This window comes from Camarhynchus parvulus, chromosome 3 (assembly GCF_901933205.1).
Source record: "Camarhynchus parvulus chromosome 3, STF_HiC, whole genome shotgun sequence".
In the NCBI taxonomy this organism is placed as follows: domain Eukaryota; kingdom Metazoa; phylum Chordata; class Aves; order Passeriformes; family Thraupidae; genus Camarhynchus; species Camarhynchus parvulus.
In genome coordinates this window covers 47457535-47745892 of record NC_044573.1, presented here as the reverse complement: position 1 = coordinate 47745892, position 288358 = coordinate 47457535, and the positions used below count along the sequence as shown (strand labels likewise).

At 39.0% G+C, this 288358-nt stretch overlaps 2 protein-coding genes across 3 annotated transcripts; one reads left to right on the top strand and one right to left on the bottom strand.

The window, feature by feature from the left end:
- Positions 1–9330: 9330 nt before the first annotated feature.
- SHPRH (SNF2 histone linker PHD RING helicase) lies at positions 9331–57339 on the bottom strand. Of its 2 annotated transcripts, none has more exons than XM_030945285.1 (30): positions 57170–57339; positions 54103–54772; positions 53570–53699; positions 47520–47738; positions 47120–47198; positions 46186–46336; positions 44791–44896; positions 44054–44310; positions 42509–43204; positions 39807–40058; positions 38925–39003; positions 36839–37002; positions 36492–36748; positions 33601–33722; positions 31021–31109; positions 29197–29286; positions 28510–28617; positions 27868–28010; positions 24840–25013; positions 24465–24527; positions 23200–23425; positions 22174–22317; positions 20877–20978; positions 19942–20013; positions 18020–18208; positions 14439–14531; positions 13786–13872; positions 13161–13339; positions 11199–11279; positions 9331–9978 (listed from the first exon to the last, which is right to left on the bottom strand). In XM_030945285.1, exons 2-30 carry the CDS (start codon positions 54739–54741, stop codon positions 9882–9884), a joined length of 5088 nt encoding a protein of 1695 aa, XP_030801145.1. In that variant the 5' UTR covers positions 54742–54772; positions 57170–57339; the 3' UTR covers positions 9331–9881. The 2 variants fall into 2 exon arrangements, with proteins under 2 accessions (XP_030801145.1, XP_030801146.1); XM_030945286.1 differs by lacking the exon at positions 57170–57339 and adding an exon at positions 57003–57145.
- A 20990-nt stretch (positions 57340–78329) lies between these two features.
- Positions 78330–256917, top strand: GRM1 (glutamate metabotropic receptor 1). The gene is given in 9 exon segments (XM_030945154.1): positions 78330–79044; positions 113466–113715; positions 190017–190252; positions 213790–214036; positions 220194–220362; positions 222236–222362; positions 227793–228723; positions 256082–256775; positions 256777–256917. Coding segments are annotated over 9 exon segments (3495 nt in total). The 5' UTR covers positions 78330–78344.
- Positions 256918–288358: the final 31441 nt, after the last annotated feature.

The following is a 288358-nucleotide window of genomic DNA, read 5'->3' as shown; positions in this document are numbered from 1 at the left end:
AGGTGATGCCATAAGGTGCTCCCACCATAACACACTGTCATGAAAGCCTGCATCTCACCCACACCAGCTACTGAATCAACCAGACTCCACTGTGGATTTTCTGTGCAATCATCTTTTAACTGCACCCCAAAGAGCCTTGGTGCCTTCCTCTCACACTCTTCACACTTTGCCGTTTGTTTGTTCCAAAGCGTAACAGATGTATAAAAGCCTTGATCAATGGCTGCAGTGGTTTTGACAGATGTACTGCCTTTTTGATAGGAAAAATTTATCTCCTGCCTATTCACACTTAAGTACTTCAGTATATCAGGTCATAACATGCTCTGGTCTGTTAATAGCTGTGGTGTTTTTCCCAAGGTCACACTTTTTTCCACATTATTGCTAGAACTGACACCTCTTGAGGAAGGCTGCTCAGTGCAGGACAGCTGTCTAAAGCTGTCAGCCGAGCATGGGGGACATGGAAGACAATCCTGCTCTGCCTGCACACAATGCTCAGTAGCAGGGAGTGCTGCAAGGAACCCAGCAATCCAGAAGAGCCTCTGTAGAGCTGCATCAATAGACAATAAATACCACAGTAAGAGCAGGAACAGGATCCCCTTGTGTGCCAGCAGGCACTGTGTGTGACAGCTTGTGCTGAATGGCTCCAGGAGCGGTGTGCCAGCAGCCCTGGGCATGCAGGCAGCCCAGGGGCAGCACCGTGCCAGTGCTGGCTGCCCCTGGCCCAGGGGGCTGAGCCTGCTCCCCCCATGGAACGGGGCAGGCTGCAGCTCCATCTCCACTCCGCTGCCAAGGCCCTTCACCACCCTCACGTCCTTTGCAGCTTCTGTGCAGTGTGGTGGCATGTTGTCCCTCCCTGTATAACTGCTCCACAGACCATTCAACTCCACAGAAAATATCCTATTATCATTTGTACTTTGGATTATATCCCACTTGTGCAGTGCCAGGAAAACTAAGGCCCTGCTGCAGCACTGTCTTAAAACTCAGTTAAGATCCCATTTTTCAATATAATTTCTCATGCTTTGTCAAGAAGTTTGGTTTTATGAAATATATGAGTTATTTTCTTTATTCTTTAGGTTCTATCTAGGTATAACTAAGTGTACATTTTTAATATTTTATTAAATTTTGAAAAATCTTAAAAGGAATTATAAACAGTAACACAGGAACTGCAATATACCAAAGGGCCAAAGAGGTCCCCTAATTATACCAGTCTCTTAAAAATAGTTTGTATATATTGGGATTGACCAGGACCGATTTATAGTTCTAGGAAGGAAAATATGATACAACTGATCCAACAGATAACTTTATCGAGGAGATGTCACAGGCCTGGTCTCCATGGAGCAGGAGACTGTAATGAAGAACTGCTGTAGGGAACAGTGAGCTGTCTCCAGAAGTCAGCAGTTTTGGAGCTGGCTTCAACCAAACACACTGAGAAGAATAATTATGGACCCCTGTGCTTCTACACATATTGCAATTGCAGTTTTGAATAACAATTATTTACATATTTGCAGAGCATTCCTATCAACTGATACTACTTAACAGGTAACATCCATCAGACAATTCAGTTACACACTGAGGAATAGGAACACAAATGATTAAGCCCTGACTCTCAGAAGGGGCACCAGCTATTCTTCCACAAACCAGGAAGATGGAAAGAAAAGGTAATGAATGTTACATCAGTCAGTAGCAGGTTATTATTATTTCAGTAGCAGGTTAATTTAAGACAAAAATTTATGTTCACAAAGGCTTTGAAATAGCTGCAAAGCTCAAGAGACACTATGATGTAATTTTGAGAGCAAACTCTGCAAAAGAAAGGTTATTGAAGGGAACGTTAACTTACTCAGAGACCAAGAGAACACAAGGTTGTACATTTATCCATACCTGATAATTTTAAAATAAAAATTTAGCTTTGCTACTTTCTAAATAAATTATTTCATTGAAATTACAATAGCTTATAAAGCAAGGAAACACAAAAGTAATAAAAATACTCTTTTCTTGGCTTATCATCCAGGAATTTCAGTTTTGGAACATAACTGAACACTGTTCTTTTCTCTCCTGTGTGTTGGTTTCAGAAAGTCACTAACTTGCTGCTGCAAAAGCTGGTAAGTTTCAGTGTTCTATTATTTGAATAATTAAATTGCAGGACACGAAATTGCTTGCAAATTCCTGACAAAATATCTGTTAAGATGCAGCTATATGAAAGAAAACATTTTCTATCAAAAGGTATGTAATTATAGATTTAAGTCCAGGGTTGTGGCTTTGGATGTTAAAACCTCTCCATAGAATCAAGGGCCCAAGAAATGGCCAAAAGGTGTCCTGTGCCCAACAACAGGTTTCCTGAAGTGTGGAGTGAGTGGAAAGGTAAATACTACTCAGAAAACCTTTCCTCTCTATTTTAGAATCAAATCCCCCAGGACAGGGCTGGACACCACTCTCTACCATTCCCCTCACATTTGTTCTCTGTGTTACAGCAGCAGCAGCTCTAAGTAAGCAGAGGTACAACCTCCCTCTCCTCATTCACTTTGGTGTTTCATGTCCTCTAAATTCTATTCTAGAGGCTTTTAATAAGAGCTGTAAATAATTCAGGGTCACTCACCTTTGTTAAGAACAAGTAACAGAAAAGAAATACATGCTCCACAGGGAAAAAAGAAAAGCCCTACTGAACAGCGGTAGCTTGTTGATGAACAAGGCATATGTAAGGAATTCTAGAAACTTCAGAGGAAATCTATGCTTACAAGATGTTTGAAGATTACACTACACAAAAGGAGAGATTCCCCAGAAATATCCATGGCATGTCCCTCATTTGACACAGCTGGCTCAAACCTTTGGCAAGATTTCTCAGCACTTGTTTCCCTGCACAAGAGGACTGGGCTGGGCTTACTGCCTTTCATCCCCACTGCAAACATTCTCAAGGTGCAGAATTTCCCAAGTGGCAATTACGAAGTTCACTGTCTTGCCCCTTCAGAGACACTTGTTAATTTACAGTAGAAGTGATTAATGACCTTGCCTCTATGAAACAAAACTTGCCTGTTTGGTTCAGGGAGGCTAATCTATAAAAGTATATATTACGAGTTTGAACCACTATCCTACACAAATCCACAGCAAACTTTTGACTGGGGAATCTTATGACTTAGGTGCACATTAAAACATGTATCCCAGGGGCTAAAACTTTTCAATATTAACATTTGTTCAAGCACTGCAAAGCCCTGTGTGTTCAGAGCCCAAGAACTTTCAGTAAGAAAGTGACTAATATCTCAAATCTGGAACACAAAAATGTGCCATTGCATTTAGATGAACATTTAGCGCCAATGAATAGGCTATACTTGCAATCTTTCACCCTTTGTTTATTCATTGCTCGTATCAGTGACTCATTCCTCCCACAGAAAAATCAGCAGAAGGGCACTCAGAGGAACATTTTACAACTATTCCTCATTTGTCCCCCTCAACCTCCTCCAACTCCATCTAGTACAGATTCCACCTCCCCTGCAGCACGTGCAACAGCAGCAGATACGAATGCATCACCTGGTCTCAGAGATATCCCCTCCATCTCTTTTCTGGCTGGTGGTGAAGTGCTGTGGGCTTTCTACCTCTGGGACAGGAATTGTAGGATAGCATGTCTTTTAACCTGTTAGGTCTGTTAGATCTGCTTACAAGATCTAACAATGGGGCAGCAGTTACCAGTTACCTGGTATAATCATGTCCACAACTCCTACATTACTGCATTAAGATTTTGTAGAAGGCTAGAAGAGAAACAACACATTTCAATAATACTAGGTATAATAAATATAATTGAGGTTAGACTAGAAGTCTGTATTTTCCTGGATCTTCCCTCATGTCCTTTTTGTAAGCTGGAAGAACATTAGCTAGCTTCCAGTCAGCAGGGACCTTCCCAGACCTTTGGTAGATGATCAAGAGGGGTTCTTCCACATCATACACCAGCTTCTTCAGAATGCTGGGATAAATCCCATCAGGCTCCATGGACTTGTGAACACTCAGCCAGTACAGGTAGTCCCTTACAATTTCAGCATTCACAAATGGAAAGTCACTGTTCTCACACTTGTGAGCCTCCATCTCAGGAGACTCCAAGAGTGACAAGCCAAAATTCCATCAAGGTAACAAGAAAGGCAGTCTAGATTTTCTTCCTTAAACAAATGACATAGTCAAGAGAAAGTCTGACAAATGAAGATCATCTGTTAGCATAAAGAAGTGACAAGCCATAGCAACATAATATGAGTCCCATTAGCTCACTTGCTCCCACAGGATAGAAGGAAAAGCAGCATTAAACTCCCCACAACTATCTAAGCCAGCCTACACCAACAATCTACATTTTGAGACACCCTACAAGCAGTCAGACCTTACACTTGGTAAAATTTAGAAAGATAGCAACCTTCACATCGGGTAGAAACTATCAAACCAAGAAATGTTATATCATGGAAACAATGACACCTGTTCCTCAACTGATAAAATTTGGTTGGCATCCAGTTCAATGAATGGGGCTGGGCACTTGCTTGTGTAAGCTCTATAAATACACAAAACAAAGGAACTTGGAAGGGAGCCCTGGAAGGCTGATATCTTGTACACAGAAAAGAGCCAAAGCAGAGGTTTACAGGTATCTCACAATCCAATTGTCTAAGAATTATTCTAGTACTTAGAAACCCTATGTCATCTACACTAGGTGACTTAGTTCCTTACCAACATTTGAAAGCTACAATTTCAACTACCTGTCCCCTTTACACTGTGTATGACTGTAGAATACAGAGTGCCTACTTGGGGCTTGAATCCAATACTACAGTGAATCAGTAGTTATCTATTCCTTCCTCCTTCTCTAAAGGAGAGAAATCAGTGGATACACTGTGATTTGTGACAGTAGCTCAGGTGCACTTTATGAATTCCAAAACTTTAGACTTGGCAAGTAAAAACTTGTGTTGTTTCTTACTCAGTAAGTAGATTACTGGGGTCCTTTTTGTGTGTCAGTTGTACAATATAAAACCAGATATACAAAAGTTAACAGACTGAAATTCAGTATCTGATTCTACAGTGGTGAAGAATATGGGTAAACAAAAATATTATCAGTACAAAAAAGAATTTATACCAGGCCACTATTGCAGCATATACCACAGCATATACTGCAGCTGAGATGGCCGCAATACACAGAGCATCATCATACAATTTCAGAAAGCTTCAACCCATACAGAGTAACACCTTACCACATCAGAAGGCTTCAAGCATCTGCTCATACAGAGTGACACCACATCACTTAAGAAGGCTGCAAGTACCAATTTTTCTTGTTCTTTAGCACAACCTTTTATACCCTTCATGTTGATGCACTGCACCTGTGTGCCCTCTGCTCGCTTTGGTGATTGGTCAGTGCACCTGGGCACCCCAGGTCTCATTGCCTTCAATGCTGCTCACCTGCTTCTCACAGCTGGGCCCCATTGGGGATGAGGCTCAGCCACAGCCCCACTCCCAATCACCAGAAACTGTGCGCCTACAGGCTACAATTCTCTTTACCTCAGATACTTTTCCTGTGATACAGTAAGCTAGTTTTACTGTAGCTATTTTATGGATTATAACTCTTTTACTCTACTTCCACTGACCAAACACAAACATTCTTTGTAACAAACTGAGCAAGCTGGGGGTGGGTGGAGGCTGGGATGAGATGACCAACACAGTAAAAGAGAAAAACACAGGCAGAGGGAGAGACAGATGTCTTGCACCTTATTTTTTTCTCCATTATGAAATCCATTTAATCTACATTTATAGCATATAATCTTGTAAAGATCTCACTTGTTTCAGGCAACCAAAAAAGGAAGAAAAAAAGCACAGGCACAGCGGCTTTGTAGCTCGCCTTTCAGTCTAGAGAAAAGCATAGCATAAAGATTTTAAGCATTAAGTCTCTAGATTACACTTCAGAAACAGGCTTTATTTACAGCTAGACAAAGCCCTAGATTTCTACGTTTTCCTTAGAAACTCATCTGATTGCTTACCTTGGGAGAGCAATAAATTTCAAGGTTAATTTTTTCTTATACCAGTCAATGCAAGATTGACCAATACAAACCTTTTTCCCTCCAAATGAACCGAAGCACAGTTTCAACTGAACAAATAAACCTGTGACTCCTGAAAGAGGTAATGTAGTCAAAAGGACTGTAAAAATGGATGGAAAGAGGACAGCACTGTTTGTGTCAGAAGAGACAATGGTAAGGAGATGTTAGCTGATCCCCAGCTATAGTCCAGACAGAATTTTACAAGAGGATTTATGTCTAATTATGGGTTTAACCAGACACAATTATTTTTTATCTCTGTGGGATCCCACTCACAGATAACTCTAACACATCTGCACACACTGGCAGACGTGCGGTTTGGACGGCCTGTCTCACAAAAAGCATCATCAACTCTGTCCAGTTCTAAATATGAAACTTGAATATGCAAGAGAAGACTGAGGTAAATATTCTTCTGTGGTACCTGACCTGAAATACACTACAATGGAAATTGTCATATATCCTGGACTTTCATTAGTATGTTCAAAAGTTACTTAACAGGTTAAGATGCAAACCTATTCCTGGCACAGGCTGATTTAGAGAGCAAGGGGGAATCTTAACTTACAAATTCTCTTAAAGATCCACAGTGACATTCACAGAGCTCAATTTAACAACACAAGTTTAACACCTCAGTTTCCAAGATGATCATATTGTGTGGTTCAAGGAAGTTCACTATTTGCATCGAGCTTTTACAGATACCAAAATGACAGCTCTGTTCTACAAGGCACTGAACTTTATATACAGTGAGAAAACCTGTCCCAAAATCCTCACCAACTACAATTAAAAAAACTCTTAACATTCTTTGTTATGGAAATGAAAGAGATTAAAAGTCAGCACTGAGGTATTTGGAAACAGGTGAAGCCTCATTTTTCAAGGGACTGACTTCACCAGGTAAGTAATACTGTTAACCTGGATCATATTTATATGTTTTAGCAGGAGAACACATGAGAATCTGGTACATGCCTCTGGTAGGTCCGCACAAATGTTATGCAAACACTGCAGTCAGTATTTAAAGGTTTCTGTCTTCTGTGGGAAATCCCATTTCTATGAGTCTACTGGAAGTCCTAGGATAGGGCAGACTTTGTTCTCAGCTAAGATACTGTCTTTCAAAAGTGTTTTGATAGAAGGCAAAACCATGACAGTACCATGAAAACAAGCTTACTGTGCTTTGATAAGAGAAAAGCACTGCAGATGTACAAGCTACACCCTTAGCAAGAAAAAAAAAGCAAAAAAAATTCATTTCATGAGAAGATCTCTTAAGATGTCTGAAAGAAAAACCTTTGTCAAAGATACTAAATATTGCAAAAAAGGAAAAAAGCATTACATTTTGATCTCTGTGCTTGATATTATGTAAAACTTGAAGAGTTCATTTTACTACTGACAACCCTCCAATTTCAAGAGGTCCTTTACCATGACTCATGCCAGATTTTAATGTAATATATCCAGAGCTCTAGGTGCTGTTGCTCCAGGGCAGTCAGGAGAGCACCTAGAATCTGATTTTCTGGCATCCTATGCTGTTATATGAGTATAAAACAAGGTAAACCAAGACTAAAGACTCATGCAGTGCTTGGTAAGAAGCTAAGCTTTTGGTTAGGAATTCAAAAGCCACATATTTATAAATAAACAATGAAACCATCATATTTATACAAACAAGCCTGATGCCTTAAGATTTTAGCCTTTCTGTTTAGCCTTTCTGGTTTTCAAATCTTGTACTGCATTAGTGCATAGCTCTAAACTCCATATAAAGTGTTAACTACTGTCTTCACATTTTGGTCAGACAAAGCAGTTCCTCTAGGCCTAAAACTCAAGGACACCCTACAGCCTCAGGCCCCAAAAAGCATAAAGAAAAGTGAATTGGGGGTGTGTGGCCTGGGGGAATATGACTTCATTACCTGAAGCTGTAACTGGAGCATTAACCCCCTGATTTGCAAGTAGACCAAACTTGTATCTATCTGGAAAACTCGTGACCATCACCCCCAGCCTTGGGGAGGCTTCGTCTGCCCTTAATATACCTGAAGGCCCTTCATTAAATATATCCACTTTTGTCCTTTTAACTTTGTCTGGCCTCTTTTTTCTAGGTAAGCCCAAAAAAGGCATCAAGCCAAAAACAGGAAGAGGCTGGGAAACCTCTCATAACTGACATTTTTCAGTTTGCCTTTCTGTCTCCACATTCATTGACAACTATTCTTCACACGTCTAGTTAATTAAAATGGGAGCTATGAATGTAAACACTATGTGCTTCCACAGTTTGTAGCACAGATACATCATTTCTCAGAGTGAATAGCAGCTTCTTGTGCAGTCACATTGTATCATATAATATCAAAATTATCTGAAGCTGATGAGGAAATTGGAATGTTGCTGTCCTCAGAGTTCCTGGAGTGTCTGTACAACATGATCTCCAGTACACTGTAAAATAATTTAGGTTGGAAGGGATCCATGGAGGTCATCTGGTCCAACACACCACAGATAGCAGGACCAGCTTTGAAGGCGGATCAGGTTGCTTAGGGTTATTTGAGTTCCCAGTATGTTCAAGGATGGAGATGTCACAGTTGCTGTGTAAACTGCTTGATCAAGCTTATCTAAAGAAGACCCCACCATCTATTCCATTTCTCTTGCTGCAAACTGAGGGAAGTTGCTTATGCATACACATTTGCCCACTTGCTAAACACAAAATTGTGTTTAACACCAACTGCACAACTGAGCTTCCTTTTGTAGTACCTTCAGAAATTAATGTTATATAAATGCACACCCATAGCCAATACCAAAAGGCTTAAAATTTATCGTGCCTACCTTCAGCAGTCTGAAAATTAGCCTAGATTTCTTTTCTACTGTCAACAAAGATGGGGTAGAGTGTTCTTGCATATCTAAAGATAAAGCTTCACAAAAGTTCCATTTCTCTCCACACTTTTTCTAACTGAGACCAGGTACCTAATAACTAGCCTGCCTACCATAATTTCATGTATTTTGTATATTTAAATTGCTGCAGCTTTAAGGGGAAGAACTGGAAAAAAGATCAGGATGAGACAATCCACAGAGACACCAAATAATTACGAAGTGATCAGCAGTGTAACCAATTAAGTTTTGAAAATTCTGTAGCAAATGCTTTTCTTTTTTTTTCAAACAGAGCACTCAGTCGCAGCTTCAAGTGAAAAATATACAGCAAGTGCAAGTCTTTAACTGATCACCAGATCAACACGCATACAAAAAGCATAATTTAATTATCATCTTTTTGCTGTGAGTAAGCATTAACAATGAAATATTTAACTGTCAAAAGTCTTTATGAATATCTAAAGGCCTAATACAAATATCCAAACTATTAGTAAACATTTGTAATTTGAAGTGTTAACAATAAGACATTTAATAGCTCTGCATTAAATCTAACAAGCCTTTTCTAGAAGAATATTAATTTACAGTCATTCTTTCTAACAACTCTTTGTACAATTAAAAAAATTAGATTTGTATTTTGCTTCCCTTTCCCACCCAACCACCCACATAGTTTTGTTCTCAGGCTGAGCTAATAGCCAATCAAGCCTGATGGTAAAAATCCTCTCAAACCAAGGGTCCAAGATCTTGGTTTCAGCATCCAGCTCAAATTCTCTTTGGGAAAAAAAAAAATCCATATTTGTATAATGTGCAAAGTGCAACTTTTATCCAGTGCCATCAGAAGTATGTGCTGCTATGAACATCAGCAAAGAAGAAATCAGTAAAAATTAAGACTTCTTAATTTCCGATTGCACTCTTATGGACAAATGTTAGATGATGTCTACAGGAATGACAGATCAAGTGGATTTTATCCTGGTGCTTACTGGGTCAGGTACTTTCCAATTTCATTAGGTCAAACCAATGTTTTTATTCAAGTTCTTCAGTTTCCTCTGTAAAAAGGTCAGCCAAATCTGCCACTGTCAACACTGAGGCTTCTGACTGTTTCATGGAAGAGCTCGTGTGGCTGTGGGAAAAAATTGCATGTGGGCATCAGAGAAAGAATCAGTGTAAGAAATGAGCTGTGTGCACTGAAGACAGAGCACACAGTTCAGAGTCAATACCTGCTCAGCTTTGAAGCTCAGCAGGAAAGCACACCTTCTGTCCAGGAAACATATACACTCATCAGCTACGGCTCCTGCACATTCTAAGTAAGGTAAAAAGTCCATCTACTGTCCCCAAATGTGGTCAACACCAAACACTGCAAAGGCAGCAGAACATGGGATAATCCACCTTGACCTCCTAACATTTAAGGGATTTGCTTGAGCTTCCAAGCATGAGGTTTAATATTCCTTTGAAAATATTAGCCCTCATGGGATCATTCAACCACTGTACATTTATCCAAATTGTATGTGCAAAAGTAGTGCTACTTCACAGATAAGGAGAATAAATCATTCTTGAAGAGCTGAAACTGAAATCTTCCATAACTGCAGCCAAAGATGTGCATGTAATTTTTAGTTTCATGATTTGTAACAGGGAAATTTTCCATAAACTAAGGCCTCCTCCTAGATTTGTCATGTGTATACCATCTGGTTAAAAGGTACAAGCCTCTTACACTGTCTGCATAAGGAATGTAAATAGCATTTTTGGTCCCACTCCAATCCATCACTGCTTATAGATTTTGGAAAGATAAACCACAGTGAAAACTGCTTTCTGTGTCTGCAGCCCAGCCTCATGTATGACTTAGCATCTGGGCAATGCTTGTATGGACTGTAAAACCAAGAAGTGTGACACAGCACCATTAGATGAAGTTTGTAGGATTAAAAAAATAAAATAACAAAAGAAAGAACCCATGTCCTGTGTTAGAGTTTATAACATATTGTTGCTCTAGTGGCAGGCTTAGTGCTACTCCATCAATTGCAATGTTTTTATACCAATGAACATAGGTAGATTGAAAAGATAAATCATACCATAATACATAATTTATTACTTGATCTTTTATGAAATAAAATACACAAAACATAGCCAACATATTTCTCAGAGAGTTAAAATACCTTAAGCTGCAAGTTGCTGGAGCCAGGTTAAAACTTTTGAAGTCTTAAAACTGTCTTGCCAATCAAAACAGTTTGAAGGACAGCTAAAATTTACATGTAAGATGTACATTCCTAACCATAATAAAAGTATGGTGGAGAACCACTTTTTCATTTTCAGTGCCATAATGACATTTAAAAAAAATTCAACACATACCTTCTATCTACAGTTTTCAGCATAGTCTGCATTCTCTCTTCTATTGTTGCTTTTATCAGGAACCTATGAACAATCGTAGATCTAAATGTGTTTAAAAAAAAGAAAATGCCACCATAAGTGAGCAGAAGTTTTACTGTTACAGCCAAAGTTTAGAACTATATTTTGTCTCATACTAATTCTATTAAAAGTGTTGAAAATATGCCTCTGGTTTTTAAGAAATAAATGTTAGAAGTGATTAGCAACTTCCATTGACATTTCAGAGTGCTTAGTGCTTCCCTGTAAACACACTTTCACTTCACTTTACTGATCACACACTAAATGAATATAAGCTGTATTAGCTAAAATCCTAATGTAGATACAGGGCAAAGTTCTGCTCTCTGTGTCCTTACTAGAAACATTCCTCCAGAGCCCAAAGAAAAAAAAGAGTTTTGCCCACTGGTTATATACAATGTTCATACTTCATTGTCACAAATTATTCCAAGAGACAAGAGCTCAATGTCATGGAAAATTAAACCTAATACCCAGAGTTTTAATAATATTATTTTTGAAGACAGCAAAATATAACAATTTTTTTTTAAAGAAGTCAGTAACTGTAGTCAACACTGGTAAAATATAAAACCCAAAATGTCAATAAACACACCACAAAATGAAAATTCCATTTATGAAATAAATTTTCATTCCTTTTATGAAATAAAATTTCAAAAAAGAAAGAAGTAATTTAGAAAAGTGACCATAAAGTGAAATGGAAAACAGTCAGATCCAAAGATAAAAATGAAAAAGCACCCTATGCTCCCCGGTATAAACATTTTTCAAGGTAAGAACCCTTGAAAATGCTTAGATGATTTTCAGGTCTTAGGTTGAAACTTTGGCAGGCAACATTTCACAGAAGAATGAAGGAAGAATGCTTTTGGATTCACAGGCAAAGGTCTCCCCCCAAAAAAGAGAAGTAACTAAGAACTGAACTGGCAATAGTTGCACCAGTGACACTAAACAAGAGTATTCCCTAATGCTCAGTGCACTTGGAACACAGCCCTTTTTAAAAATAAGCCTAGCTGAAATCTTAATTCTTAAAAAGTACAATGTATTCTTGGGGGTTTTATTGCAAGGTTTTTGTTGCACCTTTCGTGCCAGCATCATGTAGAATTGCAGTGTGGGCTGCTGCAATCAATCTTTCCCTCACAGTTATAATTCTAAGCCCTCACACTTAACTAAAAATCTTTACCAACACAAAAATATCCACCTGTTCATAAACATTCTTTCACATACATGCTCCTTCATGTCCACCTCTCTCTTTGCTTTCATTTCCAGAACACAACCCCCATTATTATTCTACAGTATTGTTATTCCAGAATTGACTGCAGTTATTTTTCTTCTCCATGTACTGGGCTTTAAATTTTTTTTTATAAAGTCACGAGACCTTAGAAAAAACACACACATCTCATAGTTGAGGACAAACTTTCTAAAACCCTTTTCAAATGTTCAGCACTACCTATGTCCGAGCAACAACACTGAAACAAACAAGAGACATACAAACTCATTAATTTCTTCAAAAAGACAGGGGTGAGGGCAGAACTGTGATTTATAAACTTATCAGTTCTAACGAGAATGTGCTATAACTTTCTTTTTGGAAAAAAAAACAACTAAAAAAGCCCCAAAACAAGGAAACAAAAAAGCCCCAACAATTTATGCAGCCCCTAATCTGGAGCTAGGAATGACCAGTCAGAAAGAGCCTCTCAAGGAAACCCAGAAAGGCCATGCCTGAATGTAGCCATATATGACATAAACGATGAGTTGCTCAGACTTGCAAAGCTAAGACATTTCTGGACATTTTTGCAAGCAGTAGTCCAAAGTTAAAAACTAAGGCATCAATGGCACACATAAAATAGGGCAGCAGCTGAACAAGGTTTTTTCAGATCTATTCTGGACCATATCTAAACCCTTGAACACAACTGTAAACCTTACTTTGTTTGGCCAATACGATGTACTCTGCCAATAGCCTGCAGCTCATGTGCTGGATTCAGAATGGGCTCCACAAGCAGAACATGAGTTGCTTCGATGATGTTCAGTCCATTGGAACCAGTGTGAAGAGGCAGCAGCAAAATATTGATGTTGGGATCATATTTAAATGCAGACAGGTTTTCCTAAAAGGCAAACATCACAGCAGTGTGACAAAAGCTCCTCAATGCAGTGTGTGGGGGACAAGACTATATTTTCAACAAACTATGGCAGCTAATGCAGGCTCCAGATCGACAATCTTTGCAGGTCTGTCATCCCAGAACAGATAATGACAGTCTCAGGAAGGCATGAACTTCTTGCAACACTGATCAGTGTGTCACATACTTAACTTTCATGCCAATGCATCTTTCTCAAAAGTGAATGTACTGTTTATCTCCAAATGCTTTAAAGTAGGACTTTTTGAGATTATAAATTTTAGAATTAATAAGTTGGAGATCAAAACTTCTGCCATACAAATTTGCTGCTTTTTTAGTTTCTGAAATGAAGCAACAAAGTAAAAAGTATCAGATTAACTTCTGTGAACTATGATTTCCCCACTGAAAATAATTTAAGAAAAATATCCTTTATGTACCTGAAATTTACTAATTCCATTGATCTGAGAAAAAACCATGTTGTTGTCATACAAAGCTTTTGAAATTATATCCAACACATCTTGCCACTGTAAAAAAAAACAAAACAAAACCACGCAACACAATAAAAGTAACTCAACATTACAAACAGCAATGACAACTAAAAAATAATAATTAGCTTCTCTAACAAAGAGTAGATTTTAAAACTTTTCAAACTGCTTTAAAAGGATCCTTTAAAAGGATTTGTAATTCTTTTAAAAAAATTGTGTGCTAGAAACCAAATCTTTCATAAAACTAAGTAAGACGGGTAATTAGAAAGATAACTTGAATAAAAGAAATTGGTAGCCATTGAAAAAACAGTTTTACAATGTATCAAAAAACATCAGCACATCATATTTAAAATTATCTAGAATTTCTACTGCTTCCATACAAATCTAAGTGTTTGCCCTTTAAAGAAACAAGCTTTCACATCTGCTGACTATGATCATTATTCTTGTTCCAGTTACAAGACTTGCCCTACAAATCCTCAAAACAATCAAGTGGTTGTACAGAGTGATTCAACATTTTGGTAGCTAAACTAGCTCCAGAAAAGATTATGAATGCTTTTAACTCAAAAGACACATGCAAAGACAAGACAGAAAATGGTGATTAATACCGTTGAGAAAACTAAGGACTTAGCCCCTGGATCTTTAAATTGAATTTTCTTCAGTGTTCGGACCACAGCTTCCACTTTGGTGGAGTGACTTCCCTTTGAAAAGCCAAAGAAGCACATTAGTAAAGTAGGATAGTAAAAAACTCCTTCCACATTCATTGCTTTATTAAATGATGTTATATTAGGTCTCTCATACATCTTACACAAAGTTAACAATGATCAGCCTTGAGGAAGGGCAGGTTAAGTAGCACTGAACTACTTTTACCTCTCCCTCATAAAACACTGCACTAGGATCAGCAGCGTGTACCAGCATGGAGGAATGAAGTGCCACGCAGACACACCCTCTGGTTCTGCATGAGGCAAAGCAGACGGCCCAGGTAGTGCAGTGGCACCAAACACAGTGCAGTGGCACCAAACGTGCCCATTAGGCCTCCTGCAGTTTAACTTTGTGGCACAATCTTTAGTGATTCTTTCAAATGTATATTAAAATTTCCCTACCTTCATAGCTTTTGAAAATGGAAAGAAAAACACCTACCTGAATGCTATTTATGCTGCTTTTGTTTCTCATTCTGGCAACATCAAACTTATGTTCAGTACTATGAAGCTTGTTAATTATATTTAAAACAGTATGAAAATTGTAAATATAATTGATTATTGAATGATGGTGAGCTGCAATGAAAACATCTTTCTATTCTGCATTCACAAGTATTGCAATGCATAATGAATCCAATACTTTATTTTACATCTTGTCCATTTTGATTTATGTACTCTTCCCTATCCCCTTAGGTCAGTGAGAGGATACAATGAGATGCAATTCTTTTTCCATCTCCTTCAGTATGTACTTTCTATAACAGCAATTTTACCTCATGTCTTTTTTAAAGAAGTCTTTACTTTCTTACTACACACATAGTCATTTCAAACTGTGCTAGATTCAGCAGGACAAATACTGTTTTATTTCTGTCTGCACCTGTCTTTTGAACATTGAATTAACTATGTTGGCTCACTACAATGACAGATCAAATTTACTGAAGTCATGCTGCGTGCAGAATTGGCTGGGAAGGATGTCAGCAGTCTCAGCACAAGCTGGGAACCAGTGCTGGGCTCCTTGATCACTCACACACGAGGCAGCTAACATGTGAAAGACTTTCTGCAGACTGTTTTACCAAAGGCTGCAGTAAGCAGTGCTGTTTTATTACCCAGGGTCCTCCACAGTGATTCCAACTCTGCAATGTCACAGACATAGAAACTAACCAGCTTTCTTCCATGTCATTACTGCTGCACCTGGTAGACACTGACTGTCCATCTGACAGTTCGCAAAGTCAGATGGACAATTAGAAATGCTTATGTTGGCAGGTCTGAAAGGATGACACATTTGCAGCCCTATGGCTACTGTCTGCTAACCATAAACACCTAGAGTTAGGAGATCTGAGACTAGCCTTTAGGATTTCCTACATAATTCCAGGGTCATTTATGGCTTTTCCAATACTGTTCATCTCTGATTCAGTGATGACAATCCTGGCTAATATGTTCTAGTTGTCTTCTCCTCAGAAACTGTTTTTAGACCTTATCACAGGTTATATTTTTCCCTGCCATAACAGATAGCAGCTTTAGCCACTGTTGTTGATTTTTCCACCTTTCAGATTCCTGTGACTCAGGTGTCACAAAGGTGACTTCGTACAAGATCAGTAAGGGGAACTGTGCTGCAGAAAAGAACAGCACAATGCTTTAAGTGGTAACAGTCTTTCTGCTCTATTTTTTAAACAAAATAACTGTATAAAGTTCTTCATCCCTTTGTCTTCATTATGTTAAACTATATTATACTTATTGAACTTCCAAGTGACTAGAACTTTGGCTCACAGTACACACAAAGATCTCAATTTTGTTCTCTATGGAAAGATGAAACTGACAGAAACACTCTTGTTTTTCAGTCTGTCTTAAAAAATGGTATCCTACTCATTACCCCCACACCATGAGTCCGTCATTTTGTTAAATATTCAGGTGACTATTTATAAAGAAATTGGTTAGATCAAATGAATTATCGAACAGTAAACATTAGAACCAAAACTACCCTCTAACAAACAATTTCTGTCTCAGATGACAGGCTGGCAACACCCACTTTAATACTGACCAGACACAGGAAGCTTTTACAAAACCAAAACATGCAGAGATGCCAGTAATCTCTCTCTCAGTATAAAATGCTTCCATTTACAGTAGTCCTTTGCATCTAAGGCATCACCTTAAAACGGTTAATGTCAGCAAAATAAAGTGTTAGAAAGAAAGAGAGGTAGTGAATACTTTAAGAGGGATTGAGAAAGATCAGGTTAAGATACAACCACTGAAAAAATCACACAATTTTCATATCTATCCTGAAAGATACTGATCTTAACTTCAGTATTCTATAGAAACCATAGTAAGCTTGTTATTCTTTGTAAACAGTCCTTTAAAGGAATATAAGGTAGAATTTTTTTATTTTTAACAATGTTGCTTGTTTACATAGTAAATACAGTGAAGCTACAGTGTAAATTTTTAATGTTTCATTAACTAAGAATGAGCTTTGCTCAAGCAAATTCACACAGAATTAATATTTTTGGTTTGTTCAAAGTTTTTGATGCAGAAATACTTCAAGAAAACACTTCAACTCTTTACACAGGATAGCAGATGACATGTTCTTTCAGTGTCTTATTTATGAAATTTGGTTATTCTGGTTATTTTTTAATGTAATTTATGAAACATATTTGAAATTTTGTTAGAAATAGGGTGATATCTCTAAACCATATATGGAATTAGTATGTAAAAAGCCCTGCATGAAGTTGTATTCTAAGAAGTAGCACTTGAAAAATACAGCCTATTTACTCCCCCTGGTGCCACATACTGTAAACTACTTTAATAATTCGAGTTAGGAACCATCTACTCATACAATGGAATTCTATTTGTCCAGGGAGGTTGAAATAACTACTGTGAACGTGGTAGCATTGTCTTCAATACAGGGTAGCAACCCTAGAAATTGTGCAAGGTTCAAGGAGACTTGCACAGATATCATGGAAGTCTGTCAGCACAACTAGTTATTATTTTTAACTACACTAATCAGATTAAAATAATGACAAGCATCACAACCATATTTTAATCCAGTCGTATCACAATAATACTTTTATTAAAAGACAGCAGAACCATCTAAATCAAAGTATTATCAATGTATTTTATCTTTGCATTTTAGCCCAGAATCCTCTATTTTTTCCACAATTGCACTAAACACAGGTTTTTGGTTTCTACAAGACAATTCTACAAGACATTCATGCAGTGCAAACATCTACCTATGCACTACATGTATGTTAGTACTGCTAAAGACTCATGGAGGTGCTGTCTCTTCAACACAATGAAAACTCTCCTTTAGTAAAAAATGCAGATACAACAGTGCAATCAGGATTGAATTCCTACATGTTTGTGTCTAGAGGTTTTGTCATTAGGACAAACTATATATAAAACTATATAGTACACTTATCTGCCTAAATGCAATATGCTACAAAACACAACAAGTATGCACTGCTGAAAGTTTGGGCCACAGAGCTCCTGCACAAACAACTCACCTTTACAGGAATATCATCCTCCTGATTTGCAGCTTCTGCAGTGAAGACATAAGATATTTCTTTATGAGATGTGGTCTGCCTGCAAATGGCACATTTAATGGAGCTGCGGCGGGTGCCAACGCTGTACTGCTGGATGATGATTGCAATGCACTCATTGCAGAAACAGTGTCCACACGTCAGCACTGCCCACTGTGCAGGAAACAAAAAACCCAAAACACAGCACAGCTTCAGTCTGAGGCCAGTGCAAAGGAAAAATAGTGTACTAAATATGATAAATTATACTTTCATAGAGAAATTATGTTATTTTCATGATATTCATCAGATTAAAGAAGAATTTTACAATTGTTGCACTCCAGCTGCTAAAAAGCCTGAATTTTAAAGTTTTCCAGCATAGAGACATTCATGATCTAAAGGAAGTTTCTGAATTTATTGTTCATTGTTTGCATTTTCTCAGTTTTGAACTTCAGGAAAGACATTACAATCTTCCATTTCTATGAAAGATGATTCTTAATGCCTTATATGTAAACACAGATTAAGTATTTACATACTTTTTAAAAATTACAGAAATATTTTTATTTTCCTTCTCTACAATTCTTTATCTGTGCAATCATACTAGACTGGTTTTATTTAATAAGTGATAGAAAAAAATGCTTTAATTTTTCCCTACTGATAAGTCCAAGGCAGCATCTTTGGACTTAAGAAAAAAGATTTTATACAGTGTCTTAATCTCTTTTTGACAGAATGTATGTGAAACAAGATTGCATTGCAGCAGCTGTTCTCCCCTTGTGAGCCTAGAGCATCTACATGTCAGCTGACACCTTCCATAATAGAGAAACAATTTGTAGACCAGTAGTTTTTAAATTCAAAATAATATCTTTTGCTATACTAGCCTGTTCTTTAGGCCATTCCAAGAGGAATAACTAGAAGTGTTCGTGGGACCAAGTAGCAAAGGGATTGACTAAACCACTGATTTTAAGCAGGTCTTTTAGGCTTTGTTAGGTTTTTTCAATTGTGCAGAAACAGAATGATAAATATTTTAAAAGTTCTTTGCAACATGAAAACTGCTACCATCTAAAGAAACAGTCTTGTTGTTAAGAAAAGATAAAGAAAATTAAGAGATTATTATCCCTTTCAGTGAGCTCTTCCAGCTCTGAGATAAAGAATAATGGCAGTTAACAGGACTAAAAGTTGGTCTCTGTAAAAACCTTGGCAGAAGAACACAGAGGGGACTTTGGAAACATGGCAGGACATCAGTTCATGCTTACACATGTCTATAATGTAAAGAGAAGCTAAACCTCCTTAAAATAGCTGCCCTAAAAGGAAGAGACAATTTAGTTTTACCATAACGAGTCCTTTTATGTTTTTCCCTAATGTATGGTAAGTCAAGTTTAAACTATGGCTTTGTACTTTATGATATAGATTAAGTCTCACTTGAGTTTCAACTCCTGCACTTCAGCAGGGAAAGAAATGTACATTGCCAGTATTTATTCTGTTGGATTTTGCTACTGTTTGCATTTGTAATATCCTTTTCTTTAGAAGAAAAAAATACTACCAATAAGAACAATTACAATAAAGTACAATAATATACAATAGAAGTTTACCTACTTCCTCTTTCTGTTAGCTTATAAATGGGAAATAAATCTTTCTGCCAGAAGTTTAACTTCAGATTTATAAAACAATCATGAACTCACATTTTTGGAACACTTAAGCAGATGTCAAAAGCTAAAAGAAGTAGAGGTGCTTGCATCTGAGAAAGATGTTATTTCAGGGGAGAGGCTGGTTGGTACATTACAAAAACAGCTCATTTTCCCTGTTTCAATACAACGTCCATTTAAAAACAGGTCTTGACAATTTGACACACAACTGGCTCAGCTCCAGCTACAAGTGTTCTAAAAGTAAAACCTGCTGAATAAGTATCTTACCTGTCTTCCTAGTTGACGTGCACAGATTGGACATGGTTCTGGGTTAACTCCTCCAGTAGTTTTGTCTTGAGACTATAAATTAGAAAAAAAAAAACAACTTTGTGTTTTGTTATTCTATATTTAAAATAAGCTTCTAGAAAAAATGAATAATGAAACCCTTAAAAGAAACCACATCAAACCAAAACAGTGTCTGAGCAAATGAAAAACATATCCATGTATTCCATGTACTCAAGTCCACCTCGAGGAGTTAAAAAACATGTAACTTATGGTAAGCAAAAGGAGCACTTTTCATTCTGCAGTCCTCCTATGGCATCTGCAGCTCTATAACAGCTCTGAAAAATCCTGGTAAAATACAAGTTTCAAACAAGAAACTCCACATATTTTCTATCAGCTTCACATGGTTGCAAAAACTCTTAAATTTTGCTTAACTATGCTTACTTTAACATAAATGCACTTACTCAAACACTATTATTAAAATAACGTATAATACATGGAGGTTGTCTGGTTTTTTTGGGTTTTTTTTGGTTTTTTTTTTTTTTTAATGCTCACTTTAACTCCAGAAGTGATTACCCTTCTGTTTCAGGTAAGCTCTTAGTAAAATACTAAGGTATGCAGAGACATACATGATTTTATAAGCTTCTACTAAACATGGCCCAGTTTGTTTTAATGAGAACTTTATACATCTAAAACTAGTTTATAGTTTAATATGCATGTAATTAAACACATAACTAAAATATATAAAGCAATAAATAATTTTATGAGCACACAGTAACACAAAGAACAGCGCACTGGATTTCAAAATGTAATGAATCTTCACAGAAAATACAATTTCTTTAAGATGGAAGTTTTAAATAAAAATAATGGTAGGTTTCTTCCCTTCCACAGGTAAACAGAGTACATCACTTAGGTAAAGACCAAGGAACCATTAATCTTACTTTTTCCAGATTAGTGAGGTACAGAAGTTGTCCTAATTTCTTTTGAAGCTGTGATTTGGCAACTGCCTTGTCATTCAGAAGTTTCACTCGATTTTGCTCTACCTATGAAAGCAATATTAAATATGTGTTAAAAAGGGAAAAAAAAGTTAAGTTTTACAATAAGGCCTAAATTAATTTTTTTTGGTGAAATTCAGAATATCTATTCATTTCCTGTAGCCAGTATGAACACAGCATCATGAATAGGCTGAGATGCAGAATGCACACAAAACTGCTTTTTATTGTTTTACTTACAATATTAGCTCTTTAGAGGAACAAAATTAAACTAAAGAACCCAAATTTTCAGAATTTTCTTTTGAAGTTCCTTCAATTTATCATCTCTTTTCTTACAACTGTGTATATATATATACCAGAATTAACTGCTGGTTCCAAAAACAACGTGTAAGAGACAATTATTTTCTTTATATTTCTTAGAAATGTCCACATTTGATTTATCCTATACGAAGACAGAAACATCAAGCTGACTTCTTTTTAGATTAATTACAGCTGATAGTGGAGAAGTTTAATACTGCAGAAGAGGCAGGTACCTGAAGGATGAAGGCCAAAGAAATGGGTGTTTCTTTTATGGCTGCATATACGTGCATAAATCTTAAGACTTTATTAGGCATTTGTTAAGCAAAGTGCTCCTATTAAAAAATTGTTTTACTACAGAGATGAAATTTATTTCCTTATAGAAAGAAGCAATTTTATCTAACTCAATCTCACAGTAAAAAAGCACAAAATGTGTCTATAGAAAATACACTTCTGTTGGTGCAAAAAAAAAATCCAAAGGTTAAATCAACCCAACATTTTCTCTATCATCATAAACAGAGTCAGGGGTAGCTCAGAAATTTCAAAATACTGAAAAAAAGATTTTTCTTTAATGTCCTTATTTCTGTTTTATATAGGTATTTGTGAAAAGTATCAATACAGGTAAGGAGTCGGGTCAACTTAATTTTCCGCCCAGCTTGGAAAACTGGGCAACTGTAGAGGAAGGAAGTTGCAGCTCCTGAAAGGGGAGCAGCCTCTTGGAAACATGCTACTCTGTCAGAAGGCTAACAAAAATATATCACATTAAGAATTACAAGCTCAAAATGGTCTATGTACTCAACCTAGAAAAATTCTATACTCCACCAAGCCTGTCTGAAATGCAAACAGAGATACATTCTAGACATTATACACAGATCCAGATGTGGATTTTGTTTTTGTAGGAGGTAGGTTCCATCAAAAAGAAACCATTCTTTCCTGTCCAGTACTCTACCTCATGTGGCTCTATAATGTGGAGCACTGGTGGATTTGGTTTTGGCTCATCAGGGTGACGCACTCTCAGTCGCTCTGTCGCCATGGCCAGCTCATCAATAGCAGACACGTGATCCCTAAGCACCATCCAATACTCATGAAGTAACTGTAGAAAAACCCCAAATAAGTGAACAGCAGAACTGAATTGAGTTACACTTACATGACTCTGCCATACAATGTAAAATGAAATGTGAGAAACTTTTTGGAGGAAGAGATAATATTTCTTTACAGCATTCAGCCATAACAACAACTAATTATAATGGGAAACAAGCAGTATAGACATCATTTTGCCTGCTCCCTTCTCCAGCCTCTCTGGATAAACAACTAGAAATAGCTGTCGCTCACTTCTTCTACAACAATTCGTGTTACAATAATTAATGCAACTAAAAATTCAGAAACAAAATGCCTCGCAAAACAAACAAAAAAAAAAACCCTGATGAATGAAAAAAATTAGTTATTTCACAGAGTATCATTCTTGTAGCTCAGTGTGTATTGGAGTAGTACAGACCACTGAATCAGTATTTCCAAGTCACAACAGACAGAATCATAACACTGTCTTCATTCTCAGTGGTATATTAGGCACATCTTTGTTTCCTAACATAAAAGCACATGAAAAAACTGTGTTCCTTCTTCACAAGACTGAAGGTAACCTGAATTACAGAATGGACCAGTGTTGGATTTGCTGAGTCTTGTTACATTCTGATTCAAGTAAACAGATGAACACATTTAATTATATCTTTATACCATCTTAATAGATGCAATTACATTGCTTAGTAATTTGATTAGTAGCCAGTATAGCTTTTAAAAACTATTAGCTCACATATAAATCATTTAAAATCAAATCCTATAATAAGCACTGTGGAAAAGGTTGGTAGGCAAAGCCTAATTTCAGGAATATGACTTAGATGTGCTAATACTCAGCTGCAATTTGTTTATAATAAATTAAATGGACCACACAACTGTTTGATCACCACGTAATTTACTGTACCTTGTATTCCTTTTTCCATGCTTCAAAGAGCTCCAGGAATATGCTCCCTTCTTCAGTTACCCTAGCATCCATTCGGTGAGCTTTGGCAAAGGAAAGAAGAGCTTTCAAAGCACGCTCAGTTTCACTGGTTGCCCAGAGCCCTCTGCTTGTGGTTGGCAGACGGTCATCGACAAGCCCTTCTTGGTCTTCTATCATCTCCTCGAATATTGCCATCTGGCCTTTAACACTTCAAAACAAACCAAGCACAGCCCTTAGCACTGATTTGGTACTTCCACATCCATCTGTACTTATTCATCATCTGTTTCAGCCTTCTTATATATGATTAAAGGATAATGCAAATCAAGGAAATATAAACAGCTGTTTTATTACCTAATCAAAAGCTTGCTTTGAACACAGTGACCTACCTCGGTACCAATCCTTAGGCCATTCTGTCAGCCCAAAGTCATCTATAGCTTTTGTAAATCTAAATCATCTTTCAGTATTTATTAAGGTCATATTCATTAAAAAAATCAATTCTGACTTTTTATATAAGCAAGAATTACAGTTAAACTTGGATGCAAAATTTGCTGTGTATTACACTGCGAAAGAACAGTACAGCTTCCCAGTTCTCTCCTTGACAAATAATGCTAATTTTAAAATAATCCATTCTTCCTGATTCCAGCAGTCATGAAGCAACAGAACTCCCACTGGTAAAGACTTCTTAAAATGTTTTCTCAGTAACCTCAAGACTTTTCAATCCAATTTTAACATTGTGAGTGATATGAGAGAGAGAAGTCCAAAAGAAAGCATGCAGAGAGCTGTAATCTATGTCTTTCAGTACCATCCACTATGCACACCTCTCTGACACCCTGTGCAGGTGTCACCTTTCTTTCAGCTTCATCCTGTCTGAGATCTCTCATTGTAACACCGAATGAGGGTGGTATTATACCACTTGCAGCTGGATTGCAAATAAATATTTGCACAAATAGGAGTATGTGTTAAATTAGCATACTTTTATTTATACACATGCTTTCTGAACATGCCACCACTTCATTTCTGATGTATGGTCATATTATAGTGGCTTGAGGGAAAGGGGTATGTATTCATTCCTTGGACATAATGTCTTCAAATGAAATTTACATAGAAAATTAAACCTAATAGAACTACTATCAAAGCCACTAGCAAGAAGTCTCTGTCATTGGGTCATAAACTTATTTCAGACAACATAAACCAATCCAACTTTCACTTTTTCTAACAGTGAGAAATTTATAAAGCTATGAACTTACCTATGCATAAAGAGCTTTGACTCATATTCTGTGAACAATTCGTCAGCCTTACAAAAGACACAGCTGCAACACAGAAAATTGAAAACAGATGCACTCAAAATTTCAGAAACCACATTACCATAAACCCCTATTCCAACATAAAAAACTACACAAAACTCTTAAAAAAGAACAAAACAACAGTCATATGTACACTGATATAGCTGACACTAGAAGATTTTATAAAAATAAAACCAAAGATTATGATTCTAACAAATAGATCTGTGATACCTGTGTGCATACAGCTCTTGAGTACATAATAAAGGCTTTATGCTATTTCAAATGAAGGAAAATTTAGTAATACATATCTAAGGTATACGTTCTGTTTTCAAGACCTACTTGTTAAGTGGCAGTCTAACAGGTCTCAAATGGCAGATAGTGGCAGCCTCAATAACCTGCTTAGAAGGAGGCCCTTCTAAGTTTTTCACTGCTTCTCTTACAATCTTCTGGAACTTCTTCACTTCATCCAGTTGGGTTGTGAGTAGGTATTGAAGGCCTCTGCAGTCACGGAACCTGATTTAAAGAAAAAAGGAAATTACTGTACACCAAGATACAAAATCCAAACTTGGCTCAGCATTTTAAAGTAGAAGAGAAGTAGCTAAATAGCAATCTAGGACAACATACAAAGTTGCTACCACAAGCAAATGCTTATTCTGCTACATGCAATGCTGTCAGAAATCACTTCAGTGTATCCCCAGAGCTGATGCCTGGTATCTTTAGAAAGACTCTTTCCAAGACTTGAGACGTGTGGCCAAATACCAGTAGTGAACACCAACCTGCAACATTCTGGTCCACAATGGAGATCTAATAAATGGAAACCACTGCACATGCAGTCTTACTTGTGTCTGCTGGCCAACAAAATTATTTTCAATGCACCTGTGCAATTCACAACAGACACGTGCACACATCACAAAAATACACTTCACTCAGCAAGTTAGCTTTCAAAGTTAAATTTATTAAATGGACAGAACAGTAAACTGTTCTCCTAAAACCTAGCTGCCTAGCTGTCTTTTGTGATTGGAGGGATGTTGCAGTAATGAACACAAACACGAATACAAGTTAAGCACTTCCCACATTGTGTTTTTCCTGAGAGCAGAAGTCTCTTGCTGAAAGAAAGTGCATCATTCCTACAAGATCTGACATTGATGTACAAGACTGTGGTTCTACACAATATGGAAAGTCTGATCCAAAACATACATTTTGTACAGTGCAGAGAGCAAAGCACAGGTTTAGCACTACTAAAGCTTGGCATTCAATATAACCTACTTCAGTAATATGCATTTTAAAATAACATAGACAAAGTTTGCCTAACCAGGTAGTCTGAAAGTAAATGTAAATTGCAACCACAAGTCTGCTGTTAATATCATCAATTGCCAAATAATATCAGCTTTATAAAAGTCTCCCTCACTAGACCATGGATTAATCATATCCAGTACTCAATTCAGAGTACTTGTTGCTTCCACCATTGACCAGTAGAACTTGATACAACACTGTTTTTCAAGTTTTATCTCATATGCTAAAATAAATTGAAAAGGTAGTAAGTTTTATCCCTGTGTTATAGAAGAAAGTCACAGATAGCTTTTCCAAAGTTATACAGTCTGTAAGCAGCAACTTAAGAAGATGCTTTCTAAATACCACATTTCAATCAAGGAAAAAAAAACCAGTGTGACACAAGCTAACAATACAGATGGATGGATAGGCATAGAAGTTTTGCATGAACATGCAAACAATCCTTTCCTCATATTTATTTCGACCAGAATGTGATGCTATCATTCTCAAAGAACCATGAGGCATTCATATCCAGACTCACAGACTGGCTGAGGTTGGAAGGGGCCTCAGGGTGTTGTCTTGCTCAAATGCTCTCCTCAAGCAGGGTCACCTACAGCTGGTTGCCCAAGACCATGCCCAGACAACTTTTGAGTATTCCAAGGATGGAGACCCTGCAATGTCTCTGGGCTACCTGTTCCAGTGCTCAGTCACCCTCACAGTAAAAAAGCATTCCCTGATGTTCAGAGGGAACATCTAGTGTTTCAGTTTGTGCCCATTGCCTCTTGTGCTGAAGAAAAAAGAGGTTAAGTTTTGTGTCTTTATTTAGATTATTCAATAGAATTATGTTAAGTACTGAAAATAAAAGATATATTTACTTCCATCAAGAAGAAATTTCAACCTTTTGGAATCGATGGCAGAAAAGTCAGAGTGGAGGATACATCTTTACACATGGAATTAAAATATGTGTATCTTAAGTATTTAAATTTATACACACATTTTATAAATTTGTACACGGATGTATATACATATATTTATATATTTCATAAATATAATAAAAATGTATTTGACTAAAACATGATTCAGAAAGATTGTATTTAAAAGCGTAAGTTCATGTATCTGAGAAAATTGCCGGAAGTTAAACCACCAGAGCACTGTCCTTCCTATGTCTCCCTTTTCTGTGATGAACTTACAGAGCTTTATCCAGAATGTACAAGAGGGGTACATTCTGAATAAAGCTTAGGAGAAAAGGGTCTATTCAATCCTAAAATTAAGGAGAGACCTTTTTGCTTTCTATATCTAACAGGAACATACAGAGAAGACTGAGTCAAACTTTTGTCAAAGGCACCTGGCAAAAGAACAAGAGACAACATACACGTGATGCAACACAGGAAATATTAACTAGGTAAAATAATTTTAATGTCTTTTTTTTTCCACCAAGTGGGCCAAACATTGGAACAGGCTTCACACAGACTATTGAATCTCCCTCATTGGAGATACTTAACAGGTCAAATCCCCGTGCAGCTTTACTGGATTGAACAAGCATGGGTCTGGATCTTAAGATGGGGGTTGATTTAAGCAACCTCTGAATGCCCCTTCTGAATTCATTACTCTGTAACTGAACCCAAAAAGAAATGGTATACTGTTGTCTTGAACATGAAACCAACTTCAAATTCTTTGCTTAGAAAAAGAGTGATGCTATTTTACAGTGTTACACAAGGATTTTCTGATATTGTCTGTCTACTTTCCATTTAAGCAAACCAATTTCTTTTACAGGTTACTCAATTTTCATGTAATAAACTTTGAAGTCTTCTTACTCAGCAGTTTCATGAGTATAGAAGACTATGAAACCACAGTAGATAATGCAGAAGAACATTTCAAAGAATGTTTATCTAAGAGAAAACAGTAATTTTTCTGCTTTTCTTTCCAAGTCTTCTATCTAGTTGTGCTTTTTTCAGGGACTGGTTTTGAAACATTATTGCAGTCCAGATGCTCTGAAGCAAAAATGTCTGCTATCTAATTGCAACAGCTAGCACAAACTAGTAAGAAGACCTGAGTAGATTTATCTGTATTTAACAGCCTAATTCAGTTATTCTCTTACTTCTCTGCCATAGAGAGTTTACTTGTCTCCTGTTTGTAGTTGCAGGTAATTTCATTTTGCACACGTTGAACAAGCTCCTCATCAATGGCATACTGTATTGCTGTCTGGATGACATCCAACCACCAAGGAGAACCTGAATGTATCTGTATGAGAAACAAGAAATTTATCCTTGAACTTTCAAGAGAAAACCAATCTACTCATTGCAACAGAGGCATATACTGATCTTTAGGCCACAGTCAAACACAGATTGGCTAATTCCATGAAAAGTGGAGGATGAGAGTGTGATTTAAAAATATCCTGTCTTCTGATGACATTCAAAAACATGACTAAGAAACTGTCTACATTCTCCCCACCTTTATATTCCTTCAGTAGAATCAGATTCATCAAGGCTATCTATACAGAACAGTCACACAGAGATACTGTGATCTCAAAGTTTCTTCCTTCTCTCTCTCTCAAAAGGAGATAGAGATCATTTAATCAGAGAAAGCAAAGTTCCCTGTGAAATTAATAAAGCAACATTGAAGTGACCTTGTAATTTTAATGGGTGAAAGAAGATAAACAGCTAGAGTTATGGACAAAAAGATGAAAAAAAATCTTTAAAAAAGCCAAAAGTCAGAGACAAAACAGTTAAGAGATACCTGCCTTTCTCTGAAGTTCCCGAATGGTTTGAAGAACTGGCTGTAAGGCCTGATGGGCTTCTGCAACTTCTGCGTTGGATTTACTCATATAATGCTGTCGGAGTTGTTCTGCCTGTATGGAAACAGGAGCTTAAACTATGCACAAATCATATCTGTGAGGAATGCTGCAAACATAAAAACTGCCCAACTACCATAGTGCTTCCAAGTGGTTACCTATCTATGTGCTACCCGTCTTCATTTGTAAGCAATATTTAGCAATATTTTTTTTTCCTTTAGAATCCAGCATTTATTAGTAAGCCACAAAAAACATGTGAGAAGACAAATCACTATAAAGATGTTAACTATGCAACTTTGCTTTTGGGTAAGCCAAAACAACACAATAGGAATACAATGTATTACAAAAGGGAACTGGAATATAACTCAGTATTTCTATTTATCTGTGTTGAATAAGCAAACAATAAAGAGATCCCAGAACAGTCTGAGAACAGGACAATTGAACTCACTCATAAAATATAATCATAATATAAAACTTACTCATAAAATAACAAGAAAGGCTTATGTATGTAGTTAACTCAAAAGCTACTTCTTTTGAAATGAAAAGAATTGTTGTTTCTTTTGTTAGAGAAAATGCTGAGGGGACAAAAAATAAAAACGTGCTCTACATATTTATGTAAAAACAAAAGATGTTTACCTCTTCTGCAAGTCGGCTATCACGCAAAGTCGGGGGAATTCCTGGGTGCTTTGCCAACAATTCCATCAAATTATGTGTAGAATGAAGTCTCTAAATATACACAAAGTCAAGAGCAATCATGAAAAAAATCCATTGGAACATCCGTGACAGGAAAGACCTGAAGAGCAATGAAAGCTTACAGCAAGAAATTAGCACGAATTTAAAATCAGTTTTGTCTTTCTCTGCTAATCTGAAAGCATCTTATAAAGAAAATATTCCTTTCCACATTTTACTGAGATAAGAAATTAAATATTAAAAAGACTTTCTTTAACATCTCAAAAGCAAATCCGCAGGCAAGTGTGATACCAAGTCATCAGATCCTATGCCATACTCACCCTCCTAATTAAAACAGCCCTTGACTATTATGAAAAACAAACTATCTCAGGGCACTTTCTTTGGTGTCTTTTGGAATATTCTGAGTATTCATTTAGCCTATCTAAAGCAAAATAAACTGCAAGGAAAAGACCATATACCAAGAGCTATAATAATTTTTCATATTTTTCATTTCTCTGAAATAAAAGATATTGAAAAACACATAACCTGTTGGTACACTTTTAGCGAAAATAAATTTGATTATTAATATAAGGAAACTCTGCTCCTCTTCTCTGGCTTCACCCTTTGCCTCTCAAACCAGACCAATAATATTATGCTTCCTGCACAGCTCTCACAAACTCATAGTAATAGCCTCCATTATCCTAAACTTATGCCCTTCTCACATCCTGGATTCTCTTCACCTGTGCCCTATTACTATTTCAGTCACTCAAGAGGACTGGCCAGCAGTGATTTGCCATTATCCCAAAGAGCTAATCCTACACAACTAAGAAGACTTAACAGAAGTAAAATTTTATTACACTAAGGCAACATTAGTCAGCATATATTTCAAGGGGAAAAAAAAAACTTAATTGGATTCTACAATCCAGTAGAACAATTTAATTAACAACCTATGCACAGCTTAAAAAGTTTAGGCTAACACCTCTATGCTAGCCCAAAAAAAGCCACCAGGAAGTCACAAAGGAAAAATCAAAGAAGCACAACAGAGGCATCAGGTGACCACATGCAACACAATCAAACAATAATTCGTTCACAGAAGCAAGTAAAGAAACAGACAACTGATCACTTATCTATGTGTCACTAACATTTTAAATCTCTAATTATGCTGAAGAAAATTTTGGTAGCTCTTGAAGAATTATAAATATTAGAGAACCATGACTTTTCTACCAGGAAAATATATTCATATTTTTAAATAGTATTCAAAAGGCTAATACATTCAAAAGTCAAATGCCCAAAGAGAAAAGGAACTTCAATTCTTTTCCATGTTTTAATGCCCTCTTATCTTCTGCAGTGCAAATATTTTATTATTCTCTATCATTTGGCACATTAGTATCGCTCTCAGTGCAAACCCTGCATTCCGTAATTGCAGGATGCAATACAACACTTAATGTGAGCAGTCACAGTCACATGCACCAGACTAGGAATTCAGCTTGTTAACTGTACTGCAGAACAGCAGGTGGAGATCATACACTGCTTCAGGGACATCAAGAAAACTCACAAGCAGGTTTTTACAAACACAGTAGCTTTTTTTTTTGGTCAAAAAAAAGGAAACATGAAGGTCATCAGACAGATTCCTATCTAAAGATTGTGATCAAAAATTGTTATCATTACAGCAGGCTGAAACAGTACTTCAGCATACCATTGGGATGAAGAAAAGACTGACCTGTTAAATTAAAGTATTCTAAAGTATTCCAGTTCTTAACTACGTTTCTTTACATTTCAATGCTCACTCACTTGCAAGGAATCTGTTTTGAGCTTTTCTTTGTGCTCTTCAGATGATCTTAGTACTTCTCTGTATAGCTCCGCAGCCAATGCATATTCTCCTGAATTAAAAAAGAGTAGCAAAAACACAGACACATTGTGTTGGTTTTTAAATATACAAACAGCTATAACCTTACAAGTTTTACATTACTTGTAACATACCAAGATGTTCTCAGAGAGTCTCTATATTAAGTGCCTGTCTTCAAGCAATTCTTTCCTAGTCATTCCTCCCCCCCAAAAATTGGTAAAAGACAGAATAGGATATTATACAAAGACTTATACGGTTTTCAAATTAAATATCTTTTGTGACTGTTAGATCTGTAAACCTCTTAATCTTAAAATATGTATTCATGGTTGCATAAATCAGAAAAAAAAATCTCTCATATTGCACTTAAAAAAATCATCTACAACTCACTGCAGTGATGCATTGCTAAATTTGCACTGCAAATGCACTATTCACTCTCCCAGTGAAAACCATGAACATTGTGTCGTACTTTAGAAATGCAGAAATGATTAGGTACATGCAGGAAGCATAACAACTGATGTAAGCTGCCAGCATCACAATCACTCCTCAGAAAATAGCTTATATCAATTAAAAAGAAATACAAAATTGAAGTTGTATATGGAAAAGCAGTGAAAAAATAAATCCATCTTAATTTGCTTTTCTCAACTGATGGAAATTTACTTAGCCAGTAATACTCTTAGAGACTCTTAAAACATGGAGAAGCATAGAGAAAAGAAATGCATAAAGACAGATAAGAGAGTAAAACAAAAACCATCATCCTATGTATATGGAAGTGTAACAGTTCTATGTCAACAAGATTTGCTGCTTCCTACATTGAAAGAGTTGCATTTGTAAGGGTGTAGTCCCGCCATATAGGACTGCAATTACCAGAAACGGCCAAAAGCTGTGTGCTGAATTTGCTAGTTTGAAGCTTGTCAGGCCTCCCTTGAATTTTTCTTGACCTTCCTGAACCTTTTACTTGGCTTAGCTGTGATAGCAATTTCTGTAATTCACTAGGTGTCTATGGCTAATTTTTAGTACATTTTTAAACTTTCGTTTATCTTTGTGTGGTACAAACACAGCTTTAAAAAGACAGCAGTAACAAGCAGCTATTCCATGTAGAATGAGATATTTACAACTACCACAATGATGTAGTGTAGGGAAATACAGGCCTAGTAACAATAGCAGAGGCTATTGACAAGTAAAGATAGAGGATGCAGTGTAGAGTACAGCCATGGGATGCTAAGAGATGGTGCACAGGCTTGGCAGTGAATAAGAAAGCCATGGCTATAAACAACTCACCCACAGTCAAAGAAATGCAGACTTAGAGCTGGACAAAACTGGTTTTAGGGGCAACAAAGAGAACAAAGAAAGAGTATGTAACATTCATAAAAGGCATCATGTCCACTAAATTCAGCGTTTTCATGGAGCTGCAGACCAATGAAGAAAGAGAAAGATGCAAACATGCTAGCAAACATAAAAATGACCCTCACTGGACTCTTGGGTGAGGAAGAAACCATCAAAACAAACATCTTATTCCTACTGATGAAGGCAGTGACAACTGGCAATTGCACTGCCACCACATCTACCAAACCATTGACTCAGGGTCCAGATGAGCCTAAGTAGAAAGGTTAGCAGAAAAGCAGGACAAGTAGAAACAAGTAAGTGTGATTGTTACTCTTTTCTTTGCCTGTAGCAATAAATTTGGACTAATAATGTAAATTTTCAATTATACTAAGATTAAATTCATGGCCTCACTTTTATGTAAGGTGTGCTTCCCCCCTTCCTGATAAAGAAGACTGAGTGTAAGGGTAATACTGGGGGAGGAGTTACAGACCAGAACTCTGCCTCTTTTGTCCTGCTTTTGTTTCTCATCAGACGAAACTTTTATCAATCTGGTTTTCAAAATAGGCCAAAAATGATTTTTGCTACTAGTGCATTTTAGAAGCATTATATCTGTATGTAACTCTTTTTAAGCACTTAACTGTATCAGAAGCACTTATCTCCATGCTGCAATTGTAACAAAATATTTCAAACCCACTAACTACAGATTAAAGAACCTGAATATAGTCCTTCTAAGAAGCAAGTAAGAGAAAAGGCAGTTTGCCTGTTCTCTTTGAAGGAAGACTTTGACATGAGCTGGAAAAATTCAAACAGCATGTCAACTTTAGAAAAACTTGGAAAAGTGGCATTTTTACACATTCATAATGGAGTAATTTTAATTTATTTTTATTTTGTGGCACACTCAAGATTCATATAATTATTTTTGATTCTCATTCAAAGTTTTTTTTGCCTTGTAATTTAGACAACATCGACATTGACAGAGCTGTCTAGCAGGAGCAGCAAAAGGAATCTTAGCAGTCAGCACAGCAGTTTGCATGGCTGGGGCACAAGAGAAGCCCAGAAAGCAGTGCTGATAAAACAAAAGCAGGTTAAGTACAATTACACAAGTATGACTTCTTTTAACCTCTCAGTACCCAGAGATGGAGCATATCCTTTACTCCTGTACTGAAAGGAATAAAGAATATGCTACAGCCCTTTGGTCTTACCTTTAATGATATGGATACCAGCTAAGCCATTGAGAGCACACACCAACTGTCGGTGAGCTTCTTCACACTCTGTTCGACACTTCTTTTGCAGAGAGGCCAACAGTTCCTCCATGGTCATGGTGCTGAAAAGGAGACCAAATGGCTTGAATTTGAAATAAAATCACAGTACTAGAAAACTCATGCTGAGCAGCATAGCAGATCATTACACGCATCCAACGTATATTTTTTTTGAGATTTCTTTACTTTTTAAAAAACCTCTAGCTGTCAGATTTTCTTCCTGCTAGAGCTTTACCCCAACTTGAGTGTGTCCAGAGGTTGCCATGTCCTGGAACATCAAGGAATAAGGAGCAAGAAGAAAATTTGAACTTGGTAAAATAATCCTTCATGGGGCAAAATATTGTTCTCCTTCTGTTAGTGGTGAACTGCAAACAAGCAACATAGACCTCATTTTGTCAAAAGCTGTTCAGATGAAAACAGCTATGACAGACTACACTTCTACCCTCTGCCACCAATCTAAACAAAAAAACACATGAAGTGTCAATGTAAAGAAGAAAATGTGTGAAATGAAAACAGAGAAGACTAGCAAAAATCATTCCAAACTTCCTTTTCTACAATCCTTGACAAATCCCTCTAGATTTGTCATATCTGCAAATTATGAGAGGAATTTTACCAGAAGAGAATTGGCTTCACATAAAAATACCAGAAATGAAAAGACAGAAGCAGGAACAGAAATGAGGAGGATGCAAGAAGGAAGCTTGAAGGGTACCTTGGAGTAAAGCCACAGGTTAAAGAATCAGAGGACTGATATGAAGAGACAGGAGAGTAAACAATAGCAACAGCCTACAACAGCTGAGGCTGCTTCTAATACCAATTGCTGCTGTTAGACCAGAGACCACTCCCCTCCACTGGCATCCTGCTCCTCAGCCTCATTCACCTTCAGGAGAAGCATTTACTATTTGGTGTTCAGCACTGTAGAACAGAGTACTGAACTCTTGCACAGACTGGGCTCAAATTATGCTGGAAGGATGCCCTTCCCTAGGCCTTTATTTTACCTTCCTTGGAACATTGTTCCAGTTGCAGAAACTGATTCTTGGTTTTATAATACAGTGTTACACCAGAATCAGCTTTAAATCAATATAACCACTATTCATAATTACTGAATTCTACAAAGGAAACAAAACGATAAACACACTTAACATATGCTGATACTTCCACCATTGCTACCTTTTATTTTCTAAACCATCCGCAGTTCCAAGAAAAATTGCTACAGCAGAAGGATGTACATATAAAATATGCAATTAGATACACAGCCTGAGACTACCAACTAAGGCAAACAGAAGGGGTTTTTACTCAAGTTAATTAGGAAACCCTAGAAAAATCTCTTTTGAGAGCTTTTTTTTTTCTGAGTAGATCTCATTTACTGCCTTCACTACACAGGTGGGAGAAAAAGGTCCTCTATCATAGAACAGAGTATGCTCAAATTCAGGTTTTTAATCCAGGCCCCTGTCTCTCATCTATATGCTCCAGCATCAACTTTCTTATTTCAGGAAATTTCCCTTATTCATCAAAGGTCCTAGCAGAGAATTTCTTCATTATTCTCCTACATATAACCAAAGACAGGAACCAAATCTTCTCTCTATTCTGGGAATGTCCACTGCTGCAGTCAAGTTTGGGTCACAAAAAAAAGGTATGTAAACAGTGCAGGGAATTGATTTTTCTTTGTACACGTGATTTTTAGAAAGATTTAATTTTCATTACTGGCTTTTCCATCAGTTACTATGCAGCTCTCACTGTGCAACCATTCCAACCAAAATCAACACAGTACGAAGCTGTTCCCACCATACTCTGCTCAGTTTACATGTATTTCATTTATACTACATTGGTTCATTTTAATGCAAATAATCTTGTATGATGGGTAGGAATATTGATTTCTCCTATGTCTGAGTCCTTGCTTCCACATTAGCAGACCGCCACAGTATGTGCTACAGCACAGTGGCTAACTATTGGTCTCTGCTCAAGTAGGTGCAAAGTCAGCTTCTGCTGCTTAGGCACTGCAGGTGCCCTGTATAACAAAGAGCAAGGAGTAGGACACAAAACTTCTAACAAGGATTGAAAGTGACTGAATAGAAAGGATGGAATAGGAAACAGTAGCAGTAACACTGGCAGCACTAAAAATTGAAGTTCTTCCCTACCTGTAGCTTAAGAAAGAAACACAGACACCACTCAGAGGCTGAAATTGAAACAGTCTGCTCTTTCACAAACTCCTTCTAACTGACTGAAAAGGTAGCAGCTACCTTTTTTTATAATAGGACTGGCAATATGGGTTTTTTTGGTTTAAGACCAAACTGGTACTTGCAGAGCATTTATGGGGGAAGATGATCTTGAAAGCATGCAAATAAAAGAGCATTTGTACAGCTTTCAAGTTTGTATATATATTTATAAATTCTGCAACCTCACATTAACATTTTATTTGAAATAAAGAATTATTCCATTCTGTTGATTCAATTCTTTCATTGTTCTCATTCATGAATGTGAGCTTTGTACGAGACAAAAAAAAAAGCAGAGGACTTATCTTAAAACAAAGAAAATAATCTGGTTTGTTTCACATTCACTCTGTTACCTGCAACACTCTAGACAAAGTAAGGCTAGAATGCCACTGGAGAATCAATTGCCTTCAGTACTATGTTCTTTAACACAAGAATTACACTAATGAACCCACTGTGCTTGTTCAGCTTCTGAGGTCATATTACCCTGGTGTGCATAGTCACACATTTAACTAAAGAAGCTTAAATTAGGCTTATTTGAGGACTGTACAAGAACTTGCACTGCTGGAGACAATCAGAGTTTTGCTTTGGATAAAGTAACCCATTTAAGAAATGACAGAAATTCACCTTTTCTGTAGTGGCAAGAACTCTCCCCGAACAGCTTGTGGGTGACAGCAGGCCTGCCTGAGCCGTAGCAAAGGGTATAGAATAGAAGTCACAGTCCTTCTATCTAGGCTGCTAAGCTTAAGAGTCCAGTCTGAAATCTTCCTGAGTTTTGCCAATGCATCCTGGCAGCACACCTCGTGCTGGCGATGATAGAAGTGTCTCTCCACAGGAGAGAAGTGAAGCCAGTGTATATTTTCTGTCTGAGGGGGGATTTGAATCTGAAATTAAAAATAGAAAGTAAGTAATTTGCAAATAAAACTATTGATAAATGAAGTTCAGGAATTCTAAAGCTCAAAACTTTGATTTACTTGGTCAAGCACATCCTTCTTTGCTGATCTCCACATGATTTTCGCAATCAGACTGTAGAGAGGCCGGGGATTTTTCCTACAATAAGGTCGATATAGTAGCTGGTCCCACCAGTGTTTGACCCAGTAAGGATCAACTCCAAGGAAAAGGACTAATCCATACAAATCTGCCAAGAAGAGAAAGTGTTTGTGTTTTAATACTTTGCAATACGTCCCAAAAAAATTTAACTGTCATGCAAAGCCTATGAAGCATAAACCATCTCCATTCTGGCCTTTATCTTTTGCATTTGTTTTCCAGTCATTCCCTCAGCAAAATATTTAATTTGAGGCAAGGGAATGGGTGGTAGAAAGTGGGAGTTCTCTCCTTTAGCTCATTTTTGATTTCCACACAACTTGAGAGAATTTAGCTGTTTGTGAGACACTTTCCTAATTTCAAGCTTAGCAGAAGAAAGCAAAGAATTTAAGCCTATTCAGAGCAGAGATAAGAGGCAGAAATTACATGATTGCATATGGTTAACTGGGTTTGCCAGGTTTTTCTAAACCAATATTGCTCAGCATCATTACTTCAGAGCCTGCTGTGCACCAACTGTCTGCTGCCCACAATCCTAGAAGGGGCTGTGATTCAGAAGAATTTTCACTTATCTACTAATGCATAAGAAATTAAGAAAAGACACTTAAATTGTTTTCTTGCTTATTGAGAGAATACATCTTGCTAATTCTGCCTAATTCAGAAACTCGCCACTTTTTGGAATGAAATTTAAGGACATACTGACTTTAAACGTCTGTCTTAATCTTACTGGAAAAATACAGAAGCACACATTTAAATGCTGCATGGGGATACTGCAGAAACAGAGATATGTGATGATATCTTCTAGTTCTTGAAAATCTGGTGGCTACATTCCTTATTCTGTTAGCTTTATCATAATTCAGTATTCAGCTGAAAGCATCAAGACATTCACCAAATACATCATAGATCAGAAGAAGAAAAATCCTGGGAATCATTTCTGTGCAAGAAGCAACTGTTTATCCAGAACTCCTATCCCACTGCATTACAGCAGCAGTGGCACAGATTGAAATGAGTCAGCAGTTTTCATCCCTGAAGTGATGGGAGCTGCCTTAGAGTCTGTCAACATGTATTATGAACTGTATGGTATTTCAGATATGTATTAAATCAACACTATCACACACAGAACCTTGAAGGAGTTCATCACGACACTAAAATCAATCATTTCTTTCTGCAGCTTTGCTTTATTAACGCTGTATTCTCGCAACTATTACATGTATTTATAAATTTAATTCAAAATTCCATTATGAATTAATCTGAAATATTGATTTTTACAGCTTAGTATCCAAACAACAGTCTACAAATGCTTAGACTGATTTATCCACTTTTAAACACATTGCCCAGTGCGTACCATATATTCCAAAATCCATCAGAGAACACAGGGAGACAAAGCAGTTAGTCAGCTCCCTTTCTTTTATTCTATCTCTGTCTGAAGCCTGTCTACAGAAACTGAGTACCACACAAAAAAAAGACAAGATAAATGTCACCTGCTAACATACAGCTACCTACTCCACACATCTCAATTCATTAAGTCCTTACATAAGGACTGGAGAGAGTTTCATAAGCTTTAGCACGATTTTTAGAATTTATATTCATAGCAGTGGATGCCCACAGAAGTTCATACAGAGCTATGCAAAAAGCAAATACAGCTTTGCTTGCTGTATTTGACAGTTCACAGGATTCTGTAACCAGAGAAGACTATCTGCTGTAAAGAAGGGTTAATATTTATCCACTCCACTAAGTGAAAACTGAAGAACACACTTGAGTCAGCTATTAGACACACAGCTTCTCTGCTCCCCAAAGTATTTGTCTAACTCAGGGAGATAAAAAGATTTCAACTCTTCGATTTGTATATTGACACATGTATTGATGGCTTTATTATCATGCTTAAAGTTTATGGCTTACAAAGTTAGAGTACCTAGTGGATTCAGAACAAAACTAGCAGACATTTTAACTGCTTCAAAGCCCCACCTAGTTATCAGCATAAGGAAAGCCCAGAGATTACACTGCCACATAAAATCTCACCTTCTAATCCCCGCTGCACAGGAGTGCCACTGACACACCAGCGATTGATTCCACTCAAACGGAGTGCCATCTCAGCAGCCTAACAAAAGGACATAGAGCCAATGGTGAGAAAGGAAAAACTGAGTGGAACACAGTCTGACAACACGCGGATCTTATTTTTGAGAAGTCTGAACATCTTTTCAGAATGTACCCTCAGACCTAGACGCAGCATTGGTGCAATATATTATAAAAACATATATGATATTTTTGATCTTTTTAGAAGGTAACTGAAAGCTGACAAAAGCCATATCCACTTCCAAGCAATTAAGTGCAATTAAGGGCTCACAGAAGGCAAACAAATAGCAAAATAAACTGTATGTTTAAAAAATTCTAAACATTAAAGCCTGTAAGGCATTTATGTAAGTAGCATTTTTGTCTTCCTGTGTTGGGCTAAAAAACTGGACAAAGACTAATTAAAATAATCCCCCCTGCAGACTGTATCCCTTGAGTTTGCAGACAGACCGCTGACTATTTTAGCTTCTAGACCCAAAGGACATATCTATGCCTCTGAATCACATCACTGAACAAGGCTAGTGTCTTGTTTTAAACTATCAAATACCATATACAACATGATGACCTAGTTCTTTAAACTGTCAGTATAGATTATGTTAAGTATTTTTTGGGCTGGATATACTTCACAATCTTCCAGAATTCCAACAGGGGAGAACCGTTCAATGGTAAGTATCTTCAACAGAAAATTCACTTCTGAAGAACAAGGGACAAGGACAGACTACATGAGTGTACTTTGAACATTAAGAGGGGGGAAGGAAGGACTCTATTATTTACAATAAACTTGTCCAAACATTTTCAAGTTAAATGAATGCATGACCAGGAATGTCATACCTTTGCAGTGGTGCATTCAACCATTTGTGCCTCATCGAGGCAGATCCTCCACCACTCCACTGCCACCAAGGGGCTGGGGATGGCCATGTAGCGCTTCTGGTTCCTGAAGCGGCGCCCGTCCTCGCTGTTGCTGTGGGGAATGTCCACGTAGTTCAGCTCGGAGCGCAGGACGTCGTAGGTGGTGATAACCACCTCCTGCTCTGCCAGCATGTGCGGCTGCAAAAAGCCGTGCTTCTTCACGCCTTGGTACACCTACAGGGATTTACAGGCAACAGCACAAGAGCAGAGAAGGGAGGTAAGAATGATAAAAATGCTAATATATCAGTACAGCTCAATATGTGCAAGCTTTTAGCAGTGTTGCTCATATAAAAAGAAACTATTCATAAAATCTGAAATCATCTAATAGTATGGTGGGAAATTCATCTAGGTAACCTAATAATAAATACAATAGAGTCATGGATGCAAAATTTGTCAAAATTTTTATGACTTTGCAAAACATTTATTTCCTCTTTTGAAGGAGAGAGTACTTCATGATTTTCTACAGCAGTTATTTGTTGTAACAGTTGTTTGAAGATTAAGTATTCCATAATGTGGTATGAAACAACATTATACAAATTACTGTTACACGTTCAGTCTTTCCTTTACTGTAGGGCGTTACCTTTCTTCCGAAAACTTTACTCACTAAAATTTAATGGATGATTAGGCAAAGACAGAAATACGCATCAAAATATATAAAAACCAGAAACGACACTCTGAGTAAAGTTTTAACTACAGAGATTTAAGAGATGAAAAAAAATACCCTAGGTAAAACACAGTCCCTGTGCATTAACAGAAACCCTTTATATTGACATTTGTTCTATTATCAGAAGTACTTTTCTTATCTCCCTCATAATGTTAAGCCAAATCCCTTTAGAAACATGCAGAAGTTAAAATAACTGCTCTTTACCCCTTGATGATCAGCACATGATTTCACTGTTAATTTCACTCTTAACCCCACTTCTTCTCCCAGTAATAATCTTCCTCTACATTTGTGCATATGGCAACACTGTTTCTGTCAACTGAAAGAAACACCTGCAGATAAAGTCTTTCTATTGAGCCCCAGAGTAGGACAACAGAGTAACCCAGCTCACCGCACAGGAAACAAAAGAGAGAAGGGGAGCTTGGAAGGGGAAGAAAAAAGAAACAAATTAACAAAAAGGAGTACGCTCTCTGAAGAAACCAAGAAACAAACAGCTGCCAAAGTCTAATGATTTCTTCAAGTACTTATGAATAGATTTTCTGGAGATTTATAACTTGGCCAAGTTTTGATTGTTTTCACAGCAGCAGGAAAAGACAATCTGCCACAAAGCAAGACTTACTGATAAATTTTAATTTCTTGTTCTATTACATAAAACCATTAGAATTTCCCATGGGTTGTAAGCAGTTGAAGAGTAAAAAACACGTCACATGCAATGCAAAAGTTGTTAACATGGGAAACTGATTCTTTGAAATACCTCCATTACTTTCATTTTACCTTAACAGAAAATAAAACACCAAATTTTCATTTTGAAGCAATACTGAAAACAAGTCTCACAGTTGGCAGTTAAAAGAAAATGAAAACAATCTTGCAGAATGGAAGATGCCACACAGTTTAAAGTACTGACATCCAGTATTTAAACTATTTTATTGTCACCATGTACATCCATTTCTGCTAATTTTCATTAAAGCTGGTGTTAAACGTGGACTGGGCTCTAGGAAAACCATGCGAGTTTTACACATTTGTTAGTTCCTGCATTAAATTTAATTGGACTACTCACACAAATAGCACTGGAGGCCTAGAATTCATTTATATGTTGGGCAACTATGTATAATAGCCAAAGGTACCAGACATATCCCTGAATACAAAGTTATATAAATCTGCTACTACTTTGTTCAAAATACAAGTGATTGATAGCTTTCACTTGTATTGATCATCACAAAGGTTCCTGACTGCTAAAAATATGAAGGACAAAACTTGTCTGCATCGGTTATAAAAGACTCTTGAATACTGTGATAACAGTTTTTTTAAAAACCTGTATAGCCATTATTACTCTAACTATAATTAGATTTGTTCTAGTGACAGGGTTATTAGAAATCAAGTAAAAGGACAATACATGGTCTCCAAATAACCAACATCCTAATAAATTTGGTAGATGTTATAGACACAATAGCCAAGTTGGAACAGTATTGTTTTCAGTAAAAAACAATGCCCAGGACTTCTTTTATAAAGCCTGAGAACCAGAAATGCAAAACTGCAGGCTTTACCTATAGAAACATTTTTTATCTAGAACAAAAGGAGGAGCAACAGTCTGAGAATTGCTTAAGTGCACGTGAACAGTGAGACAACACTCAAAACACCCATAGACCTTCTTAAGTTCCTTGGTAGTCTTTCAAACAGCCTTCCCTCTCAGAAACCGCACTAAAATTTGCTTTCAGCCACTACACAATCTAGTCCACTGGTTTATCTCCCAGTGACCAACTAAAGCAGAAAAAAACCAAAAAAAAAACCTAATTGCAGACTGTCTTTCTGGGACATCAATGCACCACATAATGCCAAAGCATTGGTCTAGCAGCAAGAAACATAGAGCTCTGGCAGAGAGGACAAAGACCTCTGAACTTCGAGTGATGCAAGCTCTGAGCCTTGATAAAATAACTCTCCAGAATATGAAGCTCTATAATCTTACCAGAACTCGAAGAGATGATGATCTTACATGCCTGTTGATCTCATCTACCCACTGGTGACAAATAGAACTCGGAGAAATTATCAGAGTTGCTCCTGTGGAAACTGGTTTCATTGCCACAAGGCAATGGGGACAGTAGAAGGGCCTGCTCTTCAGGTTCTCCTCTTTGTAGTTTACACATTCTGCATGCTGCCACAGGTAACATTTCAGGCACTGCACACGAGCTTTGTAGTCAGCCAATCCAAGCTCACCACAGATGCATTCAAAACGATATTCAGAGGTATTAAATGGAAATACAGAACTGGTATGTTGCATGCTACTGCCAGCATGTTCTTGGGAATGTGAGGACTGGACCTTTGGGACTTCCTGCTGGATAACAGCTGTAGGTTTAGAAGCATCAACATCAGGATGACTGCTCATGTCACTGGAGACAACGAGGTTGTCATGAAAATCAGGAGATTTTGGGACCACAATTTCTTGCTTAACATTTTTGTCTTCTACAGAGTTCTCATGATCTGCTTCAGATCTCCTGTTGTTTTTACTAGTTGTACAGTAATCATGTTCTTCCATGGTGATATTCTCATGTGAAGCAGTTTCAAAGACATTTTCAGATGTTTCATCACTGTTTCTTGATTCTTTGGTTTGAGTTTTAGCATCAATCAATTGCTTCTTCTGAGTGTTTTCTGAAGTCCTCGCTACCTACAAATTAACCAAGAATGTAAGATTTTACATCCTAACTTGTCCAGTGACATTTAACAGCTACCCGTGCTACTTAATGTCTTCATTAATGACACAGCCAGAGGGATCGAGTGCACCCTCAGCAAATTTGCAGATGACACTAAGTTGGGTTGGAAGGGACTTTAAAACTCATCTAATTCCAAACCCCCTTGCCATGGGGACACCTTCCACTAGACCAGGTTGCTCAAAGCCCCATCCAACCTGGCCTAGAACACTTCCAGGGTTGGGGCATCATTGTCTCTGGGCAACCTCTTCCAGTGTCTCACCACCTCACAGTGAAGAATTTCTTCCTAATATCTAAACCTATTATCTTTCATTAAAACTATTCCCCCAACCTGGTCTAGTGGAAGGTGTCCCCATGGCAAGGGGGTTTGGAATTAGATGAGTTTTGAAGTCCCTTCCAACCCAAACAACTTTCTCCTCACCCTTTTTTTTAATGCATACGTAAACAGATCAGTACATAGATATTAAGGGTTTACATCAATTTCCAGTTTGAGGATTTGGTTAATGCTTACTGGTGTTTAAAAAACAACTTCACAGTAAGAACAATACAACTCCCAGTAACACTATTTTAGAAGACTTATGACAGATGTAGTTAATATTTTAGCCCCAAATTTTATCTACTTATGATTTCTGCTTCTTTATTTAGGAGTGTCAAAGCAATTGCTGCAGTTTTCTTCATTTTTACCACCAAATCAGTGTCACAGAGCTAGTGTACATAGACAGTACAGCTGAGAGAAGCATGCAATTGGCAGAAAAAAAGAACAGCCTTTGCAACATTCTTTGAAATAACTACAGCAGCATGATTACCTGCTCTTTGGCTCTTTCCCGCTTCTTCTGTTCCTTGTAATTCTTTCCCAGCTTGAAAGACCCAGCCAGACCATGTCCTTTAACTTGTTCAACCACCTGTTCTGCAATTAGTTTTTCTAGAGTTCTTTTGAGAAGCCGTCTATTTCTTTGCGTGTCGTACCTATACATAGAACTGATGTACTTAAATATTGCAATTATGGATGCTCCTTTCTTCACATTCATTTCCTTTACGGCTGCTAATATCATTACACGTAAGCCTGTATGAAGAATCAAAACAAAAAATTAAGTTACCTCACAGAATGCATATTAAGGTAACTCTAAACATAGCGCTCATCTAAAAAATGCAGATAGGCAGCAGTTTTGACAAGCTTTTCCTTGATGCAGCTTTACAGATTGCTGTTTTGCAATGATTCTAAAACAACGTTGGATAGCAATAGAAATAAATCACCCAATTTTCTTACTGAGGCATAAAAAAAGACAGCTTATTTAATTTAAATGCATAAACTCTTTACAAAGACCTCTAGTTGCATGGAGCTCTGTAGCAGAGTTCTGAGTTAGTAGCTTTACTTTTAATTGTGGATCACTTGTTTGTAGCATGCAATCCTACATGACAGAGTTCAGCAAAAGAATAACTTCATTCTGAAGAAGTCAAGAGTAGCCTTGAGCTCATAGTCAGTGGACAATATAACACAATGCTAAAAGCAAAACGCATTTTAAAACTCATCAGAAATACTTACTGGGATACTGTATTTTTTCCTTTAATTTAGGCTCCATTTCCTTTGGTTTTTTCTTTTTATTTCCCTCTAAAGGTTGAGGTGGAACAAAGAAGTTCACAAGCTTACCCTAATGCAGACAACATTAAATAGTTATTAGCTCATGTCTCTTCACTCTGACCTTCATTAATCTCCTCATATTTGAAAGTAAGCATGAGCTGCTACAAATATATGTTCTGATCTCACCAATTTGCTCAGATAGCTCTTTTTTAATGTACAGAATGACACATAATTCAGTTCAGTTTCTTGGCAAACAGTGTTCAGCACCCTAAATGAAACACAAAGGGCAGCTCTGAAAGCCTCTTGGGTCCTCCACTGCTTTAGCATTAAGTTGTAGGAATCTACAGATGTAAGTGATCTAGGTTCCTGACGGGGGAGGAAAATATATATTTAATATATAGCTAGAAACACAAAAGGAAGTAAGCAATATAGAGGAAGAGCCCTAGTCAGCTGTATAAAAAGTATGTTTTTCCTTTAATGGATTGCATCCCAAAATTTTACTCTATTATTAGAGTAATATATTAGCTGACATCTGTCCCAACTACTTACATCATGAAACAGTTTCAGTAACTCCAGCCCTCCAAAAGCTCTGGTCTCTACCTATTGCTATCAGTTGGTGTCCAGGCACTTTAGTGCTTATACTCCTCTGTTTGCACCCCTTGGTGCTGACCCTCTTATATATTTAAGAATCACCTTATTCACTCTATGAATTGAGTCCTTTTAACTGATAAAATGACAAGCAGGCAGGAGATCACTATGATAAATGTGCAATGAAACTGGCAGCCATGATTTCCAAGGGATGAAACTCACAAAGTGGTAAGAGTTTTCTTAAGAATAATGGTCCTTTCCCTTCAGAAAAAATTTTTGGTTTTAGTGGATGTGACAAGTTTTCACAGTATGCATGATGAGGAAAGTGAGAAGATGGAAAACTGTTGCTAAATAAGCTAATTTATTATATGAAATAGAGGGAGATCAGAAATCTTTATTCAGAATATAAAATGTCCCTATTTTAGCACAGAACATGTGTCTAATGGATGTTTGATACCCATCAATACAATGAAGAGAAGGAGAATGACCTCCAACATAGTAAACTAAATTAAATTATTTATACACTCCTGAAGCCTGTCCAAACTATATTAACAGCACAACTGCCTGATAAAACCATTGAACAATGGCAAAGGATCAACAACTTCTCATGCAAACTGTTCCAACATTTATGCTGCCAAGTATCATGTCCTACTAAGGGAAAAACTTTCACAGTAATAGGACTTTAAATATGGATTTCTAAAGCAAAAAAAAGTGCACTTGCATTCATTCTGAAAAGCATTTTCTTAATAACTCTCAACCTGGTTTCCTTACCTCAGGTAATGTCAGATCATCTTGTTTAATCTCCGGTCCAGTATGATTCAGAATAAGAGCCAAAACTTCTACTGTTTTTCCAAGACCCATCTCATCTGCCAAAATACCTCCAGGCCACTGGGGTCCAGCAGTTGGATACTCACGGATAATGCTAAAATTAAGTACATTCCCAGTGAAAGTCAGTTACTACAGAACGTTGTGACAGACAAGAGTGTGTTCAGGGACACACAGCATAGCTTCAGCAAGGCAAAGTTGGTAAGGTGAGGCGTTATTTATTATTAGTTTAGCCAAGATTAACAAAAACTAGCAAGCTTTTTGGGTGTATGAACCTGACCAAGACAAATATGTATGCCAGAATTTTTAGAATTTTTCCACCGCCTAATAGGCCTTGCCTTGCTAACGTTAGCATATCATAGCACTAGTCTCAATAAATTTGAAATATTTTTATTTTCACATGTCGAAAAGATCTGAAAGTTACATAGGGAAAAATAAAAAGCAAACTAGCAATCAAAAGGTTCTATTCTGACCAAGTTAATGATTAAAGAGAAACAGGCTTAGTAATGCAATACCTAGCATTAATAGAAAGCTTTATACTGCTGCCTTCCTTTAGACTTTGAAAACATTGAAGAAGAAGATCAATGCCTCCCATACTCTAAATTTAAAAAGTTAATATTAAACCATTAAATTATTGTCTTTTTTAAGAAAAGCTTTAATAATTACATCTTCAACTTGAGATCCACATATTTATCTGTAAATTACATACTCAAGTTTGTTCTTTTTTTCAAATTAAAGATATCACTGTTCTAATTCTTTAGTTGCTAACTGAAAAACAAGTTATGGAATATCTTCTATCCCGCAGGACAAAGCTACCAACATGGTTTTCACAAAGTACAACCCTGAGATGTCCTCAGAAAGAGTAACTACAAAAACGTACCTGCCAGTAAATGGATTATAGTAGATTTTTATTCCATCCAGAGTGATCACCTCCCGCCATAGGAAGTGCAACGCGTTTTCTACAGAGAAAGTGTTCACATTAGTATGATGAAGTTTCTCTACTAACAACACACTCCCTAGAATTATTCAGCCTTTTTGTGACATTAAGAGAAAAAAAGCTGAAGTCCACCTCCACAGAGCTTCATGACCAACATGATACATCAACTGCCGTTCAGCAAAACCTAGCTTATCGTTTAGTGTACCACCCAAACAACAGTTTTTATGAAAATACTAAAGAAATAACTCACAAAACTTCTAATCAAACAGCAAGGAAACATTACTGCTGACAACGTAATTACACTTTCCACAATTATGCAAGTTTTTCAAATCCATATACTTGCCACTGCTTGGAGTACTGGTGTGGTTCTCTCGGTGAAGCATCCAGTTCACAGCCTCACTTTGGTATGGCCTCAGAATGGGAATTAATGCAGGATGCTGCACATCTTTTCTCAGTAATTGGATATCCTGCTGATGGGTGTGGCGTACAAAGTCATAAAGCTCTTCAATATTTTGTCGCTCTAGTTCTGTGTCAGATTCTTCCTCATCTTCCTCCAACTCGTCTGCATACACCAAATAATTCAAGACATGCATCATCAATCAACTTGGGACAACATTTCAGTAAATTTTGCAGCAACATATTTAGTTTACACACATGAAAATAAGCAAAGCAAAGTGTCATTTAAACATATGCCCATGACTGCATCTGACTCAGCTAGCAGCAGGAGCAAACAATGAGCAGTTTAATAACTGAAATAAAGAAAAACATTGCAACAATAACAACAATAATAGTAATGGCAATGAAAAGGAAAAAAAGAGAGAGATTAAAAGAGCCCAAGAAACAAGCGATGCACAATACAATTGCTCACCTCTCATTGATCAATTCCCAGCCCATCCCCAAGTGGCAACTGGTGGCTTCCAGCTAACTCCCACTAGTTTATAAACTGAGGATGTTGTTCTATGGCACGGAATATCCTTTTGGCTGTCCTGGCCATGCTCCCTCCCTTCTTGTGCACCTGCAGGGCAAGGACTGAAAAGTCCTTGACTTGGGGCAAGCACCACTCAGCAAGTAACAAATCATTGCATTACAAACATTATTGTCACAGTGAACCCAAACACATGGCACTCATCAGCTACTAAGAAGAAAATGAACTCTGCCCCAGCTGGAACCAGGACACCTAAAAGTTAACATACTATGGTGAGCACAGATGTATACATAATCAGCAAAGCTCTTTCTTTAGAATATAGGTATAGAATGACCAGAACTTATTTATTTAATAGACACTTTCCACTAAAAAAATTCCAATTGTTACAGAACCACAATTATCTCATGCTTCTGATTTAAATATTAATAAATGACCTTATTGAAATGAGAAAAGTTAACCTTAATTTATTCATCTGGTTAGGAAAATTGTAGCAGCAGGACAACATGTAATTCTCATCACTTGCATCACTGCAAAAATTCAGACAAGGCATACTTTTGAAATTAAAAACCCACCTCAAGAGAAGTAATCACCCTTTGAGACAGAAGGCCTACCGTTCTTATCTACCCTCTAAGAAAGAAGGCCTTGTGCTTATGTATTTTTCACATAATTTGGCTATGTGGGCATACACAGAACTTAACATAGAACAAAAATTAATGAAAACTTCAAGGGTTGGTGTTCTAGAAAACAGGTATGAGAGAATGAAAGACTTGCAGGCCAAATTTTAACAGTGTTTTAGGCCTAAAATTAAAACATCAGTATCAAAAAAATACAGACCGGTTCTAACCCCAACTAGCATTGAAGATAAACTCACCCTGCAGAATTTTCGCAATAAAAACAAACAAACAAACAACAACAAAAAAACCACCACCAAAATTGGAAGCAAGTCAAGGCTATCACTTTCAGCAGGAAGTGACTTAAAGTATATTTAACATTTTAATAAAGCAGCAAACAGCTGGCCCACTTAAATCAGATTTTGATTCTGGTGCCTCAGGCTAACAAGGAAAAGATGTATCTGGGAAAATCAAGAAAGCTTAATCTTATCATAAGGTTCAGAAGCTGGTATTAGGACTCTCTTTCCTGAAAAGCAAGAGCTTTCTTTCATTCAAATGGGTGGTGAAGGTGAAGAATGATTTCCAAAAAAAAAAGGAGGAAATTATACGCCTATATGTGACAGCCATCAGTGCCCTCCCCTAAGGCTTTCAAATCAAAGGAACAATCCCAGAGCTTGTCAAGGGAAATGAGAAAACTGAAAGACATTAAGTTTCTACATATTCATGAAAACTATATATACGACTTGTAACGTAAAGAAGGCAATCAGAGTGCACATGTGGGGTTATTCATGATCCAGCCAAATAAAAAGCACCAAGAAAGCATTCAGCTTTATATATTAAAGAAACCATTCAAAGGGATTTTCTAACACATACCCCTCACTTTAGGAAAAGAACAGAAAATTAGAGTATTTGCAAAGCATAACTTTGATCAAAGAATTTGATATATAATGACACCTATCATTATACTTGCTAAAATAACAGTCTTCAAATCTCACATCTTTAAGCACACTAAATTGACTTCTACATAAACTAAGTCTATCCAGAATTTTACAGGAGAGCAAAGACTGCAATATAATTTAAAGCAATTTTTTCAATGCAATTGGATTTTTTTTGTACACATCTTTCTTGTTTTGTTCATTCTTTCAGAGATTTCTTTTTCAATATTAAATGGTTCTACATACCACAGGGATTTTCAAAAGGATGCTAGGGAAGTTTATCCCTCTCAGTTACTTATTAAACAGTGAATATTTAATTATGCTTTCAACCATTTCAAAATGTAATTCAGTTACAGAGATCTCATCTTAACTTTTTTTACATTTGAGAAACAGATGGCATTGTACTATCTAAAAATTCAGTTTCTCTGATGCTTTTCAAGTACTCTATTTAATTCCTTCAAGGACTGAACTACAGTTCTGCTACTGCATCTGCAGTAGGATCTTTCCTTCTCCAGACTACAGTATAACAATATCTGCACTAATGAAAACAGCCTAGATTAATGGAAAACTTGTTGCCTCACATCTGGTAGTAAATAAACAAATATCAAAACCATCGTTGTACAAAGAATTTATTCTTCTTAAGACAACAGAGGGTAAATGGTATATGATGAAAAGGCAAGATGGCAGAGAACATCTGCCTGAGCAGGCAGATTTGGCTGAGACTCAGGGAAAACAGAGTTTATAACCTTTGGAAGAAAGGGCTAGCAGTTCAGGACGACTACAAGGATGTTGTGAGGTTACTGTATTAAATTTTGGGTCCTTCACTACATGACAAGAAAGACATGAAAGTGCTGGAGCACATCCACAGCAGAGCAATAAAGCTGGTAACAGATCTGGAACACAACTCTTACAAGGAGCAGCTGAGGGAGTTGGGGTCATTTGGACAGAAGTAGATGAGGGGGAGACCTTAGTCCTCTCTACAACTACCTGAAAGGAAGTCATAGTGAGGTGGGGGCTGGTCTCTTCTCCCAAGTAACTGAACAAGAAGAAATAGCCTCAAGTTGCACCAGGGGAAGGTTAGATTGGGTAACAGGGAAAAATTTCTTCCCATAAAGGTATAAGAACAGGTTGGCCAGGGAGGTGGTTGAGTCACCATCACTGGAAATATTTAAAAGACACGTAAATGTGGCACTTAGGGACATGGTTGAGTGATTGACTTGGCAGCGCTGGGTTAAAACCTAAATGATTCAATGATTCCACATTAAACATTTTATCAGGTTTTTTTAGATTATTTAATGCACCTTTGCTATGCTTGCCATAACACAGACAAACTTCCTGCCACAAAGTCTCAAAACCATCTAGAAGGATATTAACAGAATTAACTGAGTACAGTGAGGAAAAATATATTAAAATTAAATGTAGCAGTAGAGAGGTCATATCCATTATTTGTGTAAATCCTTGAGCACAACTCCATCAGTATGAGAATTTGCTCATCAGTGGGGGGAACAAGAAGTTTCATATTGGAATGTTATTGTATAGATTTCACTTTAGATGGATATTGATAAGCGTTAAAATACATACATAGGTGTAATTTTACAAAACCTCAACTAATTCTGTTTACGGGTGGAATTTAAACTAAGTTGTTAGAAACATTTAGGAGAAATGCATTAATCAGCACAGAATCAAGGCTATATTATTTTATGCTACATCAGTAAGTTCGTGTTCAAAAACTGTTATGAAATGAAACTACTTTCCCATTGCATAATCACCTGTGGTCCTCCTTCACAAAAATTTTTCATTTCGGTGACATGCTTTTTCTGAATTCAGAGCAGAGCATAATGCACACTATGGACTTACATTAGTGGTTAAGTGATCATGTTTTGTTCTCTAACACTTTCAGGATAATTCTTTACTATTGATTTGGTTTCACTAACACTGAACATTAAGTTGATGCATTCACCTACCTACTGAACTGCAACCCTGCTTGCAACAGTTAGCAAAGAGGCCATAATTTTTTTCTTCTGCATTGTTTTCTATTCATCTATTGAATTACTGCTGAAACTCCATTGCCTAGTCTGCTTGCAAGATTTCAGTTGTTCTTCATCTCTGTTACGCTGAATAATACATTTAAACGTTGTTGATACCATTTCACCGATCATTCTTTTTCTCAAAGCGTTAGTAATACTTTAAGCTGCACATGCCTTTGCAGGACTTGACTGGTGATTTGCAATCCTTTATTTCTGTTCTCTGTGCCAGCTATTTTACTTCGTCACTTACATGGCATTCACAGGCGTGAAATCAAGACTCTATTATTATTTTACAGCACATAAAAACGTACATGCTCAAAAACAGTCCAAATCTTTACCAGCTGGCAACACAGCTCCTTTATGAACCTGAGCTGCTTGCATGGCTTTGGAAAAGTTAAGGCATGACAACCCAACTTCTCAGGACCACATTCTTGCCCCAGAAACTTTGAGGGGCATGTCTTCCCTTTCAGAAAGTGCCTCTTCACCTGTAAGCTGCACTGAACCAGGTACTCCCTATAAACACATCCTTTAGTGTTCTGAAGACTGATGTCCCAGGTTCCAGCAGAAAATTAGTTTGGACCTAAAGTAAGTCACCAGTCATTTTCTTCACAATCTCTTTTCCCAACTCTTCCACAATGAGAAGACATGCAGAGAAGAAAATGGTGCTTTCTGCTATAGCATTACTTTTATTTCAGCACTCTGTCATATACCTTAGACATCTCAAGTCTATGAATTCCCTGGCAACGATTCTGCTTCTAATGTATTTATGACAATGTGTTTCTCCTAACAGATTTAAAACCGCTATGATTCATTTCTAGACCTTAAACTATGTGTTCTTCAGACCTCTTCTTGGATCTGATTTGTCATGCTTTCAAACCTAAACTGGCATATTTGTGTCAGTCAGATTCAGTTTTTGGAAGGATGATTTCTTATGTGCAGTACCCTCCCCATTTACTGAGTTATATTGGCTCATCCCTTGGTACATCTCAAGTCACTCCTCAGAGCTGCACGTTTGTTCTTTGCAGCAGGTAAGGATGTTCAGATTTTATTCTGTTAGCTCTTCCTTTCAGCTTCTTTTTAGCCTGAGTTGCCTGATTTTTATATGACTCTGCCTTTTCTAATTAAGTGCAGTACCGTTTGGGGTGAGTGCTAGGCTTTTGCCACAACACAAACTCTGTATACTACAGTCACAGAATCAGTCTTCAGTCAAAATTTTGAATCAGCTCTACACTCAGGAATGAGACAAAGGTTGGTTCGGTTGTTTGTTTTTCCCACAAGTTTCCTAAGACACCACAACATAAAGCCATTGTTTATCACCCTATAAATCTGTATTACTAGTAAGTGTAATCTGGCAAACATACCTTTAATTCTTAAATGACAGGGAGGCCTATGTTTCTCAATCTGCAATGGTATATTCTCAAAACTGTTGTAAAGCTGCATTTTGTATTATTTTACATTGTAACTGCTTTACAATATAAACCAAACAGAAATCTATTGCTGCAGCTGTGCGATAGGCCCCAACCTAGGAACAAGTTTTCCAAATTTAATTCCTGGTTCTTTTACACTGTTCCTGTATGATTTGGAGAAGATACTGTAGATCTGTTCCAACTACCCCCATGAAACAGTGAAAACTGTATTTACTTCCAAAAAAGTAAGGACTCAAAACACCTCTATGCTTCAGTACCTGGAGAGAAGAACTATCACCTCTGATTTCAGCATAAATTAATCAGCATATGATTAATGGCCAGATAATAGTATTGGGTGAATTACCTAATAATGCTGCCTGGAAGAGTTGCTCTAGATGGCAGGAATAACTATTATTTTCCCTTACATTTACAACTACTACAGAAGACAAAACTGTTTCTGTTCATCAACAATCAACTTTATTGCATTACCTGGAATTAAAAAACTGTAGAACTTTTCCATGAGTTTTTGAATAATCTGATTAGCTTTTTTGGGTCTTCCACCTCCATCACTGAGAAATTCTGGTTTACTTAGCCCAGCTTCAAGAAGGTAAATTCCAACCTGTGAAAAGGTTATACAGTTAACAATTTAATTAACAATTAAATTAAACTAACAATTTAATTAAATTGACAAGAATATTATAAACAGAAGAGCACGAAAATAATAACAGTGGTTTGAAAATTAGCAGGAACAGACAGATATAATAAATCCTAAAAACACTATGTAGAGGAAATACAGCTAAAAGCTTCTGTGATTCTTTCAGGTAATACATTGCTAATGGTGAAAAAATAAAAATATAGGAAAAAACACACTGAAAACATTACAAAGCATGTCGAAACTATAATTTTCATCATATAAATACAGAGTAGCTGCCAGACTTTTTTTCTCAGATGTTTTCATTTTATATTTTAAACCAAAAAAAAAGAGCTTTCAAAAATGCAAAACAAGTATAATGAATGCATACCTTTAAAGCCTGAGCCTCTCCAGGTCTTTGATAAAGTCCAATTATCTTTTTCTTTTGCAACCATCTCAAACCTTCCAATATTTCACCACTTAAAGTTGCCTCCACCAGAATACGTTGTTCATAAGCACCCAGGTATTCTTTTGTTTCATTACTGTGCTCTTCTTCACTTCTTTCATGAACACAGACCTGCAGCTCATCATCAGAGTCTCCTCTCATTAAAGTAAAGCTCCTGTCACAGAATCCATCAGGTAGAATTTGCTCCGAAGGCAGACGAAGAGCAAATTCTCCCAACAAAGCTTTCCAGGACCTATCTGCACGGTATGGCAAGACTATTATATTTAGCTGTACAGACACAGGAGTCAAGATGGAATAAGAGTCTTCTTCATCATTAACTGTCAAAAACTTAACAGATTTTGAGCCACTGCCTTCTTTCTGTACAAGATCTTCATCGGTGCTATCATCATTTATAACAATGAAGGATGCAGAAGTGCTTGGAACTGGAATATGGTCCTCATTAGTTACTTCATCATCTAAAGCCAGCATCTCATTTCTCCGGTCTTCGTGCATATTCCAGCAGAGCTTTTTCTTCTTCTCCTCATCCACTTTGGATGGAGGTGCACGTTTCCGACGACTGCTCATTCTGCCGTTTTCTCAATGGTGCTTTCAGTATCTGCAAGGTGAAGTGAATGAGTCAACAACAGGCATTACAAAATCAAATGGCCACACTAGAATTTCACTGTGCAAAATTCTGGGACACAAATATATGCACTATGCACTCAAACTGTCCAGAAGTATTAGCTTTAGAGGGCCTCCTATTCCTGTGCCATCACATGAAGCTGGACATGAAGCATGGTCTCATACTAGAACTTACAAGTTTGCCACATAGCTACAGACAAAGATCAACAAGACTGCTGCATTTCAGAGCTCTTACTCAGAATCTTGTGGGATAGATATAAACCAAGAAGCAGGGGAATCCTTCAAAGATGGGGGTGGAGGAAGACAGCAAAAAAAACCAAAACAAACCTCCGCAAACAAAAGTGCAGAAGTACAGGAGATCTGGGGGCGGGAGTGGGGTAAACACACTTAAAATTCCTCTTTCCTTTCAAAGCCTACATAGAGCTGAAACTTAAACTTGACACAGGGCTAGTCTGAAGATGCCACTACATTAAATATGGTTTAGAGCCCAAGCTATCAAGGTCTGTCCTTCAAAGCCCCCCACAACCTTGCTACTAGTATTGAATAATTTTCCCAGGAAACTGTGCATCCTGGGCCCTGGATATACAAACTGCTTGCAGAAGAGCCCTCAGTTAGTTATTGTACATTTCAAGGGGACCAATCAGCAAACTAATGTAGAGTCTTACTGATACAGACTAACTGCAAACCTAAGTCAAGACGGACATCCAACTCCCTAACTGAACCTGGGCACAGAACAGACTTTGTGGATAAAATACAAAAAAATAAAGTACAACAGCTAAATGGCATATATGAAGAAGCAAAATATAGAATATTAGATCCATCTGGGAAACTAATAACTACATAGCCAAAACCACATGCTCACAATTAAATACTCAAGCACGTAAGAACTTTTTTCAAGAAAAGAGTTTTTACAAGGAGCCTGAACACAGCAATAGGTCTGTGACTTCATATTACACTTTGTGAGTATAGATATTTGTGTCAACTCAGCTTGTGCATACAACTTTTAAAGGAATGTAGGAAGATAAGAGGAACATATTCCAAGCTACTAAATCCAGTACACCATATCCTGATGTTAAAGGGGCTTATGCTGGAACAGAATTCCTGTTACTGAATAATTTTGTAACGGTCTTGGAAAAAACCCAAAAAACATAACAAACAAACACCGATAATTCATGAAAGCCAAAGGAAATATCATGGAATATACAAATCTTCCTGTGTTTGAAACTCAAACACAGAATCACAGACTCAATTAGGTTGGAAAGACCGCTGAGATCATCCAGTCCAACCTGTGACTGAATACCGACCTGTCAACTAGACCACAGCACACAGTGCCACATCCAATCTTGCTTAAAACATCTTCAGGGATGGTGACTCTACCACCTCCCCGGGCAGCCCATTCCAATGTCTAATCACCCTTTCTGTGAAGAAATTCTTCCAAAGGTTCAATCTAAACATTCCCTGGCACAGCTTAAAGCCATTTCTTCTCATCCTGTCACAGTTGTTCGGGAGAAGAGGCCGGCTCCTACCTGCCTACAGCCTCCTTTCAGGCAGTTGTATAGAATTATAGTCTCCCACAATTACACAACAGACTTCAGGGAAGGAAGGGCGAGTTTTTCAAAACAATGCACACGGAGCGATGCTGACAGCACTCGAAGCAAATCCCGACGGCGAGCACACACCGCACTCAACCCCGAGGCAGAAGGCTCGCAGCGGCACCCTGGCCTGCACGAGCCCGCCAGCCTGGGCATCGCACTCTGAGGGACAAGCGGGAGGGAACCGCTCTGTGCGAGCGGGCTCTGCCCACAGCTCCAGCGGCCACAACCCGCCCGTGCCTACGACGGGAAGCGGCAGCCGCGCACGGGGCAGGGGAAGCGGCCGGGGCTGTCTGCATTGGCAGCCCCACGGACCGCGGCTCCACCGCCGCACCGAGCACCCGCCGCCCCAGGGCCAGGGCCAGGGCCGGGGCCTCCCGCACCGCGCTCCGCCGCAGGGACGCGGGCAGCTCTCGCTGTCTCGAACGAGGAAAGAGACTGGAAGCTCGGGAAGGCGAGCCCAGCAGCAGAATGCGATACCCTCGGCAGCCGGCACTGCACCACCGCGATGCTGGCCACCGTCGGGCTCTGCGCGGCTGCGGTGACCCACCGCCGCCCTCCCGTCACCGCGCAGCGGGCCCGCGGCATCCCCCGCTACCCGCGGCCACTCACACAGGCCTCGGGCTGCCCGGCCCCGTCGCCGTCGCCCGCGGCACGACCGCCGCGCAGCTAAGGACTAGCGAGGCGGGAGGAGCGGCCGCTCAGGGCCGTAGCGGAGGACGGGGGGCAGCCCCGGGGGCGCAGGGTGAGGGGAGCGGGGCGAGGAGCCGCGGACGTACCGGAGCGGTGACGCTGCTGCCCCGGCGGCCCCGGCTCCTCCCGGCTCGGGCGGGGCCCCCGCGGCGGGGGGGGCGTCCGGGGGGCGCGAGACCGCTCCGCCCCTGGCAGTGCCGGACGGAGCCCCCGGGCGGGGTGGGTGGAGGGGCAGGCGGGTACGGGGCAGCGCGAGCACCCGCGCTAGCCCGAGCGGCAGCCAATGGGCTTCGGGAACCGTGGCGTTTGCCCCGCCCCTCCCTGATGTCAGCGGAACACAGCGAAGGGAAGGCCGGGAGCAGCGCAGGCGCAGTTGGGTGCACCCCGGGCGAGGGGGCAGGGCTAAAGCCACTGTGCCCTCAGTGGGGCGTGGCTGAGGGCGGAGCGAGTGCTGTGTTGTGACGTCACGTTGGTGGGCGCGGCCGTGCAGGGTGGCGCTGAGGGGCGGCCCTGGGGTGGGGCGTGGGAACGCAGTAGGAGCCCGGGAATGCGCGGGTAGTTCCCCCTGAACCGGGGAAGGATCTCGCTGTGCAGCCGGCCGTGCACTGGAACAGATTGTCCGGAGAGGCTGAGCAGTCTCCCTCGCTAGAGAGAGCCGAGAACCGTCTGGTCGCAATCCCGGGCCGTGCGCTCTGGGGTGATCCTGCCTGAGCAGGGAGGCTGGATCAGATGGAGCCCCGTGGTCCCTTCCATCGTGAACCACTCGGTCATTTTGTGCGTGAAACACTTGGCAGAAGAGAGAGGACTGTTCAGGCCTCTGACAAGAGCGATGGAAAGAGCGAATTTCTGTGCTGTTAGCACTGCGAAAAGGCAGAATCAGGCCAATTAATTTTTAACAACAAATATCACTGCAGTAAAAACTACAGAAGGAAGCTGGTGAAGTTGCTGAAGGGTCTGAAGCACAAGTCCTAGGAAGAGTGGCTGAGGGAACTGGGATTGTTTAGTCTGGAAAAAAGGAGGCTCAGGGGGCACCTTAGCACTCTGCAGCTCCCTGAAAGGAGCCTGTAGCCAGGCGAAGGTCAGCCTCTTCTGTCAGGCAACCAGCCACAGGATGAAAGGACATAGCTTCAAGCTGTGCCAAGGGGGGCTTAGGTTGGTCAACGGGAGGAATTTCTTCATAAAAAGAGCGATTTAATACTGGAATGGGCTGCCCAGGGAGGTGGTGGAGTCACTGTCCCTGGAGGTGTTCAAGAAAAGACTGGGCATGGCACTTAGTGCAGTGGTATAGCTGACAAGGTATTCAGTCCAAGGTTGGACTCTATAATCTCAGAGGTCTTTTCCAACCTAAGTGATCCTGTGATTCTGTGAAATGCACAGATTGACAATTGGAGACAGCTGTAAATATACAAATAGAGAGCCCTTTACACCAAGAAGGTGGGGTTCTCTTTTATAACAATTCTTTCAACCATTTTTTCATATTATTTTTCCAGATTAATTCCTTATTTGCCTGTGTTGATTTTCTGCCATTCTCAGCCTTTCTGAAAGGGTGGGCTCAGAAGAGCTGCTCAGAACCGTGGTGTGCAGTAGCTTTGGAGTGTTGGCCCTTACACCAACCTTATGTGGTTTGGCTGTTTTAATTTGCAATGTTTAATTTTGCATTCCTAGATTAAAATTAGCTCAAAAAGCATCACTTGGTCCTATGTTACTACAGGAAATTGCTGCAGAATGGAGATGAAAGGGAAGACACAATCACATAGAATCATTTAGGTTGAAGAAGACTTCTGAGATCAAGTCCCGCCTCTGACTGATCACCTTGTCAACTAGATCACGGCACTAAGTGCCACATCCAGTCTTTCCTTTAAACACCTCCAGGGACAGTGACTCCACCACCTTCTTGTAAGCGGTCCATTTAATGTATGATCACTCCTTCTGTGAAGAAATTGCTCCTAATGTCCAACCTGAACCTCCCCTGGCACAGCTTGGGGCCATGTCCTCTCATCCTGTTGCTGGTTGTTGGGACAAGAGGCTGACCTCCACCTGGCTAAAATCTTTTTTCAGGGAGTTGTAGAGAGCAGTAAGATCCTCCCTGAGCCTCCTTTTCTCCAGTCTAAACACCCCCAGCTCCCTCAGCTATTCCTCATAAGGCTTGTGCTCCAAACCCTTCCCTGGCTCCATTGCCCTTCTCTGGACATACTCCAGCACCTCAATGTCCTTCCTGAAGTGAGGGGCCCAAAACTGAACACAGAACTTGAGCTGTGGCCTCACAAGTACAGGGAGAGAATCACTTCTCTGTCCCTGCTGGTCGCAGCATTGCTGATACAGGCCAGGATGCCAGTCTGTGGGACAGTGAGCAGCTGGAGTGATGCACTTCGCTGGGAATTCATTAAGCTACCCTGTTTCACTCCTACTACTACTACTGGTGCGCATCCTTATACATGTGGATAGGTAGGGCAGGCAGCTACTTTCAAAGGAATGACATCAAGGTTTGTGTTGCAAGATGTGCGTATCAAATTTTCTCACTGTGAACTGGCTCTCTTGATGGCAGGAGCGAGGGCAGCCAAAGGACAACTTCCATCACATTTACTGAGGTGGGCATGCTGTGAGTCTGTGATAATGTAGAGTTCGCCCACGTGGAACCTCAAAGGTGTGACTCCTCATGTGAGTGTCCTGCACCTGCTGTTGATGATCTGATGCTGTGAGAAAGTCCCACAAGTGACTGCTGCTCACCCTCCTCCACTTGGTGAAGTTGGACTCTGTCAGCAAAGGGAAACAGGAAAGAAAATCATACACTTCCAGAACTTTTGTAGAAAGAGTGGACAGCAATTCATACCTCAGTGAGATCTGTTCACAGACTGATTTACAGGGCTGTTCACAGGGCCATGAATCTCTTAATGAGTCTTGCCCTTTAGTTGGCTCTTCTATTTCTATATTGTCCATGTCTTCTATTAATGATTTCCTCTCCCAGATTGGGACTTTTGCTTTCTTTGGTAGTGATGATGGTCTTTGGAGATTTAGAATATAAAGTATTTGTGAAACTGAACTTTATTTTCTCATCTGTATGTCGTGAAAACTAGTAAGCAAGAGAGTAACATTTCTGCTTTCAGAGGAAGGGGAAAACACAATGGTCCCAAGAGGGTGCCTGCTGTACATGACAATATCTGTCTGAGCCTCTCTTTTTCTCTCACCCTCATTTGCTAAGAAGTATCTTTCCTAGTTCTCAGGATAAACAACCTTGGCATGATCCTTCTGCTGAGGGAAGGAGGAGATAACTCCAGACAAGGTAACAGTGTCACTCTGGCCTTTCCCAGGTTGCCATTGTCTTGGCACTGCTCAAACCCCTCCTGGCTAAAAACTGAGAATTCACTTCCCAGCTCTCACTGCCCACTTAAGTCAAGACTCAGTATCCCTTAGGACTTTCCAACTCAAGAAGGAGAAGAAAGAGACTCAGATTCAAAAATACCCTTGGGTAGAGGTACACTGAAACAGCACTAGAGATCCTTTAACAAGTAATGATTTTATTTGAAGAAAAATTCACATTTGTTAACGCAAAGATGAAGGCACACAGCTAGCAAAACACTATGTTGGTAAACCTTGAAATATCATATGAGAAAGAGGGGGGTGAAAAGTAGAGGGAGAAAAGAAAAAAGAGGGGGGAAGAGAGAGAGATCATCCCTACTGAAGCATAGAGCAAGAGAGATCTTGGAGATCTCTAAGAGCAATGGAGATATTTGGAGTGTCAGGAGCACTAGTTCTGAAGTACACTCCCAACACAGTCAGAGACACAAGTCTTACCAAAGAGCTGTCCCTGCTTTGGAGAAGAAAGAGGAGCAGGCCTGTTGATTTGTCTGTAAGGTGGTTGTATTCTCAGCTTCTGTTATGAAGGATTTCAAATACCAGTTTTTACTTTTGGAAGAAGTAGAGGTGAGACCATGCTGCCATCATAAATAGGGGCAGGGCAGCCAATTTATATGTAAAAGTAACAGTTTATATGTAGAGGAGTAAAGAGAAGGATGATAAAGACTGTGGGTCTTGTGAAAGGGCAGAGCAGAGCCATGACACCTTAGCAGCACTCCCTCTTCCACTTGGCTGCAAGGATAAGGATCATCCCCCCCTGAGCACAGCATTCACACATCTCATGGAAATCTCTTAGCTACATATCTTGTGACATATCTCATGGAACACTTGACTGTTATCTTGCCTGTTGTGGCTCCACAGGAGTGTTTGAGGTATTTCTTAGGAGGATGCAAAGGGATCTCTGGTGTCCATCTTTTGTCTGAAGGAGTTTTGCTTTTCTGTCTAGCCTCTTACAGACCTATATTTTGAAATAAGTGTTGAGAGCAGGTGGAAAAATCCCTGTTTCTATTCAGCAGCTAATGACTAAGGATCCCAGGGATTAGCACCCAGTAATTTTTCTACTGTTCTAAAGAACTTCAGTGCATAAAGGAAGATAATTGCCATTTAATCTAACAAAATAAAAAGGAGCAGTATAAAGAGAAGAGAATATGACATAAAATAAGACCCTGTGATTTTTTGACCACGCTTGAGAACATAGCCTCCCTTGCCTATGAATAAAAATTCCCCTATGCTTTCAGTAGCAACACTTAAAGCCCAGAAAGAGTAAGCAAATAAAATCAGGGGACCTGCTCCTTTGCAAAGGGTTTCTTTTTTGAGGGAGGCTGGAGAAAACAGCATGCTAGTTGTTATGGTATTTTAAAGTCCTTTTTTAGTTGCAAAGGCAAGCAGAAATCTTCTAAAGAAAATCAAAATTGTGTGCCTCCAAATTGGTTCTGGCAAGAAATGTGAATGTTTGTAGCAAATGAATGAAGCTGAGGGCAGATAGACTCTGTTCCCTGCACTACAATGGCTGTATGCTAGGCTGTGCCTCAACAAACCCGTGTGTTACTTGGGTGGTTAACTAGCAGGGGAAATCTATTCAGCTCCTTTGATAAAAATCAACATGTGACAGAAATGGGAAGATGGACCCCAGTGGAGGCATAATATTGTTCCAGTCTATTCCAGATTAATAAAATTGTGAGCAGTATTCTGTGGCCTGGTAGGAAATTATTTTCGTAGGTTAAGCTCTACCCAACTTCCAGAGTGTTTGGTGTGTATATAATTGAAAATAGTATAACTGTCATAGTGGGACTTTGAAAGTGTTATCATATAATTGCCACCATCCACAATGCATAATGCTGCTTGGAACAAAAGAGTGGAGGATTTAAATATTTTTTCAAGAGCTACAAAGAGCAGAATGTTATTTTGTGCCAGAAACCAGCAAGTAAGCCGGTAGGCTAAGAATCCAGCATGGAAAAAACACCATGGAGCTATGATGGCAAACTTCCCCTTTTTTACTTCTTCAGGGCTTCCACTTTTTTCTGTTTCCTCAAAACAGAGAAGTTCAACATATCACTTGTGCCCTTCTGCCTCTTAGCACAGCATCTCCTGGGGGAATCTACCTGCACCCCACAGAACAGCGCACTGCAGGCCATCTGTCTCAGCTCACGTGTGTGCACAATTCTTGTACAGCCTTGTCCATCTGCCACTCAGCTGAGCTACCTGCTGCTTGTGTGAAAACCAGGTGATACACCTGACCTCAGGACTGACAGCAGCAGCTGATCTGTCACTGGTGGCAGTTAAGCCCATCTCCCTTTTTCCAAGAGAAAAGGACAGTTAAAAAGACTATCTAAATATAGAGCAGGAAAAAAAATAACCATGTCATTGCATCTAGGACATCATCTAGAGTTACTATGTAGGATTTGGAATCCAGTTCTTGTAGTTATTTAAATAAATACCTAAATAAGGTGTTTTCATTGCTTTAATATTCCTTTTATAAGCCTTTTTTTTAATGTAACAAAAATGCATAAAGGAAAAGTTTGCAGAAGAAAAAAAAACTTAGAACTGGAATTAAATAAATAAAAGCTTTAAAATAAAATCAGTAAAAGCATTTTGAAATTTAGGCTCAAAATATAGATGTTTGTAACATAATACAGGGCACAATAGTTTGAAAGAATTATATTAAATTGTCTGTCCAAAATTCACCTTTGAGCCTGCTTGGGTGACTACCTGAGTCAGAAAAAGTAGCAGTTTCAGAGAGGGCAGGCTGTGCATTTGCTCTGGCTCTGGGCTGCAGGAGCAGGCAGTGCTGACTCACAGACTGCACAGGGCATGGAAGAGCAGAGGAGATGCCCCAAAGCTGTCAGCAAACTGCCCGGTGCTTCGGGGGAGCTGCACCTTACCTGGATGCTGTTAGTGCCAGGCAGCATTTCTGTGGGAGACAGAGGGATATTTCTCTCTGCAATGTCCCAGGGAGGTGGATACCATGTGACACTGAGCCACAGGGAATTACAGAGAGCCAGATCTCAGCTGGGCAGCAGAGCTGGCTGCTTTCTGCTGCTACTGGCATCTGGTCCCTTGTAACTATTCCCCGAAAGGTGCAGTAAATCTGGAACAGGAGAGGCCCGAGTGTGGTGGTACTCAGTTAATGCTGCTGTTCAGGGAGAAATGTTAAGACAGCAGAAGAAGCCTTTAGACCCTCTGTCATGTGGGTCCCTGGAACAAGTCTGTAGTAGAAAGGCACCTGAATCATCCCTGACAGGAGATTTTACTTTGGCCTGGGACATTAACTCACTAAGCCAACGCCCTTAACTAATGAGAAAGCATGTTTTCTCTGGATATAAATGTCATTGTATTTCTAAATATATGTACACTGAGGCTTATTAATCAAACTATATTTTTGTTGCCTGTCCTTGGCCTAAAATTTAGAAATGCAATGAGCGATAAGAAGTTAGTCTGGGACTCCAAATGTGTATTTTAGTTTGTTTTCCTACACAGTACCACAGGGAGCCCAACCTAATGGGGGCTGATGGAATGGCCCATGTAAATGTGCAGCTCTGGTTTGTGGTTTTATCACCAGCACAAGTGGTGCAAGCAATTTAAGTATTTTAGTACTTCTATACGTATTTGTATACATTTTAGTACTCTTATACATATTTGCCACTTCAAATTGCAGAAACATGTAATCAAATTTTAATATTTTTCTTTAATCTCCATCAACTGTAGATATTTTATTGTTATTGCTCTCTACTTTGCCTTTCCACATCCAGGCAAACCCAGATGTATGGATTTTGTTCTAGCTGTAAAACAACAAAAAATAATTCTGTGTCTGCTGTGCTCTCACTAGGGTAGATGCATAACCTGTAATGTAGCCCTACATTTCCAAAGTTTGTACACAAATGTCAATAATAAACCATGCTTCAATCCAATCTCCTTGTTCTTTTCAGTGCTCTAAGGGGTTTTCTTTTTGACTGGTTTTGTTCCAAGGCATTGTCCTACACATGGCTCCATCTATGTACCACAGGAGTGTCCATGCCTCCTAGCTGGGCTTGGTAGCATCCACATTCTCTGACTGGGGAAATGAGTCAGCAGAAATTATTGTGCATCACTGAGCACTGTCTCAGGGAAAAAAAACCCCACCTTGTCACACAATGAAACAATGAAATATTACATCTCATGACCCTGCTTGAGTAAAAATAAACCTTTTTAATTGAGGAGGTAATTGGAAGCTATCAAGAGATGAGAGAACAGGCTTTTATTTGAAAAATGATTGCAAGAGAAAGTAATGAGGACAAAACAAAATAAATATTTTCCCTTTTTTCCAACAAAGTATTACTTTTCACTTTTCATTAACTATGGTTTGTTTCTCTAGGCAATAGGAACATAATACCAAAATTTTGCAAAAATACTCTCTTGGGATGCTTGTGGACCTGCAGATGTTCCTAGCTGATGAAATCCTGGGTCTGGAGCACAGATGGAAAGTGATAAATGATTAAGATGTTATAGGATATAAATAACAATACTACAATGTTGTGTGTAGGGATATCAGCAAAACAAGGAATGCTTATCTGCTGGCTTGGTAAGCATCTTGTTTATGGCTGATCAATTTTGCAACAGTTCTGGCTCCTGCCCAAAGCACAAGTTGATATGTTGCTGCCAGCCCAGATTGACCCTTCCTGGTCGTCCCTGCTGGGCTGAAGAGATGGGATGGGTCCTGACTGCCAGGCTCTGCCCTGGCAGACACCTGCTGAGGTCTCCCACCACCACCAGCTCCCCGGGAGCCCTACAATATCTGATCCACAGGGAGAGCAATGAGGGCACCTAGGCCAAGGGTGGTTTTTCCTTTCACTTCTACTTGGAAACCAGACTTTTCAGGAAGCCTTCCAGAAAATATTAACCTGGTGGGAAATACCTGCATTATCCAGTTTTAACCCAGGTGATTAGAAGTATGGCAGTGCCATATGCTGCTGCTGATGGGATCCTAGAAAGGAGAAGGGTCAGGTGAGCTCCCTGCACTTGCTGCTGCCCTGGGGTTGGTCCTGCTCTGGGCACAGATCAGGACATTGTTGAGGAGTGTGATGTCAGAAGACCTGAAGACACATCTCTGGTAGTGCAGAAAGGTTAGGTTATTTGCAGAGAACTAACCACTCACCATTATTTATGAGTTATCCACCAAAAGTTACCCTGGATGCCAAGTTTTGTTTTGCTTTGCTACCCTGGTAACTCCAGAAGAATTATTGCAGCTGCTGGTCTTGTTTCAAAATTTTTGCTCCTTGCTCTCAAGCCAAAAATCCAGCATCATTGGAGAAGAGAAATAGAGGTAGCATCTACACCAAGTAAATCCTCACAGATCTTTTTGTTTCAGCTTCTTGTAACTTGAGAGCTTGCACAGTTTGGCCTGATTGGACTTAGCCAAATTTTTTCTTTGGGTTGGGTTTGCCTGATGAGAGTTTGGTGTGGTTTGATGTTTTGGTGCCATCTTTCCCAGGCAATATGCCCCTTTCACATCTGCTTCTGCACAGGCAAGGTTGTTTCCTGAGGATCCAAGCTGGTTGTTTCCCATATAAGCCTTGCATTTCTGAGGGGTTCTGATAACTTTAGTGTTGTTTGGAGCAAGAAAACTTAAATTTGAGTGATCTGTAAGATACTTCTAAAGCGAAGTAACATAAGAACAACCTGCACCCAAGCAGTCTTTATTGTTTGTCCTTCAGCTGCAGATACTTCCCTATCTCACAGGCCTGAACTATTATGTGCTAAACAAATAGCTTTCTCCTGAATAGCTGACTTCCAATACACAATTACCATAGTTACTGTAGGTATTTGTACACTTCTGTCCACAGAGTAAGAACTGCATCTAATCAGAATTATCCCTTAAACTGTGTAAAGATTTGATACTCCTTACCAGCACTGAATGCAGATTGCCTTCAAAGCAAAGGTTTCTGAATACATTATCTACACTACGAAATTAAAAATAGCATCCAACTGAATAACATCTTCCTCTCACCCACATTTCATATCTTCAACCAAGATAGTTAAATCAGAAAAAGAGATCAAGCAGTTTAATCTCAGCATTCTAAAAAGTACAATTTACAACTGTGAAATGTTAAGAGACTTTTTTAACACTCCCTAGAGATCTTCCACACTCTCACACATACCCTGCAGCCTCAAGGAGCCACTGTGAACTCTGGTCTTGCAGCATCAGGTCTTCCTTTGACACCTAATGGGCCAAGATTTCTGTTTCTTCAGCTGTGAGGGTTTTGAACTAGAAAGTATATGCAGAGGTGGAAGGCATAGCTGAAAACAGGTGTGGTTCTCACTTCACAGAATAGTACTTCCTCTGAATTTTTACTGAGTAGACTTATTTTTGTTTTAGTTTTACTGTAATTTTAAATTTTACTATATTAGAAATGAATGAACAAAACTAAAAATGGAGTACCTAACCAAAGCTGAAAGCAGTCTTCTCACCACATATCCCTGGATTCCTCTCCATACCCTCCTCCTCAATTTCTAAAAGAAAAAATGAGGGCAAAAACTTAAAAGCTATGTTAAGTGAGGGTGGAGTTAAGTGTATGTCCACATATTCTTTGGGATTAAGTCCTATACGTGTGTCATCAGTGTATGTACATATAGTCACAAAATGAAAGCGCACAAAGACTTTTTATGTGGTTTTGGGCTGAAGAATCAAATTTCAGGATGATTTAGAAAATTGATGGAAAATGTGTTATTTGAGTGGTGCATATTACATTGTCTGGTAAAGGAGAGCAAGAAGAAAGAGTGAGGTACAGATTTGTATCCCCTGTGGGCAGTGTTTGGAATTTAGAGAAAAATAAAAGCCAGCTAAAGAAAAGATAAAAGAAAAGATAACCTACCTAAGTGCAGGTACCGTTTAGAAATCAGAAACACAATAGGAATTGAGATGCAGCATAAACGGCAGCAGAAGCATTAGTTGAATTTAAATAAAGACATGGAAATCAATAGCTGTCTATTACTGTAGTGACAGCAGCTGCCAAATTGGTTGAGCTGGTTTGGGTTAATTTATTGGGGACTTATGGTTTGCAGCTAAATAAAAAGTGCAGTGGTGATGAAAGGAGTCTTTTTAGAAGCTGTTGCTAAAAAAAGAGGAAATAAAACCAAGCATATGCTATGAAAACAAGCACATACTATATTTATTAAGAAAACATCCTCTAGAATAAAAATAAGGACTACGCCATGAAATTAGTATGTGCTTTCACAATCGACTTGTACAGAAAACTTGAAAACCACAAGGACACCCTGTTTACATAGAATCATCCTGTATATGTGGACATTCTGTAAACAGTGCAACTAACTGCTATTTAGACATTTTCTCTTTAGTGAATTCTCTAATTTATTGAAGCAAAAGTTGATTACCTATGACTATTATTTACAGTATGGCAATGCAGCTACTCAGCCATGTATTCTTTCTGTCCCTTCATCTGGTCATTGCTAAACAAGATTCGATAATGACTTTGTGAGTTACAATCAATAATCTACACATGATTTACAAATATGAGGGGAATAGGTGTTTCATGAGGACCCCACTTTGCTACACAAACCTTGTAATTGAGCATGATTCATCAGCCTGCCTAATGATTGCTCCGCCTTCCACCCCGAAAGTCATCTCTCGTGAGGACTCAGTTGTACCTCCCCAGGACACAGACACCCCATCCTGCGGCTGGCCCGGAGCTGGGCTGCCTGGGCACCTGCTTGCAACTGCTGATTATTTCATAGAATCATTGTATGGTTTGGGTTGGAAAGGACCTTAAAGACCTTCTAGTTCCAAGCCCTCTGCCCTAGGCTGGGACATCTTCCCTTAGACCAGGTTGCTCAAAGCTCCATTCAACTTATTCTTAAACATTTCCTGGAACAGGGCTTCCACAGCTTCTCTGGACAACCTATATCTGTGCCTCACTTCCCTCAGACTGAAGAATTTTACCTGTCTCTCTCCCAGTGTGGTCTGGGAGAGAGACAGGTATTTATGTTGGTCTACTTCTTTTACTTGACTACTGATATTTAAAAGTTTGGACAAATGTATTTACCTTTGGGACCTTTCCAAATTTCAGTGAATTTTTTTCCTCAATCACCTTCTGAATATTTTTGGTATTTTGCCAGGAAGGGGTGTGGAGCCAATAGGTACAGTTAACATCCTTGCTTTATTTCCTTAAACAAAGAGGATAAAAGTGTTCTTTAATTGAGTGAGGCTTTTCTCTTTGAGTTTTCTTCACTGATCCTGGCCTTCCTTTTTGATCATTTTTAATTCAGCCCCATGGTTACAAATAGTAAGTAAGATTTTTTAAAGAAACTAATGGTTTTAAGTGCATTCTTAATGTCCAATTCAAAGTGTATGAGAGGATCTGGTATTTCAGAACATTGTTACTTCAATGTTTATAGAAAATCAGAATCTGTTAATGCCTTGTAAGCTTTTTTTGCTCAGATAGAGCCAAAAATTTTAATAGTGGTTAAGGAAGATAATCAGGAGAGCAAACATCCAAGTATGATGGTTGGAGCTCTGTGGTCTAATCCATGAACCAAATGTGAGCCATTAATCATAAGTGGATGAGAGATATAAGTGAAATGTTGCCTACTTTGAGAAAAGATGACAAAAGGCCACTAGCTGGTGGAAATTCAAGATAAAAAGCATTTGAATGTACTCACCGAGGACAGGCATTCACAGCCAATGGATTCAAGCTGCTGGATCAGCTGGACTTCAGCCATTTTATCCCCTGTGGTCATGTTACACTTGATGTTTGTTTTCCTGCTTTAATAAATGAAATTTGAATGATAAATTCAACGTTAGGTCAAATAGAGTTGCATTGGTGGACAAGAGAGTGAATGTCTAATTCTGGAGGAACCAAGATGCTGGGATTTGAAGCGTCCCAAGGACCAACCAGTCATAGCAACAAGCTGAGGAGCCAGGCAACCCAGTGAGGATCAAGGTCTTGACATCCCTGCAGTGGCAGGTGGCCAGTGAGACATTGCAGCCACTTCACCAGAAGGAAGTCACAGAGAAAAAGCAACTAATGTGTCATCAAAGCCACAGCAGCATACTGTCAAGGAAATGAGGAGGAAAATAGCTACAACAATGATTCTAATAGATCCTGAAGTAATGAAATGCTTCCAGAAATGCATTGCTTAGGTGGAAAGTCAAAATGATAAAGTCTGTGCAATTTCTGTCATCAAGGCAACTCCTTATGATGACTATAAATAAGTATTTAAAGAAACATATGTTATCTGATATTGTTCTCTTTTTTTGTTATAGCACAGAAGATGTCAGAAAATGTGTAAGCACTTAGTGAGAACTATGTTTTATAGTGCTGTGAACTATCCTCTGATTTTGTAGGAATGGTGCTTTTCTGCATCAACATTTTGAATAAATGTATCAAGTAATTTGCAAATACTTGGAGGAGCATAGTTTGTACACCATATCCTCATTCTATTTCTGGGTATCAAATTCTTGTTTTGTATGTCTTGCTTTTAGTAATAACTATATATTACAAATAAACACAGTGTTACGTGGTATTTTATAAGAAAATTTGTGGGTTCAGATGAAGACAATTTAATAGGGAAAGCAAAAGCCATTCACAGAAGCAAAGCAAAATAAGGGATTCATTCCCTGCTTCCTATGGGCAGATAGGTGTCCAGCCATTCCCAGGAAAGCAGAGCTCCATGATGTGTAGCAGTCACTTGGGAAGAAAAACACCATTGCTCCAAATTCGCCCTCCTTCCTCCCTCTTCCTCTGCCTCCATATGCTGAGCATGATGTTGCACGATTTGAATTTTTGAATTATCCCTTTGGTCACTTGGGGTTGGCTGTCCCAGCTGTCCCCTCCAAAATCCTTGTGCATCCCTGAGTGTCCTTGCTGGTGGAGTGGGGTTAGAGACAGAAAAGTCCTTGGCTCTGTATGAGTGCAGCAGTAACAAAGGCATCTCTGTGTTACCTGTCTGTTATCTCTGCATTGTTTCCAGCACAAATCCAATCCACAGCCCTGCACCAGCTACTGCAAAGAAAATTAACTCTATCCCAGCTAAAACAAGAACAGATTTACATTATTTTATTGAGTTACTACACAGTGATGTGCCATTCTGTCACATTACATACATTTAGAAAAATAATGAAAAATTGTGAAACTGGAACAATAGGCTTGAAGTTCCCCTAGCTGACATCTCTGTGTTCATTTACAGCCAGGTATAGCAAGAAAAAAGTGAATAAAGCTGACCAGTCTGCTGGCAGTGATTTTAAGGCATACTTTCCATCCATCCTGAACAATTGCAAATGCATAAAGGAGGTGCAGTGCAGAAAATGAGATCATTTCAGTTAAAGGTCACCACAAAATCCTACTAATCTTTGAGGTATTCCATTCCTCCTTATTTTTTTTTGCTATTGCAGACTTTAAAAACAGGTATTTAGGTGTTGCAGACATCTTTTTATTAAAATCCTTTTCTTGGGATTTTTTCTTCCTGAGAAGCTCAGAAGCTTCGTGAGCAAAATGTAAACAATGGTTATCTGCTGCTGTGGAATGCAACAGGTCCATCTGTGATTGGTCTCATGTGCTTGTTTGTAATTAATGGCCAATCACAGCGGAGCTGGCTTGGACAGAGAGTCTGAGGCAGCTGCCTTTGTTATCATTCTTTTCTATTCTTAGCTTAGCTAGCCTTCTGAGATGAAACTTTTCCTTCTATTCCTTTTAGTATAGTTTTAATGTAATGTATATCATAAAATAATAAATCAAGCCTTCTGAACATGGAGTCAACATTCTCGTCTCTTCCCTCACCTGAAAACCCCTGTGAACACCGTCACATTTAGGGAAGCTGATAAGTATCCTGTGTAGAGTCTTACATAAACAGCGACAGACTGCAAACAGAAAAATTAACATCCAGAGGTATTCAACATGTTAATTTGTGCTTTTTTCCTTTTCTAAATTTTTTTAAGCACTGTAAAGTTTCTTTAAAGTATGTCAGGTATTTATTACACATTGTTGCTAAACTGTTATTTCTAAAACTTCCCCTGATTCTTTAGTCATGTGTAAGATTCTCACTTTGAAAAGACTGCTAGCCTTTTCCATCTCTGATATTTGTGATTTTTAATATTTTTTTCCTTCTTTTTGTTTTACAGAATGTTTATAAGGGTTCTGTGTGGAGAAATGAAAGGCACAACAGCCAGTAAACACAGAGCTGTTTCCTTCAGTGCTTGCTGTAGTCATGGGGAAAATTTCAGAATTACTAGCTGGGTGCAGTTTCCCTTGGTGCAGTGCACAGCTGTGTTGTTACATTGTACAGTAGGAGTAAATTCCATCTTCACAAGTCACTGGTGCCATTTGTAGCTGCAATCAGCAGCATAAGGTCTTTCTTACCTTCGGCTGCAGCCTGAAAGCCGACGTGGCAGGAGAGAGCAGAAACACCTTTCCCTCATCCACACAGCAAGGACTTCCTTTCCATATGTAGGTGTTACCAGTTTCACTGGTACCAGACTGAATTCCTGCAGATGGCTTTACAAGGAGCTGTCCTTGAAAATCACTGGAAAATTTGGCTAGCTGATGCTTCAGCTGCCATATTTCCCACAGAGTACCAAATCTGTCTCCATAAGGGATGGCGACTTCTTGTTAAATTACTTGTCCTGTTAGTTACAATCTAATTAAGTAGACCTGTCTCGTTAATTTGTATTAAATCCCATATATCCAAGGTACTGTCTCTTCCTTCACACTTATATAAGTCCCTGCCTGGTGAGTTCAGCCAGAATGATTCAGACTGACATTTCCAAATTAAATTAGAAGTCTGTGGATTTTAAATGGACAGTCTGATGCTCAGGAGCTGTGGACCTTTGACTTTGAAATGCACTTTTCTTTTTGGCCTGATGTAGCATAAGCTTGTTGGAATGGGGGTCCCAGCAGAAATTTACCTATTTACTCATGTTGTTTCTCAGGGGGAATTTCAGGAAAATCAGGTGATTTCATGGCAATGGACTTTTATCAAAATTAATCAAAATGGATAGAATTGATGTAAGTGGATGTTGTAAACATTGTAGAGCATTTTGGCCTAGAGGGCACCCTAAGTACATTTTTGCAGTTAGAAAATAAATACAGGAATGATTTTAAACATTATTCGGGACAGAACCATCATGTTGTTTAGCAAAGAAGACATTCAGCTGACTTGTTCACTATTTGGGAGCATCCCCATTGCCATGAGACCAAAATTTGTCTTTGGGTTTCAGAAGAGCAGATGGCTGGGAAACCTTCAAGATTTGAGACATGTATCCTTTTTGTAAGGAATGGAAACCAGCTGCCTTTGACTGTTGCATGCCACTGCTTGGAGGGCACAGGCTTGTGGCCAGGGAACCATTTGTGAGGTGAATTTCTGCAGGTGAGAGATCAGACCCTTTGTTTTCTGGACCACGTTCTTCCAGTCTCTCTCCTTAGCAGCCGGCATGAAGCACTTCTGCTGAACGTTTTTTAATATTGAGTTATAAAAGCAATCAGTTACTTATTTTTAAATATAGAAAGAATTACTCGTAGCTTATTAACAGCTCTGCTAGCCAGAGATGAAAACTGCTGAATGTCTGAATAAACCTGCTCTATTTATCATTTCATGGAGTCTATAATCCTCAGAGAGTGTAAAAAATTTACAAGACATCCCTGAATACTGAATTTTGCATTGATTTGGATCTCACATTTTTTTGAAAGACATCTGAAATCATAACCAGGCAGACACTTTCCTCCTGAGAAAGCCCCAGCAGAGGAACTTCTGTAAAGGATGTAAAATCACCTAAATCTGTAAAATATGCTGACAGTAGTGTGACTTGAGACAGTGGGCAAGAGGGTGCTGGATGACTACCAATGTTAACTTTCAATTTCTGTGAATCCTTGGGTTTCAAGGGGTGTCTATTCCTGCCCCCCCCCAAAAAAAAAAAAAGAAATGGAGAGTAAGTCCATGCACTCATAGGTTTGTCTAGAAGCTATTGCGATTTCTAAGTATCTCAGAAGGGAGTCCTAAATTTCGTGGGTTAATCCTATTTAATTTTAATGAATCTACTAGTACAGGAACAGCTGAGCAATCAGACCTTTGCAAAGCTCCATATATACAGACATCAATCCATTTATGTTCATTTCTTAGTTGTTGCAGCAAATAAGTGTAAGCAATCAAAACTTAAAAATGTTGTTGCTTTATTTCTTACAGATGGGGATCACTTGAAAGCCTAAATACAAGAAAGGAGGTAAAAACCAATGCTGTAGCTGGCACGTTTTAAACAAAAACCTATGAGAAATACTTACTTTGCTAAGAGAAAAGGAGAAAATTGAAAAAATAATGAATATATTAGTAAGATTAAATCCCTGTTTTATCTGAACAAGCCTGCTAGATGATGATTTCAAATCTTTGGTCACAAGCAAACAATTCAGCGTCTGCAGCAGTGGGCTACCTATGCATGTTTTGCATGCACACTGTTTGTATAGAGCAGGTGATATTTCTAAATCATGAAAAGAAAGCAGCTAAGTGAGCAGAATAAAAAGGACTGGAAACAATTTATCAGATATCTGATATATATATATGTTTCAACTTATTTCAGACAAAAACACATGAGCTTTCTGCTTGTTTCCAAGGCAGAATAAAATTGTATAACTTTAGCAGCATTGATCCTTGCAGAATAGCTTTAAATCTCCCCAATAATTTAGTTGAAGAGTCTGTACAGCTAGACAGTCAATCTGGCTTGTTTCTCTCGGTAGGAAGTAGAGGAGGGAGTAACCATGTTAGGGAAACCAAAAGTGGGATTTCAACAAACCAGGTTTCCAGGCTTCAGCCATTGCTACTCCAAACAAACCTCCTTTCAAACCGTTTTCTACAACACTCTGGCCTTTCTCATAAGAGCTGAACAGAACTTTTCCAGTAGAAAATTTTCTATGTTAATTTTCTATGTTTCTATCTATATGTTAAAATAGATAATTCTGATGAAACGGGAGTAGAAAAAATTTTTTAATGGACGAAATACTGGAACATCCATTTTATGTTAATTATTGATTTTATCTGAAGTAAAAAACTGTTCTGCATTGTATAAAATGTTTAAAAAGAAAACAGAACAAAACACTTCGAATGCCATCAAAACAGAATATTTCAATCAACATCCAAGTGATTTTTAAATTGTGTAACATGGGAACATGAAAATTATTCACTTGTCCTTCATTTCACAGAGAAAAATATTCAACAGCAGGCAATTTCCCTTGGAAAGGAAATGCTGCTTACAAGACAGCTCCAGCCTTGCTCTGGTTTTGTCCTTATTCCCTGCTTGATGGCAGCTCATATCTCTGCAAAAAATGCAGTCCCATGTAGTGCCTCAAGGATGGTTAGCAGATGATAAAGGGACCATCTGTTAAGAAATTTGTGAAGGTGGTAGGACTGGGGACATGGCCTGTTTCTGAGGGGAGAAATACTAGATCTGTGGGACACAACAGGATCAGGATGTGTAGGAGTCAGGGACAAAAGGCAGTGGGATGACTCTCTGTGGGACAAAGACAGCAGTGCTAGTGGTCACCCATGGCTACTTTCCCGTGGGCAAAACCTTTGCTTCCCCCAAGACAGAAGGGAAGATCAAAGCCCCTGCAATCCCAATGCTGTCTTTCCCTGGCCTTTCCTAAAAATATCCCAAATGTCTTCATATGAGCCCCAGACTTCTGCCCATTTCCACCTACTCCCCACCTGCTGCTGCAGGGGTGGGAGAGGCAGCATTTGCAGCCATGGCTGGGCATCAGGACCCAGTGACCTGCTTTCCAGTCTCAGCAAAACTGTCTCAGCAAAACTCAGACCATCACTGAGGGAAAGCAGCTCTGTGTGACAGCTCTGCATGAGCCTCAGCATAAAGACCTGCTGTCTTTCTGAGTGCCACGTTAGAGGGGATGAAGGCTACAGGGTGGTATATGTCAGGAAGAACCAGTGGGAGCGTTTGCAAATGCTTCCCTTGCCAAAGCCAGAAAAGCAACCCAAAATCTAACCATAGGAAAAATTTGCTGGCATACTGCAGGCTTGTTGTGTCAAGGGCAGAAACTAAAGTTTAATCATTAAAACATGGGTGAAGGGGAATTTGTTCCCCCTTTTGTGCACATCTGAACATCTCTCCAGATCTGGCCCTGACAGAACTGCCCTAGGCTGGCCTTGGGGAAGCCTCATGCCCACAGGCAGAGGACAGGCAGCCCTTCTGACTCTGATCCTTGAGAAACATTACCTGCAGGGAAAGAGGGCACCAGCAACCCCCTGGGCTGGGTCCTCCATAATAAACACAGCTCATGGATAAGAACAGCGCAGACAAATAACTAGCTGTGTGACAGTAAAATCAGCTCAGATATTGACACAAGGAGAAGATACCCCTGAGGCAGCACTCACTTCAAACCCATCTCTGAATGAGCAATAGTTAAATGTTTGTCCTTGCCTCTTTCTTTCAAAAGTAGGGCAAATATCTATAGAGTTCCCAGCGGGGAGGTAATCTAACTTTAACTTTCATACAGTCAAGTAAAACACCCGAGACCTGTGTTAGGGATGCAAGCAGGTCGTCTGAATTATGATTATTCAATCTGGTATTATTTTAATCTGGCATGCCTCTCACGTGCTTCATTTAGGTTCATCTTGACCTGAAAACTGCAATCTCAATGCCTTTTATGCCTTTATTTTTACAGGTGATTTATCTTGTTGCAGTGATTTTTTTCTGTTTTGGTTTTTTTCCCCCCAAATAGAAATATTTATTTAAATAGCGAAGCCCTGCCCGTGAGGCGGAACGGCACATTTCATTGTCTCGGGTCTCCCGAGCGTGGCCTGGGTCCCCTTCTAGCAGCAGCCTCTTGCTTTAACTCCCGCTCTTGCTAATTGAGGCAGGGAGATAATGAATTAAGAGCCACGGGAGGTGAGAGCCAACGCCTCCCCTGTAGCCGCAGCGTGCTCCGGGTGATGCTTCCTTTCTCGTTTACAAGACAATAGCCGAAAAAAAATTAAGGAGGGGGAGAAAATGACTGAACCTTCTGTATGAGATAATGGATGAGCCCGGGATGACCTGTTTTTTTCCTTGCGGTGGAGCGGTGCTGAAGACAGAGGGCACCCGCGCCCAGCCCACAGCCGTCGCCCCGCCGCCAGCGCGCCAGCTCGGGGCGGCCGGAGAGCCGCCAATGCCCGCTCCCAGCAGGCAGGGAGCCACTGCCTCGCCCGGCCAGGTACGTCTCAGGGGTGACCCTCCGGGCGGAGCGCGGGGCTCAGCCGCGGGCCGGCCCGCGGGGCAGGCAGGGCGGGCAGACGGCCCCGGGGCTGCAGGGGCTGCCCGCGGGAGCCGGCTCCGGGCGGCTCTGCCCGCCCGCGGGTGCGGACGCGCAGCAGGACCGCGGCTCCCCCCGGAGCGGCGCCTTCCTCGGGACCGTCCCCAGCCCCCCGCGCCGCTCGGCGGACGCGCAGCCCCGCCGGCCCCGGCACCCGTGCCCCCGGCGGGGAGGGACGGAGCGGCGGCCAGCGCGGGGCGGTGCGTGCCGCGGCGGGCTCCGGGCGCCGGGAGGGGTGTGCGGGTGTGTGTGTGAGTGTGTGTGTGTGCGAGCGGTGCGTGTGTGTGTGCCAGCCACCGTGCGTGTGCATCCGGGGACAGCGCGGCAGCAGCGCCTGGCGGGGGGCAGAAGTTTTGGGGAAGCGCCCCGCAGTGCGGGCGGGCGGCCGAGCCGGAGGTGGCGGGGCCGGGACAGCGGGACACTGGGACACTGGAGCGCCGGGACAGCGGGGTGTCGGGGCAACGACACAGGAGGCTGCGGGCAGGGGACACCGGGACAGGGAGGCGGCGGACGGGGGAGCAGCGGGGCTGGGGTCCGCGGTCCGCAGCTGCCCCGGCTGCGGGCGCTGTCTCGGGTGCTGACGGCTCCTCGAGCAACAGGGACGCGGCCCGGCCGCGCTCCCGGGCGGCGGCGGTGGCGGCGGTGGCATCTCCCCTCCCAGCACGGCGCTCCCAGCCGCCAAGCCCTATCGCCGGGCTCGCCGCCGCTCCCCGCCCGAAGTCTCTCTGCACGGCAGGCGTGCTGGTAAGGCACATCGGGGCTTTGCCCGCGGTTGCCTTAGTAACTAATATGTATTTTCCCCTGCCTTCGTGTGTGTGTGTGTGTCCCTGACTGGATTACAGTTTTGCCCCCTACACACGGAAAAGTTAATCTAAACTGTAGAGTGCTTTTTCTTCTTCGCTGACCTTTAAATGACATTTCCCGTGGCTGGCAGGGTAGACCACTCGCTTTCTCTTTTTGCTCACGTTATGGATGGAGAAAGGAAATGTCTAAACTGCAGGTAATCAGAATTACCTGCAAGCGCAAAGAAAGGAGCGCTTGTCACTCTGCTTTCAGGGCTTGGGCCGCTGGGGCCGGACTAGGGCTCTTCTCCAACGAGCTGCTTACCCACAGAAACTTTTAAAACTTCCCGGGGGCAGAGGGTGTGTGTGTGCTGGCTGAAGATGTGGGAAGTAGCTGCCTTGGCTTGAAATGCAGACACAAAAAGGATTGTAGAAACTCCACATATGTGAGTATGCATGATCACATCAAGGCAAAAAAGTACATTATTTAATCCCTCTTGAAACTTCTCATTGAGTGTTTTATCAAAGCACATTGCCCTGGGCTTTTGAGAAAGCAGACATCTCTGCCTGTGCAGGGTTGCTTTATCGAGCTCAGGTTTGACATCGATTTCCTGGTTACCCCATTTTATCCCCTCTTTCTATGCCACCAGGTTAAAAGTCACTAGGATGACAGCTGTCTTGGCACTTTCAAGAGTGATGCTGTGAGGCTTCACTGTGATGGTATTTGGAGCAACCTGGCTGTCATCAGGGAGAAGCAGATGCCATTTCCTACATGTCCTTAAACCATGTGCAGGCAAGGGGAGCCCATGAAATTTGTAACCTGGGTCTGGATGACATCGTGCAACAAAATGATTGGTTTGCTGCTGGTCTTTTTTCCTGCTCTGCTGCTGGAGATGGACGTGCTGCCCAAGAGTGGGGGTCGGAAGGTTCTTCTCTCTGCAGCCTCCTCACAGCGGTCGGTGGCTCGGATGGACGGGGATGTCATCATCGGGGCCCTCTTCTCTGTCCATCACCAGCCACCAGCTGAGAAAGTGCCCGAGAGGAAGTGCGGGGAAATCCGGGAGCAATACGGCATCCAGAGAGTCGAAGCCATGTTTCACACTTTGGATAAAATTAATGCAGACCCGGTCCTGCTACCTAACATCACCTTGGGCAGCGAGATCCGAGACTCCTGCTGGCACTCCTCCGTGGCCCTGGAGCAGAGCATCGAGTTCATACGGGACTCTCTCATCTCCATCAGGGACGACAGGGATGGAGGCACCCGCTGCATTTCCGACTCGCAGACCCAGCCCCAGACCAGAGTGAAAAAGCCCATCGCAGGGGTCATCGGCCCCGGCTCCAGCTCAGTTGCTATCCAAGTCCAAAATCTGCTCCAGCTCTTCGACATCCCCCAGATCGCCTACTCTGCCACCAGCATCGACCTGAGCGACAAAACGCTGTACAAGTACTTCCTCAGGGTGGTCCCCTCTGACACGCTGCAGGCCAGGGCCATGCTTGACATCGTCAAGCGTTACAACTGGACCTACGTCTCTGCCGTGCACACGGAAGGTGGGTATGGGGCAGCCCCCGCCTTCCCGGGGCGCTGCGCCCTCCGGCTCTGGCACCCGCGGGCACCGTGCGGCGAGCGTGGAGAAGCGGGAGGGGGTGCGGAGGGGTCCCCGGGAGAGGGGCTCGGCGGCGCAGGAAAGGATCGGGCGTCTCCCCGGCGCTGTCCCTATTCGCACACAGAGTGGTTCGCGTGTTTGTAAATAAAAGTTAACAGATGTGAGCGGCGGGATGCGGGGCGGGCAGCCTCGCCCCTCCGGCGGGGCCGGGGCAGGTTCGTGGGGCCGGTGAGTCCGTGGGGCTGATGCACTCGGTCGCTACCATCGCCGGGAGTTTGACAAAACGGGACCAGGGCTCGGCAGGGACTCCGAAGTGTCTAATCCTGATTCCTTAGGATTAGCTGCTGGTTTTCCTGCGTGTGAACTGATTTCCTGGCTCTGCGAATAGTGAGGAAAGAAACCTGCAAAATCCCTCCCCTGTCCAGGTAGTCCCTGCAAAGCCAGGTGCCGTAGGAAAGGGCAGGCAGAGGCTCATGCATCTTGTCTGCAGCTCGAGCAATAGTGAAAGCTATCGCTCTGCACAATCTGTTCATAGTCAACAGGTCTTCTTAGTTTTAAATATCAAAAGAAAAATAGCGATTATAACGTTATTTTAAAGAGGAGACATTGGTTTATAGCCAGGCTAGGTGGACCAACATAAATTGCAGCAGTAATTGCATTTAATATAAAATAAACTTGTGATATATTATTGTGATATAGTCCAGCTGTGGTCCTCAAAATGGGATTTCTAAGTATAAAATTGCAAATCTGCCCACATTATTGCTATAGCTTTGCAACTGTTCTGTCTATCTGAGTGTATCTCCTGCATGGATTTGATTTTTATGATTCCCTGGGCTTACTGAGCTGACTCCACACCTTTATTCTCAAAGAGATGACTAAATAAAATGAGGTAAGAACATATATTGTGACCAAAAAAAAAAAAAAATCTCCAGGAACGGTTACATATTTACAACATTTAGAAGGGAACTGGATTGATCTGGACACAAAACCAGAAAATGCTGCAATTTGAGGGGGCTGAGGGACAAGTGAGAGCATGAAGCAATGACCTGACATTTGCAGTTCATTTATGCCCTGTTCAGATGAGAAAATGAGCTGCTAGCAAGACTCCAACATGAGCTATTAAGATTTTTTATTGTTGACAGATATGATTAGATGCTGTGGAAGGCCAGGATGACAAATAAATATGAAAGGGGTAAATTCTTTGTTGATCTAAATAGCCATCTCTCCCTTCAAGGCACTCTGGGGTGCTCTGCTAACTCACTGTGCCTGAAGAGTTGCCTCAAGGGACTGGCTGCATCTCTGTCTCACTCCTGTTAACATTAGTGGACAAGTATCTCTTTTGGAACAGACAACACCCTCTGAAGGTTCATTTGAAAAAAAGATCATTATAAGCAGCAACTTCAGTCATTAATTGTGAGAAATTTTAATTAGATACCTATTTTTATAATGTTACCGACTGATGAAAAATAATTGTTGCAAGATATTTTAGACTTCTGAAGTGATACTTCTGAAAATAGGGGTAGCCCACAGGACAACACTCCTCTTAGGAAAGGTCACAACAATTTCACAGATCATGCAGCTTGAGATTCGGATTTGCTTTTTTGTTATTAATCTGTGTCTGCCATTAATTTATTGTTAAATTAAAGCAAAAAATATCACTGAAATTATGTAACAAGATTTAACATCGCATTTCTTTCCAGACAGACAAGTTATTTACCCTACCCAATTGCTGTTGGGTAGATTCCAAAGACTTTTTTTCCCTTCTATTTAAAGTGAAGTTAGTATTCATGAAAACTGGTGTAAATGGTTGCATTTCTGTTGTTTCAAATTCCATACATTCACTGTATTGTTAAAAGTGAAATCAAAGACAACACAAAAGCCACTCTGAATAATAGTCTGAGCAGAGCTGCTCCATCCATGCTATGTTTGGAAATAGGGGGATAAAGTGTAGTCAGAAACATTCCTCCTCCACAATTACTCATAGGCCTCTACACAGTCTTTATGGTGGGCTGCAAAATGTGCTGGGAGGAATTCTGGGGTATCACTGGTTGGAGAATCTCTTCAGCAGAGACTCTGAGGAAAGGACATGTTTCTAGGAAATGCACAGGTTGACATTGTGAAGAAGTTAATTCCTTTCCCTTCCAAGATGCAGTTTGGCCCCTTTATAGGGCAGGAAAGCTGCTTTCTTCCTATCTGACCTCTGGTTCTCATGGGAATGGACAAAGTTTAGCTCTTGTAGGCACCCAGCCACAAGGGGATGCAGTGAGACCACTGAGCTGACTGACCGCCTGTGCCAGCAAGGCACACTCCTCAGTCCTCACTGACCCAGGGCAGGGTCATGGAAACTGCCCAGACACATGAGCCCTTTCCCAGTCTGAACCCTCCAGCTCCTCTGCTTACCCTTCCTCTGCTCCTGCAGCCTACCTGAAGCTGGCTGAATGCCCAAACCAATACCTGGGTACACAATTATAGCTTTAATGATAATCAGAAATAAATAGCACACAATTTGTTGCCCAAATTTCTTAACATGAAGCCCATACATGCCATAAGAATGAACATAAAGAGGTAATCCATATAGGATGATGTCTTTAAGTAGTTTGCATTTGACATGGAAATTTATCATTCATATGCCAATATGATAATTAATTAGTGATGATGACTTTTAACTACACTCAGTCTCCACACTCTGGTACATGAAGCTGCATGGAGATGTGTCAGACCTGTTGGGGTTTTTTACACAGTCATTTATTAAGAAGAATAAACATTTTCTGGGTAAAAACTTCACACTCAATAAAATCTGTTTTCAAAGGTCCACATAACACATTGCTTATCTTAGATTAAAATTTGCATATAAGACTCCACATTAAAGAAGAAAAGGATTTAGTTATTTTATTATGTATCTCAGTTAAGCATAGTTGCCCATCATGAGAGTCAATTTTTTCCCAGAGTGGGCAACAGTCATTAAATGCTGTAACAAATCTGTGCATCTGTCAGTGTAAGGCTGTATGACCATATAGCAGTTGCAAAGCATTTTCAAGGCTATTATTTGTTTAAGTTTTCTTCATAGATAATTCAATATTGGAGTTCTTGGCATGTCTACACCTGAAATTTTAGGCTTGAAAGTCATTCTTATCTTGAAATGCATCTGAGTGGATGCTTACCTTTGAGCTCAAGTTTCCTATGGAAATCAAAGACATCAAAAAGCACACTGGTTAAAATTGGGCACAATAAGGGCAGAAGGAGTGACACTTGCCAAGAGTAGCTTTCCAAATGAGATACTCTGGTCTTTAGCAATATAACCTCAGAGTCAGGGATTCTCAACTTAGACCAGGCAGCCACTGGTGCTTTGGTAACCCTTTGAAGAATTATAGGGGCCACTTTCTTCCTTTCCTGGGGAAGAGCCGCCAGGCTGCCCCCAGAACAAGGCAAGAGATAGCAAGCACCGCTGCTGTGCTACTTTCATGCTGAAGGCAGAGAAAATGAATTCCTGGGGATGCCACCAGAAAAGGCAGCGTGGTTATGAGATCGCTGTAGGTTACACTGACTTCCAAAACCCACAAGATAACTGCACCCTGGCTAGTGATCAGAATTAAGTCTCCACTAAATCCCTCACTTTTCCTGTTCCTCTTGTGCAGGGAGCAGGAGAGATGATGGTGTAAGAAGTCCTGTTATCACCTCATCTTCTAAGTACCTCAATTCTGAATAAGCTAATAGAAATACTTAGTGCTTGTACTTGGATTCCATTTCAATCATTGCCTACCTGTTAACCTTATAAAATGTATGTGAGCATTCATTTGAATTCTGTTTGCAATTTATGGACTATGCTTAATTGTAAAAATACCCCTTTATAAACAGGATTTCCATTCCAACAGATTAACATGCAGACTTTGCAGAAGCAACCTTGGAAATGGAATGATTAAGCTAATTGCACCAAATTTGGACTGTTTAGAAATTAATTTTAGAGAACAGTGAGATGTTTCTGGTCTTGATTAAATTTTGTCAGATTTGTATTGCCAGGCAGTTCCTTTTTCTTGAGTATAAGGCTTAAAATGAACTATGACGAAGCAGATGGCACAATTGTAAAGATTTTCAGATCAAAGTAGATGGTAAGTATATTATCTTCACAATGATTTTTGATAACCTGACTGCTGCATACTACCCATTGTACAGGAAACTCATAAACATGGTTATATGTGTTGGAAAGAGGATGGAAAGGCACGAGTCCTGCACTTTATTGCAAATTTCACAAGAAAATTGTGAATTTTCACAAGTTCATTCAGTAGAACCTACTAAAGTAGCTTTAGATGTGGTGGAAGGTAACACATCTGGTTAAAGATAAGTGGGGCTATATTGATCAAATAGCTCGAAGGAATGATTTTCATAAAATTGTGTTTAATTTCTTGAAGGTGTTTCTGACAATGTTTTATTATTAATTCTATAGCGTCACCTAATAAATACTTTTTGATAAAATTATTGTCAGGCAACAGAATAAGGAATTCTAGTTTAAATGTTTGGAATTCTAGAGAGTGCAAATATTTCTACAGATACCAACAATTATAAAAATGCTCTTACAGGTTAAGCTCATGTAGTGGTATGAATTGTGCTGAGATGTGTATTCATAAATGCAGATTTCAATCTAATTTTTTTTGTGTTTAACTTGTTTCACTAATCATCTTCATAGGCTTTGTGACATGAAAAAAGGAAAGGCATATATCCCAAGGAAAACAGAAATTAGTTTCAAAATAAGTATCCCTACATTGGATGGATCCCATTAATTGTATTAATTAGAAGGTGCTGGGAGAATAATTTTCATAGATTAACATTGGAAAAATGATGGTTGGTGACAAACACCATAGAGATCAAGAGAAATTACTTCTTGAATATATATTGCTTTGCATTACTCCTAAATTCACAAATAGTATAGCTTTTCAACTACACTACTGGCAGCTGCATGAGTTATATCAGCTCAAAAGGTTCATTGAACTCCTGTGCCTGCCTTCTCAGCAATACTGCTAGAGTTCATATTTATCCGTCAGCACAATGTGTTCATTTGTGCTTTATTTTTTTCTACATTATGTCCTTGCTATCAGATTTTTATGTCCTACAATCCTTTTTAACTCCTGCAGGTTTCTTGTCTCATTGAAGACTCTAAATAATGTTAAATGACCTTAGCTTTCTCAAAAAGCTATGTCCAAATGCCTCTAAAATATACCTTTGAAACTTAGGTTTGTAACATGGAGGTGCTTGCACTGAGGTTTCTTAGACAGAAAACAAAAAGCTAAAAATATAGAGTAAAATGGAGTAAAATAATATAACTAAAGCAGTGTCACCCACTGAGAAAGATTCTTTAGGGGCCTGATACATCAGAGAGCTGGTAACGGTAGTGAGAGACCAGAAGCATTGCACCTGCCACATGCAGCCCAGAAAAATGCTGAGCAAAGTCATTACTAACTGGGGCTCCCTGACCCACATGAAGCAACACAGGGATTTCACTTTATCTTCTGGGTGGCAGAAGTGCTTGCTGCATAAACCACTGTCACAGATGGCAGTAATTAACATGTGTGCCTGTAGTCTGAACTGGAGGGCCCGGAATTGACTGGGCATGATTGCACCTGAAATAACTGTCCTTTCGCCCATGGGTATCTAAGGAATACTGAGGGTTGTCACCAGACATGGTTGGAGAGAGGCGTGCAAGGCACAAATGCCATCCAGTGGGTAACTGGCTCAGGTTTGCAGTCTAATTTTTCAATAGTGTTTTCTCAAACACTACTATTACTATTATTGCTATTAATATACATCTTAAAGAACAATTTCTAAATCTGATTTGCCAGCAGGAAGTTGGCTGTTGAGAGAGAGGCTGAATATGAAAAGAAACAAGAGCAGGACTGAGCATATCTCCACAGTTCCAGTCAGTAGCAAGTTCCCAAGTCCTAGGGCTACCAGCCACCCATGAATATTTCCTTTAGGAGTTTGTCCAATCCCATTTTGTATCATGTATACTTTGGTCTCTAGAGTATCACAGAATCACAGAATGGTTAAGGTTGGAACAGACCACTGGAGGTCATCTAATCCAGCCTCCCTGCTCAAGCAGGGTCCACTAAAGCACATTACTCACGATTTTGTCCAGATGGCTTTTATATATCTCCTGGGGAGGAGATTCCACACTCTTTCTGGTCAGCCCGTTCCAGTGCTCAGTAATACTCACAGTAAAGAAGTTCTCCTTCAATCTTATAAATTAATTGTTTCTTATGTGAAGAAATGTTTCCTTAAAACTACTCTTTGATAGCTGCATTACCTTCAGAAGTTCATACAAAACTATTCATCATTTGTTAATCCTGATCATTATTCTGTACTTCTAATTCCAATATGAAATGTGAGCAAGCAGAGCTACATTCAGTATTCAGGGTGGGGGTACAGCATGGTTAAGCTCCCTTGTGAGGTAACAATTTCAGTATTGCTTTCAGACCTTTTGTGATAAACTTCCAATTGTCCATTACTTTTTAAATTACCACCATGCACTGAAAGAATGCTGTTAGAAAATACCTTAAAATTACCACAAAATCTTCTTCATAAATGGTAAGCCTTACTTCAGAGGCTGTTATACACCACAGGGTTATCCTCGTGTGTTCGTGTGTTACCCTTACTTTATTAACACAAATTTTATTTCCTACACTTTGGTTCCTATCTGTTACCCCATTATTAATCCAGAACCTTCTGTTGTATCCTGTATTACCTCTATTTCTGTCAGAGACTTTAATAAGAGACCTCATCAAAACTTTCTTAAATCCTAAATACTCTTAGTATAGTATTACTCATACGATTACCTCCTCCAAAAAAGAAGGTATTTAGCTTCTGAGATATGTGGGGGTTTTTCTGAAAAGTTATGTTAGTTTTTCCCTGATATGACATATTTATTTATTTGTACCTTAATACTGTTTTGTCATTGTTTCTACTAATTAGCTTTGTGAAGAAATATCTGAAGTCTGCAGAAATATCATGTCTGTTGTTCACTGGATTACCCTCTGTGCCTCTCTACTCTCCATAAATTCAGTTAAAAATGAAAACTGATATGTGAAAATATAAAATTGCTTTTTCTACTTTACTGCTTGCTTTTGTGCTAAGGCCCCTGTAAGTGGTATTAACATGCCCCAATATAATATCAGCTGGTATTGGAAATTTGTTGAAGTCCACCTTATGAATTTGGATTTGTTCTAAAATATGTTCTATTGACACTCAGAGACAATGGTTCATTTCTATCCTACATAAGGAATGACCATTGTGTAAGAACTGTCCTATCTGCCTTTGCTAGCAGAGCAGACTGAGAGAATTAATTTAACTTTTCTGTTGTGGTTTTATCTTCCCTGAGTGCTCTCTTTATATAATTGGCTATCATAGAATATCAGGCTAGTTTCCCATTTCTTGAATATTTGAAGAATAGTGGGTTATTAGATTCTATGCCTTTATGTCTCAGAATTGCTTCATCTTGCTTTTTTCTGGTTTTGTATTTCAATTGTCAAGGTATACTTTGTTTTCTTTCCCTCATTAGGGTACAACTTAGACTTTTCAAAGTAGTTGTTTTAATTTTATTTATTTGGTTTTGTTTATTTTAATAGCATTAGGAAATTTACTTTTTTGCTTTTTCATGCCAGCTTTTTAAATCCTTTTGGAGCTTTGGCTCTAACTATTCCTGGCTAGTCATTATGTAATTTTTTAGTATTTCAGTCTTTTGGCTACTCCTTTTAGTGTCCTTGAAATTAGCTTTCTCATCTTGATATAATTTATTTTGCTTTGAATTAAACATTACTTTTACTGATTATTTTTATTTCACATGCAGCTCTCTTTTGTCTTATCACTAAAGTATAGTCACAATTGCAGACCACTTTTTGGATAGTTAGGTCTTAACAATTTGTTTATAGCTCAAGACTAAATTAAGAGCTGCTTCTTCCTTTGTAAGTTCAATGAACAAATGAGTAACGCAAGAAACACATGAAAAAGAAACCAATACAAAGTATGTAAGATTTGTCTTCATTTTTCATTATCTAACCTACAGTCTGGCACTGCTACCTACAGATCCAGAGTGTCTTAATAGCATTTTGTGACATGGGCATTGTGCATCACAAACTGTTTCCTCCTCTGCTGAGCCACTGCCTAAGTGGCGTGTGTCTATCAAAACCCAATGTGACAGATATTTCATTTTACTGACAAGTCATATTGTTTGTTCTGTAGTATCACGGTCCTTTGTTCAAACAATTTTTATTTCATAATCTCTCTTGAATATTTTTATAGACAAATGAATTTCTTAAAGGATATTTGAATAATGTTAACAGCTATCAATGATTTATTAGTCCCTTGAAAATTTGACAGTATTATTTTAGACATGGGCTTTTGGCAGTTCTGGTAGACAAAGCAGAGAAGATCATGTCCTGTGCTGGTGCAGAGAGCAAGTGTAGCAATAAGGCTCCTATCAAATGCTCATTGAAGTTAATTGGTGGCCCTCTGTTGAGACCAGTGGATCCTGAATGGATCTCAGCATGGCCATCAGATGTTGTCTTTTCAGGTTATTGAGCTGACAATACTCAGAAAGCTGTAAAAATCCACAGGGGTTGTGAATCCCACACCTAGGTGTATGCCATAGTTAATTGGGAGTAGTGTAAGATTGTGTGAAAACAAAGCTTTGTTTGTTGCATTTGCATCAATATTAGAGGACATTGAGATAAATAACTTTTTCCTTCTAACTAGAAGGAGGCTGAGTCTAGTTCTTCCCATTCAAGTTCCCCAGTGAATTTAACACTTGCTTCTCTTTACAAAATGTTTGAGGAACAAGCCTTCATTTTCTTAAATGCAGCTGTTTAACCAGCAACATTCATCCTTATTAATCTGCGTAGTAATTTCCCAGCCATTTATTCAAACAAAACTCCTCCTGGAAAACAGCAATAAGAACCAGACATGAATATTGCTCAAATGACAACTATTGGGAATCTGAATAAGTGTTCATAAATATTCTCTTAAAATGTTTGGCCATGCTCCATTGAACACTGAATATCTTTTCCTAGGTGGAGTAGAATGTAAAAGATAAATTTGCAATTAATTGTCAGGAAGTGAGAAAACCTTTGAAGCTTGTTTATGAGCCTTTCTTACCCATGTGGTGGTGTGGAAAGGCTTCAGCAAATGAAAATTTGACATGTAGGAGTTCATGCTGGTTATTGAAACTGGTGATCCTCCTCCTGAGAGTCTATTTCCCGAACTGCAAGTTCCACATGAGTAGATCTCAGTCTCTTGCCAAAACAGCAAATATATGAAACTGAATATTGGTAGTACTGTTAAGAAATGCTGTTTTACGAGCACTAGAAAACTGTAGGATTATTTGAGAGACTGGAAAGTAAAATCCCACTCCTATTGAACTATTCATAAAGGGTTACAGTGGCAGGCTGACAGCATTCTTTTGGAGGATGCCCTTATTTTCCAGGCCATATTTCCTGGGAGGATAAACCCATTCAACATCGGATTAAAAACTCTACAGCTGTCAGCTATATGAAGCAAAATGCTGAGCTGGGACAGCTGCTCCACTGGAACAAAAGTGTTGAAGATTTTGAGAAGGGAGAATGAGCCAGGCAGCAGCCCTAACAGCAGCCCAGGCAGACTGGGTGTCACTTACTCCTTTCTTGTTCCCTTCCACCCTCAAGGCACTACAATTGTGGCTCTCAGGTGTCACTACATTTCCAGTTAAATAGGCTTAACCTTCCTCTTTCAGGTGGATACCTGCACAGCTCAATCCATTCTTTGTCCTCTGTCAAGTTAGACCAGGACTCCAACATCTGGCAGCTCAGTCTGGGCATACTAAGTGACATGGTGCCAGTGTGTGTCAGCTAGAGGCAGAATTCCTTCCATTCCCACATAGTGCCAACCTGGAAATGTCATTACGACAGGAAGGTTCTCCAGGAGTTCCTTATGGATTTGTCACCAAACTCAGAAAGAGATAAACAATACTCTATTAAACATATGTCCCTAACCATGCCCTAGTTTTGTGCTTCAATGCTGGCACCCTGAAAAAGGCTAGGATAAGGATGTAGTAAAAGTGGCATTGAGACACTAATGTGCAAAACTGATGCTCTGAAGTTGAGTGAGTCAACAAATATTGATTTCAATATATTATAGAGCAGCCAAAAATGGACAGTATTGAGTTATACCAAAAATTCAAACACAAAAGACAAATGAGCTATGACAGACAGTTCTGGCTACCAAGACAGCAATCCCCAGAATAACAGTAAGATGGTGATGCAGACTTCAGCTGACAAAAAACTGTAATTAAATTAAAACAAATCAGTGTGATGCTATGAAGAATAGCTCTTTTCAGACAAACCTGATTTTATTCCCTGATGAAAATGCAAACTTGGTAGTTACAGATTGGAAGTGCAGATCAAGTATCTTAGATTTCTTTTCAGGCACTGAACCAGTCTTACAGAATATTTTCATTGAAAAAGCACTGTGCAATGTCAGAAAAACAGATGTCCCATAATTTTAAACTCAGCACACTGATCTCAGCAAGTCAAGGGTGACCATCAAGTGCAGCTTACACAGTAGAATTGTGTCCTTGAAAGAAGTCCTAATACACTTTATGATTATAGAGGAACTATGTATAAAAAAGTCCCAACCCAAAAGCTAATGTCACCCTTGAGAAAGTGAGAACTTCACCTCAGTCTAAGGATTATTACTTTTAATTTTGGTATTTGTTCAGTTCTGTTGTTGACTTTTAAAAATCAATATTAAAATATTGAAAAGAGATAGGGATAAACCTCTGAATGATTTGCGGGCTGGAAAAATGTGCTTAATAGCAGGAATCCAAACCAGATTAATCTGTCTGGTTTTTCAAAAGGACATGCAGTTATATGTGACAAAAATGCTTATTTTCCCCCAAGCAAACAAAGCTCTGCATCCTAATGGTTAAATCTACTGATTGCTGGTAAGCCAACAAATTCCAATTAGAAAAAGACTAATGTTTTTACTTGTGCTGCTGATTAATCACTGAGTTAAATGACTGAGTATAGTTCAAACTTTTGATGTTGTCTAATCAAAATTAGCTGCAAATATCCCAGAACAGTGTTATTTGAAATGCATGTCACTGGACACAGCACAGCTGGATCTGGAGCAAATGTATGGGCTGGAATTTGATAGGTGATATGGACAGATAATAAGAGCAGACAATTCTTTTGTCATTAAATCTTGCTCATTAGTGAATAGTTTTGATTATGTAGGGAGGTGAGAAAAGAGTAGCTTAATATTTTGTTTATTCAGCTGCCTAGGAACTATATACTAACAAAGTATCAGTCAAATTCAGCCCACTGTTTCAGTTTACATGCAGTATTTTAAGTCAGTGTTTGTCCTCTCATCAGCAGCTGGTGCCTATAATGCATTTTGCCCTTAGACTACAGAGCCCCAGTTCCTACTGGTTTTGTTTGCTTGGGGGAAATTTCCATTTGCATGTGGAATTTATATTTCACTTATTCTCTTACTTGTGATACAGATGTTGGCCCCTGTGACTGAAGAAAACCACAAGTTTTCTAAAAAGATGCAATGACATTTTCCAGAGGTCTCACCAATTAGAATACTGCTTTGTACCTAAAATTATTTAATTCATGTGACAGCCCATGCAAAGTAAATGAAAAAATTGAAAAACACTATGAAATAAAGCTGGAACTTGATAGCTCAGTTAATTGACATTCTTACCCAGCAGTTTTTCTAGAAATTAATTCAGTGCTGGATTTCTGATTATCTGTTTTAATTTTAACAGCTGTAATATGGACATCAATATTTTCTGGTTTTTTCAGATCCCAACCAACATGTTATAACACAATCCCTTAATGCAATGAACATCTTAATGTACTTTTACAAGGCAACTTAGAATATAGCCATGTTTGTAAAATCCTTTGTTCTTGTCACATCCACTTCTGACTTTTCTACTGAGTCCAAATATATGTGAAATAATGCATTCCACCTTTGTCACAGATGTGTTGTTGTCTGTGAAGTGAGAAACAGAAATGCACTGGTACCATATCCAGAGTCACATGACTATTTTCTATAGTTCATATCCTGACGACATATGAATAATAAAATTGTCTTCAAAGTTCTGGTAAAACATCTGTATTCAAAGCTGTGTTTGACTGTAATGAAGTCAGTAGGAGCTATTGAGTGAAATTTAGCTGTGTTGATGCTGTGTGATGATCCTATAAGGTGCAGAATGCTCTTGCTTGATCCCAAATGGCAAGTGAAGCTATCTTAACTTTATGCACTTGGATTATGGAGGGTAAGAACAAACCACACGCTTAGACAATACAGTTTCTGAGGTAGATGGCATCACAGCAGTGCCCAGTGCCTCACAGGATGAAGCCAGGTGTGCTTATCTCACATTGAAGACAGATTTTCTACTGATAAAGCAGACATTTATAAGCCTTGTAAGGGACTCTGCAGTGGGTTAGTCTAGGGGGAAACCAAAAGGGTTAGAACTGTGCATATCAAGGGATTATGAGAATTGATGAGTGGGTTAAATGAAGACAGGCTGCAACCCACTGGAGAAAAAAGGCAGGATTTTGGATGTGCTGTTTTGAAATGACAGGAAAAGTTAGTTGCTGCTGTCTTAATGTAAAGTGTAGTGCTGAAGTAACTGATTAGGTTGGGTTTCTAATTTCTAATTATTTTCTAATTTTATGAATAGAAGATCAAGGTAATTAGGCACCTAACTGAATGTTGAAACTTAATTGCATTTGCCCATGTAAAAGCTATGATTTATTTTTAAGTATTTTGTTTGTTTTGCTTTAATTACTCATTTGCTATACTGGATTACACTATGGTAAACGTCACCTGGATTTTTTTCCTCTCTCTCTGTTATAATGAATAATCTTAGAGTGCTAATTGGTATGTGCTTAAATTCTCAAGCTTAGGCAGCTCTTTTATCATAATACATGCAGGAAAATAACACACAAAGCAGAAAAAGAAAGAAACTACTTCTGTGTCTCTGCCACACAAAGATTTCTGATGTAAAAGGCTTTTTTGGTGTTGCCAGGATTCTTCTACTTCCACAAACTTTGACTCCCAAGGATGATATCTTAAATTGTCTAGCCTCTAACAAATACTAATTTAAAATTTGGAACACACCATACTTTGTGAAACAGAAATTAAAAAAATATATAGATCACATCTGGAATAAGCCCTATCTGTGCTTCATTTTTTAGGATGCAGGTTTCATTTTCTAAGAGCAGCATGCAGAAGGTGACTGGAAATGACCATGAAAGGACACTGGGCTGCCTCATTTTGGCGGGAAATTTGTTGATGTGATAGGGTTTTTGTTGAATCATTTGCTTTTGCTGAACCAGCACTTTAGAAAAAGGAAAATATCCTATAGGAATCTTCTAACTGTCTCTGCCTCTGACCCCAGGTCTCATCATCTCATCCCTAATAATGATAGCCAGTACCTTTCTGTATGTTGCCTCCTAGTCTTTCCTACAACTCCCTCTCCCAGGCTAGTATCTCAAAATCCATATTGATACTTAGAACAATCTCTAAAAAGCTCACTTGGCTTTTTATTGTTTTCAGAAGGTAGTGCCTTATGGAAAAGCACACAAGTACTGCAAAATCACTCATCTTCAGTACTGCTCTTTTCATGTTTATAACATAATCCACCAGATTTTTGTAGCTTGGAAAACAAGGCATAAGCATCTCTGAACCACACAAAATGTATGATCATGCCCTCAATCAATAGCAAGTGCATTTTCTTTAGATTGAAAAAACTAAATGCCTGAGCTGAGCTGCAAGCTTAGTTTTCAGACAGGCAAAGAATTTGAAAAAAAGCTTTGTAGTCATTACAATTAGATCATCATTGGGGTTTTTTTCCCTCTAGATTATTTTAATGTAAGAATAACTTTCAATTTTATTTCACTGATATCCATTGAAGAATTGCCACTGAGTTGTGTAGGAAGAGGTTTGGTTTTAATTATTATACAATGCAATATAATAGATTTATATTATATATCATAATTTCAATGCAAATATACATGCATATAAGCAAACTGTCCATGTATATGAGGAAAGAAGGTTATAAAACACAGAACCTAAGGGGAAGCCTGTACATCTTACAAACAGAAACACAATTTTTGTGTAGGAAGATTTCAGGGATACATTCTAAAAGTGTTAATCTCTATAAGGAATTGCACTGTGGTCATGTAAATTTGAATTTCAATCTCAGAGAAACTTTATGCTGCTACTAATGATCTTTGTGGTGACAAAGTCCATTGTTATTTAGAATAAAGGGAAAAGGGTTTTCTCTATACTGTAGTCAGGAGCACAAATAGACAGAAGCATACATTTAAAAAAAAAGAGGGACAGGGTAGAGCACACCTGCAGGCACAGATGCTTTACCTTTCTACCTTTAACTTCTGCAACTTTGATTTCACTCAGAGTATATAAATTCTGTATATAGCAAGAAGTTCTGCTCACTGCCAATTAGGATAAGACCCAACAGAAAAGAGGGCTCTAAATATGTGTCACAGTTAAATGAAGAGAACACAACAAAACAAGAAATGTTTTCTCTTAGCCTAACACACCTTGAAATGGTGATTGGTTGCACCTTGGCTTTAGAGATAAGTGATTCATTCTTGCATTTATTATGGAAAAGGACAACTGAAATTATTTCAACATTAGGAAAATGTTTTATCCTGGGCCACTCTTAAGAACCAAGAAAGGACACATGATAGGGTTTCTTATTATAAATGTCATCTCACTGATCACACTAACTGAAGAGGTTTTAGATCAACTTTTCCCCGAGAAGAGGAGAAGACCATTTTTTGAAGCATTACTGTCAAATGTGACACTGCTGTATTTTGCAAGAACTGTTTATGTGTTCATTATTCCCTGTGGAGGCAAAAAGGAACCAGCAGCCAGCCACCCACACAGCTGCTCACTCACTCCCCACTCTGTACAGAGGGGACAAGGAGAGATAATAGGTAGAACAGTGAATCCAATCAGCTGCAAATCCGAACCATGGCCCATACAGACTGCTATGAGGAAAGTTCACTCCATTGTAGCCAGATGCAGTAGAATCCAGGTCAAGAAACACCTTATTCAGTGATTAAGCCACTCTCCTATGTGAAAGATATATTTTCTTACTCTTTCAGGTTGAAATTGAAGCTATTTTGCCCACTTCTCTGATAAGTGCTCTAAAAGCTGAACTGCTTGATTTGAACTTCCATGTCTGCAGAGGCCTCATTGAGTTTCTAACATCACATTGAAACTTTCACAACTAATACCTTAGAGATAATGGCATTAACATTTCAAACCTTAGCCACGCAAGGACTTAGAAGTGTAAAGTTATTTAATCTTGATTTACAGCCTAGAGCATTCTTATGGACAATTCCTACATTGCATGCTTTGTGCTTAAGTAGCCTGGATACCTGTGTGACCAACTGTACTTATGAGATATAGAAATATATTACAGATAAATGACATTTCATGCACTTCAGTTGGAAAATTTTTCCATTTTTAAGATGTTCCCAAGGGTTTTAGAAGTTGTGGTGTTGTGAGAACTTTAACTGTTTTGAAATAGGAGATATATTTTAGGAATACCGAGTATAGACAGAGGTCTAGCCTTAGTGCCACTTGAGCAGAAGTTTCACAAGACAAAATTCAACTTAAAAATCATACAATTCTCCAGACATTTTCTTGAAGGATGCCTTACACTGTATAATTGTATGTGTGCACTTAACTCGCTTTGAAATCCAGCCTGGTAAGTTCCTTAGAACAAATTGTTGTCTTGAAATGTTGTTCTGGAATATAATTCCTTCTACAATTTAAACCCACGGAACACTTTACTTTCAGATGTTGCTTTGGAGTGAGTTTGTTTGTTTATTTGTTTTTGATCTGAGAAGGAGACTCTGCCTTTGTATAGCTCACTCAAAGTCACATCTTTCTGTCTTTCATGATCTTGATGGCTACTCTTTGAGATTTCACCATTTTTCCATTTTCTTGTAATGCTGGGTATCAGTGCAGAAGCAGTCACAATACTGTGAATTAGAGGTAAGGTAGTATAAGCTCTGTTACCACAGTACCACACTCATCTGCATAACTAAACCCCAATTCTATTTTTCATAGCCATAGCATTACCTTCAGGGATTATCTGTTATAATTACTACAACAGTAATTGCATCCCATGATGGACTCCAATGTCCCTTAAGTGCAGAGTTCTTAGTTCTTGAAAGTTTAAATTTATGTGTGTATTTAACTGCATATTTCTTTGTCTATGTCCAGTTTCCTGACTAACCTAGATCAGACTGCATTGGTAACTTGTCTCCCAATCTTGCTGTCATTTGCAAATATTATTGGTAATGCTTTTGTATTTTTGTTTTTCCAGGTCACTGCTTAATGTTAACTTGTAAAATCTATGGACAGATCCTTATGGGACACAATAAAGAGACACCCAATCAATTAGTGTTCCTTTACTGCAAGTGTATGTTGAAACCTACCAGCCAGACTTTATTCTATTTTATGTCTGCAGTACATTTCTTATCATTCCAGGTTCATAGTGAAAATGTCATGCGAAATGAACATAGATGTCCTGTGGAAATTAAATTGCATTGCATTGACTATATTACTCTTGATAACCAAGATTATAAATTCAATTAAAAGAGATGATTTGGATAACTGAATTGGAAACACCTAGTTTCCACATACACAAAATGATTGGCAAGCCTTACATTGCCCCATTCCCTTAATTTTTTTGTACACAAATTTCATGTCAGCTGACAAGCTATTATTTTTTCCAAAATGGATGTCAGGCTGACAGACCTGTAATTACTCGGGTTAACTCACTTATTCTTTTAAATATTGCACAACACTGCCTTTCTTGCAGACCTCTGGCACTTCACAACTTCCAATAGCTATCAATAATAGTTTCTAGTAGTTTAGAGGCTTATCAGCAACTTCTGTCAGAAGTTATCTGAACACATCCATTTAAAAATGCCTGACCTTTTGGAGCTGCCACTTGATTTCCTTCTGAGTTGGGAAGGGACATTACCATTCATCATCACCATCAACACCGTCATCATCTTCTGGTATGTATACATTATCTGTCTCTTTCCCAAAATACATAAAATAAGAACTTATTAAAAGATTCTTTCTGTTCTACAAAATCCCTTCTAGCACTGACCCATCATCATTGTCCTTTTTTTTCTTTCTTTTCCAATGTTCCCAGCTTCTAAAACTTCTCTCTTACCTTTTGGACTGCAATAGCACTGGCCAAATGGCATAATTTAATTTTTCTCTGTAAGAAGAAGGTCAGTTCAGATCTAAGCAAAGAAAGTGGCTGGGGAGGGATTACTGGGAGAGGCAAAGGAAGGCCCAACTTTGCTGCCCAGTTTTAGGATCCACATTTTAGGATCTGCCAAGAACAACCAACCTGCTGCCCCAAAGCTTTCACCTGTCCCTAAATCCCAGGGCCTCTCCTGCCATCTGCTAATGCTTTTGACTAACTCTGAGTCAGCTCCAGTTACAGAGCTCCCTGGGTAGCAGATGGCTGGTGGTGCTGTGTGCTCAGAAGATGGAAAATCTCTAATGGTGTCCCTCAGAAGGATTGCCCAGCCAACATTTGGTTCTTGAGTCACTGTTGTGCCTATAGATGTGCCTGCAGTTGGGTTTTGCATTGAAGGAGCAGTGGTATTTTGTTTCTGAAGGATGGTAAGCGCAGCAGTTTTCTCAGGGGAAGTGTCTATTCCAAGTGTTGTGTTCTGACATAACTCTATGAGAAAAGAAAGAAAAATGCTCATTTGTTAAAAAAAAACCTACTTCACAGCACCCATTTGGTAAGAGACAAAACCAGCTTGTCTGTCTCTTGCTCTCTATACGCACATGAATATACAGAACTGCTTCAGATGTTTTTCATTGACATTGTGTTTTATGTTCTTCAACCTCTATTAATATGAATGCCCACTCAGAATAAAACATTGCTTAGGGAGGTGAAGGGGGAGAAAAAACCCCTATTAATCCACTCAAATTAAGTCGTGAAGAAAAAATAGTTTGCGGAAATCTCAAGAAATTTTAAGAAAACCAGAAAGATTTCTGCCTTTGCATTTTCTTCAGATTTGTTAAAATAAGATTGCAGGCATCATGTCAGATGAGCACCAGTGCTTGCAAGACTGCATTTATCAAGTTCTAACAAGAGGATGAAGGAAAATTGAAATGCCATTACAATCTTATTTCTTGTTAAAAGTGAAGTACTAGATTTTGCACTAATTCATTCAGACAGATGATATTCTGACAGAACTGACATCTATAACAAAATGTGAATAAAGTGGATGCAATTCAGGAAGTGATGTTTCATCCTTTTTTCCTAGCACTATGATGTCAATGTAATAGATAATTCAGATTTGGATTTCTTTTTTCTTAAATCCATTTATCTTTGATCATCAATACTTTTTGTTATAGGCAGACACATACTTACAAAAATAGCAAAATCATTACCTTCTTAGATTGTAAGAAAAATGAAACAATTAATCTCATTAATATTGCCAAGGAAAACTGTCCCATCTAACCTCTATTTCCAGGCAATATGTGTGATAACACTTTAAAGTATGACGTTGTTAACAGCCTTTTCTGTCTCAGGTTGGATTTTTTAATTGAAAATGCAAACATTATTATAGCTGCTGATGAGACTTAACAGAAGATTGAGTGCTGTGGGGGGAACTCCCGCAAGTCACTTTCCTATAAAACTTCAGTTACAGCTTTCTTTGGGTTGTAGGGTTGACAGCAAGGTTGGTAGTGAGTGTTCCAACAAGACATTGCAGACTTTTTCAGATGTCATTTTTACTCTTGATTGCTGGTTATTGAGTTAAACTCTAATCTTTGGCTGAGAAGTGCCAAGTGAAAATCATCACACCAGGGTTTTAGTCCAGATAAAAGCTCTGCCATTCCTGAGCTTTTCTTTAGATGTTACAATGAGGCTTCTCTAATGCTCACTGAGTGGAAGTGGTTACAAGGACAGCATCAGCCACAACTATTTTAGGAAGCAGTACAGGGCACAAAGCTGACAGACCAGTGCACTATTTCAGAGGTCAATTAAGGCTTACATGAGGAGAGGTGACTCTCCCAGGCAGATGTACTTGGAGTATGCTACCAAACTTGGTCCCAGCCCCACTGAGAACCTAGCTGCCACTCAGTTGTCTTTCTGAGAGTGTTTGCTTTCCCCCCGCAACTGAACAATGAAAAAATCTTGGTGAACAAAAAGAGATAATCACATTCTGTTCCTTTGGCTGCAAACTGCTATGCAATAGATAATTTCAGAAGATTCCTGTATGTTAATTTGGTAAATAAAGTTTACCTGGTTTTCCTTTTTTTATAATTGCAGTAAAGTGTCAGACAATGCATTAAAAGTACTATCTTCAAATATCATCTTTAAATAAGAAGTTAAACTTACCCTTAGCAGAGTCTGGTGATTTACATTTTTTTAATGAGATCCTATTTTGTTTTGTCTCTAATCTCTTCATTTTGTTTTTAGCATATCTCATTAGTTTTGATACGCCTACTTTGTTAGCTAAGGAAGATGGAATACGACAGTTCGGAAATACTGTCATTCTATACTCTCAGAATTCTCAGAGGCATTGTATAAGCCTGAAACCTTCATTTTTTTCAGCAGTCATTTGCTTGAGCCTCTGCTTTTGAAAAAAAAATCAGTAGATATTCAGTCCAGATAAATTTAAACTTCTTTTAAAGGGGCAACATGGAAATATTTGTTTTCAATTTAATAGGAGCTTGAAATTTCTCAGAAAGCACTAACCTGAGAGGAGACAAACTATTTAAGTAAAAATGGAAATCCTTAAGCAAAAAGCCAGTAGTCATCAGCCTTTATTATTGTTACAGAGTAAAGCCTTTTCACAGAATCACAGAGTATTCAGAGTTGGAAGACACACACAAGGATTGTGTCCAGCTCTTAAGTGAATGGCCCATACAGGGGTCAAAAAAATGAATACATTTCATTTTTAGATATGTCTTGATGAAGTGGAAGATATATATTTCACTTCAGCTGACCTTTAGCAGACTTTAAAAGCTTTTTTTACAGGGTCATTTGTCTTTTCTGATTCTTTGGTAACCTTGCCTTGGCTCTTTCACTCATAAATAAGATGTATTTGATGGTTTTCCAATGTTCAGTAACAAGTTCTGGGGATTTCTTATACTGTTAGATTTTTCCACTCTGTACACTGAGGGTTCTTTTAATTAATCTCAAAATATAATTGGTTTATCTCTTAGATTCCCAAAAGCCTGTGAGTGGGTTTTGTTAACTATGCCTTTGTGCGTTTAAACATGGCCCTGCTGTACTGCTGTATCTGCTGGAAATACAGTCCTCTTGATTCTGTACAGGTAACACGCACCCAAGGAATAGATAGAGAAATGCTGGAACCAAGAGAGGCAAAAGTGAGAAGATGAGTGCTGCTGATATTTATTAGAATCTCCAAACGTACACAACCTTCATCCTTTGGCCTCCCCCTGCATCAAGTTGCAGCAGCATTTTTTAAATTGTCAGAAATAGGAGTCCCAACTCCCTGTTCTGTTTTTGCACTTATATATGCATGCGAACTAAGATTCAATAAGTTAAATCTGCATCCTCAAAACAGTAGATTTTTGTCCTCACTCTGTCATTTAACGTGCTTTCCGACAGCTTATAAATAGTCAGGTTATCAAAGCTGAAAATTGAGGTCTGCCTAACGCATCTCCTTCTCATAATATGTTGATATGCATAACCATATGCTTTTCTGATTATATTAAAACCTGGACAGATGTATAGGATAAGATTGTAGTTCATTTGGAAATACCACAGCAATGTGAGATATGTTTTTGAGGAAAAGCTAATCTTAGACACAAGAACTCGTACACATAAAATATGAAACCCAATTGTTGTTATGTAGGAGGGAGGACTGTAGAAAAGTCTAACAAATGTACTTTAAGCGAATACAAATTCTGTCCATAATTTTGAAGTTTGTTGTTGCCAACAATTTTGCAGGAAAGGGCTTGCTAATGGTTGTGCCAGTAATTCCTGTCGTCAGGCTGACATTTCAAGAGCAGCCTTCTGCATTTGTATTCACCCTCCCAGACACATCAAAAGCACATTCACACCCTCCCCTCAGCCCCGCACCTGGGAAAGGGCTGCAGTGGCAGTGGAAGAGAGGCCATTGTGTTACTCAGTCATCCCAGACAGCCTTTGGGGGCATCCTTTGCTCTCCACGTGGGAGAGCAACAGCTTGGAATGAGTTGCAATGCATTGCTCATGGAATTGGTTCATGATGCATACATGAAGGAGTTTCTTATCTTCTTATCTGGGTAACCATCCTCGAGGGGTTTAAACTGAATCCATGAAGCAAGTAGGCTGAAATCTGTGACAACAATTTGTGTATGGTTTTAGACTGACAGTCTTTTCTCTCTCCCTTCCCCACTGATGTTTCATCTGTGCAATCAGGAAGACTTGAACTGAATCCTGATTATACCAAAGGAAATGAGCAGTGGCTAATTTCAGTATTACCTTCTGAGGCTCAAACAGTCTCAAAGGAGACAGAGAAAAAATTGCATTCAGACCATATTTTAAACAAAAACACCGTTCACTATTTTTGAACACATAGATGGTGAAAATATACCAGCATTTTAGAAACAGAGAAACACTATTGAAAAGGAAACTGCTTAATGCATTCTGCACCTTCTGAGGGAATCCCTGTCATGTAAATGGGATCTACCCAGTCCCTGAGCATCTCTGCTCTCACGTAGTGCACACTCACAGATGTCCCAAAATTCCCTATTCCAAGCAGCTGTGGGTTTGTTTCTTTATGCAATTACATACAGAAACATCACTCTTTTAATCCAATTAATCATAGAGTCTAACAGGACAGTACTCTTCAGAATAGAGTAAGACAAACCTCATTTCATTAAAGGTGTTCTATAAGATCACAGTATCATTATCAGCTCCTCAAAGGACAAATACACGCAAACCATACAAACAAATGATTCAATTGCATGGAAAAAAGGGAAAACATTTACAATTAATAAAAGGGACATATCAGTGCCATCCAAAGTACCATGTGACTTGTATATCTCTTAGTTACATCCTAAGAAAAATCATTACTTTCTTTCCACAACAGTGGGGGAAGCATAAGTATTTTCCAGGCTATTTTGATGAAATCTTGGTTCCATATTAACAGTCATCAAATCTAACCAATATTATGGAGGAAAGGAGATTATGTGAGACTTCTATATAAGACTAACAGATCTTATTTTAAGTCCCAGAAATACTTTGTTGGAGAGAGAGAGGTTTTGTGAAACCTCAGTAGTATACAGAATTTGCATTGGCCTTTGCACTGCTGATTTTTTTTTCTCTAAGAAGACCTATTTTTCCTCTCCATCTATTTAACATTTTTATGAAACTTTTATGAGCTTGCTGTCATAAGGACCCTCTCTGTTCTTTTGGTTTTCTTTTCTTTTAACACTTGGCCAACCTAACGCCTGCTTAATACCAATTTGTGTTACTGAAGGTTAATGGTAATTACTTTAATTTGAAGAGAAAGTGAACTCTTTTTTTTTCCTGAAAAAATAAAGGAAAAGAAAGGAACAAAGAAAGAAATTATAAAGTGTCCAGTATAATAGAAACTGAAAAATTGTTTAATTTTATCTCACATGTGTTTTCTCTCAGCACCAATTCACTCATTTATATTTGGATTAGATACAAGAAGCTGATGATATTTGGCCTGAAAACATTCTATATATCTGAAAGATTCAGCATCTTCTCACTCATTCTTTCTTACATCTAGTCACAGAACATCATGTTATTTCATATCAGAGGCAGGTTAGTGATGTCTGGTTATACAGTGCCAAAATGGAACTTGTAGTATCTTGTGCTTTTGGATCAGAGAGAGAGAGAAAGAAATAGGAAAAGCAGAAGGAAGGTGGGAGAGAGAATGAAAAAAAGTGACAGAGAGAAGATTAAGTAGAAAGATATTCACTGCCCTTGTGGATCCACCAGTCCTCTTCTTCTGGTCCTCTTGGTGGTGGGGGTCCCACGAAACATGCAGTACATTCAGATATCCATGGGAAGATGCCAAGCACTTCCTCTGCACTGGCAAGTTCTACACTGTCTTTTGCAACACACTCTGGATCTGTGGAAGGCCTTAGGAATGAGTCTAGCAAGTGCTTCTGCGGTCTTTGATTATTTATGACTCTTAAAACAAGACACCTGCCTCTCATGTGAATGTCCTGTGTGAATGTGACATTCCCAGTGGCTGGAGGAGCTTTACAACTGAGTTTTACAACTGAGCCAGTTTGTATGAGGGAAGACTCTGCAAGGTCTGCTTCTTCTCTGGCTTGTAGCCTCTGGTGATGGGTGTTCAACCCCTCTGTATGAGAGGTTTTGCCATCATACACAAAAACTCTTCTCCTCCCCCTTGGGTGGCAGGGAGAGTGTGCAAACCTGGCCTCAGCAAATGAGTCTGTGGACTATGGCCTGCCTACCCGAAACCCAGCCAGAGCTGATTTTCAGCACAGCTGCTGCGTTTGGCTTACCTTGTGGATACAGTCTGCTCCTTCAGCTTTGTTTACTCCTCCTCAGACCAGAGATAATTGGACAATAGTGCTGCCTTTATTTTATCTTGAGTTCCCATCAGGTAAGCTCACAGTCCAAATTCCCCAAATCCAGGAGGCATATTTGGGGCAGGATGGTGGTGACAGTGATGGTGAGAGGGTGGGCATTGATGGTAGCAGCCTCTTAATACAGTTTGCCCAAAGCCCTTTGGTGATCTTGTTAGTGATCTTGAATAGTGCTCAAGGCAATTATGATTTTTAAGTCTCTTATATATGCCCATGGTGCCAGTTAGTGCTTTAGGGATGGATTTTCTGACACTCCTGGTGGTAGAAGTACATCTGTTGAACTGCTATATACTTCATTGTCAAAAATAGATTTGTTGCTGTTGCGAAATATATGGAATGTTTTAGTGTGCAGATCAGACCTAGCACATGTCATAAGATCAAGAGGCATCTATGTCGATCATTTATTGATTCAGTCATGGCAGAAATATTGAACACAATGAAAATCACTCTTTGATGAATACCTTCATCAAAATTCCTGGCACACAGGGGGCTCTGCTGTTTCCCAATGCTGGAGCAACCACATGGAATGGCTGAGGAGTCCCCCATAATGTTTTTGCCATGAAGTTCACATCTGAACAGCTGCAGATGTATTTTTCCTGGCTCTGAGATGTGAGATCAGAGCCAGTCATGTCAATGCTGCCCTTTGACCACTGTCAAGGCCAAAAGCTTTGCTTCACTGTCAGCGGGGTGCCAAAGCTGAGGCCAGCAGGCCACCCAAGTCTGTATTTCACTCTGCCACCTCACAGCCTGCTTTGGCAGTGGCTGACACTGTTCCTGGAGAGCTTGTACACAGCCAGCTGCGCAAGCACGGCCGCCTTGCCCTCAGTGGCTGCTGCTTTTGGATGTGCTCAATGCATGCACGGCCTCAGCCTCTCTCCTCCATGTCTCACCTGCCTCTGCTCCATCTGTGGGCATGCCTCCCCTTGCTCTCCTTCTCCTTCTCATCCTGGCTTCCCCTCCCAACAGCCAGGACCTGGTGAGGTGGAGGATCCTGCCCTGCCATCAGCCTGCCCTGGGAGCAAGGGTGGCTCAGCTGCCAGGCTGCCACAGCCCCATCCAGGGCCAGCATGGCTGCTCTGCTGGCTCCACCCTGTCTCAGGACATGGCGCCAGCGCCAGCTGCCCTTGGCCACCTTGCTGGTGCCTGGTTTCTCTGTGGGCTTTGGCCCTCCGAGGGACAATTTGGGAAAAGACAAGGTGCTGGGAGCAAGCAGGGCTTGTCCAGCTTCCCTGGTACATCCGGGGCCTGCAGGTGTTTTGTGGGCCTTTGACGGAGGGCCGCTCCTTGCCCTCAGTGCGTTTTACCAGGAGCATTTATTTGAGGACAGAGCAGCTGAAGCCATGATGCAATGACATGCCTGGGTTCAGGTTGTTTTGAGCTGAGAACAGAAGGGTGCCGGGATCTTCTGGATGGCAGTACAACTTGTAAGTACCCAAAAGCCATTCCTCAGGATCTATCTGTAAGCTCTGGCTGTAGAGAAGGCCAAACTTCAGAGCCTGAAATGTTTGGAAAAAAAGTATTTTCAGTATTTTCACCTTTCTCCATGATTTGTCTTTTTTTTTCTATTTCTTAGCCCAGCCCAGATCCTTCTGTTTTCCCTCTATCGAGCAATTTTACAGGTCTGTGTAGCAGCACTGCCCTCATCTCCTCAAGGATGCTTTCAGAACTGCATCAGGAGTGCTGCAAGGGCCTCCTGCCAATCCTGAGGCCTCCCCCATTAGTTCCTGGAGCACAGGAGGTGGCCTGAGAGCATTCCTGAATGTGGACATGGGTAGGGGTGTGGGAGGACTCAACCTGTCCAAGGTGTCATCCCTGGGGTGTAGCCTTGCAGAGCTGCACAGGTGCAGTATCTCACTATCTCACATGTTCAGGCTTATCACTTTCTCTTACTTGCATGTAGCCATTTTTTTCTACCTCTCAAGACTGCCCTTCCAGAGTTCATTCTTTTATACTACCTCTGTGGGAGCTGTGTAAAGTAAACTAGTAATTTGTTCTTTACTTGTGGTAATTCAGATTTTACATTAATTTCTTGTACTAGCTCTGCCTGTATTCCCAACATTAAATCAGCTTTTCATATGCAGATACTACAATAGCCTTTGGGAAAAGGTATTTCAAATGTTTCACCATTCAGCAGCAGACATGACATTCAACACTGTGTAACTCAAACATTTATATTGTGTCAATCCTTGCAGTTATCAACTCAATTGGAAATGCTGGTATGATTATCTCTCCTCAACTTTATAACTGAGAGTACCTTTTACACTCAGGATTTGAATTTGTTTGTTGTTTTGAATTTATTTCACATAATATTATGAAATTATATTCATTTTCATCAAAACTTTTAATAGACATGTACACCAAGGCAGTCACTGTTTTTCTTAAACATATTTAATTTAAACCACAATTATTTTTACAATAACATAATATTCTTCTGAATAATAAGACTACAGTGTTCAGGGATTTGATAAAGCATACATCAAAATGTTTATCTTCTGGTTTGTAAAAATTGGAGGATTCTATTCCAATTAGATAACACAGTTTCTCTTGCGATGGATAGCATAAGATTAGGTATAGTTTTTTAGGCAAAAGACTAAAATTTATCAGTTATATGTTATTTGGGATGCAATGTAATTCACAATTCACATCTAGAGCTGTGACTCACATGAACAGAATGTATCAGTGTCTAACAATTATATGTAAGCTAAAATTGCCTTAAAGGTCATGAACTTTTAGCTCTGGAGTTGCAGTTCAGTAGCTTTTTGGACTTTTTTTTAATGATGTGTGTTAACAGCCAGTGAAGAATAAAATTTAATAGTTCATTTGTCTCAAAACTTAAAAAACATCCCATAGTTTTGCCACTGAAATCGCACTTCAGTGGGAAGAGGAAACTCCTCTTTCGCAAGAAAATGAGTACAAAATACTCCTAAAAAATAACCTCATTTCTAACATCCTTTCCAGATACCTCCTGAAGTCATTGATAGTGTGGGTTATTGGGAAGTGGTCATAATATTGCTGACTCTTTATGGAGCATTTCATGATGCTTGGCCTTCTAAATGCCAGCCCATAAAAACATAAAGTTTGTGAATATCTTGGGTCACTAAAATAAAATAGCCATCTTTAACTCTCAAAATTTTAAGGAAAGGCCAGAAACCGATTGCTATGTGTCCTCAGGTTCAGAAAGCAGATAACCAGTAGAAATATGATTTTAAATTTTCATTAATTCCTTTATGTTCAAACCCTCATAGTAGGGTACTTGTATGCATGATTTTTGATTGCTCAAGGTTTTAAATCTTGTGCTTGAATGTGAGTTAACCTAATTGAAAAACTGTCAAAGCATGTGCAGAGCTGAGGATATGCTTCTTTCCTTCTTGAAATTTCTGCTCATATTTAAAAAAAGGGAATATTGTTCTCCTACTTTGATGTCACTTCTGGGTATCCTTGCTATAAATAGTTTTGTAAATGATTTTACTAAGTGTAATATTCACAGCAAGCTTAAACCAAAAAGAGATTATTATAAGAGTTGAAACTTTATTCTTACATTTTCTTTCCCCAGACTCATCAAGAAACACACACAAAAAAGTGTGAGACTTTTTTCTACTGATTCCAACCAAGAGAACCAACCAACACTTAATGCTAGGCATTACTAGATTAATGTTAATATTTTCTGAAGAAAACTGGAAGCCCCTTGCTGATAAGTCATGAACAGAAAGATGAAATTCAGCAAGCAAATTTGTTACAAGTAGTGTGTGTCAGCTAGGTTTGGAGCTGAAATAGCTTCATTAGAATATAAACCTCTCAAACTCCTCGATAGATACATAATAAATAATCACTGGGTGTATGCTTTGAATACATTTAGGGAAAAAACGCCACGATACCACATTTTGGCATTTGTCTTATTAGGGAAGTGTCATTTAGCATTAGTAGTCTCATTACTTCAGGCTGACTTCACCTGTGGCTGTATTTCTGACAAGAATATCAAGTAGTTGTTCAAGATATTGCACCTGCTGCTTTCAGGATGAAGGCTTAAATATAACCACTTTACTGAGTGGCAAAATTGTACCTTTTTCTGTGTCTTCTTTACTGAGGTAACACATCATTGTGGTGAGCTATTGGCAAAATGTACTTTGTAATTAGTGACAAGAACTAACCTAGCATTTAATAAAATTATGTAAGTTTTCTTGTTTGAAATATAATCTCATTTCTCTAAATATGTTAGGCACAGTGTATTGGTTAATGGATGTAATAATCATCTAATTCACAATTTCAGTTTTTCTTTAAAAAAAAATCCCTTGTACTCAATTTTGGTTAGGAAAAACTAGGAAATGAAAAAAAGACAGTCTGGTCTTAACAGCTCACTTTCTGCATTTCTAGAAGGGCCTGAAGAAAACAGGCTGTAAGCACAGATGGCTGAGATCTGTGGTGTACTAAAGATGATTCAGTTCATTCATTTAACATATCCTTCTGGCCTTTGTAAGGCTAGAGTGCAGTTGCTTGGAAAGAATCCAGAAAACTTTCCTAAGCTTAAATGAAGATAGAGTGCTTTCAGTGTACTTTCAATTTCTAATAATGAGTTTTGTTCTCCATAGCTAAAAGATGGTAAGGCCTCCATCCAATACAAAGTCCTTTTGACAATGTCAAAGATAAACATCAAGGGAAATGTAAGGGAAACACTGACTTCCAGAGAGCCATGGGTTGGTCTGGAAAGGAAGATGATAGTGATAAGGAGGACTTTGGTGCTGATGCGTGGTAGCAGGCTAAAAGCAACTTTAGAACTGAGGAGATAGGCAGCTGGACCCAGTCTAAGAGGTAGGACGCAGTAACCAATCCAGCTGGCCTTCAGTAGAGGGGAAAACCTCTAGTGAGTAGCAGTGATGTTCAACCTGTATCAAACTGTCCTTAAGGGGCAGTGTTTGCAGGACTTGTTTCTGTCTTCAAAGCCACTGTACATGGAGAAATCGAAATAGCCACTTCAGCATTCTTTATAAAGCAGCTTTTGGCCTATTACTTCCTCTGTAAACCACTTAGAATGAAGGAAGTGGTAGAGGTTTTCCTTTTAAGCTTTGCAGTTTGACTGAGATTCTAGGTCAAGTGAAGTTTGTAATTTTGATGTTTTCTCTGCTGTTTTGTCCTGACTGGTAACAGAATCAGAGCCCACATCCACACAGAATTCTACTAATTCTAAAATAGCCAGTACTTTAGGGTTTGTGAAGTACCCTTGTAGGCTACTTTCTTTGAAGTTGTCCCTTAAAGATACCTGAGGTGAAATTTACTGAGCAAAGGAAGCTTTCTCAATGTAATTTTCTATCTGAACCCTGAAAAGAAATTCTGTGGTAAAGGGCTTTAGGCAGCATAGTCAACATTAGGTGAAGAGAGTTCACTGAAAAAGAAAAAACAAATCCTACTTGGAATAACTTATAACTGGTAAAATGTAGCCCCTCCTGACATCAGTAGGATAGCGTTGAAAAAGATATTCTGGGGAAACATGGAAGTGTTGGATCCTTGCCCTTTTCCCAGTGACAAAGTCTGGCAGAGGCTGCAAGTGTCAGTTTGATGGCCTGGGAAGCTGTGTGCCAGCAGGGCTGCTTTCTATGAACACAGCATTTAAGTCTGGGATAGACCACAATAAGATACACTGGCAGATCCTTTTCTACAACTTTTCTGGGTTTTTGTCAGTCTGGTACCTTCAGGGAATAAATATGGACTTTGGCTTTTATTTGTAACTCTCCCAGTTGAAGGTGTGATGCACGCGGTTGAATTATTACAGCTTAGAAAATGACTACTTGTCATTTCAGATTCATTAGCTGATTCTGTATGCGCTCCCAACTTGTTACTAACACACTAGCTTAAATCTGATGCCTGAAATTTTTTTTAGTTTGTAATCGACTAACAGTATATACAGGATTATTTAATATGGTACTTGTAACAAATCCATTAAAAGTAGAGAATTCAATTTTTTTTTCTTGTTTACTGACCCTACTCAAAGATGCTCCTGTGGCATAGGGAGTCATACCATATTATAGAAAACTGATGCTCTTTCTGCCTATTTTTCTTTTCTGTTCAGTGGTCCCAAACTTTGCTGTCTTTTCAGATTTGCATTTGACTGCTGTATAGTTACTGTCTTATCTAATATTATCACTAGTTTTTACAAATTACTTACTGCAATATGCCAGGGACTAACTTGACAATCAGATCATGTCCTTGCTCTGCTTTTCCCAAATAATTTGCCTTTGCAGAAGCGAAGATTTAAAAAAGTTATTACTTGCTCGTATGTCATGCAGTCCTTTTGTTCTCATGTTGTTTTCTCTGCCAAAAAGTAGTTAATTAGTTGAGTAAAAAAGATGTCTTGCAGTGAATCAATACTGAACAATGAAACAGACTTCATACCTCCAGCAAGGTATTTACAAGCCTGGGAGAGGTGGAAAAACAGATCATAACATTAAGAGAGAAAAGAAGAGGACAAAAAAATAGTTTCTCACTTGTTAATTTGAAAAGGGGAACTTTCTTGCCATATATGACTTGCCTCTGTAGCACCCTGCAGTGAAACTGGAGTTTGTGGTTTTCTTATTTGGTGCATTACCTTTGTTGTGTGTTTGCAGGGTATATGGGAGTTTTTGTGTGTTCACTTTTGATCCAGGTTGTGGTTTGTTGTCATCTTATTGCAAAAGTCCCATACCTTCTTAGTGATTTCTCATGGGCATCTCCTCACCCAGCTAACCCACTCTTTTTTAGCACTTGTCTTCTTATTGGACACAGCTGAGGCCTGTTAAGGGCAGGCCTGTTCCTAATCTTTGGTGATTAGTACAGCTGCAGCTTCTCAGAGGTGAGATTACCTTTTGCACTATCTTTATTTTCTTACATTCTATCCTACCACAGTGGTTGTCATGGTTTAGAGGAATAAATGCAGCAAAAAAGCCCCTAGTGGTGAACAGGTGACTTCACCTGAAGAGATTACTCATGGCTGAGGTGGGTAAAGTAGCTCTTGCTCCCTACCTTTTGTCATTTTAAGTGCGTTGGAGCATTCTTCCAGGCAGAGCTCTCTGCTGAGGGCTTTTGTCAGTTTTGTAGGTGTCTCTCTAAATGGGTCTTAAAAATGTAGTTCGTGTTTCCTAATGATACTTAAAGCAGATCAAGAAAGAACAGTCTCAGTCCTTCTCTTCAGCATTATGGCCTATAAGATTTTTTTAAAATGGTGATTAGCCTATATTTCAAGGAAATGTTCTGTTCAGTTCAAATACGAATGATTCATATTTCCTTATGTTATTGCCCAAATAAATCAATGGCTGATTTCATGCAAATATAGAGATTAAGTGGGACACATTTTTTTGTTTTCAAGCCCCCTGAAAACACAACACACTATTATATGGCTTGGGAAGACCCACACAGACATTCTATGCATCCCTTAAGAAAACAGTCTCCAGGATTCTCATAAGCACCTCACTGCTGAGCTGTTTCTGCTCCATTTCATAAACGAAAAACAAATGGTTCTCTTGATAAAGAGAATGGGGACAAATTTGCCAAACAGCTGTAATAAAGAAAAAGAACATAAACCTTTTTAGATGGAGCTCATGGGTTCTGCTCCCCACACGACTAAAGTGTTAATACAACCGAAGAGTGCTAGTTTCAGTATAGCTGTGGCACAAATGTAATACTTACTGGCTCACAGGAGCAATTTATGAAACTGAATCTTTTTGTTAGTTTCTTCTTTTGTATGTCTTCTGTTGATCAAGATAACATCTCTGATTTTTACAACAGCATCCTAATGTTTTTATTAAGATATTTAAGGCATGTAATGCAAAGAGTGAGAATAATTACCACTATATGTAACTCTCAGCAGTATCTTTAGATACGCGGATCCCTCTCAGAAATGGCCTTATCTTGAATTTCTTCAGTGGTGAAGCAAAGCTTCCTTTGGCACCGAAAGACAAGTGTTATAAAAATCCTCTTAGTAAAATTGCAGTCATATCAGGCTTAGAATTTACCTTTATACTGCTGTACAGACTCTGAATGAAGCATATAAGGAAAATGTGTGATTTTTTGATTAGGGTACAAGTTGAACAGACCTTAAAAAAGGTTAAAAAATGGCAAAGGCTGTTTGAGTCCCAGTTATAGGGCTCAAAGAATGTTACTGTCTCACCTAGTTTTGGGTAGAGGTCAAAAAGAAAATACCAATAATAATTATTTTGCCTTTCACAGCTGATCCTGGTAGCAAAAGGTAGTTTCAGACAAGATTAGATCTTTTATTCAGTGGCTCTTTCAAAGGAAGACTGGTCTTAGCCTGGGGCCCTGATGTAACTCTTCACTGCCTACAATCAGGAAGAGATTTCTTTCATTACAGGTTTCCCCTCTCAGCTGTCTGAGTGTGGATTGAAATGGATGTACCCACCAAGCTGGTACAGATGGCTGTGTTCTTGGCTATTGCACAGAATTAATTGGTGTTTTCTATTCCATATATGCCCTTACATTGTCCATACCTCGGTAGCTGAGTGCATTGAACAATCTGTGTAGCATATGTCACACGTTCTTTTTCTCTCTGATCTTTTTCCCTGGAGGAAAGACGTGCAGCATGTTGTCTTGCTATGGGAGCATGGCAAACAGATTTTAAGAGAACATCCAGGGTCACCAAGTCTCGTCTCTGGTTGTTGCAGAAACCTGCTTTACATAATGCTCTTGTGAGCTGAGCAAGCTCCAGTCAAACATCAGACTTCTTTGTGCTGCTACTGGACAGCTGTTATGCTACTTTCATATAAAGATTGGAAATCTTTCCTTTAGAGCTGCAGATTTTCTGCCTTGTTTTTTGCCCATTCCATCTTGTGTTCATGTTGTTCTTGATCTCAATTAGCTTTTTCCCTTCTAGGACTCTCACACTCCCTGAATTTATAGACACCAATCTTTCTCTTAGCATATGTTTTGGTAGGCTGTTGTACTGTTAGTATGGATTTGACTATGTTTGAGATAATTGTTACTTCATCAAAATTAAATCTGAGAAAAATCATTCCAAATGGATTTAATTTTTCATTTCTTGCAACCATTAACTTGAACTACAGCAAAATCAGTTCTTTACTGACGTATGACAAAACCCTTCCTTAAAGTTTGGGTAAGAAACCTGCTAATATGCGCTGCCCAAACATCTAGTAGGATTCAGTTTAGTCTCCTATCCCTCCTTAGGTAGGACTTTAAGAATAACCCTAATGGTTGGTGAGTTCCCACCAGGCACAGATCTTCCTCTCTTCCCCACACCCATGTAGGACTGCTGCTCTGGAGTACCTCTGGCTCGCAGAAAAAAAAAGCAGAATTGACCTGATTGCTGAATATGATGTTGAGTCACAGGCTAGAAAAGAGGCCATTCTGCTGTGCTTCAAATTTATGAGAAACTAGGGCAGCTCAGTGCAAAGGGCTGAGGAACTTCAGTTTTGTGTTTGACACTAGACCTGTCAGGTTTGTCTGCAACTTAGTGTGACAATGACTGTCATAGTGTGTCTGCATAGTGTTGATCCGTGGCAAATGATCCATGTTTTTGGAAAAGTGCACATATTTCTACTGGGTTTATACAGAATGCCTGAACTGTCTCCTGCTGCATTTTCTTTCTGATGGCTAAACTTTTGAGGAGTTTTTTTTTTTTTTTTTTTTTTTTTTTGTGAAGAAATTTAGCCTTATTCGGAAGTTTCTCTCTTTGCAATTTGCTGTTTCAAACAGTTGCTGGAAACGGGGAAGTGGGATCTCTTCAATCACCCCTTGCTTGAAAAGATTGGGGTCTTAGAAGTGATCAGCATATCTGATTTTACTCCCTCATTAGATGAAAGAAACATTATGGATATGGATAACATCAAATTAATTATTCTCTTTTTGAAACATTTCTTGTTACTGTTAATAGACATGTTTTTTTTTTTAATCCATCTGTTCCTCTTATGTGATGGGTGTTCATCATAAGTCCTGTGCTCATGTCAAGCATAAAATATTCAAAGAAAACTTGGGGTTTCACCTGTCTCCATAGCAGAAGGCACTCTGAGTTTTGTAAAACTGTTTTGGCTTGCTGAATGTATAAATGTGAATTTGAGAATCAGTTTTTATACATATCTTGGACCACACCGTTCAACTATTTCTGCCTTGGAAAGGGTTATTTCTGAAGCTCTTTCAGGTAGAAAGTCTCCTATCCTAAAAGACACGTCATCAAGCCTAAATTTTAGCTGTCATGAACATTGCTTGGTCAAATTAATGTGACTTTGAAAATGTTACCAGATCAGTGTGTTTTAAACGCGCATCCATCTTTCATTCACTTTTGTGAACATGGACTGCATGTTATGCAGACAGCTTGGAATTAAATCCTTTTTTCCTTTTCCTATTATTGTTTTCCTAAATTAGATCAGCCGTGGGTTTTGCCATAGAAATGTTAATAAAACTTCACTCTTACTGTCTGATCTGTCTCCTTTTCTACCTATCCATTCCTTGTTTAACATCCCCTTTACTCTCCATTGTTAAGTCAAAGTAAGAAAATAAACTTGCAGTCTCCAGTTCTGTTAAGACCTACTGATACATGGATATCCTGTTGCTCCACTGAACTCTGAGCACATTCACTTTGATGGATCTCTTTTGCTCTTCCTACTGCTAATGCTGCTTGAGAGAGAGGGAAAATTTTGGAGAGGGAAACTATCACTTTCCCATCACAATTCAACTGATTAAATGCATGATATAATCTTTTTTTTTTAATAGGAAATTATGGGGAAAGTGGAATGGAAGCCTTCAAAGAGTTGGCTGCCCAAGAGGGTCTCTGCATTGCTCACTCTGACAAGATCTACAGCAACGCCGGCGAGAAGAGCTTTGACCGCCTGCTGCGCAAGCTGCGGGAGAGGTTGCCCAAGGCCAGAGTGGTGGTGTGCTTCTGCGAGGGAATGACCGTCAGGGGCATCCTCATCGCCATGCGCCGCCTGGGGGTGCTTGGGGAGTTCCTGCTCATTGGAAGGTAAGGCTCTGAGTGTGCTTTCTCTGCCTGTCCTCTCCCTCTCCTCCTGCAGACAGGCCTTTGATTTCAGAACTGTGCAGCTTAGGCTACCGTGTTTCCATATTTTATTGTCTATGGCATGAAAAGACGTGGCAAGATGGTAGAGCAGATTCTCAGGAAGGAGATGTGAAGATGTATGCCAGCTTGATCAGTGGTGATAGTTTTTGCTGAACTAAATATTAATTAATAACTTTTTTATATGGATAGATGACATTACTGATTTTGTGCTTTTGCACACCCTAGAGGAATGTTTCCTAGACAGATTTTTAGGCCTGAAGTAGGGAGTGAAGAATTCTAGTCTGTATGTGATCTGTGGTATTTAACAACATTTTATGTGTTTGAGTAATGATGACCCCTCATAATTTGAAACTCCAATTACCAAGTGTTTTTGATTACTGGAATGTTTTTTCAGTCTCATGATTATAACCTTGCATTCTCAGTTGTATATTTTGCTGTGATCTTTGCTGTTGAAAGCTGGGGCACTTATATTATGCAGGCTGGTTTGGTTTTTAAACATCAGAATTGCTGATGGCTAAATGAGTATGTATGTGTGTTTTTATTTCACCAGAGTAACAGTGCAGGTATGTGTTGGACAGAAGAAGGCTGTTTTTATCAAAATGAGAATGGTTGCTTTGCTCTACTAGAGTTTATCTTTGTAGGTAATCACTGAAATATAGTACATTTAGTTCTATCATGTATTTTATCCACATTTTCATTTTTTGTGATATTTCTTATTTTCAGGCTTCTTTGACTTTCACCTTGATTTCTGCAGTGTCTTTGTCCATTTTTCTGTCTCGATGAACATTGCTCAAATGATGAGGATGGATATTTTCTGTCTTCTGTGTTGGATTGATAATGTCTGCTTTAGTCCTTCTATTTACTCTCTGTTTCTTTATTTGTAATTTTAACGTTCCTTGAAGGAATGTTTAAATTAATTATTTCAAGGCCTTTGTCAGTTGTTTCCATGCCTACTTAGCTTCTGCTGTCATTTGATCCTGACTTCTATTTGTCCCGTTCTTTCCCTAAAGTCTTTGTGTCTGTGTTTGTGACTGAGATCCTCTCCTTTTGCTCTGTGCTGTGGTATTGTCTTCCCCTGCCCGTATTGCTCCTCAAAACCCACAGTTATGATTTCTACAAGTCAGATACCTACTCTGGCCTAAGGACTAGACTGAAAGCATTAAGTCAATTTTGTCAATTTTTTGTTGTGTTCTTGTTTGCTATCTATTTGAAGCTGAGGTTCTAGAGTATCTCCAGAAGGTTGTGCAGATAAGATGTAGCACACTTGGACAACTGTCAGCACTAAAATAAAACAAAGAGACTGTATTGAAAATGGTGTGTTTCAGATTGTGCACGTGCAAATGCACATTTAGTTCAAGTGCATCATTTAGTTTGCATCAGTTGAAATGAATAATGGAAGGCTTTGGGAGTGACATGTTTTATGTATGGGTTTTCAGTGAATAGAAGAAACTGAATATAATAAAATTATTCTCAGTGACAGCATCCCTGGCCTTTTGGTAAACACCCTGAAGCTTTGGGCAATACTGTGCTTTCTTCATGTATTGTCACTGTAGCTGTGTCTCATTGTTCACTGATTTTGTTGCTTCCTTTTGATGCTGATCATACTGAGAAGCAAATAAATTAAACCTCCTACATTAAGCCAGAAACCTTGGTTTCCTATTAGACCACTCAATCTCCTACTCCTTGGATGTGCAGAATATTTAAGCTTTAAATTTTGACTTTGAGCTCTTACCAAACACTGGTCCATAAATTTCAGTTGTTTTTCTTAGAATTTGTCCAACAGTGTAGTTTTGAGCTTTTTGTCAGAAATGCCCACCTATTAAATGGAATAATGGAATTTCTTTGGAAATCACTATGTATTTTTCAGATAGATTTTCACATACCCTTCCTTATACTGGTAGTTGAGTATGGGAGACTCCTTTTAGGGCTGAATGGGTTCTGTCAGTTGTAAAACAGGCTGGTTATTCCTTTGCATAGTCTAGATTGTGCACGACAGCTGGTTGAAATAAAAAGTATTATAGGGTTTGCACATGTTCTTATGTGCTTGCAGAACTAAAAGAAAAGAAATTTTCTTTGAATTGTCTTAATTAAGTGATTTTAAAAAATGGCAAATTAGCAAACTTGTGAATAAGTAAGTTGCAGTGGAACTGCAGAGCTATGAATTTGGTCATCTATATACAAACAGGAACCAAGGCACACATTAGTGTTACTTTGATGTGCTATTCAGTCTTTTTTATTCAAGTACCCAGCTAAGCAAAAAACTAAGAGCCTTTTAAGAACATTCTTTTAATTGAGGGAAGTGAGAGTGAATGAGAAATCAAGATTTTTTTTCAATAATAAGCTAAACAAAGCCTTTAGTTTACCCACAGGTTTATTATCAGCCACATTTTATCAACCCCACACTCTGCTCTGACTCACTGTGAAGAGGGAGCCTTTGCAAAGGAACACCTGGCTAAATAGTTCTCTTCCTGCTGCATCTTCAATACTGCTATTTGTCAAAGTAGACAGGAACAGCTTAGCTTAACTAAATTCATGCTATCAGAAAGAGAGCTGGGAACTAAATTTGACTTCTCTTTAATCCTAAGTTCAGTCTCCTTTACTACTGGAAGTGGTAATTTGTTATTTTAGTGAGAAGGGAATTCCTCTCTCTGAATCTGGAGGGAGCTGGAATTAAAACTGTACAATAGATGAGGTTACAATCCTGCCTGAGGCCGAATGGCAGACATTCTGAAATTGATACTGTTGAAATGTAGCAGAGAATCAGTGAGAAAATTTATTAAACTATGAAATGATGATAAATTTTAAAAGAGACTGATAATGAAAGGGAAAGAAGGCAAAACTTGGTCATGGCTTTTTGTATAAAAAGAAATAATAGAATAGAATTGGAGTAAGCAAAGGCAAAAATTATGCAGAAAATTTAACTATACTCTTAAGGGAGTTCAGGTGATAGCTCTTTTAGCAGAAATTAGTTTTGATGTGAAGAGATTTTGTAGGAAGATGCTCAACCTCATGTGTCTAATCATGTTTATGCAGGCCACTGGGTTTTATATTACTTAATAAGCATCAATTAGATTTTGTGAGAATTTTGCAAGATTGATGAATGTCCTATATATCCCTTGAGATTATGCATCAAGAAAAGGTGTGTAACTGACTTTTCAGCATCTGTATTGGTAATGCAAAGCAGATGATAAACAAATGGAAATAACCAGTTTTAAGAGATGCTCTGAGGTCATTGGAGAAGAGAATTTTTTAGATGAATAGCTGGAAATTAAAATGCTCTTTCACAATTTGTTCTCAAACTCCAACACTCAATGGTTTGTGTAAAAGTATGAGGAACTTTACAGAGGAAGGGTTGTGTTAGTGCACATGCTGGTTTTCAGTACAGTCCTTTGTCAAGGACTAGGTACTGCTTTACTTCTGTAGGCTTTCTGATGCTTTACAGTTTCCATTAATGCTGCTGTATGGGCTGTTGTAGAAGTATAAAATTTAAGTGTCAGTAGAGCGATCTCTCAAAGTTTGAATGCTTAGCAGTGAAGGTATGGTTGTGTAGCCACATTTCTCTTCACAGAGAAAAGCAAGGCACAACTTCCCAAGGATATTCTGGGATTCATATTCTCCGAACCTCAGAGAAAGGAAAAACAATTCTTCTCATTTGCTGCCCCTGTGTTTGTGACAAAGTAGAATGCAATATGAACATTGTTTACCCAAGGTGATGGTTTTTTGTTTCCTTGGCCTATCAGGGTGTGTGTGCGTGTGTCGGGACTGTCAGCAGACAGTCACGAGATGCTGTGCAGTGGAGTTGAGTTGAGTGCTTGGCAGATTCAGTTTAGATGTAATGTAATATAATATAGAATAATATAGTATATTAAAGTAATTCATTAGCCTTCTGATAAGATGGAGTCAGATGCATCATTTCCTCCCCTATTGGGTACCCTGATTTTCTGATATAGTTGGATTCTCTGCTGTCAACCCATTTTGAAGGGCAAGTCTGTTCTTTCTATGTACCTACTAAAACTCATTTAGCATAGGATGATGGAACTTTCAGAGTACCTACTGCGGTGAAATTTTTTCTGACTGCTCCCCCTTCAAAAGCCAATATAAATAATGGTTTTGGCATTTAAATTCACACTTTCTAGAATATTGACAAATATTTTAGTAAGTGTAAACTCTTTGGTCCTATTATCTGATATTGCTGATAGGTGGAACTTGATTCCATCCAAGTGGAAGAGTAAACAACTTGTTGGTGAATTGACAGAGAAATGTGACCTGATCAATCCCTGGGCAGCAGGTTGTGTGGAAGGATTTTGGCAGATGCCTAGGGTAGATATCACCTTCCAAGGTTCAGGATTTTATGGCGGAACACACATGTAATCCCACTGAACTGGTACAGCATTTGACCGAGGAATGCTTTGCCTATCCCAATCAGACCCCTCAGTTCCTTAGCACTGAGACTATTGAGCCTTTTTCAGCTCCATCACAGCAGAGGAAGGAGAGCCTCTGTGCTTGAGGACACCATGGCTAAGGCAGGCACCCACACCCTATGCACAATAATCACTCCAGCTGTCAAAAAGTGGTAGCAGAGATTGACAGGTCCATAACATCATTTAGTGAGGAAGGAGAAAGAATCTGGTGAGGAAGCTGGCCTTTCTGCAAGGAAGAAGGAGAAGGAAGCGACCAAAGTTTCTGTCTGTTTGAATCTATTTTAATTGGCAATAAATTGTTTTAATTTGCCCCAAGTTGGGTCTCTTGCCTGTATGGTAATCTCCCTTTCTGTATTTTAACTTATAAGATTTTTTTTATCTCTGTTTTCTACCTTTGTTCTGTTCAGTAGGGTAGCTGACAAGTGACTGGATGAGCATTTGGCTGCTGACCAAGGTTACAGATGACACAGCTTGCAGTGCCAAAAGCATGATGTTATGTATTTCTCTTTCATTCAGCTCTGACATCACAAATAACATAAGAGTATCACAAATACCACCTCACATATGTGGCTAAGGAGACCACCTACCTCCTGCTCCCTGTTGAGTCCCTGGTGCCAGTGGCTCATGCATTACTTATCGAATGACTGAGAATTTTCAACTGTTGATAGAATATTCTTCATAAAGGAGATGACCATCAGAGGATATGACTGTTCTTTAAAATTTTACTAGCTGGAAAAAAGATGCTGTACTCTGCTCTCCAATGCACCATGTCTTCATCACATGGGCTGCCCCATATTTATGAAAAATCAATGAGAAATGTCCACATTCTCCCAAAGCAGCTGAAATGTTTTGCAGGGCCAATGTGTTTAATTCCATTAAGGAAAAAAAATTGCTATTTTTAGGTACTTCAGAGATTAAAAAGAAATCAGTAAGAACCAACAATATGTTGTCAGTGGTGGGAAAAACCCTGCCTTGTGCTAGCACAGATTATCTAGGATAGCTTTGGGCCTTATAAAACTGAAAAATATAGTAGATATGGTAGAGTGCTGCTCATAATACTGTTTTATGCCAGCTTGTTATGAATGGGAATGTGTTAAGAAAACTGGTAGTAATTTAGCACTGCCAAATATATATGATTGAACCCAAACTATTCATATTCCACGTGCAGTTCTTTGAGAGGGGAGTCTGGGTGGTAAAACTCAGTGGTTTAAAAGTACAAAGTAAAGATAAGAAGACAATTGTCATGCTGAAAACAAAAAGAAAAATAGTAATTTAACACCCAAAGGTTTACTTTCCATGCATTTTGCTACAGGAAAGGGGATTGTTTTTTCTTCCTGGTACCTCCATGACCAAAGATGTTTAGAATGACTACTTTTAATGTTTCTGTTGTTGTTGACACTCCAAGCTAATGGAAGACTGTGTTTAAATAAGCGGTTAGATTTAATCAGAGGTTTAACTGGGTTTGGATTCAAATTCCTGGATTAAAAATGAGGTAGATTCTGTGAAATGCTGAAATAAGTAATTATCATTTTTCAAATCCTTTCAGAGTCTAACTGAAGTTGACATTTAAGCAAAGTATTGTCAATTAAGATAGTCCCACCTGGCAACATCAGACCATTTCTTGAACACTATCAAAGTTTGTAATGGGATCCACTGCTAACTTTAAAGTCTGAGACCTCAGAGTGTGTCCCTAGAAAATTTTATATCTTATTCATGGTTTATTTAGTAGTTGCAGTCTATCACCTGTTTACTATGACAAGAATTTATAATCTATGTGGATGAAAACAGGATTACGTGATGCAAGAAGACTGAGCAAGCATATGTTGTTTACCCTGTAAACTACAATAACATCAATCCATGTTAAAATGGGATTGCATATTAAGTGCCAATTAAATAGCAATATATTTGAGCAGAACTGCATTTTGAGTCTTAATAAAAAAGGCAATGCTCACTTTTACAGAGACAAAAAATACAAAAAGAATACATATATTTTATGGTAAGTGGGATTTATGTATTCCCGTGGCCAATTTTTAAAATATGGGGGGGGTGTTCTTTTGTCTTTTTACTTCTTGCTTCTATGTGATGTGAGTTAAACAAGGCTTTGTATGTAACTAAACCTCTTTCATATGGGCAGAATTAGTTTTAAAAACATATATTAACCCTTAGCTGTTTCTGTGTATGCACTCAGTGTTTTAAATGAGGATGAAATGTACAGAAGTTCTCGGTAAGATATTGGTGTTTTGCAAATGATTATTAAAATACCAATTTAGAAGTTAAGATGTTTTAATAAAGTAAATGCTCAGTTTTTTAAAGTGATATGAAAGCTTGCTGGCTTGACAAACAGGATGTGAAAACCTGTTTTAAAGCAATATACACTGTTTAATGGTAGCCATTAACGTACCTTTTCCATAAACGAGAGAAAGTAAAGGACTGGTGGTTTTTTTGCTTCTGAAGATGTAATGGAATTGATTATCAAAGCAAAGGAATTGTATCTTTTACTTGCTTAAGTCACTGGAATAGGAGAGGAAACAAAAACATACAACTAAGTGTCTTAATAAAATTACCAAATGTTATGCTTGAATGATGGTAAAACTTGTGGAGAAAAAACCCTCAAATTTCTAGATTTCTTGTAACTTCTGGTATTCTAGTGCAGTTTATGCTTCTTACTTAGCAAAGGAAAGCTAGGGCTTGGTTCAGTGTTTTCAAATTGTCTTGGCATGGGTTCTGCAGGAAGAGTTATCTAAGCTAACAATATCCAAGTGAATGCAAAGAAAGACCAACCTTGGCAGAAATCATTTACCTTGAAGTTTTCTACAAAGGTTTCCAACCCTGAAAATGTGCAAAAGTTCAAGATCTGCTTGTTGTCTATGAGCTAGTATGGATGTTAGATAATTGAGTTATTAAGTAGTGCTGTGTGTTAACGGTTTATTTATTAGGCACTATATGTTTTATCATGCCCCTGCAGAAGACAGGACCTGGATGCCTACTTCTCACCTGGAAAATGATGTTGTACTTTTATGTGTTTATCATTCAACATATTGAATGATGTTATTTCAAGGGTTTTTGCATAATTTATGTAGGGCCAGACTTTGTTCTGCACATCTCTGTGAGGCTGAGGTTCTTCATAAATGGTTAAGAACCAAAGCAAAGTTTGTTTTTCTCACAGCAGTTAAAATAAGACCCTAATATTGTGAACTTTCAAATTTCTACAGTTTACTTTCAGTTCCTTTTGGTGTGCAAATAGAAATGAAACTTAAAGAAGTTCTGATAAAAAACATGAGCAAAACCCTCACTCAAAATATAAAACTATCATTTTTTGTAAGATTTGTTTTCTTAATTCTCAGCAGAAAATTAATCACCCTTTTAAAGAGGAAAAACAGAAATTTAAGATTAATCTTACCTGGAATAATCATAATATTTTAAATGAATTATTATTTAAGAATAATTATTTTCTTGTTTCTTGACATGTCTTGGTATAAAAATAGATTTTCCTCTTACAACATTGGAATATATTGTCAACTGTTAGTAACAGTTCCAGTCTTTGGATCACTAGAAGAGCATTGATAATAGGGTTTAATTATTGACTGAAGATGATAATTGCCTGAGCTATACCCATACAAGCAACTCTTATTTTGACAGGCACAAGCACACCAAGGGGAAAATAATTTATGTTGCAATTTAAGCACCTTTCTCCTGCATTCTCTAAAGGAGGGAATGAAAAGCTTTAGAGCTCCTTTGAATAATCAGTTGGCTGCACTTTCAGTGCAGAAACTTAGTGTTTGTTTAAACCTTTGGCTCATTAAGCAGAGGAGGTAAAATAAAGAGCAGGGTATGATGCTGTGGAGAAAGGCCATATATTTTTATCTATTGCCTGTTTTTCATTAATTTTTTCCTTCCTTTTACAAATGCCCTTAGCCTAATGGCCTTTGCTGGAGAACCCTGGTACATTTCCAAGGCTGGAAAATGTGCACAACTTTCATCAGTCTGAGGAGCTGAATTCATCTGAAGGAAGGCTAGCCCTGAAGCATCCTTATGAACATGCACTGTGAAAATTTTAGGTCATGCAAATGTTGTAATCTGGCAGCCAAATACATTATGTCTCAAAAGCAGAAATTAAAGTGACTACAGGCAATTGACCCATGTTGATAGATTCTTAGTCTGTTGGTTTTCTGCTGAATTTTTTAGCCATAAAAATCCTTTCAGTTTCTGAGGCACAGAGGGCTTTAGGACCCAATGATGTCAAGAATTTGTTTCACAAAGTCAAAGCTGGCTCCTTCATGCTTCACTATTGCCTTTTCAGCACCACCAGCCTGTTCTCCTATTGGGCTAAAAGACCGTGGACTTAAAGACTGGCCAGCTCTTGGCCACATATCATTCCAGTCTTTACTTACCTGCATCTTAGTTCAGTTATTTGCACCTCAGAGTGGGAGAATCAAAAGAAGAATTTTGCTTCAAAGTCTTGCAAATTCACTGCTGCCTGATAAGTGACCTGGCACTTATTTTAACTGACTTTAAACCACATGCATTATTCACTAGGAGCTATTTGTGGGTAAGCTTTGATACCTAGGGCTCATACCGTTATTTTCCATGCTGGTGATTTGGTTGTATTTATTAATTCTGTAGGGAGTCAGTTTTAAGGATTTTTTCTTCCTGGCCCTCTTTGAGGGTAATACTGGAAGGATGTAATGCAAATCAGAGCTAGAAAGAAAAATTCACTCCTGTTGTTTCACTTAATAGAAATGGAATGAGCTGTTTTCTTCTGCTTTGCAGAATCAAACTGAATTCCTTCTTTTCATTGCTAAGATGAGGCTTAAAATCATCTCTTGCATGTCAACATGAGGATCAGGAAAGCTGCATAATAGGTCAGATTTAAGCAATTCTGTATGCAGAAATAAGAATGTGAATGTGACTCCAGTTATGATTTCTGCTTATTTCTCATCACAGCAGGGTGAATCATTATGAGTTGCCATTTATAATCTATAAATTTTCTCTACGCTTCCTTTGGTGTACCTCTGAATGTACACTTTTAATTGCTTCCTTATTGTTATATATTACTTGCATTCTTCAGCTCCTTGCATACTGCATTTTGTTCCTTGCATCTTCATCCATTCTTTCCTGGTCTTTCTGCCCCATTTACACGAGTCTGGACTTTCTTGAACCCTCCAGCACCTGCTATTTTGTGTAGTAAAAAGTCTGTAGTGCTGGTGTAATTTCCTTTCTGTTAAGTCATTAAGAGTTTTAGCATTTCCCTAATCAGAAATGGAGATAAGCAAAACTTGCTCTTGAAAAATCTTACTCATATAAAGGAGATGCTTGAGGAACAGGTTAATTTCATGGCTTTTCTTTTGTGTTAGGCAGATGAGCACCCTACACCTAAAGCCATAATTAAATAAACCTACCAATTTAGGAATGATGTAGCCTCTTTTTGTTTGTAGATGTGCAACAAACAGTCAAAAAAAAGAGGCCCTCCCACTCAAAAGTAGCTATGCAGCTGTGTAAGACTGGCCCTTTTGTTGTTTTCAACTGTTCTTGATGGCACTCTGCGTTATTATTGCCATTAAAAATACAAGATGGAGTATTTGTAATCATATTAACCACTGTTGCCTTTACAGACCTGAAATACTGTAATTGACTTGAATCTGCTATTTTAAAACTAAGTTCTGAGGAGAGGCAATGGTATAAGAGAGAGAAACTAGGCCAGTGCTCTGACTTTGGATGTTGACAGCTGATCATTCTCAGAGTTGCAAGCTGCGTGCATTGGGAACTCACTAAGAGGTAGCATAATGTAAGCAAAAACCAAATGCCAAAGTCTGTTGGAAGCACCACTGCTAAGGCCAGTGCCCCGACTGGTTTCCAGTGGAACACCTAGAGTACAAGACTAGAGGTGTTAATCTGCTTGCATCTCAAAGGAATTGTCTCAGCAGGGTGATTACACCGTGTTTTAAATGAACCTTGAACAGCAATGGGGAGCTTGCAGCATTTACAAGACACTCTCCATTGTCTCTGAGTTTAATAAAAATAGAAGATAGAGCACAATGTTTCTCGAGAGGTCTATGTCCAAGTATGATTGATTTCTTTTATCTGTTTGCCATTATGTTTATAGGAAAACTTCTTAGATGGGGAGACAACTCAAGTAGTTGTACAACCAGCTATTCCAACAGGGTAACAATTGTAGTTTTAGAGAGATATAGGCAGAATTAAGAAGGATGAAAGATAAAAGGCTAAGAAAGGAGAAGAGGTAGCACTAAAATGTGAGAAAGAAAAACATCCATTATAGGAAGGCAAACAGAACGTGGAAGTGGGGGATGATGAGTTATAAAAGTCTGCCTGTAAGACAGAGATGAAGAGTGATAGAGGTTTGGCTACAGGCAATGATTATTTTTTTCTGATCTAGACTGAGATATGTTAAGATACGTGAAAAAGCAGAATTGTGATTCCAAACAGAAAAAATGGTGGACTACTAGCCCATTAGGCTTCCATTCAAGAATGCTTTTGCTGACCTGAACCTCTCCAGTAAAATATCAGGGACTGAATTCTGTCTTCATGCCGCTGTGAATCATGAGTCACACTCTGGACTCCTAAAGCAAGTGTGAAATAAGAATGTGTTCCTGATGTGAAGATCTTACCTGTTAGAAAGAGAAATATCCATCTATTCTAGGCCTGTGTTTGTCAGTGGTAAACATTGAGTGCCTGTGATTCAAATTAAGATCTTTACTCCTTTATTTTTTCCTCTGTGAAGCAATGTATCTCCTAGAATGTTGTCTGGCTATTTTGTTTTCAAACCAGGTGATTGATATTTCTTGTAATTTTCATCCTTGGTATAGAAATTCCAGATGTTGTTCTCATTTAGAACTTCCTAAGCTATTAACTTTGAGAAAAACTAAGTGGTGCCTGTGAGCTCCCAATATTAGTCTGAATATAAGAGAATGTCTTTGTACTTTACACCTGCTGGCTTTTAATTAAATCAAGTCTTTATAATGGAACAGGGAATATGAGTCTACCTGGACTAATTTTCATCATTTATGTTAGACATAGCATCATGTTTGTCCTCACGTCATTTTCTAACTAAATGCACTGTTCTTAAAGTCCTGCATGCTACAAACACACTGGGGAAAGGACAATATTTTAGGTCAGTGAAATGCCATACAAAGAGGGCTAACCTTGGCTCCTAACTGAGTTTGCTAAATACTACTGCTACTCATGCAAACAGTAATAATATTTAAAGCTGAATAAAAATATTTTAGCAAAGAATGTGCAGGAAAGACCGAACACCAAGCAGAAGAGGGAGATAAATTATGTGTGCTTCCAAAAATGTTATTTTGATGTTGCATGAAGGTTGTGGCCCCACTGCTAAAGTGGGGGTGCTCAGTATTAGCAGGAGCAGCTGCTCCTCAAGTCCTGATAACCATGGAAATAGGTTGACTGGGAGCCTGCAGAAGAAAGTGTTTATTAAGGCGCTGTGGTTCTTTCAGACTGTATAGGCACACTGATAAAAGCTTCCATTTCTCCAACAGAGCTCCAGAAACAGATTCTACAAGGTGATGGAGACCTACCTAAAGTCTTCTTTTCCTGTCTTAAGGCAATGAAAGTTGTGCTATCAAATCTAGTTCTTCATCTTTTAAAAATTGAAGCTTTCCTTAAGCCGGAGTCCTTGGATTAGAGAAAACTGGATTTGTGATCCCTTTGTAATATTCAGAGTTCCTTGTAATCAATGATTTTGAGATTGCATTTTCCACTAAAGAATGTGGCTGTTTCCTTGCAAGGTCTTCTACCAGATTAAAATTTACTTTTCCTGTTAACCTCAAATCCCTTTGAGTCCCTAGACAAACAGATCTTCATATACCTACTCCTTACCTATCCAAATTCTCCAACTCTCTGCTTCTGGCCGCCTCTAAAATAAACTTCATACATTGTTAATGCCTAAATCTGCAGCACAGTGAAAGCTGAAATAGTGGAGACACTCCAAGTATAAATTGAATTTAACATAAAAATGAGACATCAACTCTTGTATTTTCTGTGTTATTACATGTTGTATGTAACTTAATATGGAGCTTTGGGATCCATTTAAATGAAACTGCCAGAAATTTTCAGACTGAGAAGCAGAAGGAGTCTTGCTGTGTAACTGAAGTCTTCCCTTGAGGCAGGGAGTGATTTGCATCCCTTTTGAAGGAGTCAGGCCTACTGATCATTATGGAGTATATGAAGAGTTAAATGATAGGGGCAGATGTACAGACAGAAAAGCAGTTGGGCAGTGCTCCAAATTATATGTATGTGTTTTCTTGGCTTTATTACATACAAAACCAATTTACGCTGCAGTGGGTGGTAGCCCAGGGAAAAACAAACCTCAGGGCCTTGGTCCTTGAAAGGTATGCATCTCCAGTTGCTTTTCTCCCTGCTGGATTTTCAAAGATCTGTACAAATGATCAATTTTATCATCTTTTTGAAAGTTTAGTGGCTGAACTAAGCATTCTGGAGGCAATGCTTATAGCAACCTGAAACAATTTTTAATGATTTTAATAGTTTGTTTCCTTCTCTCAGCAGGAAGAAGAATTTTATTCTTTGCCAACCCAAACATTTTTTCCTAAATCCAAAGCAATCTTGTGTCAATTTCAAAACAAATATGCTATTTCAAAATGGAAAGTCAGAATGCTCCTATTTTGAAAATGTTGAAACTATTTATTCTAGAAAATGTCAAAATAAATTGTCATAACATTTAACCCTCCATCATTTCCAAATTGGTAAACAATTTTGATCTCCCCAGAAGTGTAATTTCCAGCAGATGTATTATTCATCCATTTTTTTAGTTTTACTTATGCTTTTGAAATCCTGGCTGATAGTGACTCCACAGATCAAAATCTACTACTGTTTTCACTAGTCTGAGACTCCATCCTGCTCCTATGGATAATGATAATAATACAAGCCTCCATTTTATTTTCTTCTGTGACCTACAGAAATGCAATACAAGTTATGTGAACTCAAGTCCTCAGGAGCATGGGACAGTGCTACATGCATTCTCAGCATCATGGAATATGCTGTTCCTGATAACCATCATCTGTTTTTTTGGCTGCCCATAGAATTACTTTGCTTCAAAATCCTTATGTAGTGTCAGCTTTCCTTTTATCTTTAAGGAAAGTGTTGATCTTTGGCAAAGCTTTCTAGAAGATATCTTTGTCCAAAATGCCAAAAGGAAGTGTTCTGTAATAACATGGAGCAGTGCTGTGAAAACACAAAGCTTCTGTCTGAGATTGGCCTTAGGAGATAGGGTATAAGGTATGCAGTTTAGCTGCTGGCTTCTCTTATCAACACTCTTAAAAATATATGCATGAGAGCACAGAATGAACACTCCCTAAATATGTCCCTAGAAAATAGCTGCAAACATGCACTGCAGCACAGAAAACCATGACGTATGCAATGCTCTACCAGCAAAAGGAGGGGACGCACAAAGAGAAGCTTGGCCACCTTCACAGTCCTCCTTTTAAAGGTTAGGATCTTCCTGCAGTACCAGAGCAAGGAGAGCAGTCATGCTGAGTTCTCTACACATGGCCAAGTTGACTTCTGAAGGCACCTTTCTGTCTATCCATCCCTCTGTCTCCCTGCCTCCCTACTGCATTTGCTACAGGGATAAGACATATGCAAAGTCATGCAAAAGTCCAGGAATTCCAGCATCATATAAGGAGGTGAGAAAGCATCTATACAGAAAGAAGGAAACAGTTTTTTCATTAAATACTTCTGTCTTTCAGGACAGAAAATGATCCTGTTCTGGCACCATGCTTCTGTTGCTGAGAAAGGAGGGAATTTTGTCAGTAAAGAGACAATAACCTCATTTCTTTTATCCTGGTTAATAGAGGGGTCCCTGTTAAAGTAAATGAGAGCTGTAGGTCACCTTCTGGTGTAAGGAGTTTTGTATCTTGGACACTTTGGTCTTCTGGGATATGTAGTGGTTCCTCCCATGTAGGCTTCCCACTTTTGTCCTCACATTTCTTGCTGAGGTTGTATGGGCAAAGGCAACATTTGTTGTATGGGACAACATTCTTGTTCTGGATAGATTTGCTTAAAAAAGGCAGCAAATATGAATTAGGCTCTGGTTTCAAATCATTATTCCAGCAGTATGCACTTATGATTTAACATTTTATTCTGGACTACTAAATAGCAATTTACTAGTATAAAATGTAAGCAGTAAGATTCTATTACAGTTTAAAAAGTGGCACAGAGTAACATGCAGTAGGGTAGCAAAGAATGAACAAAGTTATTGTCAATATATCTTTAACTTGACTCCAATCATGCTAATTAAGATGACTATAACACAGAAGGGAAGAAGATTCAGAAACAAGCTGAGACTTGCACTCATAAATGTCAAAGAAGTAACTTGATTAAAAAAGGCAATAGATGTATTTATAAGCTTTGTATAGGATAAAATTATGTTAGCTGTAGTCATGGAAGAAAGTGATATAATTTTATAGCAGTGACAAAGTGTTGAAGAAATTGAAAACCAGCATTTTTTCTGCTTCTTTTACCTATTTGTGCATTGGTCCTTTTCTAGGGTTGCAGGAAGAGGTTATTTGTAATTTTGTTTCTGAATTAAGTGTAATTGAGATAACAGTTTGTTCTAAAAAATAGGTCACCTATTTGTGATTTTTCAAGACAGAATATGGTTTTGGTCTAATTTTTATTTTTATATTGTGTTTATACCCATATATTTCATACAGGTGGCATACGTGATTTCCTTGTTGTAAGAGTCTGTTGCTTCATATTATCCATTTATTCACTCTATGCTATATTTAATGTTTTATTTAAATTCTTTCATTGTTTTGTCTCATGCTCAAATAGCTAATCTTTAATTGAACCTCCACAGTTTCTCCTATAATTTCTGGAGCATATCTAGTAGCCAAAAAAGCTCATAATGCTTTGAGAAGACAAAGGCATGTCTGTACACCAAAATATTTGTTAACCAGCAGAGAAATTTGTGTCGATAAAATACCCAACCTAACATTCAGAAGTGAGAAAAGGCCATTTAGTTAGGTGTTTTCTTGCCATTTCTCGGGTTGAATGCTTCCTATTGTCTGGCTTTTCATACCCCTTCACAAAATAAATGTAAGGTTGGGAAATATGTGCTTATATGGTTTACATGCATTTCTTTGTTAGAAATAGCATCCAGACTCCTTACTCATACATAAAAAGAGGGTAGATTTGTGATGTTGAGGCATTTTTGTTCTGGGTAACTTTCCATTCAGTTGTGAGATGGGACTAGTATCACTAGGACGTGGAGCTGTACTTGACAATCCCTGGAAAACTAGTTGAAGCTGGGGCTCTTCAACTAAACTTGAAGAGTCTTTGTGGCTTCCCTTTTTAGGAAGAGAAAGGTCTGAAGCTGTCTCCAGTCTTTTGTGATACTGTTGGTGTGGGAACTACTTGACCTCAGGGTGGTGATTCAGGATGTTGGTTCATAGCTGGGGCCAGCAGTGCTGGAGGCTCTTTTGTTTTCACTGAACCTCAAGAGAGGGAATCTCTTGAGAGTTTGGTCAATCTCTGGGTCCTTGGGAAACTGCCTTGATACATCTGGACTCCTTTTTGGTTTGTGGTTTTGGTTGAGTGACACAAAACCTCTGGTTTCTCTTTGTTGCAAACCAGATTTCTCCTGAAGCTTGACAGCCTGTAAAGGTAGAACCTGTCACTGATGCAGTGTATCGAGCTTTTCTTCAACTAAACATTTTGTACTTTTAAGGTATTTTAGGTATGTTAGGTATTTTATACTGAAAGGTATGTTAGGTATTTTATACTGAAAAATAAAAAAAAATATTCTAAAAATTAGTATTTGAAGTTTCTCAAAGGGAATTAATGTCAGAGGGAATTTTTGGGCTATATTAGAGAGGAAATAGGACTTAGATTTATGATTGGGTTTTATCTATATTGAAGTTAAGGACTGTATCATATTTGTGATAATAGAACAACAATTTGTCTTTATATCCACAATCAGTTTGGTATAAATACATATTGCAAATTAAGAAGAGATTTTTAACTTTTCAACTTCAAATAAGGCTAATTTCCTGAATCTATTGTTTGTATTGCAAAATTAGATTATGTACAGTAATTTACACCAGCACTCAGACTAGGCATATTTAATGCAATTGATACAGCTGGCTGAAAAGGGGATATATTTTAAAACAAAGACAGATGTGAATCAGTGATTTTTCTTTCATAGAAGTATGTAATTAAGTAATCTTCTGCTCTGGCATACGGCAGAAATGGAACCTTGGCTGCAACTAACATTTAAATAGCAGCCCTGTGTTTTGAGGAACAAAGGGTGATATTTCCAACAAAGACAGCATGTTATCATTGTCATCATCTCTCTGTACTTAACAGCACCTGTTTCTGAAGGGTCCCTCAATGCTACAAATTTTGCCATTTAAGATCTGTAGAACACTGAATATTTGCTTTTGTTTTCATTTTTTAATAGAAAAATTCTCTCAATGGTCAATTGTATGTTCCAGGCTGCCATCTGCATAAAATCTGCTAATGCCATTTAAAGTGTCAGTGGCAGAGGTGCCAGGTAGAGTCTTTCCAGGTCCCACATCTCTCAGGCAAGGTCTCCTGTCCCTGTTTTGTGTTTCTTTGCAGGATACAATGCACATTCCCCTTTGCACTGCTAGAGCCAAAAGACGTATTTGGTGGGTACATATGGCTGGCTTACAAACACTTCTGAATAATTCTCTTCTACCTTGAGAAGGGAAGCCAGAACTTCTCATTCCTTCTTTTGCCATTAATCAGTGTCACACTAGTCTGGATTTTAGTGGCGCAGGAGAGTTTTCTGAACTGCTCAACATCCCTAGGGACAAGTTTTTTCTCTAGGTTCTCATCTACTAAATTTCCTTTCTTCCATCTTCTTCCTCCTTAGTCTCTCATCAGACATCTTCTGTCTTTCTTGGAATTCAAGGCAAATAAGAAAATTTTGCTGAACACTTTCTTGATTACCAACTGCCATGCTCCACAGTTATATCAAAATTAAAAACTCTGTTCATCAACACATTATAATTGATATTTGATACAAGATCCTTATTGGTTGATTATATAACACAGCTATGAGGCTGGACTAAAGTTTATGTATTATGAAGTTACTCAAACCAAAAATATTCAAACAATGCCTTTCCCACTGGGTACATGTTAATTTATTAGGTGAATTAACGCTTACTTTCATGTTCTTTTTCCTATGTACCAAGAAGAGGAGCAGAGAGAAAATCGGAGAGCATATGCTAATTAACATGTTCTAATAGTGGAATGAGCCCGTCAGAGTCTCAAGCATGGAGGTTTACATAACTACCAGTTTCTTTTGTAGCTGCAGTTATTCTGCATCAGTTGTTCCCTAGCTTTCCCTTTTCACCAGACCATCAGGTAGAAGCAGGATCTGATGCAAGACTTGCTGAGCCTAGAGAATCTGTTTGGTGTCTCAGTGTATGTGATGAGGGAGGGATTGCAATGCTGTGCTGGAGATGCAGACACAGACTCATCAAAATAGGCTATGGTGAAGTAATGAATATTTAGCATGCTTTGCTGACCAAATTTCTGGAACAGCTGCTGACAATGATCAGGCCTGGCTAAAAGAATGTTAGATTAATAAAGAAAGTATATTTATGCCTTGCAGTCTGGCAAGTGTTTTGTTTATGCCAGGGTAGAGCACTTAGATAGTGTACACCATATGCAATCAAATGGCTTTTTTTAACCTTTTAATGTATCAGAATACATATTCTTTAGAGACTTTTTTTGGGGGGGTGTGCTCCCACTCTGTGGCTTGTACTTGCTTAAAAGGTTAAAAGTCTGCAGCAACCATGATTTCTATTATTTCGGATCAGACTGAGAACTGAGACTATCTGAATCCTGAATTTTGTGTTTGTGGTCAGCTGCTGCTGAATTAGCACTGAAAGTTTTTGAATCACTGCTTGACATTTTTAATACAGCTGAATTTTGGAAGATCTAGAGTCATGAAGTAGGAGTTATTATGAGAACAGAAACAAGTGTTGTATTTCATCCTTATTCCCATCAGCACTAATACGTGCTCTTTGTTTTTCCCAGCTTGCTTTGAAACAATACTGTTCAATAACTCTAGTTGTATCAGGCCATGGGCTACATTATTGGCCCGTTTAAAACTCAGAGTTGTACAGATTGTGCTGCTGCTTCTCTTTGACTAATTTTTCTGAGTGCAAACTGGGGAGTGTATGTTGTTTTCAGCTTGAAGAAGGGAAATTGCAATCTTTATCTAAAGCTTGATAGCAAGAAAATGCTGGTTTATCACTATTATTTCTACTTTGTTGCCCTGAACAGATGACCCCTGCAAATAGCTGGTCTTTTTGTAGTCTGTGAAATGGACACTGTAATGCTTTCTTGTCTTTGTTTCTCTGCAGGAGGGTTTTGAGAATTAATGTGTTGATGCTTTACTGTTGTTCTATAGATTAGATCTACATATCCCGGTATTATCTAGGAATACTGATTGTGACTGTATATTTCCTCCATTGTCCTGAAGTAAAAATATGCTGAAAGTCAAATGGTACTCTGGTTACATAAGGAAGACCACAAGGGACAAATGTGTGCTCTCTAACTGGAATATATTACTAATTTTTAAAATTATTTCAGAAGAAAAAAAGGGACTTTAGTTTCTGTATAATATACCAGAGGGAAATCAGCAGAAATCTACATCCTTTGCACGCTGAGCAGATCTAGTGCAACACCCAAAACCACAATGCTACAAATGAAAGAGGACAACTGCCTTTGTCTCCTGAATAGTGATACCAAACGATATGTCAGCTACATTTGTATTCCAACGGAACTGCTTTTTTCCTGGGAAACTGGATTGTCATCAGTAAACATTCAATAACAGACACTCATTGATATGGTGATCTCAGTAATTTTTTATTTTAAGTTGTATGGCTGGACCTAAATACTGGTAGAAGCCTTCACATCTCATTATTTTTTTTATAAACTATCCAGTTCTTTTGGATATTGATTTTTTTAAAAAGCAATTATTTAAAGGCACTGGGATGACTGTCTCTAACATAAATGTTTAAGTGTTTCTCAGCCATTATATGGGTATTTTTTGTTTGATTATTTTAATTAAAAACTCCCTCTCATTAAAGGAAAAAAGTGTGGCTTTGAAAAAAAAAAGTATAGATATAAAACTTGGTTCTGAATTGAAGTATCTGGTATTGGCAAGAAATGTACCATCAGTCAGTAATGAGAAATACCATGTAAAAAATTTCTAATAAAGGCTACAATAGTGAGAGATGCAAAAAGAAAAGATGTCTATCATCCAGCTGTCATTAAATATTATTACTAATAATAATATTAATAGGAATTGGCTGTGTCCTTGGGAAGCTTAGGAATCTGGGACATTTCATTAGCAAGAATTATTTCATTTTTAAGCTTGATGAATTTCTTATTTCACAGTCTTGCTGAAATGCTTTTAAGTTTAACTCATGATTCTCTTTCACAAGGCAAAAAAAGAGGAGAAAGTGAAGAAAACTTCTGAGTGCACTCTTTAATAATGTAATATAACTTTTACTTTATGGACAATCACACTTTCTACTGGCAAGGCTAAATCTGGAAAAGCTGAACATCTGAATTCTTAGCTATTAAAATTTTAGTTCTGGAAGTGAATATGAAAGGGAAGGAATCTGGTCAAAATTCACTTTCCCTTATCTTGGCTTCTACAGGAAAAAGTAAGTATAAAAAAGAATAAGTATTAAGAATCTTGGCCAATTTCAAACAGATTTGGCAGACAAGTAAAATTCTTCAGAATTAAGATTTTTATCAGTCTTACCACAGCTGACATCTGTGCAGAGGGGAAACCCCAAAGGAGTGTTCTTTAACTCCACAAGAACTCAAGTTATATCTTCTGCTTCTTGGTCAGGCAGTCAGCATGGATGGGGCCAGAGGGACTCCTGCTGAGTCTGAGGTCAAAGAAAAGAAGTGCCAAGTTGAGGGTCAGTGGTTATTCACTGGGGGGGTCTGTGTAGAAATGCAGAAACCAGCTAGACAGTGCATAAGTGCTTTGTTAGTTGTGGTGCTTCTGGAATTCATTTGTTACTGAAACAAATTGGTATAAATAACAGTGCTGAATAACCATTAGTAAAAGTATTCATTTCAGTGACCTGAAAAATACAGTGAGTTCTGGTCTAAGGAGGATGTAAGAAAAGATAAAAGTTATATTGTCCTTTAATGTTAGACAATTAGCATTTCACATCGAGTTTACCATTCCTTCAGCTTTCCAGCTTTGTATCTGCACTCAAACAAATAAACACTGTTGAAAACACTTTTCACTCTTACAAAAAGTTAGCTACTTCTTTTTTATGGTTAGTATTTAAAGACATTATTAAGACCTCTGAAATCTGAAGAAGGTTGATTGCTTTATATACAGACTGATACAAAGTGAAGTCAAATACAGTAATAGCCTTGGCCAAAGTAAGTTTGGTTCAAAATAAAAAATATGACCTTTGTTGGCTGCTCAGAAATTTTATCCACATACTATGGCATAAAAAAAGTTAAAATGTTATTTAAGAAAATAGATCTTATATCAGAGAATTTTAGTTAAGCTTTTGGCTGAATTGCAGAGTGTAGTGCCAAGTGAATCTACCAGAAAGCTGGTGTAACACATACATTTATGCACACATTCTGCTATACTCAGCCTGTACAGGAATTGAAATTAAATTCCTATGAGCTAATGAATTCTGAAAGTGATGAAATGGCTGTTGTTGATTTGTTTGTTTTCTCTGAAGATGCATTGCCTTCACACACTAGGTTATCTTGCCAACAAACAACATCTTTTGCCAGTTTTCTTGGAGTGTTTCCATTAGTAGAGTAACCTAGGAAGAAAATTCACACTGCCTGTTTGATCTAATATGCTTTAGTGACTTGGCTGTGAAGACATCTTCACATTGCACAAATACAAGCTGGAGAGGACATAGTGTGATGTGTGATTTGCATGAGGTTACCTTTTATGGCTCTAATAATACAAATGTAAAAAGTAAAAGTAGCTTCCAGTAAGAAAAAAAAACAAACAAACCATGCATGAATATTAAGTTGCTTCAGTAAAGAGTGTAGTCAACAATTCTGGGATTCTTTTTAACTAGCATACGTGATAGATACACCTCATAGATTTAAATGGCTGGCTATTCTTCTGTCAGCAGAACTCAGATGTTGTATTTGGTGTTTTATATTTCCACCTGCTCTCATATATTAACAAGAAAAGATAGGGACCTTTGTAGTGTCAGCCCTTTGGAAAATTATTAAAGATGGGACAGTACAGTTCCAGCCAAGCAGGGTGATGGACATCCTTTGCTCAGGACTGATGGGCGCTGTGGGCTAAGATCAACATGTGGAGCGCATCAGAGATGTGTCTTTTAATTTTGTATGATGAAAATGAGCCCAACCTCCTAGCATCTATCAGTATGTACTCTTGGTACAATAAAATCCTCAATGTTCTTCAGTGTCAGAGGCCTAAATGATGCCTTGATGACATTTTTGGCATCTTCTTGTTCAGCATGTTTAAGACAGAGCGACTAATCTAGATAGATGAATGGAGCCTGAAGATGACTGCCCTATGTATCATTTCTCTCAGAACATCTAGATGAGCCTCTTGCTTTATTATATAAAAAGGATTTTGCAGATACTATAATGGATACTATACTATAACAGATACTATTTTGAGGTAAGTGCTGGTTTTCATTAATACCATTCTTGTTTTTGAAATTATTGAAAATTATATACTTGAACTTACTTGAAATTATATGCTTGCACTTATAAGGTATCAGTGTTTTTGTTGTACCTGATATGTTGTTGCTTTAATGTCAGAATCCCCCGCAGTGAAATTTCAGAAACTGTGCCAGACAGAGAAGAAGAAAAAGATGCAAATTCTGTTCACAAATATGAGCAACTTAAATTATGTGGCACTGATCAGTAAACTATGTCTTTTCCTACTGCTTTTGAGGGAGTGGTAATTATTTAGAGTAATTTTTGGAAGAATTTTATCAGATCTATTTGATTTGGGATATATGTACCAAAGAGGATCTGTCTTTAAAACTAATCAAATAACAGGCTTCAAAATGTATTTTTGAAAGTGAATATACAATATATCTCACACTATCAATTCTGTCTTTGAACTATGAATGTCTTTTGTTGCCATACCAACAGTCTGGTTGGAAGCTGAAACCTGCTAGACATGTCTGTCTTGGATATGAAGGACTTTTCCTTTCAGTAATTTTGGCTTCCTATTCACTTTTTATAAGATTAAATCTTGTGAAATCCTGTATTATGAAGGACAATACTGCATGTGAAAATAAACTGATTATTTCATGTGGTGTGAATAAAGTAAAGAACAATATGGTCTAATGGGTTGGGGGTTTTAGATCTAATGAGTTGGGGGGTTTGCAGTGGACACTTTTGTTTTTCTTTTTCTTTTTTTCCCAGACCTCCCTTGTTTTCAAACAGAAAGCTTTCATTAAACTTAAGTTATTTTTACTTGATGATCTGTGGGTTTCCTTCCCATAAAGATTGCATCTTCCCTAAATCTCCTGCAGTCATCCAGTCTGTAAAGGAAAAGATGCTTCTTTGCTTAGCAACCTGGTGGATATACAAATCACAGCTTCCTTTTTTGGTTCCCAGGACACCTGTGCAACATCCATAAATATTTTAATCACAGACCTAGCATAGTGTGGGCTTGTGTTAAAATTTTATAAGTAAACAATGAAAATAGATCTGGATGTAGATGCAAGGTAGTTAAAAGAGCAGGAAGGAAGTACTCACGTATGGAAGAAATCACAGGATGGTGTCAACATGCAGCAATCAAGATAAGCTTTGCATGAAAAATTTTGCCTGTCACACTGTAGAATCCCAAAATCACAGACTCAGCTGAGCTGGAAAGGACCCACAAGGATCATTGAGTCTGACTTCTGGGCCTGCACAGCACCATCCCAATGGAATTTTGTACATCATTCAACTGGCAGTGAAATGAAAAGCTCTGGGTTTGTGGTGACTATATGGGACCAAATAGAAGACTAGAAGAGCAAGTTGTCTTTGAGATTTCTGAAGCCAAGGTTCAAAATCCTTTTCCAGGTTTTTCCTTTAGGATTTGGTCTGTTGTATTTTTCAGCTAAGCAGGCAGGTCAAAAGGGTTAGGGAAAGACTGGGATGGGCTTGAAAATATACATGTGCATCTTATTACTCTAAAGTATAATACAGTCAACTAGACATACAAATACGCCCTTATGTGTATCAGTATGTAGGTAACTTAATAATTTCCTGGATCTTACATGGATGCATAATTCAACGGCAATGGATTTACCTTCAAGCATGTTACTGTCAGCTTTCTCCCACATATGGTGTTCAGAGGTAGATTCCAGATGCACTTCTGCTGTAGAAATCTGTCACTATTTTTTTTTTCTGTCCTAGAAACCACCAGCTAAGTTTATTTTTGTCTTTTCAAATGACATATGTAACCTTGTAGCCCAGTAAATTTGAGGACGTTTTTGCTTGTAATAGGCCACAGATTTTCCCTTAGGCTCTATTTTGGCCTATCTTGAGATTTGTTTTATCTTGCAGCACTACTTGTCTATGACCAGGTGACTATCACCTACTTTTTTTGGCTGTTTGTTTAGCTCTCTATGATTGTGTGGTTGTGATGATTATTGCTTTTCTGAAAGTAGTACACAATAAATAGTGTTAATTGTGTGTGGAATGAATGACCTGTAAGGCTGCAATGAACTGCCGCACAGAGAAGTAAAGGCACAGGGTAACAGACTCAGGGCTTAAAAACACAGGCAGACTTATACTGGAGACTCTGGGCTGTAAGCAGCTCTCCAGTGACCAGCAAAGGAATGAAACTTTGGCAAGTTTGTTATACAAGAAACAGATTTACCTAGAGTAGTTAAAAGAAAAAAAAAATCGAAACCAAAACGAACAGCAAATTGACTTGCTCTGTGGTCTTGCTGAACAGAGAAGAAAAAACAATGTCTGCAGAATATGTTATCAAACCTAAAAATTACTCTAAGTGAGGGGGAAGGAACTATCCAAATTGCTATCCTCCTGGAAAAAATTCTCTGGATGCTGCAGGTTCCCCTTCTTTTCTCCTCTCTCCTACATCCCTTCATTTCCCTGCCTCTGCCCTCCACCAAGTTTTGACCTTAAGAAGGTCAACAAAACATCGAAGACATGAAAGTTTGGATATATATAATTTGAATTGTGTATAATTATATGTATGCAATACATCATACTAAATTTTATATCATATATATATGTAATAAAATTTTAGTATCTTGCAATTAGGTTAAAAATAATGGATCAGGTTTTTAAGACTAATTAGCTGCCAATAAATTCTTGTATTTGCATATAAGGCATGTTCCTTTTCTCCTTCACAAAATTTTTAGTGTAAGTGATGAGAATTAACACCTGTAACTTGCAAACAACAAATGGGCAACACTCATCTAGGAAACATGATATAACTGGTGGCATCCTCTGTATAGGAACCCTCTTAACCCTTTATAAAAAGGAAAAACTAAGTGCCATGACTAAGGTCACAGCTCAAAGGCTGATTGCATTTTGATGGGATCTGAATCACTGCAGTTGAGTTCTCTAGGGACACAGGTGTTCTCATGCACAATTCACTGCTAGTCCAGTTAAATGATGTCTGCTATAAATAAATTACCTGCACGACCCCATATAAATAAAAGATTTCAGCATTAAATAAATGATGTGAACAAATAAAAAGGAAAGATTGACATTCATATGGCTTAATTAAACCAGAGAGGAAATATGTTTTGCAAAAGGTTTTTTAAAGGAGAATGAATTATTTGTCACTGTGTCCTGTAAGCCATTCAGTGTTATTCATTGTGGGAGATAACATTGCTTAAATGCCATAATTAATGCATGGTTGCACAGAGATGGTACCACTGCAATTACATATGAGTTGGCATTTTCTCTAAATCCTCCTTTGGTAGTCACTTGGGATTTCCAAAAATGTTTTAATTTGACAAAATTTATCACTTTTGGTGTCTAACCAAAACTGCTTATACTATTAATTTTCACCATAGGAGTATTTGCTAGACAATTAGCCAACAGGTTTTACTTGTATTAATGTAAAAAAGAAAGGAAAATTAAATAATAAAAAATTCTGTCTCAAAGTGGAGTGGCTAAAAAGCACTACAAAAGGAAATGTAGCCTTTCAACACTGCTGAACTAAAAAAAGATCGTGCAGATGTGCTAGATTAGCTGTTGTTTGTAATTAATGAATATTTCCTGCGTGTTTTGGATCCATTTCTGTTAAAAAGAGATAAAAACACAGATAAAAAACAGTGTCTGGTTTGGAACTGCATTTCTTCCTCAAAACCAAAAAATTCTCTTGGAAAATCTGCTTAATATTTATTCTAGGAAAAAGTGGATTTGAATATAATTATGGTAAAGTTTAAAATTCACTGTGTTTTCCACTGTTGCTTCTTTTTAAACTGAATTAAACTGTGGAAGTGTGTGAAATTTAACGAGGGCAAGTGCCTGGTTCTGCACCTGGGATGGAGCAACCCTGGTTGTTTGTATAGACCAGGGAACGAGAGGCTGGAGACAGCACTCTGGAAAGCGACCCAGAGGTCCTCATCTAGAGCAAGGTGAACCTGAGTCAGCTCTGTCCTGGCAGCCAGGAGGGCCAAACTTGCCCTGGGGCACATCAGGCACAGCATCACAGCCAGGCAAGTGAGGCGTTTGTCCTGCTCTGCTCTGCACTCGGCCTCCTCAGCTTGAGAGCAAGGGGCAGTTTTGGATGCCACAATATATAGAAGACATTGAAAAATTAGAGACAGTCCAAAGGAGGGCCATGAGGATGGTGAAGGGTTGGAGGTGAAGCCGTGTGGGGAGCAGCTGAGGTCACTTGGTCTGTTCAGCCTGGAGGAGACTGAGGGGAGAGCTCACTGCAGTCTGCAACTTCCTTGTGAGGAGAAGAAGGGCAGGCTCTGATCTTTTCTCTGTGGGGGCCAGCGACAGGACCCAAGGAAATGGCATGAAGCTGTCAGAGTGGGTTTAGGTTGGCTGTCAGGAAAAGGCTTTTAACCCAGAGAGTGTTTGGGCACTGGAACAGGCTCCCCAGGGAAGTGGTCACAGCACCAAGCCTGACAGAGTTCAAGAAGCATTTAACACCATTCTCGGGCATTGGATGTGATTCTTGGGGTGTCTTCACATAGGGCCAGGAGTTGGACTCCATTACCCTGATGGGTTCCTTCCAAATCACCATATTTTATGATCCTATGTTTCTATAAATACCCGTGAGGCTGAACTAAGCTGGTCAGTTGTTAGAGAGGAGAGTGCTATAAGGACAGGAGGTCTCTCCTAGGTCATTTATCACATGACAAAAATTCTTTAATGGCACAATTGAGTTAGATACTTTGCCAAGTAAAGCCACTCCTGAGAAAATGTTCATGCCTTTGTAGGAGACCACACCAAGACCCTTTTACCTCCTTTTCTGTATAAGCCTGGAGATTCATGTACTCAAAGCCAAGTTTTGGGTTTCAAGATGAAAGCATACTGCATTACTATGGAAGAGAGGAATAGCACCCAAACACAGCGCCTGCTTTTGCTCCTACTGCCTTTACAACTGCCCCCTTTATTGTGTTATTCTAATATGTAATGATTATACCCTGTTTTTTGGATACATGGTTGAGATTTATCTACAAATTAAGACATCTAAATGGAAGTGTCTCAGTTAGGTGTCCAGATGTATTATGTGACTGAGATCTCACTATGGTTACTGCAGAGCGAGTCAAGACAACCTTTAAACCAGTCCAGTCCCCTAAAAGAGACACATGCTACCTGAAACATCATCTAGTCTCTGTTTCCTGCGTTTGATTAAATTTTCTTTATAATTGCATCTTTGGCACCTAACTTGCTTATAGGCATGTAAGTAAACACGCCTCCACATAGAAATGTATTAAGGTTTTGTGCTGTGAGACTAAATCACAACCAGCGCATCTCTTTTAAGATTATGGAGCATCTTGTACAACACATGGAATATAGGTTACATTGATTTGAATAAAAGTGTTTCTGAAAGACATTTTTGAGACTCGCAATGGTGAAGTCACACTTTCAGACTTTCTAGGAAAGCACGGAGTCTTAGTTTCTCCTTTCAAAACAACTCTGAAATAATTGCTTCCTATGAAATACAAACCAAAAACCACACAACTAATTTTGTACAGTGTTGTTTTCCTTGAAAGAGAACTTTTGTGTTTCTAAATTTGAAATCTACATAAGTCAAAACTAAATTCTGAAATCTGTACAATTGCCTTCTTTTACAACTGTGATGAAAGTTTCTACACCAAAACATGAAAATATAAAATGTGATTTCATTTATGATCATATTTTGGAAGAAGTCGACCCTAGTCTTGTAGTATCTTTGAGTCTTCTCTCCAAACTGCAAATACCAAATGTTGCACACAGAAAATGTGGCATGCTTAGAGATTTTAACCTCAGAGATTATGCAATATGAGTTTTATAGAAATGCAAGGTCTAGTGCAGACTCAAATCCACAAAGATCTCTTCAGTATTTTCACTTTCGTGTGAGATTTAAAGAGTCTATCTGCCTTTAATGCTCGCATAGGCTTTTGTAAGCAATTGGAAAATATGCATGTAGCTGGTAGCATCGAAATGTACATGGGATGGAGAGGTATAAATACCACAACTTGGACTTGCTTTTTTATGCCGGTGTGAGGGTACCCACATGTACTCAGCTCTCTTCAGAGTACAGCCTTCCCTAGCTGGCATCATGATCTGTTTAATATTAATTGAATTGTAGGAAAAACTGATCACTTAGTAATGACCTTACTAAATCCACTCTTCTTAGGACATAGATGACCCTTTGATACTTCTGTTTTCCATCAGGTACATAGTGATAGGATCTTATACTTTGGCTGACAAGTCATGTATCAAAACTAGAAACAAGCAAATCTCTACAGCTTTTCTGTTGCCTGGCCTGTAAAAAGCCCAGTTGTGTTTCTATAGCAACTACGATAGGACAGCAATGATGTCATCACCCAGCAACCAGCTAAAATGCATATCACCTTATTGCAAATACTGGGTAAAGATAAACATTGAGTCATCTAATTGCTAGTATGAATAATTTTGCCACCTTCTTTAACAATTTGCTACAAAGAAGAAAAGAACTCATACCTGACTGGTCAAAACAGGAACCACACTCAATAATTTGAAAGAGGGGAAAGGAATAAAGAAAAGTCCTTGTTGCCAAACTCTGTTCTTTTCAAGCATGTACAGTGTAGAAAATGACTGAAAATATTTTTTTTGTTTGTAGTCGACTTGTAAAACTTTGTGATATTAGTTGTGAACTTTGGGAGATACTGGTACGTCTTTTGCTAAAAATAATTAGTCAAACTGAATCATTGGCATACCTGTACCTGTCTGACACTGTAGAGTGGAATTCTTGAATGATGTACAAGCCAAACACAGGATGAAATAGTTACTGCTTGATATTCTTCTCAGCTGGCTAGGCTTGAAAGAAAGGATTTGGTGCATCTCTAAATTATGGAAGGAGCTATAATTTTTCTCCAAAAATCAATGGACAAATGAAATGAGCCAATCAAAATTTCAAGCAAATTTTATCTCGCTTTATCAATTTATCATCAAGTTGATTTAATATTTTTCTGCTGAATTTGTATAGAATAGTTGAGTAATATTTCTGGTAGTAATATTTCTACCTTCTCTCCCCAAGTCATGGGTTTCCCCATTTTACCTTGCTGCCTGATATGGCTTCTGCTGGACTGGATATCTGCAAGCCCTCATTTTCAAGCAGAGACTAAGACAAAGTTTCAGTCCTTCTGGAAGGAGTTGCTCACTGTTTTATGCCTACACATCTGGATCTGAAAAATAAGTAACTTTTTATCAGACCTTTCCATAAATCTATTATGAAAAATCTTGGTGTTTATGATCAAAGTCTGTTTGACACTTCCAGATCCACCTTTTATTTGTATACTCATTTCTAGAAAATTAATTTGCTAATTAATCAGTGGTACGCATAGCTTTATTGGTAACTGTAAGTGTTGTTTGGCCCCTATTTGAACAGATTTTCTGTCTTTGTTCAAAGAACTCTGGTTTTTTTCATGGTGGGAAGAGAAGAAGTGCGAGATCTTCACTGGTGTTTTTGTATTTCTGTTGACTCTCACAAAGAAGGAGATCTGAGCACCCCTGATGCCAGGTGGTGCACAAAACTTCCTCTGTCCACTGCAGTATATCTGCCCTCCTTCCTTGCTTCCACTTTTAGCCTTAACTTCCTGATATTGCCTGTTCTGCCTTTGGGCTCTGCTTTGCACTTGCCTCATTTCCACAGGTCTTCTGCTCTTCCTGGGTCTAAGTCAGCAGTTTCCTCCAGCTTGGCTTTTCAGTACCTTTCCCTAGCCTTGCCTTGGCTCTCCAGCTGCCTTGTCTAGCCTTGCCTTGGTTTTTTTCTCTTAGGGTTGAATGCAGGAACTAATGCCCTCTATACCTGCCATTATGATTCAGAACTTTTCTTTATTATTATCTCAGCACTCCCATTATTGCATAAGTCTGAGGAAAAAAACACAAAAGGAATGGCAAAGTGCAAATATAATGACATGATCTTCAGTAAAAAGGTCTTATTATAAAACCCCCAGCCATTATTTCACAGGTACCTAGAAGAAAGGGGATGACACACAGAGAAGAGGTTCTGTAAAATTACAGAGATCTCTGCAAAATTATTTTGTTTATCTAACTCACAGCATAGGGAGAGAGCTGCCTTATTTTCTTATTTTCTGTATCCTGAGAATGCTGTGATTGACCTGTGCAATTGCCAAGCCAAGGGCTTTTGTGGAAACAGACCTAAATAAAAAAGTAGAGCAGCAGGTGGATCAGGACTTCAGCTTTGTGAGCAGATGTGAAATGGATCCTTAGAAATAATGTGTGAGTAGAAAAATAAAAGTGAGGGTAGAAAATAAACATAGACTGGGGACTAGGGTAGCAAAGGAATATTGAAATTCTAAATACATTTTGTTCTCAAAGTCTGAATTATAACATTGCTTGGGCCTCTCAAAGTCCCAAGAACTGCTTCGTACAGCGTATCCCTGACCAAAACACAGAATAAAATGTAACCATAAAATCATAGAACAGTTTGGGCTAGAAGGGAACCCTAAAGATTATCTCATCCAGTCTCTCCTGCTACTTTCTCCCAACACCTTCCACTAGACCAGGCTGCTCAAATGCCATTAGTATTTCAGCCCTTACAGTACATTTCATGCTTTCTACTTTCTTGCACATAGTTTCTATTTGAAACTGGGTGTTTTCCCTGGATAAAATCCAGTGCAGCTGCTATTACCTTAAGAAGAAAATAGGTAAGAAGCATATTATTCCTAGTACTGATATTTTAATTTAGTCCTCATAATTGCTTCAGCAAGCGAAACAAACATTTCTCTGCCTAAGCACCAGAGCCAGCTGTTAGGAGAACTGTGACTTTGAGGCTAGAGCTAAATGTGTCTTTAGTATTAGATAGCCAAAGCATGAATTATCTGTATCATTTTCACAGTTTCAGCTAAAGATATTGCTTGTCTTTTAGCAGGGGCTTTATGCATTTGTCTCCATGAGATACAAGGGGAGATACTGATATATGTTCTCCCTCACTGTGAATATCTATTCTTAGGATGCTGAACCTTTGTCTTTCTCCAAGTGGCATGTTATACTAGAAATCCCAGTTCAAAGGTTTAATGAATTGGAGCAAAAATTCAAATTATGTAAGTTTTCTGTACTTGGAAATGTTCATTGGCACATTAATATCTTACAAGTCTGCCCTGCTCTGAAGAAAAACGGATCATCTAGAGATTGGACTTCTTGACCTGTGCTACAATTTTCTCTGTGCAGTCAGATACATCAGTGTTGTTGTAACTTAGAGCAGAGCTAACCCAGCTGGTAAATTGAGAATTATTATACCAATGTAAATTGCTTCAGCTTATGAGTGTTTCAGAATTTTGAGTTAAAACATTTACAGCAACATTGATATGTTATTTTATTCTTATGGTCTGTATTGCATGAAGATTTTGGTTTTTTTCAGGTAAATGTTCTTATTTTGCTCTCTTGTAATGATCTAAAGTAAGGAAAAACCATGCACATCAAATGTCCATAATATGTGACATTTCCCAAAAGTTCCCAAATTATTTTTTAAAATTTCTTTTTTTTCCCCCCTTCATATCTGCACTCCTCTTTATATTTCCATATTAGACACCTGTCATTTGTCTGGTTTTTACCAGTTTCCACAGTGCCAGGAGGTAGTGCCATTCAGCGTCTGATGCTGTGTCTCTCAGTAAATGGCACCTTTCACACACATCTGTGCATTACATCCCCTTACTGATATACCCACCTGCTCTCTGAATTGACTGGGGCTCACTGGATGAGAGAGGCAGCTCTCATTCCTCCTTTGTGTTATTAGAGTGCTCTGTATCAGTTCATGAATGCTTGCTCCCAAATTTATATCCCTGCATTCTCAAAAAAATTCTTCATTTTTACCTGGAAGCAACTTTAAAATGTCATTTAAAGGTGACTTCATCCACCTTCCCAAGGAAAGAATACTACTGGTACCTGTGCCTTCACCCTCCAAGAGTCCCTCAGCCACTCTATCTGGTTCAAATGGTTTGTGGTCAGTAGTCTGTATCTGTATTGTTCCAGTTCCTTTTACATCTATGCAAAATATTGGACAAGCCTTTCTCTCACTGCATCCTGAGTTTTACATACCATTCTCATCCTTGCCTGAAATAGGAATTGTTTGTTTATGTGAGATTTGCAGATCATTCCTGTAAGAGGTTTTGAGATTCAGCCATCCTACATCTTGACTAAAAGGAGTTTAAAAAAGTTGAGATTTTTATCAGCATTTGATCCATTATTTTTAAATTTGACTCAAATTACAATGTCCATATGCATAGGTGTATTTGTTTACAGGATGTAATAACATAGAATGGGAAATAACTCCCTCATTACTGGAATACATTTTTCAGCTTAATCTCAAACCTGTCTCCATTAGAAATGTGAGGTGTGGCAAAAGTAATCAGGTATCACCTGTCATAGTAGTTTAATTAAATTGTAGTTTCCCTTTCTCTGCACAAAAACTCCAAACCAAACTCCCTAATTTTGAACAGACTGTTACACTAATTAGTTTTAAGTAAACATTCAAACTTAATAATTCAGCTTTAGTGAGCATGCTATGTTCCTGTATGCCAATGACATTTTTTCTAACCTAACATAATTTGATAGTTTTATGAGCTTCAACACAGTGTCAGTCAGTGCCTGTTCTGTATTTTCATGTAAATGTTCCTGTCATCAGGAGAAATCCTTGAAAAGAGAAAGAGAAATACAACATTTTCTAATGTCTCATCCTGAAAAGGAAAAAAAGTACAGTAAAGAAAAACTAATGTGGTCCTTTTGCTGTGTCATCTAACAGTATTTCAAGCAATTAGCTTTACAGTTGGGGCCTGAAACAGGAGAAATTCTTTTTCTGAGCACTTCAGCACCTACCTTTTCCAGGCAGGGAGAGAAAAATTGCATTAACTGTTTTCTGTGAAGGATGCTTCGGGCTGATCAATGGCTTATAGTTTGCTAAGATTTTGATTTTGATTTAAATTTCTTTAAATATACTTTCCAAACCTAGGTGCTTTTACTCAATCACACTGTTGTCCACTTTACTATAGGAAGGCTGGAGAGGGTTCACACAGCTTATTTCATGTTAGAAAACCAGTGGAAGTTTCTGATGTAGAAAGGAGGACTGCAGAAAAGAAAAAAACATTCATGAAAGAAAAAGGGAGAAGGAAAAATTTCCTCTAGTGGTGATATCCAGTCTGGTCCAGCACTTAGAAGGTCTACCTGTTGTGGAAGCAGTGTTCCTGTGCCAGTATCTTTCTGTGGTCTGATGAAACACTAGCCTGGGAGGCTGGAAACAGCTTATTTTGGCTTATATTCTCAAGACAAACAGAGCTGGCCCATTTGAATGGGTCAGATCAGCTCAGGCCTCTCCCTTCCGACTGCATTACTCATTCATTGTATTGCCTCAAGCATCTTTTTTCAGCTTAAGTATTTTTTCATTATCAAGAGGTAATGCTAATTCCTACCTTTCAGTTTGTACTGAAGTACAAACCCATGTTCAGTATAGGCTGTTACTGGAAAGATAAATTTAACAGCCAGCTCACAGGCAAGGATGGCACTTCACTAGAAAATCTAATATAAAGTCTCAATGTTATCCAAATATCAATAGAGTATCAAAACACAAGTTCTTTATTTAAACCTCAGATGGAATTGCTGAGCTAACGCAGAGTCTGTTTGCTAATAGATGTGCTTCTGATTGAAAGAAGGCTAAGTTAAATGAAAGTAATTAATTTTTATATAAATGTTTATGTTTCCACATGTAGTGCATATTGATGTCACATTATAATGTCAAAAATGGTCTTCTATAATTTTATTGCTACAATTTAGCTGCAATGCTCAGAACAATGGAAGCCTCAAATGTTGATTGGGGATGCTATTTGAGAGGTGATTGTAGTTTTTTTTAGCAGACAAAAAACACTCCCTCAATGGGAATGCAAAAAGCACCAAACCAGAGTTCACACCTATGTTATGGAACATCAAGTGACCACCATTCTGTAATTTTTTTGGTTAAAGTTCTGACAAAAAAATAAATCTTACATCCAGATATATTTTCTACCTCCTGAAAAGGTGTCTCATGATACAGAGAGTTCCATATTTTTCCCAATTTTCTTGTTCCACTTTAGTGAATATGCAATTGAACCATACCATGCTGAATAGGTCTAAGAATTTCCTGGCTTTTTTCATTCTTTTTTGGGGAAAAATAATAGAAAAAGAAAGAAAAAAGAGTCTTGCCAATGTGTAAACATTCCAGGAAAGAGTGAGTGAAAGCTACAATCTTCCCCCTGACCTTGTAGCCTACTTCCAAGCTACAGAAATGGACTCCATTGCATACTCTTCTTTTAGCTTCTTTTTTACACTTCAGCCTAATTGCTCCCTTTAGATTGACCAATGCCATGAGACACCTGGGAAGGAATATGGGCCTTTCAAATTGCTGAGCCAAAGAATGTGAACCCAAGTTTCTGTCTGTGTTAACAGATTTAGCCCTGAGTTAATGTGCAAAGTGAGTAATGTCCCTACTTAATCAGATTCTGCCAACCAGGTGCCTGCTGCCCACCTTGAGAGGCCCAAAGTAGGTGCCCTCTGAGAAGACCAGATTGTCCATTCCTGATCCAATGGCTTGGGAACCAAGGACCTTCAACCACTCAATAGAGATGGTTACACCACAGTTGACAATGCTCAGATACTACCTTTAGAACTCAAAATCAGCCTTTTGATGGTTTTCATTCCTTTTTTGTGTTCTTCTGCAGTACAGAATTTGAATGACCACTATCATTACTCTGAATCTGGCCCTTATTATATTGCACATGGGCTATAAAGGGCTGAGCAGTCTAAAGAGATGCATATTTACTCTAATTCCAGCTCTGGGAAAAAACTTTAACTTGTTCAAGCTGACTCTGGCAATAATTGCAGCCTGAAATGAGTCAATAGATTGCCTCCTGAAAAAGTAACCACTGTACATATTACATGCTTCTGAATGATATTGTCAGTTTCCTGGGGAAAATGCATATCTGGGGACTAAGGCGCTTGGTATCCAGTTGACTGGTACTAGGACCACACTGGAGAAACATTTTGGGCTTTATTGGAGTCAATTATGACTTCTACAGAAGCAAAACAAGCTCATTACTTCTCACCATATTCCCCTGTATATTGTTTTAGATTAAAAGAAAATTGAATTGAGACATGGTTACAACTTTTCCATTGCTGTGTTGAGAGGCCTGGCAGAGTTCAGCTCCTCAGTTGCCCATCTAAAATGTATCTGCCACCCCATTTTCCTAATGTCTTCTGCAATCATTAAGGTCTTGCACAACACCCTAACAAATTGAAAGTTGGCCAAGATGATTACAGGTTCTGCTCTATTAACAGTGTCCATGAAAAGCATTTTGTAGCGCCCCTACTGTTGGTTCCACTGCTGGGGCAATGACAAAATTGTATAGGATCACAACTGTGTAACTCCAGACATTTACCTTCTCTGCTCTCTCTTGTAGTCACATGACACATTTGTCTGTAGAGTGAGTTACTAAAATTTCTGAATGAAAAGCAAAGGAAAAAATAATTCCCACCCTTTTGGAAAAAAGTTGCATGTTTTACATGTGTTTCTTTTTGGTAGTGCTGTTAAGCATTCTTTATATTTTTTTCAAACAAAGTGTAGATACAGATTCCTAGGGCCATTCATTTAAGAACAGTTTTTATATCAGAAATGATGTTTCTTCTTTTAGTGCTGGAACAACACCAGGAAAGGGATTTCACTTAATCAATTTTCTGAGGTGAATGTATCTTAGTTCCCCTCTGCAGAAGCAAATTTTATCCTAAAATTTCATCTGAAAATGAGAATATAAGATATTGAAATCAGGCTCTGTTTTGGTGACCGTCAAAGAAACTGCAAAATGCTTAAGCAATTATAGCTAGAACTGTATTTTTACACACAAAAATTACTTTTAAAAAAGATAAGAAAAGTTAAATCCACATGCAGTCAAAGAGTTGTGCTGCTGTAGCTCAGGCTTGGACTTGAAAGAGATATAGGTCCATCACTTGAATACAAATTTTTTCTGGTGCAACACAATTGGTATGCATGAAGATGAAAACTAATCAGGCCTAATTGGTGAGTTTTGACCTCTTTATAGACTTATACATAAGTCTCTCTCTCTTTTTTTCTTTTTTTTTTTTTGCCAACTAGCAGGTATTGAAATGCACTGGGCACAAAAGTTTCCAGGCAAAGGAAATGAAACCTGCAAACTCAAGTCATATAATGCTTTCAGGAGAATTAATATTTCTGAGGACTACCTAGCTGTTGTTTTGACTTCAGAACTTTCACCATCTGCAAGGTATTCTTGACAGAAACCAGATTATTATTAACCTCTATTCATCTGCCTGTATCAGAAGAATATTAAACTGCTGTATAGTCCATCTTCTTGATAGTATTTGATTTGTGGCCTGCAATTTTAAAGTTTTCTACTGTATTTAGCCAGATTAATTTCTATTACCAATTCTTCTCCTTTCTATTTGTTCTGCAGAGACATTCATTAGTTGACCCTTACCTCTAAGATAGTTCACTTACTTGCTTAGAGTGGATAAAATATATATATATATATATATATATATATTCCTTGAGCTAAAGGACTGTTGAGGACATATGTGTACCTTAAATGCTTTCTTTTGAAGTGTTTAGCCTCTGTAGTCTGAATTGGATCTCTGCCCTGTATAAATTTTCCTCCAAGAGAAGTATGCTTGTTTTATAAACCACACATTCTGTTATGTGAAGTTGCAACGCTAACTGCACATACCAAATAATTTGAATCACTTTCTGGATTCTTCAGTGTGTTTTTGTAAGCTGTCTTTTTGCAGCTAAATAATAGCTGATATTAATGACGCGGCATAATGTTCACAAAATCAAAACACATAAAATTCAACAAAAGCAGTTTTAAGATGTTGCATACTCAGTAAGGAAGAAAAGGGAGGCTGATGGAAGTGGTGGAATTTATTGACCCATTGCATTTTTGTCTTGAGCAGCCATTGCTAGTTTGTTTTTCTGGGCTTCAATTCTTGAGAAGGTGTGAAAGCTTTCTAGATGGGGGGTGTCCTCCTTAGTGAGCCCAGTGATCCTGTCTCTTTCAGCTGGGTTTCCCTAATTCTGCTCTGTGAACTCTGTGGGCTTGGTGTTGCTGAGCCTCTGCCCCTTCACAGCCTCTTCTAAACAGAGGATTAAACGGCTGGATGGGGGGATATGCACAGGGGTCCTTACAGTTTTTCCCCAATAGGAGCTTCTAAAAAAGAAAATTTTGAGCTGCTTTGACCTTGGCATCTAATAGCTTTTTCCCCCACTGTGAGATGCATTGTCTTGCATGTAATTTATTTTTCTGAGTTGGTATGAGATGTCAGTTCCACTTGGCTGCACTTGTAGAAAACCACTTCTTTGCTACAGGTTCTTCTTTGCTACATGTTGGAAATCATGTGGTGGGGAGGACGAAGACCTTGATGTCACCACTGTATGCATATAAAGTAGCCATTTACATTAATAGCTGGTGAAGAAATTACCTTTTTCCTTTTTTTTTTTTTGTTCAATTTTTTCTTCTTTTATGTTTTTGTTTTAAAAGGCAAGAAATAACGGCTTGTCTCTTGGAGAGCAAATAACACTCTTTAAAAGCAGTTGCCAGGCAACCTACATTTACAGTTTTGCACTAAACTCTGAACAGTAAAGAACCTTCCCTTTCCAGCCCCCAAAACAAAATAAAATTGAAATAACAGACATACAGAAGACCCACTATTTGAGCGCTCAAAATGTTTTTGGCGCCACAAAATGTCTTTTTTACAGTGATATTCAGAATGGAGCAATCTACTAGGTTAGGTAGGTAACCTTACATTCAGGTAAACAAAGAAGGATTATTTTTTCTTCCAAAATGCACTTGTTTACCACAAATTTGAGAAGGAATGCAGAAGAATTGTTTATAATTTTCCAATCAAACACTGAGAAGAAAATTTCACCCTGATCCTCAAGGAATGGTGTGAATCACAACTGTTTCTATGGGTATAGGTGCACACATTTTTCCCCTAAGAGAGAATCTAAATACCTTTCATGTTCTAGGCTGCTACCAGGGAGATGGCTGGGGGCAACCTGTGGTAGAGAATGGCTTCTCCCACTGCTTCACGTGCTTTTTTGGCATGTGAAATTTTTTTGGTGAAGTTTTCAACAGAAATACAAACAGATATGTGAATAATGTGAGAAGAGTGTCAGACTGTGGAACTGCCAATGAACTCATGTGCTCTAACACAGAAATTGTTAAGATAGAGGTGCATGTACATACAAAATTGCTGTATCCAGTCCTGTAATTCCAGTGATTCAAATCTGCGCATCACTGAGACATCACAATATGAGCAACAAATGTTAGTCTGAGGGATTTTGCTTTTCCAAGAGGCAGATCAGAAGGACTAACAAGAGTTGTTAAGGTCAATTCTAGGCATTGCCCCCACTTCAGAGTCAGCCACAAGGAGAACACCCACTGGAGCCCTGGAATGTGAAGATGTTTCAGGATAGAGCTTTGGGTTCAGGTAGAACTTTAAGTTTCATAGATTTATAAACCAAATTTTCCAATTCTCTGCTATTCTATGCAGAGTGGAATAAGCCTGTACAGACTGCACAAACTCTTCTTTGAGCCTCTCTGTGCATCACAACATTTTGCATAGCTCTATCATCCTCCTTTGAAATTTTGTCATTAATTGTAATTTTCTTTAGTTTTCTGTTTCAAACTGCTGTATAGTGTTTTGTGTACAAAACTGTCTGTTGCATTCTAGGGGTAGATTTCAGTTGGGAGGGAGTTTATTACAGCTCCTGACAGATTCTTAGCCATTCAGGGCTTATTGAGAAGTGAGCTCTCTAAAGATAATGGTTTTGAATGCCTTTTCAGTGCCTTCACACTACCAGGGAAAAGACAATTAAATACAAAGATTGTAGGGGTCTTTGGCTGCTGAATGCCAATCTCTTAATTTCATTTTATTACCAATTCACTTTTCTCCCTTTTCCATTAAAGAAAGGCACACAGAACTGCACAGATTTTAGTGCCCTGTTGGATCACTTTTGCCATGTGGCTCAACCTTGAAGTTGAGGCTCATGGCTTCCATTTGGCATATTTTAAGATTAACAATACCTTGGACAAGAGGGACCAGATGGACATAGCTCATTGAACTCTTTTTTGAGACAGGTTTTTGTCTGTAGAATACAAGAAGCAAAAGAGCATTTCTGTATTGGTGTCTCCTTGTGTTTGTGCCAGCGACCATGAAGATTGTTGTTTCTGCAGTCACTTCCAGTTGAACTGCATTTTGCACAGAGTTTTAAAGCCTGTCATTGATGCCTTCTCCAAATGATTTTCCTATGTACAGCAAATAACAATGGGATGGATCAAGACATTGACCTGATAAAATATTTGAGCTTACCTGGCAATCTGTCAGTGAGCTCCCATCGAGCACCCGAAAGCATTGTGCTTGCTTACCTCCCAGTGTCAGCAGCACAAAAGCCATTTAAGAGTTTGAGTGTCCCACATCCTTCGTACTATCTGTAGGTTTAGGTTGCCTTCTGCTTAGGGGAAGAAGGGGGACATAAAGTAATACCCAAAGAACAAATTTGTATTGCATGACTAGGGTTTTGTCCAAGAACTTTTCAGGAAAGTTTAGTGGAATATTCATAGTTAAGGAAGAGAATAGGAAAGACGATAAATTTAGAGTTAGCATAGAACTGCAGAGTGCCTGAGGTTGGAAGATCAGACTACTGGAGGTCATTTGGTCCAAATCCCTTACTCAAGCAATGCCACCTAATGTTGATTGCTCAGGACCATCCAGATGGCTTTTGAGTATCTGCAATGATGGAAACTCCAGGCAACTTGTGTTAGTGCTGGTTGAACTCAGTGGTGAAGAGGACAAGCCCGTGATTAAAAACTTTTGAATGGCACCTTTACCAACTATACAGTCTTGGTAATACAAAGGCTTGGAATTAAGGACAGCCTCTCAGAATTTCCTTTATCAAAGGTTTATTTTCTTCCTATATTTTATAACAATATTTACAAAAATTTTAAGAAATGTCTTCTGGGAAGTTACGTGACATGGTTAAGACAAATAAATTAGTATTAATTTAATAGAAATGTATTTCCTCTGTTGCTGTGACATTACTTTTTCTATAATGATGCATTTATAGAAAGCTGAAAATAAATTTGAATAGTGTTTTGGGTTTTTTTAAAGGCCTTCAGTGTTGCCAGTTCTACATTAAAAATAACTTGAAGATATGGCCTGTGTTTTTGAGCATTAAACCAAGTGTTATTATCAAATTGCTCAACCACTGAGACCATTTGTAATTGTAATTAGTTTTTCTACAGTTCTGGTAAGGGTGCCATAAGCACTGGAGTATTCCTGTTAGCCTTGGTGGTGTTCATAAACACCTGGCTACTTCTTCAGCAAACAGAGCCTGAACGTCAAACTGCTTTTGCTATTAACAGTTAAGCTAAACTCAGGTTTTCTGCTCTTCTGTGAGTACAATATTGGCTAGAATACAGATTTCTTCACGCCTTTTCAACTATACCTGCAGACTGCAAAGCTGATTATTAACTCCATTTAAGCTTGCAGAGGTAAGAGGCTAATCATAGGGATTTTATTCTTCACAGTCTGCATAATGCTTATTGTTTTGAAAACACTGTGCAAAGTCTGCTGCCCTTATGTGTAAATGCAATCTACTAACCTAAAAAAAAAAAGAAAATTGAAAAGGTTTTTTCCAACATCACAATATTTTGTTAATATTTCACCCAAAGTTACCCTTTTGTTCTGTGGAATGTGAAACAGGAGTTGCAGATACCCGCAGAGGAGCATACATTGAGATGTTGGTGGGGTTTTCTTCTGGCTGCTGCTAAGTACCTTCAGTACAGACCCCGTGTGTCTCACTCAGATGTGACTGTCACACCAACTTGTTACATCACTAGCAGTAAACACAAGAATATGAGAACTTCAACTTATTATAACTAGTTATGGGCCTTAGTTATTTCAAAATGGTTTTCTTCCTAGCTATTTCAACTGTCTCAGATATTTGTGTTAGGGGGTTGTAACAGTATCAGGCAATTTGTAGTTCTGTGTGTACAATTTACTACTGCAAATACTACTGCAGCTGTCAGATTATCAAAACACAATCAAAACTCGAACAATTCTAAATGTACAGAAATTAAAAGAGATATTGAAATGCCAAATTGGATTTTAAGAATGACAACTCTTTCGCGGGAAATGTTTTAGATCAAAGAGAGATAAAATTGGCATTTGTTTTGGGCTGTGACTGACACAACTAATTTTTCTAGAGACTTCAGCTGATTACATACAAGAGGATAATTACTTTTGACATTTATTATGCACAAAGGATAGTTATTTTACTTTCTTCAACAGTTGGTTTTAATTTATAACAGAATTATAGCATCTTTCATTTTTAGTGATTTATGGATTATTTTTTTTAGAAATTTTGCAGTATGCTATGTATCTTCCACTTCCCTTACAAATAGAAGTAATGCAGTCCTCTTTCAACCTCTAGATTTGAAGCACAAAGCTTATTTTAAAGACAATTTGTGGGTAATTTTTTATCTAGCAGTCTACTTAAAAGAGGTCATGTGAAAAATTAAAATGAAATATTTCACCTTTTTTAAATTCAGTAACTATTAAGACATAGGAAACACTTTCAGGCTAACAATCCTAACTGTACTTTATTTACAGGTCCAGATATTCTGCAGTTTTCAGAAAAATTACTCTAGCTTAAAGAAGTGTAAATTACTATTAAATCAGCTTAAAACATCTTATTTGTTTTTATTTCCATGTGCATTTGTCTCAAAAATTTTTGAGAGTTGGTGTTTGTTTTGAAGTGGGCAGTGAAAATAGGTGGGTGATCTTTCCATCTGTTACTATCAAATTTGTCCAACACAGCAATGCAACAATAAACTTTATCAAACTTGAATCCTCTGAAAAATATCCCAGAAATTATGTATAAAACTTATGTTTCCAACAAACATTTTTAAAGGTAAAAATATAAATGTGTTAGGTCAAATGCAATTTGAAAATTTTTTAACCATATCCAGCAATTTAATAGTAATGTAAGTCACAACAAATATTCCATATTCTTTTCTGGAGAAGAGAAAGGATGTGTATATGTGGTGGCACACCCAGCCGGTGTCCCAGTTGAAATATCTACCCAGAGTCTCTAAAATATTTAAGTGATATTGATACTGGAGGGGTTTGAGTATGTGCTTATAGTTGAGTGCTCCAATGAGTAAGTATGGATTTAAGTGTGCTCTTAAATATTCTGCTGAGCACAGACCTGAACTTGTAACGCAATAGTGATCTATTGAATAGGTAGCAGAGAAACCACTGAAATCAGCGGGTTCCTGAAGGGCTGTAAAAGGCTGTCTCTGAGGAGGTTATTTGTGAGATTAGACCAATACCAGGTACCAATACGAGTATTCAGCCCCAAATTAAATTCAAAGATGTTTTAAGATTCATAGTCTGCAATATGTTGAAAATTTCCTGTGATAAAAAACTAGACTTGGAGAAAATTCTGCAACTGGATTCCTTAGAAATAGACACATATTTTAATTTTTTTTATCTCTTAAATTTGTTGATATAGGGTCGGATTTCAGTTGCAGCTGTGGCACACGATCATTCAGCAGGTCTTCTCTTGGGTTTAGTATTCAGCTTTTATTTTTTTGCATTCAACAGTTCTTAAAGGATGGAACAAAACATAAATTCATCTATTTCTTAAGCTACAGTTTTTGGTAGATATTTTTATCCTAATTTCCAACTTTTCTTGGTTTTGTTTTCTTTTACTTCATTCCATGCGCTTTACCAGTAGCTATGTAATCTGAATATCACTTTCTATTCATCAGTTCTAGATTGCTTCCCAGGCTGATCCAAACCTCTCTCAAGTGAATAGAAAAAGTAATGTGAAATTTGAATCCAATACAACATCGTCATGCTCATGATTTAAGATTTGCTCATGATTAGATGGTACTGTCCAGTTCAGATTTCATCTACTGTGAGTTATTGCTAATCAATTTTAAAAAATCATGATTTGTATAAAGTAGGGGAGAACATCTGTCCAAAAGAGATATCTAATTAGATATACTGTCCATGAGATTTGTCTAGGAACTGGCTATTTAAGCCAAATATTTCATAATTGAAATATACTTCTAGCATTTCTATGATGAATGTTTTAAACCAGCTAATAGATTAAGTTCTTTGTGCTGCAGATAGGTTAGGCAAACTTATTCTCTATAATATAATTATATCGCAGTACTTCACGCAGATGAATGATTTATTTTTTGGTATACGGCATTTTCAAACCTTGTGTAAGGTGTATTTTGTTCCTGCTCTAGAATTTCATCATTGCTCACTATTTTTTATTGCTTGTTCATTATAGGATTTGCCAGCATATACAGTGAGAGTATTTCAAGGGAGGAGCAATATCCCTACAGCTGTAGGACCAGATCAGTTTTTGACATGTCCAAATTCAAGCAGAAGCAAATGCTTCAGGCTTCTCTCTCCTGCACAAAAAGTAGTAATCTCCAGTTTTTCATGTAACAACAGATCTCAAGGCTAAGTCCTCCCTGAAAATCACTCTGTTCCTGGGACTTTAGTTTATTCTTTTCCCAGATAAAGAAAGAATGGCTAGCAATAAATTTCTCTGTACTGGTATTATCCAGAAATCATTTTAATCTGCTAGAAAATTCTGTACATTTATCACATTTATCAAATTATTCTGGCTTACAAAGACCACTGTAGAGACTACAACAGCGTAACATGATTTAGTCATTTGATTGCTGAGTGGCAAGGGCAGTTCACAGAGGAAAGAGTTCCTGTAGTGGGGGTCATCCTAGAACAAATTTTGTGGGATGGCTATTGCAGTGGCTTAACTCTAGTTTTGCCTGTTCCAATTTAGTGTTGTGAAAACTCATGCTGTCTAAAAAACCTTGAAATCCAGATCCTTTGCCAGATACCAGTGCTGCCCAGTCAATTGGTGCTCATCTCAACATTTTCAAAGCTGTGTCCAAGGCATTAGCTCCTTGACTCCTGCTGAATTTAATTGAAGTATAATTGCTTAATTTCTCTTTACTTTCTATGTGGTTTTTGAAAATCTGCCCCTGTAGACTGAATGGTAAATGTAGGATTAATCCTATTTAGATAATAGACCACTCAAAGTACTGGATATTGTTACTCTTGTTAGCAGGAGTGGGTTTGTGGTCATTACCCTGTGAAAAAGAAAAGGTCACTGTGAAAGAACAAAAACTTAAACTCTGTTCTGAGTGAAACATAAGCATTTTTGCCTGATAATCATATCCTCCCCTGACTTTTATCAACTTCAAGTATTTCCTAAATATATAAAAAATATCTGAATATTTTCAGCACCAGGTATTGAATGTACTGTTGGATAGGGTCAATATTTTTGCTTAGGAAAAAAGTTCTAAAGCTGAATATAATGTCTGGAAACTGGCATAGTCACTATTTAACTTGCAGAAACTCCTTGGATTTTTTTTGACTGATAACAAACAGAAAAAAAGCGCCAATAAATTCTGTGGGTTTTTAATTATTTAGCTTACACATCTCACCTGAGAATCTGTTTCTTTATCGTAGCCATAAGCAAGTCCGAGGTGTGTATTTATCAGTTGTAATTTCCTGCTAGATCCTTTCCCTAAATATCCCTCTATTGAGGAAAGGAGCTTTGGAATTCAATATTCTTTTCACAATATGACTGAGTCAAGCCTAGCAGCTTTAAATTTGTGCTGAGGAGGTGGAAGTACATAGCAACAATGTCATGCTAACAGCCTGTAGCAGTCAATACAAGAAACAGAATATTATTTCTGGACATTGCTAATTATTAATTATTCAGTATGAATTTTCCAAATTATCATACAAATTTATCAGCCTAGGCATGACATCAATTTTGCAGTCATTTACTAAAGCAAATATTTTACTCATTCATAGAAAAAAATCACACATTAAGGACAAACAAAGCAGCAGAAAATAGGGGTAGGGTGTCAGCAGATGCTGTACAGAAAAATCGGAAAGCAAACTTCCTAATCTCATGGACTATTCCAATAGATACATCCTATTAAAAAAAAAAAATCTGTTCATTAACATCTGCAGTAGTCAGATTTGATCTAAATGAGATAGGCCCCAATTGCACTGTCAGCTCTAAGGTGATTAAAAAACCCCTGTAAGCTACATAAAGATTAAAATAGTGTTTCCTTTTTTCTCCCTTACTGCACTTTGAATAAAAGGTTTGCTTATTTTTTAAATGATAATCAAATCTCAACAATGAAAAAGGAAGTCAAAAGAAGAAAACAAATAAAACCCAATGCAATTCTTTCAATAACTGCTCTACACTAAGCAATATTTTCTTTACAACGTATTTCTCATATGGATTATAAGAACCAATATTTTCCTAAACTAGGTGGATTTTCAGGAAAAATAAAAGCTTCCTTGAGAATTTTGATGTCTAACTCAGAACACAATATTAAATCTCCTGAGCTTAAGACCAGCATTTTGGTTTTGCACAGTACTGTTTTCCCATTTAATTTCACTTATACTTGCAAGCTTATTCTTGTCAACTGTGGCAGTCAGCACTAAATTTTTCTTCCACACTGTGATGTTGAAAGCTTTGAAAATGTCTCATGCATAGGGAAAGAATTGAAAAAGATGAATAGAACTGAAAATAATAGATGTCCTTCAGTGAGGTGAAACACTGAAGAGGGCACTAAGGGAACCTGCAGTTAGGGAGGACCTCTCTTCCTGTAGGGACCTGGAGGCAGGCTGTGTGTTCAAGGCTGGAAAGGACCCTTATGAGGCAGCATATGACAACATGTTACACAAGACCAAATCAATGCACTTATATGTAAGAATACTTAGTTTAAAATGTTGGCATGGAGCCATCTTCTGCCCAATAAATATCAAAATGAAGTGAAACCAAACCCAAGACTGCTTGCTAGTCAGTGGGCAGATGCTATCTGTCAAGGGTAGGGATTAGCTATGCCCTACACCTTTCCCCAGTCATATCAGTACCTGTTGGCACTTATGGAGACATTTCATTGAAGCAAAAACTTGAGAAAAGAACAGATATCATCATTATTTTGTCCTGATAGACATTTTAATTATACGCAGGCTTTCCATTTATTTTTCTGATCTCTCAAAATTCATGTTGTTCACCTAATTGTTATATGTACAGATCAAATGCTTTCACCATGAAATATGGGACAAAATCTACATGTTCAATGTTGTATACTTATTTATGCCAGCCTGCATGTACTTAGCCTAATTCCTTGTTAGGAGGACCCTTACTTGTTGGTGTAAAAATAATGATAGCATGAAAAGGATCTGGAACATAACTGTGGAGGAACAGAATGATGCATGTATCATCAAACTTGTGTTCAAACCCTTAATTTATTGCTTGCCTGATATCATTTCATGAAAGGAGATAACATAGAGCTTATATTGTTTTGCAAGAGATTGCTGGGAGAATACGTTCTTAAAGGAGAATAAATAATTGGAGGAAGAAGACGTTTGTGATGAGGATATGCATACACACACAGAGAACTACTTCTTGAATTTATTCCTAAAGTTATGAAGTAGATCACTTGGCATTTAAGAATGTCATGAAGTACTCCTTAATTAATTAACTGTAAGGTTCCTTCTCCATAAGACACTGCTTTATTCAGTGTGTGCTGCAGACCTCCTCTGGGTACAGGCAAGGCTGTATCAGAAAGCAGCTGCCATTTGGAGTAACTGTGCCCCAGGGAATACTGAAATATCACACATGTAATAAATAAACAAATCACAGGGCAAGAGGACAAGGAGGATCAAGCTAAAGGACCATGACTGCAAGAATGATCAAGTTGCAGTCAACTCTCAATTTTTTTGGGATCTGCTACTCCAGCTGGATCCCTACAAATCAATGGGGCCTGATAAGATTCATCAGACAATCCTCAAGAACCTAGGTAATTCTATCACAAAGACTCTGTCAATGATTTTTTGCGTGATCTTGGGAACCCAGAGAGGTTCTAGTTGACTGGAAGCTTGTGAATGTTGTCCCAGTTTTCAAGAAGGACAAGAAGGAGGATCTCAGAAACTACAGGCCTGTCAGTCTGATTTCAGTCATGTCTGTTAAAATCATGGAAAGGATTATTGTGGGAAGTACTGAAAAACACCTAGAGGAAAACAGCTCAGCCAAGGGTCATAACCAGCATGGCTTTGTGAGGAGAAAGTCCTGCTTGTTGAACCTGATTTCTTCCTACAATAGGGTAACCCACCTGGCTGATCCAGGGAAGCCAGTTGATATAATCTATTTGGATTTCAGTGAAGCTTTTGATACAAACTCTCAATATCTCTCCTTCTGGGCAAAATGTCCAGCACACATCTGGATAACCAAATTACACAGTGGGTGAACAACTGGCTCATGTGTTAGGTTCAAAGGGTTACAGTGAGTGGGGTGACATTAGACTGGTGACCTGTCACCAGAAGGGTTATACAGGGCTCCATCACTGGCCCTGTGTGCTTCAAAATCTCTTAGGTTTTTTCAGTTCTTTTCATGACTTGGATGCAGGACTTGAAGGAATACTTAGCTTGCCAATGACACTAAATTGGGAGTTGTTAACTCCCTTAAAGGCAGAGACCTCAAAAAATTGGAGGGCTGGGCAACCAACAGCTATATGTAGTTTAACAAGGGTGGGTGTCAGATTCTGCACCTGGGATGGAGCAACCCTGGTTGTGTGTACAAACTTGAAAATGAAAGACTGAAGAGCAGCACCTCATAAAGGGCCCTGTGGGTCCTGGTCTATGGTGAGTTGAATCTGAGTCAGCTCTGTCCTGGCAGCCAGGAGGGCCAAACTTGTCTGGGGTACATCCAGCACAACATCACAGCCAGGCAAGGGAGGGGATTGTCCTGCTCTGCTATGCACTGGGGTAGCCTCACCTCGAGTGCTGGGGGCAGTTTTGGGTACCACAACATAAAGAAGATATTAAGCTATTAGAGAGTGTCAAAGGAGGGCAACAAAGATGTTGAAGGATTGGAATTGAAGCCATGTCAGGAGTAGCTGAAGTTACTTGGTCTGCTCAGCCTGGAGAAGAGGAGACTGAGGGGAGACCTGACGGCAGCCTGCAATCTCCTCATGCAGGAAAGAGGAGGGGCAGGCACTGATCTCTTCTCTGTGGTGCCCAGTGACCTGAGGGAATGGCCTGAAGTTGTGTCAGGGGGAGGAGGTTTAGGATGAATATCAGGAAACGTTCATCACCCAGAAGGTGTTTGGGCACTGGAACATGCTCCCCAGGGAAGTGGTCACAGCACCAGCCTGTCCTGAGTTCTTGAACCTGAGTTCAAGGAGTGTTTGGACAATGGTCTTGGACACACGGTGTCACTCCTGGAGATGGCGCTGTTTGGGGCCAGGAATTGAACTCCATGATCCTGATGGGTCCCTTCTTAAGGAGAAAGTGTCTGTTATAAAACAGTTCAACATTCCCATGTATGATAAAATTTTTCAAAAAAACCTGTCGCCACAACACTGTGCTTACATCACATTTCTGTGTAATGATGACAAAGTCATGTAGCACAAGGTTTTAGACAGTGGCCAGGCTTTAGAGCCTTGAGGTTTGATTTGCAAAACTGCTGAGTGTATTAATCTGTCATAAAAATTAATGTAAAATACATACAGAATCGATTAAATTAAATATTTCTGTAGTAGTAGTCTGAAAGACTGGTTAGTAGGTGTCCTTATTAGATTTCCAAATTAGTTTATACTTACTAGTTTTCTCTCACATCTCAGTTCTGCTTCTGTGAAAAAGAAATAACTAACCCTCTTCTCCCATCTTGAAAGTGTGTTCTGAAGTTAAGATTGGTGTTAGAAATCCATATTCTGAAACTGCAAGAAAATGCATAAGTGGTGGTGAAAAGGTTTTTCTAATTTTTAATAATGTAACTGACATTTTGAAGGAACCAAAAATATACAGAAACTTGAGAGTGAACAATATTAGATAATGTTTGTTTTGAAGACATAAAGGTAATTTTTTTACTTTTCTAGCTGAAATATTTTCTCTATAAAAATATTAAAATATTTTAATTCAGATTCTTATAAATGAAAATTCTGTCTTCTATCAGAGAGGAATTTGCATTTAAAGATGAACTATGTTAGAAAAGAAAAAGAATGAAAATGTTAACCTAATACTGAAACAAATTATTTAAATTTTAACAGTATTTTAAGTTTACTTATTATAAGAATTTTGGTCTTTTTGGCAGCCTAAAAAATCAGAGATCTGAGAGGAGAGGATGGCATAGTTTTAAGTTTTAGACATAAAGGAAAAATGAATATTTTGGCCTGTGCCTAACCCTTGGAAAAGTCACCATTTTGTCTTTACACATCTTGATTTTGCTGTTCTTGTAATAATTATTTTTCTAGGAAAATGAAATGTAGGTCTCAGGTATCTATACCAGCAATCTCTACAAGCAACAATACCATCTAGGTAAAAACTTTTGGAAATGACTGTTGGGACAAAGATATTCAAGTTGCCACAGAAGTCTCCTGTCTGATCTGTTTGATCTCTTTGCTCTGACCCTGATTCCAACAATTTTTATCATGGATCTCAGCCTGGTCTAACCTGAGAGCTTATCCTCTTTTGAGCAGGAGGTTGATCAAGTGCCCTTCCTGGGGCCCTGAACACTTAAAAGAGGGATGAGCATTGACTAAATGTGTATTTTCAAAGGACAGTCTAATAAAAATTCTGTATGCCCTCACAAATTTCAAGATGGAGTTTGCAAGAACTTTTCAAAAAAGGTCACAAGAGAATTTTTACAAAGGCAAAACAATCTTTTGCTGCAGCTGTGATAACAGAAATTACAAAATTGTTCTAGATATTTTAAAAATATATCAATAGAAAAAGAAATCCTGAGGTAAACAGTAGGCAAAGAAACAGGTATTTTTCCAAGTTACGAATTACTGTGAACAAAATAAACAGCAATATCAGCCCAAGTTTTAGTAAATGTTTGGGATGTGCCAGCTAGGCAAAAATGTTCATTGGAAGCTGTTACCAGTGGGTTTCAAAAGTGTGAGATAATTCAATCTGTATTCTTCAGTGGTGACCAATTCAGTAGGGTTTTCTCATCTCAAGCCTGGTCTCTTGTGTTTAGTTTATTTACTTATTTTTTATTCAATTTATTTATCTGTACAATTTGCCATATTTTTGATTTAAGCTTGCTCAAAGTGAGACCTTGATGACTGGGGAGATTACCAGTGGCTGATTCAGAGAGAAAGTAAACTTGGTTTTTAAGTATCAGAAATCAGTCTGAATAAAAAGCAGAGGGTTAAGTAAAGTGTGGTTCTTAGTACTAATGCACATGTGATCTGGTGAATTTTTAGTTGGTGCAGACAGGAAGCCATTTGAAATGTGTAATCACAGGGACTTTGCTGTGATTACCGCTTGATAAATTCAGTAAATGCTTTATAAATGTTTTATATAATGTTCCACTTATTAGATATCTTCATACATAGTGGCTACTGCATATCTATGCATGCACCACAGTGCATGAAATCCCCAGGCACTCATACCCAGGCAAGCATGGTGAACAGGAAAGATATTTTTTCATAAACCTTTGTTGAAATGACCATCAAAGACAAACAAAAGCATCAAAGCATAGAGGATGTAGGGTTTTTTTCTGTAAATCGAAAATGCATTTTTATGGTCTGGAAAGGACAATATGGTTTTTCTTTGGATTCTTTTTTCCTTGAGTACTTAATGTGATGGAAAAATACTTAAATAACTTGTTTTCCCTGTTCACAGGTGGTATCTTTTTGATATATCTATAAACCATTATCTTTATAATCCATTATTATTATGGCTTATTTGCATCCTTTGTGTTTCATGTATTGAAATAGGTTGGATGAGGCTCAGGTTCTGAGATCCTTGTTCTAATTTGCAGCTTGCCAAGAACACGATATTATATTATGTCCCTCTCCTTTGCTTCTTGATGATGCTATCAGGTTGAGTTATGCAGCATTATAAATAGAATTAATGTCACAATTTCTCTAACTCTATCACATCCTGTGTTTATTATGATGGTTTCAGATGGCAAGCTTTCATTTTGTTAAGCTGTGGGTGTCCCATAATTTTATCTCAAAACAGAAATAACCTAATTTCTAAGTATATGTGAGGCTTTTCCTCCAGTATCTCTGTCTATGCAAGATTTCTTCTTCACATGTTATTAGTGTAATCTTGGTAGCCTTGGGTCTACCAGTCCTATTTTACTAATCTCTGTAATATGTAGAGTTGAAATGCAAGATTCCTGGTGGCTAAAAATGACACTGTGAGTCAGTTAACACCACTGGTTTTTTTCAAGGAAAGATCCAGGCAATTTTGCCTTGATGTGGTCTTTGTGATCATTTTGTTTACAAAACCCTCTTTATATAAAATGGTAATATCTGCAAAATCTCAGTGATGCTTGACTGTCTCAACACATTACCACAGTATAAAAATCTTCACCTTGGCTTGATATGAACATCATATTCCCCATAAAAACTTCCAGGTACTAGAAGCAGGCCTTGCATGGTTGTGCTCCAAGTTGCTGACTGGCCTTCATCACCTTAGACCAGTATATGTTTTCTCTATGCTTTTTTTTTGCAAAATCATAGTTTCTTAGCCTTGCTGTGTTACCATCTTAGATACAGACAGGTATTTTTTTCTACACAAGCAGTTCAAAGATGCATTTTTGAGTAGTAGCTGGTAAAGTAGTTCAGTTTAAATGACTGTTACATATTTTCATCACTCTCAAATGGAAGTAGTCAGTAAGTTTAACTGAAGTATTATTTACATGTCTCTGCAAACCTGCTTATAATCTGTAAGAAAAGAGCAGTCATTTTGCTATATTTTCAATCAAACATGAATAGATTCTGGAAAGTCTCTTTTCCTTCAGTAGGGCTTTAATAATATTTACATTATTAATAATAATATTTACATTATTTTTGTAGACTTTAGTCCAAGGAAGTACTGTATAACTGTACCCTCAAACTCTGCTGCTAGCATCTTTCCAAAATTTGGGGTCTTTTTTCATACAGCTAACAGAGGTTTTAGTGAACTGCCACATATATCAGCTATTTGCTGCTTGGTCCTTGATGTGTCAGACAGGGCTTTAGCCTTGACAGCAAATTAGCGCAGTCTTGAAACTCATAGTGATTCCCTGCACCCCTCAGCAAAGTGATTACTACTGCTCAGCATGAGACTTTGTCTGGGAATAAATGAAGGAAGGGGATAGAAGGAACTCTAAAGCTGTCTCCAACAAGACCTCACACTTTTGCTTTCTGGGAAGTTAATTCCATTTAAAGATGAGTAAAGGAATAATCATATGGTGCCCCAGCATTTTGGATAAACTTGTGTGGGTGATCTACGTGTTTAAATTCATTTCACTAAACATATGTAGCTGTTAACATGCACACATTCCATACTTATTCCAGACTGTTTTAATGTTTCTTTCAGGAATCTCTTCATCTGAAGCATGTTTTCTCTATAATTTCACATTTCATTGACTAGATTTAGGTACCTATGCAGTACCTTTTAACCTAAGGTAATGCTTCCTAATTTGGGTCACGGCACAGTAGATCCTTACATGCTGTAATTTTTTCTCTTCTCAGAGGGTGTTTTATCTTTCTGCTGAGAAAGCATAAATAAACTGAGGTTTAAATTCCTTAGTCTCTGTAATCTGTGTTCATCTACAGTTTAAAAGCACAAGGATTTGCCTCCTTAACACAATAATTAGAAGTTTGGTTAGTCTTTTCAAACTTCTGGCAGTCTGCAGGAAAAACTTTTGGTTTTCTAGTAGGTCCATAGATACCTCTAAGACAGTGAACTCAGCACCATCCCCTGAAAAGCAGCAGAAGTAAATTAGGCAGGCTCTTTCATGTATAAATAAACTTTCAAAGATTCAGCTGAAATAGAGAATGGAAATTATTAGGCTGTCTCACTCTAGAGGAATATAAAAGCCTTGGATTAGAAGAAATATGCACATCTCTGAGAGGTATGGAAGTACAGCTATGGAATGGCTCAAATGATGAATTCATGAAATGAAGTTATTTGGGTTTTGATCCACTACCTCAGCTGACTTTTTTTTTAGTATGCTTCCTTTGGTATGCTTCATTACAACCTTCACTGGATATCTTCAAGTGTCACAAACTGCCTTTGAATTTTATTTTGTAAAGGAAAAAAATGTTGGAAGAGTTACTTTCTCTTAATTTGCTGTATATGTCATCTGTCTTTAAATATAGCATCACTTTATGGATATTCTACCTGTTACTGCTGTCCCTTTACATCTAAAGCTTTTTAAATGGATTATGGCTTATTCTGTGAGTTTCCTCAGTCACATATTTTAAGGTTATTTGCCCAGTATATACTCAACTTATAGCTACATGCTGTCCTTCTAATCTTCTGTTACCCACGCTAAGTCTTTTGTAATTCATCCTATAGGTCATATTCATAAAAATGGGACACTTATTCCTGTAAGGTTATTCTGCTATTTTCAACTTTTATGGGATGGTATTTTTATCACTGATCTTTTATGAAGACTGGGTGTTTTTTGACATTTAATTGTCCTGACGCTGCCCAATAAACCTTTATTCCCCCCTTTCCCTTTTTGTGTGTCTGGCTGCTATTTTTCATTATACTGCAAGTAACACTAACCTAGATTCTTCTCTTGGTTTTTTAAGACAACACATTCTTTTAAATTATGAGTTCTTCCTGGTTTTATCATCTCAGTTTTATTCTTTTCTACTTCAAGAACTGATGTAGTTCTTTCTTCAGGATGGGGATATACACTTTCTCAAGATAACATCATTGTATCTCACCTCTTCTACACATATTTGCATTGGCACAGCATCCTCTGGGTACCCTAAGCATATATTATCCATAGAGGAAAATTTTAAGCATATGGGAAAGAAAGGAGTTTTAAAAGCTTGATAGGGCCCAAAGAGCAGACTATCAGTAGCCCTTGCAATCCTGCCCTGTGTCTCTTTAGTGCCTTCCAACACCAATGTCTTGCATTGTGCTACCCCTTTGTTGTCATCTTATTGCAGGGGTTCCATACCGTTGTCACCTATCACAAAAGTTTCATATCATCTTGGTGTTTCTTGTGGGCAGCACTCAGAGTACTAACTCTTCTTCACAAAGTAGCCAAGTAACTCCAGTTCCCTTCTCAACCAGCCAACCCACTCTTTTATAGCACTCTTCTTCTCATTGGTTACAGCTGTGGCCTGTTAAATTCAGGCCTGTTCCTAATCTTTGATAATTGGCTCAGCTGCAACTCCTTAGGGGTAAGATTATTTTCTACACTATCTTTATTTTCTTACATTCTACCCCCTACACCCCTTGGCTCTGGGTTAATCTGAGCAGAGACAGACTAGACAGCAGGTTAATGCTAAGTGCAGCTGTGTGCTGGGAGCTAATACCACCCTGGTACATTGTTTCATGTAAAGCTTCATGTCAAGAAGCTTTTGGAGCTCTAAATTTAAAACAAATCCAATTTTGTACATAAATATAAGTCCTGATACAATTTTTTCTAGTACATGGTACTATAACTCTATTTTTTTTTCAGCTTCTTCTGATAGACTCTAGTCCCAGAAACATGAGAAATCAGCTTACGTGTTGGGTACAAAGCTAAAATGATTGCACAGAATTTGGGAATTTTTCATCTCCCAGTATTTTTGAATGAGAACTGACTGTATAATAATTGCAGAGTTATTTGAATCCAACCAGATTCACATTTCCACAGACGCCTGATCCCTGTCCATTACAACACATCCACAAACCTTGGTCAATGTAACCAATGCAGCTTTGCTGTACGTGGGTGCTGGGAAGATTGCTGCTTCTCAGGTGGTAGACCAGGACAAGATCTAGCAGTTTCTAGGACATATCTGGCAAATGCAGATTTAATTCTTCCCATGAAAAAACTTGGAACAAATTTCTTCATGTAGCCTTATAGTAACACAAATAAGAGTTCAGCAATATAGCTCCTGAAATAGTTTTTTTTTTACTATTCCCATGTGCAACAATACACCTTTATTTGTGAGAATTCATCTTGTCTCTATCTGTATTATTCCAGATTCATTATATTAAAACAGTATAATTGTGGACAGTAAAACCTCACTCTATTTTGCAGTTATATTTAACCAATGACACCTTGGCTGAGCACCAGTGTTGTGTGACTAGTTCTTGCTAGGCAGTTTTCTGTAAGTGAATATGTAAAATTTCTTTCACCTATCCTCTTCCTCTGCTAAAGCATAGGGACATTCTTATATTATAGGTGCCCTGTATTCAGCCTGTTCTGTAAGCATCCTATCCTTCAATTTTCCAAAACATCTGAAAATGCCTAGGTCTCTGTACTGTTATCAAAATAATTGAAAATAGGAACTTTATTAACCCTATAACTTTGAAAGTCTCTGTCCGAGCTTGAATGCCATTGTGCTCTTTTTTCTAAGTGCTTGACAGCTACTAATAAAAACTGTCAAGCTTGGCATGAATTTTCCCACAGATTTTATCATCCCTCCCACTTTGCACACTCATTTGTCTTTTCTTCTTTGAAGTCTAGAATACCTAGGAATTGACTTCCTTCTTTAGGGCTTCTTTCAAATATCTCTGGAGCCTGAAGCTTTACATTTATTGTATAATTTGGGTCCTATTTCATAGCCCTGTCAAACACACCTTTTCGTCTTTTGTGATGTTCTGTTGCTGTACTCTTAAAAATCAGAACATCATCTCTGTGCATTTCAATAGATTCAATTCCTTCAAGAAATATGTAGCACTTAGTGAAAATTCTTGGGAATATATTTTAAGCCAAAGGAAGCCCATGAAACTACTTCCCCCTGTATAGTGCATCAAGTGTGGCTTGCCTTGAATTCCTCTTATTTGGGGAGATTTGTAAAAGCAAAGCAGATATACATTTAAGTTAGTGAAATAATAATGCCTCAATTCATGAAACCTTTTTTCAATCTATTTAGTTCTCTTAGATCTAAACACAAACAGATAAGGCAGATTTTCTTTCCATGTTAGTGGTACCTATTGAGAGTCCATTTCTAATATCTCGTTAGTTGTTAGCTAAACGGTTGAGTTTCTGTTTCCAGCTTAGAGATGTGTAAACCAACAGGATCTATGGCCTGTATACAAATATCATTAAGGACAGCTGGTCTCCTACATTACCCTTTCTGGACTCTTTCATGACATACAAACTCTGCATCTCATGCTGGCTACAGCATGTTTTAAATAGAGTTTGGGCAAAATTATTTCTTCCTACTGATTTTAAGTGAATTGTTTTAATTTTTGTTTCAATTAAATCTTCAGCTTCACATGATAAGGTCTCAACTGTACTGAATTTTCCATTAGGTATTTTTGTTTCTGATTCAGTTTTTTGGAGCACCCTTCATATTCTGCTGTTAGAAAGTGACCCAAAGATTCTGTCCCATTTCAAAGTCCATACAAGTATTTTCAAAGTTACATACCCAGACCTTGGGAACAGATGCAAATTTAGAAAGCAGCAGGACTTGTTATGCGCTGGCAAGGCTTGCAAACACACATGTGAGAATAACCCAGACAAAAGTCATATCAGATAACCAACACATGTTCCATTAGACACACTGACAAGACGCTGTAAGTCAGTGCTATAATATATTGGAGTTCCACTGATTTAACTTTGCGCTACACACTCATCTGCCCAGCAGCCAACCTCATCAGAGCTGGAGATGCCGGTGCTCAGTTGTAGGAGGCCAATATAATCCAATCCCTGTGCTTCCATGTCCTAATAACATCTTTGGTAGCATCATGGCTGCTGCTTACTTGGTCTGACATGCCTTGCCCTCCTCATGGCAGAAGCCAGAACAGCCAGATGTACTCCATTTTTGTTGTCACTTATAAAGGGACTGAGCTGTCCACAACTAGGCATGCACAAGGGCACAAACTCTTAGTTAGAGATAAGGTAAACAGAATTGGACTTTATCTGGGTCATCACTTTGCCCAAGATTGTCTCCCTTGCCACTACCTTCTGACCTCTCTATTTCTCTTAATCTCTGAATCACACTGCCTAAGTGCTGTGAAAATGCCAAGTAGCCAACAACTCCACAAAGCCCCATAGCTTGCTCTCTCTCTTTCTCAGGAAAGAGAAATTGACTGTGAGTGAGAGGCTTTGGGCTTCTTCCTGAGCACAGCACTATCCTAATGGGTTCTTTTCATCTCTTTGATCAAAGTTCTGAAGCGGAAATATTCCAAATCATTTTCTGAGGCCTTTAACACTGGCAAAGACCTGGATTCACAAACCCCAGGCATTTAAGGTAGCTACATCCCAGTTCCCATGTGAATACCTCTTCAACCAGGTATGCAAAAGTTCTAAGATGCAAATGTTCAGATCTTTTGTATCTTCCCCTACCCATTCCCCTATGAACCCAGACCTTTCTGCACCCATGGTGAGAGTTTAATGTACATTTTGAGTTGACAGAGACGGGAACTGAGCTGGGTTAAAGTCTGCAGCTTTGGCTCTGGCATGTGGTGTGTTGGAGATGCACTAACAGAGGCAATGTCCTTTAGCCACCTCCCATTTTAGAGCAAATCCATTTGAACACAGGAGAGGCATGTGTGGTGGCACATGCTGAGGCATGGTGATTTTCCTGCCAACTCCAAGACAGATACTGGGAAAGCTAACAGGAGCAGAGCTGAGCTGAGCAGTGAGATCTCTGTATAGCTGGGGAGCAGAGGGTCTGTAAAGAAAGAAATTACTACAGTAAATAGGTAACCACTTTTTGATATTTTTCATTAAGTACAGGTGCATAGGAATATGTGTTCAAACACATATGTAACCATATAGAGAAATGGCAATATTAACATTGTTAGATTCTCTAAAGGCTAAAAGAGGTTTGAAAGATTGCTTACTGAAAGAAAGAAATACTTCTACAACTGTTGTATGCTCAGGATTCTTGTCCCCTCAAGTAGTAAGTAATATACATACTCCTGAAGATTAAATCAGATATGTATTAAAAGCCCTGCTTCTGATTTGCATTATTTCAAATTATATAATGAAATTCCAAAGGCAGATAATTTTTCTTTTTCTTCAAGGAACTTGCAGTATAAATTACAAGAATAAGTATAAATTACAAGTATAAATTACAACTTTTTCAAAAGGTATATATAAGCAATATATATCAGTAAGGTGCTGTGCATAAAGAAAAATATTATTTTTTCAGACTGGCTATTTGAGCATTCCTGTTTTCTGCCAAGTGGAGGGATATAATTGCAAACCAAATAAGAACCATATATGAAGAAAAGCAATTACAACCTATATAAAAAGAGATATTTGGTTTGTTAAGAAAAATTGGAGAGGCTTATACAATTACAATGAGAAAAAATAAATAGCAGGAAGGAAGTAAACTCATGAATAAAGATAGGAAATAATATCTAAGTATGTAAGCACATATAGCTGTGGAGATAAGAGAAAGAAATGAGGCAAATAGTGCCAAGGATGTAAACAGGCAGAAGAAAGACTCAAATTTATGTTTTGCATGTAAAGAAATTAGTGTAAAATCATGCTGAAGAAGACTGTTATATGTATAAAATTCTGACAAGTACATGTAAAAGGAGGAGATGAAAAGAATTCTGGGTGTATTGCTATGTAGATATGAAGTTTGAAACTAGAAACAAATTTTCAAACTTTCCATCATGCAGCAGTGAGCAAGTCCCAGTAGTCTCAAGCGTGAACCCAATAATATTTCCATCTCCTTTTATTTTCTTCCATCTTATTTTAGATATCAGATCTCAGATGCACTCTTTGTTCCAAAGACTTTTTGAATCAAGAGAAAATAAACCCTTTGTTTTCCTTTCAACTTGGGAAAAAAATAATTTTACTCTTTACTCTTTTTAACTCAGACAATATACCCATAATTATCCCAGACATTCTCAGGATGTTGTAAGCTGTTTTCTTTCTGTAATGCCAGGATAGCAGTGGCTGTTTCAGATCCCAGAAGAGAAGACATTAAGAAGTTAAACAGTTAGGAATTTAGTATCACAAGAAGGAGTAGCTGGTGTCCGTCTTTCTGGGCTATAAACCTGTCTGTAGGATCAGTCAAAGGACTCAAAGAGCTTTGTACTATGAAGATGCAAAATTAAGATGGATTTTGAATTACTTTATATTGTCAGTGGAGTACCATGCAGCAGGTATATCTTGCATAAGTATTTTCTGGTATTAGTGAATAGATTTTCTGGGAAATTAACTTGGGCAAACTGTGGAATGAAACACAATGGTTTCTCCTAGCCCTAGTGTTACATGTGCACTCAGCTTACTAACTATGCATCACTGTGCTTGGAGGGGTGGGACAGAGCAGCCTTTCTCTTTTTTTAATTTTTTGAATTCTCTTGTATTACTGCCCTATTTTAGTTACTGAAGGTATACATCAACACAAGAATTTTCAATTTCATTTAAAATAAAGCAATTGCTTAACTCTCATGATTTCAAAGAAAGCCTCAATGAATGAAATGCATAAGCAATGAAGGCTCTAAATAGTCTCTGAAAATGCTATGTATATTAATATATTGTAATTTTTACATGTCTTACAAGTGTATAGCCTGTGATCATCAGGTGTTTGGTTTATTTGTAATGTAAAAATCACAGGGACAACCTGTTGTCATTATAGTGGAAGAGTTCTATTATCATTACATTGCAAGGGGTCTATATCACTTGAGCTCCCTAATTCCTTGATATTTCTTGTAGGTAACTCCTCTAGGCACTAACTCTTCCTTGTTCTCACAGTAGCCAACCAACTCCAGTTTCCACCAATCCACTCTTTTATAACACTCTTCTTATTGGCTACAGGTGTGGCCTGTTAACATCAGCTGCACCTCTTTAGGGGGTACAATTACTTTCTATACCACCTTCATTTACCCATACTGTATCCCCCTACAACAACTTATTTGAAGAAGATGCGAACAGTCAATAATAAATGCTTCAACACGGCAACACTTCTGAGGCTGAAGCATCTTGGTTTTGGGTACTGTGTTTTAGTTGGGTCACAGAATAAATTACTGTTGTATTGTAGTGGGATACAGTATGGGTAAATGAAGGTTGTATTGAATGTAATCTTACCCCCTAAGGAGTTGCAGCTGAACCAATTACTAAAGATCAGGAGCAGGCTGATGTTAACAGGCCACACCTGTAGCCAATAAGAAGAGTGCTATAAAAGAGTGGATTGAAGGAGTCAGTTGGCTACTGCGAGGATGAGGAAGAGTTGGTGCTTAGAGGAACTGCCTACAGGAAATATCAAGGAGGTATGAAACTCTAGTGATGTGGAACCCTTGCAATGTAATGACGTTAGAACTCTTGCAGCATAATGGCAACATTGTATGATAGGCAGTTTTCCTCACCTCTTTTTCTGAAGCAGTAAAAACAGATAATTTTTCTTGGTACTGTTTTTTTCTCTTTATAAATGATTAAACAGAAGATTCTTTGTAAAGCAGCTAATGACCAATGTGGGCTAATGTTAGTTGGTTTATGGTGATGAGATGGTATATAGTAAAGGTGGTGTCAGAGAGGACAATGGAGCAGCAGTATCTATTTCCATTGTTGTTGAATGGGCTCATTGGTTTTAAATGAGCTTCTGTTTCAATATTAAAAAAAACCTTCAGGCTTGGTAAATTAGACTTGTGATTTCAAGAGAAAAAAAAGGAGGAAATCAAATCTGTCCTTACCAACCAAGCTTTATGTCTTTTATTTTTATTTTCTTTGAAGAGAAAAAAGATTTTTTTACAGAGCAGGCTGTCAAATGAATGCTGGTATGAACTTCTCTAAGGATTTCCTGAATACAGCATTATAGAATGTTGTCTTATCAAACCAATTCCTACCACCCACTTCTCTGCCAAACCTGCCCTGAAAAATAATCTCTGCTATTTCTGGACATTGATTAGACAGGCACATAAAAAAGTCATTTCTCTGATCTCTGTGGATATTGGACAGCACAGACCTAAGCTTGAATTCATTTATGTCCACAGGTTTTGAATCCTAAGGTAGAGACCTCCCTGACAAGGTAGTAAAACCTCACCTAGTAAATATTACTTTAATTGTCTGTTAATTACATTTTTTTTTCCCAGAATCGTTTATTGCCTTCCTGTTTTCTTAGCTGGCAGAATTATGTGGCACACATAAATAACATATATAATGTATATATATGTGACTAGAGTATGACAGAATGTTATCTTTTTTGGTGAGTGTTCCCTTCTGTTTCCTATGCAAAAATATAGTTTCCCAGTCATAATTGAATTCACAGTGAGAGTGTTATTGTGTTCTACCATTCACATTTTAGACAGTTCAAGCAACCCTGTGACAAATACTGGTTCAAGCTCTAATTTTATTAAACAGATGTATTTATTTTTTTAAATTGCTACTCGGAATACAAACATGCATTTATATTTTAGTGGTGTTTGTGTCTTGTAGCACAGTTAAACTTGATGCTAATGGAAATAAATAATATTTTTGCAGTACTGAGTCAGACTTCCAGGGATAGTTCTGTTCTTCCTCTGCCAAAATGGTGTAGTTCCCACTAATACAATGCCAGTCTTTCACAGATAATTCTTTTTAACTGATGCAGCATCCTTTGACTTAGTAGCATTTCAGTAGGGATTAAAATGTAGTTTTCAGTGTGCAATCACTGGCTGTCCATGCAGAGATACTGCCTCTCATCCACAAAATAGTGGCTGAGAAGTTTAATGTTCCTCTGCCACTTAAATCATGGCAATATCTAGAGGCTTTCATGGAAGGCTTCTATTATCTAGACAGTGTGAAAGGATGAAGGTTGTGTAGTGTAGAAAGGAAGAATAACTGGGAAAATAACAGACAAGCAGATGAGGAAGAGAAAAGGGTGGGGTGGCAAAGGATTTCTTGGCTGTAGCAGGGGTCACAGTCCAGAACAGAGTGAGTGGCCCTATATCACAAGAAAGAAGACTTAGAGGACAGGTGAAAACTGATTGGCAAACAGAGTTCATTCCCATTCATGTAAATTCCCTTTTATCTTTCATCTGTGGTTGCTATATAGATGATGCATAGGTTTCACATCTGCACAGTTGTCCTATCTCCTGCTTCTTCCCCCAATAACAGCTGCAGAGGAAACTTCATTGCAAAAATTTTTTAAAAAATATTACTCTAATTAATAACAGTTTTTGATTTTAAGTAATAGCTAATTCAGTTAATATTTATATTTTTATTCCCTCAAGTAAAAACTGCTTGTTATTTCATAAAAATACTGTATCAATCTTTTTTCCTCTTCTTTCCTTTAGTGTTGTTTCCTAAATATTGTCAAATAGGTCATTAGGTTAAATATTTTTCTTTTCCTACAACTAGAAATATGATTAATATGTATTGGATATGTTATGAAGTATTTATATTTCAAATTACATTGACTGCAATGTAGGAATTTACTACATTTCCTTTCCCTCTTTGCCTTCTCTCTTAGATTTAATTCACTCAGAATTATGTTCTTGCCAATGTCTTTATATATCTGTATTTATACACTCTTCTTTAAAACCCTCAAAATACTGACATATCTGCATTCTTTCCCTACCGTTGTATCCTCTGCCTGCCATGGACTTTCTGAAAAGCACCATGATTGAAGTGACCTTGATACTACCCTCGTATTCCTTCATTTCTCCAACTGACTGAAGTTTACTAATCCTGAGCCATCTCATTTATTTCCTTTTGTATCCCTCAGATAAGTAGGTGTTACCAGACCACAGTTAGAGGATCCAGAATCAGCCCCACGGTATTCACAAAGGATAAGTAATTAGCTCCATGTAGAATTGCTGGTCCATCAAGGCTCAGGCTTCTATAGGACTGTCCTTTGTGTCCATTCCTCCTGACTGGGCCCATTAAAATTCTGCATGCTTTAGTTCTCGCTGGGATGGCAAAGAAAGAGTTTTAATGCACCTGAAACCAAGTAGAGAGGAAGGTATAGGGCTAAGCACAGGTGGCTGCCAGTAAAATGTCAAAGGGGACTTGGGAAACTCAAACATTTGTCCTTTCAAAGATAGCAGGAAGCAGATAAAAGTACTCTGCCTGTTTGGCTTTTAATCACATCCCAGGTTTCTTCTGAGGTAGTACCAACTGTGCAGTCTTCCTTTACTTATGGCTCACAGGACATAATACAGAAAATCTAGAGCTCTTTATCTGACTCTCTCCACTTTCATCAATTTTTCCTTCTTTATACCTTCTACCTTTTTGTGAGGAACACTCCTTGTAGTCAAAATTTCAGACTGCTGTTCTTACATTCGTCCCACAAGAGTAATTTTATTGAAAAGGCTGTTTTCCTTCTCCCCCTCACATTGTTCTGTTTGGGATTTTGTTTTTCTTATTGTTGTTGTTGTTCTTTTTTTTGGGTTTATTTCCTCTTAACTTGCAAGTGACTTAACCTTAAATTCTGTAGGTTTTGTTGGTATTTCAATGGATGAATAGCAGCAAGTATTTATGTTGAATGCTTTCCTAGAAGTAACTGTTTTTTCTCTTATTTTCGTGTATAAACGTGGATTTAAAAACTTTGCTTTCAGAGCTTGATGATAGAGGTAGAGTAGATTTCTGCAAGTGGTTTCTTTGAGATTGATTCTAAACCTTTTGCATATCATTCAGCCATAGAGTAAAAGGAAATAACAACACTGTGGACTTGTCACCTACTCTGTGGTTTTGAATTTCCTTTTCTTTGTTACCTTCAGGAAATTGCAATGGTCCAGTTTGTTGTCATGGGGTCATTCTCTCTTCTGCCTGGACGTGTTGTTGCAGGTTTGCGATGACTGTAGCAGTTGTACTTGTGGGACAGAAACATTAAGCAGGCAATGTTTCCCATCTCTATTTAAGAGATTTTAAAAATCATCCAAAAGGCTGAAAGCAGAATGGATGCTGACCCCACAGCACCTGGGTGTCCCCTGGCTCTCCTGGCCTGGGCACAGCTCGGCTGAGCCCTACCCAGGGCTCCCCCTCAGCTCCCAGCTCTCAAGGAGTAGCTGGCCCATGCAGCATCCTGACAGCAGGCTTTACTTGATTCCATTTGGCTTTTACTCTTACACCTTTCCTTGTCCATAAATGCAGCATTTTTACTCAAGACCAGTTTCTGCACATTGCCTTTCAGATTTTCTTTGGGTATCCCAATACTGCATGAAGCAACTGACAAGTATGTGTTTTCTGTTGCTCCATGCACATGCTCCTTCTCTGGCTAGGTTCATGAAAGGAAAAGGTAAGAGTTCTCACTGTATCTTGTAGGAGGAAAGTCAAGTTAATCTTTCACAGTTGCACCTTTGTTCAAAAGCCAGAAAAAATCAGGTACTATTTTTAAAAATTTGCTTCAGTTTTCTGTTAGTAAGTTGTAACATCATCACTAATTAATAGAACTTGATCCTTGGAATGCTTTGATTACTCTGGGGTCAATAGATTAATGAAATATAAAAGAAGTTTTATCTTCCTAAGTAGAAGTGTAGAACTTAATTTATAGTAGCAGATTTGTTGTCTCCCAAGTTACATGACTGTAATGATCAAAAGAAAATTAAGACAAGTTTCCATCAGGAAAATATCTGATATCAGAAAAGATATCCAGACATATTGCCTAGAAGAAATCTTCCAATTCACTCACGTACAACTTGGGATTTAGAAGGGAAAAAGATGCCTTCTCAATCTCCAGTACAGAAATAACAAGGATTAATATTTGTTTTGTACAATTTGAAATGAATCTGATTATATTGTGCATTAATTTGGTGATTTGGTAAATTAAGCACATTGAAGAATGGAGATCTTTCAGTTTTGACTTTGATGCATTTCTGTATTTTATTTAGTCTAATGAAATGTCAGTAGTTTCCTCAATGTACATTTATTTAATTTCAGTTTGGCTTGACCATATAAAAATATATGGAACTCTCTTACTTCTGTAGCTTTAAGCATGTTTCAAGTACCTGTACAGATACATCTAATGTGAACAAGATTTTGGCAAATCATTCTACTCTTTCTAAATATACATCTGTTCACAATTTTCATTAATGTTTATAGCCAATAAGTAGGTTTTAAATATTTTTAAGTCTTCAATATAAATTTCTGATTAGCATAACTTAAAATGAAACCTATCACTTTTAGTAGATCTTCACTTATGTTTACACTTGTGTAAGTCTGCATATTAATTTTTTTTTAAAGCAAAAGGCTTTAATAGCCACTTTTTCTGATCCCTAGATAGTCAGCAGGGTAGGCAGGTATTGCTGCATGCAAACTCAGCTTTTAAATATGCACCTCACTATGGGTATTCCATGTTCCACATGCTACAAAATGAGGTTACTGTGGGATATATTATAACATCCTTCTGCATGCTAGCAGGAGCCTGTGTGAACCTTTTCCTTACGCCAGTGAGTATCTGCAATCCTAGCTTTCCATATGATGCCAGCACAACACCTGGAAGGAATACCACTTAAACAACCTTGAATGTTAAACTCGTGATCTAGTCTTTCATAAGTGCATTTTAAACAAGATGGCACATTTCAGGGGTTCCTCTGAGAAAGATATCTGATAATTTCCAGTTATATTTAGGACCTTTTTGGTTTTAATAAGAACTGGATACCTGAGACCTAAGTGCCTGAAAGACTGCTTCTGTCCTACTCTAGCTCTGCTTGCTGCAGCAGGAACTCTAAGGTATAGAGGTTAGCCAGGCAGTGTTGAACTAAATTTGGTTTAGACAAGCATAGGACTGTTCTTAAATTTCTTCTTTCATAAATGTATAGCTACAGGAATAGACACAACTTTAAGACATCAGTAATTGAAGAAAGGTAAATCAATAATATTTTTATACATTTTTAAGTGCTCTCTAACATTTGTTTCAGGTCAAGTATAATAGAATTGTCTGAACAAAGTGGATTATAAAAGAAATTAAAGTTATTACATGTGTTTAATGTTCAGCAATTGTTTATTAAACAGTTGATTAATTTTCAGGTGAATTCATTATTCAAATAATTCATTGGTTTCTTGGTCTCCTAGCAGTTCATGAGCTTTTCTTTATTGACACAATACAATGCTGTGCTAGTAGGTTATTGAAGTCTAATGATTTTATTTATTCTGTGTTTATTTATTCAAGCCGTAAAATATTACTTGATTTTCTCAGTGGAATAGTTTAGGTGCTTAGGAGACTCACTAGCATAATATGAATTTGATATTTCCCATATCAATATGTTATTTCAAATGAATGACTTATAAATATTTGAGTGGAAATTACATTATTCATAAACATTCATGGTAATCTGGATGTTCAATTATGCACAAAATGTGAAAAAGAGAATGGAAGATGAAGACAAATTTAAAATAGTTTTGGTAAAAACAGTCATTTAGGGAGATGTGAAAACTTTGATTAATATCTTCATGGGCTTTGTGATTTTATCATGGGTTCAATCATACTTCTTCTTTTGTTCTTCATTTTATTCAATCTGATTTTCAAAGTCCATTTTAGTACATGTTGGTATGAATGGATAATGGACTCTCACCTACAGCTGCCAGGTCCTCTACGGACACAGCTTCATTAAAGGGCTAGCTAGCAAAGAAAAAAGCAATTCCTAAACAAAGAATGAGTCTGGAAAAGGCATTCCAGAAACCTTGTGCAGCTATGAAAAATAGTTTACATGCAAACCATGGAGAAAGCTAATGTAAAATATAGGATGTACTCTTTAGGTCTTCATATTTGGAATTTGATTTATATTGAGAAAAGGCCTATAAATTCTGTGTATTTTTCTTAACTCTTGTAATATGAGATGGTTAGAGTAAGTGATGGTTTGAGGGAATCTGCTAAAAATATAAACCCTAAAGGGAAAATCTGGATTATCCTGTGAAAGTAAACAACTATCATGGAGAAATCTAAAGGCTGCAATTCATGCTATTTTGAAAGTATGGTTTGTATGGAAACGGGATTCTAAGATGTTTCTCTATTTTCCTGTTCCTTGGCAGGACCTCAAAAAACAAAGCAAGGAGGGAAGAAAGGAACTATGCTTCCATTTTTTTATGCTTGTGGTTAGGGAAGACATCTATGATTTAATATTTTCATAAATGCAAAAAGTTAATATTCAAGCATTCAGCAAGATCTGATGGAGTGACATGGAGCAAATATGGACTTGTGTTTACCTGATCACTTTCCTGGATTTATATATATATGAATTTCCATGTATTTCCAGTCTGTTTCTCCTTCATATGTGCTCTCTCTTTCCAGTCCTTCAGATCCAGCCCCAAGACAGTAGGTGGCTGGAGTAAAGGCAGGAATGATTCCATTCCCCTTGATGCCTTTACATGGTTGAACAGAAAAGACATCAGTCTCTAACTTTCAGGCAGGTTGGAAGAACCAGCAGGAATATTTCTTCCTAATTATCCATCCTGAAAAGGGATTACAGTTGGGCTCTTTATAGCAGGAATGACCTTATCCTTACTATCCATGTTCATTTTTTGGTGGAGTTTTCTTTCACATATATCAAAGCAAAGCAGCAGCAAGGGGATACAAAAAATCTCCAGGAACTGGTACAGACATGCACAAGGCTAAACATCTGTTTTTACATTTATGTGTATTAATAAGATGTTAAAAATCTTGGATTTCACTGGATGTGGCTGAAGTTCTGTCAGGGGAGATTTAGGTTGGATATCAGAAAAAGGTTCTTCACCCAGAGAGTGTTTGGGCACTGGAACAGGCGCCCCAGGGAAGCGGTCACAGCACCAGACTGACAGAATTCAAGAAGTGTTTGGACAATTCTCTCAGGCACAAGGTGTGACTCTTGGGGTGTCCTGTGAAGGGCCAGGAGTTGGCCTTCGATGACCCTTGTGGATCCCTTCCAATTCAGCTTATTCTGTGGTTCTGTATTTCTGTGATATTGGAGCCCAGGAGCACCTTAGATGAGGCACAATGCTAAGATCAAGCTTCCAATTTGTGTGTGTTTGTTTAAAATTAGATATTCTTCTCTACCCACATGCTTCCATTTGGAAAAGATACTGTGCTTTTGTGATGCCTCATGTTATGAATTTCGAACATGCAGAGCAAGGATTTAATCCACTTGTCAGTCTGTGGTGAAAGCATGTGCATCCCTTTTGAAAAATCAGCCATTGCCTTAGAGAATACATGAATGGTTGCTGATTTTCCAAGATATATACAGTACTGTGCACCCTTGAGGACAGTAAAACCTTTCCTGCATAAAAGCAGTAACTACATTTAAAAATGCCAAGCGTATCAAGAGTCTTCACAGTAAAGACTCTCCAAGATATTGCCTGCATGATAGGCAGTAAAATTACATTATGCAAATTGCATGCAAATATATGTACCACATATGATAATTAAAACCTTTGTAAATACATATTTGCAAAATACAATCCATCATGGTCCGCAAGGTTATAATCTACATTTTCAAATGAACAGTGCAAAAACTTTGAACATTCACACAAAAGTGAATAATTTGAAACATTGTGAACTGTCATTTACCAACTTTAGGTTCTTTACAGAGTGTCATTCATTCAAAAAAAATCTCTGATTGATTAAATAAAAGATTGAAACCCTACCAACATTTTTTTGTTTGTGTGAAATGTAATAACTAATGTGCTACTGTGACTGTGAGCTTTCAGTAATCATGAATGGGAAGCGAGAATTGTTGTATGCAATGTCATGAAGCAGAACCTGACAAGGACAGAAATTTCACTAAGAAATGTGACAAATCACTTCCAGGAAGTGGCCTTGGGTTTATTTTTAAATTTTTTGAACTTCATATCTCAGTTTCTCTCAGGAAATAGCATCTCCTGTAGGATATTAGAATTGAAACCATAATGGGTACATGGAGATGTCTCAAATGGAGCAGGGTTAACTGTAAATCATACCAGTCTCTTCTGTAAGTGACTGTAAATCATACCAGTCTCTTCTTGAGTTACTCTGATCCTTGACACGCTCATCAGTCTATAGTCCATGGGAGGTTTACAGCCCAGAGTGCCATAGTAGAGCTGTGTGAATTCTCAATCTAAAATCTGTGCAGTCTGGCACTAAATGCTTCTCTTGCGCCGCCTTTTGTGCGTGCATGATATCATCAAGGCAGCAGTCTTCTGTTTACTTTTTGCTTTCTAAAGCTTTCCCAGAAGGAGTTTCAGTGGTTTTCTTCTCATGCTTCCATTGTGCAGAACTGATATTCCCATGCTTTCATCTCATTTTAGTCAAGAGTGACCTATGGAGGCGAACAAACTGGAGAAATCTAAAGGCTGGAGTTCAGGATACATTTGACCCCAGAAGAGTTTGTGGGAAAAGGAAACAGATAGGAATCCCAAAGTACCTTGTGACACTGGCTGAGAAAGACATGGAGCTTGGAAGATGATGACTCCTGCCCATCTCCATCCGTACATGCAGGAACCAAACTACTGGACTATATTGAGGCCTACATCAGAGGAGACTTTTCCAGCTTTCTGCTTTTGTGAGACCTCACCTGGAGTACTGTGTCCAGCTCTGGGGACCCAGATGGTTTTGGACCCGTTAGAGCAAGTTCAGAGGAGGCCACCAGCATGATCAGAGGGATGGAGCTCCATCCCTGTGAAGATAGGTTGAGAGTTATTAAAGAAGGAGAAAAGACCTCAATGCCTATAGAACCTTTCAGCACCTAAAGAGGGCCTACAAGAAAATGTAAAGAAAATTTTTATAGGGGCTTGTAGTGGTAGGACAGGAAGGAATGGTTTTAAACTGAAAAAAGGGTGGGTTTAGACAGGATATTAGGAAGAAGTTATTTATTGTTAGAGTGATGAGACACTGACACAGGTTTCCAGAGAACCTGGGCATGCCCCGTCCATGGAAGTGTTCCAGGCTAGGCTGGATGTGGCTTTGAGTAACCTAGTCTAGTGAAAGATGTTCCTGTCCATGGCAGAGGGGCTGGAACTAGATGGCTTTTAAGGTCCCTTACAATTTAAGCTGTTCTATGATTGTATGTTATCACCTGTTTGTCTTCCTTTCAGCTGAGAAAATTTAGTGAACTTGATTCTTCTGGTTTTGAGGAAGTCAGTCAGTTGCCAGCAGGGCTCAGGTTACAGACTGCCAATACACAGCCTTTCAGCCTGCTCTCGCCAGCAGTGACATACAGGCTCATCTGTAGCCATGGGGTTAATTTCCTAATATCGCTAGGATTATAACACAGGTGAAAGTAAAACTATGCTTTTTAAAAATTTCTGGTTGGCAGCTAAAGAAAGGTCTCCCACTCTTCAATGCAAGTGTGTCATTCTGGCGAGTTAGCTAAATGAGTAAGTGCAAAAAATGGCCTTTTGTTTCCCATGTTTGCAGCAATACTCATTAGCAATAATGATCAGCACCCTTTAGCTGACATTGCTGACTGCTGGGATTGACTGACAGTGCACATGCCTAAGGAGGAAAGTCACTTTCTGAGTTGCTGACTTGTGAGTATTGGACAGTTTCAATTTCCTTTACATGGCATCTTCTGTTTAAGGCATGCCTTACACAGACACTGAGTATCTTTGGTAGTGCTCCTTATTGCCAGAGAATAGGCTCATCCTCCTTCACAATAAGGTAACTGTGTTTTTTCTTCACATCAGGCTGGGGAAATAAAGGATTCTTTAAAAAAAATCTATTCCCAGAAGAAGGCAGCTGAGCAGTCAGCTACGGAGCTGTTCATGAGTAACTCTGGGCCTGATTCTGCCACCTATAATCATAGCAAGTGGCAACACTGTTTATTTTTTTCCTATGAAATTATTCCACTTGCCACACACTTTTTGGGTTGGCTTTTGGGTTGGCTGAGCTCTGTTTCCATCCGTTCTGCCAGTAAAGGAGTTATACAGCTCTTGCATGCAGACAGGAGAATGTGTGCAGGCTTTTCCACTGGGATGCTGTCAGAAAAGACTTCTATAAAATGAGAAAGTGAAATTTGCAGGCTTCCATGTCTGATCAGCTCTAGAAATTGAGATCACGGGTATTTGCTAAATGCTGCTTAGCACTACTTTGGGTTTTGTAGCGTTTTGAAATACCTCTACATAAGTCGTGTCTGAGCCTCTAAAAAAGAAGTGTCTGACTACTACACAGAAGGACAGTTTTGCAGAAAGTATTTGCAATTAAAATGTCCAGCCTTTTAAAAACATATGTTTATAATCCAGCATATAAGATTAGTTTTTAAAAATACAGCTATTAACATATCAACAAAATGTCTTGGCACTTGATTGAATGCTGAATTCTGAGTGGTGCTGTCCTCATACTTAAATGCATTAGAAGTTTGACAGAACAGCAGGCCAGCTGGCAGCCTTGAGAATGTGGCAAGAAGGCATTCAGCGCTGGGCTCTGCAGGGACATATATCAACATGACAGGGGAGGTGTACTGACAAGGACTTTAGTGTTGTGGAAAGGAGGCAAGGCAAGAATGTAGATTCGGAGCCTTTTGCGTGACAGTTACGGTCACCTAGTTCCCTGCCACCCTGTTTGAATAGGATAGCTGCAGGGAGCTGCTATGAAGGTTGAATACTCGAAACTAAAGAGATAGAAATAATGTTAATATGATTGATTTATTTGGTTTTATAATTATGAGAATATCTGCTGTAGGCAGAAGGATTATTGCAGAAATAATTCATTTAGCATTTCAAAGGGCTTCCTGCTCTTAATTTCTTCTCTTTTATAACTTGTCCATAGAGAAAGAAAATATCTCATAATGAATGAAAACTTCTTAAGAAAACATAGCCTCAGCTAATTCAAAAGGGAGCTGCAGCTATCCAGTCAGAGGACTCTAAATCAATTGCCCTCTATAGCTTTGGTCAGTCAGATCAAACAATTCAAGAGTGCAGGGATCAAATTGCCAGTCAGTATCCGTGACTAACAAATGTGTTTCATTTTCTTTACCTCTGACAGGATGATAATTCGACAATAATCACAGGGAAAGCAGTCCTCATAAACAGTAGTGTGTTTACTTTTGTAGGTTTGCCTGTTTGGAAAAAGCATCTGGATAAGTAACTCTCTGAGCACTTTGCTGAGAAGCAGAGCAGAGCTGCTGCTGCATCACTTAAGAGTTAAGCCCTGAAGAGATGAAAATAGAAAGGCTGATTGCTGGTTGTCTCATCAGCCCTTGTGAAAAGCAGCTGACAGTATTCATGTTTGGAAGAGGAGAGGAAATTGGAAATCCATTCCATTTCTCCCAGTGTTTCAGTCACAAGAATATATGTGACTGCAGTTCAGAAAATATAGGCTAAGATGCTTAAGCCACAATTCAGTGATGTCTATTGTCACGTATAAACAGAACAGTGAACTGATTGAAAAAAAAAAAAAAGCTTTTTTTCTTCAAATCCCATCTGTGATAGTGGTAACTAGGACTTCTGATCCTCTGGGGTAGCTTTGAGCTTTTTCCCTTTCCGTCTGATTTTTGTTTGTGAGTGAACATTGAAATTTGGGTTTGGTATCATTAATGTCAGCCACCAGACTGGGGCTTGGACCAAGGGCAGCTTGCAGAATATCAGTGACCATTTTTACTGTGATAAACACCGCAAAGCTGTAACAAAAGCTGTTCTTTCTCTCCTAAGAGCAAAAAGAGTGGTTGCTAGTTTGACACCCACATGCTTTTCCCTCCCTCACTGTTTCTGTCATCACACTTGAAACTCCCTCACAGAGCTTCAGATCAACAGTTGCACAAGGTACCCAGCACCTTTCAAGGCTAGATTGTCACACACATGGACACTTGCCAGGGACGGCAGTTTGGGTAATGGATATTGGGCCACCTCCTGAAATCTGTAGCAAAGGCACAGAAAGACAGGCTAGCAAAAAGTGCTATGTGTAGTGCTACTTGCTATTCAGCAGGATGAAAGGAGGATAGTAGGTGGATTGTACTTTTTCTGACAACAAAAGAATAGTATGTGCTTCCTATTTAAAATGAAATTTCATTTTTATGTTGACTTAGCTATTGGTCTTGTGATTCTGTCACTGTCATCTGACCATCAGTATCATGCTGTTGCCCAGCAATAAAAATGTAATTCTTTCCCCACCATCTTCTGGACCACTATCCATTTATTCATATGACACCAGGGGTGCAGTGATTCCAGACAATCTTTTTTTAAATGTATGAACAGCAAAAAGGAATCCAGAAGGTGTTATAACAGGATCTTGGATCTCTAATAATCCTCCCACAGCTGCAGGGAGGACTGCACATCCCACTTAGGGCAAACTTCACCTCAGTCAGCCTGCAGCTGCCAGGATGGCATGGATCCCCTAAGAAACCAGAGGGCTCTTCTTTACTTCCTTGATTTTACTGAAAGTAGAACTAACCTCCCATATGAGCTTCAATACCCATGAACCATTTTTTTCTCTGATTCCAGTGATTTTTCTTCATATTTTGCTGAAGATGAGACTTATCAGACAGATTTAACAATTTGAGGAAGCTGAAAAGAGAATAAAAAATATTTGGGGCCAGAAAGAGACAAAGAAACATTAGGTGGCAATCTGTGTTCCAGTTTGGGGGAACTTTTCAATGAGCTGCCCTCAGAGAACTCAAAATACACTTTCTCTTGTTTTGGAGATTTGCTTCATTTTGCCTTCAGGATTTATGTGGCCATTTTCCAAGCTAAACATATTGGGGAAGGGGAGAGGAAAATAAATAACTATTTTTTGGCTGGTAGGAATCCAAGCAGTAGCAAAACTACCTCATTTCAACAAGGTCTTGTGAAAAATGGCTCAGTTGACTTAAATCTTATGTCTTGCTAATGTTTCTGCTTGAGTCTACTGTTTGAAAGCCAAAAACATTGTGACAAATAATGAGGTAGTTAAGTAATTAGGAGCTAATTGCTCATACTGTAAGAGTGATCTCTTTCTTACTTTTCCCCCACATAAGCAAAAATAAATATTGTGTCTTTTTCTCCTCTCCAGTGAAAATTTCCCTCTTGAATTATGTGAAATACAGAAAGTTAATTTTCATGGTTTTACCTTTGTATAGGTTATCTAGACCAGGATTATCTAGACCATGATCTGTCATGAAGTAGTCAGGGGAGCGTGGTACATTTTATTATTTGTCCTTAGCATATGGACAGGTGGAGAGTGGGGGGATGCAGAGAAGTTGAACTGTGGCATCTTTCCCTCTCCAGAATTTCAGGCAGTCTGCTGGGGCAGGGAGCAGGGATGGACAAATTGTAGGTTTTTAACTCTGTGCACCCCTGTAGAAACTCAAGTGCAAAGGCTGAACCAGGTGGGTGTCACTTGGGCTGTACTGGTACAAGCCACTGAGTAACCTGCACCCCAGGCTGTGGGAAGAGGTGACCAGCAGCTTCTGACAGGTTCAGCTTGAGAGAGAAAGTCCCTTTGGGACACTTCCAAAATCTGTCTCCCTCCTGTGACCTACACCCTGCATCTCCCCCCAGCTCTTTGCTTTTATACTGCGTTTGAAATGCAACAGGCGCATACGTGTATCTCATGCTGTATGAAGATATTTCTCAGCAGTTTGTAAACTCAGAAATTTTGGGTGGTTCTACTGCAAGGCCTTGGCAAAGGGGGAAACAGAGGAGAAATCCTGCCTCGAAGGTGCCATGGAGTGGCATCTTAAAATAGAGGTTTGTGAGATCCTGAGACTAGGTTGAAAGGAATGCATTGATTACTCTGCACTGCCAGATGCCCCATGTCTCAAATAACTTCCATAATAGAGCCATGTGTTGTGTTTCAGACATGGAAAGAATTTACTACATGGGTTTTCCTGTATTTTCATGGGAAACTGCCATTTTCTTTCTGGGTCCTTAGAGCAGAGATGCAGCAGTTAATGTGAATGCCAACTAAACCATGCAGCTGTTTAGTCTGGTGGCTGAGGTCCAAAAGCTCACACATGTCCAGTACTTAGTCACTTTACAGCTGTTTGACCAGGACTGTGACACAGCTTCCTACTTCAAATCATCTATATTTTCTTTTGTGGAGATCCAGGCACACCTGTGCTGAATGTCTCATAAATGCCCTCAGCTGGTAATGGTCTGCACCACAACACTCTTCTCAAGGCTGTGTGTAAAAGGCTTCTAACAAAGACCTTCTTTCAGTCTGTCTGGAATTCAGGATGCAACCTTCTTCTGGGTGAATCTGAGACTTTTCTCAGTGGTGAATTGCATTTTTCCTCTTGAGCTCTTTGCGGCTGGAAGTGCTTCATCTGTCTGCTATTCACAGAAGCAGTGCAGCTCATTTGATTCTGAATGCAATAGACCTGGATCTGAGGTGCCAGAATAATCTATTTCTCTCATTACATACCCAGCATTTTAAGATTAAGCAATGGCTGACTTATATTTGCACTTAAATTAGGCTGTAAAAGCATTGTTCTTGGGGGATGCTAATAAGAACTGCAGAATGACAGTAAATCAATGGGCACTTAAAGAAGGAGAGAAAAAACTAAAGTAAACTAAAAGCTCAGATGCTAAGCCCAATGGACTTTATTCAAACCCGTTAAGACAGACTTTCCATGAAATAATGTTGTCAAGAAAGAGCTTTATCTTCAGGTTTTCAAAAGCATCTCATATATGAAAAATAGGGAAGTAAAGCAGAAAGCCATTCTTCTTAATAAAAATGAAAAAAAAAAAAAAAAAAAAGAAGGATGTGGGGGGAAAAAAAGCATTTTATCACAAATCCCATGCAGTGGGAGAATAGCATTTGGTTTTCTTTCTGGTTTGGTCGAGTAGTCTTACTTCATTTTCTTCCAACAGAATGCAATTCTCATGTCATGTTTGATTAGAATTGCTCTTCCACCTGTATGATCCATGCCTGCTGAGGTCTATTTTGAAAAAAAATCTGGGATTCTAGCTTGTTTTCCTTTTCAACAACAATAATTGTCTCAGTTTCCACCTCTTACAGGACAGCAGAAATTAAGCAGAATCTCTTCAGTCACAGGGATATCACAGCACAAGCTATGCCTAAATAACCTTTCCAGAAGGACAAGGATAAAACCTCATTATTCTGGATGAGTTAATGAGGACTCTGCACGAAATCAGTCAGAGTGCTCATTACAAGTTGCTATCACTCTGCTTTTTCTGCCTGAATTTTACATCTTTAGATTCTCTATTAATCACTTCCTTCCAAGGGTGTCGGCCTGCCTTTGGCTGATCGCTTTTCCAAAACCAGCTTTCTGTCTTTGTGTAATAAACAGCTTTTTGCCTCTTTTCAGTGACGGCTGGGCAGACAGAGATGAGGTCATTGAAGGCTATGAACCCGAAGCAAATGGAGGCATCACGATCAAGCTGCAGTCTCCTGAGGTGCTGGCATTCGATGACTACTACCTGAAGCTGCGGCTGGACACCAACACCCGCAACCCCTGGTTTCCTGAGTTCTGGCAGCACAGATTCCAATGCCGCATTCCAGGGCACCCGCTAGAGAATCCCAACTTCCAGAAGAATTGCACTGGTAACTCATCCAACATTTCCAATATTTTTTCCCGGTTTTGAATCTGTGTGCTGGCAAAAAATAATTCCTTGGTTCTGGTTTGGGTTTTTCTTGTTGTTGTTTTATTGGTTTTTGTTTGGTTTTTAATTAAATGTTTGTTCTTGGGGTTTTTTGTTTAATTTGTGAGAAGAAAGATGGTGACCTCAAATTGTACAGATAATAATCCCAGCTCTGGTGGAAGTATATCTGGTGCTTGTTGCACAACCTTCTCTCAATTTAGTTCTGCTCTGTTATAGAATGACTTGCTACCATTTTATGTTTTAGGGCTATGCTAAGCCTGAGTGCCCAAGTTTGTAATATGGCTTGTAAAAAATAAAGAGACATAAAATTTCAACAAAAATTTGAACAAATTTATACTTTCCTTCCTCAAAGTCAGCTTTTCTGATAGCTGAGGAATCAGGAAATTCACAGAATTACAGCAGAAAACCAATTTTAAGGAAAATTAATGAAATTTTAAATTGGGCCAGTCATTTGCTTTACCTTTTTTTTTCGTTAACCTGTTAAAACATACACAGTTTGTTTCTACTATAATCACATATAGTAGAAATATAGCATATAGCATTCACATAAAAAACATGTCTTACACACGGAAGTAGCTCTTACCTCACAGCAAGGGAAGTGTACCTCTGCATAGACAATTTTTCTCTTGCACTCAGAATATGAGAAAATGAACTAAAATATTTCATTAAGATTAAATGTATAGTAAATTAAGTGAGAGATAATTACATTTCTATGAAAGATTTCCTGAATGATTTTTGCAAATATTTTTTTGTAGCTTGCAAATATTTAATTTGTAGTCAAAATGTATTCTTGATAGTAAGTTATTTCCTTAGAAACAAAACTAATGAAGCCTTACTTTTCATCAATTTCTTTCATATTCTTTACATTTTGACCTCCTGTATCCCCTAGCAGTAATCTCAGTTGGTCTTCTCCTGCTCTCTGAGCTGCATTCCCATATTTTTTAGTTCCCTTTTCCATCTATAAGGACTTCCACGGTACATTTTTTTCTCCCCCGTTCTCCTGTTCACCATTGAGGCACATCACCAAATACTGTCCCTGACTTTAAATTGGCCTGATGTGCTGACTGGCAGCTAGGCTGGCCTGTCTGGGTGCTGAGGGACTTATAGCAGGCCAGAGAGGCTAAATCCATATTGCGTTTATACTTATCATTTTTCCTCAAATGAGTTACTAACTTCAGACTTTACCAAAATGTTGATTTTTTTTTTTTTTGTGTAAATATTTAGTCTGCTTTAGAAATGCTTCAACTCAGACAAAGAAGCTGATATAGGCCAACAGGGGCAAATTTGCTAAGGAAAGTTGAGTGATTTATGCACAGTGCAAATGCACAACCTTCTTTTGTAAGAAAAGAAACTTAAAATTGCATGGTTTTGTTCATTCCATTTACACAAATAAATTTCATGCTGATGAACAAAGGTTCAATTTCGAGACATCTCAGCAGCTGTTATAAACATGGGGAGTTTGTTATCCGCCTCTCTTTGGTTATGAAACTAAAAACTAATTCTGAGCCATCATAGTCACCTTTTATCTGGTGGATCAAAGGCAAGGGAACTCCCCACGTGATGACTTCAAAATGGCCAACGTGGGGTATTTCTGCACAGAATGTGTAGGTGAGCTTTCAGACAGTGATTGTTGCAGATTCTAAAATTGTACTTAAGCCAAAGAAAAAAAGTTAAGAACATCATGGAAGAAAAGTAGTGGAGGCTATTTTATTAAGAAAATATGTCACCCCACACTTTTCAGGATATCCCAGGTTTGAAGTCACTGGACATTGAAGGAGTTCTGAAGAGGTATCATCACATGCCTGCCCAGTGTTCTGGGTTCTCAAGGTGTCAGGGACCACTAAATTCTGATAATACTAGTGAAACACAAAGTCATTTGTCTACATTGGTAGACTCTGACAGTTGATAGTGTCAAGTCAGGCATTCAGACATCTTTCCCTCCTCTAGAGAGCTGTCAATTTTTTGCATGAAACCTCAAAATTTGTGATACTTCTTAGGCTTTGCTGAAAAGCAATCAGCTCTTAAATTTGGTGGTGTACCACTGACAACCCTCAGGCTTATCACACACAACTAAAAAAATCCATAAATGTCTCAAGTCGCCAAAGGGAAGCATCACAAGGTATCTTTCCCAATAATGACATACCTACAGAATCAAGAGATCTCCATGTCCCCACCAAATCTGTGGGCAATACAATACTTATTTTTACTTAACTACACAGATGTGACTGTCTGGCACCATCAAAGCTTTCTGTGAACATATCTTTATCTGACATTTCTGGAAGGTTAAGAATGTCACTTTAAATACTAGCAGCTTCAAAGCTGTTTGGTGGAGACACTCTCTCCAAGGAGGTCTAGTACGACAGTGCCAAGAAACCGCCTTCTTCATCTCTCACAGATTTGGAGGCAGGACTTTTTACAAACTCTCTGTTAAAAAAAGGAGTCTCTTGCCTCTCCCCTCCTTCACAAAATATCTGTGTACACAAATTTGAAGGAAAAATCCATGATGCTCAATAAACAATAAGCATTAATATTTGAAACCCTTTAAAAGTGCCAATAGATGATGTGAATTTTTGTGGTACTACAAATTTAAGTACTGCTGGCCCTCCTGTATCACCCTAGGAAAACAATCAGTAACCAGTACTGGTATCAAGCACCTTATCTCCAGTATATCTAAGAGCTTTTTCTCCTACCTCAATATTCTTATGAAAAGGAACATAGGGCAGTTCATCATGGAAAAAGCTAAGTCCCCTGTGGTCCCAGGAGTCCATGCACATTATTAACAGGTGCTGTGACTATCTCTGGGTCATGACCTCTTTTGTATTACAGAAGTGCTCTGTTAGTCCTTACTGAGAACAAAACACACCCATACTATAACACAGACAGCAATTATCGAAGTCAATACTGCTCAAGTTTGTTTTCCATGTCTAGAGAGTTTACATCTCAGGAAACTGTATCATGAACAAAAGAACTATGTGCAAAAGTTCTTTTGATAGGCAAGCATAGTGTAATTGTATTTACACAGCAAGGGGTTTCCTAGGAGCAGACAGAAGCAAGAAAAAAAACCAGAAAAGACAGTGTTGTTCTTTGAATACCTTATTAAAATATATTCACAATATTTCAGCCTATGTTTTGAAAAGGAGATCAATAGCAAAGTTTGTATCTGTTGAGATTTTTCAGTTACTGCCTGTCCATTACAATTTACTCGCATACAATCTAATCAGTTTACTGAGTAATTTATTCAAAATTGCCACTGGCATGTGAGGTTCAATTTTTATCATTCATGGATAGGCAAGGACTTCTCCTCGAGCAATTACAGCTGCTGCATCTGCAATTTCTCACACCCTATTACTGTTGAGTCAGCATTAGCTCAGGATGGCATACTCCCTATGAAGCAAGGGAAAGCTAGTTCCTAGAAATCTCCCTTTTCTGATGACAGGAATTACTGCTGGAATTCCCTCATTGAGTCTCTGAGAAGACTGATGTTGTCCTTCAGAAATTCTCATATTACAGTGAGCCCTGAATGCACATGCATATTTTGGGGAAAAGAAAAAGAAGTATATCTGCTCTAAGCACTATTGGAAGGAAGCAAGTCCGAGTGTGCTCTACTCCATGAAGGCTGTAGGAAGCCCAACAGTTTGCTACAATTTCACAATAGCTCATCTGAATTACTAGAACTAAGTAGTAGTAGCAAAAAATTCTTGGGAAGAGAAGAAATCCATCAAGACTATTGCAGTTACTGCTCATTTAGATCAGCCCTTCTTGCAAAATTAAACAACTTACTTTTCCCACTTGGGTGGCAGCCAAATGAGTGGGAGCTCTTTTTGACTCATTCTTTGCAATGTTTTAGCCAAGTGCCTCTTGTAACAGAATGCCTTTCCCCATCCCTCTCTCCTTCCCTCTTTCTCCAGCTGCTATAGGAAATATTCTTCCTCAATAGGATTCAAGTACAGAAATTTTATTACATGTAGATGTATTGGATCTGGCTGAGATTGGCTTAACTTTCCTCACAGCAGCCATCAGAGTGCTGTACTTTGTATTGGTAGCTAGAAGAGTGTTGGTAGCACACAGTTTTTTAGGGCACTGCTGGGCAGCGTTCACACAGCATTGAAGCTCCCTCCCACCCCCACTCCCACCCTCAGAGGCTGGTAGGCTGGGAGTGAGCAAGACAGCAGGAGGAGGCAAAACCAGTTGACCCATACTGACTAAAATTTCCACACCATATGATGTCATGGTCAGCAATAAAGGATGAGAAAAAGGATGAGAAGGTGGGAGAGCATTTGTTATTAAGGCATTTGTCTTGCAAAGCAACACACTGAGGCCCTATTTCCCGGGAAGAAACTGGATATCATCTGCTGACAGAGAATACATTTTTCTCTTCTTTAATATATGGTCTTTGGGTTTTTTTAATCAAACGACCTTTATCTTGACCCATGCAGTTTTAATTTTTATTTTATATACTTTTCTCCCCTGTCCTGCTGAGGAGAAGGAGTGAGAAAATTCTTGGTGGGCACCTGCCAGCCAGCTGAAGTCAATGTACCACAGCAGAAAACACACATTTGTATATGGATATTCTTCTGGAGTTTTCTGGATATCTAGCAGGCCAAAACCACTTCCAGTACAAAGTTGTTCTTAAATTGTCTGTGCCACTAAGGTACTTGTAATGTATCCCATGTAGCTGCTACATTCTGTAGGAAACAGCATCTTACAACTCTGCATGGACCCCTGACACACAGCAGAATTCAGAAATTCACACCATTCTTCATGCCCTTCAGATAAAAAGTCAGAACAGAACAGAGTGTTTTAACTGTAACAAAAAAGGCTGTTTCTGAATTTGAGGTACTGACAGTATCTTACTCAGGATAGACCTGACAGAAAGTTCCCTTAGCACACAGCCTCAGGCATTGCCCCAAGGAACAGTCCCTACTTATCTCACTTCATTAGAAAACAGCCTTTTCTGCATTTTGTAGATTGTACACAGATGATAGAGTGTGTATGTCAGTCAACAGAGTTCAGATATTTTTCCAACAGACTTGTAGGATCTTTTCCCGGATCTGATAGCCCAAATGAAGGTGGGGGTTTTTTTCCCACACAAAAATAGACTGGCTAATCTTTCTCTGCTGCATGTGGTAAGCCCACATAGGTCAAAATTAAATGCAAGTCATACTCACACAGAAATGATATAAAACTCAGAGCAGTGCAAACACTTATAGGGATGTCTGAAAGCTCTTTTACAAAATGCCTTATTCTCCTCCAGGCAGATAATACAGTGGCTGGAGTTTATGTAAACCAGGTGGACTGAGTCCTCCTCTGCGCCACAAGAGACAGTTATGAAATTGGTAATGGAACTGATGCAAAAAACAGATTATGCTCACAGCAGTTCATCTGCTGGGACAACAAAATACATTGGCAGGCAATCAGCACAAACATTTTTCAATAGAGCAAAGTGGAACAAAGTGGGCAATTCTTGATTCTTTCATCGATTCAATTGATCTTTGTGATGAAGGGTTATTTGTCAGTGAATGTATTTGTTGCAGATAAGAACAAGAAATGTAGATATTTTTTGTTCCAAAGGAAGTCATAGTCCAAATTCCCTTCAGGATGCTTACTCATACTTTGGTCATGCCACAAGGATTTCTTTATCTGGTAATTCCTGTCTTGGCCCAAGAGAACTGCAAGAAATCAGTCTGAGTGCATCCAGAGTCACAAGGATCACAGGATCACTCAGTGTAGAAGGCAGCTCAGGAAGACTGTAGTCCAACTCCCTGTAAAAGCATGGTAAGTCATCAGTACAGACCAGGTTGATTAGGCCTTGAAAACCTCCAAGGTGGCACAGTGTGTCTGGGCAACCTGTTCCACTACTTGAATGTGAAAAATTTTGGCCTCATATCTAAAGAAAGAGTCTAAACCTCTGTCATTTCAAGATATGTTTATCATCTCTTACTCTTCCACCAGGCCTCACTGTGAAAAACCTGCCCCTCTGTTCTTCACAACCACCCCATGAGTATGAGGTGCTGTTGTAATGTTCCCCTGCAGCCGTCTCTTCTCCAGGCTGAACAAGCCCAGGCCCTTCAGTCTGCCCTCAAAGGCAAGGATTGCAGCTCCAGGTCATCCTGATGACCTCTGCTGCAGGTACTCCAGGTTATCAGTGTCTTTCTGTATTAGGGATTCACAAACCACATGCAGTGTTCTAGGTGCAGCCTGATGAGTGCTAAGATGGTGGTAGTGATCAGATAATCACATGCCTCAGACACTGTTTGTGCTGTTGTTACCATCCAGCTTACAGGATGCTGCTTGCCATCACTCCTGCCAAGGATCTGTATGTCCACCATATTCTTGCGTCAAATTTGGTGCTAAGAAGGTGTATCTTTTCCCATCTCCTCTCTGCAGCAGACATAAGCTTTCACCACACCTGGCCAGTTCTGAAAGACCACCACAAATTGTTATAACATATTAAATCATGAGCAGAACATAATGATAGCAGAAGAAGCTTGGGAAGAAGCCTAAATATTCCAGAAGAGTCATTTATGCTTTGGTATGAATAAAAAACAGTCATGCTTCTTGAGATGAAAATTCAGTGAGTATAGATTATTTTGTGACTGTAAAGACCTTGGGCTACATATGGTATGGCCATAATCTGAAAGAGATGTGGAGCACAGGGCAGAGGTGGTTTAGGTATTAGTGACCCACACAGCAATACAAAAAGCAGTGCAGTGTTTCATGAACATACCAGCTCAAATAGTGTATTTATATCTGTGGAATATTATCCAATCATTTCAACAATTGGTTCTGAAGTCAGGTGGGGTTGTTATCCTCTAGTTAAGATTTCTCTGAAAAGCATGCCCAAATGATTGCCACCATTATCACCCACTCACTAAAAAGTAACTAGTTTTATCCTATCCATATTCACAGTTCTTATAATTTTAGTGAAAAGTTTTGGGTTTTTTTCTGACATAGGATATCTGTGGTTTAAAAATGGTACTCCCCAGTTCAGTGCCCCACCAAGACTCTCCCAAACCAGATGCCACTCTCTTACTCACTCCTTCCCCTTCCTGGTCCAGGAATGGAGTTGAGAATTAGAGGCACAAAAGGTGAAAGTCATGGTTCAAGATAAGAAAAATTTACTGGAAACAAAAATGAAATAAGAAAGTGAACAACAGCAGTACAATGATAGCAATGAAAGGTATAAGACAAAGGAACAAAGAGATGATTTACGTGAAAAACTGCAACAAATACCAACAAACTCTTCCCTACCACACCACCTTTTCTCCCATGGGAGGGGAACATAAGACAAAGTTGCTTTCCCTCACCTTGGCAATGATGTAAGATGATATCAAATAACATTACAGTCTTGGCTCCAGCCCCTCCCAACGATTTTGGCTGAAAAAAGGACAAGGATCATAACACATTTTTTAGACGATCTACAGGACCTCTACTCATGTCATGATGTTTTTCTGTTTTTGTTTCTGAAGTTCTCCTTGATTGCCTTTATTGCACCAGATGGGGAGACAGAAGACTGATGTCTGCCTATTCCCATTCTGAGACACAATTGTACTTGGCCAATGCATCTTTCAGATTACATCCAGGCCACCAGTAATGGAGTTCAGAGCTTCTCTTAATCAAGAATTTCTTTCTCAAGACTCACCCTACTTTTAATAAATCTATATGAGATGACATGAGGTTCTCTTTTTCTCATCTCAATGGACAATGCATTCCAGATGTCTACTTGATTTTTCTACACTTTTCTGAAAGAGTGAGTGCATTTCCAGTGAGAGCTGATCTGAGTTGTTTCCAGAGATAAACAAATTAGATCCAGCAGACATTATTACAGCTCATCCTGCTGTGTCAGAAAAGTGTGCTGGTGATTCTCTGAGAACATTCTTTCTATCTCAACATATGCTGGGCTTCCCCACAGAGCACCTCTCCCACGAGCTTTTTCATCAGCAGAAGCACCTATAGTAGGAATTACTGCCACTACAATAATTCAGAAAAAGTAATTATAAGACAACAGCCTGGTGTACACTCTGCCAAGTCAGCCACTGCTGGTAAATCACCTTTGTGGTGTATAGGAGACATATTTTTAAGCTCTTGAAGAAGGAATCAAGTTATTGACATGCCATAATTTCTTCAAAATATATTTTACATTAAGTATGCTGTGACTTGTCCATGCTCACCTCTGCTTTGCATTCTCATTACATATTTAGGTCCTGCATCACACTCTTTTCCCTCAGTATAAGGCAGAACATCCTAGTCATCCCAGGAGTGATCAAAACTGATAGCAATTTCATTGGGACCTAGAACTAAGCCTACTGGGGACATGTTGTCCGAAAATATTTTAGTTGCTACTTTTCTTAGTCAAGTCTTTTTTACAGCAGATAAGACGGGAGAGTTGTAGTTTCATTTTGTTTCCCAATGTTACAGACAGGTTTTAAGGCTTAAAGATGAGGAAGATTAATAATGTGCTTACTGTGATAAATCATGTGAATTATTCAGAAAAGAGATAGTGGCCAGATTTTTGTTCATTTGGTTCTTCCTCTTTGTGTCCATTTTGGAAAAAAAGCAGTTATATTTTTCTTATATTTTCTATTTCCAAAAACACTTTTAAACCAGGCTGTCTACAAGTATGCAATAAAAATAAATATCTTTCTTCTTTTGGGACCCATAAAAAAATGACATCATCATGAAATGAAGGAGAGGCACAATATACATGTGCCTTTGTAAACAGCATAGAAGAGAGTTTACAGAACCATGCATATTACAGCAGCATATGACAAAAGTTTTCAGAATCTACACCGACATTTTCCATTCTGAATTTTAACAGTAAAAGTTTGCATTTCTGGGATAAAAGGTCCTCAGGTAGGCTTGTGACATTGTCCCTTCTCCATTACATGGATAAACTGATGCTGCTACTAAGGAAGAAGACACCTGAATCATTCTCCCTTGTGCCTCCTTCAGGCTCCTGTCTCCTGTGCCTAGAGAGAGACAGGGCCACTCCCGACTGCTCAGATTGCCACAGATGATTTAAACTTTTATCAGGAGCACAGTGAGGACAAAAGCACACAATTAAAACAAAAATTGACTTGTTCCTAGAAATCAATTGTTTGTACAAATTGTGCATCAGAACAATTAGCAGAGATATAAGCATTTAACCAAACCAGGAAGTCAGTCAGATGAAATAACACAAGTAAGTTATCTGAACACAAAGCAAGCTGCTTTCTGTCAACCGCCCATGTCTTTTATTAGATGACATCTTCCATTTTTTCATTTACCTGTAGGTGGAAAGTTTTAAACTCAGCTTGCAATTTTACAGGTTGTCATTACTGGCAGCGTTGCCCCATAAATACGGGTGCAAAGGAGAAGCGGTGGAGGCTAACACATGTAGGTACAATCCCACATACTCACACCTGTCTAGCTGCAGACTGGAGATACTCTTTGCACACAAGGATATTTTCTGAAAAATAGCCAGTAGCGTTCTTAAAATAAATGGGTTCCTCTTAAAAGATTGTGGGCAAGCAGTGGCATAAAGAACAATAAATTATGAGCCTGAGTGGTAAAATCTAAACCATGAAAACCACAGAACTTCCTATTCAGAATATGCTGTGTTAGTATCCACAGGGAGAATAATCTGATGGAAGGTGTGTGGCCTGAAAAGCAGTGCTGCTAGAATAAATCTCTGTTTTCCCATTCATCCTGGGATGTCTGGGGAAGTGCAGAAGTCTGCTTGTGTGGAGAGAGTTAGGGAAAAATGATAAGATACTGCCTTGATACTGCCTTGACACTGTGTTGCTGGCTGTGCCAGAAATCCACTGTAGCACAGCAAGGCACTAGACTAGATGATGTCAAAATGTTTCCTCCAGCTGAGATTTTTGAGATTCATACAGTAGAAAGTAGCTTTGGAGGAACCCACAAGTTCAAAGCTTCCATTTACGTCTGGATTCATGCTCAGCTCTGTCGGAATGAAAAAGCAGAGCTGTTTTCTTCGAAGCAGTAGCACTGTATATATCATGCTAGGCAGTGACCTGTCTCTTTTCTGCAGAGGCCAGCTTAGTCTGCTGCTTTTTCTAGGCTTATTTAGTCTAAAAATTCATACCACAGGGCCTGTTTTCTTGTGAGATCTCAAGTAGCTGAGTGTTTTCTGCATTGTCACATTTGGCTACACCCAGGAAAACAAGAGGTGGGCTAAAATGGATGCTTTTAAAATTCTTTCAGATCAAAAAGAATTCTGCTTGTGTTTTTCTGTTGTATTTAACGTGTGACTACAGATTAGGGCCACTTATTTTATCTTCTGATTTGCTTAGGTCTACTTTGCTGCTAGTCATTGATGCATTGTTCTTGTGTAGACATTGTTCAGAAATACCTAATCTTAGTTTAGCTTTAAGAAGGATCATTTCTGTGTTACTGAATGCAGCCCTGGGCAGGTGTCCAGGTGAGGAAAAAATAAAGTGAGTCTTTGTGATCCGTGTATTTGTGATTAAATGATTACATATTGCAAGGGTTAAAGGGAACCTGTGGGTGCTCCTAACAATAATTTCAAAACAATGCTTAATTTCACCCAAAACTGTGAGTGTACTCTGCTAATTTATAACATAGCCCAGGGTGGCCAAGACCACTTTGGAGCTACAGAGCAGCTGCAGCATCTGGCTTTGGTCCTGGGAAGCCAGGGCTTTTTCTGTAAGAAGCTGCATGTTTGCAGGACTGCCGTGTAGCCTGAGCTTTAGTCATTCAATATTCATGTGGCTCCAGGAAGCCAGCCCTTCACACAGAAGCTGTCTTGTGTGAGGATATGGACTATTAAAAACAAAACAAAACCCCAAATCAACAGCAAACTTGGCAAAGGAGAAATTTAGAGTAAGATATATTTCTGCAGAAGTAAGGCATATTGGTGTTTGTGTTGATTTGTATTCTGACAGCTAATGCTGGTGGTTTTAATAGCACCTTAGCATTAAGAACAGAAGGTTTGTACTCCTAAAATAATAATAAAAATACATTAAAAGAAAGAAAAGAACAGTAGTACTGGCTGATGGGTGGTACAGACAAGAATTCTGAAGCCCTTCTAAAATCAATAGTGATTTAAAGCACAGTAAATAATGGATATCTTTCCTGGCTACTCTTTGTACTCATGCAAAACCACTGGAATTTAAGATAGGAAAAGACCAGTTATGCCAGCTAGTTTGTGTCCTACCATAAGGGAAGTACTTGGTTTATTAACATGAGATTTTGACTCACACTTTTGAAATCCTGAGAATGTCATGCCCATACACTGACAACAACTGCCACTACTTAGACATATGTGAATCTAGATCAATGGAGGGAAGAGAGTTTGTGATTTGTTCCATTTTCTGTCTCCATGCCACATAGAGCACAGATGAATAGGTGTATTTTATTACAATCATCATGATTTTCCACTCTCCAATCTAAAGACCCTGATTTTTGTTTTGGGTTTTGTGCTGGTGCCGTATTTTAACATATACAGAGAATAGTTCTCTTGTAAATTCCTATGCCCCATTTGGGGGTAATACATTCTGTGGTTAACATGAAAGCTGCTTATTTTCAACTCTGAACCAGCATTTTCTGATGAAGATGCTCAAAATTAGGCTCCTCAAGTGCATGTTCTGAGACCTAGATAAATTGGCCTGATTTTTAAGGGTCCTGATCTCCCATAATTTCTATGAAAGTCAACAGCAGCTAGAGAAGTTCAGGCATTAATCAAGTCAATTAATTAGGTGCCTGAATATGTATTCAGGTTCCTAATTTAAGTACTGCATGGTGGATAATGTTCTGAAAGCTGCAGTACAATTACAATCTCTTTCTTTCAGATAAGGTCTCAGGCTTCATATAAAAAGCATGACACCTGAAATATAATCTGTCCTATTTCCTGAACTTTCTGTGTAGTGTGTTACAATGGAACATCTACAAGGGAATTTGACTCAATTTTTATTCTTTTTATTAAGAGTGAAAACTTGATTAAAACTAGCCAAATAGCATAAAAATCTGTATACATTCTTTTACGTTTGTAAATGAATTTAAGTGTGTTCATTCCTGTCTCATGTAAGAGTAGCAGCAACTTATTATCTGCTAGGCTTGTTCCAAATAACTGATCTGTTAAGAATAGTAGTTCTAAATATATCTTTAATTGAGCGTGCAAGTAAGGCAGCAAGGTTACATAGCTACCTAAGGGAGAGGGGAAGACTCAAGATTGGGATTTCTTTCTTTTAATTGTTTCTCCCCAGGAGTTCAGGTCATGTAGAAAATGGTCTCTGTGGAATCCTGTTCTTGGAGAACCTTGGTCAAGATCCACATGGCACTGGGAGAAGGCTGTGAAGAAATCAAGAGACGAAGGCAGATCCAAGATCTCTGTGATAATAACTACATTAATATATAACAATCCTAATAATATTAGGATTAAATTGGTGCCTGAGGCCTTGGGAGCATGGACATTTGTGGGATCCTGCAGAGTTTGAGAGAGGCTCAGAGATAGTTTATTGTTGAACTCTAACTGACAGAGGTAGCTATGTAAGACGCAGTAATAGCAACAAATTAAATTTCCCAAGAAAGGGGACAGAAGAAAATAAGAGAAAATAAGAAGAAGAATACCACCACCCCCCCAAAATAACCACCTAACAAAACCCATGACTCCAGATGAGAATATGGCCTCTGAAAAGGCTGAGACAGACCAAAAGCCATTCCATTCCATTCCATTCCATTCCATTCCCACTTATGAATCTTCCATTAAAGTAACTGTGCTGCTGCCTATGTCCTTTAATGCAAAGGCTGAGCCTGACTGTTCAAATGCCTTTGTTGGCATTGAATTTTAGCCAGTTTACGAAATAGCAAGATGGATTTCAAATGCTATATTAGGATTTGAAATCAGCATCTTTGTTGATTACATATACAAACCATTCAATCAAAGAAAAATATCATCTGGCATATTTTATTCCTGATTATAGGATGAAATATTAATTTTTTAATTAAAATAGGAACTGAGAAATAATATGTTGCTGCAGAAGGTGAATAATAATTTCAAATAAGTAAAAAAACATATTGTGGTCATTTTACAGGCAGACTATACACAGTCCAGCATTTGAGGAAAACAAATTAATCATAATAATTATTTGTCAAGCTCTTATAGTAATTGCTCTCTGCTTCAAAAAAGAGATGCCGGAATCACCTCACATTCTCTTCTATTTTGGGTTTTTTTTTCTAGAATGAATATGTAATTTAATGTTATGTCCTAACTATCTGAATTAATATAGATTTCTTTTAAGCCTGAACTACTTCTGACTTGATGGATTCCCAAGTTCAGAATCAATATTTTATTGATTTCCAGTTTAAAGCCTTGAGTATCATGTTTGAGTATTTGACCATAATAAGCTACTGTATTTCCATTTGATTTCCTGGTCAGTTCCATGAGCCTTCCAATATGTGATCACAGTATTTTAATCAGGGATGAACTTCCATAAGCTAGAATGGCTGAATATTGATTATTTTTTTATTTTTATGATCTGCAAGTAGCTGAAATATTTTTACAGATTACTTGATTCATGATGGAATTGATTCCAAACATTTTTATTAGAGTGTGCATAAAAATGAATGTCCATAACTTTATTTCATTATGGCATTTTAAGTATACTTCTGGTTTGGAACATGACTGCAGACATGAAAACAATGGCACATCAATACAAATTCATGCTTCTTTTCAAACCATTTGTACCGATGCTTACTTGGGAGTATAAGATACAGGAAGTGATTTCTTTTAAATAGAGGCAATTATTTTCTTTTGTTGTTTCCCAGTGTATTAATTCCAAACAACAGGAATTAAGATAATAGCCAAAATGAGGCAAACAATAACTTCAAAACTTAGCATTTTTGGCAGGTTTTGTTATCTTGCTTCACTGTTGAACATTCTGTGAATTGCACTTCTCAAGCTGATTTCATTGAAGTGCACACAAACATCACAAGTATGAATCTTTTTTATTATTATTCTTTGAAGTGGGCGGAGTTTTTTTCACCTTGCACTGAGCTATACTTTGTAGATCCTTCCATTTCTATTTCATTAAAAACCAGTTCTCGCTGCAGAGCTATTTTATCAAGATCATTCCACTGAAAGCTAGGAACAAGGGGAAGCAATGCTAAAATGTCCTGCCAAGCCTTTAACAGTCCATAGCAATGGATACGTATGGAAGGGGTTTCAAATGCCAGCTTGCAGGCTTGTTTAGAGAAGGAATCTCAGCATATCATCCTCATAGGGCCATAAATCCTATATTTTTTGGTAAGTAAAATTTCTTATGAGGAATTTTATCCTAATGGGAAGAAACACAGAGGCTTCAGGCCATGTCATCCCCTACAGAAGCTTTATTAGGCTGATGAGCTTCTGTCAAGCCATCTGCTCTAAGTGGGTTTCTCCAGACCTGCATTTAACAGCATGTCTCCCTGTATATGAACTTGTGGAATTTCTCTGCTTGTTACCTAGTTTCTTTCTCCTTTCCCTCTTGGTTTTGTGGACTTACATCTTGCAACTTTTCAACTCTGTGATCAGTTTTTTCAGCTCTCAGTGACAGGAGTTATAAAGGCACGGGAACAATCTGTGTAGATTGCAAAGCCTGTGGATTTGGAAAGCTACACCTTGCCAGGGGCAGCCTAATGAAGGAAGAGACAGCACTCTCTCCTGTGGCTCCTGGCATGCAGACAGATGTGCTGTTAGCATGGCCCTCAGGTGCTGCATTATATTTCCCTTCAAGTCCTTTCTTTCACTGCTAAACAACACAAGAGACAGAGTAGGAAATGCAGATTTATGTAGAAGGGGAAAAGGAATGTTTTTCTCCAACACCACCTCCCACTCCAGTGATGCGGTTCTGACAAAGCCATGCTGGCAATTACTGCAAAGGCCTCCAGTCTTCCTCCAGCCTCTCTTGGCAGACAGGGGCAGCAGCATTGCACATCAGCTATAAGTGCTTGTGAATATGTAATATCTCACCCAGGCATGCCCTGTCTGCTCATCCCTGCATCGTCCTGTAGCATCAGGCATGCCCAGTCCTCACATTCACTTGAGGTTGCAGGCAGCCCGAGGAAGGTGACAGTCCTCTTATCCCCTGCTTGGCTTCTCTGGGTCACAGAAAGCAGATTGTCTACTCTCCTGGACAAAGGTACACTAGAACACATCATCATCTTCCTCAGTATAAGCACGAGCTATGTGCATTGTCACTTGCTGCTCCTCCTGGAGTCAAATAGTTGTGTGAGAGTCTGAATGCCCATGGGAAGAGGCAGGAAGAGCAGAGCGGGGAGCAAACTTCAGACTCTTGTATCTGTTTAGCAAAGTCTGTAGACTCGGAGATGAAGGAGGAGTTAGATCAGTTTCCTTCTGTTTTGCTCCCAAGTCATGTGGTGAATTCAGACTTGGCATAGGGCTGGCAGCACTGCTGGGTCCCTTTTCTCCTGCCCTGTGCTTAGAGACTGTGACACTCGCTCTACATCTGATTAATGAGTGAGTCAGAAACTTGTACAGTCATTTCTCCTCACAATGTTTCAGCTTCACTGTGGCATTGTTGTATTTGTGTATGCCAGACTTGTTCCAGAGTCTTTGACACTAAGCTCTTAAAGCCCTAATGTGCTTACATAACATGATATGGAGAACCAAGAAAGTAAATTTAATTAAATCTTTCCCCACTTCTTCTGACACACAGGGAGAGACAAAGGGAACTTCTTTTAGAACACTGGGGAAAAATGTGGCATACTCACAAAAGCAGCAAGGAAATTGAAGACACTGATGGTGTATAATATATATAAAATGGGTACTAATCTTCAAAGGTTTAGGTGTTAGATATCTGAAATGAGGGAGAACCTGTACCTTGATGGCTGAATTCACATTCTGGTTTCTTTTAGCCATGGAGTTGACATTTGTAAAAGATATGCTGGTAAAAATAAATCTAAAACCCCAAATCCTTTTAAATTTAATATCAACTTTATTTCAAGAGAAGACATTTAATCAGCGATTTGAATAACTTTGCTAATGATAAAAAAAAACCCCTCCATACAAATACTGCTGCAATTACCATCTTGTTAATGCATTAGAGAATTCTAGTGCAAATTTTTGAGGAGCTTTTGCTGAACACCCAGCTTTCAAATGGGTGTTTCTCTTCTCTTCTCTCTAGTTTTATATAAAAGAATAGAAATACAGTAATCCCAATTAAAAAACAACATTCACCAGATGTAACAAAGCAGTAATATCTGAGAGTCTCATAGATTTTACCATGCTCAGAAAGAAAATAGCAGGGTGTCTCAACTGGTAACTGTAATTGTATCCTAGCTTTTCAGGGAAAAATACATCAAATGTAATTGCATGAATTTAATCTCTTTGCTTGGGGAAATAAAAACCATTTGAAGAATGGAAGCAAAACCTTTCTGATTTAATGACATCCTGAAAACAAAGTCTGAAACCCTGTGAACTTCATTTATTGCTTCATGAGTACTGTAAGATGTCAAATGTTTATCAGCCTGTTTCAAAATCTGGTGTAGAACCCACAATTTGTAAGATAGTCTTTCCTTTTAGCTTCTCCTGTGAAAGCTCTGCTTCCTCTCTTGCCAAAAGGGGGAGGAACTTGCAGTTCTAGACAGAGAAACACATTGCCTCCTATAGAGTGGCAACATGATGCTGAGGCGGACATTAAGATCTTTTCCTTGATGTATATAAAAATACTCATCCTGCCTCAGCCTTACCTTGCAAATACAGGAGCTCTGTCCAGACATAAAATAGTTCATATGCAATGGGAATTGAGTTACCTGTTTCATATTGCCTCTTTGTGATAGCTCTATCCTCTATGTATGGGATCCCTGTAAGGGACCTCTCCTCTCTTTCACTGTACTTAGCTGCCTCTTGGACTTTCCTCCCTGCTGCAAAGATACAGAAACCAAAGTGAGAAGTAAAGTGGTAACCATTGCACATATCCTGTTCTGTTTGAAAACAGAATAGTAACTGGTTTTCTGGGAACAGAAACCATAAAAGAAAAAATAACTTACCATGATGGGATCATTTGTTGTAGGTTGAATGAAACACATATTATGGTCTGTGAGAAATTTTTCAGCCTATCAATTCTCTCTCGTAAAAATTGCAAAAGTTCTTTTTAATTGAGAACAAACCAAAGCCTTGCCTTTTTCTGAAGGTCCTTTGGCTTGGAAAATATGCTCCCCCCAGATAATTTTTCCACAAATTATTGGTGGTCACATTATAGCTTGCACATAGAGACAGCAAAGTCATTGAGACAGCCCACAACAAGTGGAACCTGTGCCCCTGATCCAAAATTGCTTGTTCTAGTCACCAAATCCTGGCCTCCTCCTCATAGGTAGTGAGCTACAGCTTGAAATGCCTTGGAAAGCAGGCAGTTACATAAGAAAATAAAACTTCAGGAATTCTTGTTACTGCATATTTGATTGTGGTCTGGAAGAAGTTTTTGGATGTTTCCATATAGAATAAATGACTTGTTGCCTGTGACTTGTTTTTGGACATAGTGAGTACTGTAGTAGGAACAAAAGTTCACTTTTTATTCTTAAGATGTGCAGATTTCACTCAGCCATACAATAGTAATGAACAGAATGTATTTTTTACCAAAAAAAGTGATACAAAGAGAAAAAAAATGAAAGATGTACAGGTTTTAAACACACCATTGTTGTACTTACCATATCTAGAGAAATTATAACCTCTATTACTCATTTTGCAGTGCCTTGAAGTGAAATTTGTTAAATAATTTTGTTGTTATCTTTGAAGTTAGATAATGTAAAAAGATGTTACAAATAGAATATAAGAGGGAGTGAGCTGGCAGTGTTTCTAAAACATCTGAATCAATAATGGCAAATGAGTTAAAACCAAATGAAAAAATATTTTATGCAATCATAGTTTGGCATGGTTGTTAGAGGATTAGCCATTACTGAATGTTCCCATGTGCAGAAAGATAAGCCAGGGAAGAAGACTGACCTGTCTGAACAAATACCTTTGGCTGGCACTCAGGGAAAAAAAGGAGAGTTTTTGGCATTTGAGTGAAGGGGAAACCAACTCAGCAAGACTACAAGGATTTCATTAGGTTATGCAGGGAGAAAATTAGAAGGGCCAAAGCCCAACTGGACCACAGTCTGGCTACTGTCATAAAAGATATTAAAGGGTTTTTGGTGGACTTCGCAATGTCAGGTTAAGGGTTGGACTCAATGATCTTAAAATTATTTTTGAACCTAAACTATTTTTTAGTTTTAAAAAAAATTTAAAAAAATTTTTTCAAGGAATTGGTGACAAAACAGAAATGTAGAATTTGTTACATTTTCTCCCCTATGTGTACAAAGATAAAACCATAAATAAATATTTAAGCATCTAACTAAAACAGTTCCAACTTTTCTAAGTAGCCAAATACCCAAAAATTTTACAAAAATCACCATTAACTAAGTTTTTTCATCACCATTAACGTGCCATTGGTTCCTAGAATAAGCTTTAGTTCTTACCTTTAAGGTCCCAGATTTAAAATGACTGGTCAGGTCAAAATTCTGACCTTCTGCCCAGCTCTTTGCAAGATCCTATGACACAAATTTGTTGTGGTCGAAGTCTGTCAGGTCTTCTCTAGCATGAGACAGTGCAAGACATGTGACATCCAGTGTTTTCCAAGGACATGCTATGACACTAGCACCTCTCCACACAAACCTGCACAGAGGAAGATGAGCAAATTTTCTCAGAGCCACTGGGGGCTCTTTTGTTTCATTGAAGTTTTTTAATTTCAATTCTGTGGGGCCTGACCACAGTTAAAGCAGATTGTTAAGGGCTTTGTTCAAATGGCTCCAATTGCTGACAGGCTTGAAGCATTGGCCACCTCTGTAGGAAGCCTCTTGCAGTGTTTGGCCACCCTGTGGTAAAGGCAGTGTTTGTTGGGACTGAAGGCGAGGATAAGGAACCTGCCTCCACAATTTGTCCAGTGGATATGGGCATTTGCTAGGAGCCTGGGTACTACTCTACCAGTTCATACCCAGCATTTTTGGGGGGAGTCCTCTTTACTCCTTGGCATATGCAACCCAAGTATGGCAGATTTTTTTCATTTCATTTCATTTTCCCAATGAAATTTTGCCCCACTTGTCCTTCCAGATTATTTTTTTTTTTGGCATGAATTAGCACTCATATTCAATGCAACCATCACCCATGTTGTAACTTACAAAAAAGCAAAAATCTCATTTGGCCTTCCCATGAAGCATGGCAGTCCTTTAAAGGACTACTGCAAATTGAGAAAGCTGTCTATACAATTTTTAATACCTTCATACCTCTGTCAGGATCACCAGAAATGAAGATAGTTTTTATGACAGCTGGTAGCTTTTTATTTCACCCTAAACATTCAGCAGATGACCATAGCAAATGATAAAACTGTCTGCCTATTCCAGGCGAAATATTGTCCTTTATAACAATTTTGCTGAACAGATTTTGGCTTTTAAGCTAATCAAGAGTCATCTATGAACAGACTGTGTTCTTTATCAAATGTCTGTGTTTGCTTAAAATTTGCCAACTGGCTAGATTTCCTAACCAAAATGTTTTTACATTTAATTCCATTACAAATTCCCTCCTGCCCTAACCTTTCTGAGGACTGCAAACAAGTAATATTTGGTGCTGAGTTTTATATTGAATATCAAGAGAAGAGACATCTCCTATCTTTACTTTTACATGATAATTAACTCATGGCTTGCCATAATTCCACTAGCACATTTTTTCTTGATTTCAGTTTTTCAAGTGGGATTTGCAAAATACACTCTCTGTTCTCGAGAGCACTGCTAGCTCCACACTGAATTCACAGTGAAGGCACTGAATTAATTTCATGGCTGCTTCACTGTCACATCCTTCTAAGGACTTAGCTGAAGTTGGGATTATTTAGCTGTGAGATGCATTACAGTAAATGGAAAAATTTACAGTGATTTTCATGAAAACTTGGACTCTTTCCCCTTCCTTCCTTTTACCTGTACTTCTGTATCACTTTTAGCACTATTGGGAGCATTTTTCAGTTGTGTGCAGCTAGGATGTGATGTTTGGGTTTTTTGTTGGGTTTTGTTGTTTTTTTTCTTCTTTTCTTTTCTGGTTAGTAGTGTATGTGTGTACATACCCTCATCCTCTAAGATTTACTGACAGAAACAGAGACTAAGATCAAAACTGTGATTTAAAAAATGACCCAGAGTACTGAGAAGCTGTTAAATTATTAAAGGAAGATTTGCATTACATGCAATAGGAAATTAAGTATAATATTTAGGACACCTGAATTCTTCAAGGTCATCCAAAAATTAATGGTCTAATTTGAATGAGTTCAATTAATCCAATATTCATGTGACTTACAGCTTTTCTTTGCTTAGTGAAAGCTAAGGTCTCTAAAATTAAAAAAAAAAAAAAAGGAAGAAAACTAACAAAATATTTTTCTATTAGCCTCTGTAGATCAATAATATTTTCTTCCAAGGGCTGAGAAACACAGAAAAAAAAAGAAGTTTTACTGTTCAGGGTTCTGCTTTGCTTTTTGTTACATTTCAAAGTCTTACTGAGGAAAAATACAAAGATGACAAATATAGTAATACTTTTGCATTTATTAAAAACTTGTCCTATGAAAACTTAATTGAACATTGTTTTTTCTCTGGCTAAACACAATTACTTGATTTATTTTTTTAGAAAAACTCACACATTTCTAACTGATTGTCTTAAGTGAATTTTACAAATTCAAATGCATAAGTGCATCAAGAACTTATAATGATGAAAATTAAATCGAGTGGATTTTGACTCTGGGAAGTTAAGTTTAGGGAAAACGTGAGTTCTCATTCTGGATTTACTGGAAAATATTTATATACAAATTTTTTATATTACTGATCTGGAGACAATTCATTCAGACAATTCACATGTTGCTTTCCACTACAATACAATTATTTCTATAGGTGACATTGAGGCAGTCATCTCTGTAATGTCAGACTATATGCTCGCAACCTTAATTTATGTGTTAATGCCAAAATAGTCAAAAGGAGATTCTTCAACCAACAACTTGGAGCTGTGCAGGTTATATTGAAATATGATAATCCAAAGCATGTTTTGCTGAGTCAATACATACTTAAGGGAGTGGCCTCTTTTTAAACATTGGCAAGTCCTGTTACATTTCATTTTCTACCTCCCGCACCCACGTGAAGGCTTGCCTCAGGAAACATGTGGATGCTATCATTATCTCCTGCAAGCGTTACTGATGTTTATGCTTCTTTCTTTTAACTAATTTTAAAAAATGAGGAAGATATAAGAAAAACTGTCATGTAGAAAAGGGTAGATAGTGAGTGCTGTGCACTACCTGCGTTTTGTGATCTCTTCCATAACCTGCTGCTTAGAAGCTTCACAAGAGGAATGCTGTGCCAAGCTCAGGTTCTTTCTGTGTCTCATTCACTTAGGGACTGAGAACAATTTCATTTTCTAGCTACAAGAAAGCAGAATCAGTGATAAATTCACTGTGTGCTAGTCCTATGGGACTAATTAGCTGATAAAATGCCCCAATAGATAATTTACTGAGACCATATGTTAGCATGTACAGGCATACAGATGTCAAGGCTATGCTGTACATAAGTGAGGGTGCACAAGCACTAGCATGCTCTCTACTTCCCTGGGTGAAAGTTCTGTCATCTTGCATAGAAGTTTTTTTATTCTTACTGTGTTTCTCAACAAGAATCTGGGTGGTGTTTTTTTCATATGATTTGAATGGGAGCCGTGAACCTTCTCTCACAAAGAAAGTGACAGACACGTTGCCTCTGGAAAGAATTTTTTTCTGCTTTCTTTCAAACTGCTCCTTGCTTGGTGATGGTGGTGGTGAATGAATGGTAGTGAACTCATTCAGTCAGATTATGCTATATTCACAAAGCTTTTTAAATTCACCATCCTGTCTGTTTGCTATGTTAAGCTCATCTGTGAAATAGTTACTGAGGCAAAATTTTCTTGCCCAGCTGCAATGCAACCCAGGGAAAGCAAGATACACATCCCTGCATTTGGGCTCTCTGCTGTCCTATGAATTCTCAGCTGAAATTTCTGAGTTTTAGGGCAAGCAAACTGAAAAGACCCACCAAATCAGAGCCTTTTCCAATGATAAATATAAGGACAGTCTTCATGGTTTGATCTGAAAGCCATATCATAGCTGCATTAGGGTAAGGAACTATTTTTCAACTTGAAAGTTTTGGTGAACTTGCAGATTTTTACCTCCTTTCATCATATTAAAATGACAAACATCTTGTCCAACCTGGATTCAAGAAGTGTCAGTTAACAGCTAGTCTCTCACACATCCTACTTCCCTGGTGTACACAAGGTGTTCCTGAGACAAAAAACAGTTAAAGCAGATTGTTAAGGGCTTTGTTCAAATGGCTCCAATTGCTGACAGGCTTGAGGATAAACATCTTGCAGTGTTTGGCCACCCTGTGTATTTTGTGGCTGGGCCACTGCCTGTTAAACATCGAGTAGCGTGGGAGGCCTGCAGATAAAAGCAACTTGCAGTCTGGAGCATATTGTCATTGAATGACTCAAGGGGAAAGAAACAAAACTGGAAGGTTTCTTACTTCCAGCTGCCTTGGGCCCTGCAGCAGAGGTCTGCAGTGCCTTGGGGTCAGCACTGGCAGTGCTCTGCAGCAGCTCAGCTGGCAGGAGGCAAGCAGGGAGCAGCCCAGGACCCAGCAGGGTCTGATGTGAAGTGCAACCCAAAAATAGCACCCCCTGACAGTGCTGGCCCAGCTGCAGACCAGAGGGAAAACCTATGCGGGGAGAAACCTATGTGTGGAGGAAATCTCTGCTGCCACATTGTTTCTGATCAGAGCAAGGAGACTTCAGTGTCTGCTCCTGCTGCAGTTACACAAAAACTTAGTGTTACAAACTTTGGCTAACTTTCTGTAGCAATCCCATACTGGCATACCTAGCACCACTTTTAACTAAGAGGACTGTTTCTCATAACTTGAGAAGTGATGCTGATTTACGTTGTTTAGTTATTAACACTGAAAGGGACATTGCTATGTTGACCCTCAAAAACATGAGATTAAAAAATAAAAACTTCAAATGTAACAAAAAGTCAATTTTTCAAAGAAATCACTTTAAAAATTATTTCAGTGGAAATCTATCTTCTTGGTTAACCTTCCCTAAAATAAATAATATTGTGGAATGACAAGGAAAAATTCAAAAAAATGACAAAAGACCACCAAAAGATGACAACTTGATGAAATAGGTGATTTCTCATGAAGCATTTCACTTTTAATGAATTCAAGATCTCTGGGGTGGTGGTGGGCATGTGTTTTGTTTATTTATGGATTTATGTATTTTATTTGTTTGTTTGTGTATTTAAAAATCCCTGACTGGCACCTTGTTTATGCCTCTAAAACTTTGTAAGAGAAAGAAGGAAATCCCTTTTATATATCATTGTTTTTTCATATTTTCACGTAATTTCATCATTCTTAATAACAACCCTTTTTTTCTTACCATTGTAGGCAATGAGAGCTTAGAAGAAAATTATGTGCAGGACAGTAAAATGGGATTTGTCATCAATGCAATATATGCTATGGCTTATGGGCTGCAGAACATGCATCATTCCCTTTGCCCTGGACATGTTGGACTGTGTGATGCTATGAAGCCAATTGATGGCAGCAAGCTCCTGGAGTTCCTCCTCAAATCCTCATTCATTGGTGTTTCTGGAGAAGAAGTTTGGTTTGATGAAAAAGGAGATGCCCCTGGAAGGTAAAGAGGTTTCATCTCAACTATTAAACCAGAGGGTGGGAAGCGGGAATGTTACTGTGTTTGGTGATGTAGATTTCTTTGGCTTTTTTTCCTGAAGCATAAAGCATGGACCATTCTTTCCAACAGCCAGGAATAACACTGGTAACACATGGTATCTTATATTGAGACAGGAACTACAGTAGAGCTTATAAATTTCTGGTGCTACAGGAGATGAAAAACCTTGTAACTCACAGACTTCTGGTGTGCAAGGTACTACTGGGTCTCAGTACCAGGGTTTTAGGATGTATAAAGCCTAATACAAATGACTGGAATTTAATGAAGAATTTACCTGACATGGTTTGGAATAGATGGCTATAGAGCTCATCTCTTCCCATTGGAGCTCTACTGAAACCTTGCCAGAGACTAGTGTTGATTGGTAAGATCCTTTATGATCTCCTTAATTTGTTTCACTCCAAATAGAATCAGATCAGTCCCTGAATTTAAAGATAGGTCTGTGTAGAGCGGGACAAATAATAGAGGGCTTTTGACAGAAGTTTCTGTGTTTCACTCATTTGGGGTCTGGTCCCAGTTGCTATTGTTTAGCCCCCCCAGCAGAGACAGGATGTACCCCAGCAGTGGGTAAGGCAGCACCTTCGTGGACTTGGATGTCACCTTTGTTTCTCTTATGGTAGCGAACTGGCAGAGGTCTTTCCTTTCGTTTAGTTTTTGTGTTCCATTTTAACACAGAGGGTTTTTTTTCTTTGTTTTCTTTTTTACAAATACATTTAATTCAGCTGCCGAAGTACAAAGTCCATTATTAATTGAAACCTACCCAGGGATTGCTTCACTGAAGTTTGTTTTCCTACTGAGTTGTTGAAGTGCTATAAAAGGCTCTCTCACTCCATCTTTGGGCTTATTGCATAAGTGCATCTGAGTGCCAACACTACACAAAGGAAGGGCTCTGGAGCAAACAAGAGTTTTCATGTCTTTCCATGCCTCCAATGAGTATTCATAAGACACAGTGGTCTTAAAACAACCCTTATCTCTATTACTAGGTTTTATTAACAAAACTGGCCAATGTTTTGCCATTTTCTAGATCATTATGGTTATTTTCTGTTGTCATATTTAAACAGTATATATGTAGGAGGATAGAATATAAGAAAATAAAGGTAGTATAGAAAGTAATCTTACCCCTAAAGAGTTGCAGCTGGGCCAATTATTAAAGATTAGGAGCAGGCCTGACTTTAAGAGGCCACAGCTGTAACCAGTGAGAAGAAGAGTGTTATAAAGGAGTGGATTGGTTGCTTGAGGGGAACTGGAGTCAGTTGGCCACTGTGAGGAGAAGAAAGAGTCAGTGCTTAGAGGAGCTGCCCGTAAGAAACATCAAGGAGAGACGAAATTTTTGCACTAAGGAAACAACGATATGGAACCTTTGCAATATAATGACAATATATATGCATTTAAACAGTTTGTTACATTTAATTAGTAACAAAATCTAGTCAGTTTGGTCTTGTTGAGCATTGACTTCAGAATTTTTTATTCGAAGACACAGATCGGTTGAGGTTCGACTTTGAAAATAAAGCAAGCAATTCCCTTATATTTGAACACATACTTATCAACACAAATGCATAAATCAAGTCTTTGCACATATAATTTAGATAATACAGAGAAATTACTGCTTAGCGTAGCTTTATGCTTTTTGCACACTATTTGTGTCCATAAAAGCATTACTCCAGCTTTGCAGATGCTGCATTTTCTCTCTGTTAGCTATTTGGGTTGCTGTTTAGATGTAATTTTCCAATTTTAGCCTAATTCTTACTTATTACTTTGTCACCCAAGAGCATTTCCACAACTCTCATCAGTACCAAGCATAAAATTGATTGAACAGTTGTTGAATTTAAAACATAAGAGAGTTTATACCAGGATATTCCTCTGAGTATGCCAGAATGATAGAATTTATTCCATCCGTCATTTTTGTCTATAGCAAGGTTCATTTTTCTTGATTCCCTGGCCTACTTAGAATTTGATAGGTTATTTTAGGTAGGGAATTTTTTTGTTATTGATCCTTATCTATATTTTCCCAGTTGGAGCTAGCAAGTTTGGGCAAGGAAATTCAATTAACCTTTTTGTTATTCATTCTGTAATCCTTGAATCAATCTGTGGCATTTATGACAGGGGCAATATCGTATCAGAGAACGGCTGTGTGTATATGAACTGTGACCTACACAGTCTGTCAGGTCCTCGTATGCAGCAGCAGCTTAACAGAATCATCTGTAGCTTTGCACTGGCTGTAGTGCTTCCACAGCTTCCTGTGGAAAGTCTTTCTGCATCAGTGAACAGATCATAGCACTGTGTCAATACCCAAGAGTTCTTGTACCTTAGCAAAATGGACCACATACAAAACCTAAATATAACAAAGTCAGCCTGCTATGAAATTTCTTAGTTTTTTGGCTTCTCTATGTAAGTGCAAGAATGTCACACAAATGTGTAAGGCTTTTTTAGGTATCTTGTCCTCAAATCATGTGAACAAATCAACTTCACAAGGTGAAATAATATTCTTCTTAGAAGGCAGTAACCTTTCTCATAATTTTCAAAATCTGTGAGGTTCTCTGAGCAATTGACTCCCACAAAATCTTAACTGTCATCATCATGAGAAGAGCACATAGAGTTGCCTATAGTTGTTTGTCTGGCACTCCCATAATCTTCTGTTTTGAAACCCATACAGCTTCATGAAACCTTAACCATTTTTTTAGACACAACTCTTTTTCTATATCAGGCTCAATTAATTGTTTGAAGGTTTTTATCAAAATGAGATTGGAAAACACAAAGCATGTAGCCAAAGTGTATTCCTTCTGTGAAGAATCTTTTCTTTGAATATCTCTTATGGAGAAATATGAAGGAAAATTTTATTGGAAGAGCACAAAGGCAGTCATTTAGCTGACTGCACTGCCTCTGGGAAAAATGACATGGCTATATCTCTGGAAACTCAGCTGTATGTGCTCACTATACTGTCATTAAGAACATACTGGTAAATTTACTGCACTTTTTGCTTTCATTGAGTAGCTCCTATTTCTTTCCTCTGTAGCAATCACATCACTCAAATTTCCAGAAATGGCTGGAGAAGGTGTGAAGGATGCAATAATCAACACAACATCCTTCTCTGGATGTTTTACCTCTGGTCTATTCTGGGTAATTGCCTCCTTTTACCTTGTGTTTGGTATGAAGAACCTTTCCTCTCTAGAACAAATTATTTGCATATACCTCTGACCATAAAATGCTTTGTGACAACAGGCAGGAGAACTTTCAGCCCCAACAATGAACCTTTGATATGTGGAGAAATGCTGAGGTTCACAAACTAAGAGAAAAATTTCACCTAACTAACATTTCATCTTAACCAGACTTGGACTTAGAACAATGTAAGTCTATTTAGTTCAAAATTTCCAGCAGCTCTTGAGGCTTCAGTCATGACAACACTACCTACCCCAGTGCTTTGAGTGAATAATCAAATTTTGCCTTATGCAAAGCCTTCAAACTTGCATGTAAACTTTTTTTTTTTCAAATATGGATTTTTGTTTCAGAATTTGGATTCATGGGTGGTTATTTCATCCATTTACATCCCGGCATTGCTCAGCATCGCTCTTTTCCCTCCTGTCTTTCAGGATAGCAAACATCAGCATCAGTAAGATATTATGGCTGTGGAAAAAGGTAGCTTCAGCTATCTCAGATTAACTGGAATAAGAATGTCCCTGTGACCAGATGACTTATATTCTGGCTTGCCTTAAAAGTAACGTGCTCATAAGATACCACCTACTGGGTCACATCATTTCCCAATATACCAGAGAGCTTGCTCTTATGTTAAAAGAAGGATTAGTTTTCTTACCTGCTGAATGTTTTAATGTCTTCTTTAAATGCTGCCATGTGTGTGTGAAATACAACTGCCTCCAAGAAGTCTCACACTCTGAGAGCTTCACAGCTCTTGTCAAATCCTCTTCTTCTGGGGTCATAATTTTTAGCATGGACACAGCCCAATGTTGTTAAAGTTGTACATATGTGAGCAAGGGGATGGGAGCAGGTATTCCAGCACTGAATTTGTCTTTGCTCGAAGCACAGATTTATCATTAAGAAGGAAAGGATAAAGAACTTAATCACATCTCCATATACCAAGTGCATTTGCTAGACCACATTTCTCCACTTAAAATTCAAGCTGCATATCAAAGCTGCAAACATTGTACTACAACTTGTCATAACACAAGGCTGTATAAGAGCTTTTAATCTACATACTTTATTCTTTGACAGGTAACCTATAGGAAAGGGAATAGTATTACAAGAACACAGAAGAACCTCTTAACTGATATTGCATTAATGTCACTCTGTGCCTTGTGATGTATTTTTGTAAAAATGAAAAAAGTATATGAGCTCAAAAATTCCATTAAGGGAATGTGAGGTTTTAGCAATCTTTTATTTCCCATCCTGAATTAATTTTCCAGCCCAGAGTAACTGATTTTGTGTCAGTCTAATATCAGGTCAAGCTAAAATCCAAGTACATTTTCCTTGCTAGGAAGAGGAATGCACATTTCCACTGAGCTTTACTCCTGTCTGTTGAGTATCCATTATGAAATGCTTGACTTTCACTGCTTCTCGTTATCCTGATTCTTCACAAGCCTCGAAACAGAATTTCTTTTTTTAGGCACTTCCTTTAGTGTTAGAACTGGGATATGAGAAGCAATTGTTCCCTAATGAATTTGAAATTTACCCATTTCCTAAGCAATGCCTTGATTAGTGGCCAATTCCTAACCAATGGAGCTGCCTCCTGCTTGGAGCTCCATTGAACTCAGTGGCAGGGGTCCTTTCCACATGTGATTCAATGGAGCTCTGCACTGGCATTATCTGAGCATGCATATTTGCAAAACTGAGGTCTAATTACAGCTGTAAATATGCATTTCTTTAGATCCTCTTTAACAAATACTTAGTTAAGAAAATTGCTCTGCTCTACTCTAGAGAATAATTCTAGCACCTCTTCCCTCTGTGAAGTGCAGAGAGAGTTGAAATTTTTGCCTATTTGAACGTCAAAATGGAAAAGAAACAAATGGATGTCTCTCTTTGCTCACAACCAAACATCCCAATTTTATTTATGGCTTGTGCTTTGCTTACCTGACCTTTCACTCTTAAAGCATGTATAGATTGGCAATGCCCATTATGAACAAAAGATTTTTTTCTCCAGAGACTCAGATAATCCAGTACAGAAGAGCAAGACAGTAAATCCCAGGCTTGGAAAATATAGGGTGCTTTGTTATTTTCAGCTCTAATGCTGATTTCTTGTTCTCAATGCTCTTTCTCTTGTCATTTATTAAACAAAGTCCTCACCCTTTGCATCTTAAGAGACCAGGATGTGGGTTTAGCCTATTTGTGATTCTTCCTCTCTGTACATGCTCCAATATTCATTCTTCCATACTTGCTTATTTTCTACTAAGAATCAAGCTACACTGTGGGTAAAAGAATGAATATAATAAATATCAAGAAGGGATGCACACACCTCAGGTCTAATACATTGAAGGCAATGGGGCAGGCTGCTGGGTATGTATTGTAGCAGTTTTTTATGCTTCCCTTACCTTAGCCTTGGGAAGGGCTCTCCTCCCTGCCTAGGGTGAGGAAGTAAATGTTGAGACTGAGGTGCTAACTTTTCCTGACAGGATCACTGGGCTGCATAAAATGAATGGGCGAACTTAGAGCTTACAGCTAACTTGTGGCACACCAGTTTGATTGGTCTGAGCATTTCTGCTTAAGAGCTCCCAGCAAGGGCTATATCACAACCAGCCTGCATGGAGACACCAAGGGAAGGTTAAAGAAGTTTTGACAAATTATTTGAACCAGCAGCATCCAGGCATTGCCTACATGTGCATCTTCAGCAGAGTTTACTATCTTCAGTGTGCAGTTCTTCCTGGACATGCAACTTTTTACCCATAGTTCTATGCAAGCAAGGCAGGCAATCAGCAATTGTGTGCCAATCAGAGCTGACACTTCCTGTGATTCTGCTGCAAATCCTAAAGGATTTTGGGTTTTTGTGAAACACAAGTCCCTGGAATTAAGGGATAACCTGAATATTCAGAGGCAGAGAAGAGCAAGGTAAATTTTTGTCCTTTATGTTGCAGGACAGTGACTCATCGTTTTTTCCTTGCAGATATGACATCATGAACCTGCAGTACATAGAGCCCAACCACTACGACTACGTCCTTGTTGGGACCTGGCACGAGGGTGTGCTCAACATTGATGACTACAGGATCCAGATGAATAAGAGCGGAATGGTCCGGTCGGTATGCAGTGAGCCTTGCCTGAAGGGCCAGATTAAGGTGTGCCTCAGACACTTACTTTCTGCTGTAGAAATAGGAATATCCAGTCAGTGGTTTTTTCCTAAACCCAAGCAAGCTCCTTTCCAGCCAATGGGTAGGACTTCCTTTCCTTCAGGAATGCCAAAATGATAGACTCCTAGACTAATATCTTTCTTTAACAACAGCATATACAGGCCCATGTTTTCTAAAATTACCCTTTGTACCTGTTGCAGAATCTTCTAGTGTGACAGAATTTGAGTTTTACCTTATGTGAGAAAGATTTTCACTTAGTCATTGCCTACAACATTCACTGGCTGTGATTCACCTGGGGGCTGATCTTGAAAATATCGTGACCCACAGGAGTCCAGTATTTTGTTCCAGCAGTTACACCTTCAAGGAAAAGTTGAAAAAAAAATCCAACAAACCCCATGCCTATTTATATCTCATGTTCACAACTGGATGAATGGAAACGCAAATGAAATAACTCTGTGTTCACCAAACAGTAGCACTTGCATCAGGCTACAAATAATTTGCTACCAGTCATGTCTGGATGACATAAAGACATGTTTCACCATTCTCAGAATGGTATGGATTCATTAAGTTTAAAATTGCACGAAGCCATTCAGCAAAATCTCCTTAGAGTAGACTTCCCTTTCTATTTTCATTTAATAAGCACATTTGCAGCTTTTTATTTCTATATTGCTACTCTAAGCAATAAGCAACTGATGATTTGGCAAAGGCACAGTGACACACACCAGCATCTTGGAGGAGAAACACTATTGGTATTTACCACCCTCCAAAACATCTTTTTTCTGTTTTTGAGGTTGTGCAGTTTGTGTATGTTTGTATATGTAAACACTATGCATACAAAATGCCAGCTTCAGCTCTCCTTGAAGCCTATTGGACTCTCTCCACAGACTGCATGAGGAAATGTTAAACAAAAAAAAAAAGCCCACAAAGCTAGTATTCAATAAAACAACATTTTGCATTTTCACTACTGTACTCATCTCTGCATATAGATGGATAGGAAGACCTGGAAAAAACGGCTGGATTCCTCCTTCCTGGCAAACAAGGGCAGAGTCTTTGTCAGAGCCCTAGGAGCCAGAGATATCCTTAATCTTTCTTTCAGCCTCAGGGTAATGAAACTAGGAATCAAGACAAGGACATAATCTTTTCAGCATTGGATCATGACATTTAGCAGTCCCCACAGCAAAGAAAGAAAGTTTTCAGGGACATTTGTCCCTAAAAGAGCTGCTCTGAAGCATGAAGTTGGTCACTGCTTATTTTTTTTTTCTGCTAAAACTCAACAGATCCTTTTAGAAGAATGTTTCGTAATTTGTTCTTATTTTAATTTTCACTTGTGTAATGAGCCCCAAAGAGGCTTCCAAATCAATTGGAATGTATGTTTATGTGAATGTGCTTGTGTGTACATGTATATACATGTATTTATATGCATGAATTACTACTGGTTCTAACCTTTGAATTTGTTTACTGCTTTTTACTAAGCAATAGATATTAAGCATGGGCTGAGCTGCTTGTCCTGACCTCTGCCATCTCACAGATTAAGCCTCAAGTTTGATTGAAAATATGACATTCACCATGCTTCTGTACCAGAGGGAAAATGGTTTTGTACTTTTAACTCAGAACAGCTCTCCTCAAAACAAAATAAAATTGTCCCCAGAGGTTATCCTTGAAATCCTTAGCACAGATTTTAATACAGGGATCAATACAAAATCATGATTGGTGTTTTCTAGCTGTTGGAAATATGCCATACACAGGAATCCTGTCATGTTTTAAACACTGTATTGTGTTATGTGTTTGCTGGGGGGTGATGGTGTGTTCCTCTCTGTTTTCTGACACAAGATCAGAACTGAGGATGTATTTTGTATTGCAGGTGATCAGGAAAGGAGAAGTGAGCTGCTGCTGGATTTGCACTGCTTGCAAGGAGAATGAATTTGTTCAGGATGAATTCACCTGTAAAGCCTGTGAGCTCGGCTGGTGGCCAAATGCTGACCTGACAGGTAGGCATGTGTCCCTCCAAACACATTCTTTTTCTGCAGGGCACGAGGAGAGTGCTGTGCGCTGGACAGTAAGATGGCAACATGCAGAGATATTAAAGGTACATATTTGGACACACATTCCAATGCAGTTTAGGGTGACTCTTTCAGCTTAGTGCAACAGAAGAGACAATAAAGACAGCAAAATTTCTGCCAAGAAGATATGTTATAGTCTGTCTGTTCCTTTCCTTCATTTAGCACAAGTATTAATACAGCTGTTAAGACTCTAATGAACTCAGCAGCATTTGCTGCAATTTAGCAGTGACTGTTGCAAGAGTTCAGTGTATTCTTGTCATATTGACTTGATACTCTTTTCTGACCATTTTACCATGCAATTAGTAGCGCTTTATCTGGGATTTCAGGACCTTCAGTAACTGATTACTGGACTCTTGTTTGGTATGAAGGTTGTTCTCACTGGACCCACCAGCAAGAGGAATTTTAACAAAATCCTGAGAAAAGCTGTCTGGAATGAGTTAGGCCTCCCTTGTGTATATGCCTTAGATGAGTTGCATGCTTTGGCACCCTTCTGTTTATTTTTTACCAATCAAGGTCAACCTCCACTTCTGCACTGGGCTTTGCAGCAACCACTACCCCCCCAAAAAAACCTACAACACATTGAGAAGCATCACCCTGACCTTAACATTTGCTTTGTTATCACTATGAAAGACTAGAGGCACCTCTGCCCCATGTTACCTCTGCAAATCTTGGATGTCAGCATTCAGCAGGGCATTATTTCTAGTCACAGAAACAATCTGAACACCTAGCCAAAGATCAAATGTGCAACTTAACACATCTTTGTCCTTTACCATGACTGGCTGACAGATATTGCTGCAACTTTTAGCACATAGACAAAATCCTCAAACTTCAGTTATTTTCTTCTATAAGATACTTCAAGCTAGTAATTGAAGCCAAATGAGCCCTCAGAGCATGTATTGTGAGAGGGAAAGCTAGCCACTTCTCCAGGTAAAAATACAGTATTAATCACAAGAGACCGGTAAATGTGACCCATTGTCTGACTTGGTTTTCCATGGAAAATAAGTTATGGTTGTGTCCCAGATGTGTGGGTAAATGTCTGTATTCCATACCTCCCACTCCCACCACCCTGCCCTGCCCGTGCTCTGGTATGCAGCTAAAGAGACAAACAGATTTGTCAGGATACAGAAATCTTCAGACCCTTCAGGTTTCATGTCAGTGGGTTGTAAGGAGAGGAGTTAAAGAAAAATATATTCTGTAGGGGCCCAAATCAGAGAAACACATCTGGTATTAATAGACACAAAAAATCCCCAGAACCTTTCATAAATGTCCTGACTATTTGAAAAGCCCATATTTAATTCCTGCTCCTAGGACACCAGCATCTGCTAATTTTAAAGCAGATATCCACACACAAACAGGTTTTCCTGGTCTTGGAGGTTCACAGAATTGCTTGTATCTACTCTTCAGGGAAGAAAAGGGGATCTATTGATTAAAAAGAAGCCAGAACAAAAACCTGGTGAGAGATCAATATGCACTTGAAAGAATGTGGTTCAGAGCTACCAGCTGCTCAGAGTTGCTCAAAAGGGGTCATGTCAAAATGACAGGCACTGCTGAAAAGAGTTGTGGAAAGAATCAGCGCTGGAAAAAAACTCCAGGGCATGTTGCAATCTATTAACTTTTAATGAAATCAGTAGATGACCTGCTGATTTGTGTTTCTTCTCAGCAAGGAGACTGGACTGCTGCTGTTCTGAAATCACAGTAACCTCAGCCAAATGACAGCATAGCCATCGACTTATTTCCTAGAGAACATTGAAATGGCAGTCTGCTCCCGCACAGCTTCTTCAGTCTGCCTTATTGAAGAAAAAACCCCTCTTTTTTAACCCCCAAAATTGATTTACTTGAACTATACTACAAAGTACAAAGCTGTGAAAGGAAGCTAATGCCATCCTAATCTTTGGAAGAAGGGGATTTATCTAGATAAACTCTGTCTCGAACTTTGTGGGAGTCGCCATTGGTATGATTTAATTTGGAATTCTCTTTTCTTGCCAGGACTCCTATCAAATGTGTTTTTATAGCTTGATTTTTATGTGTTGTATTCATATCCTGACAGTCACCATAGCATCTAGACACAGGCGGTAACATCTCACAGTGCAGATTGTTTTTCCCTTTGCCTTAAATCTTAAATGCTAAACATGTATGTGGTTTAAGACTCATTTTCTATCACAGATGGAGGCTCTAAAACCCTTAATCCTTTTAAGAAATGTGAAGCACATACTAACCTATTTCATAAGACATGCTTTTCAAGGTGCTCATTTTCTCCATTTGAAATCAGTCTCTGTGGCTCAGCAATCATTTCCTGACATTTTAATTTTATTTTTAAATGTACACAATTTTTTTAGATTGCTTCCCGTAAATATGAATGCAGTGAAATGGACTCAGCAGACACAAAGGATTTCTCACCACAGATGATGAAAACCAGACCTGAGAAATAGTCACTAAAGCAGTACCTTAGACCTTGTGCCAAGAGAAATCTTTTATAGTACCAGAACACAATATAAGATGGATGAATGTCAAGCTAGTAAACTCAGTTTACATAAATCATCTTAAATAAGCAATAAAACAAGATAGGAAAGGAAGTTTTATAGTCTTATGAAAAGAATCATAAGATTTTGGGGCCATCAGTTACCTGGGATGTGTTAATGACCTCAGAAAACATCATAGATTCTCTTATTGTCCTTGCACTATGAATATAGTAATATAAAAAATTGATTAGCGTTCTGATCTTGGAAATTATTCACAAATGCAGGGAAAATAGTATATAAAAACTACCAGACAGCTTTTACCAGAAAATTTTAACTGTGAAGCTTTTGCTCTGATTTTTTTGAGGTTTGGTTTAGTTGTTGAGGGGGCTGTTTTGTTTTCTTTTGTTTTGTAAATGCATGTACAATTTCCTGAGTATCCTCCCCCAGTCTCCGTGGGGTTCCAGAGCCCACTTTCTCCTAGCTGGGAAATGACCCACCTTCACAGGTGCTGACAACCAACAACTGTTAGCTGGTAATAAGCAGTCTAGGGAACTTCTTGCAGTTTGTACAATATGTGGTTCTTGGGTTTGCTGGTGCACAGGAATTGCACTGGTTTAATGAAACCTTTCTAAGCAAATCTTACACGGGATAAGCTTAGAGCAAATGATAGGCTTAACTACCATGTTGGATCTGGGTTAAGCCCCTGAACATATAGTTTAAAATGGAGTAATGTGAGTACGTCTTGATGTTGTTAAGCTTAAAGTCCATATTGAAACTTAACCCTTCCAACAATGACTGACCAGATTCTTGTATGAGAAGAGCTTCACTTGTATTAATCAATGAGCAGGAGCTTCTGATCCTTAGTCTTTTATTAAATCATAGAGGAGCCAGCTTCCAGTATGGGCTGCTAAAGCCAATGGCCAAAGGTTCACACTTCTAATAAAGAGGTTTTCCTTCCTATTTCACCACAAAAGTATTGGTTAGAAGTATGGATTTCCTGAGTCTTGAACAGACCATATTGAGCAAATTAATTTTCTTTATAAAATTTTCTCTTTATAATATTTTCTTTATAAAATAAGACCTCTGGTAGCCATTGCAATAATTTCTAATGTTTTTCATGTTACGGGCATATGTAAGAACATCATCTGTAGTTAAGTCAGCTTGGAAGCTTGGAGACAAAGTGTACGGAATTACAAAACCTTCTTTGAGTTCACATGACATTGGCAGACATTAAAAGTTCAAGCAGAAATTTTCCATGTCAGGACTTTGCCTTGGGCTATTTTTTTTTTAATTTAAACAAAAAAAAAATTTCTCCTGTTTCTCAAAATGAGGTTACAGTAAAACTGTTCAACCCTCATCCATAGCTTGTCTTACTTCTTACTTACTTGGAAGGAAGGACTTTACATTACAGTACAGGTATCTGCATTAGAGTAGAAATATCTGGCGGTACTTTTTGTCACCATAAGGAAGATGCATATAAATTAGGCAAAACTGTGGGACTCATAAACTTTTTCTTCATATATGGTTTCTCCAAATACACTCCACACTGAGGAGGAAGGGACTGAGCACAACTTTTGCCCATCACAACATCAGGGCCCCTGTTAAGAACTAGCAGCAAAAATTAGAGGAAAATATGCTTCTCTCACAAGCTTGCTGACATTACCATCTTTTCCCTGCTCTTTTTGGCCATGCCCAAGAACAGGCAGAGTTCATGAGCAGCCAGTCCAGGACCAGAAAAGCTGGAGCAGCAGTTTGTAATGAAGATATCTGGGTGGAGAGGTGGCTAAAAAACCTGAACTGTCAGGTGAACAGAGACAGGGATGGTGAGGGACTGGGAGGAAAGATACTTGAGAGTTGGGGGAAAGGCAGAAAAGCTGAGTTGTGTCCAAGGGAAATTGGAGGAGGATGGAAACAAGTAGAAGAGGCTGTGGATACTTCCCTTGGGATAAAGAAACACGTTAAAAGCATTTTGAACCTACTATGTCAAGAACAGAAAGTAGAAAATGCCATAATGAAAGATTCCCATAACAGCTTCACAACCACAACATCTTGTTACACAAAGGATTTTATTTTCTCTATAGTGTTTATTGCTGGTATTACTTCAGCACAGTGAGGAAGATATCCAGAGACTCCTTTAACTTGAGTGTGGGAGAGAGCAATTAAGTAATGTCTTAACAGATACGTATGTTTGCACATCTGTGCTACTCAGAAAGGAGAGGCTTTCCAGTTTTTATCTAAAAGCATGCATATTCTGTGGGTTTGACTCTTCCAAGAGAATTAAATTATATTATTTAGAGGGAAAACAATGAACAGAGGGTTTGACAAAATAAGAATGAGATACTGTGAAGAGAAAAAAAGCAGAAGTGTGCTATGATATAGTTCCATTAAAATGTTGGATTTATAACTACTTTTCCATCCACAGACCTCTGATTAATTTATGGTATTTATAAAATCACTCTCAAAAAATGTAGTAGATCAAACTATAGTGATTGTGGTAATGATTGAATAAATTAATCTGAGAAGGTAAAAAAATTACCTGTTTGCAACAATGCTTTCCCTGCTGAATGAAGAGATGATGGTGACTTTGGATTCTGTTCCAGCTATGCCTTTGGTATTCTGTGCTTGTAATCAGGTATCTCTAAAAGCAGATATTTCCAAATCTAATTTCCTGTTGCAGCATCATGAGAAAATGTTTGGGACACCCAAAATGGATGGCTGTTTTTTGAACATATTAATCCAAAATTTTCCATCATGCAGTTCACTCCTTTGTAAAACAGTTTTAATAATCTACATCACATAGACATATGCTATAATGCTTGGATTATACTGAGATCCAGCAAAAAAAGCTTCTTCCAGGAGCTGCCTTTCTAACACTCTGTTTCTCTTCTGTACACTGCAGGCTGCGAACCCATCCCTGTAAAGTATCTCCAGTGGAGCAATATAGAGTCTATTGTGGCTGTGGTCTTTTCCTGCCTGGGGATCCTGGTCACCATGTTTGTCACCCTTATCTTTGTGCTCTACAGAGACACCCCTGTTGTCAAGTCCTCCAGCCGCGAGCTCTGCTATATAATCCTGGCTGGCATCTTTCTGGGTTACGTCTGCCCTTTCACCCTTATAGCTAAACCCACCACGACCTCCTGCTACCTCCAGCGCCTCCTGGTGGGCCTCTCCTCCGCCATGTGCTATTCCGCCCTGGTGACCAAAACCAACCGCATCGCGCGCATCCTGGCGGGTAGCAAGAAGAAGATCTGCACCCGCAAGCCCCGCTTCATGAGCGCCTGGGCCCAGGTAGTCATCGCCTCCATCCTGATCAGCGTGCAGCTGACGCTGGTGATCACACTGATCATCCTGGAGCCCCCCATGCCCATCCTCTCCTACCCCAGCATTAAGGAAGTTTACCTTATCTGCAACACCAGCAACCTGGGCGTCGTGGCTCCTGTGGGCTACAACGGACTCCTCATCATGAGCTGCACGTACTACGCCTTCAAGACTCGCAACGTGCCTGCCAATTTCAATGAGGCCAAGTACATTGCATTCACCATGTACACCACTTGCATCATCTGGCTGGCCTTCGTGCCCATCTATTTCGGGAGCAACTACAAGATCATCACCACCTGCTTCGCAGTGAGCCTGAGCGTGACAGTGGCTCTGGGGTGCATGTTCACTCCCAAGATGTACATCATTATAGCCAAGCCTGAGAGGAACGTCCGCAGTGCCTTCACCACCTCAGATGTGGTGCGTATGCATGTCGGGGATGGCAAGGCACCTTGCAAGTCCAACACTTTCCTCAACATATTCCGGAGAAAGAAGCCAGGAGCTGGAAATCCAAAGTAAGTGGATTGACTGCAGGTACACATCTATCTGTATATGTCCCTCTCTTTGCCATCCTCTCTTGGTTGACTGTAGTCTGCTGAATAGTAAGGTATGTAATAGTTTTTCATCTCATGTGTAGTAGAGAAAGTGGAAATGACCCCTTAGTTCTAAGCCTCAGATGGATATTGGCATGTTGCCCATTATCTTCTCTCCTGCTCTGAAGGAGCCCTGTGCCCAGCTCCCTATACTGCTGGGGCAGGTCAGGCAGTGGCAGAGTGACCAAGCTCCATTGCAGCTCCTCGCATCTCTCTGTCTCATGTGCGTGTGTACAGGGATCTCACGCCCTGATGTGCAGTTGCTGTGCACTATGTTCAAACTGAGGTGCTACTGTAGCCTTTTAGAAAAGGAATCTCTGTCTAAATGATTGTAAATCACATGTACTTGCCTAAGGCCACTGGAATGTATGTGAAAGCTGAGAACTGAACACAAGTTTTTAAGGCAGTGTATTGTGACAGTCCTCATGACTACAATTTAAAAGCACCCTCCTGCAGCTGCGCGGTGTCGCTGAGCCCGGCACGCTCCACAAATGCGCGCCACAGCCTGGCTGGGCCAGCCGCGTGGCCACTTCAGCCTTCGCTCCGAGCGGGGAGCGACTGAGGCGAACGGTTGGCTAGGGGAGCTCCTTCACGGCAGGGGTGAAGGACTGCGTCCCCCTGGAAGGCAGGGAAGCGGCTTTCGCTAGCTAGCGAAAGCAGCAAGTACAAGGCAGAGAGGCAGCAGTTCGCCGCAGCAGGGAGAGTTTATTTAGGAGAGAAAGGTACGGGTCAAGAGGGAGACTACAGCGAACTCCCACAGATCCGCCCCTAGGGGCGAGCAGTTATAGATTTCCCCCGAAGGGAGGAGTGCGCCACAGCAAACAAATCATATTACAGAACAGAATGATGAGCATGAGACAATAACAAATGAGGGAACAATGTAGGCGGGACAATCCTGCCTGCACCAATCACCTTCTGCCCTGGGTAGAAGGTTCTGGGGCTGGGGAGTGGACAGAAAAATGACAGGCAGGTGGGTTGCCAAAGTAACAGGGGAGGGGAACTCGAGATAATGAGAAAAACAAGGTGGGGATTGTAGATGGACATGCAAATTGATACAAAAAGGCGGGAGTTACTATGGAAACCTGTGACGGACAGATAACTGCACGAGGGAGCAGGCGCAGGGAGTCTGGAGTCTGGGACAGAACCATCTTATAAAATACTGGAACCATTTTGAGTAACAAAACTACAACTTATAAAACAGACTGTAATACAACTTAGAACACCACCACCACACATCACAACACCCTCCTTGCTATCCCTGTGCTCTATTTAATACTCAGCATTATAAGCAGTACTCTTACTCATCATTTGTGTAAATCTCTCCATGTTCTCAAACTCAGCGTTGGTGTGAAAGTTGCAGAAGTCAACTGATGGTGAAAATGAACTTGCATTCACATCTGTGGAACTCGTTATTTTCCTTGCTAATAATTAGAAGCAACTCAGATGCAGCAGAGCGGGAGAGAGAACTGTCACTTCAAACAGCATCTCCCTGTGAGGAGCAGTCTGAAAATTTCCATTCTTTGTTATCTTATTGTTTTTTAATCTTTAAAGGAGCACCATAGGGCTGCATATGAGCTTAGATGATTTTTGTCTCAATTTAAAAAATAAAAATAAAAGAGCACCAGTGAAACCTACATTTCTGAGCTTCCCAATGGAATTAAAATTCAATTAATTCCCAGTTTTTTGGATCTGTAGTTTTCTCTGAGTCACTCAGGTTGGTTTTGATTCAGTTTTCATAAGAACCACTTTCATCTGTCCTGGTGATGGAGGTAGTACTGTAGAAAACCTATGCTGTGATCAATTTTGTCTTTATGCTACTTCAGTACATTTTATTTTTTCCTAGACAGGGGGTCAGAAGGGAGGGGAATGGAGACATAAGTGACCCAAATACCCAAAGTGTGCTACAGAGACCAGGGAGGTGGCCAAAACTCTCTGTAGCCCAAGAGCATGAATTCCATGCAAGTAAAGATTGAGCCTGATCCACCTTCCTCTGACTCTATGGTAGTTATCTGGGAACTCAGATATCTGTATGAAACTAGTGTGGTGTGTAAGAAACTGCAGTGTGGTTTTTGGCTAACAGTGTTGGTTTCTTTAAGTAGATCTCTGTCAAAAAAAGAGGACTTTTGAATACTTTAGGTCTTGACAGACTTAATAACTAATTCTCTCTTCTGCTTATTCTTCTTCTACCTTTATTTAAAAAAAAAAAGTAATTTAAAAGATCCAAATGTGATGTACTTAGAATACAGATCTTAATATGAAAGAATATTATATAAAAGTTAAGCTTCTCCCTCATCATTGTCACCTTTAAAACTCAACAGGGCTTACCTGAGTTTTTTAGCAATTTGTTACATCATTTTAGTAAGATATTCTCGATCTCTATGTTAAGCCTGCATGAGCGTTACAAAGCAAAAAAGCTCTACAGAGTTTAAGTTGATTTTCTAAACCAAAAGCTCAATACCTAGTTAATATGCCTTTTTTCCCTCAGGTTAAACATCCGTATCTTTTATACAGCCAAATTCCACTTCTGACCTAAACCTCTTGTGCAGTTACTGCATGTTCTTCACCCAAACCAGCACAGGTGCAGAGGCACCCTGGGACAGCTCTGTTCATGGGCATGAAGAACTGAAAGAAGTTTAAAAGACAAACACAAAGCTTCAGAAATAAAGTCACAAGGCAAAACAAAAAGTAAATTTCAGGGCTTTGGAGGGTTTTTTTAGCTCCTAGCTGAGTCCATTGCAAAGTTTCTGAGAACATTGTGACAACACAGATGAAAAAGTGAGTCACTGTGGAAATTAAGAAGGAAAAAGTAGAATTTGCTGCAGCCTTGGAAGCACCTAGATAACTCAAATATGTAATCAGGTCCTTCCTGAAACAGGACTTAAAGCTACTGGTACATGTGCAGTGCCCACAGGAATGATCTCAGACTGATTTTTAATTGGTTTGTTTCTGGTTTGGTTTTGGTTTGGTTTGTTTGTTGATGGTTTTGGTTTTATTTGGTTATGGGTGGGTTTCTTTTATATTTGGTTTGGTTTGTTTGTCAAACATCAAAATCTGGGATTTATTTGTGTTGTTTTCAGTAATTCTATAAGTATGTTGCTCTGTTTCTAGAATCTTCAATAGTGTCTCCCTGTGGCCGCATTTTTCTGTCTATAAGTGGCCAGCAGTTCTGCACTCAAAAGATTTCTCTTCTAGATTAATTAATCTATCTTCTTGTTATGCCTTCTCCTTCTTCCTAGTTTGTTTTTCTTTTTCTGCTTTTCAGTTTTCATCTCTTTTCCTGTCTGTATCAAATCTCTTCTCTCCTTAATCTATTGAATTCCAATTCCTTAACAGAAAAGTGGCATCCATCTAAATTAAATTGGTGTGGAGATACTGGGTTAAATTTAGTTAGTTTTAAAAATGGAAATTGTTTTAGATTCACAAGGACAAATCAAACTTATATAAGCCTTCGTAAAACATTTTCATGCAATGTTGTGCTATTATTTTAACTACTACAGCTTGGGGACTAGAGCAAGCTGAGACACTCTTCCTTTCTCCTTCCTAAAGTACAGCAAAAGAATTAACCAGGGAAGTCTACCAACACAGGATCAATTAATCAATTCAAACCCTTCAGCTGCCTCTGGTGCTGACATAGTGGTCAGAAAAGTCATCTTGAAAAACATCTCTCCCAGCTGCATTGCCAACAGAGTTTCAGTGAAAATAAATTTCTTAGTAACACTTTTATGTGGTTTTCACATAAATAACAGAGCACACTGCCTTTACTGATTTGTTGTGCTCTCAAGATGGTAAGTGCAGTCTTGAGGGTTTGATCTTGCTCTTACTTTGATTGAGTTAAACTAGGAGCAGTTACAACCAAGCACTGTTTTCCATAGAGCTGGTTGGGAATTTTCCAGTGGAATATATATGTTTTCTGCCAGAAAATTCTGGCCTTTCAAAATGCTTCACAGAATTGGGCTTTGCTGGTAAGTATTTACCCTGGGCCAGTGGGACTGTTTTTTCCCATGGAGAGAGGAAGACATTGGGAAATCCAACTATTACTCCAATAGTTCAAGTGCTTACTTAGACTAAGAGCTTCTCCTTCATTTCCCAGGTAGATGATCTATAACTGGATTGTGCACTGTCCAGGGCAAGTCTCCTTTCTATATGTTCTTGTCCAGCAGTATTTTGGAACAGAGATAAAAATATTGTAGTGCAGACCCCTGGGAAATCCTTGGTATAATTCTGCAAAAGAGCTTGAATCTGGGTCTGAGAGATCCCTTGTGAGTGTCTTCAGTACCAAGCAACTGTCATCCTTTCTCTCTTGTCAAATGAATACTTAAATATGTATAAAAAATGGAGCAGCTCCATCAGGAGAGATGAAGAGAGAGGGATATCTGCTGCTTGTGCTGAAGCTTTATGGGGACATTTATTCTTCGTTTATTGCTTGAAGGTATTACAAGATCCTGGCTGTTACAGGATGATGGCATAGCAGCATTTGTTAGGAGAGCCTTTTGCATCTATTTTTTATTTTTTCCAGATGTGAGATGGAAACATTTGTGTATGGATCTTGCTTTGATCTTTATCCTTCTTAGTCTCAAAAGTTATTTTGGTCTATGAGGGTCAATGAGCTTGAAGAGGACACTTTTACAGTGCCTGAATGATCCCTTCCATGAGGAAGTAATGCTCCCTTCGGTACTAGATGAAGAAAAAAACAAAACAGTGACACTTCAGATGCTGATTCTGATGAGGGTTCAGGAAATGCCTTCTCCAGGAGTGCTGCAGGGGCTTGCCACAGAGAGAAAGCTCATTTTGTATCTTTGGGTAATAAGCTCCAGGTCTGGCAGTGATGCTTATCTGCTCCCTCAGTCTTCGCATATAAATTATTTTAAATTTATGGTTGAGACCCCAGGTCTGGACACCATTTTAGTGCATTTTGAATCAGAGTAAGTAAGGATTTAGTTGTCAATATACATTATGTAGCAAAATCTGAGTTAAAAGGAAGCCAATTAGCAAGACTTACTGAATGGCCAGGACTCCACATTAATGCATAGGCTATCTGCTTTTCCCTTATAATTTTAGTATATTTACATTTAATTATTTTTCATCCAGCTGTCTGCCTTTAGAAGTGAATAGCTGATTTAAAGTCCTTCTAAATATGTAATTTATCTTTTTCACACATTTCAGCAGTCCATGCTTCTAGACTGCTGTCACAGGCATCCAGTCACCTGGGCCACGGATCTCTCAAATGTGATTTATTTTATTCCAACAAAAATTTGCAGACAACACAACATCCCCTATTAACTTCTTCCTACCTCCCTTTATCCTTTCTCCCTGTGCACTGGCTCCCTACATACAGTTTTTTAACTGAGAATTAGGGGTCTCACTAACGTCTAGTAACACATGGCTCAGGGAACCATTTGCTTTTTTGTCTTGCTGGTTATAAAATTATCTCCACGTATTCTGAAGTGAATGTTTATCTTAAATAAAACTTGCTGAGTTGCCATTTCATCTTGAGCAAGCTGTACTGACAAGCTGTACTTTTCTGGGCTCATTACCCTTGTCCATTCACAGTCCACAAAGGCTTTTAGGTTCTTCACCTCCTTCATTTTCAAAGCCTCCCACAGACACGTGGTGAGGGGAATCTTAGCACAAGTATGTCCAGAAGATTTTTTTTTCACTGGTTTTCATGGCAATGGGAGGAGGCAAGTGCACAACGAACCACGGCATGACTTGGAGCTTCCAGACACAAAGAGTAAATGTTCAGCATGCTCTGCTGCAGTTGCTCAAATGTAGATATTTTACAGCCTGTCACTTAATCCAACCAAACAGCAGTGTCACAGAAATAAGTGCTCAGGAGTACTCCATCTTCTCACTATTATGTTATTATTCTGCACAGTTAATATTCTGTCTTTAAGCAGGGGTTATAGAGGCAAGGAGGGAGAGAGAAAAGTGTGAACAGAATACATGAAAGCACTTTCAATGTAAGTAAAACAATGACTTTTGTCCTGATCTCTACAGGCTAAAGTAGGTGAAATGGAAACAAACCAATCTCAATGTGGCAACAGCCACAGGGGGAATCTTTCCCTCGGTCTGGCTAAAATATATCAAAACTTCTGAGTAGGTTTAGTGGAAAGTGAAAGCAGGATTAATAAAAACTGGTCACCATTGTACCTTCTCTTGTAAAAGAGATATATTAAATCCTGTGCTTCAGGACACAAGCCCAATGTGACAAGTATTTTCTTTGGTCCTGAAGCGTGTCATCTAGCCTGCAGCACACAAGAATTGTCTTTAAATGCTTCTTACACAGATTAGCATCTCGTGTAGTTTTACCTTCCTACAACAGTGCCAAACCAGTATAGAGACAATTGCTGAATCTGATAGGAGATGGTAGACTACCTTGGTTTGCAATTTAGAAACCTGATGTAGTGGATAAACTTCTCATGTCCTGCACTAGTATTGCAGACACAATAAGACAGACCCTAATTTTTACCATTACAAGCCTTGGAAAACACCACATTCCAAGGGATTTTCAAGAAGACCCTTAAGCCTGCTTTGCCTGCACAGCCATCCTACTGAAGCTTACCCCAGAGGGAAATGGCATGTTATGAAAGAGAATTTTGGAACAGCAGAAAGGATGTGAGCTTCTGCCTGTGGGAAGTTTATACAGAGATTGAAAAGAAAAAACGAATTGGCAAAACTGTACAGGACAGATAAGGTTGTTTATTTAAACAATTTGTTGCTGTATATCTGATCTCTCCATTAACCTCCAATAAAATGCTGACAACCACACCCTGTTTTTAGGGCAAAGGCACCATGGGGCACAAGGTGCTGTCCTGGTCTATAGCTTTGAGGCTCCCAGCTCCCAACCAGGGCATGGGGCTCCAAAACCACTGGACACTTGGTTCTCCTTTGCATCACACTCAGGAGGAGTCTGCTTCCTTCACAGGTTGTTGCAGATGTGGCAGCTCTAGAGTGGCTCCTGGTGACACAGCTGTCACAGGGAAGGCAGGGGGCACCCTGGCCTGGCCTGATTCATCTTCCTATTTCGGCCCTCTCTAATATTTACCCAGCTTCTGTATTCAGTGTAGTCCTCCACCCTTTTCTGAGGTTGCAGTGCCTTTTTGGGAAAGCCTCTTGTATGCCCACAAAGGATAGCTGAAGGTTTTAATGCCAAACATCTCTCTCTCAGCAGCTGGTATGTTTGCTGGCTTTACTGGGCTGTTTACTGGTTCTAAACCATGCAAGATTTTGCAGACACATAGCACTGTGACATGTAACAGCTCTTACCCAGTTCTCTTGTGGATGTGATGTGAATTTCATGTAAGAAAATACAACAAACCCAGTCAAGCTGTTCTGTCCTTGTCAGTATATTGATTTAAGTGAAACTCCCAGATTGATTTAAAACTCCCAGAGGACAGTTACATGGTTCCAAAGAGACTCTTAGAACCAAAGATAAAGAACTGGGAAGAAACAAAAAATAACGGGGGAGTGTGAAATTTAAGATTCCAATAACAATCTTTTCCAGCCATGCAGCAGGGTTTCTCTGTTAAATTTGATCTATTTAATTATATCTAATATTGTCTTCCATAGCCTTGAATTTGCATTGGATTATGATACACATGTGTTGTAGTTCTGGCCCATAGACCAAAAATAAAATACAGAATAAAGGATAAAAGACTTTCTCATTTAAATAACGACTAAAACCCATAGTTATTTAAAAACCAGGTATGGCATATGTATATATATCAAATTATACACCAAATTGTCTATCTGGGTGTATATGTGCAAAATAACCAATCTGGTGATAGTGGGTTTTATATTCCTTCTAATGAGAAATAGGGGGCATAGCTACATAAAGCACTGCAAAAGGTTTCCTTGCAAATTATACCAGCTAAAGAGAGTCCCAGCTCATGCATAGCTGATCACATGCCATTCCTAAAACAAAATGAGGAGGAGAAGTGGACAAAAATACATGCTATGATTGGGATGTTTGCAAAACCAAAAGGCCTGGCAATTTAATCTCAGTCCTCTGGGCCCACTTCCACAGCCAAAGAGAGGCTGACTGAGACTACATCTGGGAGAAATAACCTGGAAAAGCTATGAAGTTCTGCAGTGACTTCCCAGTAAGAACACTGGAAATAAACTCCCCTCAGACAAAACCCAGGTTATATTGAATAAGTTTACAGCACCCTGATCTCCCATCCAGACTTTGCTCCTTTATCACCAGTCAGAGACACATTTTATGTGCATGGTCCCTTTAAATGTGAGGGCTGTTGTGTAAGGTCCTATGCAATTTCCTCCCTTTCTCAGAAGTTTCCAGTCTATGGCAGTTTTACCACAGTCTTTTCAGGGATGGGCACAACTTTGTTCTCCCAGGAGATTTTGACAGGACACATATCTAAGGCACAGTCTCTGAGTCCAGCCTGGTTCTTGCCAAAGGACTGCTGGAGAACCTTGCTTTACTACTCCTCCTCTTGTTTTGCAGCTCTCAAGATCCTGAATCACAAAATGTTTTTCTGCTTGGGGGCACTGCTGTAGCACCAGGCAGCTTTGTTTAATGAATCTCAATACTTAAGCACAACGACAGAAAGATACAGAGTCACATCAGAGGGGACCTTTGCAGTTATGTACCATAATCTCTGCTTCCTGACTGAGGGGAAGCAAAGGCAGCACTACAGAAATCCTGGGGAAAGCTAGTATCTTTCTTGGCATAAACCACAGGAATAAGGACATCACTTGTAATTTAATTTCTTGCTTGACTGGATCACTTATTACATTTCCTTGTATTTTGGTACTTGTATACATTATTCATATCCAGTTAGGATGCTGCAAAAGTGCATCAACTCATTAGTGAGTGATACAAACAATTGTGTTCCCACGTAGGGATAAGCAAGTGTTGTTTATCTGCTTAGCACCACACTCACACATTATTTTGGTTAAAATTGTCTCTGTGAGGGAAATAGGGAAGAAAACTTTGCCTTCAAAGAGTGTCAGATACATAAATAGGTGTTGAAGGTTACATCCAGTTAAGCACCTAAACCCCTGAATAGTTCTTTATATTTCATATGGAAATCAGATTCCAACTTTCATATGTACAACCTTAGGGAAAAAAAACAATCTCCCCACCCATGTTGTGTGTGAGTGTTGCTCTGAAATATAAAATGGAAATGGAATGAAGAACATACAAGTCTTCTAAAGGTCACTTTAACAATTTTTAAGTCAAGAATGCAATTTACCTCCTTTCTGTTCTCAAAGTGAGATGTTTCAGCCCATGCCACTGTTGCTCACCTCACTTCAGCAGAAACTAACAGAGCTGCGATACTGCACAAACATGTGATAATTCATGTAAAAATACTTGCTAGAATAAACATGCAGGGTGTTCTGCAAACATTTATTCTGCAGGGGTCTCTGAGCCACCTTGTGATATCATACATGATTGAGCTAGTTTAGGGGTAAAACAATTTGGTTACTGAAGGGTATATGTGGATCTCTGATATTCTTTATAAATAAGAACATAAAACAGAAGTATTATACACATCTATATACAGTTTTAATACTGGAGTTTGTTTTTTGCCTCAAATTAAGACATCTGAAAAATACTTTTGATTCATTCCAGCAATTCAGTGCAAAGTTACTAATGCAAAATGCAGAACTACTACTTATTTATTTAATCCTTTTCCTTGCTTAGGGACACATAAGAGGCACATAGGAGTCCAAGAAGGGGACAACATTTGCATGTCTTCTCTTTCACTGATGTGAAAGGCATTTTGCATGCTGGCTTGTCCACTGAGTTTATCCCTTCTTGTGATGTGCTCACCCCTCTTTGTTCAGGGATGCCTCACAAAGTAAAACACCACAAGAAAAACTGCAGATATTATGATCACATGCCAAAAAAGCATCTGATTTTTAGCCAGACTCTGTAATTCACAAACGAATCCTATCCCCAGACCGGGAAGGTGGTCTGTCTCTGTTAAGGGAATGTAGGTGTGTATGGTTCTACACCCTCTTAGAAATAAAATCTGCACATTCAGACATGTTCATTTAAAAATACCTATATATGGATATTATGGATATGGCAAAACAAAGACTAACTTCTGGTGCACTACTCAGTCCAAAATCTGGATGTAGTCTTTGCTAAATATCTATCCCTCAGACATGTGTAATGGGCAACTTGCTTTCTTATATTTTTGTTCTTGGGATTTTAAGAGTTCGTAAAGGGAAGAGTGACACATTTCAAAATCTCTTTCTTGGCTTTCTGCTTGACTTCTTCTTTGCTTTGTTTTTGGTTTTTTGGGTTTTTTTTAGCTAGTATGTAGTGGTGCCTTTTTTTTACTTGTCTTCTGTTTTTCCTCTGTCCCAAACACACTGAAAACTATTCACACCCAGAGCAGAGATCTGACCACATTGCCCTCTGTTCTGTGTGTTCTTACCTCTGTGCTTCAAGGACCCTGAATGTTATTGTCATTCATTGTCAGATCTCTTTTAGGATTTTCAGACCAAGATATAGCTGTAGAACAGACTCCATCACGCAGAAGAAATAGACTGTCAAAGAGTCACTAATAAACGTGGCCAGCATGAGAAGCTAGGTTCTCTCCTGTGCCAAAGAATTCTAAGAAACCACCTTCAGTGTGGGTTGAAAATATATTGTATCAATATAAAATCTGCCTCCACACTACAGTTGTTAAGAGACTATTTAATTTTGAAATAACAAGTCAACTAATTCTTCAGAGTACATACGTGCTCTGGCATTTGGCCTCCCACACCTGACAAGCATAGGTTAAAAGTCATTATCACTGTAAACAGCAAACAATTGTGCAGGCTGAAAGCAATCACACAATTTGTCACTTTCAAGCCCACTTGACAACTAAAACCAGGTTTCTTGTTAGTTCATTATAGATAATTTACCATTTCTATCTTACTGCTTCAGTTTATGTCTTCTTAAGCTGTTTCCCCTTCTCTGCTCTCTCTGGTTCTTCTTTTGTGGTGTGCAGGATGTGGCTTTCTTACACCCTATAAAACTATCCTTACAAAGAGGAAAAAAGAGAAGAAAATGAATTACTGTCTGCTGGATTCCTTGAGCCAGATTTCAAGGTCAGATAGACACTAATGTCAGCACCAGAGAAACTGTCCCCGATGCCCATGGTTTGGGGAACAGGGGTGAGAGTTGTCCCCTTCAGCAGCAAATTATTGGTTTAGCACAGCTGTGCTGCAGCACCACAGCCAGAGATGTCAAAGCTGATCATAAACTCTATCAAAACAAGTGCCCCTTGATCTGATTATAGCAACTCCTTGCTAGTAAATTGTTTGCTGGTGTTTGCAATTTCAGTCTGATCAGCCCCAGAGAATCCCAGGTTCAGTTTAAATAACCATCTACAAGCCACCTTCTAGTTAGTAGATCCTCCTTCTCTTGACCCAACACTATTCATCTTTCCTCATCCTTGGTGTATTAAAGCTAGGATCTTCACACTTTCTTACTTAGAGTGTTTGTTAGTCTTCCCCTCTACTTGAATGGATTTATTTTTAAATGTTATCTTTTGGCCATTTATTTTCCTGGCACAACCCAAATTTTCAGATGGTTCCATTCAGCCTGTTTTGGCTGGATTGCAAGCCCTGCATTCCTAGAGAAACGATTGTCTGGAAATTGGGACTTATTTCACATTTCTCATATTTTTGCATCTCAAAGCCCCCCAGACAGGTTGACTAACCAGATAGCCAATACCCTCCAGGAAACAACCAATCAAACCAAAGAAAGCAAATCCCACAGTCTGTGGAAACCCATACAGAGGGATTATCTACCTTGGACAGGCTGACAGGGACTGGCAGGTGGCTACACCTGAAAGCACAGCCCCGTGCAGATGGTGCCCAGCGAGCAGATGAGGGTGTGGGTGGCACCAGCCCCGCTGAGCCACAGGCTCCCGTGCCCAGCTGGCAGCTTCCTTCGTGGGCTCAGCAGGGACTGCGTGGGGGGGCAGTCACAGCTCATGTGCCTGGGCACTACAGGCTCTGGTGCAGCACAAAGTGTGGCCCCAGGCATCTCTGTGCTCCCCAGCCAGGGAGCAGTCCTTCCTCCTTTGCTTTCCCATATCCTCTGAAACATAAGGCTGTATACATTTCTTAATCCTTAGTGTTATATAAGTTATCTCAAAAATCTCTCCTGCCCCCATCCCAGACAACCAAGAGATTTTCCTGCAGCTACTCTGGGCTATCATAGCCTGTAAATCCACAAATGCTTTAAGCTGCCCTAAGCCAGAACTGACACTCAAAGCCTTCCTTTATCCCATGCCATCACTTTGCCAATGCAGGGACAAGTATCTGGACAGCCATGCTGTGAAATCAAATTGGGAAATAAGAGGAGTTTTTTTTTCTCCTTTCTTTTTCTGGCATGATTGTGACCTAGATTAGTTGTCCCTGTCATTCCCTGCCAGATGATTGAATAGTTGCACCAAGGGTTGTGCTGACACAGAGGAGAAGGTGGAGCAGCAGAAGGGAGCAACTGGGGAGGGCCAGAGCACCCTCCCAGCCCACAGCTGGCTCCTGCTGCCCTGGGGTGACCTGAAGTACACACAGCCTATGCTCCATCTTCACTATCCAGCTCAGTGCCAGGTCTTTCTGGGCATCCTTCTGAGATTATATTCTCCTTGGTGATCTTGACCCTTCTGTCCTTTTCAGCAGATGCTCACACCTCAAACAGAAAGCACGTACCATGAAATCCCTCCTGCTCTCAGTCCTCTGTGGGTGATAATTACCCATATGCCTCACTCTGCTGGGTGAGGGTGAATAACCCTATAGATTTGTACTGCTCTTTGCACCACAGCTCTTCATTTCTCTCCAAAACCTGTCACTGTGCCATTGATTAGCATAATTAATTTAGAACCCAGAGCAATTATTTCCAGACATCACTTAGACTGGAATTCAGGCCTTGTGTTTAAAAAATTAAATTGTACCAAGAATCTGTCCATCTTCCCAACTTCATCTATTGGCTTAGAAATCTTTTATCAGGTCCTAGCTCATACAAAAGGCGTTGAAAATTCAGCTTCTCATCCTTCAGGAAAAGGACATGGCCTTGCTTCTTTTTTTGTCATTTTCTTTTGATCCAGCCATGACAACTGTACATAAAACCTGACCTTTCAAAGACACAAACATCTGAAGAGGAACATGCTTCCTCCTAGGAAGATGCTAGAACTGGAGAGGCATGAGGCTCTGGGATGAGAGTTTAGTTGAACATTTCAGCGTTCAACTAAAGGGTTGAACATGTTCTTCACATGCGGTTTGCTTACCTTCCCAGTCACCTTACAGACTGCTGGAGCACTGAGGAGGTGAAATGCAGGCCAGAAAGTTTCTGGTGTTGCTGAGATATTCTTTGGGACTGCAGAGGGCAGCCACTCTGAGTGTTGGAGCAGGACCTGCTCTTGAATGTGAGGCAGTGTGCCAAGAGTTCATGGTACAAGGTTTCTCCTTTCCTGTACTAAAGCTAGGGGCTATATATAAGTTCCTAAAAATGAGGAGTTTATTGAGGACTATCACTTAACTTCCTTTGAATATCCTCCCCACTTTATTTTCTTCCTGGTGCTGTTGACGGTCAGTTGTTTCAAATGAGATTGTACAAATTCTGGTGATATGCCATTCTCTACTTTTTTCATGTGGGGAATGAGAAAGATTTTTTACAGCTTGAAGTACATCTAGGGAGGGGGATCTCTGATGATGACTTCAAATGATAAGTAGCACAGTACTGCATCTCAGTTTTCTTGGGCACCAGATACATTCATTCTGTTTTGAGAGGCTGATTGAGCAGAGGGGATAATTCCAGAGCAGAAGGTTAATGTTTCTAGTTTCACAGCTGCACAGATATAAAACATTGCAGATAGGAATTTACACTTCCTATAATCCTGACACAGCTGTTTGCCTCGTGGAATGATTCATTTACACTTAAGAGGAAAAATGGTGGCAAGACTGACTCTTCCCTCTGATGCTTTATATTCCTCACTGCAGATTTCAACAGGCTTGTTACCTACCCTGTTCTGAATGACTAGCCAGAAGCATTTTTCTGCTTCAAAGAACATAAAGTAAAGCAATTAAGCCACTTGTTTCAGGAACCCTCTGCACTGCCACCCTGCTTCCTCTGCCAGACTCCCTTTTATTGCACCCAGGGGTTCCTTATAAAGCAACTCAGACACTTTCATGATGTTATGCCAGCTCCTTGTTCAAATGCACAGAAGATCCATCCTGCCTCTGGGCTCAGGATACAGATAACTACTCAGCAGGAATTACCCTTGAGAAGACTGCCCCCAAAATGACTCATTAATCCTCATATTGTAAAGATGGGCAGAGTATCTAATGTTTTATAACCAGAGAAATGTATGTGAAGTGCTGTTACTGCCTGCAAGGCTAGGAGAAAGAAGCAGGGATACATTGCCATCATTAAAAATTAAAAAAAAAATAGGTATAGAGATCTGGGCATTAATTCTGAATCACAGCTCTGCAATATTAGCACAGACTACTAGGAAGATAAAAGAAAGCCTACAAGGATACTTCTTATTCAATGCATCAAAAGTGTTTATTAATATTTACACATTAATTTGATAATTGGAAAATAATTGACTGAAATACTATCAACACATGCACTACATTTCCCACACTATAAATCTAAATTTCACTATAAATTCAAATTCTACTGAAGCGTGAACCCTGAGATTTAGGTGATTTCTGCTAGGTATATGCTGTGCATCACCATGTGGGGATCACCCTTGGCCTTGATCAAAAGGCAGATCGCTGCTTTGATGGAGCTTGGCAGCATTTTAACAACAACAATCAAACCAAATTCCAGAATGCAAACCTGGCCAGGCATCTGGGGGTTGCATACGCTATTAGATGCAATGTCTGTGTTTGATTTTGGCTGAGCAGCAAAACTGAAATCACAGTAAGAGAGGAGTTTGCTGTATTTTGAACATGTTTTGAGGCATTATGAACTACTTGGGGAAGCAGGCTTCTTTCTTCCTTTCACTTAGGAGGATTTCACAACAAGACCAACAAATGCCCAAAGCTTGGAGAGCAAACTGCTCTGAGCTCACTACAGGGATATAGATGAGTAAGAAGAAGCACAAAGGGGGTGCAGCTAACCCACAAGTGACAGCAAATGGTAGCAGCTGAGGAGTGATGGCTGCCAAAGCCTGTTGACTCAGAAAGATCCAAGTGCCAAGCGGTGTTCTGAAACAAAAATCTTCCACCTTTTCCATGGTCCTAAGCAGGTCTGTCTGTGGCTGTGTGCCCTCCATTGAATGCACAGCAATACATGTGTGTGAAATACATTTAGCTCTGGGTTTTCTCTCAGATAATCAACTGTGTGTCTCTACTTGTTTTGTAAAATTAGCTCCTGTGACTAAACAAAAAGCACAGGAAGTAGAAAGCTCTTATTCTCTCAATTGATTAAGAAAAATGGAAGACTGTAGAAATGCTGAATATTCTGTCTAATCAGAGGCCTAGTAATCCCTGTAACGTTAATAGGGTGGAGGAGAGAGCATGCTAGATAAGTTCCTAGTCATGACCACTATTATATTTTCAAATCTCAGTGATCCCATTACAACCTGGTAAGGAATTAATTTTTTCTAGAGGCTCCAATGTAATCAGGTTGGCAAAATTGCTCAGCAGAATGTCTTATTTGTGTTTTATTCATAATAGTTCAGAAGTCATCTCAAGGCATCTACTGCTCCCAAATGGGTATGCATGTGTTCTGTGTATGTCATGCTGTGCTCCTGTGCTTTGCTACATGGTGAGAAGAATGGCTTGTTGGGCTCATGTGCTGAGTACATAGTACATGCACACACCATCCATGAATGTGTCATTTGGAGGTACACAGAAGTCTGGCAAGCATGCACTATAACAGTTTGATGGGGAGAAATGCTGAATTTCTATTTGAATTTTATTTGCAATACAATGATTATTTTATTTTGGGATTTTTTTTCAGAAATTCAGTGATACATTTCATGTGCAAAAATACCTGAGATTTTTGTCAAAGCACGTGCTTGTGTGTATATTATTTTTATTGATACTGGGGAAGACAAATGAGAATTTGCATCTGCTTGACAGGACAAGGAAGAAAAGAAAAATGAAATGGAAATCATCCTATATTAACAGCCCAAACTGCAATCTGCAATTCTGTATTGAATTATCATTGCAGATAGAGTGCTTAGGAGACTATTCATTTTGTGTCTACCTCAATAAAACCAATGCTTCCTTTAAAAACAAAGAAGCACAGCAGTGAAATCACATATAATGAAAGCTAGTTACTATTCAGCCAGAGCTCCAAAAGTAAAAGAAACATTTAGAAAAATATTTTAGAGGAAGAGGGACAAAGGAAAAAGCTGCAGCTGAGTATATATTAAAAACTCCACCAGCAAAACCTTCTGGTGATGCTTTTGTAAATAAGATGTGAGGGGCAGAGTCTCCTTTTTTCATCATTTCATCCTATGTTGAGAATACCAGGGGAGAAGTTCCTCTGACAGCTAGATGCACAGCAGCCTTTGCCATCTGGCATGGAAAGTGCATCAAGGCTCAGCACAGGAAGCAGAATGAGCATCACAGAAATTTATTTTAACCAGTATTGTGCTGGAGCCAAGGAGATAGCTATGTGGAGGTTGAGGTGACAAGAGGATGAAAGATGGGAAATCCCAAAGAAAGAGGTCAGGGACAGGCACCTATTGAGTGGTGTAGCCACCATGTGTGCACATGTGTATAGCCACTCACTGGGTGTCTTTTTCTTTTCAATCTTCAGGAAGAGGCAGCCAGAGTTCTCGCCCACCAGCCAGTGTCCGTCGGCACATGTGCAGCTTTGAAAAATCCCTGCAGTGAATGTGTAAGAGAAGCTGCATGACAAAGAGTGGTTTTACCCCTTGCTTTCTTTTTCTCATTGGTTTATCATGTCTAATGATGGGACAAATGTGGTGCATGCCATTAAAGATGGGAAATTTGCTTATGTCCCCTTGTTTCACACAATACTTTAAACATTGTCCAGATGTGATGAAGAGGACATTGAATAATTTTTTGAAGCTTTTACTTTTTTATTTCTAAATGCCTACAGCTGCAAAAATGTCCTCTTTCTTGTACTAATTTTATCTTCTTTTTCCATTCAGCCAACATTTTTCTCCTTTTTGTAGTTTTGCATAGAGATGACATTATCCTGTGTGCTTTACATGGCAAGACACCTCTGCTGTGCACAGCTCTTGCTAACCCATGCTTGTTAGCAAACTGAGGCTGCAGACCCAGCTGAGGGAGCACAGAAAACATTTATTTGGTGCGATAACAGGGAAATCACAAAAAGACACATGTAAATAAAACCACCAGGATTTGGTGTAGGAACAAACAGTATCTCAAAATAACAGCAGTGAATCTTTTTTCTGTTGTAATTTCTGAAAGATATTCAGATTCTGCATTCAGCAAACAATAGCAAAGTTCAGCTCTTCAGAAGCAAGAAGTGCAAATACTGCCCTCTCTGAACAAACACAAACATGGTGCAGAAAACAAGCAAGCTGTTGCAAAAACAGAAAGACTTCACCTCATTTCTTCCAGATCTGCGCTCATTTCCATCTGAGGAGCAGCAGATGTGTAACAGTCTTGCTCCCTGCCCCAGGGAAGATTGTGCAGTGACTTGGTGGAAGGATGCTTGTGATCCACTGACACAGCATTTTGGTCAATTCTGCTCGCTGCAACCAGAGATGCTGTTGCACTGCTCTGAGTAGTGCAAAGCATTCCAGCTCTGTGTATGTCTCTGAGAGTCTATGTAATTTGTGGGCATGTAGCAACGATTCAATCCAACCCACCTCTCTGATTTGCAGATCAGAAGAAATCCACAAAATGCATCATACATTTGGAGCAGTTGTGATGACTTTACAGGGCTTGTGCAGCAAACAGATTTGGCACCCTGAAAAGCAAACTGTACACAGGCAGTGTAAAGAGCAGTACAAACTATTTGTTTCTATCTTCTAGTCAGAACATTATGCCTCTTTTTTCTGAACTGGAACAAGTGCTGCAGATTCTCAGGGTACAGATAACCAATTGTCTGTCTGGAAATTCAAATGGGAGTCCAACGCAGGCATACTATTAGGAGGCAAAAGCAAATGCAACAACAGATTCTATTCAAAAAAGCATGAGCACAAGCTGTGAAACTCCTGAGCACAGGGAAAGCTGAACCTCTGCTTTTTGCATGACCACACTTGGGATATTTTTTTTCAGTTTTGAAAAAAATTCTTATCCGCTCCTGAGAAACACCTCTGGTGGGACTCCAGCCTGTCAATGGGTCTGCAAATGCTTGTGGTAGCTGCCCAGAACAGCTTCAAGAAGCAGGGGAGTTTTTCAGATCTGCTGAGCATGAAGCTTGCTATTTTGGCTTCTCTGCCTGTCTCTGCCCCTCAGGCTTCCCTCTCCCTCCAGCCAGGGCTGATGTGTTCAGAGGCCTGGCAGAGCTGCACTGTGGCTCAGGGAAGGGCATGTCCTCCATCTGCAGTCTGAGCTCCCTGTGGTCACACAGCCCAGTTTGAGCAGTAGATAATTGTCCATCATATCACCAGCTGCCCATCACCACCATCTGGTCTCAAGCCTCAGTCTCATCCACCAGAACTCCAGCAATTTGTAAGTCCAGAATTTCCTTAGGAGCCCTGCTTCATCACCCTGACATGCTGGAAATCACCACATGTGCTATGGTTTCCCTCAGCTCCCACCTACAAGCAAGTAGATGTAAACTCTTGAAACTGACCAGTGTTTTGATGCATATAATACTTAGCATCATTTGTTTCACCAATCTTCATCTCCATTCTCTGTGCAACGCTGGAGATGGTTAGAAACGCAGAATCATCAAAATCATAACATTTTATTATCATATTAAAAAAACCCAGAAGTATCAGCTTGGAGTTTCAGGGCTCTTTTCTTTTGAAGCTGCACATTTGTTACCATGGAAACGTTCAGATACACCCAAAAACCCACAGGCTTTACAAACTGCTTTATCTACTGCAGCATATTAGGGAGAGCTGTACACTACAAACAAGAGGCCTCATGACTAAGCTTCCTGTGGCAACTTGGCTAAGTTTGCCACAGGCTTAAGCACTCAAAATGCTGGCATGTTAAGGCAAGTCTGATGGCTCTTTAAGCCCTGTTTAAACTGTTGGGAATTTATTTTATTCTCAAGTATACCAGAGAGTTTGACAAGTTATTGTGGAAGAACGACCTCCTTGACCACTACCTCTGCAAGGTTTGCACATTTTTTGGCAGGAAACATCCAGGGCAACAGGTTTTTCTGTTCATAAGGAATTGTTCCTTTTCTGATACAGCTATTGAGTAGGAAATATTCTGGGCATGCAGTATAATTTGGCCCTCTTTTGGCTTAATTTAGAGGTCTCAGTTGGGCATGTCTATGCCATGTGAAATACTTTTCAGCCTTGCTGCTAATGCCTTAGAGATGCTTGGAAAAAAAACAGAATATATTTGGATATTTTAGTTTTATCTCATGCACTCTTTCCTATGTCCCCAGTGTTTTATTATTGCTGTTCACTATACAGCTTTCAGCTTGTCAATATCTTTTTGGTAAAAAACACTGTGGCCCAAATAATTTTTCATCAGAACCACAGAGGATTACAGAAAGCAAGGAAAAACCTCCAACTGTCCTAATTACTATTAAACTGCACTGATAGGAAAGACTTACTGATCTCTGAACTATGGTCTGGTGCTTTTGAGTGGGGAATACAGAATTCGTGGGCAATTTTTGTGGTTTTATTCTATTCAAGTTCATTAATTAGTATTTCTTATTCAACAGCAGCTCCATGGCATTTCTTTTCATGTAACATTTTTTGAAGGTTGTTGATCTTCACAGTCTTCCAGTCCTACAGACTATTTTGCCTTAGTTGCACCCACCTACACATTTTGTAAATTAACTTAATTGTAGTGTTTTCTTTGTATGTTCCTAAGCTTTCTAGGTTCCTTTGCTTAAAACATTGTACTTTTCAGGTTCTATCAACTGTGCTCCCTTCTAAGCCTGTAAGAAAAAATGCTTCAGCTCAGGCATTGGCACTGGCTGCACTGTCATAAACATTTACTTGAATTTGCAGCATGAAACACACCTTCAGATAACCCAAATGAGCTTCTCCGTTGATACCAGAGGACCTATGATAACTTACACCATGTTTTCCCATGCATTAACTTTATTATCCTTAAATTACAAAAATGATTCAGTAGGATGAATTCATTCTGAATATTCAGTGGGCTTTACTTGTTAATAAGAATGAAATAAACAGTTTCAAAAGCTATTAACTACTAAGAACACTTTTTAATTTCACTTTGATTTGCAGGTTTCTCATCTTCATTTCTTGAGCACTGGATGAATTTTCTTGCTGTTTCTGACAAATTGTTTATTATCCTGAACTGTATTATCTATTAGATTGTTTTCTCAAAGCAACATTTTAGTAGTTATTTGATTTTTTTTCCAAAGCACCTCATGAACACACAGGAGAACGAAATTTTTTCACTAATACTGGATGACTGAAATATGACATATCTTCTGTATTTCAGATGAGACTACAAATTTCTAGTAGTAATTATCATGAGTAGTCAGAACTTCATACACATTATCAGTGTAATAGTCTCACACCTCTGTTGAGCTAGGTAGATTTGTGGTACATGTTGAAGTTGTGGGGCTTCAACTACACTGAAGCAATGCACTGACCATTTCTCTCACCACCTCCCACTCTCGCCAAATTCACAGCTCTACAAAAGCTTATGTACATAAAAATTATTGTCATGTCTCAAAGTAAATAAATCTACTTATTTTGGGACATTTGGCTATATCTGAGCTGTTGGATTTGGAAGTAATTCCCTAGCCCTAGGGCCAGGTATGAGCCTAGCAGCAATCTACTTCTATTGTAGCACAAATGTAAAGTGAGTGACCCCAGCCCTGGTTCCAGCTTTCCCCATCTGGGTGACCAGAGCAGAGAGGTGAGGGGGGCTGCCAACCTCTGATCCTGCCCAAGGGTCTGATCCCAACCTGGACACCCTGTGTATGGAAACCAGGATCTCACCACAGGGTACTCAGCCTAGACATAGCTACTGCACCCACATTACAGACTGTATAATATTAAGATTTCAATTTAAAAAAGAGAAAAATACCCCAATTATCAATAGGGTCAATATACATTAGAAAGCCTATCTGCAACTCAGATAAAGTAATGCTCAACTTCTGCATTAGAGTAGCTTATGAAGGAAATTATTATGTTACATTTATTCTACATAAACCAGTGGTCAGACAGAGAGTTGGAAAGGCAGCTCTGGACTTGAGCTCACTCACAACACCTCTAAGTATCATCAGGTTCTGCCCTGGCAAGACAGTATGACACCTAAAAGATATGTTTTCCTATATCTTTTGTAGCAGTTTGCATCATACATTTAAAGCAGTGCTCTAATTAACATAGAATATTGTGTCCAATGCTCAAGGCAATTTTGTCCAAAAAAAATTAATGTGGGGGGAATGAGGGCAGGCATGTAGAGGGAGGAGGGGAGCAACAAGGAAAAGTTGGTTAAGTAATTTGAACTTCCAGAAACACAAGTGGGAGGTTAAACATTGCTCTAATTATACAGCACTAACAAAAGCATTGGAGCCATGCTGTGAGAACAGTTTTAAGTTCCTCTTGTCACCAAGATAGAGATTATAGTGTAAACGAGTTAAGGCTGAAATCGGTTTGTGATTTCTTTTTCTTTTAGGTGATTATATGAGGCAAAAATCCTGAGCATACATCAGATAGGGACTGTGGCTGATGATGGCTCCCTCACTTATGAGAGAGTGCAGAGAAATTTTACCAACCCAGGTTTAAGAAATGGGTCCCTACAACCAGTGCTCTAGAAGTTAGGCTTGCAGGCACACGCAGACCAGCACGGCTTGCTTTGCTAATGAGCAGCAGGGCTGGCTGTTGCAGCTCTGAGAGGAGCAGATGCTCAGTGCAGGGAGGTATCCTATCCTGGATTAAAACCTGCTCACTCCCTTAATCACATTTCATGCCCCAGTGGCCTTACTGAAATGGAGACAATAACAGAAGAGACCTTGGGGATACCAACAAAGGACCTGCAGTGTGCTGCAGTGCAGGTATTAGCCTTAAATTTTCAGCTTGTTAACTTAGGCCCTGGGAACCGTGAGACAGCAGTGAGACAGAGCTTTAGTCAGGCTCATTACCACTTACCTGACTGCAGGGTTGGAGAAAGTTTGTAGTTTACTGACTGCCTCTCTCTAGGCAGGGCAGAAATTCCTCCACTGGCTTCCCTAGGATGGCATCCATCAGCTGTGTAGGGATGAGAAAGGTTTTGTCCAATGCACAGCTTTTGAACAGGTCATTTCTTTTTGTTCTGCACCCCACTGCCTCCAAATGCTGGTCACCTCTGTCAGTGCTCAGGGACAGCTCTGCATGTGCTACGCTCCAGAGCCAGCTGCCAATGGCTGTACCTGGGCTCTCTGAAGGGAGAAGCAGCATTTGGTCACCGGGCAGTACCTGACACTGACCTCCTCTGGCTGCTAGTAAGACAGCTCAGGGTTTGTTTCAGACTTAATTTTTCCTGACAAAGTTGATAGGCTTCTCAGTTCACATTTTATGTTAATTCCTAAAATTTTATCATCATAGAAGGACTGCCAGGTTATCCCAGTGCTTCCTACTAGCTGTGGCATTTCAGTTACCACAGTGACTACAAGGAGGTAGGTTGGGCCAAAACATTGGGCTGGCAATGAAAAACAGATAACATTTATTATTTCTGCCATAACCTCTTCCTCTGGTTAATTACCATTGTTGTTTAAAAAAACATAAACAGCCCTACATATTAAATCTGTGCTCTGTGTCTTGTCTAACACCACCAAGCTGGCTGAAATGACTGCATCACTCATCTCAGCAAGATTAATCAATTAAGATTCTTTCTCAGCTCATGGCCACTTTAAGAAGATAGCAGACCACAACTCTGGCATCCTGAAAGGACAAAAGAGGGGATAAACTCTTAACAGATCAAGGAATGTCCCTTCCTGTTTTAACAGAAAGTGCTCTTTCACAAGCGCTTTGCCTGACTGCATCTGAAGCCAGATCTGAAGACATTTTCCAGCCTGGGGGTTCCTGGAGTTAACCTTATAAAAAACATACTACCCTGCTTAACTATTTCATGTGCTATCAATTAGGGATTGTTATGCATAAAACATTCAAGGCGAAAAAAAAGAAAGTTTCAGGCCCACAGGACTCAAAGGCGATTTAATTCTCTGTGCTTGATAACACTTCATAACTTTTCTGGTAAAAGGATCAGAGGTCTAGCTTACCTTAGACCAATGTGACAATAATTTTTCACCTCAGAAGCATTCAGCCTCTGAGATGTAAAGAAACCTTTTCTATCCAACATCTAACATAATCCTGAAGCATGGAGAGAAGCCTACTGTTGTCAAGTACTCAGATTTGACACTACTCCAAGGAAGCCAGAAAGGTCAGATCCTCCAGGAACTGGCAAGAGCAGGACTCTGTTCTTGGCCTGGGTCTGGGGAACTCCTGGTCACAAGGAGGGACCAGATTTTGGTCATCTGGAGATACTTAACAATGAACAATGAGCTAACAAGTTATAGGCATGTCCTCCTGTTGGGCAGGCATTTTGAACCATTTTGAACAGGGTATTTTGAACCATAGTCTCAGACTTGAGTGCATCAGTTCTTTTTACAGAATTTCAGGAAGTAACTATTAGGATCTGAAGTTGTTTTCCATCTTATTTAGTGTCTACAATAAAGAAAGAAAGATGAAAATGCCCAGAGTCATACAGAGAATATGTTAAAAGATCAATGCATGTATTAGAAGCAAAATTTTGAATTACCAAAAATTGCAAAAGCTCTGCTCATGATATTAATAAAAACTCACACCAAAAATATACTTACTTCTATTTCCCTAAAATACAAAACACATAGATAAAGCTGTGGTGAAAATTGAGAAAAAGCATCTAAATTCAAAGTATGTTCTTGCCTATAAGTAAAAGCAAACCCACCCTATATGCTGATAGGGTATCCAGGAATCTGCCTGAACATGTAGACTAGATGGGAGAATTTGAAGAAATAGTAAGTGGAGTGTTACACTGGGTATACGCAAGTACAAAACTTAAGACCTCTTGAGACTCCAAGAAGTTCACTTCTGTGCAGAAAGTGTGAGATCTAAATCCTATTTGACAGGAGAAAGGACAGAGTTAGGAAAGATAGAGGAACACATGGTGGACATGAACTGGGTAATCATCCTACTGATTAAATGAAGAAACCACCACTTGGTGCCATCTCACCACTGTGCAAATGAACATCAGGTTTTCAATACCCCAACTGTGACCTGGCTTGGTACCCTCTCCTGCCTTTTTGTGGAAAACCATCCCTTCTGCCATTAACCCAGGCAGATTATTTTGATCTTGGCCTTCTCCAATGGATGTTTCTTTCAAAAGAGGAGATGGCAATCACTTAGCGAGCGATGACCATGCAGTCAGGATTGTCATCGTTGCTTTGCACAAGTGAGACAGCTCCTTCTCTCACTCAGTTCAGGTCTGAGCTTTTCCAGACCCATCTTTGTTTTGGTCTAAACGCCAATTAATGATATTCAAGATGGCTGCTCTTTGTTCCAGCATAACAAGTTCTCTTCTTGCATTTTAATGATTAATTCTTCCTGAAAGTGTCAAACTCGGTGTGACCCCCTACCAGCCATCCAGCAAGACAGAGCCCAGGTATTTCTATGGCAGTCTTGGGACTCCATCTCAAAATGTGACTCATTAACAGGCTAGCAGTGCCTGGACATAGCAAGTAGAGGGAAAGAGCTGGAACAATAATCTGAGGCAAATAATCCATGGATCTTGTCAAATGGATCCCATAGAGAGCCACTGCAGCCCCTAAAGCTCTTTGTCATGAGGCCATTGGAGCCATGAGCAGTAAGGTCTGGCAAGCAGAGGCAAACAGGACCAGTTCTCCCTGAGGAGCAAGTTGCTACCAGACAAATCTAGATGAAATGGTCAGCTCACATTTGGACGTTGCAGTCCCAGCACAGTTTAAGGGTGGCCATTGACTTGAGACTATGGAGAATGCTATAGAAGAATGAAGTAAGAGCAGAATTTGAGAGTGAGGGAGAGGGAAATGAACTAAATAGGAGCCAGACTTGAACACAGAGGTAGTGAGCTCCTTAAAATAGCTATGCTTGCCTTTGATGTAAAATACAAAATCTTGGAAATAAAATGAGATAGAGAAAAAACAGATGGTGTGAGGAGGGATTCAAAAGTGAGGTGATGCACCAGAACTATATATGAAGAAATAAATGTTGCAGAAGTGGACTTAGCACAAAAGGCAGCAGATAATCATAACATTTTTTTAGAAAAGCCCTTTGCAATAATTGTAAACTACAGCATCAGCAAAATACAAGAGCACTTGACTTATTCTCCTCTCTAGAAGAAGATACTTGTTTTGAAGTTAAAGTAGACCAAATGTGTTTCTGTGTGAAGAGTTTGCAGTTCTTGGCATGTTAAACATTACTTTAAAAAACTTTCACACCCAAGAGTTACACTCATTTGCTTATCTTTATAGCACATTAAAAAAAAAAAAATGATACCATAGCTTATTTGATCAAAACAGGAATGGTTCTAAGCCTTCATTCTTATCTTTTCATTGATCACTATAATATAGATGTTTCCTTCTTCAGTTGGAAACATGACTTTCTTATCTCTTAGGTTAAAGCTCTAAATCAAAACAACTCCAGGTCCTACCAACTACATGCTTTGGGGAGTTATAAATTTTTTAGTTTGGCCCTTTCATATGCCCCAGTTCCCACAGAGGTGGTGAGTCACAGGTCCAGCATTTGGAGTCTGGAGTTGGAGATGAGCTTCCCAGCTTGGATCCACCTAAAATTCTTTTTTTTTTCCTCCAGGACTACCTACTGCTCGACAGAAAAATGACACATTGTCATGTATATTTCTTTTCTGTTTTGACAGATTTACAACATTATATGTCTTGTACCAGTCTCTTGCAGCTATGACAAAGTCAGTCAATATGGGGTTTCTTTTATAAAATTCAAGTGGCAATTATTTGCTCCTTAAAAAAGAGAACCATGAGAGTCTGAGCAAGGAAAGCAAAATGCTTACAACAATACTGCAATATTGTAGGGGAAACGATCTCCTCTGGTGTGTGCAGTAGCAGGAGGTGAGGCTGCTGTGCCAGCCTCCCACTCACTTTGTCTCCCATCTGCATGGCAGTCTCAGGGTCTGAAATGTAATCCTTTGTTCGTTTCTGGTCCCTGAGGGATGAAAACCTGAGATAAGGCTGCTTTGAATAAATCATCTCAGAATTTCTCTCCATTTCTGGTTTGCACCCAGATGATGTATTTTAGAATTTGTGAACCATCTCTACTGCCTGACCTGCAATTAAACAATTGCTTGGTCCTCTAAAGCACTGCTCAGCTCCCTGTCCCACCAGCTGCTCACAAGCTGCCACTCAGCTTTGAGTGCTGCTCCCTTCAAGGGTAGAGGGAAATGCAAAAACCTACAACTCCTCAGAGTGGGACCTGACCCTCAGATCCTCACTTGGCCAAATTGCCCAGCATTTTGGTGGGACCCAGCCCATATGAGGAGTCAGAGGGTTTGACTCACCATGGTCATGCTGCTACTTGTTCTTCCTCCCACATAAACCAACTGTTTTCAGTCCCAGAATTTTAGCCTGGATTGTAAATAGTCACCCGGGAAGAAGTGCATTTACCTCCCACCTGATAGAGGCCCTGGGAGTCCTTCATTTCTCTGTTAGCTAATGTGTTTCTAAGGGGAAGAGGGAATAAAAGGGAAAGGGGGACTCAGAAACAATTTATCTCTCTACCCAGTTTGCCAAAGGCTATGACTGTGGATTGTTTTTCTTCCAACAGCTTGAAAATATTTCCTTTAAGCTGCAAATCAGGCCTAATTAAATCTTTTCCTGTGACCTTTTTCCTGTGTTTTTTTCTTCTCCCCTGCAAAATGGTGAGCAAACCTAGATACCAAATGACAGCTCAAGTCCTCAAACCACAGATGGTTCTCCCAGAGCCCTTCCTGCAGGCTAGCCTTTCCAGGTTGGCTGTAGGATGGATAACCAACATCACTTTTAGATGAAAATTATAGCGTTGTTTTCTCATGGAGTATTTCTGGGAGGACATGAAAAACTGGAGGGGGGAGGCTTACTAATGAGGCAAAGCAATTAGTATTTTTGTAGGCTTGTTTGTTATACTGCCTGTGTCTTCGTAATGTAAATGCAAATAAACCATCTTTATTTTATTCATAGTTCTAATGGAAAGTCTGTGTCATGGTCTGAACCAGGTGGAAGACAAGATCCAAAGGGGGAACATACGTGGCACAGACTCTCAGTGCATGTGAAGAACCAGGAGACAGGGTGCAATCAGACAGCGGTGATCAAACCCCTCACTAAAGACTGCCACGGCCAAAGTCTGACTTTTACCGACATCAGCACTAAGACTCTGTACAATGTGGTGGAGGAAGACGACAGAGAGCCCATTCACCTCAACCAGTCCAACAGTCCTTCCATGGTGGTGCACAGGCGGGTGGCAACGACCCCCCCATTGCAGGCCACGGCAGAGGAAACCCAACTCTTCTTGCCTGAGCAGTCCCCCAAGACCCTGTCCCTGCAGCCACAGTCTCTCATGGACCAGCTGCAAGGAGTGGTCAACAAGTTTGCCACCGGCATCCCCGACTTCAACACTGCCCTCCCCAGTCCCGGCTCAGGGAACGGCATGCGGCCTCCCTGCCCACCTCCGCCACCACAGCAGCCACCCCTGCAGCCTTTCCAGGTGGCTGCCTTCAGCCAGGAGCCCCTGTCTCCCCCGGCTGAGGAAGCCGAGAGTGAGAAGGTGAAGCTCATTCAGGGATATGTGTATGAGAAGAGTGCAGAGGAGGAGGAGGATGAGGAGCCGGCAACCAGCAAATTGACTCTCGAAGACTCTCCGGCACTGACGCCCCCGATCCCCTTTCCGGGATTCAGTGGCCTCGGGCAGCTCCGTGCCCAGCTCCCCCGTGTCGGAGTCGGTGCTCTGCACACCTCCAGATGTGACCTATGCCTCTGTCATCCTGAGGGATTATAAGCAAAGCTCGTCCACCCTGTAGATGCTGCAAGAGACAAGACAGGAAGGACTTTGGCAGCTGCCCACTGGGAGGACTTGTGGAGACAAGCCTCCCAGGGCTGTGGGAGAGAGAGCAGGGAACAAAGTGACAAATGACAGGGCAAAAATTTCATCCTGCACTTAAATAACTAAAATGAAACAAAAAAAATAAAAAATCCATTCTGAGGGCTCAACATTCTCTATCTGTTGAAAATAAAAGTACTTTGGGAAAATGTTAGGAAACCACAACAAAGCACAAACTAAAGGAGCAACTTCTATAGCAAAAAAATAAAAAGAATAAACACACAGGAAAAAAAATATAATCACACTTAGTCACAGCCTTTCTTGGCAATGCTTGAAAAGGACTCTGGGAAGTGCAACCTGGAGAAGTCATCAGCACACCTCATGACTGCTGTCTGTCTGCTATGGGAGTTACACACGCAGGAGCTAGAAGGGCAGAGTGTGGTGCGGGACAACAAGGCTACTTGTATATGAGACATATATGCATAAATACTTTTTTCCTGGTTTCTACAGGTGATATAACTGTGGAAATTTATACAGGTGGTATAACTGTGGAACTTTATTTTGGGGAGAGGAGATGAGATAATGTGAAAGCACATGGCTCTTACTGACTCCTATCTGAATGATTTGTTCTTCATACTAGGCTGCTTTTTGGGAGATTTGGGCTTCTTTTAATGCTGATTGTGAACAGAGCAAGAAATATGATCAAGTTAAGACTCAAGAGGTTTCTGAAGAAAGCCTTGCCATAGTACTTATAACATGATAAGGACTTAGAAAAACTGCCCTTTTGTAAAAGGTTGCAAACCACGTGGCTAAACTGTTACACAACGTTTCCTGTAGCAGAACAATATTTATTGACTATCTTTTCATAAAACACCGCATTTTGCCATGCCATTGCATCATTCCTTTGTGTTACTTTGGAAACAAATGCATTGAGAAATAGGTGTTTACTTAGAGCAACAACTGTTAGTCTGGAGGAAGGGCAATTCCACACTGGGGGTTACAGAGCCTCCAGGCAGGAGAGTGAGCGTACGTTTGTGTATCTGTATGCGTGGGTACGGTGTGTGTGAAGAGTAATGTCCAATAACTATCACTGGAAGATTGTCTTATATACTATGAATATTTTTATGTTTAAATCATGTTTTTATATCGCGTTGGTACAAATATTCGATAGATCTTTGAAGGTTTGTATGCTGTGCTAACACATCCTTTTTTCTCATATACAAGCTGAGACAGTCGTTACCCTTATAATAGGGTGCTTTGTTTTGCAGATATTTTATGAAGTAGATATATGATATTAATAACCAGTGCATTGAGAACTTGTTATTTTACATTTTTTGCAGCAAGTGTGGCTAACCAGAAGAAAAGAAAAAAAAAAAATCTGTTTTAGAACTCTTGAAGGTGAGAGACAGGAAAAGTAATCCAACTATTTCACTGCTTCAGATAATTTAAAATGAAATCATGTCAGGACAGGAAATTTCATCAGTGCTTAATGTGTGCATAAATTCCCAGGTTTTGCTGTTGACAATTCTTTTAAACCCTTTATGATGTTTAGTTGCATGTTCTTTTCTTATGCATTCACTTCTTGTGTTTAATATACAATATAGCTTAAAGGTCACTTCCAGGCAGTTGTAGTTCTGTCATTTATTCGTCCTCCTCCTCTATCTTTCATGTGCTTCCTAGAGATGGGCCTAATCTAAAGCTTCCTAATGACTGGCGTGATAAAAGTCCAGGTCTAATTGCTGTGGTCTGAACTTAATTATAATGATGATTACCCTATTTTTAAATGTGCTTATTATACATACACAGATCAGGATTTTAGCTGCTATGATCATAGCTAGTGCTGCTGAATTCAGCTGAGGACAACGATCTGTCCCACAGTTCCACACTTTATTTCAAAAAATATTTTAAAGGAATGTCTTCCTGTTAATATAGTTGCAAACCTTGATTTTAACCATGCTTCTTTTGAATATCCTACCAGAGCCTTTCTGAATTAATCATAATTCGAGTATTTTTCTTTCTTTTCACTTGAATTTTAAAAAGTCCTGCTTGTTACCAATCCATCTCTGAAGATCCAAATCTCATAGTTTTTCCCTAATTATGCAGTATTGGTTTTGGAATGTTTGGCTCATATTCAAAACCAGAGACAGTCTTATTTTCTCATCCTCTTTTCACAATATTTGCTCTTTTCAATATTACTTGTGGCCAATTGCTATCATCATCCTGATGTGGAAAGCATGAAATGACTTTGCCCAAAAACAAGTTTTTGTCAGTATATTGATGTCTCTATAATGAATTGAAGACACCTGAGGGTTAGTTGGTTGATTTTTTGTTCTGCTTGGGGCTTCTAGGGGGATATTTTCCGTTGCTGTTTCTTTTATTTAAAATGTTGATTACTCCTTAAAGCAGTGAGACAAATGCCGTCTTTGCTGATCACTGCACTGGCAATGAATTCTATCTTCTAACAATTGTAGTATAAGATCTGCTGTGCTGTTTCCAAAAACATACATTGTCAGTAGCACAGATACTAAGAGGCCAGTCTTTGAAGATCTGAGAGAGATAAGAAAAAGAAATACAGCAGATTTGTATAGACAAGGAGACGGCAACGTGGCAAGGTACTATACTGTTTTCATATCTGTCTGCTTTGAACATATTAAGCACTGATTTTATTACTGCAATGTAATTATATCATGAGTAGGAGTTTTCTTGAAATTCAGTATATCAGCTTTTAGTTTGTAATTGTTAAAACTGGAAACATACACATACGTAAATATATCTAAAGAGCAAGAACTCACCTTGTGTATGCAGCTGTATGAGCTACGAAGCTTTCTGTAGTTCTTTCTTTTGGTCTGTCAAATGCTTGATGAAAACTGCCTTTTTGTCAAAATGATCTTGAAAATGCTGTAAAATAAATATTTTCTATTTATTATTTAAAAATAGAATGCCACAATTTTTTAATTTTTTGTTTCTTGAGTAGGAAATAGTCATGTATAGTAGTGCATTGCTCCAGGGCTTTTCAGCACCATGAATAAGAGACAGTGGGATATTTAAATGGAGGTAGGTATTGATTAAATTGTGTCATGAGGGTGAGATGGTGGAGGGTTGGAGGGCTTTTGCTTAGGTAATAATCCTCAGTGTTTTGGCTTCCAAATAAAATTCAGAAGCACTGTAACTATGCGTTTAGGCAGACAAGTAGTAGAAGAGAATTCAATAGGAAATGACAGAAAGTTTTGCTTCCCAAGGACATGGGAAACACCAGCCCTTCTCTGAAAATTGTCTTCGAGATGTCCGCTTCTTCCATCAGGGAAATTGCAATATGCTTTCTTGACAGCTATAAATGATAGGCATTGATCCACCCTGGCATTCTGTGTCTTACTTTTACTGCTTCTGGATACAGCAAAGTACTGGGACTCCTAACTCCTGCTCTGCAATTCACAGACACTGTGGCTTTTTGCTGTCTCCTGAACTGCTCTGTGCCTCAGCAAGATGCTTTTTTGGAGTGCTGCTGGGTTTTTCAGAAACAAGTGGCACCAAACATAGAAAAACTAGATCTTTTTATCTTTACACATGTGAATAGGCTTGTGGCTCCTTTGTTTGGATCTGACCTTGCAAGAGCCCATGTCTGAGGAGTCAGTCCACCTACAACTACTGCAATGCAGGAGTACAGACAGTGACATTTCATTCTGTGGTAAGTGCCAAAAGTTTGGTCTCTTTGTTCATAGAGGTTTTCTCTTTTTTTATCCCTTTTTCTTTTGTTTTCAAAATCTTTTCTGTCTATGTCTTAGTAAGAGTTCTGCTGACCAAGTGTATTCAATTACAAAAACATCCTCAGAGAAACACAGCACTTACTCACCTTCAGAGCACCCAGTGCAATGCTGCACAAGCTGGTGAAAAAAACATCCAAGCAATTTTTCACTGGCTAAATAGCTGGCTGGACCAGAACCACAAAGCAGCAAAGCACACGTGAGATTTAGTCTCCATCCTTCTGTCAAGGACAGAGTGTCGGCAGCTACACCAGCCCAGCCCATGCATCTCCACCCAACCTCTGCTCAATAACTTGGGTGTCCAGACTGGTGTCAGGTACACTTTGCATGGAGTAAGTGGCTACCAAAAGAAAAAGGCAGCGGAAATTTGTCCCCTGGGCTTGTATTCATCACTCTTTAGACAAAAGCAGGGGAACAGGTTGCTAATATCTATTCTACACGAGGTCTGAGTGACTGTCAAAAATCCTTCTTACATGGGAGTTGGAAGAGTGTGGGTTTGCAGATTGCATTGTTGTGGTCGGTTTTTTTTCCCAAATAAATGAGTCACTAGACACTTGGCAAGTATCTGTCTGCAAATCATTGGGAAGGAGAAGCAGACACTGTAGACTATTTTTATCTGTGTAAGATTCCCAACAGGAATATTAGCAAAGAAGAAGAAGAAGATAAGGAATGCCACACTGCCAAGTGCGTGGTAACCACAAGCCCCATATCTGGACCTGGACTCAAATTTTGGCAAACCCTGCAAGCTCCCAAGCAGAGATGGTAGAAGAGAGCAGGAGTGACTGGTTGCCATTTCCAGTACTACAGGTAAATTGTATTCTACTAGAAAACAAGCAAACTATTCTTTGCCTTTAATTCAGCTTCAGTAAATCACACAAAACAGGACTGCTCCCCCAACAGAGCAGGTCACTCTTTGGCACCAAGTAAGAGCATTTGTTTTCTACTTGGTTTCACTGTGGGCGTAAGCAATGTATTTCTACAGAAGTAAAATAATGTTGTGAGTTGTGGGTTTCCATAACCAAAAGGCCTCTAGGTAGGTGGAGAAGCAGCTGGCACAGATACCAGTGCAGACAGATAAGAGTTTAGGAGTGGTATGTATCTATGACATTTAATCCACCCACTTTATTTATTGCACACTGTGCAATGTGGAGGTGGCATGAGATCCATTCCCCCGCCTACTCCATGGTATGGTGTGTGGGACTCCTACCTCCCCATGCTGCTCTGAGCCTGAACCAGGAACAGATCTGCAGGACCTCCCTCCTGGACAGATGGTGTGCCTGAAGGACTAGCTCAGGGCAGGCCAGTCTCTGGTCAGCTCCCTGTTTTCCGAACAAAGGATATCTTTGCAATGCACCAAGAGTGTATTTTCCTTGCAAGTGTCACCTAGAGACGGGTAATTTCAGTTCCTTGGAATGCCTCAAAATAAGTCAATAGTTTAAAAGAAGCTGTTTCCCCAGCTGCCCTCCAGCAGCCCACAGTGAGGTGTCCCCCACAGCTGAACAGACTGTCAGTCCCACAGTCATAATCCAGGCTGTGATGGTCCATCACTCTCTGGGTGCCCAGCAGCCCACGCTGCCCAATGTTGGTGCTGCACGTACAGCCCCAAGCAGATGCTCGGGGGGAGCTTCACACTGCTGCTCCCTGAGCTGCTGGCACTCAGAGGTCTGAGCGGCACTGAAGGCTCACTGTGGCCTTCACCGTTCCCAATGACACAGGGAAAGCGATGGATGGGGCTAGGGAGGCTACCTGTGAAAGTCTGCCATGTAGATGCCCATGTCCCCAAGAGTAGAGCTAATGAGGAGCACCAAAACAATGAGCAGGTAGACCAGGCTGCAAATATAGAGGTGTCCAAGATAGACCTAGATTGGGAACACAAGGGAGAGTTATTCCTAGCTCGATGGGCCCATGATGCCTCAGGCCATCAGGGCAGGGATGCCACCTATAAGTGGGCACGAGACCGAGGGGTGGATCTAACCATGGACAGTATTTCTCAGGTTATCCATGACTGTGAGACGTGTGCTGCCATTAGGCAGGCCAAGCGAGTGAAGCCCCTATGGTATGGTGGGCGATGGTCCAAGTACAAGTATGGGGAGGCCTGGCAGATCGACTACATCACACTGCCCCATCTCTGTGTCCCGCCAGCTGTGCGGGAACAAGCTAATAAGAAACCCAAACAAAACTTTGGGTAACAGCTTGGCAACAGTTTGGCTTGATCTCTCTCGCAAGAAAGGCAGGCAGGACTGTGCCGTGGAGCCAGCAGTGTGTCCCTTATGGCTTCTGACAAAGTCCTGACAGCTCCTGTGATTTGCATCTCAACAGACATAAGGAGTTAGCTCTTCATTCTTTAGCTACTCTTGTTAGGTAACACTATAATAGACAAACTGCAAAATTATCAAGGCAAAATGCTTAAATACCACCACTGGGAGTGATGTCTCTCATGGAAGCTGAATCTGAGCAACATTTTCAAAAATGTATGGTATAGGAGTTTTTTAATATATCTTTTAGACTTGAAAATGCACTGACAAATCAATGTCTTTTTATTTGGGGAAGGAAGCAAGAATGAGTGTGTTTTCCTGGGATGTGTTATACATGTTTTGTTTGAACACTTAAACAGAACAATTAAACTGTATTTTAATTTGGCAGGCACCTTGGTAATTATTTTGATTTTTTGCTAGTTTGTTTTTTTGGGGGGAGGGGAGTTGGATTGATGCTTTTTCTTTTCTACTTAAAAATAATGCCTAGAATACTTAGCAAGGTTATTAACTGTGCCAGGATTTTCATGGGCATCTGTGTGATGCTAATTTAGAAACTGAAGCCTCTAAGTGCCAAGATCCTCAATGTGTGTGAATCAGCGTTAAGTCCTGAATTATGTCATATTCCTTGAGAAGCTGGCTGAGTACCTGTGCTGTTAACTTTTGAGTTTCTTCAAGATTAATTTCCCACCCCAAGCTCCATTTTGCAGTTGTGAGGATGTTGTTCTTATCTCTGTTTTTGAGGCTGCTGTTGCTCATTGTTCTTATCATTTGATGCGATGCCTTTGCACCAGCCTTGGCACGATTACAGGGGGAAGTGCCTATCAGGCTGCATCTCCCCAACAGTGCCAAGAGATTTTCCTTCTGAGCTCCATTTCCCTTTTTGAGAGGTGGCTATGCTGCATGCTCTCCAATGTGCTTTATTTGTGCTTGGGTAATATGGTTGTGGACTTTAAAAATAAGAAAATGAGAGAGTTTTGCCCTCCTGTTGTCCTTGACATAAGGATTTACCCAGATGTGTGTATCCAGTGTTCCTCTGGGGCAGTCTGGCACAAGTCACACTGCTGGGCATGAACGCAGTGCATCACAGCCTGGCCCTCAGCTCTGACCCTAGTTCAGCTCATGATTCTTTCAATGACTTTGGGATGTTCATTTACCCAAGGGTATTTCAAAGCTGCATAGGGGAACTGGGTTCCAATCAACAATGGACACAAGTGAAAACTGAGCTTACAAAATGGACACAAGTGAAAACTGAGCTTAGAAATCCTTTAGATATGTTTAAAAACTCCGTTGGTCTTTCCTTTCAACTCAGGCCTGGACACAGGAGAAGGGTGTATAAATAAAAGAAAATTTTCAACAGTCCTCTTACTGTTTCTCACCTTGATCTCAATGCCAGTTTACTCCTGCTCATTCTTACTCAGCCTCTTTTTATAGCATACATGGCATAGCTGTAGAAGTGGCACCATACAGTTCAATAATTTTGAATCATTTTCTGTATTTACAGTTACCTCATGATCAGTGTTAAAGGAAGATTTGTGATGTCTGTGAAAGCTCATGGAATAAAAAAGAGCACACAATGAGAAGGCACAAGAGTCACATCAGCTGGGGCAAGCTTAGATGCTGCAGCCATAAAAATCATCAAATAACACCACAGTCCACAACACAGTTAACCCTCAGGAGGACAGAAAAGCTGGCAGGTCTAAGGAGAACTAATTTTCCCAGCAAGGTCCAGGCTTTGAATCTCAGCTCCAGAATAACGCTGTGTTGTCAGATTGCAATACCACCATTTGAAAAACACTCAGAGACTTTTCCTCCTTAGCGCTGGGTTGTTTGTTTATTTAAGGTAGATATCATCATCTTCACTGGCTGCTGCGCACAGACCTTTCCCCAGCACTTACAAAACATTCCAAGCCTTTCTCTCTTTAATGCTGTTTCTTAAGATAGATGTTGTCAGCAGGCATACCCTGCCCATGGCAGGCTGGGCATGGGGCAGTGCTGGAGCAGGATCAGGACGGGGGTAGCAAAAGCTTTCTTGCACAGTGCTCTGCTTTTAGACATTTGTGTTTGTGTTTCCTTTCTGCATTTAGAGCTCTCTGAGCCTCAGCACCTCTGTTCATAGCAGCATGAACAACACACATCTGGCAAAAACATCACAGCAAGCCGTATTTACTTGCTCTGTTGCTAGGACTTTCCCTTATCTGTGTGCTCCATCTTCCTGTCACAAACAGCTTGTCACCTGTGACACAAAGGGGCAAGCCTGACTGAAGAAACGAAACAGGGGAGACAAACACATTCTGTGCAAAGGCCTCTTGGTGCTAAAGGCAGGGAACACTGATTTACAGAGGTCAGGCATGTTCCACAGGAGAGTCCCCCACGTGCACAGGAGACAAGGTGCCCACAATGTCACACTGTCTGAGGATGAGAGACAGGGCAGATGGAGCCCTCTCAGGCTCTTTGAGACCACAGGGAATTTCACAGGTACTGCTCACCAAGGCACTCAAGATCTATATGTGACCAGTTTGGGACAAAGAGCTTTGAAAAGGACAAGGATGGGAAGTTCCCCCTTGACATTCTCCTCCAAGGGACTCAGGTCACAGGGTCTGTGTGAGTGTAGGACTTCTTCCTGCTATGTCTGGGACAGCCTACAGCCCACCAAGGCTCAGCCTCCCTTCACCTTCAGACCCTCCTGAGCTCCAGCCCTAGCTCTTCACACTTGTTTCTCTCTTTCCACAGGGGAAGATGCCTGTAGAGAGTTGCAGGTCTCTGGCTGTTTTGTTTGCTTGCTCCAGAGGTCTCTGCTGATGCATTTTCATCTGGCTTCTACAGAAAATGCAAGCTGAAATGGGAACCAGTGTTTGTCCCTGTGGGCACAGGAGGCAGGGGTGGTCTGCTGTCCCTGTCCTGGCTGCGAAGGGAGAGCAATGGTGCCAATTCCCAACCATGTAGGTATTGCACACAAAGCACGTGATAGAAACAAAGGGAGAGGAGCAGCATGAAAGGCGTCTGTGCTTTGTTTCACTCTGATGTCCACGAAATCCTGGCTAAATCATGAAAATCCAGAGTTCTGACTGAGGTGGATGAGAGAAGTGCTGCATGCTGTCCATTAGAGCTTTATATCTTGCTCCTTATGGCCCAAGCTCAGACATCCCTGTCAGCTGGGGATTCTCTCTGAGTTTGTACTCACTGTCACAGTGGCAAAGACAACAGAAGGAAAACACAGAAGAGAAGGAGCCCAATCAGGTAACAAGTGCATCTGTCAGCACGAAGAGCTACTTCTTAAAAGAGATACTGGACTTAACAGCTGAGCTACAAGTTATTCTTCTACTACTGTGCTAGGCTCAGCCCAGCCAAAGGCTAGGGTTAATTCTTAGCAGAGTACCAAAAAATGAAAAGACTCATAGTCCTGTTGTAGTAACACCATGACAAGACTTTCTCGATCTTCTGCTTTTCTGAGACAATCTGAACCCTTTAAAAAAAATTTTAAGTGGTACTCTAACACCCAAGTTTCACAAGGATGGTTAATGTCACATGACCAAGACAAAGGAATAAGGATCCAGCTCTTAATAAAAAAGTTACAGGATACAGTGGTAAAAAGTATTTTTCTCCTTTAATCCATATTTGAAAGTATAACCGCATCTGTAGAATAATTCAAAGGAAATTTGTATTATTTCCTACAAGGAAAAGTTCACTCATGCAGCGAAATATTAATTTGATTATTTAGTTTACTGCAAACAAACCATTGAGTATATATAGGAATTGTATTACATCAGCTGGGGGCATGTTATGTCCTACCTGATCTAAAGAAGAAAAGGGAGAGGATTCCCCAATGAGGAGCATTTTCCCAAACACACTTGGTATGTTTTCTTCTCTACAAAAGCAGCTACATGTGAAGATTCAGTATGCAGGCCTTCCACGTTGCCTAACACATGATGTGTTCAGCTAAAGCCTGATGCTTAGTCATCCAGTCAGGCCAGTTTTGCTAAATTTTCCAAAAGCTCTCTCTCTTGCAGGGAACTCATACCTGCCATGAATGGCTAACATGCAGTTATCAAGGTTAAGACAAAGAGTCCTCAACAGAAGGCTGGGGACTTCCCTTATTTTGAGAGGAAAGCCCTGCATAAAACCATAAAAAAATTACACTTTGTGCCATATCTTTGCAAAACGATTGAACTACATTTGTCTTCATCATTGACAATTACATCAAGCCATGGTGAAAAGGTATTTACTGGTTTTAATCCAATAATTAAGAGACATGAGTCCACCTTTCAATTGTCGATAATCAGAACTTTAATTTGAAAACAGGGACTAAACAAATTTACCTTCTCATGCCTACTGAAACATTGAATTTAGTCAAGAGAGATTTAAGCCTCATGAGCCTCTGCATTTTCTGTCACAATTGCCTCTGAGATTTTTTAAACTGATGTCATGGCATGTTACAGAATATGTGTTTACACTTGAGCAGCGTCGCTCCAGGTCCTTTCTGCCTCTGATATTCATCTTTATTCACCCCAGTACAAGACACTCCAACTCTTCAAAGTCATCTGGGAGGCTACGAGCGGTCTTTCTCTAGAGCTTTACAGAGCATAAATAGTTATGGATTCAGTCTGTCTGTAATGTAGTGTGTTTGTGTGGGATGTAGCACTGTCCTCCCCATTTGGCAGGTGATGAGGCTGACACATCGTATACTAACACCAACATTTGCAAATATTTTCCTAAAGCTAAACAGTAAGTTCTTATTTTGATATTTAAAGAAAAAAAAATAGCCCGTTTCAGTTCTTGTCTTCTCCTGAAATTAATAGCAGCTACAGATATTAAGCACATATATATAAAAAGTGACCTGTTGGTCTCACTTCTAATGGTTTTAGATACTCTTCTGCAAAAATGTTTCAAACTATTGCTCCAAGGCAAGGATCCTGTAGCACAAATGAGGACTAGTGGCACTGAGCAAAAAAAAAAGAAGAGATTCTTCTCTTTCTACTCTATGATTTTTTATCGATACTCATCTTGAACATTAAAACCTACATTAATGTCCCTTGGTATGATCTAACCCCAGACCTAGAATTCTGGAACAGGGCATGTCCAAAATAAGACTGATTATTATCCTGTAGTTCAGATTTCTTTTTTGGCATTCCTTAGGTCAAAGACTTCAATTTTGTCACCACATAACCATCTGCCATTTACAGGAGCTCTCCCTCTCTTACAGTGCAGGGAATGTGATGAGACGGGGAGCAAGCTTTCTTTATTCAAATTCTTTCAAATTAATCAAACTAATTTTATGCTATAACTCTCCCCTGAGGCATGGGGCTTAGTCACACAAAGATGCATATAAAACTGAGACAGAGAGAGAAGGGTCACACCATTAACTGTGGGTCCCCATTTTGGCCAAGCTGCTTCAATTTACATAATATTATAATATTATAAGGAAATCATAAATAAGATCACAGCTTTGTTATTTTGGTACTTACATATGGCTGCCCAGAGATGGAAATAAAGCCTAATGTTTTAACTTGATGAAAGACAGTTTGATGTCTTTCAATTCCCCTCTTCATTTACTACATGATTTTCACTTTACCACATAATTTTCATTTACCACATGAACGCGATTCATTCCCAAAACAAGTTCATCCTGTTACTGAATGGAAAAATAGCCCATAGGAAAATGATATTTGCTCCCGTCTTTAAAAGCAGTCTTCACTTGTCTATACAAAAGGGACAAAACAAGGCTATGCCTTTTAAGCACAAACTATTCATATAGGGAGCATCTTTTGACCATTTTGACCATCTTTTTCAAGCTGTGACATAGCCTGGGTTTGCTCTCAGCAGCAGAGCAGCTCCAGCCTCATGGCTGCTGCTCATGGTTTGGGCAGCGCCTGACTGGTGACAAGGGATCCTCACCCCACCACAGCCTAGCCTTACAGGATGGTGGGGTGCTTTTGCCAGGGAGTTTACGGCATGTGTTGGGATCTCTGGCTCACCCTGGGAGAAGTGCTTTGTGTCAGATGGGTCTGCTTCCCCACTGATCTCCTAGAACTTCTCTGCTCCATGGAGAAGGTCCATGCCAAGTACCTCATATCCCTCTGGCAGACACAGCAGGCCTAATCCCCATAGTAAATTCAGACTGAATTTCAGTGCTTGTTAAAGAAATGTTGGATGTACTTTTTTTTTTGAGTGACAAAAGGAAGTATTTTATTTGAACATTTAAAATTTGAGACTGGTTGAACTCTTGGAAAATCACAGCCCAAATACTTTAACAGTGTTTCAAGCAGCTTCAAGCAAAATCTTACAGCAGGAGATGCTCTAAAGCTTTAAGGTAATGCCAAGTAGCATTCCTCAGCAACACATGTCAGAGTAGACCATCAGCCAAATTTAGAAGTAAAGGAAAGCACCTTTTCTGCTGTAATTCCTGCTCAGCGGCATATTTTTTTCAGTCCCAATCTATTGTCAAGCAGTCTTTCTGGATGAAAATCTAGATGCATCCATTATCCCCTGACATTTATTGTGACAGTGTGCTATTATGATGAAAGAAAAGTTATTCATCTGGCAATCACTTGACAATATAAATGGTGCTATTTTGAGCTTTTGTTGCCACTACAATTAATCAAGAGGCAATCAGTTTGGTGGTTTGCTTTTTTCTTTTCTTTTCTCTTCTTTTTTTTGCTTACTCTATAGTTTATTTAAGAAATCTGGCAACTTCATTTGCTACGTAGTGCTCATTTTTGTATTCAGTCCCATTATAAAGCCAGTTTTTATCAATTTAGCAAGAAGGACTCTGCAGCAGCTTTTAATAGTGTCACATGCTCAGGCTTAATGGGCAAGACATAAAATGGAGGATGTAAAAAATGCTGCAAAGACTGATAAAGCTTCTTTTCCCCCATAGCTAGTTACATGTGCAGGCACATCCAGCCTGTTCCACCTGACAGCATTCCCGCCCATTTCTCTTTGGTTTAGTTCTGTGTATGTGCAGTGGGGCCCTGGTATTTCATCAGACACTTTCAGTGGAAGGGAGTATGACCTGCTGGGGAATGATGTAAGAAGCCACAGAGGAGCCATAAGATCTCTGGTGTCTCTATTTTGGTGAAATAACTGACAGATATATGAGAACACCTAAAAAGTTTACTTCATAATCTACAGTATTGGTAGGAATGCTGCTTACCTAGTGCACGTAGATGTAACATGAAATAGTAGTCTTTAATGGATCATGAACAAATAATGAATAATTGGTATTGCCAACTTCTTTTCTCACATCTAAAATAAACTCAGTGAACTTCTCTATTTCAAGGACAAGACCTTCTAATCTGTAATCTGAAAAGAAAGAAAAATCAAACAGTACTATGTGTCTAAAATGGAATAGAAGACATCCCATGTTCATTAAGACAGACAATCATCTCAGTGAAGCAAAACAGTGAGAGAAAAAAGAGAAAATGTTGTAAACTCTCGTTACTTAGGCAATTTCCTCATAGCTTTGGCAACATATAAGAAGTAAGGGTCAAAAAGATTGGGATTTTTAAAATTTTAATTAAATGTTCTCTTAGCTTTAAAAGAGTACATCTCTTCCCTCTTTCACTCACCTAAATTTAAAACAAATGTATATATCAGCCAATAGGAAAGTTAAATAAATAGATAAATAAATCAATTGGGATTTAATGTAATTTCCAAGTACATAGCAAGTGATACTGGAGGTAATAGGAAGAAACAGTTGATGTGGTCTTATCTGTTTGCTTGGATGCTCCTTCCCTTTTTCTCTCATTTTGTGATTCTCTCTGAATTGCAGATTTTATCCTATAGATGGGGAACCTGGCACATTTTAGGATTCCATGAATGCAGAGCTCATTATTTCTGAATAAATAAATAAGGTTTCTGTTATTGGAAGATAGAAAACCAGATTCTTTTGTATCAATCCATTTTGACTGATGTATCTCACCTACAGGGTCAGTGGATATACAGGTAAATCACTCATAGGCAGTGGAATTCATGAAAGGTCATTGATCAGACCCTGTGGTCTCATAAAATCAGGAAGAGGGCAGGTTTTTATTATTCCACAGTGATGCACTGAGACTCCAGACATCCATAGGGAATCCTTGAGCACATTCTCTCCATAGGATGCCAATGTATATATGCAGTTGAATGCCAGACCTCTTTTCATCTGGGGTTATTCACAACGTGTGGCTGGTGATACATAATGTGAGGCTGACAAAGCTGGCAGCATCCTCTTAAAAAAAAAAAAGTCTGAGGTGAAAAAAATGAAGCATTTTCATGGTTCAAAAAAGAAAAACTTCAAAAAGATTTCAGAAAGTATTATCTTGGCTGCGCTCCCAAGCACTTGAGAGCTGACTGCCAAAGTATTAAATCTCCAGTGACATAAAAATATCTGTTCATACACATACACACACATTCAATATGCATCTAAAAACCTATTCAAATAATATTAAATGATTCAAACTGGCACAAGCATGAAGCCTGCAGAGAATATGGCAATCCCTTCAGTAACTGTTGCCTTGTCCACAGAAACTTTGCCAGAGCAAAATTCTATAAAAATCCCAGCTCCAAGCACATCTCCTGCCTTACAGCCACAGCACAGGAGGCATCTCTTCCAAAAAGACTTGCAGCTTTTTTTCAAATTTAGGGCATAATGTACCTTGCAACACATTACCTCCCACACTAATAGGGAGACTGCAAACACAGGTGATCATGTTTTTCAGCTATTAGTTTTTAATAATTGTGGAAACTTGCTGTGAGTTCATTTATTAATTGATATTTATTTGCTAAGTTTTTCCTGGAGGCAACTGTTGCTTTTGCCACTGCCCTGTTTCCAGTACTATTGTACTATGACACCACTGAAAAATCCTCTTTTCCCAAAAAGGAAATGAATGCCATCAATTTCTGGCAAAGGAATACTGTCCAAAGGCACAGTCCTAAGGTTCTAAAGACATCATCAAGCACATGGTTCTAATGGTTCTTCTCTTGGTAAACAAGAAGCTAAATAGCAAGTCTGACTGTAAATGTGGGAACTAATAAAGTCAGTCTCTGGTAGCAATATGCAACAAGCCCAGAAGCTTTGCAAGTGGCCACATGGTCATGACCATATACTTCACACCTCCTCAGTGTTTATTAAATGTCTCTCTTCTGAACCTGGGAGCAAGAACAGGGGTTTAATGAAGGCAGGTGGGGCCTGGAACTGACAGAGCAATATGTTTTTCTTCTGAATACATATTTCATTAAAAGCTCCATGCCAGTCAGCCACTTGTATTTCTGCATGAGATAGGGAGGAATTCTATAATAAGTAGTTAAGTGTCTTGCACAGAAAGATACATCACCACTTTTTTATATCTCAGGACACATAATAATTTAAAAAATTACATGAGAGGATAACTAAACTAGAGAATTCTCCATGCCTCCAGGCCAAGTAGAGCACTGGCTGCTCCATTAAAATGTCTAATCGTGAAGCTTCATACATTTATCCAGAATATGAATGTGCATGGCCTTGTTTCTCCAGGTAAAACAGCTCATAACGGTGCATCTTGCTTAATCTGAGGAAGATGAATGTTCAGCACATTTTAAATTGTCCACGTGGAATATTCCTCAGTACTGAGGAGCTACCATCATTTTGCATGAAGAAACCACAGGAGTGTTTTATTTTAGAGTGGTTTGGCTGCTAATCTGCATCTGCCTATACCTGATGAAAGCTGTAGTTTGAAGGCTTTGAGTTTCCTTTATCATCTGTAGGCAAAGCCTTGTACCAAACCCTGTATCTTTCCCACTATGCCAGGGTTTCCTTCCTCCACATCTTCAGTCACAGCAAAGGCAGCATCTGATGTACCTCTCTCACCATCTGCAGCAGCAGTTTGCAATTTATACATTTATGATTGCACTGCTGGTGCTGAGGCCAGGGTGCCTGTATGGGTTTTGCAGAAGGAAACATTCCAATAAAAACTATGAGACATGAGAAACTGTAGGATGTTCATAATCTTTGTGTAAACATTTGGTGATTGGGATTTATAATAACATGATTGACAGGGTATTATCTAAAACACCTGTTGAGAACAGGACAAATGGCTAGCCTAGACTGAAGAGGAGGGTGTTGCAAAAATGAGACAAGATGTTGCTGCTTTTGGAGATTAGCTTCGAACTGCTGAAACACCCAGCTACTGTTCATTGTATTTCCAAATTGCTATGTGAACCTGATGGTGAGATACTGAGCCTAAAGGTTGCATAATAGTAGAAAGAAATAAACTTTCATTCTCTTTTTAGAGTAAAAAGCGAACTTTAAAATTATTTATGCCATTTGGATGAACTAATTCAAAAATCCTTTCATCAAAAGAAAAAAATTACCACTATATATTTTAAAGCTAGATTAAGTGAAGGCAAGAGTGCTTTAATTATGGGCTGTAATTTGGACCACAATTAAATCATTCGCTTTTTAATTCAGTCACTCCACTATTTTGGTTTATATTAAAAAAAAGAAATTAGCTTCTGTTAGATAGACAGTTCTTCACAGGAGGATGGACAAAGGAAGAGATCTCACTGGGCTGTTTATAAAGAACAATATCATTTAAATCTAAGCTGAAAAAAGAGGCTGTCAAAAGCTTTTGTCCTGATGTCAGCTCAACAGACTGCAGTACTAATAAGCAAAGGCCACAGATCAAATCATACAATTATAGTGACATTTGAACTGCCATTTTTATTAATGGCATCATTAATGGTATTCTTTGAAAGGCAATTCCAAACATAGGCCTGGGAATAATTTAAGACATGATTTTAAAAGCATAGGGTGGTAAATAATTTTATTTTTTTTAATAGAAAGAAGGCCATTAGTTTTCGCACACAATCTGCTTTGATAAGACTACTTGGAGGAATCCATGGTCTGAGTTTGTCCATGCTAATGTTCTTAATGATGTTTCTTCTGTGTTACCCCAAAGGACAATTTCTTCTGGAGTTTGGAAGCTGGCTTTTCAGAATCACACCAACATTCCAGTAAGGACAAAGGCTTTTGCAGGTAAGAAGGCAGCTCAGCATGACAGAGCTCTCCTTGCAGATGAGCCTCTCTGATGGGAGGTTGAGATGTTGCTGTGGAGTTGATCTTGTTTCTTCCCAAGTGCACAAAATTTACCAATACCAGGGAATTTGCTTCCAGGGTACCTGGTTGTGTGTGACCTTTCAAATTCACTTCACGTGGAGCAGGTCAGAGGTGTTCTGAGCACAGAGGCTGCAGTCAGGCTGTTTGCAGAATGCCCCAAATGTGACAAGGACAATTGTCTGGTCCAAGTACCAGGCAGCAGCAGGATGGGGTGAGGCTTCTGCAGCTCCAGCTCAATGTGTGCTGCCGCGCACAGAAGTCCCAGAGGCTACAGGGATGCTAAAGAGAATAAATCAGATCTAACACCTAGCCCTGAATCATACTGGAACAGCACAGCTCAAACATCTGCAGTTCAAATTCCTTATTCTGCAACACAGGCTCATCATACTTGGATTACATTTGGGGATAGCTCCTGTCCCATGATGGTATTTGACCAACACTGAGGTCACCCTGCGTGGGGAGCTCCTCACAGGCAAATACCAAAAAACAAGACAGCATCTTCCTTAATTTTGCTTTTACAAGAAAAAATATGAACAGATATGAAGTTCCTTAGTCCTTGAAATTGTTTGGTTTGAAATTGACAAACTTAAGAAATCCAAAATTTATATGTTAGAGAAACACAGAACTGCGCTTGAACAGTGTTGGGAGCATGATTCTCTTTCATTTTCTGTGTATTTTAGTGCCATGCACAAAACAAAAATTTATTCTGCTCAATCACTGGCATTTTTTTAGAGCATACAGGACAATAGGTATCAGCTGCAGTAAAAAATTCAATGAAAGCTTGCTGGAAGCCACAGCAGATAGAAACACCAATCCATAGATTAGCATTTCAGTGTGATTATCCTTCAGGCTGTGCAGATGGTGATTTTCCCAGTGCCTGCTCTTTTCAGGCACAGGCCCTAGTATCAGGCACTATCCATGCCTTGTCTCATTTGCATCATTTTAATTTAAAACAATAGTCTTTAAATTTCACAATATTTTCAAGCTCAAAGATGCCAGAATGACCTGGAAGGTGGCAAACATCTGGAGAAAAATGTAGACAGAATCTGGAAGTGCCATAGATTATTCTTACTCAAGCTCCAGATTTCCAGTCCTCTCTGGTTTAAAACTCTCTTCTCTCCCCAGGGGAGGTATATATTTCAGTGCACTTCCATGCTTCTGAAACTACTGTTGGCAAGAGCAAAGCTGATTACTTTCTCAGTCAGGAGGAATTGGGTTACTGATCTTGGTACTCAATGAGTGCTGTGACCTGCACTACACAGGACCAGTCTTGTTCACCAGATACAGGCTTCTACACTGAAAGTGTGAAAATATTTTTATTTATGGAGCCTAGTATGCTGATTTATTTTTGTTGACACTACAGTATTTCAAAATCTGCCAAGAGGCTGAAGTCCTGGAAATTGTGGCCAGTTTGATACGAAACTCCGGGACTCAAGAGACATTGGATATTAAAGAGGGAGGCAGGAGCAGGAAACAAAGCTTGGCATGACAGATTATCCATCACATGTGGCAGGGACTGAAAATGGCAGTGCCAAGAGAGCAGCAGCACCCAGCTGCTGTGGGTGGGCTATGCACAGGCCAGCCTGCATCAACCTGCTGTTGAGGAAAACCAGCTCTCAGGAGCTCCTGATTTCCCTTGGGCTTGGATGAAATGCTCATCATTGGCCCTCCTTGGGGTTAGTGCCGAAAAAAATTCTTCACTGTCTGTTTTACCCCTGTGTTGGGACTCTGGTTACTGAGAATTTTAGACTTTCTGTGCTGACAGGCACTTACTCCCAAGAGAACACTGCTTTTGACCTGAGGCCATGGAGAAGTCTTCCAAAATGGAACGACAGAACTGGGATTGTGGGTGTGTAGTTTGAATAGAAGTGTGTAATATCACATTGTGGAAAACTTAAGAGTTTAAGGTTTTAGACTATAGTAATATATATAGCAAGATGGAGGTTTTAGGGTGGTGGCTGGTCCTTTCTCTTCACCTTCTTCTTCATGGGTTTGGGTGGTATCATGTAATTGGATAAAAACATCTGCATTGCAGGCCATGGGTTATTGGATTAAAAGTAAAAATAATTTAGGTGTCATTTCTTAATTGGACAGTTTATCCTTAAAAGGCCTTGTAGAGAGAGAGAGATATAGTTCCATTTTTAGGTTGTTAGAGTGAAGTGCTGTAGAAGTCACGGTATGTGAGACTGTAATATAGATAAGAACTAATAAACACCTGACTCCAAAAAAGAAATACCATCTCACTCATTTAATCTTGACCTTGGCAAGAAAGAAGCAAAGAATCCACACCCCTGCCCTGTAACTCCACAGGATTCCTATCAGCACGATGTAGTTTTCAGTCCACACAAGAAATCACAGCCAGCTTCTGTGCTGGGTGTGATGGTGAGACTTTAGCCCATGCCTGGGATTGCACTTAGAGGCGAGTACACGGCAGCATGATCAAGAACTGGCTGGAGGACTGGAATGTGTTTTGTCCTTATGGGAAGCACAGCCATCAACACCCTGCCCTGTTCCTGTGAGCATCCCAGCAGGTGAGGCGAGGGGGGAGACTGGAGATTTTCATATCCTTCTGCACAAGGACCTGTGAATTTTCAGCTAGAAGGAGCACTGCCAGTGGTATTTTTACTTTCCACAGAGTAACTGCTAGCACTGCTTTCTATAGTGCTCTATTGCTTTTCCTAAAGGTGAAGACCAAATACAAACAGTCACTGCAGTGTATTCAAGGGTTCCCCTTCAGTGGGTGTTAGGTGCTGCTCATAGAAAGCATTGTCAGAGAGGTTTTCATGTTGAATGAACTCCACGAGGTGTGTGGGTGCAAAACAGCATCCACTGCATAATTCTGGCTACCTCCTTCCTTCTGAGCTATATGATGCACCAGGCTATGTGACTCAGTGCAGGACAAGTTCAGGAAGACCAATAACAATAGGTAGAGAAATCTCTCTATTTCTTAACTCTAGTCACTCAGCAAGTGAACATTTGATTTTTTTTATACAAAATATCAGTGTCCTGATGAGTCCTTGGCTGTGACTCACCTTGCAATACAAAATAATACAAGAAACCATCATTTAAGGTGCTATTCTGAATCAAGACATTCTCCATTTTATTATGTTGCATATACTTATATTGCCTGACAATTAGTATTATTGTAATATTATACTGATTATGAACAGAAAAAACACTGTAGGTGCTACTACTTTCTCATGAAAGTTTATTCAAAACAGAAATATTGATTTCTTAGAGTTTTAACTCGTTAGTTTCCAACAAAAACTAAAATATCTTCTCGCTCATTCCTATCTAAAAATTAATATTACAAAGTTTCAGGTAATGCATGTATAAGCCTTAAAATTTGCAGGAAAACCAGGGATGTAAGACAGTCTTGGAGCCCAGGGTCAGTATGGCACTAGTACTACATTTAGCTCCTAGCTCTGAAGTTTATATCCTCTTTACAGATAAGCACATCTTTTCTTCAAATATATTTGATTGGAGTTCATATCTGTGTTACACACATACACAGGTTTAACTATTTTGCTTTTTGTTCCAAGACAGAAAAGCAAGCAGAAATACTTAGGGGGAAAAAAAGCCAAACAAACCCAACCCCAAAGCATTTTATGTGATCTTTTTCAGGAGACTCCTAATCTTCTAAGTGCTAGTACTTTTATAAACATTCTGATGGTTAAATCATTTGACTTTCTGATGTAAAAGTCTTTTACCTAGATTTCCTTCTAATTAATTTTCTAAGTACTCAGAACCCTTGAAATGGGATTTAAAAATCTTTTTTATATTAGTATTTTTCCAGAAAAGATTTTTCAATTTATCTAACCTGAAATGAATTGAAAATCCGTTTAGTACTGATTGCTTGGTTGATAACTGACTTTATGCAGGTAACATCACCTGGTGTTCAGTTTATCTTCTATCAAATGAGAACAAGAATCCTTCATAATCCTGTTTCTCTTTCTGTCTCTTGGGTGGAGAGACTCCACTGTGCTCAGGGATCCCATGGAATGTCCATCCTCCAAGGGCTGTTGGACTTAATATAGTAATAAATTTAATAACACTGAAGTGAAACCAAACAGTCTTTCCTAATATTCACATGCATGATCAATTTTTTTTCAATATGTTTAAAACTGAGTCTAGTTTTCATTTCGCTCTTAGGAGGCTCATTCCAGATTAAAACTACTTTATTTTGACCTTATTTTCATAATTACATTAAGGTTTTATCATATTCACTTTCATTAAACTGAATTAAGTCTTCACTTTATTAAACTGTGATTCCCTCAGGTTAGGGGAGAGGAATGAAATGGCATGCAAATATTTCCATATTGAACTGACTTCTTTTTGCTCAGAGCTGTATTATTTAATAATTTTAAGATTCTTTCCAGTGATAAAAAAAATCCAGTTTCTTAGATTTAGCATTCAACTCCTTAAAAATAAAACCAGCAACATTCTAAAGCACCAGAATGCATTTATACATGGTACTCACCTGAAGATACATGAGGGCTGCCTAATCTTGAACATTGTGATCATCCCATGGCTACAACACATGCCTGTGTCTTGGTCCCAAATTTTTGTCAGGCCTGCACTGCAAACTTTGTTACATCTCTGTAGTTTTTTGAAAACGCATCCATTCCTATGTGAAAGGGTCAGACGGATAACATCTCAGCTGTAAGTGCTGTATTTGTTGATTATTCCTGAGTTCCAGCTCTTCAAGATATCCATTGCAATTTCCTGATCATTTTTAGACTAAAATGCATTTTGTGAGTTCTCAGTAAGGTATGCACAGCATATTGCAAAATAAACTCTAAAAATGGAAGGGATGTTGCTGGATGACCTTAATCATTAAGTGGATCAAAATGCCTGTGTAAAACTTTTGATGAGGGTTACTTGGTACACAATTTGTTTTTGGTCATGATTCAAAGCTTATTTAGCTCAGTGATCAGTGCAAAGACTGCCTACATAGGATTTAGATTATAGTCTACATCTCCATTAAATCCTTTCAGCCACTCCTCTCTTTCAGACAATCTCAGCTTCATTTATCTGATACTTGTTTCTTGTCATGTCTCAGCTCCCCTTTTGAAGCGCCTGTGGCACGTTGTCTCCTTAACCTCTTAATAAAATATTCTTGTGTTTTCTGAGTCCAGGAGATATTTTAAAATTAAAAAAGCCCTGTCCTGGGTTGACTATATGATGCTTTTATCCCCAAATCGTCTCATTGGTTTATGCTGAATAATAATAAGTTTTGCACCTTTAAGACTTGTTGCAGAGAGTGAAAGGGGGGAGAGAAGAATCGCACAGTTCTTTTTTTTCTTCGCTCAGACATTGCACGTACTCCCCCGCATTCCTCCTCCAGGACTGTGTTGTCTGCGGACAGACAGACGGCAGGACAGAGAGCTCTCCTTTTGCTCTTGGTTAGTTTTAGCTGGCTGAGGCAAAGAAGAGTCCCTGGACTGTGGTTTTTTCTTTTCCTTTTCTTTGGACCTCTTGGAACCTGCTCTGGACTGAACACCCAGGGAAGCACCGGCAGCTCACACCTGTGGCCACCGGGCCAGGCCGGGCCTGGCCTGTGAGAATTCCAGCACCAGAAGGACTGATAAGAGACTGAGTGAGCTGGGCTGCAACCGGGGGGGGGTTTTCTCAATTGGTCATCTCTTTTAGAGCGGCAAGGGGTTTTATTGTTTTAATATTGTTAGGTTCTATTGTTTAATAAACAGCTTTTTTCCACTTTTCTTCAAGGAGGTATTTTCTCCCGGACTGGTTGTGGGGGGGAGGGGCCGACTGAATTTATCCTCCTACTAGAGCCCCTCTGGGGACTCTCTCTCTCTCTCTCCCAAAATTTTGCTCTAAACCAAGACAAGCCCAAATACTTATTCTCACTGTAAGTGATACGCAATTTTTTTCAAAAAGTTGAAGTAATCCCAGAGTCAAAACCGAAGGCAATGAATGACCTGATATAGGTCTCCGACTCTCATCTTACGTGGCACAGCCCCACTGGAGAAATGTCTTCCTGAGGTTCAGAGCTCTCTGCTGCACTGATTCCAGCTCCTGCCTCATTCCCACTGCTTTGGCTCCTCAGAGTTCCCCTCCAGGTGTGCAGGGCAGAGGCAGCTGAGCTGCTCTTACACACCCCTTATCCTTTGAAACTGGTGTGGCAATGATCTCCTGCTTGCACTGCAGAGATTCTACTGCTGTAACTAATTTACATTGTAGATGTCAGCAGGCTAGAGAGAACTGGGATAATATTATAAATAAGAATGATCACAGTACTTTGCTTGGAACTGATGAATAGGTGAGAAAAAGCTTATCAGAACAGATGGCTTGATGCATACCAAAAATACTTTGTGAACACGTGATTGGACGTGACAATCTTTATTGTTTCACACACCCAAATTTTGATGGCAGAAGTGATACCAAAATTTTTGAATTGTGAACAAGGCTTTTTCTGCAAAATGCCTGAGTGGAAACAGCATATATGAATAGCTTCCCTGGGGGTCTGGTTGTGTCAGCCACACAGATAACATAAGTGAAGCTGACAAAAGCTGCCTTCCCTCTGTACAGTTGCACCTGCCAAGGGGGCCTGGCTGCACAGCATTACCCAGTAAGGTGACACAGTTCTGCAGCACCAGCTGACACTGCTGCCCTGCACAGCTCACACTACACCTACCCCCCAAAGAAGCAGTGTTCAGTCTGGACACATCCTCAGGATTCAGATCCAGTGCACTATAAAAGCTAAGTCAGCCTGTAAAAACAGCAAACGTACTTGATCAATCATTCTCAGAATAATTGTAAAGTATTTGCCCTGACAGCTGTGAAACAGCCATATCCCTTAAGAAGTCAAATGATTTGTTCAAATGCTCTGCTCGGGGGCACTTCCACCTGAGAGCTGTTCAGCCCAGCAATGGCTGACCTTGCATCAACAGAAGATCCTTGTCCCATTTTAGTCGATGACAAGAATGTCAGGGAGGCACAATAATAGGAAAGATCTCCATTAATCAAACAGAAGTGTTGGTGTCTTCCCTTTCTCAGAAAAACTGCTGTGAAAATAGAGTCAGAATAGCAGTAGGAAGAAAACACAGGACAAGGAACACTTTTTGTCTGACGTGTACAATAGGAAATTATAAGTGTGTTGATTTTGCTAATGATTTGGTTTTGCTATAGTTTATCATAAAAGCAGAATATTCCTCCTCTCTGGAGATCTTGTGTCTTTTTTAGTGTGGGCGGAGATATCTCTTTGTCTAAATTGTCAGTAAATCAGAAAAAGTATCTGAACTTTGTACTTAAAATATCTCAAAATTGTCTAAAAAAGATAAAACTGTCATAATACTTTCAGAAGAAAGGATGGGAAAGATGGGAGACAACTGGAGTGTGATTACAGTTACAATTGCTTTTCATGTGAACATCATTTTGCTCTTGGGGGAAAAAATCCCAGGAATGAGGGGGGGTTTATAATATACTATCTGATTTTCTATATTCCATAATTCTTAGGCACAAGTTGGCTTCACCTCTTTCAGAATTTTGAAAAATTATCACTGCCTGACAGTTCTAACATTAAAACTAATTAGTAATATTATGGCTTTTCTCATCTGTCTCTTGACTACAGTTCAACAGCCAGACATGTGCACATAGAACACAAGTAATGAAGTGACAATGTGCTATGATAATGTAAATGATAATTAGGTATGTCATTGGTGCTTCAGTCTTCTGTGAGTCAGATCATAGTGAGAAGATGTCAGATTACTGGAAAGAAATGTGACATTGTGAATGAAAAAATACCATAACCCATAGCCTTACAGTGAACTTCAAAAAGGGTGAAAAAAAACCCTTGAGAACAGGGGCCTTCAGCCATAAAAGTAATAATTTATGCCTCTGCAATTGGACATGGTATCCTTATGTTTGGTGAAAATTGTAGCATACACAGTTTTAAAATAATAATAAGGATTAGCACTCTTTGGATTTAAGGAAGCAATTGATTCATTCAAATAACTATGCTTTCTAACAAGTTACATGAGGGAATGTGATTGCTTTACAGAGAAGAACTGGAATGTGAGAAAAAATTTACACTTCTGTATACTTCTTGTGCCTTATCAGAATCATCTTATTGGGATCATTATTAAATATAAGTAGGTCCTTGCAGGCCTGTTTTTAATTTAAGGGTGTCAAAACTGAGGAACATGGTGTACAAGCAAGAGCTTGCAGAGTAGAAATGAATGATTGCATAATGAAACCAGATCCACTGGTGTGAAGTTTCTTATCTGCACAGTCTGCTCATTACATTTCACAGCAACCCTACAATTCAAGAAACTCATTGTCAAGCAACTAAGAATGCATTAAGCAATGTTTGCAGCTCAACAAGAGAAGTCATTCCTAGTCATGCTTGTCCTTCCTAGCAGAAAGGGGAACAAAAAAGAAAGGACAGCCTTGTCCTGTTCATCATCTGTAGAATGGATTTGTTTCACTGCAAATAGGGAGAGCTGTCCTGGAACAACTAGGAGCATGTCATGCTGAGTGGAAATGTTCTCAAATGCTTCCATGCCTATCACACAATTTTTCTTGAAACAATATGCTCCCTAAATTATTTGGGAACATTTTGTCTTTTCCCTTGTTACTACTATTCCATGAGGCCAATTCACTCAAGGAAGTGAGGTTTTATTCATTTGTGAAATACAAACCAAAACAGAAGAGATTAATAGACAATGTTCTTCAGGTTAGAATAATTTTATAATTCTGTTCAACTTGCCCATTAGCCTTGTTTAGGTTGTGAAGTTCACAGCGCAGGAGAATTGCATACCTTGGTGTCTTTATGTGCAAGTGAGCTGCAAGTTCTTGGGGTTTACAATTACAGTACTTTCCCCTTGTGACTGCAAATATTTCCACTGCTGTGAGATGCTTCTCCACTCTCTGAACTCTGTGGTTGTCATTAAAGAGGTTTAATCATATGCCATATATATGCTAGCATCTCTGCTTTCAGTCTTTATATATGGGCTGCATGAATTTAAAACCCAGCTATTTAGTATTTAATTTTGGGGCTCTTTAAAGTACTGTACCAGTTACCAGAAGCTCCCAGATAATTGTTCTCACAGCTGTTCAGAGTTCTCATGGAGTGAGGATGCAAAATGGAAAACCCTGGTTTAATACAATGATAACTTAGGGCAGGCAGAGTAGGTAAGCTGTCATCCAAACTTTGAGCAGTCTCTAATGAGAAGAAACACTGAATTCTCTGGATAATTTGGTGGCATGTTTTGATCATCATGAACTATTTGAAATGAACATAGAGACAGCAAATGCACATGCTAGTCAGTGGGAGGAGATCCACCAGACATCACTGCATGTGTTTCACAAGGACTTATTCTGGTGCTTGCCAACCTACACCAAAGGCCAGTTTCTCTACATTACCCCAGATGCCCACAGATCAAAGCACACAGGATTTAGTTTTAAAACTCATCTGAAAATTCTATGGGGCATATACCACATCAAGCCCAATTAACTGCTTCCAAAAATATAAAGGTTTAGATAATCAGCAATAAATGCACATTCTAGACAAACCCAGGAAATGGGTCTATTTTTTGAAATGCCTTTGAAATATACACCCTTCACAACATACTGAGGAGGGTATTTTAGCAAAAGAATGGACAACCAGCATGCATTCATCATACAGCAATTATCATAGGATATACTACCTTTATTCTTTAACAAGTTTAACTGAGCTAAATTCTATTAACCAAGTGGCATATTTTGTCAGAAAATCTAAAGAAATTGCATGACCTCAGGCACTGGTATGAAAGTGCATAGCTTTTAGTTTCCAGATTTTTCAAACCAATTTATGTACTTTTTTTGTGTCTGAAATATATTAGCATTGTATTGTCTAGTTTAAGAAGATGACAGTTGAAAGAAAATTATTTTGATTTATCTATCCAAGCATTTTCTCCTGCTATTATCCCTGCAAATATCTGAGCAGCCTTCCTCTAAAAGAGACTGAAAGCACAAAGCCTCGTATATATCTGTAGGTATTTTTGCCTTCCCAGAACTAGAAATATTCTCTTGTTGAACATTTTTTTTCTTTTGTAGGAAATAGAAATTGCTCGTCATTTGCCAAGGATAGAGGATAGTCTATGTGTTTACAAGGACTGCACGTTCATCTGCCAATCCATGCTTCAAATACCAGGCATTGAAAGTTCATTCATTTCAGTCATATGTAGGAGGCTTCCAGCCTTAATTAAGTCCTAATAACTTCCAGAGAATTAAGGAACCAGATTTATGCTATGTGTCCAAATCCCACCACAGGAATCAGATGGAAGGGTCCATCCCACATTCAGCGGGGCAGCAGTGTTCCAGCTTATGAGTGGTCACCCCAGCTCTGGCCTGACAGTTGTCCCAACTGTAGCTCCGTGCCATCCCCAGCACGAGTGGTGTCTTCCCCAGTGGGTACACTGAAGAAGTCACAAGGAAGAAATGTGCGTTTCAAAGTGAGAAGAAAAAAGCATTAGAAAAATGAAAATATGCAATTTCATTCAGTTTCATCATTCCACTGAAAAGCCTGTTTAAATGAGACATTTGCTTTTGTTGTTTCAGGCATAGAGACACTGTATGTATTTGGGCTTTTATCTTCTGGTTGAGATTTTTAAGATTACCACTGCTGTGATAGTGAACAGGCATGATGAATGATCAAAACTGCAAAGTCAATGAGAGCCAAGGCTGCTCAGCATTTCCCAGAGGAAAATGGTTTCATCCAGGAGAATGAGCACTGGATTGGGTCCCAAATTCCAGTTCTGCCATCAGCTCCCTGTGTGGCCTCCAGAGAGGATTTTGTTCCACTTTCATGGACATCAAATGGAGATAATGATGCATTTCATCTCATAGCAGCCATATGATCATTAAAGTTCATGATTCATTTGGACACCGTTGCGCTCTAGTATGCTCTGGAAAGGATCATAAGGAAAGAAACAATTCTGCACTCATTCCATGGTGTAGCCACCAGTAAAGCAACAAGGATAAAAATAGTGAACAGATGTTGGATTCTCTAAGCATGCTGCACTACAATGAATGGAGCTGGGAAAAGGTGAAAGAATATAGTTGTGCCATTAAGGACTGGCACTTATATGGTGCCAAATTAAAGTTGGATGGACAGCCTCATTTCTGAAATTTCATAATTTTGAATGCTTGGCTTTTCAAGTAGAACATTATTACCTAACAAAGCAAAAACACGGTTTCAGTGACTTGTACTGTGAAAAAAAGTCCACTGAAAAATAGAAAATATTCTATTCTACAAATAGAATTCATGCTATCTAGAATGGGCAGCGGATTCTGGCATATTAAACAAAGAGGTTAAGAGACCACTGGCTGATATGTGTTTAAGTCCAGCAAATAAGGGGTATGGAAGAAACCCCCACTTCTGGATGTGCCAAATCCACGCAGGTAACCTGTAGTTTTGTTCTCTCAGCAGTCATTTGAGAGAGTACTGGAACACGTTAGCTCTGAGGCATGAATCTCAGCTTTCCTACACTAACTCATATATTTGACACTAAGCATAACTTAAGTACTGTGTTGGATTGAGTCTGGTTTTTGTCAGCCTTGTAGTTTTCCAAAACTACTGAAGTTTCTGCAGGCCATTTTATAGATATGTTTTCACTGGAGAGATATAAACTGAAAAACCATTGAAAAGAAAATCAGGACTCTTGAAATACATTATTGGTTTAAAAATATTCAAATTTGCTGTTTTGCACACTCCTCAAATTTCAAACACCTTGAGTAATTTTCTGAGAAGACACAGAATAGTAGGTCATCTGGGGGAAAAAAAGGACTTGAGACTTCTTTGAAGTAGTTTACAGGAGGCTGCTGGAGGAAATTTTTTCATTTAGGAGAAAAAGAACAAAAAGAAAGAAAACTTGGTTGGTATCCACAAATGTCATGTGACAAGCTGCTTTTTGAAAAGACTGTTTATGGTTCTTAAAACTTTATACGCATCTGAGAATCAATTTTGATAAAAAAGCTCTCTGATCTCTACCACACATGCAATCACATGTAAGACAGAAAGTGTTTGCTAGGCCCAGCACAAGGAAGTAATGTCAGCTGTAGCTTTGGGACATTTTAAATAAACACCTTCAGTTCTAAATTGAATTTCTATATATGCATTCTGTAACTCTCTGTTCTGTAAGTGATTTTCCTTCTGACAAGAACTGCCTTCTTTGGTGTTTTGCATCTATGACAGCAAGCAACTGCAAAAGTAGCTCAGAAGAGATGAGTCCTGAGCTCTGTGACCAGCCAGCTTGTTGTTAGGAAGAAAATGTCCTTCATCTGGAAGTTAGGAGTGAAGAACTTTAGTATGTCTTTCCCAGAAACAAATCGCTGACTCAGAGCTGCAACAGCTTTGAAAAGGCTTTGCTTTTGTCATCCACAATACTTCATCCCACTGAATTTGCTGTGCAGATATTTGAGGCAGGGTTAATATTTGAGAACTATCTCTACAACAAAAACAAATAGACACCCTTAAATTTGTTGAGATCATCACCATTAGTTACAGGATTAGATTAAACAAACAACGGAACAAACTTCAGACAATATAATTTCTGAAATATTCAGGTACTTTTTGTTTCTATAAAATAAATTACAGACTAACAAATAGTGTTTGGTTTGTAAACTTAAAAGGTATCTTAAAAAGATGTTTACAGAAGTTATATTTCTTCAATAGAATGTCTTACCAGGAGAAAGCAGGAGGAAAAAAAATAAAAAAGAGACATTGAAGAAACAAAAATAGGTACTGATAGAAAATCAGCACTTAATTTTAGGCTACAACAATTTTCATCATGACTGGACAGCAAGATGTCTGTGCTGAATTAGTTGCTTGTGAACGATATAAAGTGTACTGAAAGCCTGAAAATATATCTCTGACATAAACAGACTGTTCACAAAATAAGGTACTTGGAAGTAGAAAGATTTGGTACATAACTCATGTTACCATGGTGAGATGGAAAGCGAGATGAGGATTATAACTGTGCTCCAAGTACTCCAGTTGGAAGAACAATACTGAACCTAAATATGCAACTCAGTGGCAGTTTTATGTACTCTCTTGGCAGTACTTTGAAAACTATCTAATAATAATCTTGATAGCAGACATTAAACCAGATGCCCCTTTCTTTGCTCATGGAATTAGCAACATTTATATTCTAATTTTCAGCTTGATTGTTATTCAGGTTGCAAAAAAAATTTCCAAATATATTGATCTGAAATGGGTATGGCTCATTATTTTCTTTAATTAGTTCACCGCTCTAACTAGCTATGGAGCCTAATGGATTAAAAAACCAAGCAAAAACCAGCAAAACTGGGCTTTTGAAACATTATGGATGGACAAGTGCAAAATGATTTACTGACAAAACCACCTGCAGCTACCTTTTAGAAGGGTATTTCAAAAACATTAAACACAGATGTTCAGTCACTGGGATTTAGGCCTGGAGTGAAGTCTTTATTTCTTTTTATATTCAGATAGTTCAGAGGTATGTAGGCTCCATAGAATAGAGGCTGATGGAATAAAACTGCAGCTTAACAAGATCCAACTGACAGCCTTTGACTGTTGCTAACAATGCAGAAAACAGGCAGCGGTTTTTTAGATGGCCACCACAAATAAAAGTAAAATTATGCAAAAATTATAAATAACTAGCAAAAAGAAGCTGTGTGCATGTAGAACAGCAGTACACTGATGAAAACTGGCACTGAACCAGAAGTCATGCCAGTTTGAAGGACAAGAATGTCTTGGGAGCTGACCAGAGCAAGCATAGATAAGCTATTGTCTTTGTCCCTCAGCTGATCAGCCAGCTGGCAAAAGTGCTCAGACCCCACTCCCTGGCTGCCAGCTCTTTGTGGGCTGAGTGGTGCTGCTCCTCAGGAAGGATCCAGCAAAAAAGGCACATACAGCCAGGGGCAGGTTAAGAACTGGAACACTGTGATGGGAAACACACTGAAGAAAGAAAATGGCTTCAATGGCACTCTAATCCTGCTTACAAACCAATTAAAAATAAAATAAAAAAAAGCAATGTTTTGCTCAGTGAATGATAAATCTAAAGATTTTTTTGTCTGCAAATACAGGTAAAGTGATTGGGCTTCATTCTCACACACTCACAGTTGTCACACACTGTCTTCCAAATACGTTATTTCCATATTTTTCTTAAGAAATGATGACTGAAAAAACCCACTATTTTGTTTATCCAAATACAATCTCATTTATTATTCATCAAATACAATTTGATACAGACTGAGCCTGACAGATTTTTTTTTGGTTTATGGGGGTTTTTTGTTGCTTTTTGTTTGTTTGTTTGTTTGGCTTGTTTTTTGATTGTTTATTTGGGCTGT

Bases quoted from the DNA above. Each gene is read 5' to 3' on its own strand.
- SHPRH (XM_030945285.1), bottom strand. From the start codon at position 54,741: ATGAGCAGTCGTCGGAAACGTGCACCTCCATCCAAAGTGGATGAGGAG. The intron at 44,311-44,790 runs GTAAGTATTTCT...TTCTTCATACAG, and splicing joins GGAAAAAATACAGTATCCCA to GCTTACGTGTAATGATATTA. The intron at 36,749-36,838 runs GTAAATCAAAGT...TTTTAATTTCAG, and splicing joins AGAAGGATGTGCTTGACCAA to ATTCAAATCCCCCCTCAGAC.